The sequence below is a fragment of the Vigna unguiculata genome, chromosome 6 (genome assembly GCF_004118075.2).
Source record: "Vigna unguiculata cultivar IT97K-499-35 chromosome 6, ASM411807v1, whole genome shotgun sequence".
Taxonomy (NCBI): Eukaryota; Viridiplantae; Streptophyta; class Magnoliopsida; order Fabales; family Fabaceae; genus Vigna; species Vigna unguiculata.
The window spans coordinates 18135164-18347606 of record NC_040284.1 but is presented as its reverse complement, the minus strand read 5'-3'; the positions used below and the strand labels follow the sequence as shown (position 1 = coordinate 18347606).

The 212443-nt window shown below is 31.6% G+C and overlaps 16 protein-coding genes, 3 long non-coding RNA genes and 3 pseudogenes across 32 annotated transcripts; 11 read left to right on the top strand and 11 right to left on the bottom strand.

Moving 5' to 3' along the window:
- Positions 1-13323: 13323 nt before the first annotated feature.
- On the bottom strand, positions 13324-28119 carry LOC114187542 (annotated as a pseudogene).
- LOC114187543 lies at positions 18185-19017 on the top strand (annotated as a pseudogene).
- A 14593-nt stretch (positions 28120-42712) lies between the features above and the next one.
- LOC114187081 (glycerophosphodiester phosphodiesterase GDPDL3-like) lies at positions 42713-47657 on the bottom strand. The gene is made up of 9 exons (XM_028075208.1): positions 47128-47657; positions 46153-46446; positions 45509-45630; positions 44870-45374; positions 44740-44778; positions 44333-44617; positions 44042-44172; positions 43370-43841; positions 42713-43286 (listed from the first exon to the last, which is right to left on the bottom strand). Exons 1-9 carry the CDS (start codon positions 47237-47239, stop codon positions 43102-43104), a joined length of 2145 nt encoding a protein of 714 aa, XP_027931009.1. The 5' UTR covers positions 47240-47657; the 3' UTR covers positions 42713-43101.
- Positions 47658-58391: 10734 nt separating this feature from the next.
- LOC114187258 (sodium/hydrogen exchanger 4) lies at positions 58392-63400 on the top strand. The gene is made up of 14 exons (XM_028075453.1): positions 58392-58734; positions 59186-59304; positions 59385-59482; positions 59585-59644; positions 59763-59809; positions 59897-60088; positions 60714-60760; positions 60856-60922; positions 61188-61288; positions 61365-61466; positions 61930-62080; positions 62179-62241; positions 62481-62564; positions 62775-63400. Exons 1-14 carry the CDS (start codon positions 58567-58569, stop codon positions 63057-63059), a joined length of 1584 nt encoding a protein of 527 aa, XP_027931254.1. The 5' UTR covers positions 58392-58566; the 3' UTR covers positions 63060-63400.
- Positions 63401-63512: 112 nt separating this feature from the next.
- Positions 63513-64324, bottom strand: LOC114187260 (putative lipid-transfer protein DIR1). Its single transcript, XM_028075454.1, has 2 exons — positions 63897-64324; positions 63513-63803 (listed from the first exon to the last, which is right to left on the bottom strand). The coding sequence occupies exons 1-2, from the start codon at positions 64201-64203 to the stop codon at positions 63796-63798; spliced, it is 315 nt and encodes a 104-aa protein (XP_027931255.1). The 5' UTR covers positions 64204-64324; the 3' UTR covers positions 63513-63795.
- A 626-nt stretch (positions 64325-64950) lies between these two features.
- LOC114187007 (UDP-glycosyltransferase 79B30-like) lies at positions 64951-66371 on the bottom strand. The gene has a single exon (XM_028075107.1). It carries the CDS (start codon positions 66298-66300, stop codon positions 65095-65097), a length of 1206 nt encoding a protein of 401 aa, XP_027930908.1. The 5' UTR covers positions 66301-66371; the 3' UTR covers positions 64951-65094.
- A 5347-nt stretch (positions 66372-71718) lies between these two features.
- On the top strand, positions 71719-77931 carry LOC114188747. Its single transcript, XR_003605439.1, has 3 exons — positions 71719-71901; positions 72060-72129; positions 77846-77931. It is a non-coding gene; the product is annotated as an uncharacterized LOC114188747 (long non-coding RNA).
- On the bottom strand, positions 74552-78509 carry LOC114188745 (annotated as a pseudogene). The gene is made up of 6 exons (XR_003605438.1): positions 77891-78509; positions 76554-76665; positions 76287-76458; positions 76024-76204; positions 75351-75494; positions 74552-74911 (listed from the first exon to the last, which is right to left on the bottom strand). The product of XR_003605438.1 is annotated as an uncharacterized LOC114188745 (transcript).
- Positions 78510-88058: 9549 nt separating this feature from the next.
- Positions 88059-104980, top strand: LOC114187940 (protein ENHANCED DOWNY MILDEW 2-like). Of its 3 annotated transcripts, none has more exons than XM_028076372.1 (19): positions 88059-88249; positions 88966-89421; positions 89503-89599; positions 93023-93082; positions 93209-93354; positions 93515-93611; positions 93718-93816; positions 96598-96851; positions 96943-97035; positions 97123-97653; positions 97835-97982; positions 98060-98161; positions 98413-98505; positions 100063-100104; positions 101634-101744; positions 103024-103095; positions 103206-103324; positions 103477-103540; positions 103662-104980. In XM_028076372.1, exons 2-19 carry the CDS (start codon positions 89006-89008, stop codon positions 104706-104708), a joined length of 3591 nt encoding a protein of 1196 aa, XP_027932173.1. In that variant the 5' UTR covers positions 88059-88249; positions 88966-89005; the 3' UTR covers positions 104709-104980. The 3 variants fall into 3 exon arrangements, with proteins under 3 accessions (XP_027932173.1, XP_027932174.1, XP_027932175.1); XM_028076373.1 differs by having other exon boundaries at positions 88782-89421; XM_028076374.1 differs by lacking the exon at positions 88059-88249 and having other exon boundaries at positions 88966-89086; positions 89175-89421.
- An 8598-nt stretch (positions 104981-113578) lies between these two features.
- LOC114187539 lies at positions 113579-116250 on the top strand. The gene is made up of 6 exons (XM_028075815.1): positions 113579-113841; positions 113913-114224; positions 114783-114829; positions 115197-115259; positions 115621-115753; positions 115967-116250. The coding sequence occupies exons 1-6, from the start codon at positions 113739-113741 to the stop codon at positions 115981-115983; spliced, it is 675 nt and encodes a 224-aa protein (XP_027931616.1). The 5' UTR covers positions 113579-113738; the 3' UTR covers positions 115984-116250.
- Positions 116251-117639: 1389 nt separating this feature from the next.
- Positions 117640-119010, top strand: LOC114187426 (probable long-chain-alcohol O-fatty-acyltransferase 5). Its single transcript, XM_028075679.1, has one exon. It carries the CDS (start codon positions 117791-117793, stop codon positions 118838-118840), a length of 1050 nt encoding a protein of 349 aa, XP_027931480.1. The 5' UTR covers positions 117640-117790; the 3' UTR covers positions 118841-119010.
- Positions 119011-121378: 2368 nt separating this feature from the next.
- On the top strand, positions 121379-121957 carry LOC114188484 (probable long-chain-alcohol O-fatty-acyltransferase 7). Its single transcript, XM_028077056.1, is given in 3 exon segments — positions 121379-121527; positions 121529-121695; positions 121698-121957. Coding segments are annotated over 3 exon segments (576 nt in total).
- A 6903-nt stretch (positions 121958-128860) lies between these two features.
- On the top strand, positions 128861-130079 carry LOC114188946 (probable long-chain-alcohol O-fatty-acyltransferase 5). Its single transcript, XM_028077622.1, has one exon. The coding sequence runs from the start codon at positions 128888-128890 to the stop codon at positions 129929-129931; it is 1044 nt and encodes a 347-aa protein (XP_027933423.1). The 5' UTR covers positions 128861-128887; the 3' UTR covers positions 129932-130079.
- Positions 130080-134204: 4125 nt separating this feature from the next.
- On the top strand, positions 134205-135290 carry LOC114189171 (probable long-chain-alcohol O-fatty-acyltransferase 1). The gene has a single exon (XM_028077875.1). The coding sequence runs from the start codon at positions 134208-134210 to the stop codon at positions 135246-135248; it is 1041 nt and encodes a 346-aa protein (XP_027933676.1). The 5' UTR covers positions 134205-134207; the 3' UTR covers positions 135249-135290.
- Positions 135291-138360: 3070 nt separating this feature from the next.
- LOC114189133 lies at positions 138361-140263 on the bottom strand. Its single transcript, XR_003605572.1, has 4 exons — positions 139796-140263; positions 139529-139593; positions 138987-139040; positions 138361-138740 (listed from the first exon to the last, which is right to left on the bottom strand). It is a non-coding gene; the product is annotated as an uncharacterized LOC114189133 (long non-coding RNA).
- Positions 140264-140384: 121 nt separating this feature from the next.
- Positions 140385-142954, top strand: LOC114187530. Of its 3 annotated transcripts, none has more exons than XM_028075799.1 (3): positions 140385-140618; positions 140700-140869; positions 141740-142954. In XM_028075799.1, the coding sequence occupies exon 3, from the start codon at positions 141864-141866 to the stop codon at positions 142878-142880; it is 1017 nt and encodes a 338-aa protein (XP_027931600.1). In that variant the 5' UTR covers positions 140385-140618; positions 140700-140869; positions 141740-141863; the 3' UTR covers positions 142881-142954. The 3 variants fall into 3 exon arrangements, with proteins under 3 accessions (XP_027931600.1, XP_027931601.1, XP_027931599.1); XM_028075800.1 differs by having other exon boundaries at positions 140387-140618; XM_028075798.1 differs by having other exon boundaries at positions 140387-140618; positions 141712-142954.
- An 8359-nt stretch (positions 142955-151313) lies between these two features.
- On the bottom strand, positions 151314-154044 carry LOC114186866 (V-type proton ATPase subunit e1). 2 transcript variants are annotated; one of them, XM_028074909.1, is made up of 4 exons: positions 153920-154044; positions 153584-153726; positions 152549-152596; positions 151314-151676 (listed from the first exon to the last, which is right to left on the bottom strand). In XM_028074909.1, the coding sequence occupies exons 2-4, from the start codon at positions 153679-153681 to the stop codon at positions 151610-151612; spliced, it is 213 nt and encodes a 70-aa protein (XP_027930710.1). In that variant the 5' UTR covers positions 153682-153726; positions 153920-154044; the 3' UTR covers positions 151314-151609. The 2 variants fall into 2 exon arrangements, with proteins under 2 accessions (XP_027930710.1, XP_027930711.1); XM_028074910.1 differs by having other exon boundaries at positions 153818-153927.
- Positions 154045-154883: 839 nt separating this feature from the next.
- On the bottom strand, positions 154884-157902 carry LOC114187024 (cell division protein FtsZ homolog 1, chloroplastic-like). Its single transcript, XM_028075125.1, has 6 exons — positions 157454-157902; positions 156808-156907; positions 156467-156696; positions 156002-156169; positions 155512-155745; positions 154884-155418 (listed from the first exon to the last, which is right to left on the bottom strand). The coding sequence occupies exons 1-6, from the start codon at positions 157709-157711 to the stop codon at positions 155152-155154; spliced, it is 1257 nt and encodes a 418-aa protein (XP_027930926.1). The 5' UTR covers positions 157712-157902; the 3' UTR covers positions 154884-155151.
- A 646-nt stretch (positions 157903-158548) lies between these two features.
- Positions 158549-163796, bottom strand: LOC114186900 (transcription initiation factor TFIID subunit 6-like). The gene is made up of 12 exons (XM_028074971.1): positions 163415-163796; positions 163001-163087; positions 162451-162552; positions 162245-162352; positions 161902-161997; positions 161683-161820; positions 161482-161577; positions 161163-161287; positions 160136-160268; positions 159658-159783; positions 159460-159571; positions 158549-159091 (listed from the first exon to the last, which is right to left on the bottom strand). Exons 1-12 carry the CDS (start codon positions 163538-163540, stop codon positions 158733-158735), a joined length of 1608 nt encoding a protein of 535 aa, XP_027930772.1. The 5' UTR covers positions 163541-163796; the 3' UTR covers positions 158549-158732.
- A 2211-nt stretch (positions 163797-166007) lies between these two features.
- Positions 166008-171429, bottom strand: LOC114188689 (multiple inositol polyphosphate phosphatase 1). 3 transcript variants are annotated; one of them, XM_028077285.1, is made up of 12 exons: positions 171243-171429; positions 170829-170979; positions 170574-170661; positions 170062-170355; positions 169639-169797; positions 168682-168822; positions 168493-168549; positions 167953-168091; positions 167166-167270; positions 166843-167039; positions 166678-166719; positions 166008-166596 (listed from the first exon to the last, which is right to left on the bottom strand). In XM_028077285.1, exons 2-12 carry the CDS (start codon positions 170936-170938, stop codon positions 166444-166446), a joined length of 1485 nt encoding a protein of 494 aa, XP_027933086.1. In that variant the 5' UTR covers positions 170939-170979; positions 171243-171429; the 3' UTR covers positions 166008-166443. The 3 variants fall into 3 exon arrangements, with proteins under 3 accessions (XP_027933086.1, XP_027933088.1, XP_027933087.1); XM_028077287.1 differs by lacking the exon at positions 171243-171429 and adding an exon at positions 171150-171168; XM_028077286.1 differs by lacking the exon at positions 171243-171429 and adding an exon at positions 171048-171072.
- A 3506-nt stretch (positions 171430-174935) lies between these two features.
- LOC114186531 (putative BPI/LBP family protein At1g04970) lies at positions 174936-178004 on the top strand. Its single transcript, XM_028074458.1, has 6 exons — positions 174936-175678; positions 175822-175961; positions 176336-176690; positions 176795-177043; positions 177384-177509; positions 177635-178004. The coding sequence occupies exons 1-6, from the start codon at positions 175271-175273 to the stop codon at positions 177842-177844; spliced, it is 1488 nt and encodes a 495-aa protein (XP_027930259.1). The 5' UTR covers positions 174936-175270; the 3' UTR covers positions 177845-178004.
- A 604-nt stretch (positions 178005-178608) lies between these two features.
- Positions 178609-199191, bottom strand: LOC114189117. Of its 6 annotated transcripts, XR_003605563.1 has the most exons (10): positions 199048-199191; positions 198709-198910; positions 197075-197126; positions 196936-197006; positions 192620-192730; positions 184664-184697; positions 184418-184478; positions 184102-184164; positions 180247-180314; positions 178610-179532 (listed from the first exon to the last, which is right to left on the bottom strand). It is a non-coding gene; the product is annotated as an uncharacterized LOC114189117 (long non-coding RNA). The 6 variants fall into 6 exon arrangements; XR_003605561.1 differs by having other exon boundaries at positions 178609-179532; positions 184418-184697; XR_003605564.1 differs by having other exon boundaries at positions 178609-179532; positions 184418-184697; positions 199080-199191.
- Positions 199192-212443: the final 13252 nt, after the last annotated feature.

Sequence of the window (212443 nt, the reverse complement as noted above, 5' to 3'; positions counted from 1 at the left end):
TTAAAATTACTATCGTGACTTATAAGTTATATTGTAGTCAATGTGTGTCTTGAACTATTTGATAAGTTTTAATTAAGTCATAAAACTATTTTCTTATTGGATTTTAAATTTATATTTATTTATAATTAGATTTTAACACTAGTTTTTATTCGTAGAGTAAATAGAAGATACTTGAACAAAAAGTGAATACAAGTTCAAGTATTTAATTAAAAAAATAATTGAATTGTTATGAGACCTTATAAAAACAAATTACATTAATTATCGCTTGTTAAGATATAAAAACTTTTTTTTCTGTTTTCTACTCTCACATTAATTATTCTTTAAATGATTGAAAAATATTATGCGAATATTATTTGCACATTTTAATTATTTCAAAAAAAAAAACAATTATACCATATTTTCTAACGAGAGATTGTTATTGCCTTAAAAATATGTAAATTAATAAAATCTCATTATTAATTAGCAGAACTTATTCTAAACAACTTTTTTCAACTTTTTATCTCATGCTATTATTCACACATAATATGTTTGGGAAAGTTTATTCATAGATACTTATACAGGAAAAGACTAGATTTTTTTTTTATAAATTCAAAATTAACTTGTGGATATGTTAATTAATTTATAGAAGTTCTTTTATGTAATTTTCGAAATTTTTATTTTTTAATTTGCGTATAAAATATTTTAATTTATGAAAAAATGTATTTTATTTACTTCGTTTTAGGAAATGTTTATGAACTTAGACATATCCTAATTAATAGTGTGGACTAAGAGTGAAGAGCAAGAGAAGACCTGGAATATATAATTGCAAAGTATAAGAATAAATATACATATTTTATTAGTCACATTCACATATAGTCAATTTCTCTTCCTCACCACCCATTCTTCCCTTTCTTTTGATAGTAACCAGAAAATAATTTTCTCAACACTTTGAAAAGTCCTACTACTTTGAAAATGACTTTTATGAATTAATGATTTAAAATACGAATATCCATTTATACATTAATATTTTCTAATAAATGCTTTATACACAAATATCTTGAATCAAACTCCTAATTATATGTTTAAAGATAAGTATATCGTCAATTAGGTGTAAATGTTTTGATAATGATGTAATAAGACACCCTTATATGATAATAAACATAAAATTAATGGTTTAATTATCAAAATTTAGCTCTCGTTAAATTTTAATTATATTACATATATGGTTGCACTTGCATGCTATAGCAAAATAAATATGGAATCTCGCTCTTTTTTTTAGTTGCAAATGATAAATTTAAACTCAAATGTTAGTAAAATTACTGATTGCGATTTTATTACAAAATGTGTGCAAAGAAATATTAATAAATTAATAATTATTTAATGAAATGATCTCATGATGGAAAATAAACAAGAGACTTGATATTTGGTTTACGTACAACACAGGTACTAACACAAATTAGGCTATAAAATTACAATACTCATTGTTATTAAAATATATATATATATTTGTGAGTTGTTGATAGAAATGTATACAAATGAAAATTTTGAAATTTCCATAGAAATAAAATAGTTTCATGTGACAATTTTTTTTTTCTTATTTTGTCTATATTGTTTGTGACTACAGTTTCGTCAACTTTGAGTCTACTATAAAAACAAAAAAGAAAAACATGTAGATTCACATATATGGTGATAATGATATTACTTATTATGATCAAATTGCATAACTTTTGTCTTCTCCTATTTGGTATTCTCAAGAACGAATCAAATAACTTCATGTCTTAGATATTGACAATGCATTGTGAGCCTGTGATTTATTTCCAATAATTAATTATTGTGTTCTGCTTGTATTTGTATAAATATAATAATGAAGTTTAGTTTTAGCCAACATATATGTTTTATTTTTATTTTTTCAAAATATCAATCTACTTTTATTTTTTAAAAATGGGCAAATAACATTTATCTGAAAGAATTCTATTTTTTTAAAACGAATGTCAGGATTATCACCTAATTTTCGTTCAACACAATATTTATTAACAAGTACTAGTATAAACAGAGGCGTTATCGCGTCTGTGTGTATGCATTTTTTAAATATACATAATATTATATTAGTAGGTGATAATATTGTAATGTTATTAAGTTAATATATAAACTAAACTTATATTTATTAGAAATAAAGTGAAATATATCATAACATATGAAAGAATAATCATTGATAAATAAAGAAGAAGAGAAGAAGGAGAGACATCTGATTTTATAAAAAGTTTGTAAAAGTAACGGTCAATTTTTTAAAAATTTAATAAATTATTATATTTAAAGGGTAAGATTGGTATTTTGAAATGTAGACACAAAAAATGAATCTCCTTTATATATTGTTATACAAAAAATGAATCTCTTTTATATATTGTTATAGATTACTTGAAAATAGACAAATATTTCAACATTTGGATAGATAAAATATTATAAAAATTAAAATTATACGTAATTAACACTCATCTTTTCCAAAAACGATAAGCAAATGATGGCCAGGTATATTTGGATAAGGGTTTGAACTCTTCCAAGTTCGTATTTACTTTTGGGTCTGAAAACTCAATTATTGTTTAGTTGTTTCTAAAGTTGATATATAACACAAAAAATAGCCATGATTTTTGAAAATTATAATTCTAATATGTCTGTTTAATAAAAAAAGTATTGCATAGAAATATTTATATAAAACTTTCTGAAAATTACAGAGTAACATACTATTTTTATTAAATATTATATTAAAAAATTTAGTGAGAATAATATAATATTTTTATTAAACAAGAAAAGGTTAATTTGATTAAAAATATAATCAAGAACGTTAATATATAATTTATCATAACTCAATACCATATTTTATTCATAACATCAATAAATATAACTTAACTATTTTTTTAAGATTAATATTAAGTTGAGACGTATAAAGTAATATTTCTCATAATATCTTATTTGTTTAAGATAAACTTTTTCACATATTTGAAATCTTATTAAGTCTCATAACTATGGATGTCAACACAATTTATATCTTTGAGTATAATATCCGTAACGAGTAGGAAATGAATATTATAAATAGACATCCTTGATATATAATGGGTACATATATTTTTTATACCCGCATATTAATGGATTAGGTACGGATATTCGTACATGTAAATATCCATACCTGTTATACTATAATTTAAATTAAAAAAATATAAAAGAAACATGATTAAAATACTAACATATTGATTTTGAATGTGTTATTTTGTATTAATTGCTTTTAAAATACAATCTATTTTTCTTTGTAAATTGTCATTTAATTATTATTTAAATGAGTTATTTTGAGTTTGTTTGAAATTTTTGAATGTTATGTATTGATTTTATTTGAATGTATGGTTAAAATATGTTATTAAATATTAAACTTTTTTTTTATAAATACTCACGAATATAAAAACGAGAAAACGAATACAGAATAGAGTACGAGAAAACTACTACTTGTATCTCCTCATACTTTACCTGTCCGGTTGACTTTCATACTGATAGCATAATAAACACATGCAACATTAACAAACAAGGAATTATTAAGTAATTTAAGAATGAGTTTGAATATAGTATTAAGTAAAAAGAAAAAAAAAGTTGAATAATATATCATGGAGAGAAGATTGTAAACTGATTTTAACTGAATGTGGTATTAATTTCTTATCTATACCAATGTCATAACATATTGCAATTAACCTCAAATAATCATAAAAATGAACAATAATATAATCAATATCCAACAAATTTAACCAACTTAAATTCTTCAAACGACTTAATTTTCTTTCTTCTATTATAATTGTTGAAAAAATCCAAAATTTATCGAGCAAAGTTATTGAGAAATTGTTCGGTTACTCTCAAATTGAGATGATTTTTTAGTGAAATATCGTCTATTTGGTGAAATCATGGAATATGTAAGCATTATTATTTTTTGAATGGAATTAATTTAGAAATTACTTTCACAAAATTCTCAGTCATTAAGCAAATTATGTATAACCATAGCATTTTAAAACATCAATCAACATACCTATAATCCAAGATAACTAATTTTAATTTTCATTGTTTTTCGAGAATTTTGGTTTGATACTATTTTATTTTCAATATCTAAATGATCCGCATCAATTCGACGTGAATTCCTTTATAGTTGACCAGAAAACTTTTATATTTTTCAATCTGACTTAAAGCGCTTAAAAGAGTATATGCATCTAGGGATGGCAACGGGGCGGGTACGGGTATCATGATCCCATCCTCATCTCCATAATAAAAATTCATCCCCATCCCCATCCCCAAACCCAACGGGTATACAACTTTTGACTCATCCCCATCTCCACCGGGTAACGGGTATTTTCTTATACCCATACCCATACCCATTTTTTTATTGTTCCATATATCAATTAAATATTTTTTATAAAAAAAATTTAAAAATCATACCAACGGAATCATGATACTATCAAAATATTCAATATTAAAATAACATACTCTTTTTTATTTTCATGATGTCAAATATTAAGAAAAATATTATAATAGTATAAATCTCAAATTAAAGTATCAAATAACAACTAAATAAAATTCAAATAATTATATAAAAGCTAAAAAATTACACATTACTAAAATTTTATAATAACCAAAATATTTATTAATTTTACAAATGATCAGTGGTTTCATTTGCATTCGATCCACCTACACATAGAAAAAAATGAAAAATTAGATATGATATAATAATTGAAATTGAAAATTTTAATTACTAGAATATAATGTACCTTCTTCATCAGATTCATTTTCACTCATGAGAACATCTTTTCCTTTTAATTTTTTAACACCTACAAACACCAAATGTAGAATATTAGATGAGAATTCACAAAAAATACTAACAAAAAATATTAATAAATTTGAGTAACTTACCTAGATGGTTTGAGTTCCATATCCAACTTCTTGTACACATCAAAGCCTCTATAGTAAATAATTAAACATTATCATGAAACAAAAAATAAATAATAAATAAAATTATCATAAAGGAGTAAAGATAATTAAATGTGTGACCCAAATTTGAGAATATCCATTTGAACATAACATAACGGAAAAAAAAATGTATAATTAAGATTATGATAAAAGGAAAAGTACCTTGAAGATCTGCTTAAACCTTAAAGAACAAGCCAAACAATTAAAAGAGAGTAAAAAAGTGTATAACCAAAGTAACAAAAAGAAGAGCTACAAAATAAGAGTCAAACATTTTCATGAAAATAAATAAATAAATAAAGATAATCAAATGTGTAACCTAAAAATTATTTCATAGAATGAAATTGAGGAACACCTATTTGAACATAACCATGTACAGAGAGTAAAAATTATGTAATAAGAAGAAGAAAAATTACCTTCAAAATTAAATCTTGAAAAACAAACCAAACAATTGAGAGAGTAAACAAAGTGTATAACAAAAAACAAAGAGAATGAGAAATATGTTATATATATATATATATATATATATATATAATATTATATTATATATTATATTACTATGTATATATATATTATATGTGTGGATATCTTATGTTTATATATATATAATTATTTATATATATTATATTATATTATATATTATATTATTATTACTATGTATATATATTATATGTGTGGATATCTTATGTTTATATATATATATATATATATATATATATATATATATATATATATATTTTTTTTTTTTTTATAGATATATATTTATTTTAAGTATATATTATATTATATTATATAATAATATAAATATAATAATATATATTATATTATTATGTATATATATTATATGTATATGCGTAGATATTTTATGCTTTTATATATATATATATATATATATATATATATATATATATATATATTTCTTTTAAATTTTTATAAATTTGTCATGTTATAAATTTGTTTATAAAAGATCTCACTAGTTAAATGATTAATTTGTTTTATACGTATATATTATATATATTATATTATATTATAATGTATATATATTATATGTATATTATATTATATTATATTATATTATATTATATTATATTATATTACATGTATATGTGTAAATATATATATATATATATATATATATATATATATATATATATATATATATATATATATATAAAAGTATATTTTATTTATATGTATATATACTATATTATATTATATTATATTATATTATATTTTATGTGTAAATATATTATTTATTTATATATATTTTTTAGATTATTTAATAAACTATAAATAGTTTAGTAATTTAAGCGGGGACGGGTATTTGTGTAACACCCCCGGATCCTCTTGGGCTTACCAGGCATCCCACCTGCCACCCTCAAACCGGTTGTGTTAGGTCTGCAGCCCAATACACCCCAACCCATCACCCTTCTCCGTCCATTCATACTGGGTGGGTTGTTGTCAGTGGGAATCGAACCCCCAACCTGACCTTTAACACCTCTGGCCACAACTGGTAGCATTTTCTGGCCACAACTGGTAGCATTTGCTGGTGAGCCAGAGGTGTTAAAGGTCAGGTTGGGGGTTCGATTCCCACTGACAACAACCCACCCAGTATGAATGGACGGAGAAGGGTGATGGGTTGGGGTGTATTGGGCTGCAGACCTAACACAACCGGTTTGAGGGTGGCAGGTGGGATGCCTGGTAAACCCAAGAGGATCCGGGGGTGTTACAATTTGGGCGGGTATATATATATCCCCATCCCCATCCCCATCCCCAGTTGAAAATTTCGGGTATTACCTATACCCATACCCATACCCAGTCAAAGCGGGGATTCTCCGTCAAAACGGGGACGGGTTCGGGTGATACCCACGGGCACGGGTTTATTTGCCATCTCTATATGCATCCACTGGTAAGATAAAATTAACAAATGACTAGCTCAGATCATGAACCAAAGTTACAAATATCTTCAAATTGTTGAATTCATTCTCATTTTGAATTTTAATCAATATTCGAGCATGTTTCTCCAACGTTCATATTTTGGTATTCTTTCTTTGTCTTTATAGGTGAAGTAGTGAATGAATCAAAAGATAAAAGAAGAATGGTAGATGAAGAAGGGGATAGAAATGATGTTACAATTAATTCACGAATTAACTCTCTTATGTGACTCATTTGAAATATTATGATGAACCCAAATATGATTTAATAAAATATAAGGATTTATTGATTATTATGGAAAGTTATAATAAAATTAAATATAGATAAAATAAAGCTCAACCCAACTTGATGGACTTTGGTTTATGAAAGAGGATTAAAGTTATATCTCTAGTCATAAAGTTCTTTCATAGTAAACCATCAAGAAAGAGAGTGTGAGAAGATAAAGAAAGACAAAAAGTTAAATTGGAAAAAATGATGTAGAAGAACAGATATTGAAGAACGCATTTTCATTAGATCTCTCATGGATTAAAATTACTATCTCATTATGATTTATGTACATGAATGTGTGAAAATTATAAATATTAAAATCCTTTTTGTGGTTAGTTGATATATATATATATATATATATATATATATATATATATATATATAAAATGAAATAACTGACTTAAAACTAAAAATATTGGGTTAAATTACTGTTATGGTCATTTTATTTGTCAAATAATGTCACTTTGGTCAAGTTTTTTTATGTGTTTTCATTCCTCTTACGATCTTCGAGTTTAACAACATTGGTGTAAACCCATTTGATAATTTGAATCTCATTAAACCACATTCTTTTTAAAAAAAAAATTTAAACACATTAACTGTTGTAATACTACCAGTTACTGCAAAAGTTTTGAACGTTGCCTCCAGCATTTATTTTTTCGCTGCTGCAATTTTGTTTGTGGTGCAAAGATTCTTCAGTTTTAATTCCATAATTATTGCAATGATTATGATTAATATTACCCATGTACGTTGCAAATCTGCTTTTGAACGTTAGGTGAGCAATATGGAATTTCAGCCCATTCCATTCACTCCTTCACACCTATAAATAGGTGGCTTTTGTGCTCTCCAAAACACACTATCTCTCAATCTTCTCCTTCATTCTTCAAGCTCTCTTCCTCTATCATATTTTTCTTCTACTATCTGGGTTAAATACTCTCTCAAGAGTACTTTCTTGCTAGTTCTGAGATCCTCGGAAGATCCGAGAAGTTCCTATTGTATCCTGAGGGGCTTGCGCACACACCGCGGATAAGTCCTTAAGGGCAGTGAATTTACACGCCTCAGGAAATATTGTTTTGTTTGTGATTTGTCAGTTTTAAACAACAATCTTAAGGACTTATGGCTGACAACAACAACAACTCTACTACTTTGGAGAATCAAAATAGTTCCGGAACTCCGACCGTCTTTGCGAAACCATTTCTGGATGTATCAAAAATTGAGATATTCTCTGGGCAGAACTTTCGACGTTGGCAAGAACGTGTGTCTACTCTTCTAGACATGTATGGAGTAGCTATGGCTCTTTCAACTTCAAAACCTGACGAATCCAGTGCCAAACAAGTTGAAGATTGGACTTATGCAAACAAGGTATGCCGACACACCTTACTTAGCGTCTTGTCTAATGATTTGTTCGATGTGTATTGCTCATATAAGGAAGCGAAAGAAATTTGGGATTCATTGATTCTCAAATATACTGCTGAGGACGTCGTCCGACAAAGGTTCGTTATAGGGAATTACTACTGTTGGGAAATGATCGAAGATAAAGACATAAAGATTCAAATCAACGAATATCACAAGTTACTTGAAGATATCAAAGCAGAGAACATACTCCTGCCTGATGAGTTTGTTTCAGAACTTTTGATCGAGAAATTACCGTCATCTTGGACTGACTATAAACAATAGCTGAAACATAGACACAAGCAAATGACGCTTCAAGAGCTCATTACACACATCATAATAGAAGACACCAACAGGAAGGAGAGTGCAACTGCAAGGGCCAAAGCTTTATCCACAAAGGAAAATGTGGTAGAAGACAAACTTGCTTTAAAAAGGTACGAGAACAAACCTGATCACAAAAGGAAAAATAACTTTCGAAATACCCGTCCTAATGGATCTAACTCCGTCTTTAAGAAAAAGGGTAATTACTTCGTATGTGGGAAGCCAGACCATCATGCACCTCTGTGCAGGCGCAAAGCAAGAAACGACAGTCCTCCTAGGGCAAATATAGCCCAAGGGGAAGATGATACTATAGTTGCGGTCGTTTCTCAAGTAAATCTGATTACCAATGTGAGCAAGTGGGTGGTAGACTCTGGTGCTACCAGGCACATTTGTGCAAACATGAGTGCTTTTACCTCCTACACTAGTGTAGGGGATGGAGAAGAACATGTTTATCTTGGTGATTCCAGGACAACTCCAGTCATTGGAAAAGGAAAGGTTCTTCTAAAACTCACATCTGGGAAGACTCTGGCCTTGAGTGATGTGCTACATGTGCCCTCTATCAGAGTTAATCTAATCTCTGTAGCACTACTGGGAAAAGTGGGGGTTAAAGTGTCATTTGAATCTGACAAGATTGTAATGACAAAAAATAATGCTTTTGTGGGGAAGGGATATTGTGATCAATGTCTCTTTGTACTTAATATTTCAGAAATTATAAATGAATCATGTTCTTCTGCTTATATCGTTGACTCATATGATATGTGGCATGCTAGATTAGGACATGTGAATTCCTCGTATGTTATGAAATTGCAACGACTAGGATTAATTAATATGCATGATAAACAAAGTGGTAAATGTGATGTATGTGTAGAATCCAAAATAACTAAGAAAACATGTTATCCCGTAGAACGTCAAACAGAATTGTTAGGATTAATTCATACTGATCTAGCTGATTTAAAACAAACCATGTCTAGAGGTGGTAAAAATTATTTTGTAACCTTTATAGATGATTATTCTAGATACACCAAAGTGTACTTAACCAAACGTAAGGATGAAGCCTTTGATGTGTTTTTAACTTATAAAGCAGAAGTAGAAAATCAATTGAATAAGAAAATTAAGAGGATTAGATCTGATAGAGGTGGTGAATATGTTTTATTTAATGACTTTTGCGTAAAAGAAGGTATTATCCATGAAGTAACCCCACCATATTCACCTGAGTCTAATGGAGTAGCTGAGAGGAAAAATAGAACTCTTAAGGAAATGATGAATGTCATGCTTATTAGTTCTAGTGCACCTGATAACCTTTGAGGAGAAGCCCTTCTTATTGCATGTTTTTTACAAAATAGGATACCTCATAAGAAAACGGGTAAAACTCCCTATGAGTTATGGAGAGGGTATCAACCTAATCTTAAATATCTGAGAGTGTGGGGGTGCCTAGCTAAAGTAATGTTACATGATCCCAAGAAAAGAAAAATAGGCTCTAAAACCTCTAATTGTATGTTTTTGGGTTATGCTGAACATAGTGTTGCCTATAGGTTTCTTGTTCTTAAAAGTGATGTGATTGAACATAATACTATTGTGGAGACAAAAAATGTTGAGTTTTTTGAACATATATTTCCTTTAAAGATTAGTGATACATCTGAACAACCTATAAATACTTATAGTGATGCCATGAGTGAGGGTTTAAGAAGAAGTAAAAGGCAAAGGAAAGAAACTTCTTTTGGAGATGACTTTTATACTTATCTAGTTGAAAATAATCCAACAAGTTTTTTAGAGACTACTAGTGCTTTTGATGCAAAACAATGGGATAAGGCTATTAAGACTGAAATTGAATCAATTGAGAAAAATAATACTTGGACCTTAGTAGATTTGCCTAAAGGAGCAAAACCCATTGGTTGTAAGTGGATCTTTAAGAAAAAGTATCATCCTGATGGATCCATAGATAAATATAAGGCAAGGTTGGTAGCGAAAAGTTTTACTCAGAAACCCAACATAGATTACTTTGATACCTTTGCCCCTGTGACTAGGATTTCCTCTATTCGAGTTTTGTTAGCTCTAGTAGCTACCCATAAGCTAGTGATACATCAAATGGATGTTAAGACTGCTTTTGTGAATGGTGAATTAGATGAGGAAATTTATATGACTCAACTTGAAGGGTGTGTTGTCCCTGGTCAAGAAAATAAGGTGTGCAAACTTTTAAAATCTTTGTATGGGTTAAAACAAGCACCAAAACAATGACATGAAAAACTAGATAATGTGTTACTTTGTGATGGCTTTTCACCTAATGATGCTGATAAATGTGTGTACTCTAAATATGAAAATGATGAATGTGTCATTATATGTTTGTATGTGGATGACATGTTAATTTTTGGTACATGCATTGATATAGTCTCTATAACTAAATTGTTTCTAGGATCTAAGTTTGAAATGAAAGATATGGGTGAAGCAAATGTGATTTTAGGTGTTAGAATCATAAGGAAGGGAGATAATATATTACTATCCCAGGAACAATACATTGAGAAACTTCTTAGGAAGTTTGGATATTATGACTCTAAATTTGTGAGTACTCCTTATGATGTTAACTCTAAATTAATGAAAAATAAAGGAGAATCTATTTCTCAACCTCAGTATGCCCAGATAATTGGGAGCTTACTACACTTAATGAGCTTTTCAAGACCTGATATTGTTTATGCAGTAGGTAGACTGAGTAGATACACTCAATGTCCTAATCAAGATCATTGGGATGCACTTGGAAGGCCTATGAGATACTTAAGAGGTTCAATGGATTATGCCATTGAATATAGTGGATTTTCTGCTGTACTAGAAGGGTACAGTGATGCTAACTGGATCTCTGATTCAGATGAGACAAAATCCACTAGTGGTTATGTATTCACACTTGGGGGTGGTGCGATTACATGGAGATCAGCCAGGCAAACAATTATTGCAAGATCAACAATAGAATCTGAGTTTGTTGCTCTCGAAATGGCTGGTAGTGAGGCTGAGTGGTTGAAAAACTTCTTAGCAAACATTCCTTTAGGAATGAAACCAACCCCATTTGTATCTATACATTGTGATTGCCAATCGGCAATAGCTATAGCTAAAAACAAAAACTATAATGGAAAGAATAGACATATACAATTGAGACATAATCTGGTTAAGCAGCTGCTAAAGAGTGGAACTATTTCCATTGATTATGTGAAGTCAGAACGGAATCTAGCAGATCCCCTGACAAAACCCTTGGGAAGAAATATGATTTTAGAAACATCGAGGAAAATGAGACTTAAGCCACTTGCAAACAAACAAGTGATGGTAACCCAACCTTTGTGATTGGAGATCCCATGAATAAGGTTCATATGGGTAAAAACAAGTCATTTGTTAGTTCTAATAGCACTAAATTGATTCATTCCTATGGTGTACGTGAAAGTGCTAGAGACTGCATTATTGAGAGGTTAAACTTTGTAAATTAAAATTTGTTGTGGTTTTAGTTTAAACAAAGTTTTAATGATTTTCATATCCTTTATGGGTGGTGTATGATTTGCAGCATACACGTGATGAAATCACCTATATGAGTGTCAAGTGGGGCCGCTTGTATGAGATCTTGGCATGATCTCTAGAGCACTCAAGAACACAAGGCATGCGCATGGCCTAGTAAGCGCAACACAACGTTAACAGCAAGGATTGTGGGGGTGTATTGTGATTGATAAACCACTAACACATATCAAGTGTCTTTGGTTCATATAGCTTGCTATACCAACTACTGTGTGTTAAGTTTATCTGTCTAAGATTGGTTCATATAGCTTGCTATACCAGCTTCGACGCATTACATCTTATATGAGACCCAATTTTTTTTCCTTCTTACTTTTCCTTATCTTTTGCAATATGTGAGGGATTGTTCTAATACTACCAGTTATTGCAAAAGTTTTGAACGTTGCCTCCAGCATTTATTTTTCCGCTGCTGTAGTTTTGTTTGTGGTGCAAAGATTCTTCAGTTTTGATTCCATAATTATTGCAATGATTATGATTAATATTACCCATGTACGTTGCAAATCTGCTTTTGAACGTTAGGTGAGCAATATGGAATTTCAGCCCATTCCATTCACTCCTTCACACCTATAAATAAGTGGCTTTGGTGCTCTCCAGAACACACCATCTCTCAATCTTCTCTATCATTCTTCAAGCTCTCTTCCTCTCTCATTTTTCTTCTACTATCTGGGTTAAATACTCTCTCAAGAGTACTTTCTTGCTAGTTCTGAGATCCTCGGAAGATCCGAGAAGTTTCTGTTGTATCCTGGGGGGCTTGCGCACACACCACGGATAAGTCCTTAAGAACAGTGAATTTACACACCTTAGGAAGTATCATTTTGTTCGTGATTTGTCAGTTTTAAACAACACTAACATGGTTCCCTTGATTATGTTCTGGGATCTTCATTTGGTTAAGAATAAATGTACCTTTTTAATTATAGAAGACATATGAATCAATTCTGGAAGACACGAGAATCATGTCTTGAAGAAATCTCCAATGTGAAATAGAGAGCTATAGCCAGAAAAACTAAGCCTGCACCACTCAAATTAGAAGAGAGGCTAGAAGCGGTGTGAGAGAGGACATGGTGAAGCAGACAACAAACTTAGGCTGTGCATTATGTGGTGGTTGTGCTCCTGGTGCTCCACCAATAGAGCTAGACGGGGCTATTTCAGAAGAGGGAGCCAGAGGGGGTTCTGTAACATTAGCATCAATCAGGGAAGGGAGTGGAATAGCTGGTGGTAACGAAGATTTGTCTATGAATTGAAAAAGGCCACCTATTTCAACTGGTTTCATGTAATTAGGAGTGCTGTCACCCAAATTTAAGCATCTGTTCCCTGCAGTAGGATGATGGAAATAATATAATTAGTAATCAGAACTGAGACTACATTGTAGATCTGAATTTAATAGTAGGGATAAACAAAATTAGTGAGGCCTATTTGAGTTGATCAGAGATTGGACTACAGAGATAATTCTTGGTTTTAGTTTTAATTTTGTCATGACTAAATCCATATCACAAATATAAAGGACATTTAGTACATTAAATATGGAAGAGTACTGGAAGTAAAAGGTGCTTCAAAGCCTAAAGTGATTTAACAGAATATCAAAACCAAATAGTGCTAAAATTGCACCTTTAGTGAATTACAAGATCCAAACATAAAAAGAATGAACTTACTTCTGTATCTATCGGCTGTTTTAAGGAAGCCTGTGATGACACCATCAATTCCAGCATCCTGAACAAATGTGTTGATGAGGACAGTTGGATCTGACAAGAAATCCCATGCCTGAGATATGAACTCATTGTGAAATATTTGTACGTAAACTGAGAGATTAGAAGATTTTAACTTTGGCACGGTCTTTGTAGAGGCAGTCAGGAACAATTCATTTGTCAGGTACACAGAGACCTTTCTGATAACCACAGAATGAGCAAATGTTTTGATATCCGAAAGAGCTGAATCATCGATATCACCAACTATCTCATCAATCATGTACACAAGTTCATACTTTGTTTTCTCCTTGAATTTCAGTAGTACAGAACTATTAGTGGACTGAATCATAACGTTTGGAGCCCCTGGTTCACTAAAATCTGTTTTTCTCAAAATATCAATGACTGCATCAATCACGCTTAAGTTTTGTTCCCTTGCAAGATATGGTGCATGCTGACAATAGTAGAAAACACCACAATTCAAATCAAATAATAAGAAAATAAATTTGAAGAAATTCGTTCTCTTATCATTTAACATACTAAGTAAGAACACGCTACTATTATCATTCCTCCAAACTATAATTCCTCACCTGAACACCACAGCCTTATTGTGACCATGCTAAATCACAAGGCCATAACCCCACAAACTTTAATAATTTATTAACTTTAAAGCCCAGATGTGGTTACGGAACTCACAATTAAACCCATTGATTTTATCATTGTTTTTTAAATCACGATAACCATGAAGGAGATAAGGACAATCAAAAATTGGAAAATGATATATTAACATCTATTTATTGACAACTTCTCTTACAACCTGACGTGGAACATGTTTAATCTTTTTCAATTTTTAAGTTGGTTCTTTTTGGAAGGAAGCGGGAAGAGATGAAAAAAAACAACAAAAGGTGTGATTGGAAGAGAAAAAACATAAAGTACGAGTGCAAACTGATGAATCGAAGAGCATCTTGTTTGTCTTCTCCAACCGTGCTAATCTTGTCTTAATCGTTGTTCTTCGTCTTCAAATCCTATTTTTTCTAAAAACCACTCTTCTTCTTCGTCCCAACAGTGTGAGTTTTCTAAAAACCTTATTTTTCTAAAAATCTCTCTTCTTCTTCATCCCACCGATGTGGGTTTTCTAAAAACCTTATTTTTCTAAAAATCTCTCTTCTTCTTCATCCCACCGGTGTGAGTTTTCTAAAAATCATATTTTTTTAAAAACCTCTCTTCTTCTTCGTCCCAACGGTGTGGGTTTTCTAAAAATCATATTTTTCTAAAAACTCCTCCTCTTTGTCCTAGTGGTGAGGGCTTTCTCATTGGACATGAATTTTTCTTTCTTCAATAACTTCAATAGTGACACTTTCATGCCTTGAGTCAATGTGATAAAGTTACATCTTCATACTCTTATTCCTTCAAGTGAGTCCAAATTTGTGTTTTGGAAAAGAAAAATAAAGGTGTCTATATTTCTTCTTCACTACCACCACTGTGCAATATTTTTGCTTACCCATGACTACATAAGTGTTAAACGGTGATATACATTTTGAACATGTGTGAAAGAATGTACAAAACATATTTCAATCTTCACACTCTTCATTACCGGTAGGGAGTATATGTTAGTGAGTCAAGGATTTCGTAATTTAATCAACAACATATGAATTCATTCCCTTACTATGTGCCAATAGTGAATTAATAAATGCTAACCCAAGTGTAATGCTTTGCAAATGAATTTTTCTTTCTTAAATAGTGACACTTTCATGCCTTGAGTTCATATGATAAAATTAAATCTTCATACTCATATTCTTTCAAGTGAGCAGTGAGTCTAGTTTGCCCCTCTTTGTTGTTTGGAAAAGGAAAATAAAGGTGTCTATATTTCTTCTTCACTACCACTGCGCAATATTTTTGCTTACCCATTACTACATAAGTGCTAATAACCTATGGTATACGTTATGAACATGTGTGAAAAGATGTACAAACCCTATTTCAAGCAAAAATACTACGTAGTGGTAGTGAAGAAGAAATATAGGCACCTCTATTTTCTTTTTCCAAAACACAAAGAGGGGCAAAATTGGACTCACTTGAAGGAATAAGAGTGTGAAGATTTAACTTTATCACATTAACTCAAGACATGAAAGTGTCACTATTGAAGTTATTGAAGAAAGAAAAAGAAAAATTTATGTGCAAAGCATTGCACCTGGTTGACATTTATTAAGTCACAGGTTGGCACATAGTAAGAAGATGAATTCATATGTTGTTAATTAAATTACGAAAATTTCATTCCTTGACTCACCAACATATACTCCCACTAGTAATGAAGAGGGTGAAGATTGAAATAGGTTTTGTACATCCTTTCACACATTTTCAAAACGTATACCACAGGTTAACAATTATGTAGCCCTGGGCAAGCAAAAATATTGCGCAGTGGTAGTGAAGAAGAAATATAAGACACATTTATTTTCCTCCTTTTCCAAACAACAAAGAGGGACAAACTAGACTCACTACTCACTTAAAAGAATATGAGTAAGAAGATTTAATTTTATCATATGAACTCAAGGCATGAAAGTGCCACTATTGAAGTTATTGAGGAAAGAAAAATTCATATGAAAAGCATTGCAACTGGATTAGCATTTATTAAGTTATGGGTTTGCACATAGTAAGAGGATGAATTCATATGTTGTTAATTAAATTACGAAAATTTCATTCCTTGACTCACCAACATATACTCCCCACTAGTAATGAAGAAAGTGAAGATTGAAATAGGTTTTGTACATCCTTTCACACATGTTCAAAACATATACAATAGGTTAGCACTTATGTAGCCATGGGTAAGCAAAAATACTGCGCAGTGGTAATGAAGAAGAAATATAGACACCTTTATTTTTTTTTTCCAAAGGACAAAGAAGGACAAATTTGGACTCACGTGAAGGAATAAGAGTATGAATATTTAACTTTATCACATTAACTTAAGGCATGAAAGTGTCACTACTGAAGTTATCGAAGAAAGAAAAATTCATGTCCAATGAGAAAACCCTCCCCGTTGGGATGGAGAAGAAGAAATGAGGTTTTAGAAAAGTATGATTTTTAGAAAATCCACACGGTTGGGATGAAGAAGAAGAAGAGGGGTTTTTTGAAAAGTATGATTTTTAGAAAATCCACACCGGTGGGAAGAGGAAGAAGAGAGGTTTTAAAAAAAATAAGGTTATTAGAAAACCCACACCATTGGAATGATGAAGAAGAAGGGTTTTTAGAAAAATAAGGTTTAAAGATGAATAACAACGATTAATACAAAGACTAGCGCGGTTGAAGAAGACGAACAAGATGCTCTCTGATTCATCAGTTTGCACTCACACTTTCTGTTTTTTCTCTTCCAATTGCATCTTTTATTTGTTCTCTTCCCGCTTCCTCCCAGAGAGAACCAACTTCATCCCAAAGAGAACCAACTTAAATATTGAAAAAGATTAAGAAAATGAAAAGTGACATTGCCACGTTAGATTATGAAAGGAGTTGTCAATAAATAAATAAATATTAATATATTATTTTCCTAAAATATTATACTTTGGATCCAACTCCATCCTAGCAACTCCCATATATAATTATCACAGAATATAGCTAGTAATATATTTATCTATATGAAGTATATTCGAATAACGAAAAGGTAAGATATATTAAATTGAAAGTGTGAAATATTATTCAAGTGTTAAATAATTAAATATATTTATTATTATTTAATTTTATATTTTTGAAGTAAATATCTGATTAGAAAAGTAATTAAATGAAAATTTATCTTTTATAATATATATATATATATATATATAAAGATATTCTTTTTTATATTTTTTTTTTCAATTTTATCTTTACTTATTATTTTAAAAATTAATTACTTTATAAATAATGTATCTTTAATTATTATTTTAAAAAAGATTTCTTGTTTTTAATAAATATTTTATAAATTAATTATATATTTTATATTGATTTTTAATTAAATTTTTGTGAAAATTCAAAATGAAAAAACACAGCAAGACAGTGTTTTCGTTAGTATATATATAAATAATATTTTATGTTTTAAAATATCAATATTTTTCTTTCAATGTTTATTAATATTTTTATTTAGTTGTTTAGTTAACACTGGTCACCGAATCATCAACCAGTTCTCATCTTCGAGCTCCGATGGGGAGCCTGTGGCGCGCGGCGATTGGCATGTCGGAAAATTCCACCAATTACGATGGCGTCGAGTTTTGGTCCAACCCCGACCGAACTGGATGACTAACCAAGCAGGGAGAGTACATCAAGACCTGGCGCCGCCGTTGGTTCAAGGACTCTGCGTCACGCGCGCCTCTCGACCACGCGGTGTCATTCCCGTCGTCACGTGCCTCACCGTCAAAGGTGCCGAAGACATCTGAACAAGCCCAGCGCATTTGAGCTTTCCACGCGCTCCGACACCCTGTACTTCATCGCCGATTCCGAGAAGGAGAAGGAGGACTGGATCAACTCCACCGGTCGCTCCATTGTCCAGCACTCGAGATCCGTCACTGATTCCGAGATCGTCGCTTTCCCAGAAATTGGAGAAGGAAAACACGCAAACACTTCTTGAAATTGGTTAAGGAAAACACGCAAACACTTCGTACGTGACAGCAGATTGATTTTTGATCATGGTAAGCATTGCAAAACATAATAGAGACAGCATTTGAATTAATAAAATTATCAAGACAAATACAACTCAAAAACTCGAATTTTTGCCCTTTCATGACAATACTAAATAGACTTTTAAAAATCAAGTGCTTTATTAGTTTAGTATTGATATTGTTTTATCTCAAGGAATATTGTTCCTCCAATAATCATGATTACTACATGGCCATAACAACAAAACAATTCATAGTTTAATTTGATCTCTGACCGGGCAAAAAATCAAATTTTCACGATCTAATCTATTTTTTTTTTCATCTAATTCATTTAATATCTATTTTATTAAAAATTCAATCTATTTAAAATCTATTTTATTGAATTTGAATTTCAATTAAATTTACATTTTATATATATATTTTATGGATTGGATACACATTTTCTAAATCTAGATTTTCAAAATGGATAATCCAAAATATCTAATTTAAATTCTCAATTTATATTTTTAGTTAGGTTAGACTAAAGGTCGAGAGAGACTAGCTCAAATTTAGTCTATTTGATTGAGTTGGCATGACCCTATGCAAAATTTGGTTGAATTTAGTCAAGTCGATCCCAATCGAAATTTGGCTCAGCCAGTCCTGGACAAAATTTGGAATATCGATCGAGTTGACCTCGACCCAAAGTTGACTACATTGGGCTGACTCGACCCAGACAAAATCTAACCGTATTTGGCCAAGACGACCGCGACCAAAATTTGGTCGTATTCAGCCTAGTTGGCTTCGGTCAAAATTCGATTGAATTCATTTGAGTCGGCCTCGATTGAGATTTGGCCGATTTGGGTCTAACCCAAATTTAGCCGTATTTGGTCGAGTAAATCCCCAACAAAATTTGACTATATTCAATTGAGTCGGCCGTGATTAAAAATTGGCCATATTCAGCCAAGTCGGTTCAGACCAACGAATTTAGTGAAGTCAACCCTGACTGAAATTTGACTGATCAGGCCTTGACCCAAATGTGGCCTTATTTGGCCATCTCGGCTCTGGCCAAAATTTGGTCGTATTAGGCAAAATCTTCCCTGACCGAAATTCGGCTGAATTCAGTCAAGTCGATCTTGACTGAAATTTTGCCGAGTTGGTCCTGGCCCAAATTTGGTCATGTCATCTCCGACCGAAATTCGTTCAAATTTGGCCGAGTCAATCTCAACAAAAATTCGGCTAAGTCGACCCCAGCCAAATTCGACCAAGTTGAGCTTGACCAAAATTCGATCGGCCCCGACCGAAAGTCAGTCGAGTCCGTCCCATGCTGAAATTTGACCTTGTTGGTCCTGACAAAAAATCTGTCAAATTCTATAGTGTCGACCCTATGGACAAAAGTTTTAGAAAATATAATTTAAATTTATTTTATGAAAAATAGATTTTGTATTTTAAACTTGATCTAAATATTTGGATCTGGATTTAAACTTGATCCAAATATTTGAATTTGGATTTAAAAAAAAAATTCAATCTACTTTTTCTGAAAAAAATGGATTTGGATCAAAAATCCAATCCATAATCACCCTCTTCCCAACTATTGCTTGATTCTCACTTTAATGTTATCTTGTTCTTTACAAGGATGATAAATGCCTTTCAAATGATTTTTTATGGTTTACCATATGGCTTACACAGTTAACTGTGCCTTACTACATTTCATCACTGATATTACATGTCCACATTATTTACAACCAATGGAACGAATTAAGACTGAATTACTGAAATAATGGCCTGAACAGAACGCACCTCAATGATGATCACAACACCTAATGGGGAAGTACGACCTTGTGTGAAATTCAAGAACTCTGATAATGTTATCAATGATCCTTTGTCGTTAAATTTTGGGTTTCTATACAAATTGTAGCGGCTAAACTGGTTCAGCATCGAGGCTGCAGGAAAAAGGAAGAAAACAAAAATACAGCCGTCAAATATTTGTGTTTACATTTACGTATATTGATAGGTAAAATATATTCATACAAAAGGAAATGCAACTGAGGGCCAAAAAACTCATGAGATTAGTCTCTCAAGCAGTAACAAATAATTGGGATTCGTCAGATCAGGGATAGGTCCATATCCAGCCTTAAATCATACATTTTACATATGAAAACACGAAAACAATTATGATAAGTAAAATTGATTATCCTGTGAAGAGATAGGTCAAAATCCATTTTGTCCCAATTATTCCTAACACATGATTTGCTTCCATTGTGTATTTATATCTCATTAGACATGAACTTTCACTTAATTAAGGTATATGGCATTCACTGTTTGATAAGTCTCTTGTATAAATAACCTGAATGAAGAGTATATGAATATTTGACTTACGCGTCAAGCTTGATATGTCATTCCAAGACAAGTCGAATGCAAATATTCCATCACTAGATTGGATCTCTGGAATAGATTTGCTAAGGTTGCTGAATCTTGACTGAGCAACATTTGTGTTCGGGATAAGATCAATAGATCTAAAGCAAAATGGTATTCCATCCTTTGACATCTGAACAGGACAGTCAAGAACATCTGCACCATCTGAAAAAGCCTTTTCATACGCTAAATCTGTACAAGGAGGATAATCTCCACTGGCTCCATATTTTGAGATGACTAAAGTGTTTACTGAGACATGAACAAAATGAACGTATCTGGTTAGCAATGACGCAATTTACACCAGCATAGAAGTGCATATGTACCAAGCAGGCATAGACTAAACTAAAGAATAAGATCAGTAATAATCATACAAACATTACAAAACATTGATTTTAGGTATTTTTTCTTCCTGCAGCCCCATTGTTACTAAATGTACCTCCAACAAAACTACTCTCCTTCACTCATAACCCCACACGCCACAGCAAATCACTTTTCCAAAGTACAAAATGGTAATTTCAAAACTTATTGGGTCTGCAGTTATAAGTTATGGGTGTGTAGGAAGAAAAAGCCTGACTCTAACGCACCTTTTTTTGGATCATTGAGGCCCAAGTGAGCAAAGCAGTCTGCATAATAAGAACATAAATCAATTAAAGGGGGAAACTTCATACTCATGTATACACGCATTATGAAGTTAGTCAGATTAGAATTTTTTTAGCTACCCAGAATCCCCTTGCTACTAAAATCAAGTACAGAAGTACACACATAGTTATAGAAGATGCGGAAGCATAGTAAATCGATACAGAAAATTTTAGCTTGGAAAAGTAATATAAAGGGAAAATGTCTATATTTGGGTTAATGCAATTAGGAAAATGAACACCATGTTTTTTACATGGTCGCCTAAAGTATATAGTTGAAATTTGCCTAAAGAAGATGCCTAAGATAAACTGGACCTGGCTTAAAAGTTGGAATCATAAAAAGAGAGTTGGTAAGGTTATGTGCATTCATTTCCAATATATGCAATGGCCAATATAAGTTCATCAAAATGTTGTGCTCAGAAGCCTCTATAGTGCATAGTTGCATTAACTCAGTCTCAATGAACAAATACAATCTCTCCGTAGAAGAAAAATGGTAATAGTAGGCAAGATGCAATTAGTTTGTACAAAAAAGGCCATCCTAAAATAAATGGAGAAACGTAACTTACCTATAGCTGTAGATGACGTTAGGGGGAAGTCAGACAACAAACCATCAACAGAGAAGTTTCCATTCTCAATGAAACCCAGGTGCTCGGCAATAGGGTCATAGCTGTAATCATAGCTGATTGGCATATCATTCACGAAAGTTGAAGCAAAGACTTCCAGCCCCACTGTGTGCGCATCGGAGACCAAAGATGTATGAGGTTGTAGATAATGACTCTTTGGATCCACAGGCCATATGTAGTCTTTGGGAACAAGAATTCCTGAAGCAAATGTCTTGATAGATGTTAGATGTTTTAACAGTGAAGCATAAGTCTGGTTGGTTGACGGATCTACTTCTCCTTTTTCCATAAACCTGAAGACCAGTTTTGTTGTTTTTGGGTTGATGTCTGTTCTTATGCTTCTGAGGAAACCAGCTTCAGGTGATGAGATGTAACTGACATTTACTGTTGTGGAAACAGAACGTACGAAGTTTTTCATACTCAATTTGTGTTGTGTGTAGAATGCATCATGCTGCAAAAAATCCGAAAAAAGAAACGTCTAGTTTTGTGAAAAACTAGAATATACGTAAAAGAAAATCATTATACCTGTATATTCAACCACACTCCTGCGGGGATGCTCTTTCAACCACATTATTCACAGTAAGAATTTCGAATTCATTGTTATTAAGCCTGTCTGTTCGTCTGTAATTTCCCTGAACCACTGTCCGGTAACCAAAATAATTCAACAATTATTTTAGAGCCCTCTCATTTAATGGATGGGTAAATGACAGATATTACCAATCATTAATATAAAATCTACATATGCTGCAAAATCAATGACCTAGAAGTTGTTTTGGAAAACAGGATTGAAGATTTCAATTCTTTTGTAAAGATTGAGAAAGAGATTTTTGCATAAATCTATCAAAAGATTACCTGTTTTTCTATTATCATCATAATCCATATCCTCCGGTACTTTTTGTAATTAGCAAATATGTACATAAACTCAAGGCTTCAAAAATGATAATTTATATTGCAAGATATAGTAAAACAATCTACAATTATGGGAAACGCATTTTCATGATTGTATAAGTTGCAACTAAATTATCAAAATAAGAACGTAATAATTATTGAAGTCTGTGATCATATGCATGCAGGGCATGCCCCGTCTATTCCATAGGTAAAATCTTCCAGGGTTGAGAGGGCTCTAAAAAATTTAAAAACTGCAAACAATTATGTATTTGGTTATTACATTCATCTCTTTATATAGAAATTCTTTTGAGAAATTTATTTATCTTTTTTTAGAAGATTTCTTTAATAATTTGTTTACTTTTGTACATTCTTCTGAAGATTCAAATCAAATAGATATAAAGACAAATCAAAATATATAATGAAATTACAAACCTCAGTTTATACTCTGAAATTAAGTTAAGCACAACTTAACACTTACTAAGATGGTGTTATAGTGTATCATAGTAAAATTTCTTCAACCATAACACGTGCCTTATGAGTAAGGTTGGTTAAAAAAATCAAGTATTGCAACTGTAGAATGATTAGGAAATAATTATAGATGAACTATATGATATCCTTATAATCTATACTTTTAAGTGTTTAAATATTTATTTTAGTGGTAAATAAGTACCACATCCCATGAACCAATTCACCATGAGTTTAGTGAGCTTCTAAGCCAACCGGCTTCTCATATAATTGGGGTGGGCTAATTCTATTTAATCTAACTCATTTTAACAGTTTGTATTATTAACAAATTTATATAATCAACTAAATTAATCAATTTTTTAATCTATGCAAATTAGTTAAAAGAATCTTATATATGCATGTAGAGATGAAGGCATGATATTGTGTAGCAATTAAATACATCATTAACATGAGTAGAACTTACGGAAGACATTGTTGGAACGTAGCTCCTCTAAGGTGTAGTCCATAGAAAAATAGCCACTGGTTGTTACACCATTAACTGGGTAAGTGCTACTTTTATATTTAGCATTTTGAGCAATATTAGTGGCATTTTCAAGCTTGAGGTCCGGGATGCAGATCCCCTGCGCATCTTTCGTTAATTGCACGTCACACCATAGAATGACATTTTTTAAACTAGCTGCTACAGCAAAAATATACGCACTGTCACTGGAATCAGGAAATATCCCTGAAAAACCACCACGAGCTATGACCAACGGTGGATTTCCTGCACTATACAACTCCTCCAAGTCAGCTTCAATACACAAAGTACACACCACAATTTTTCCGTAAAAATCCATTCAAAGTACATGTCTCAAACACTATTAACAGTGCCTTTCTAATTTATATAACAAAACTTTAATTAAGATACATTTGTAGAATTTTTCATAGAAGTTTATATTTAATAATTCATAAAGTATATTATTTGATGAACAAGAGCACAAGGAAAATATTAAAGAAAAGAATTATATCATAAGAGAAGATTACATATTAATACTAGTAGACGTTTTCTAGCATACAGTCTTCTCTGTTCCTCATATTACGGTTTCAGGCTAATACAACACATAAAGTTGTTTAACATAATAAAAGTGTAGATAAAAAAAATATTGTTTGGTGGGGGCAAAATTATAGTTTATATTTTTAAAAGTAAATATTATAAATTCTTATAGAACACATAATATCAAAGAAGTGAAATATTTAAGGATGTATTAATTGCTATTGTTTTCCCAGGACATCTTTATATTTTAAAGATGTTGTATGATATTTTTCATTGTTAGTTCTAAAAAGAATATCCTCTCGTTAAATAATTTTTTCAACTATTCTACATTCCTCTCATATATGTTTATTATATCTTTTTTGCAAAAAATAAGTGTCTCGACATTATTTTGTATATATTACTTTTAAATTACATACATAATATCAAAGCTGACTTTATAAGTAAATATATTGGATATATAATGTATTTTTTAATTGTTTTATGTAGAAGAACCAATAACTTCACTTAACTTTAGAAATTTATATCATAGCGAACATTTATTAGGAGGGAAATTACAACCAATCTGGTAAAAAAAATATAGAATATCAAGTCACTCATGAAAGTTATTTGTTTTATTTAAAAAATATATGTTTCACATAGATTAAAAATCAGGTTTATTTAGAATATATATATATATATATATATATATATATATATATATATTTAAATTTCATTTTACAAATCAATTTTATTAGATTGAGTTAGATTTAAATTTAATTTTAAAAATTATTGTCATATGTTAAAAACATATATCCACCTAAAGATAAACAAACTATATAAAAAGAGTTTTCTCCTATAACATGATTCGAAGTGCGCTTTGTGATTGGAGGCAGACAAAATATATGATTCATATGGGGATAAAATACGGAAAACATGTTATTTGGCTGAACAGAGTGACTTGTTTCCCAAGAAAAGTGGTCCTTCATTTTTTACAACATATTCAAGACATGAATTATTATATAATTAAGAAAGAAAAAATGGTATGTAGTATGGTGTACAATCCTATGGTGTACAATCCTGTGGTGTGTATTGAAGAAAAGAAACTGAAAGGTGTTTAAGAATTAAGACATGTGAGAGATAAATTTTTGTTCTTGGTCCTAGATGATATTGATGGCCAAATTATTCCAATACCCTTTTAGACTCTATTTGTCAGGAGTATAAAAGCACCTTTAGTAGTAAATTTCAAACAAAAATTTTAAGCCTGATATTAAGATTCTGAGTGAAAGAGAGGGAAAATGTCCACCACCACCATAGAAAATGAGTTATTCTCCAGTAAGAATTCTTAAGATTCTAAAATAATAAAAAACCACTTTTTAAAATTCTTTCCTGCTTTGAAAAAAATCCCTACTACGAAAAAATTCGTGGTAAAAACTTAAATTATTTAAGAGCTTAATGTACCATTAAAACAAAATTTGAATGAGATCTTGAAAGATCTTATATCCTAAAATGACATAATTGCACTAAAGAGTTCTAAGGTTCTAAGAAGGGATAAATTAATATACTAGTGGAAGTCGTAAGGATTTAGTGATTGAGAGATGACGAGAGTAGTGTTTGTTTTCTCTGCTCCGAGTGACAATAAGTAAGTATTTAGGTAACTCAATTAGGAAATAAGGAGGGAAGAGGATGGAGAAGTGCATGAATGTGTTCTGATAGAGAAGGAAAAGGAAAAATAAAAAGGATATTAAAAATGGTTCAAAGGGTAGAGGGGATGGTTTAAGTCTGGTTAATCAAGCATGGGTATGTGTGAGAAGAAAGAGATGGATCCATATACAGATTTTGGAGTTTCTTCCTGTAATCCATCATTTTCTGATTTTATTTTCTGAAATACACTAAATTAATTTTGTAAATATATTTTTTTCTGAAGACATTCACTCACCCCAAGAGATTCAACCACACAAAATTAAAGTTATTAGTAATTTAAAAATATTTAGTCATTACTTTAAGGTTTAATAGTTTTTTTTCTAATATTTATTTTGATATCTTACTTTTTTTTCAATTTAATTTCCATTTTATTTGAAAAGTATTAATGTTATGTATTCTCTAATATTTATCTTGATTCTGGTTTAGAGTGTAGTACCTGATAATATAAATATTGTAAATATTTAAAATGACTCTTGTATTTTTTATAACTTGTTTTTTAGTAACACTTCCTTTCAACTGTGTCAACATAAATATAAGAATCACTACTTCTTTTATACAAAATAAAAGTGTAATTTATTTTATTTCTACAGAAAATAGCTTTTTAAAAATCTTAATTATAAAAAATATATTGATGATTTAGTGTGTATGATGAAAGAAAAAAGCACTTTTTTTAGTTAGCCCATACCACTAAAAATCTGAGTTTCCAGCTTGCACGGAGGATAATTTTAGCTTGGTAAGGATAAAACTTCTCTATATAAAAACTCAGCTGACCTCAACAAGTTGATTCTCCCACTCCAAAATCCTCACTTCTTTACCCACTCTAATTCTAAAATCATCAAATTAACATATCAATATAATTTTCGAGGCACAAGAACACGGTACAATACAGTGTATCAATCCTCAGCCTCGTTTATTTCCTTTTTTACCAACAAACTTCAATTAAAATTCATATATAATAAAGGCACGGATCATTTAACTGATAACAACGAATTAACACGAACTCGACGGAGAAGAGCAAAGGAACGTGAAATAAAGCTAAGGTAACCGTGAATTGATCTCAGATCACTCTTCTTTTCCTAATAGGTGAGATAAATATATACAGCTGAAACATAGTTAATTACATAAATTTAGAAGAAGATTAGGGAAAATTCCTAAAATCTAGTTATCTACCTATAGTAATTAGATCCAAAATTAAGTTAATTACGATATTTGAGAGTAATTATAATTGTAACGTATGTTTGACTCTAACAGTAATATTCGAACAACTCCTCTGTTTTTATTTATTTTTTGCTTATTTTCTCAGCAACATTATGCAGAAAAAAAAAAAAGAGTGAAACGAGAGACGAACCAGAGAGAGTGTTCCAAGTGGTTGCGTTGGATCCTTGTGCAGAGACCTGAGGCAGCAGCAAATGAAGAACAAGAAAATGTAGGAGAGAGAACGAACGGAGAAGAATGCGTGGTTTCCACATTCCTGCGAAGTTTCAGTTTCCAGTGAAGCTCCGGCAATACTTGGCGGAGAAGAAAACGAGAATTTTGGCCACTCACTAACTATGTATAGGTTGCAACGCAACGAGTGTGATATATGATAGTGGACTAAACTGTCGTTTAAGTTACACCGTATGTCGTTTTAGCTAACGGGTAAGTCGTATTTGTCCCAATAGAAGGAAAAGTGAGAAGGACGAAACGACATCGTCAAAGTAATGTAATGCGCGTTTAAAAGTAAAACTTGACATTACATGGAGCAGAAATAGTCACTGTTCCATTTAAATGTTAACATATAGAAGAAAAGTTTTAAAAACATAAAATAGATTTTAATTTTTATAATTATTTTTTCGTATTCTAACAAAAAGGGTCTCATATTTTATGTTAGAAAATTTCTATATGTTATAATTAAAATATAGTTTATTCATAGCAAAGTTTTCTTAAGAATTGTTTTGCTTTATTAATTTTCAGAAGTTAACTTAATATTATCATAAATCTTCAAGAGTTAAAATTACTATCGTTACTTATAAGTTATATTGTAGTCAAGTCAATGTTTGTCTTGAACTATTTGATAAGGTTTAATTAAGTCGCAAAACTATTTTTTTATTGGATTTTAAAATTTGAATTTATTTTAATTATATCTTTAACACTAATTTTTATTAGTAGAGTAAATAAATAGAAGATACTTGAACAAAAAGTAAACATAAGTTCAAGAATTTAATTGAAAAAATAATTGAATTGTTTAGGGACCTTATAAAAACAAATTACATTAGTAAATTTAAACTCAAATGCTAGTAAAATTACTGATTGCGATTTTATTACAATCAGTAAAAAATTAATAATCGATATTATTTAATGAAATTATCTCGTGATGGAAATTAATCTAGATACTTGTTATTTTGGTTTAGGTACTAACACAAATTACGCTATAAAATTCTAACACTCATTGTTATTAAAAAAATATATATATTAGTGAGTTGTTGATAGAAATGTATACAAATGAAATTTTTGAATTTTCCATAAAAATAAAATAGTTTCGTGTGACAATTTTTTTTTTATTTGTTTGAGACTGCAGTTTCGTCAATTTTGAGTCTACTATAAAAACAAAAAAGAGAAACATGTAGATTCATATATGTTAGAATATGTTGTTTTCATTCAATTCCTAATACCGCACGTTACTTAAGCACTAATTATTAATTATTTACTGTTTAAGTTTTGAAGACTCTTCATATGGCCTATTTACTGGTTCAGTTTTGAAGACTCTTCATATAGCCTATTTACTGCTTCAGTTTTGAAGACTCTTCATATGGCCTATTTACTAGTGCAGTTTTTGAAGACTCTTCATATAACCTATTAATTGGTTCTGTTTTGAAGCCTATAAATAACATCTCCATGACTTGAAAAATTATAGAAAAACATTTACAAAGACACACTTTGTAAAATACACCTGAGTGTATTTTGGTGAGGATTATTGTTCTCATTCAAGAGTTTTGTACTCTTCTTTTCATAATGGAACTTTGTTCATTATCGTCCCGTGGTTTTTCCTCTTACATTCAAAAGAGGTTTTCCACGTAAATCCTTGTGTGTTATTTCTCTTGCTCTTTTATTTGCTTCTCTTTAATTTCCAATTGTCACGATCCTGCGCCTCCGCATGCTATGATACCATAACAAGTGGTATAAGAGCTCTTAGTTGGAAATTCCAAAATGTCTACAAAATTTGACATTGAGATGTTTGATGGCAAGATTAGTTTTTCTATTTGGCGAGTCCAAATGAGGGTCGTTCTAACCTAGAGTGGATTAAAGAAGGCTTTAGATGGAATACAAAATAAGCCAACTTCCATGACTGATGAGCAGTGGGAGGAGTTGGATGAAAAGGCGTTATCATCAATCCAACTCTCTTTATCAAAGGAGGTTCTTCGTGAAGTAGCAAATGAAACAACCACTGCTGCATTATGGCTAAAGTTAGAGTCTTTATACATGACCAAGAGCCTTGCAAACAAGCTTCGTCTCAAAGAACGCTTATATACCATTAGAATGGTTGAAGGTACTCCTATTCAATCTCATCTTAATGAGTTTAATTCTATCCTCTTGGATCTGGAAAATATTGATATTAAAATTGATGATGAAGATAAAGTTGTTTTGTTGGTTGTCTCTCTACCTTCTACCTATAAACACTTCAAAGAAATTATGTTGTATGGAAATAATGATACCTTATCCTTTGAAGATGTTAAATCTAATTTATTGTCCAAAGAAAAATTTGATCTTGAAGTTCATTCTGTGGACAAGGGTGAGGGTTTAAGTGTCAGAGGTAGAACTCAAGAAAGAAGGAGTACAAGTGACAAAAAGTTTAGATTCAAGTCTAGGGGACGCAAATCCAACAAATTTTGTCGCTATTGTAAGAAACATGGTCACGAGATTTTTGATTGTTTTATCTTGAAGAAAAAACAAGAAAAACAAGAAAAAGGAAAAGTCACGCAATCCCCTGAAGCTGCCAATATTGAAGATGACTATGACGGTGACATTACTTTATCTGTTGTCTCTTCTAATAAGAAGAGTAAAACATAATGGATCCTTGATTCTGGATGTACTTTTCATATGTGTCCCTATAAGGACTTATTCACTACTTTTCAATCTGTTGATTGTGGTGTTGTCTTGATGGGTAATGATGCCCAATGCAAGATTGCAGGAATAGGTACAATTCAGATCAAGACTGATGATGGTGTCATTAGGACTTTGTCTGATGTTCGCTATATACCCGATTTAAAGTGAAATTTAATTTCACTTGGCATTCTTGAATCTCTGAGGTGCAAGTACTCAGCTGAAGGTGGAGTTCTAAAGGTATCAAAAGGTTCTTTTGTTCTCTTGAAAGCTAACCGAATTGGAAGCTTATATGTCCTGCAAGGGACTGTTGTGACAGGTTCAGTAGCTGTATCATCTTCTATTGCTGAAAATGATGCCACTAAATTATGGCACATGCGCCTAGGCCATATGAGTGAAAAAGGCATGCATCTTCTAAGCAAGCAAGGATATCTTGGTAAGCATGTCATTGGTAAGTTGGAGTTTTGCAAACATTGTGCTTTTGGGAAACAAAAAAAGGTTAGTTTCTCTACAGCAACTCACAGTACAAAATGTATTCTTGATTATATTCACTCTGATCTTTTGGAGCCTTCTAAAGTTCCTTCCTATGGAGGACGTCGTTATATGATGACTATCATTGATGACTTTTCTTGTAAGGTTTGGGTCTATTTTTTACGACATAAAAATGAGACTTTCCCCACATTCAAGAAGTGGAAAACTCTGGTTGAAACCCAGACAGTGAAGAAAGTAAAGAAGCTCAGAACAAATAATGGATTAGAGTTTTGTAGTGGTGACTTTAATGAGTTCTGCACAAATCATGGTATTGCTAGACACAAAACCATTCCAAGGAATCCCCAACAAAATGGTGTTGCAAAACGAATGAACAAGACTCTACTAGAGAGAGCTCGTTGTATGCTCTCAAATGCTGGGATATGGGATCGACATGATCTTTGGACCGAGGCAGTTTCTACTGCATGCTACTTGGTCAACCGTTCTCCACATTCAACACTTGACTTCAAAGTTCCAGAAGAGATTTGGTCAGGTAATCCTGTTGATTATTCTAATTTAAGAATTTTCGAATGTCCTGCATATGCACATATTAATAATGGCAAATTAGCTCCAAGAGCTACTGAGTGCATATTTCTAGGTTATGCATTTGAATCAAAGGGGTATCGTTTATGGTGCTTTGAGTCAAAGTCTCAAAAGCTAATTCTTAGCAGAGATGTAATTTTTAATGAGGATGCATTATTATCTTCTGGAAAACAGTCTTTTGTGCCTTCTTCTACCAATACAGGTACTATACAGGGAACTAATGAGAAGATGGAGTTTGAATACAAATCTGAAGTTCCTGGTATTGATGTCCCATCTTCCTCTACAAATGATTCCAATATTGATAATCACCATGATGATGGTGAATGTGATGATAGAACCACTTCTCATATTCAACAACAAGGAGATGATTATTATATTGCTCGAGACAGAGCTAGAAGACAAATCAGAAAGCCAGCCAGATACACTAATGATTATTTAACTGCCTATGCATTATCAATTTGCACAAGAGGTAAATGATGGTGTTAAGCCTGTCAGCTACAATGAAGTTGTTTCTTGTGTTGAGTCTTCTCAGTGGCTAGGTGCTGTGAATGAAGAAATTCAGAGTCTTTATAAAAACAATACTTGGACTCTGACAGAACTACCTAAAGACAAACGGCCATTAAAGTGTAAATGGATTTATAAGAAGAAAGATGGCATTCCCGGGGTTGAAAATGCAAGATGCAAAGCACGACTAGTCGTTAAAGGCTTTAATCAAAAGGAAGGTATTGACTTTAATGAGATATTCTCACCTATTGTTCGTCATACCTCCATTCGTGTTTTGCTTGCTTTTGTTGCTCTGTTTGATTTGGAGTTAGAGCAGTTAGATGTAAAGACAACTTTTTTACATGGAGAGCTGGAAGAAGAAATTTACATGGAACAACTAGAGGGATTTATTGTTCCTGGAAAGGAGCATTTTGTTTGTCATTTGAAGATATCCTTATATGGCCTCAAGCAAGCACCTAGGCAATGGTACAAGAGGTTTGATTCTTTCATGATTGGGCAAGGTTACTACAGGAGTCAATTTGATGACTGTATTTATTTTCAAACATTCCAAGATGGATCTTTCATATACTTGTTACTATATGTTGATGATATGTTAATTGCATCACGTGACAAGTTTTCTATTAGGAAATTAAAAACTCAACTAAGCAATGAGTTTGAAATGAAAGAATTAGGTGCAACAAAGAAAATTCTTGGTATAGAGATTCGTAGGGACTGTCAAGCTGGTAAATTGTTTTTATCTCAACAAAGGTATATTGAGAAAGTACTTGATAGGTTTAATATGAATGATTGTAAACCTGTTTCTACTCCACTTGCTGCACATTTCAAGTTATCCTCAGATCTTTGCCCAGATACAAAGGAAGATATGGAGTACATGTCACATGTTCCTTATGCTAATGCTATTGGCAGTCTTATGTATGCCATGATATGCACCAGGCCAGACCTTGCATATGCTGTTAGCATGGTAAGCCGGTATATGCATAATCCTGACAAGAAACACTAGAGTGCTGTAAAATGGATTTTTCGGTATCTAAAAGGTACTTCTCATGTTGGCTTGATATTTGACAAAAAATTGGCTACAACTGATAATGTCGTAGGATATGTTGACTCAGATTATGTTGGTGATCTTGATAGAAGAAGATCTCTCTCCGGTTACATCTTTACCCTTTGTAATAGTGCTATCAGTTGGAAAGCAACACTTCAATCTATTGTTGCATTATCTACAACCGAAGCAGAGTATATTTCAGCCACAGAGGGAGTGAAGGAGGCTATTTGGCTCCGAGGTTTGGTAAATGAACTTGGTCTAACACAGAAATTTCTTACTGTGTTTTGTGATAGCCAAAGTGTTATTCATTTAACCAAGAATAATTGTTATCACGACAAGACCAAACACATCAATATAAAACATTACTTTATTAGAGATGTTGTTGTTGTTGGAGAAATTATGGTTGAAAAGATTCACACTTCTGAGAATCTAGCAAACATGCTTACCAAGCCGCTTCAAGTTACCAAGTTTGAACATTGTTTGGACTTGGTTGGTCTATACAACATTTGAATGCCCTTTGGGGCTTTATCGGACGATGAACACATGTAGAATTCGAACCAAGGTGGAGATTGTTAGAATATGTGGTTTTCATTCAATTCCTAATGCCACATGTTACTTAAGCACTAATTATTAATTATTTACTACTTAAGTTTTGAAGACTCTTCATATGACCTATTTACTGGTTCAGTTTTGAAGACTCTTTATATGGCCTATTTACTGCTTCAGTTTTGAAGACTCTTCATATGGCCTATTTACTAGTGTAGTTTCTGAAGACTCTTCATATGGCCTATTAACTGGTTCAGTTTTGAAGCCTATAAATAACATCTCCATGACTTGAAAAATTATAAAAAAACATTTATAGAGACACACTTTGTAATATACACCTGAGTGTATTTTGGTGAGGATTCTAGTTCCCATTCAAGAGCTTTGTACTCTTCTTTTCATAATGGAACTTTGTTCATTATCGTCCCGTGATTTTTCCTCTTACATTCAAAAGAGATTTTTCACGTAAATCCTTGTGTGTTATTTATCTTGCTCTTTTATTTGCTTCTCTTTAATTTTCAATTGTCACAATCCTGCACTTCCGCATGCTACGATACCATAACAACATATATGGTGATAATGATTGTGTTTTGTTTGTATTTGTATAATTATTGTGTTTAGTTTTAGTTTTAGCCGATGTATATATTGTATTTTTTATTTTTTTCAAAATATCAAATCATTACTTTTTAAAAAAAAATTATTTAAAAATGAGCAAATAACATTTACGTGAAAGAATTATATATTTTTTAAAACGAATGTCAAGATTATCGCCTGTTTTTTCATTCAACACAATATCTATTAACAAGTATTACTTCAGAGAATAGACAAATATTTAAACAATTCGATAGATAAAAAATTTATAAAAGTTAAAATTATATTTAATAAAAACTCTAATTTGTTTTTTTTTCCAAAAAGATAAGCAAGTGATGTCCAGGTATATTTGGATAAGGGTTTGAACTCTTCCAAGTTCCCATATACTTCTGCGTCTGAAAAGTCAATTATTGTTTAGTCGTTTCTAAAGTTGAAATATAATAAAAAAGTTACCATGATTTTTAAAAATTTCAAGTTTTGAAAGTTATAATTCTAATATGTTTGTTTAATAAAAAATAATGTATAGAAATATTTATATAATTTTCTGAAAATACATAGTAACATACTATTTCTATAAACAATTAAAGAAGAATAATATAATACTTTTATTACACTAGAAAACGTTAATTTGATTAAAATGTAGTGAACAACATTAATATATAATTTATCATAACTCAAATCCATATTTTATTAGAACTGACTATTTCTTAGAGAATAATATTAAGTTGAGACTTATAAATTAACATTTACCATAATATCTTATTTGTCACATAAATATTTGGAATCTCGAAATCTCATAACATAATACACAAAAATAACATTAACAACCATGGGACACCACTCCAACAGTTAAGAAAGTTAAGAAATTTAAATATAAATTTAAGTATATATTAAATAAAAGTAAAAAAAATTAAATAATATAATGAGGAGAAAATCGTAAAATTATTTCTTTTTAAATTTCAAATTAAAAATAATATTAATTTTTTTATTTATCATTGTAGTCATTATTTACCAATATCATAACATGTTTCAATTAACCTCAAATAATAAAAATGAACAATACCATAATCAATATTCAACAAATCTAACTAAATTCAATTCTTCAAAGGACGTAATTTTCTTTCTTCTCTCATAATAAATCTGTTGAAAAAGCCAAAATTTATCCAGCAAATTAAATTGAAAAATTGTTAAGTTACTATCAAATTGAGATTTTTTAGCGAAATATAATATATTTGATGAAATCGTGGAATTCGTTTACACATTGCTATTTATTGGGTGGAATCAATTCAATAAGCAAAGTATGTACAATCATAGTAGTTTGAAACATCAATCAACATACCTATAATCCAAGATAAAAAAAAATTTAACTCTTTCATGGTTTCTTGAAGGATTTTAGTTCAATACTATTTTTACTTTCCATGTCAATTAATGAATTACATCAACTCGACGTGGATTCGTTTATAATGGACTAACAAATTTATATTTTTTTTCAATCTTACTTGAAACGTTTAAACGTGTTTATGCTTTAATTGTTAAAATAAAATTAACAAATGACTCGCTTTGAACCAAAGTTACAAATATTTTCAAATTATTGAATTCTCTATCAATATGGTATTTTTTTTTTTTTTTGCCTATATGGTTGAAGTAGTGAATGAATCAAAAGATAAAAAAAGAATTGTAGATGAAAAAGGGAATGGAAATGAAAGTTCTGCAAAATATAAATTGCAATCAAGTAAATTATTAAGGATAGGACAAGAATTTGTAAACTAAATTAACCAAAAGTGGTGATTCAAATGACTACAACCAATAAGAGTTTTCATCTTTATAAAAGAGAGCTATCAAATATATAAAAATATTCAACCCATACAAAAACAGAAAATAGAAACAACATAAAAATAGAAAATTATCATAATAATAAACGACATAAGATATTAACCATATATCTTTGAAGATATTAACCATTTCTCATAATATTAACCATGTTGTGCTCACATCATCTCTTCATTCTCAAGTTATACTAAAAATCCTAACCGGATTAAAGTAATACAAAACCCATTGTTAAACAATTTCAAAACAAACAAATAGAAAACATCATCCCTAAATTGTGTCAAAACAATTTTTTATAGTCAAAATCAATTAATTTCATTGATCAAATTAATTTCACTTATGTAAGAGTTGATTTTTTAGTAAGTATGTGAAAATTATAACCTCCTTTTTATACGTCACTATTAAAACACACCAAAAGAATATTACTAACAAAGCTAAAAACAACTTAAAAGTATACTTTTTCTAAAAAATATAATTTAAAATTATTGTAAGTTCAATAATTTTATTGAAACTGAAACATACGAAAATAATTATGAGAAAATTTAATCATGTTCATCGAAGGGATCAAGTGAATTTTTTCTCATTTTGCAAGAATAGAAATCATCTATGGTACTTAGGAGAGACTCTTAAAGGTTGTTTGGGGTGTGGGAAAATTTTCCCTTCTCTTTTTGGATTGGAGAGGATAATAGGCTACAAAATTTAAGGTAGAGATACGAATGAGAGGCGCAATTGGAGTATGGAGTAGTTGCCAAGAACCTTGGGAGAGAGATTGCTTCTTCCCTATTCCTTCATTTTGTAAACCCTAAGTTCTCCACCATGGAGAGTTAAACCTACTGTTGAGATTAGATGTAATAAACTTACTTCTTGTATATTTTGTGATGTTAATACATATGCTTTTTCATTTTTATGTTAGTATTTGATTTTTATGTTTAATGCTTGTTATGGCTTCTTGATTATTGGTTTTTAAGGTATTGAAAAATGTCTTTTAAACCTTTAATTGAAATTAAATATCTAATGGAAATTTTATCTAGGGATAGAACACGATTCATTAGTAATCTTAAGATTCTTGAACTTTGATGAGTTATCATAGGCTCAAAGTCAAAAGGGAAATGATTTGAGTATATTTGTGAGTTGATTTTGACATGAAATTGGAATTGAATAAGCATGAATGAAGTTGGTGAAACCTAATCTTAACAATTGTAAATACTATATGTTAATTTTTTGTTGCACACCAGTTGTTTGATAAAAAAACTCAAAAAAAGTTTCTTTGTATTTTGTGGCTTTGGTGTCTAAATAAGTTATGAATGTAAGGGTTGTCATGTGTTGCACAAGTTCCTTGGAAGAGAATGATATTTATAACTTACTACATCGTGATTAGTGCACTTGTCGTTTCGTGCTAACAAGAGTCATTGAATTAATTAAGTATGGGTATGAGTATGGGTAATACCCAAGTTTTTAAATTGTGTATTGCAATAGGAATGAGTATGTACATATATGCATCATCCCCATCCTCATATCATCTCAATACCCATCCCCATGTCCTTAGTTTTGTAACCCTTCTTTTTGTTTCTTTAGCTACACACTTTTTTCTTACTCTTTCGAGTGTTTGGTTTGTTGTATATTCACAAAGTTTTATAAGATCTCTAAAGTATTTTTCCTCTTACCACAATCTTAATTACACATTTTGTGTCCTCTAAATGTAGTTAGGTTCAAATGGGTGTTGACAATTTCATTGAATCAAATAATTTATTGGTCACACATTTAATGATCTCTACTCAATTTTAATATTTTTATTTATTATTTATTTTTCTACAAGATAATGTTTGACTCTAAATTTTAAGTGTCACCTTTTGCATGACAGGGGAGTCACGACTCCCAAAAAAAATTCATTTAATTTTTCATATATATTTAAATTTTATATTTATATATTATTATTCATTTTATATTAATTGTTTAATTTTTTTCTTAAAACCTCATGCATAATTTCTCCTCTCTCTTCTTTTCTTTCATTTCTCTATTCCATACTTTCATCTCTCTTTCACATCTCCTTTTTTATCTCAATTTTTACCTTCAATCTTACTTCATTTTTCAAAATAAATTTCACCACAATAAAATTGATGAGTTAAAGAACATTTTGGACCGATTAATTTATTATTTTGAATAGGTTTATTTTCTACCTTTTTTTTGAAACAATATGTTTTTCTCTTTCATGTGATAGATTTGTTTACTGTGTATCACTAAGAGGTGATAAATTTATATTTTTCTACATAGGTGAAGTGGTAAATTTATATTAGAAAAATTATGATAAAGAGTAAAATGATTGATTTTTTTTTCAAGAGAAAGACTTATGATGCATGTACATCAATTAAATTTGAAAATTTTCATGGGAATCCAAGAATTAAAGACTATGAAAAATAACTATCTAAAGTTCTCAAAGTTAGATATAATGAATTTGAAAAAATCTAATTTGATACCTCTAAATTTTTTTTCCAAGTTTCGTCACTTTTTATTAACATAAAAATCTTGTCATCTTCTTTATTATCTTTTATCCATAGTTTTTTTATTATTATTTGAAAAACCTTTGTTTTGCTTAAAAATTTTTCATATTTTACCACCGCAATCGTAAAATAGGTTTCATTTACTGTAATATAATCATTTATTGTCACAAATTTTTTTATCAATGAAACTACTCTTTGCAAAATTAATAGATGTTATGGTTATTATGAAATTTTAGTTGTGTAATTTTTTAATATTTATATAATTATTTGAATTTCTCTTGTTATTTGATATTTTAATATGAGATTTATAAACTAATATTTTTCTTTATATTTGTCGTTCTTAAGAAAATAGACTATGTTCTTTTAATATTGAATATTTCGATAATATCATGATTCCTTTGCTTGTTTTTTTTTATTTTTTTTAATATAAATGATTTAATTGATATTTAAAAAAAATGGTTATGGGTATATATGGGTATGCGGGTATAACCATTACCCGATGCTGATGTGAATGAGACAAAAATTATATATCTGTTGGGGTTCGGTGATGGGGTGAGGATGATTTTTTATTGCAGAGACGTGGATGAGATAATGAAACTCAGACTCATCCTACTGATTTTCATTCCTAGTGGCAAAATAGCTTATCTTCTTCTCGCAAAGATGTCACACTTTAGCTACAATACAATTATTATTAGGATAATGATATTTTGACAACTAAATTTTGACAATTTTCTCTTATAACCTGAGGTGATATCTTTTAAGTAATTTTGAAATATAGAGAAATAAGAAAATAGAAAAATAGGAAACCACATACAAGATACCACCTCAAAAATATATGAGAAAGTTGTCAAATTTAGTTATTAAAAAACCAGTTTCCTTATTTTCTTATTATTATTAAAGTTCAATCATTTTCTCGAATACATAATCATTCAAGTTCAATCAAAATTTAGGAGAAATAATTTATTTGAAATAATTATCTTATCTTCTCATTTAGCTCGATAAGAGATTGATCTCGATTTAAGTACACCATGGAGGAATTTTTGTACAAAGAGTTTCCGTGAAAATAATCTCTTTGTAAGAAGAGTTCTTGTGAAAATTGAATATGAGATTCGACTTACGAATCAACCCATCCAAACAGAATGGAGAATGTTGAACTTTTCAATCCAAAAGTCTATTTTGATATGATTTGTCTAACTTACCAAATTGACGAATCAAAAACATGATAGGACAAACTATCCAACTTATCCTATCTTTAACATTAAAAGTTAAAACAAAAAATAATTTACAAAATTAATTTTTTATATTATATTTTTAAAAGTGTATATACATAATAGCATTATAACTTAAATTATTAACACTTATAATTTAAATTTAAATTATTAATTATACATATATAATAATATATAATAAAATAATTTAATATGTAAATATAATAATTATTTGAATTTATCTAATTAAAATGTCAATAATTAATCAAAAATTTAAAAGATATTTATATAATTAAATAAGTTTTTTAATATATATATATATATAATATAAATTTTAAAAGTTTAAAAAGAAAATTACAAACTAACAGTTATAAATTTTGACTCGTTTAACTAATCCGGTCCATTCTGTTATTTTTCAGACGAGCGGCCGGACCGGGTTGTCAGTAAGATTTATTTTTTGCATAAGAAATATCTCTCACTCATGAATGGGTTTGATACCCAAAAAGAAAACGGTCCCGGATGGTGAAAGGGAGAGTGTACGGTTCTTCTACGGCGGGGGCATGGTGAATGGGACGGGTGATAGTGTCGTCTGTGGCTGGGATTATTTGTGTGCTCTTCTACTGTTCCATTTTTAAATTCAAATTATTTTTCTGCTTTTCTGTTACCTAAAACCTCTTCATCAATCTCATTGTTTAGAATGTTGAATTCTTCAAATTTATACATGCCAAACAAAAACAAACCCATTAAAAAGATAATTATATGTTTTAACAAACTTTAATAAGATAATTTAGAGTCAGAAAATAAAATTAAAATGAATTAAAATTAGAGTAAGTTAAATTGAGGGGAAAAAATTATAGAGGAAGGGTAAATATGTTTGTGGTGTGTTTGTTTTTTCTATTTTTCATTTCCCGAAACAAGTTACAATCTTAAATTTTCTCTCACAAATTAATTATTGGCATTTAACTTGACTTTTAAGGTCAATGAGGAATGACGAAAGCACAAAGATTAGATTCAAAGTTCTCTCAACGGAGTGTCATTGTAGTGAGGCGGATGAGTGTTTGGACTATAGCACGATGAAGCGTTAATAATATTACAAATCATTTTACTTTTTCATTTTATAATTACATAAGATGATTAAAATCATGGAAGGATAAGTAGTAAACGCATTTTTTTTTATCACTTATGCATGTTATTTCTGTTTAATAAACGAGTTTAATGTGTGTTATACATGTTTTACTAAATATGGATGAAAAAGTTTAAGAGAACAAGATATATTATATGTTTATCTCTTATTTTTTTTAAATATTTTATCTTTTTAAAATTCTAGTTTTTTTTTTGCCTAGCTTTTTTAAATGCATTTTCTTGTATTGTCTTGTTTGGAGAATATAACTAAGGAGATAAAGGAGTTTAGAATAATTTGACCTACACATAAATTAATGGTATAAAGAATCTAGACTTTCTCATGAATAGGGGTTAAATTGGCAAGATTTGAACTAAATCGTGCACAAAATGTTCAAATGAGATCTATAACTTCATGTATGTGAGATTCACTTCATTTGTTATTCAGTTCAAAAGTATGTGGATAATTTTAGTATATAATAAACTCTTTGAAAGTGTGTAACCTAGGCAACGATTGACTATATGCCTTTTATAATACTCACTTATTCACAAACAATTTGTTGTTAGGTTTGTTAAAGATGTAATTATATAGATGTGCATTGATTTTTGAAATATTTGGTTATTTGCGATGTTTAATGTATATTTTTTTGTAGACTTGGGAGATTTTAATCAAGTGGACAAGAATTGGTTTATTTTTGTGTTTATGTTGAAGTAGAAAATTGTTGTCTTGAAAAGAATTAGTGTATCATAGTGGTGCCGTTATCCTAAAAGGTTGTTAATCCTAAAATCGTTAACTTAGAATAACCACTACGCCTAAAGGAACATCACGCGGACCACAACCGGGTACATAGCGGCATATTGGGTCACAAAGTGTCACACCGCCAATCACACCTTATAAGAATCAACTAACTTACATAATGATAAGGTTGGTCAACTATTCGGTTCCCTTAATTATAGAAACGATATGAACACCAACCAACCAAAGTCGTGGAGAACCAATATGGAAGTGGTAATGTCTAGAATGCTGTCTACTTTAACTTAGGAAAAAAACTAGTTGAGACATTGTAAGAGAATAATGGGCCTGCAGCCTGGGCCTAACTAAGTCCAAACAGGCCCAATGAAGTTGGGCCAAAGTAAAACGTAGTCAAAGTCTAGCCCATGGTTTAAACTAAGGTAAAACGAGATTAATCTCCTATAAATAAGACTGGATCCAGCAATTAAAGGTACGTATTTCATTAGTGAGATTTGACTTTGAAAGTTTTTGCTGACTTGATTGTTGAAGTTCTTTTTGCAAGTAAACTCCCATTTTCCATCAAATACCCGAAGCAAAGGCATAGCTAACAAGACCGTAGAGTATCCATCCAAGAAGCTCAAAAATTATGATAAGATAAAGTTCAAGTCCCGTAATAATCTAATATTGTTTCTGCAAGAATGATTAGTTTTACTTCAATTGTATTAAATTCTTGAGTTGTTATATTTTTTCATAATATCTCAGAAAGTGATGGATTTTTCGATCAAATGAGTCTTAATCAATATGTTGTTAGTTCAAGTGGTGACATTTAATATTGTAGAAGAAAGTTATCCCTCGAGTGTCTCATTTATTATTCAAGTATCATTTATTACTCAAGTATGGTTATCAAAGCTCAAGCTTCCAATTGGTTTTCAATATCACTGTATGTTTTAATATTTATATTTTGAACTATAATTATTTTGTTTTATTAGATTAATACTTGAAAAGATGTGACAGTTAAAAAAACTCTTGAATATGTGTTAATGGTTGAAACAACTAACAAGAAGAACACTTGACAAAAGAAAGACACTATATGGATCATGACAGTAGCAGCTACCATGATAACTCTAATGTTGAATTCAATAAAAAAGTACTTCTCATACAAAGAAGTCCATTCATTCCCTTTCCAACTATGGAATTTACAAGATAATGGCTTGAATATGCCACCCTTGTTTTTATTGTTCACTTTTTGTCATGCTTTAATGGTGGCTGGAGCTACTACACCCACTTTTAGAGCAGCCTATGCAGGAATTTGAATTCTTTGTTGGATTTTTCTGTTATGTTCCTATGTTGTATCTTTAAAATACACCGATGACCACTGATTTTGAAATATTAATATAGTGTATTTTTAATACTTAGTAGAGGATAACACCAAAAAATCCAGTAGAAAATCTAAACTTCCTATGCAGTTGGAACTCTTCCAGAAACACTAGGCAAAGGTGCCTCTGTCACATTACTAACAATCAAGATTGGGGATGGAGGGGGAAGTGGTGGAAGGAACAACTCAGAAATTTGTTGATAAAGTTTGCCAGGTTCAATAGGGCTCATGTAAGGTACTTTTTTGCCATGCTTTAAACACAAGTTCCCTGCAAAGAAAGGACCAAGTAATGTCAGTTTTCCAAATCCTTGTTCAAGAAGCAAAAATGTTAATAGAAAAGCTTGAACTTACTCCTGTATCTGTCAGCTGTCTTGGGGAAGTCAGTAATAATGCCATTGACCTTGGTTCCAATGACAAATGAATTTATCTCAATAGATGCATCAGAGTAATAATCCCATGCTTGAGATACAAATTCATTGCTGAAAGTTTCTACATAAACTCGGAGCTTAAATGACTTGAGCTTTTCCACAATGTTTGTAGAGTTAACTAAAAAGGCCTCAGTTTCAGGAAAAACAGATTCCTTTCGTATTACCACAGAATCAGCAAATGTTTTTATGTCCTTAATAGCCGTTTCAGCAGCATCGCCAATGTTCTCATCAACCTTGTAAACCCTTTCAAATTTTGATTTATCTAATTTTTTAAGCACAGAGCTATGAGTTGACTGAATCATAACTTTGTGCGATCTTGGTTTTGTTTTCTTTAGAGCATCAAGGACTGCATTGACCACACTTAAATTCTGCTTCTCTGCCAGATATGCAGCATTCTGATAACAAAATGAACGAAAATGGCATTGATAAAGCATAAAAGGAGTAAATCAAAGTGGACCATTCTTTATAATAGTAAAATACTATGATGCACAGATAATATATGCCGTATCGGACATGACACTAATACATTATTTAAATTGAAGTATCGGTATCTCATTGGTCAGATATAATTCACTGTAGAAATGGAAGAACTAACCTCTATGCCGATCAAGATGCGAGAGCCTTCAGTCAAGGACAAAAACTCAGACAAGGTTATCAGCTTTCCTTGATTTTCCAATTTTGGATTCCGGATCAGTCTGTATTTCGCATAAGGTTTCAATATTGAGGCTGCAATAAAAAACAAATAACAGAAAACATGAGGGATTTAGGAATTTTTTTGGAACTTTCCAAGAAATTTGACTGAATAGATTACTCAAATTGCAAACCAAAACTTGTTTGGCATTAAAGAGCATGCCATAGAAACATTCAAAAACATCATTCAACTTACGAATCAATGTTTTTATCTCGTCCCATGTCAAACTGAATGTATATATGCCACTGTTGCCTTTGATCTCCTGAATAGTTGTAGCACGAGTTTTGAAGTTTGTATTAGCAACTGTTGTGCTCTCTGAAAGATCTACAGAGCTTAAGCAAAAGGGTGTTCCATCCTTGGACATTTGAACAGGACAGTCAAGTACATCTGCCCCATCTGATTTAGCTTTCTTATATGCAATGTCAGTACAAGCAGGAGTATCTCCACTTGCTCCATATTTTGTGATAACCAAAGTGTCCACTTTATCATGAAACATATGAAAGAAGAAACAAATCAATAAGGACAACTTAGACAAATCAACACCCTCAATACAAGCCATAACTTGTTAACTACAAAATGATGATACAGCTGATAAGTTATACCTTGTTTAGTGGGATTTTCCCCTAGGCCAGAAAAGCAATCTGCAGTAAGAGATGAGATTTTAGAATCTGAAAGGGGTGCTGATTACAATTATAAATGTTTAGAATTCTATGCAAGGGAAACAAAACTTACTTATGGCTGCAGATGGAGTAACTGGGAAGTCAGACAACACACCATCAACAGAGAAACCACCAACATTAAAGAATGATAGACACTCAGCCACAGGATCATAACTGAAATTGTAGCTAAATGGAACATCATTGATAAGGTCTGATACAAACACTTGCAACTTTTTCTTGTGAGCATCTGAGACAAGAGAGGTATGTGGTTGTAGATAAAGGTTTGAGTCCACAGGCCATATATAGCCCTTGGGAACAAGAATTCCTGAAGCAAATGTCTTGATTTGAGCAAGATTTCTCAGGAGTTCACCATAAGACTGATTGGTTTTAGGTTCAATCTTAGACTGCTCTAGAACCCTGAAGATCAAGCTGGTTGTTCCATGACAAAAGATTGATTTAACCCTTCTTAAGAAACCCACATCAGGTGATGAAATGTAACTGACAGTTACATTTTTAGCAAACAGGGATCGTAGAAAGGTTTCTACACTCAAATTCTGTTGCTTGAAGAACGCATCATGCTGCATTGTATTTTAAAATGAAAAAACATGATTAGCCAACAACATAATAAATTGTATACGTTTAGGATCTGCTTTAAAACAAAGAATGTATTCAGTTAAAGGACAAGAAACAAATACTCTTTTTTTCCAGTTACCTCAATATTTAACCACAGGCCTGTAGATGGCGATTTTATCAAGTTAGCTACTTCTTCAACATGGAGAATGGGAAGCTTGTTGCCATCGAACTTAGGAGTCCGAGAGTAAACTCCCTGCACAACTGTTCCAATAACAAGATGATTATCAGTGTTACAAGCATGTTATAACAGTGGACACAAGTTTCCCAGTTCTGACATGTGATGATCAAAGGCAAGCACCCAGAACAAATTCCATGAATTTAGCCTCTGAAATTGGAATTACCAATCAATTTGGTTCTATAATTTAACATCAATTTGGTTCCTAACAATTATAAATCAGTCAATCAGTCCTTGAATTATACAATATTGGTCGATTTGCTTCCTAATGTTAATATCAAATTGACAAATAATGGCACAAATTGAAAACTAGATCACTTTTTTGTAATGTCAAAAACAAAATGAATTGATAGTTAACCCGTGTTGCCAACCAATTCAGGGACTAGATTGATGCTTTCCACTGTGTTTCATGCTTGAGTAATCAATGCCACCATGCCACCACTTACCCCACCTTATCTTTGGAAAATATCTTACTTGAGAAAAAAGATATAGACATCATCCAAACAAGAAAACAAAATTGCTAAAGTCTTGAGATAGATCAAACTCACGAGAAACATTTGCTAGTTCTTTGAAGTTGTAGTCTGCAGTAAACCATCCCCGGGTTGAAACCCCATTAACAAAGTAATCCTTTGCCTTGTCTGGATAAACAACTGAAATGTCAGTGGCATTGTCCAGCTTTAGCTCTGGGAAACAAATCCCAGTGCCATCCTTTGTTAATTGCACATCACACCATAGAATCACATCTGGGTTACTAGTGTTAAGTGCCAAATTATAGGCAAGTGAACTTGAATCTGGAAATATCCCTGAAAACCCGCCACGTGCTATGACCACTGGTGGAGATCCTGCATAGCAAATGAATTGCTTTAAAGTTTGTCAAGAAAGTAAGACAAAATTTGGGGTGCTTTTGTGTATACAAGTTCATGCAGAAGGTTGAATTTCTAGCATTTATTCATGAAGAACAAATAGATGAAAACCCATTGAGTAGTTAACACCATCATCTTCTAGATCATTATCTGTAGTTCATTGCATGTCTTGTCTCTCTGCTATAACTAATTTAATGTCTCCTTACTGACTCACTTTGTAAATGTTAAACTTTTATAAATGAATTACATTCATTGTTATAATTAATGATTCAAGCGTTATAATTCCTATTTATTGTCAGCCAATCAGAAATCACATGTCAGGTAAGATTTTTAAGGTAGTTATCTTAAACCCAACTTATTATATTTGACAATTGTGATTGAATGACAGTGCGAGTGCATACACTATTTACTCTCAAATTAAGAAAAACTGATGACTATTCATTGCTATGATAATTGCAGTAACAAGACTCAAAAAGGTTGTCTTAAAAGGGTTGAAATAATCAGTTCATTAAAACAAGAGTAAGAAAGTCTGAACCTTTAGAAAGAGTATCAAATACCCAATTTCCTTCCAAGCATGAGACTCAACAAGCCCACAAAACTAACAAATAAGAAGATAAGTAGGGACCATAGGAGTAAAGGGAAGAAGAAATAGAAACACACCGCGCAATGTTTTCCAGCCACTTGGTGGTCCTGCTGAAGAAACCAGTGCTACCAATGAGTGCTGCAGAATGAGTATAGCAAGTACACTACAGAGAGCCATGAAGTGCCGCATGAGTTTCAAATCTTACCCAGAAAATTCTTATCTGGGATATGTAACTTTGAGGGAGGTACAGATTATGAGAACTATGCAAGTTCTGAGAAAGATAGCCAAAAAGGTGCGAACTTTAACTGTTCAACTAGAAGAACTAGGCTATGATGAACTAGAATTGTTCAACTATAGAGGAATATTCATAGGCATAAGACAACACCCTTCACTCAACCTTGGCTTCTTCAATGATAAAATCTACTCAGAAGTCAGGGTCAACCATACAGCTATTTTCCAAGCTTATATGTGTGTCTGTATGTGATGACTTTTTCTTTGTTATAAGTGGTCACGCGGTTTTTGAAACTTTCATGCAAATGGCACAAAAGTTATGCAGAACTTGTAAGTAACCTTTCATCTGCAATGGTTGAAATAAATAATAGCAAAATCATGAGAATGTGTATTAACAGAGAGACAATAAGTAGAAAAATACTCAAACAAAGGTGTGAGACACAGAAAAAGATGGAAAAGAAAAAGGTTCAGATAACTCGTTTTGTAGCACTGTCATGTCTATGGCTGCTGCTAGCTAACATTGCTGTGTTTATGTCTGCATTTAATGACACTGCTTCATGTCTTCATCTGTAACAAATGAAACAGATCCTAGAAATTTCATCCAAATGTTTATTTTGTTTTTAATATGTTTTTCTTCATAAAGTTTCATATGCCAGAAATTTCTTTCAATTTTATATTTTTTAGGAGCAAATATCATACTTAAAAATTGAATGAAATGCATTTTAATTAGTTCCCTAATTTTTGGTAAAAAGTCGTGTTATATATTGAAAATAAATTAGTTTCGTCATTTTCTGTTTATATAGTTAGTTTTATTATCTTCAACTCCAAATCTGGTAATAATTATTTACAGGTTACAAATTTGATGAAATTAAACCAAATTGACTAAGTGATTTTTTTTTCTATTATTAATTATGTCATACAATTTAATTTTTTTTTGTGTTATTGTAGTAGAGTCAAATCTCTACCACGTTGATGTGAGTATTATATGCATCATATGTTTTAATGTATACGCTGAATGTTGCACTCTAAATTTTTTAATTAATTGGTTGTCAAATAAAATGCTTTGAGACATTCCATAGAACGTGATAGGCATAAACAATCATTTTTATTAGGTTTTTAATTAGGATGTATTCCTGAAGCAAGTATTTTCTTATGATTTAAGGTATTCGACCATAATTTAAAAATTCATACATCAGAAAAAAGTGCAGAACAATAATTAGAACAAACACGTAGCGTTGTTCTGAAAGGAAATGCTACCACGTTGCTTCACTTGGTCAATCCAATAAGAAACTGTGTGTGAGCAAATCGAAAAAGTCAAGAGTATTTATGATATTTTTGGGGGGTTAAATATGTTTTTTATTTTTATTTTTTGGAAATTAGAATTAATTTATCTTTGAAACTTTGTGTAATTTAGTTATCCAACTTTAGAAATGTTTGGATTTAGTTTTTTTAGTTAAATTTTGTTAAGTTTATTTGACACTCTAAACATGTTTTTCTATTGACCTTGGAGCCAAAGTGTGTCATAAACAACTAAAATATTATCATAAGATGTGTTTGAAACGTCAAGTAAACTTAACAAAATTTGATTAAAATGATTAAATCTAAACATTTATAAAGTTGGGGAACTAAATTAGGCCAAAGTTTTGAAGAATGACTAATTCTAATTTTCACTCAAAATGAAAGGACCAAAATATATTTAATCCTATTTTTTTAATAAGGGTTAAATATGCTTTTAATATATGAAGTTTCATGCAAAATTAAATTTGTTTCTCTTTCAAATATTGATATATTTTGATCTTCAAACTTTAAAAAATAATGAATATAGTTTTTTTTAATCCATTTATGCTAACATTTTCTTGGCGCGTTTTCTGGCTATTGAAATGGGAATGTATTAAGCAGTATAAATAACTTTAATGTTATCATAAAATGCGTTTGACATATAAAAAAATTATGTAATTAAGTTTAAATTACTACATTCATCAATTTTTAAAGTTTTGAGATCCACATATGTCAAAATTTTGGACATGAACAAATTCTAATTTTAGATCAAAATTCTGCCACTAAAAATATATTTAACCTTAGTTTTAAACATGAATGTCACAAGTAACGGAAGTAATAAAATGTAGTCACAACATTAATATTATGCAAGAATTTAGTTTTTGATTAAGTGAATATTAAGAAACTTATAGGTAGAGATAGGTACTTTGGTTGTCAAGTTTATTGTCGGATCCATTTATATCGATGGATCTTTACTTTAAGTTTTATTGGAGAGATGTTATATTAATGAAACAAATCTAATACACATAAGATATTAATATTATTTTCAACTTAAAAGTTGAAGGTAATGGAGTTTTGGAATTTCTATCTTATAAGATATTCAATTTTTTCATCTTTATCTAATGTAAAACTTATACTTACACGTGAATTCTTTATATTTTTTCCATCAGATGTGAGTCTATTCTATGTTGATATACTTTACAAAAATATTCTCAATCATGAGTACGTTACCTTCTTATATTACCACAATAGGACATGTTTGACTAAAATTCTTATCAAAAAGACTTTTTATGGTTCTGATGCCACTAATGGAGATATAATAACAATAAGGCACGAGTCCCACATAAGATATTACACTATTTTTAACTAAAAAATCTTAAGATAATAAATTTATGAATCTTTTTCCTAATTATCTTACCCTCATCACATTGTCCGGTGTGAAAGGAAGAAAATATGTGTATTCAAATAAAATAAAATTGTTATTAGTATCTTGAATATATAATACCTTTATAATAATATTATGTATTAAAACAATTACTTTTAATTTGAATATATTATTTTGATTTCAAAATTATTGATAAGGCTATACCGAATAACAATGTCTCGATAAAAAAATAAGATTCAGACATGTATGATGAAAAGCAATTTAATTTGATTTCTGGGTATAATTGACATTAACTTAAGTATTAATTATAATTAGTAACATAACATGACTAAAGAAGTGTATAATTAGTAAGGTATATTTTGTAATATATTAAAACAAATAATATTAATGTAATATATATATATATATATATATATATAATAAATTAATTAATGCAATAAGAAAAATATTTGTGAAGTTAAGAAATTATATCACTGATAAGCATTTATTTCAAAACATGTTTGTACAAAATAAAGGACATCATATTAAGTTGAATGGACCTCAAATAATATAATTCAATGTATCTTTCAAATATATTAATAGTTTTGGTATGAGAAACGAGAAAAGAAAAGCTTGAAGATAGTCAAAATTAAAAAGGTTTTTAAAGTCACAGAATTACTTAAAAACAATTATATACATACTTTTTCAACTAGTATAATACATTTATTATTTTTAACTTTAACTTTAATTGCAAGAACTCTACGAAAATTTATTTATCCATCCTATATGTCAAATTAATTACAATGCACACACACACAAATTAATTACAATGAAGATATTTTCACACACACACACTACCACCTAAAAAATCAGTTATATTTTTCAATATTAAGACTATTATTTTATATAAAATAGTTTTATATTAATTTCTTTTACAGGAGAAATTATTGATGAATATGTACAAAAACAGTGAGAGGACATCATACTATCGTTAACGTAGGACACTTTTTTTAAGGAGATTCACTCACAAATATTTATAATGAGTTATGAACAATTTATACAAAAAACGAAAACATCAATTTTAACATAAAACCTTTTAAAATAATGTGTTTGTGTGTTTTTTCTATCATATTTTTTTCTTCAACCATTTTATTTTTACCTTTGCTTAAAATCACATTTTAATATATTATATACTCCTTAATATATTTTAAATTTTTTAGTTAATTTAAAAAGGTAATTTATTTATTTGAAATATTTAAAAAAAATTATATTAAAATAATTTGTTTGGATAAAATAATTAAAAAGAAATTCAAATTTAATAAATTTTGGGAGGTATTTCAAATAAATAAAATACAAGAAATTCAAATACATTCAAAACTATAAAAAATTTGAAATTTCACTCTTTTTCACTCCACTCATGAAAGTAGAGTCGAGTCGGCCCATATCAAAGATAGAGTCGAGACGAGATGGTTCGGGTCAAAGGTTAAGCCTAGTCGAGCCAAACAAAAGGTAGAGCTGAGACGATCTAAGCCAAAGGTCGAACGTAGTAGGCTCGAGTCGAAGGTCGAGCCCAGTCGGCCTGGGTCAAAAGTTGAGCCCAGTCAGCCCAGATCGAAGTTGAGTCAAGTTGCCCTAAGACAAAGTTTAGTTGAGTCGTCTTGGGACGAAGGTCAAGTTGAGTCGATCCGATTGAAGGTCGAGCAAGGACGAAGGTCAAGTCGAGTCGGCCAAGGTCGATGGTCTAGTTAAGTCAACCAGTGCCGAAAGTCAAGTCAAGTTGGCCAAGGCCGATGGTTGAGTCGATTTTAGTCGATCTAGGCCAAAGGTCAAGCCGACTCTAGTGGGGCCAAAGGTGAGCCAAGTCGGCCTAGATCAAAGTTTGAGTCGAGTCGACCCAGATCAAAGGTCGAGTGGAGTCTACCCAGCTCGAAGGCGAGCAGAGTCAACCTGGGCCAAAGCTCGAGTTGAGTCAGCCCGGGCCGAAGTCAAACTTAGTCGGTCAGGTCGAAGGTCGAGTCGAGTCAACCAAGATCGAAGGTCAAACTAAGTGGGTCTGACCGAAGATCTAACTGAGTCGACCTAGACTAAAGGTCAAACCAAATTAGCTCGTGTCGAAGGTCGAACATAATCAACTCATGTTAAATCTTCAGGAGTCGACTGACCGAATGTCGAGATGAGTCATCTCGGATCAAAAGTCGAGCTACCTCAATTCAGACTTAAGGATATAATTGAGTTTTCCTTCAAATAAAAATTAAATTGCTTTATCCAAACAAGAAAATTGAAATTTAAGATATTTCAATTACTCAAGTCAAACAAACTATTTAAGAAATGAAAAAAAAAATCAATTATGAGTAATTCAAATATTATGTATTTCAATTTTTTAAAATTGTTGAAATCTCTCGTCCAAACAAAAAATAAAGGGATTGTTAGATGGAAATTGCTTCCTCACCTCGTTAAATTTCTTCTCCCATCCTATCAAAACTTCCGAAAAATTCTTTCCATAAAAGGAGTGATGTTAGACTTTTGAAAAAAAAAGTTGTGGAATTATTTATTGTATTCTAAAAAATAAATTTCGAAAAATATAAAGTTGCAAGAAGAAAATGATGGGGTGCAGAAAATAATTGCCTTGCTAGGGTACTAAGAAATTCAACAATAATATTACAAATATTGCGTTCTGCACCTCCATAAGTGCTTAACTGAATTCTCACAATATTAGGGAAAAATTCCAACAACCTTCACCACTACCATATCATACGACACCACTACTATTACCTTTGCTGCCACCACTCCGATACTGCTGCAAAGAAAGAAGAGAGGAAAAACACAGCAGAGAAAGAAAAAGAGAAAAATGTAGAGAAAACAAAACTCGTTTTCATTTTTTTTTCGGAACATATTGTGTTTAAGTTCTTTCTGAAACACATTTCATCCAGTTTAAAATGCTCATTTCGAAATATATCATATGTGTTCCAAAAAAATTATTTAAAAAAATTGATTTCAGAAAGTTTATTTTAAAATGTATTTCATACATTTTTGTTTCAGAATTCTAATTTGAAAAAAGTTTTATTCCAAAAATTCTGTTCCTAAAATTTTGTTCCAAAAAATTTGTTTCACACGATTTTCGGAATATATAATTGCAAGTTACTTCGAGGGAAAATAAAATGGTCACTTTGAGAACTTAAGAGGGCGCGTCAAGAAATTATGATTCATGTTATTTTGAAATAGTTTAATTAGTTGGTTGATCTTTTGTAGTGTATCAATATGATATCCACTTCTAAAAAAAAATATTAAATGTATCTCAACTTAAAAAAAAAAAAACTTCAATTAGATTCCTTTCGAAGATTACTAACCTTGATGTCATGTGTTAATATGTAGAATTGTTTTTTACCTTTAATATTTTAATTTTTTTTGTAAAAAAAAGTTATCACATATCAAGTATATAGTGTGACACGTGGCAAGGCAATACCATGTGTCAATGTCACAAGATGTAGTTGTGTTGATTTCAATTTAATTCTCATATATGTCTTTTTGATTCAATTTAGGTTCTACTTATATGTCTCTAATTCAATTTTGTCCCAATTTTTTTTAACAACTAAAATATTTTTTAATCTATTCCTTAAAAGATTAAAATTAATTAAGTATAAATATTTTTACAAAATTAAGTACTGATATTTTATATTGTTTCTCTCCGATCTCAAACTAAATTTATTATTTGTATAAATGTTATACTAATATATTTTATTAAAAATGATTTTTTAACATACAACATTATTTTATATTATTAACTCGTGTTTTGTTATTTTTTTTTTTTTGAAATAGAACAATATTGTCTCTTACTAACTTTCAACCAAACTTTTATTTGCATGAATGTTATAATAATATTTTTTTTATTAAAAATGACTTAATAAAATGATTTTTATCATTAAATTTTAATATAAATATAAATATCAATACTTAATCTTTGTAAAATATTTATACTTAATTCGTTTTAATCTTATAAACAATAGATTAAAAAATATTTTAATTATTGAAAAAAATTGGGTCAAAATTGAATAAGAGACATATAAGTAGGGACTAAATTGAATCAATGATACATATATGAGGACTAAATTGAGATCAAAATAATGACATTTGACAATGACACTACACGTGAGATTGCCCTACCACATGACACTGGCAATGCCATCTGTCAAATCAGGGACCTAACACTGACACGTGGCATATCGTTAACGGCATTAATAATTGTCGTATGAAAGGAACCTAATTGAAACACCTTTTCAAAGTTAGGATACAATTGACACTTTTTGGAATTAGTCTATTTCGAAATTTTGAACCAATTTAGTCCTTCATATTTCGGAATACGTGAATTTAGTCCTTTTAATCAAATTTTGTTATGTTTATTTGATGTTTCATACGCATTTCAGGACTGTATTTGAGTTGTTTATACTGTTTGACATATTTTTATTTCAATGTTAAGTCAAATACTATTATGAAGCATGCTTAAAATGTCAAATAAACTTAACAAAATTTGATTAAAATGACTAAATTCACGTATTTCGAAAGATAGAAGACTAAATTGGTTCAAAGTTTCGAGACTAATTCCAAAATTCACTCAAAGTTAAGGGACCAAAAACATATATTTAACCCTTATTCTAAAATGTTACAAATAGAATCACCACCATTAAGTTTGATCCTATATACCCCGATTAACTCTTATAACGTTTGTATCTCGTGGTCTTTTTATAAGATTTGGGATTTGATTTATGAAAAATTATACTATAACTCTCATTTTTGTGTTTTCATCCTTTATTTTTTTATGTGACTTACTGTGGATTATTGATTATTTCAAACAAAAAGATAATTGTATATTAATTAATGATCCACCCTAAGTCATGTCAAAGAACAAAGGATGAAAGTAAAAAAATAGAAATCATAATATCATTATCCTTTATTTACATCTCCCAATAAGAGTTCTTAGAGTAATTTAAACTGAACTTTCTTTTATTCTTCAGAGTGATACATGCAACACTTTATTTATATATATATATATATATATATATATATATATATATATATATTAAAACATCGTTCAGTGCTTCTTCGAACTTTCATCTTGTGACAACCTAATAATTTTAAAAGAAAATTTTATTAATTAGGTTGCCACATCATCGTTATTAAGCGCACAGTACAAACATAGTGAGTATAAATATGTTATTTACAATATGTAGGTTTAAAAACTTTTAACACATTATTTCAACATAAGGACTATCTACTAACAAAATATACATCTGTCTTAAGTTATCCTATGCTCTCATGAAAACATGGTCACAGGAGATATGGATATCACAACCACATCTGACAAATCACAATTGATCTTATGAGTTGAAAATAACTACCAAAAGTCAATTATTCATACTAATATGACTATTCTTCATTTTTTCACGATTCAATCAATAATCAATCAATTTCACTCATACCCTAATATCGAGAACTCTTGACTCATATATGTTTATTGTTAGGATCGAGCACTTATCACTAGGCCAAAAATTATAGTCAATAATCAGGGCGCAACTCTTTTTACTTAAGATTGTGATAGTCCAAGTACGACTTGATTGTGACCCAGCTCACTTGGCCTCTACTACGGGACAATTGATACCACCTACAACAGTCTCTCACTCAACAATTGTCCTACTAGAAATCCCACTTTTGGATTGTGACTTAGCCCATCTGGCCTCCGCCATGGGACAATTGTGCAACCCGCAACAATCTTCCCCTTAACAATTGCCCACCGGGAATCAAAGTCATGACCTTGGCTTTGATACCAATTGTGTTAGGAATCCAAGTGTGAGTCTAAGTCCTACATTGACCAGAATTGAGAAAGTAGAGCACCATATAAGAATCAAGGCCCATAAACCCATTGCCTTAAGGTTTTGGGTTGAGAATGGTGTCAATGCCTTATATGGTTGGGTTCAGGTCTCATTGGTGTGTTGTATCTCCCAGTGAAATCCCCTCTTTAATCCTCACAGATTGTTATGATTGAGCACTTACCACTGAGCCAAAAACTATAACCAATAGTCAGGGCACAACAGTTGTCCTACTAGGAATCTCACTCTTAGATTGTGACTTAACTCACTTATAAAACTCCATATATAGATGACAAAAGTCAAATTCAAACATATAAATTCAACATGTAACCAGATTAAAAATTGACTAAGAATAGATACTAGTGAAAAAAAAAAAAAAACTCATTTTATAGCTCAATATTATATGAGAAGTTTTCCTGTATCGGTTAATATAACAACTACAGAAAATGGTAGAATGACAAAAGTGTGATAATTTAATTGTTTTTCTATGCCGGTAAGAGGCATAAGGGGTATAGAAATAAGCACCGACAAACTTGAAAATATTTACAAACTTAGAGAGATAATAAAGAAGATTTATAGAAACAAATGTATAAATTTTTATAAAATAAAACACGTTAATAAAATTTTAATTATAACTTCACTTCAAATAATAGAATATTCTAGTATTAAAAACTCTTTTTACTATTAACTATTTTTTTTATGTTACCAGACATATTTTAAATTTTATCCAAAAAAGTTTTATCGATATGTTTTTTTTTTATTTAGTCTAAACAAAGTTCTTTCGGCACTTTCTGAAACAATTTCTTTATCAAAAGAATTGGCTACATATAATCAGCAAAAATATATAAAATTTTAGGATAAAATAATATTATATATATATATATATATATATATCACCTGAAAAGTAGACAATAATTTATTTAAATTATTTTTATCTATTTTTTTTAAAGTAGAAATTGCAAAGAAAGAAAATATAAAAATAAAAGGTTACTTATGGCCTCGGGTCAAACCAAAACTGAGGCCAAAAGGTGAGCGAAGTTGCACATATGGCCTCGGGTCAAACTAAAACCAAAGCCAAAAGGTGAACGAATTTTTTAAAAAAGTAAAAATAAGTTGCACATATGGCTTCGGTTAGGCCTGAACCGAAGCAGAAAGTTGGTGCTCTATGGTCTCGGGTACGTGGAATCGAGCGGAAGAAGGTTCTATGGCTTCGATTCACAACCGAGGCCAAAAGGATCCTCCTTTGGCCTCGCTCCAATATGCTTCGGTCTGGGAACCGGTGCAGAATATAAAAAATAACCGCTGTCAAAACCTCTTCCTGCATTGGTGATACTTTATATTTCTATTTTATTCTTAATTATATTTGAAAATTATAAAAATCTATAATAACATATAATAAAAAAATTGGTATATACATTTTATATTTTTGTTTTATTTTAATTATATTTTGAAATTTAAAAATTATTAAAAATAATATTTAAAACAGAGACATCACTAATTAAAAATAATATATTTTTTCTTTTAAAAACGAATACACCCACTAAATTAAAAAAAGAAGATATTATACATTATTATACTTATAAATTCAAATTTATGTTAGAAATAAATATTCATATCATAAAAAATAACTTATAACTTTTACTAAAAGTTAACTTTTCATAAATATATCAACTATTCATTAAATTATATTTATAGATTTATATAATAAATCCAAAATAATAATATATAATTTATCATATAATATAAATTTTATTATTATTTTTACTAGTGGAAATGTACATATTATTTTCACGAGATAAAATAATTTAAAAAATTAGATATCATAATAAATATAAATAAAAAAAATATTAAATATGTAAGAATACTTATTCATTATAAAATAAGTTATATGAATAAAAAAATAATGAATTATGTGCATAAAATGTGGTTATAGATGTGATTACAATCTGTTATAAGGATAATTTTATTGTATACTGCACACACTACACTATATAGAAGGAGAGTTGAAATTAAAATATATATAATAACTGTTCATAAAAATAATTTTGGTATCATAAATGTCTGTTAAACTAATTTTTAAAATAAAATTAACAATTACAAAATTAAATTTAAATATTTTAATATTAGTGTATCATTAAACTTAAATGAAAATAAAAATATATTGATAATAGTAACATTTTTCTATCATGCACAATATATAAATAAAAAATTAAGACAGAGTATATATGAAATGAAGATATTTAAAAACAAATATTAATATTCAAAGTTATACATAATGTCTAATAAATATTTAAATACAACAAAAAAATAAAAAATATAACAAAATTATAAATTTAAACATGTGTTACTTGTTGCTATACTTTTAAAGATGCGACAAATCTTTATTTTTTCAAGTGGTGTGTTGTAAAGTAATTTGAGTACAAAACATACAATGTGATGTGACTAACTACACAGTGTTAGGTTAACTTTGCATGGTGTCAGTCCTCCCATCTTAGACTGATTTCGAGAGTGACACGTTATTTCTTTCATGCAATGTTCTTTGCTATCATCGCTACACGTTCTTGTTTGTGTCGTTTCTGTTTATGATCCTTCATATTCAACAAAGTTTATCAAAGCTAGAACAACACACAACAACAACAATTGAGTTTATATATTTAGTTATTCTGTGTTTTCCATCAAAGTTAGCTTTATATTCATTATTATGTATATGAACTAGTGAAATGAGTTGTGCGAGAGTACCATTATTATAGAAATTTACTAATTAGAAAGAACAATACGGAGGTATGGTACCACTGAGTCTGATCTCTGAGTGTGCCTTGAATTTGGCTAGTGAACATGCTCAAGTGGTGCCTATTTCACTTTTTGTGGCTGTTCTATGCCTTTGTTTGGTCATTGGTCACTTGCTTGAAGAAAATCGATGGATTAATGAATCCATAGTTGCTATCATAATAGTAAGCTGCATTCTCTGATCCCCTTTTGAAGTCTAATTATAATGTTTTTAGGGTTTTCTTTCTCTCCATTATCAGCTATGCGTGATCATTTCTCTCCATTATGTATCATCATTTGTTGACAGACCAATAGTGGTTGAAAAGATAACTTATGAAGACTCTGATACTATATGAAGATGCTGCATTATTTGATTGCTAATGAAAATGTCTTTCTTGAATAACATGTATCCTTGTACTTTGTTTCTATGTGATTTTTGGTTTTTCAGAAATAGTTCTAACAGGAAACAGTTATTTTTCTCTTATTGTTTGTCCTTCCTTAGAAACATATATTTTTTTGTTCAAGTAACTAATCAAACTAATACTTTTATGGATGATTTTGTAGGATTATTAAAAAAAAGTTAATGTTAAATACACTTTTATTGAGCCTTTGTGCATCTATCTTTCTCCTTGGTAGGGAATCATTGCTGGAATTATACTGTTGTTGATCACCAAAGGAAAGAGTTCTCACATCCTCACATTTAATGAAGAACTATTCTTCATATATCTCCTTCCTCCCATAATATTCAATGCAGGGTAAGAGTTTGTCTTATATCAGAGTTAAAGCAGCTCTTGTGGTTCAAAACTTTTCTTTGTAAAGTTAACCCTCCTGACAGATTTCAGGTGAAGAAGAAACAATTCTTCCATAACTTTTTAACCATCATGATGTTTGGTGTCATCGGTGTTTTCATTTCAACCTTTGTTATTACTATCGGTAATGACGAAATCTCATAGCTTTTCCTTGCCTTGTAGTTTGCCACAGTGAGAAGTTTTCAAGAATGATTTACCTTTTAATCTTTGTATTTGGTTCATTTAGGCAGCTGGTGGATATTCCCTAAGTTGAACTTGCTTGGCCTGTCAGGGAAAGATTATCTTGGTGAGGCCATTGCATCATTTCAATACTGCACAAACACAGACTATGTTTTAAATGAACCATGTACTTAGATATATCAGATTTGGATGAAACATAATAAGCTTATCTTTATTTGATTCAGCTATAGGAACAATTTTCTCAGCAACGGACACAGTTTGTACCCTGCAGGTTGGTTAGATTGGCAATGGTTGTGTTTCATCTAACTCTTTTTGTATGCTCTTAATTGTGAAACACTGAATTTGGTATCTGTTGTAGGTTCTGCATCAAGATGAGACTCCTTTACTATACAGCCTAGTCTTTGGGGAAGGAGTGGTAAATGATGCCACATCAGTTGTTCTCTTCAATGCAGTGCAAAAGCTTGATGTTTCAAAATTTAGCAGCAAGACATTCCGGTTTATTGGAGATTTCTTGTATCTATTCGGGTTAAGCACTGGTCTTGGAGTTCTAGTGAGTTTCATTAATGAAAAATTGGATGCAAATTTTGCCTGATAATTCTCTTCATGGGTGATCAGATGACTTTATGAATTTCTTCTTAGTTTCTTTAGTTAGTTGCTTGTGTTTCTTTCCCATGCATCTTATGTTACCTACACAGTTGCATGAAAGAGCATTCATGAGTGAAGTATACAAAGCTTTTGTCTAGCTTATCTTTCAGTTTGTCTCAGCGAATTAACATTTGATTCAAAACGTTGTTTTCATTCTTAACTTAGACTTTTATGGAAGAAATTTGCAAGCTGTTTCCATGCTTGACTTGCACATAACATAACACGCTTGTAAATGTATTGTGTTAAGTAACACAATTCATGACTTTATAAAGAGCATTGGGATTGTAAAATTTGGTTGTCAGCATGGAATTGTGAAGGAACGGAATCTGTATAAAACTGAAAAGTGCTTTTCAATGTCTGTAGTGTCCTATCATGATTAGTTGAAAGGTATGATCAAGTAAGAGCCAAATTGCATGTTTATTTTGAACAAATTTTTAGTCTTTGTAATTAGTATAAACAACAAAGGAACAGAGGGGCCCTCTTATTCTTCATCTCATGTACTTTCTCTAAGTAAATTCATATTTATGCAGGCTGGCCTCCTCACATCATATATCTTGAAAGCCTTATGCTTTGGAAGGTATGAATCATTCTCTAAAATTTCTCAAAACATAGGCTTTTTCAAGTGAAATTTTGAGTACGCGTTAACAAGTTTGTCTCTGCATACGCATGCAGACATTCAAGTGTTCGTGAAATTGCATTGATGATATTAATGTCATACCTATCCTACATGTTGGCAGAGGTATTGGAAGGAAGCTCATAGAATTTTTCTGCTTTTTGATTTCTCATTGATGATATTAATGGCATGTAAGTAGCTAAGATAATGGAGATTTGGGCTTTATAAGGAGCAAATGTAGTGTAAAACTTAGATAAGATAAACTTTAGCCAAAACCTTCAATCTGTGTTTAAAGACAATCTATTTTTGTTTACAAGATGAACTAAACCAGAAATATAGAAATAACTTCCTTTTTTGTTTTGGCTATCCATCTTAATGCAAATTCTTGCAGCTATGTGATCTAAGTGGAATCATCACTGTTTTCTTTTGTGGAATACTCATGTCACATTATGCATGGTATAATGTGACTGAAACTTCAAGAATCACAACCAGGTAGGGATAAATTAATCCATCAAAAATTTCAGTAATTTCCAGATTAAATGGTTTCCTGATTTGTTTCCCTCTTCAGGCATGTGTTTGCAACAATGTCATTTATTGCAGAAACCTTCATATTCCTATATGTGGGCATGGATGCCCTTGACATTGAGAAGTGGAAGATGACTAAATTAAGGTTCTAATCCTGTCTACAACTCTAAACAACTATATTTATCGAGAGTTTACTACTGATTAATGCAGAATTTATGGTCTAATTCATTTTCTTGTGCTGCATGGTATCACTACCTGCATAGATAAGTCAATGTGACTTCAGCCACTGTTTCAACAATGTCCAAGTATTTATCAGTTGATTATGATCAAGAGAACATTATTTTTAATTGTAAAGTATGATCTGCTTCTATTTGTGAAACATTCGGTAGTAATTGGATTTATGAATGAAACCACATGTTAGCTACCTTATTTTCTGCAGCTTGAAGTCGTTTTCATTATGACACACAAGATCTTAAGCCTTTGTTTTGCAACATCTGTGTTTCTGGAATTTTCTTAAGAATAATGAGATATATTGCAACATATCACATTAGTATGATAAGCCTTATTCCTCTCTAATAAAGATTCTCTTGTCCACTAACTTACTGCAGTTACGGAAGTTTGCTGGGGATATACAGTTCCTTAATCCTATTGATATTGCTTGGGCGTGCTGCATTTGTTTTCCCTCTCTCTGCTATTGCCAATTATACGAACACACGTGCTAGTTCTGACCAAGCATCACACATCACTTTTAGACAGCAGGTTACTAAACATTTTTTGTACGATAATCTCAAACTTAAGTTAATTGAGCAACTATCTATGATTATTTATTGGCTTCTTATGTTTGATAAACCATCCAGATAATCGTTTGGTGGGCAGGGCTAATGAGGGGAGCTGTCTCCATTGCTCTGGCTTTCAAACAGGTATATATGCATGAAATTCAAAGTTCTACACAAATTTCATCAAATAAATGAGTGTTAATCCCAAGAATTTCAGTTTCTGATTCATCTTTTGTTGGATGATCCTGTCAGCATTGCAACCGGGCATTATTTACCATTGTATTGTGTATGCAGATTTCTCTCACAGTTATAAAACAAACCAATCAAACTAATACGTTAAGAAGTTGATGCCATTTGATTTTTTCTCTTTATTATTTATGCAGTTCACATATTCTGGAGTTACTTCTGATCCACTTAAAGCAACAATGATTACCAACACCATTATTGTTGTGCTTTTCAGCACACTGGTGAGTTGAGGCATTCCCTCAGTCCTGAAAGTAACATATAACAGCTTAGAATAATTCAGTTGGATCTAAAAAGATTAATTTTCAACTGTTTTCATAGTGAAGCCAATTCTTGCATCTGCTGTCATCCACCTTTTGATCACACGTTGTTTGTTCATTCTTATGAATTGGTCCAGCTTTTAAGTAATTGATACAGCTCCAATGTCATTGCAGGTGTTTGGTTTTCTCACAAAACCATTAATGAGATATCTGCTACCCCATGCACCTACAAGGAAAAACATCATCAATGAAGAATCAGGTCCACCAAGTGAGGACTTGAATCTACCTTTGCTATCCCTTGAGGAGTCTGCAGCCACCAACATTAGCCGCGCAAAGGAAAGTTTGTCCATGTTAATAGAAAGTCCTGTGTTCACCATACATCACTATTGGAGGAGATTCGATGATGCCTACATGAGACCTTTTTTTGGGGGACCTCATCATAACCAATCACAGTGCTAGCAGTACTGCAAATCATGTATATATCAGTGATGCACTTGAATGTTGGAGCACAAATGAGGATTCGTTTAAATCCAATTTTGAAGATGAGAAGCTGCAATGAGGATTCATTGCCAGTGTTCTTTTTATGCTCAAATGAGGAATATGGTAAGTAATAAGGAAGGAACTGTCATTGGATTATCACACAGGAGTGTGAACTTACTTGAATCTTCAAAGAAGTGTATATTTTCCTTTGGACATGAATGTTGCAGCTTTTTAGCAGCTGCAGACGTTTGATTTAATGAATCCTGTTGTTTAAAATAGTTTTTTTTAGTTAAGTTCATGAGCAAGTGGTTCTGGCATTATCTCTTGTTTTGGATTGTTGCCTCTTTGTGACCACATGCTAGTCATTTAAATCATTCAAATACTTCTGTTCTGATCCATTTATTTCTGTGCATTAAATTCAGAAAAAAAAAAAAAAAAACAGACATTTTATTAGACTACAGATTGAAGTGACATGATACATGGCTTGGTATTTTGAGTGGTAGCGCATCAAACTCCATTATAGACTTGATAGGAAACTGATACATAACACACCTTGCAAACATGAGAACAAAAGGCAGAGATTGAAAATAAACTACTCATTTATTTGATGGGATCAAACTGCCAATTTAAAAGCTTCTCCAACATCAATACAGCACATGAAAGCAAACTAGAGACTAAAGGTTGCTCAAAATGGCTGTGATTCTCAAGAAATTCTTCAAACCACTGCAAAAATGAAGAAGATTTAATCAAGAAACACTATTTAGTCAAAGTTGTGCTTATGCTAACAAAAGTTCTACTCTGGCATAAGATTATTACCTTTACATTCCGGTGGTGTTTTCAGACCACATTTACTGGGCAAGGCCAAAGCATTGGTGGGGTTGAATCCAAATGCTGGTAGGACAGACTTGTATCTGCAAAGGCAGGGCAAATTGGAATGCTTAACAACATCACAGCATTTTTGACTTGGTTTTGGAGGGTATTGCCCAGTAACTGCTGCATAGCATGCACTTAGTTTAGTTGACTCTGTGTCACATAAAACAATTGCTTTGGCACCACCTAACATGACAATGAGCAAGGTTGCTAGTAGCCACTGCACCAGAACATTGCCACTAGTATGTGCCATATTCTCCTTGACCTGGTTTACCAAGCAACTAGGTCTAATCTACACTTGTGGTTTTGCCTTAAATGTTAATTTATATACACTGAAGTTTGGAGTGTTGTTGGATTAATATTTTGTATTGGTTTCACATACTTTTAGGTGTGTCATGTGAATCCACTCTGTGGATGTTCACGAGATTGGTTTACCTTTTAGAATTAAAGATTTGGCCTTAAACACAACCAAACATAAACTGGTTCATTACTTGCTATTATGAAAAAGAAAGGACAAAAGAACATTGCAATATGGTTTGAATCTGGTCATGCATGAACTTGTACTGAACCTTATTTGGTTGTTTTCTATATTTAATAAGATATATTAGTTAAAGAAGTAAAAAAGTTTTTGACATAATACAAGACACTATATTATATTCATGTGTTAGTTCTCACATGTTATTTTTTAAAAGAGATTAATTGGTATGCATCGAAAGTAAACAAACTGTGGGAAAAAAAAAAGTATTTTGAATTATAAATTAAAAAAAAAAAAAGTGTCTCCAACTGTGTTTGGATTCTAAAAGAAAAATCATTCAGAAAGTTAAATTAAAAATGGAAGTTGGTTTCTCACATATTTATGTCTTTATTGGATCTATTATGGAGTGGTAGGAAATGTAATGGTATTAAATACTGGAAAGCAATATTTTACTGTTCATTAATCTTAACACATTTTCATAAAAAAAAAAAGTACTTATGATTTATACATTGCATGTAATATAAAAATATAAAAATAAAATATGCCTATATACTCTAATTTCATAAAAACATCAAATAATTGTACTGATCAATGGCACAACATAAAGGGTCTTATCTGTTTTATAACTTAGATAAGCCAAACATAGATTAACATCACTTTTGCATAATTTCAGAGTTTTGAACACACTTTCTTTGGTAAACAAACCATCTTAGTGGTCAACTTCTCCACTTCCACTCCAACCTTCAAGGTGTTTCCTATCACCTTTGCACTGAACACCATTTCACCATGATTTGGCAACAATACTAACTGACACTTGTTCACCAGTGCATCAGACAGAGACACAGAATGTCCGCAAAGGGTAACAAAGCACCCCACAGAAGGGTGCTCCAAAATGAACCTGTGAGGAAAATATGCACCACTCACAACCCCTCTTCCTTGAACTCTCTCTTTAAACCCTTTTGGAAGTGCTGATTCCACACACTCAAAACCCTTAGGGTGTTTAAGAGCTGCAACAAAAGGCATACCTGATAGCTCAAGCCCCAACACCACTTCCTGAAACTGACATGGTTCCAATGTGCACTCACTACCAAAGGAACAATAAACCACACTGCCAGCTTCAAAACTTCCAAGCCATTTAGCCCAATTTTCATCAACAAGGCAAGTTGCTTCTTTCGGTACAGTAACATGCCCTTCAAGCAACACATGCCTCCTATGATAATAATCAACATAAGCTCCTTCAATCACTGTACTACCTTTGAGTCCTGTTGCATAAGACTGAGTTAGAATACTGTTAGTACAACGTTCAGTGTGAACAATGGCTTTACCATGATCAAGTTTTCCTGATCCAGCAAGGAGTTTTGGTTCATGCAACAGTTGATGATGTTCATCAATGTTGCAGCAGTGCCCTTTAGATAAAGGGTGTGAATATGATGATTCAAAAGTCAATGAGGAAGAGCTTATAACGTGATAAACTAAAGACTTGATTTTTAAGCATTGAGTTAAGCGTGGTTTTGGCACCCAATATGCATGATCAAAGAACACAACGTTTGGCTTTAACTCAAGCAGGTGGACTTCAATGTCCTTCTCACATAGGAGCATTGGAGTCATAAAAAATGAGACAGTGCAAGAAGGAACTTCAGCAACATGGGGAAGGCCATGATGATGATGATTCTGAGGGACACAGATTGGGATAAAGGAGATGAGATTAGGGTGGTGATTGAAGTGTTGGAAGGATGCATGTGTGTGCTTTGGGATGAAGAAAGAGATTTTGTGTCCTCTTTCTGCAAGGCTATTGGAGAGTTGCAGAAATGGTGTGATGTGTTCCTTTGCAAACCATGGGAGGATTGCTATGTGTAGAGAAGGTGAACAAGCCATTGTGGCCAAAAGTAGAATTCAACAAGACACAGTGAAATCTAAGAGGAAAGTAACATGTGAGAAACAACTTGTTTGAAACCCTATTTATAGAAAAAGAAAAAAGATCATGGAAAGCATGGTCGTGAGTGACACTTATCTTGTTTCTTTCAGCAGAGACAAAAGAAATAGAGTTAAAATAAATAAAAAATTAGAAAAAAATTTCACCTAATTTATGCTTCACGTGTAATGTTATTTATAATTTGGGTGAAAAAAATTAATTCAACAATTTCTTCTATTCTTTTTTTTATCCCATCAATTAACCTTATTTCTACTCCAAATTATCAGTCAGAGAATCGAGTTCTTATGTAAACACATTTCAATATCTTATTAGTCATATTTTTCACTGTAGTTTTCAACCCCACCACTTGATCATTCTAACATGGATGATAAGGTTAAGAATCTAATAATAGAAGAGAGATGAAAAGAAAAAAGTATGATGAGATTTGGTGAAAAGTGGTTGAAAAGTAATGGTATTTCTACGCTGTCTATCACTCTATATGTATTTATTGTTTATAGCCTAAGAGAAGAGTTTTACAGCTACCCACGTAAATGCGTGTGGACCTCACAAACAATCAAACGTCACAAAAATTCATTAATTTAAAAAGTTGATATTGTGTAGTATTATCTATAATTGCTTTTGTTTTTTATTTTTCATTATTGTCATTTTTCTTGTATTATTTTTAAAAATTCCGTTCTAATGTATATTTTTAATATTTTTATTTGATTTTTGTTATTAACATAAATAAATAAGAGATAATTGATTAACATGTTAAAAAAATATTAAAAGTAAAATGTCAGAGCCTATTAATAATTTTATTTTTTTATAGTGTAAGTAATATATGCTTAATGTAGTAATATATTAATTTATGATACATAGGAGATTAAATAGCCAATAACTAATCACCTATATAATTAAATCAACCAATTGCAAATACAATTATTCTCTGCTTGTTAAATAGTTATTATTTGTAACTGTGAATTTCTAACCTATATTCTGGGAATTCTTAAATGTCACTTCGTGACTTCAACTAAGTTCGTAGAGAAACATTAATAGAAATAAAGAATAAAGGTGTGAAAGCACGTATAATAAATGAATGAGAGTAACGTTTGTTTAGTTTATAGGTACTGTTCTTTAGCAGACAAATTCAATTCGTTTATTATTTTAAATTAAAGGTGTATCTATTTTATCTTCTTGTATATGGATGCTTAAGTAATAAATATGTATTTTGGTATATCTAATAGCCTCGAAAAATTTTAATTAATTTATAAGAACTGGTGTTTAGTAAAAAAATTAAATTCGTTTATTATTTTAAATCAAATGTTATCTATTTTATTTTACTGTATATGGATGTTTTTGTGATAATGAAAGTAACATATTGCTTAAGAGTTAAGATGACAATTTAAATATATTTATTTCCTTTAATCTTTCGAGACAACTCTTGAAAACAGTATTATGAAAGAGTTTTAAATTTCAAAGTAAAATATACGTAAGATGGAGTGATAAATTATAAAATAGTACAAAAATACTAAAAAGTGTATTAGGAACTTAAGTAGTCATTTTGTATGAAAGAGTGTGTGATATTATTATATTATTTATAATTAAATTAACTACATTCAAGAAGTTAAGAGTATCTCATTTTGTTATTCATATTTGAAAAAATAAAATAATGTGAATAATTTTATATTGAAAAGCATTATAAAATATTTAAAGAAAAAAATGGAGTTAGAGTGAAAAGCAAGTAAATGAACTTAAGAGAAGATATATAAAAAAAATTAAAAAAGAATTAATAAATTAAGGAAGTTAAATGTAAAAATATAAGAACTTTATATTGTTGGTAGTACGATAGATCTACTAATTTTATTAAATTAGATTTTGAATGACTTTAATACTATTTTCAAAAATTAAATTTTAAATTTAACTTAATTTTTAAAATACAACTTAGTAAAATAATATTTTCATCAATATATATTATAAGTTAATAATATGAGATCTCTCGAAAACTCCTTAGAAAATGTGAAAGAATGTTCTTGAAAATGTATAATTACGAGTTGCAATTTCCTTTTAACTTTTACCTCACCTCCATGTTTGTAGAATTAAGCTAAGTAATTTATACTTTCATTCATTTGTTTTTTCTTTAATTCCTCTTTAGTTGTTTTTCCTTTTAAATCTTTTCATTTCCTCGCTAATAAAGACCTATTCCTCATACTTGAGTTAAATAAAATTAATGAATTTGATGAGAATTTGAGTATCTTAGATGATCCTAGCTTATATCCTTATATTGAAAAGTTACTTCAAGTAATGAATTGTTTTTATACTTGTCTTTAGGATACTAAATATAATGTGTTCTTATTCAAACATTTTCATTGTGTACTTTTTAATTAAACATTTTTTTTTTTGTATTTCTACATCTTTCATTAAAATTTATGCTGGTTCTTGTATAAAAATCTTGATTTAAAATTCTTATTCAATTGATAGATTATTCCTAAGTTCAAGACTTTATTGAATTCACCTCATATACATCATGACAACTATGAATCGACTAAAGAATGGTGACATTCAAAGAATTCGGTATAGGGTTGTTTTACTTCTTGTTACTATTAAAATATAGACATAAAGTAAACATGTTCACAAATTTGAAAGGAAAAGTCAAATGACAGCAATTCAGATATAAAAAATAAATAAAAATCCAAAATTTTGGTTCCACCTAGCATCCATCATAAACAATGCTCACTTTTCTTTTCGTTTTTGTCTTATATACTTTTATAACCTTAATTAATAAAGATTGTGTTTTAAATATATATTGTTAGGAATTTCACATTGGTTAGAAATGAGAGAGTAGAACTATTTATCATCGTTAATAAAGATCATCGACCTATAGACCAAACAAGTGGTATCAGAGTTAATGGTTAAAATCGGCTTAGAAAAGTGAACGTCTCTGTATCGAAAGTCTTCCTGACAAGGGTTCGAGGTAAGTGTGTCCCGTTAAAGATGAACGGCGGTACGAGAAGGGATACTCGTGGTTGGGAATGCTTCCGATGAAGGGGGAGCATACCAATGTGGTTGAAGGGACTCGCCCTTAAGGAGAAGATTGTTAGGAATCCAAGTGTGAGTCTAAGTCCCACATTGGCTATAAATGAGAGAGTATAACACTATATAAGGATGAAGACTCATAAATTCATTGTCTTAAGGTTTTTAGTTGAAAGTGATGTCAATGTCTTATTGTCTTATGTTGATGGCACTGGCGGAACATAGACATGACAGAAGGGAGCCGTAGCTCCCCCATTGATTTTTTTTTTACTTTATTTTTTACATATTTAAAAAATAATATTTATATATTTTTACTATATTTATATTAATTTCAATGATTTTTATTTTATTTTATTTTTTATATATTTTGAAAAAATATATTTATATATTATTACTTTATTTATATTAATTTAGTTTGAAAAAGTTTTTTTTTTAATTTAACAATTATGTTTTTTCTCTCTATTATATTTTTTTATACTTTTTCATTTGGCTTCTATCTTTTTTATGTCTCCATCTCTTTTTCTTCTCTTATTTCCATCTCAATTTTTACCATCAATTCTTTATTATTTTCAAAATCAAATTGTACTACGACAAGATTGAGGAGTTAAGGAATATTTTGGGCCGAACAATTTTTTCTTTTGAATAAGTTCATTTTTATCCTTTTTTTTTCGAAACAATATATTTTATTCTTATATGAGACTTTTCTACGCTCTAGGCATATCTCAATCTCTTAAACCTCATAAAATCATGCTCTAATTGTTTATCAACCTCTTATTTATGTAGCTAAAGTTATTTTAGGCTTTGAAGTTGTGTAAGGGAGAGCAAGATTAGTACTCTACTATAAGGTAAGGGAAGCTAATCAGTTATTAGTTTTCTTAAAATATTAAGTCTTGCTTTTAAGATTTAATGGGGTATTCATAATTTTATCTTTTTATAAATAGGTGAGAGGTGACAAATTTATATTAGAAAAATTATGGCAAAGAGTAAAAGAATTTGATTCTTTTTTTTCAAGAGGAAGACTTGTGATGAAGATGAAAAAAAATGCATCTACGTCATCTAAAATTGAGAAACTTTATGAGAATCCAAAAATTGAAGAAAACGAAAAACAACTCTCTAAGGTTCCTAAAGTTACATATAAAGAATTTGAAAATGCTTTAGAACGTGATCCGGGAAAACGTCTTCAAATTTGGTAATACATATAAGGTAACTCTTTCTTAATATATTATTGTTGATGATAAACTTTATGTTACTCTTTCATATATATATTTATTGTCATATTGTTTGGATTCTATTGTCATGAGTGTTTGTTTTGAATAAAAAAATATCTAAAAAACTGAAATTTTTTAATTAAAAAAAATAATTTATATATAACAAATATAATTTGGCCCCCCTAAAATTTGTGTTCAAGTTCCGCCACTAGTTGATGGATTCAGATCTCATTGGTGTATATTTCAGGATTGTCAAAATTTTGGTTAAATTACTCTTTTACTGATTTAAGAAATTTAACAAAAAAAAGACAAAATTGCATTATCTTTTCAAAAATCGATATCAAATTAAGACTATTTGATACTTTTGAATGAAAATAGGAACGAAAAGAATAATTTTAAATGTTTTATATAAATTAGTAAAATATTGTATTTACTATTTTTGATAATAAAAAATAATTAAATTATAATAATAATTATTATTATTATATTATAAAATTAAATAAAAATAATTTTTATTTTACTATAATTAATTTTCATTTATAATGGTTAAGTTTAAAAAAATAATCAAATAAAAAAAATGGTTAAATTAAACAAATAATCACATAATATTAATAAATTAACTATTTTTATTTAAAAGGTAAAATTAAAAATTAAATGTAGAAAAAAAAAGACTTTTCCTCGTATATATATATATATATATATATATATATATATATATATATATATATATATATATATATATATATATATATATATATATATATAATTATTAGAATATCAAATATATTAAAAATATAAAATTTTGAAATATGTACTTAAAATTATATATTAAATTATATAAATATAAAAAAAAATTGGGAGGACCATGGCGTCCTCTGTCAATACTGAGATTCGCCACCGTGTGTGTGTCTCTCTCTATGTGTGTGTTTGTGTGTGTGTGTCTCTGTGTATGTTTTTAAAAGAACTCAAACATTTTTACTGTTAATTAAAATAAAAGTCCAAAAATTTTCTAAAGGGATCATTTCTATATATATATATATATATATATATATATATATATATATATATATATATATATATATATATATATATCAAACTTCTTACAAATAAAATATAAATTTGTTTTTTTTAAAAGAACTCAAACATTGTCACTGTTAATTAAAATAAAAGTCCAGAAGTTTTCTCCTGAAAAGGGATCATTTCTCCCTATCTTTATCTTCTTTCTTCTCTTGCTCACTCAAATTACATCATCTTCATGATCAGAGGTCAGGGTTGTGATCGTCGCGAAGTCCTCTTTGAATCTGACCGAATAAAATTCTCTTTCGGGTAAGTCGAATTTTCTGCCTTAAAAGATACCCACTTTGTTTTGGGTCCTGCATGTGATTCTTCTTGGGTTGCATGTGTTTTTGGTGTCTTTGATTTCTCTCCTTGCTAATCAATGGTTTGTTTGATTCGGTCTGATAGTTTCTTTTCACTGTCTTTAGGTTGAGGTAGAGTTTTTGCGAGCTCAAAGACGTTTCAGGGTTCGTAGAGTTTTCGAGCGATCCTTTGAAGGTAAGGGAAGCTAATAACTTTTTGTATCAGTGTGATGTTCCGATTTAATTATAATATTGCATGTTAATTCTGGCTGTAATTGGGAGTTTTTGTCTAACAAATTGGGACTTTTGTTAATTGAGGGTTTTATTATGTATGTTGGTGAGAAAAGTTGAGTTTTAAAAATGTTAATCGAATAGAATTAGTGAATGTGTCCAAATATGTTATGGTTGCTTCTTATATATAAGATGTATTGAGATCGATGATTTATTAGTGTTATGATGAGAGTAGATTAGTTTGACAAGAGAAAGTTGATAAATGTGAGGTTAAAATTGTAGTCTTGAAGTAATGTGATTTTGGAATTGAACTTGGAATTGGATTATGATACAATAACAATGAAGGTAAAATATGAAATCAGATTGGAATTCAGAGTTGAAACCATCTTGAATTTGAAAAAATGATATTACTTGGTTAAGGATGTGTTTCACTCGTTTATGAATTTGTAAATGTGATAGCTCACATGGTTTCGGATTCAAATTGGAATGAGAGATCTTAGTTTTATACTTTTGGTTCCACCTAGCATCTATCATAAACATTACTCACTTCTCTTTTTTGTCTTTAGTAATTTTATAACCTTAGTTAACAAAGATTGTGTTTTAGATTTATATATATATATATATATATATATATATATATATATATATATATATATATATATATATATATATATATATTATCATTTGTATTCTTGTAAAGATAACTAATTTTACTGTTCTAATAAGTTACTTATAACATTATTAATGTAATGAAAAATTAATTTTTTTTATAAAATTAATAAAATACAACCAGTTTACGTATATTTTTTTTATAACTTTGATATAAATGTAATATTTTACTTTAATATTTATTGCAATAATTATTTGTAATTACACTTTTTTATTATAATTTAAAAATAGACAAATTTGCACTGTAAGTGCATATGCTTTCACTAATGAAACAATACAAATAAACAGAATAAACAGATGTTAGAATGTATATATCAAAACATCATAACATTAAAATAATAAGATTATTTGTTCTTATAACTTATTTATAATATGTTGCATAAGTTTTTAAGATATAATAAAAATTTATCAGCAATATCCAAAAGTATACAATTACCAAACTAAGTTCGTAAAATTGAATAAACCAAAATAAAATATGAAAAATAAGAGAAGAGGAGTAAAAGTCTTTTTTAGAAGAGGAAAAACAACTATTTATATAAAGTGAAGACTTAACCTACAAGATCACTAAGAGAAAAAATGGAGAAAGTGAATGTACACGTAAACCTTCATGATATAACATGAACTTCTCCATAATATAAAATTAAAAAACTAGTAAGTAAACTAATAAGAACAAAGAACAAAGAACTCGGGATATAACAGGAAAAATAGGAGAAAAAATGAGAGTGAAGGTGTGTTTTGAAGGAGATGCGAAACACTTATCTGCAGTGAGTGAAAACACTTAACCTACAAGGTCACAAGTTCTCATGTTGACTGAGGTTACCAAAGGAATGATGGAGAAAGTGGAGACACTCACAAAACCTCAAGATATAGTATGAAATTTTCGGTAATGTCAAAAAAACAAAGAAATTGCAAGTTCGTAAAATCATAGAATCTATCTAGGATACAGTAGGAAAGATAGGAGCACAAAGGAAAGTGAATGGAGATGTATTTTGCAGGAGATGAAAGACACTTATCTATAAGGAGTAGAGACTTTACCTACAAGACTATAAACTCTCATGATTGTCAATGTTACAGAAGGAAAGGAGGAGAAAGTGAAGGCACCCACCCCGCTTAGGATATGAAAAAATTGTTCTAACATAAGGATACAAACTATTACAATTTACATCACCTAACAAAACTAGATCTATCAGGCTAGAATTTATGTGAACCCTAAATTGACCATGAGAGACCCAAGACTCTTCTGTCTAGTTATTTCTATTTCGATAATTATTTAAATATTAAATCGAAAATGTATCAGCGGTATAAATAATTTCAATACTAACATAAAATATTTTAGACATGTAAAAAAAACATAATTAAATTAAAAAAACATAATTAAATTAAAAGAACTATATTTATTTATTTTCAAAATTTATGGACCAAAATATATCAAAATTTTGAATAGAGACAAATTTCAATTTTCAAAGTTAAAGAACTAAAAATATACTTAATCCTTCGAAAAATATCTGTTTGATCTTAAAATCAAACTCGATCAATTTAGGGCCCTTCCCGATAATTAGAAATCTATACTTAGATGAGGTAAGCGTAAAGATGCAATGTTACTTTACTTTTTAAAGCACTTGGCTATCCTTATTTTAAGCTCTCTCCTTTGAGATATCCTTTGAGATATGATATCATAAGCACAAACGTTACCTAAGTTTTCTCCAAAAACATAGGTATGTACATCATCATCTGGCCAGCTGCATTTCATTAGCTACACATAAATGACATGAGTAGTGTTTGAAGGAAGATACCTTGTACATAATTTTCTTTCCTATTGTCAGAGAATTTTACAGGTGTCAGAATACCCACCCACTGGTCATTCTATCCTAAATGCCAAGTTAGACAAACAACAACTGCAACACCTACAAACACATCACTCCCAAACTAATACTTGTCTCTATTACATTTTCATTCTGCTAATAACTTATCAACATCAACTAACAACACAAATCTGATCAGTCAAATTACAGAACCATATCAACATCAGGTCAAGATCAGCTCCAACTATACTGGAATTAACACCCTGCAATCTGTCACTGCAGCCAAAAGCAGATTTTTATTAAGTTCTATGCATAAATATCATTTGGAAAAGCAAAAAGTTACCATCAAACTGAAAACAAAACTTTCAAACCCTGTCTACTAGGATAAATCATTGTTTTGTGAAATTTGCATTGCATGCACAAGTACTAAAAAAATGATATCAACTTATACTATGCTAAATACAAGTATGAACCAGTTCGATACCATGAGACGGTATCCTAGAATAAAAACCAATCATAAAAGATATGGAGATTCAACAACTCGCAAAGTAGATAGCATGTTGAGACATCATAGAATAAAAGTGACTAAGCAGTCAAATATCACAGAAGCTTCACATAAAGGAGGTCTAGTCAAAATTCAAAGAGGTTAGGAAAAAAAAGAAGTGATATGACGGTTTTGGAAAACAAAACTGCTGTGCGAATCAGTTCTACTAACCATAGAATGCTGTCAGCATCATGAACTCCTAAAAATATGATGACGGCCCAGAACTTCAGGTATTCCCAATGCTGAAATGCTTTCACAGCCAAAAATCTCCTGAAGCTTCGCATCACACAGTATTGCCATAGGATTCATAGGATCCTAGGAATATCAGATCATAATTTGTTATTCGCGTCACATAGTCAACAAGTTATGTCCCAACAAAGTTAATAACACATAATTTGTTATTCAGAATATCAGATCATTTAACTGTTTTTTTCAAAGTAATTGTGTGAAAAGCAAACTATTTTTATATCCTTCCTAAAATAACCATATTTACCTTCAATTGCCCATTACAAACTGGAGGACCTACTTGTTTTTGCTCAATCTTAATAAAAGCACAGAAACTTACTAATGCACCCAACATTTGAGCACTAGAAACAAATTATACAAATACAAAGACTGAAATTTCAAGGTTCGATACTAGATTCAATCATGCTTAGTAAAACAGAAAATACTCACAATGTATGATGTCTCAAAATACTAGTAATTGTTTCAAAATTCAGTGGTAGTTAGCAAAAAACCTATCAATTATCTTATCAGCAATTATCAGCATCATCATCATATTAAACTTTAACGCATCAATGTCAATGCACGAAGTTGGTCCATATTTTATCTCTCCATTGTTTACCTCTAGCCGGTTGACTTTTATGTACTCCCAGATACGTCTCAGAACCTCAGACTGTAGCATCTCCCTTTCAGTAATCCCAAAAAGTTACCCAGTGCATCAGATATTATTACAGAGGGAGTAGGTTCAGCAGTTCTTTTTCCTGAGTCCACATCTACCTTCTGCTTCTTTGGAACAGGCTTTTCTGAAAGTCCACAAACATGAAGAATTTAAACAACACATTAAACCACAATTCAAAAAAACAACCATCGCCAAGATACACCTACTGGTTGGTTCAAGGGGGATAATGTGTTTAGCTAGCAACTTGTTCATCTTGAACATATCAGTACAATCGGTCTCAAACACCACACGCAGCTCTTCATTGCAAATTATTTTCCTTTTGTTGCTGGGATCTTGAAGATTGTTTTTCCTTATGTAAGCCCACAGTTGCTTCACAATCTAAACCACATGCATTTTACATTTTTGAAATAGTGCTGGAGCATATCATAATGCATAAAGCAAAAACAAATTTCAAAAAATATATTGCTATTAACCTCGGTCCTCGACAGTGCTGGCTGGCCAACAATGACCTGAAGTTCAGGCGATACACCACAAAGTTTGGTGAGACCTCCAGGGCCACCTCTTCTCTTCACCTTTGTTTGAGTACTACAAGACACAAGAAACTAATTATGATTACCAAACAAATCACAACAAAAAAGTAAATGTCATATATAATATTCAGTTTGAAAGTACAAAACAGAAAGGTTTGAATTCAAGCACATGCAAACTCATTGCCCCTTACTATCCATACAGCGATCTTGAGTAACAACTATGTTGCTGACACAGCATCTCTAGCTAAAGCTTAATCCTCTGCCAAAGGCAAGTATGGTTTCCCTGTTTTCAATTTTATTTTTTACAAACAGATAGAAATGTCACTTTATTTTCACTTTTTCAAGCCAAAAACAGTCAAAAACAACAACAATACTATTTTTACTAACAAGTGAACCTTCCACTAAGTATAAGTGAAAGTAAAACAAACATACAAAAATATTTTCACAAGTCAAATTCTCTGTTTTCAACAATTAAACAACTAGTATTTGTTCCTCTGTTTAAATATATAAATTATATTTTAGACTTACAATCAACAACTTAAATTAAAAATTAAAATTATTTAACTATTACGATATATTTAAAAATACTGAAATTTAAGTAGTAGATAGGCAAAAGGAAATAGATCAAAAGAGAAAGCTAGTTATAAAGATTAAACATGCCATATAAATGAAAAAATAGATGTGGATGGTTGAGAGAATCTGTTTCACTAATCAAGGAAAGAGTATGAAAACAATCTTGTAGAGAACCGATACATTATACAAAAAAATATGTAAAGTGCTTGTTTAGGTTAAAGTTAGGAGACCTCAAAGCCTTTTTCTTCCAAAAATAACAAATCTTTCCTTCTCAATTCATTCATTGGAACATCGATAAAACTAATCGGTATACATATTTTACATATATATTTATAAAAAATATTAGAAAAATACAATGACGGCTAAAATTAAGTCATGCATGAAATACAAATTAACTAAGATGAAAGGTCCTTTACAAATTAGTTTAAGTATAAATAATTTTTTGTCATTTTCTTTTTTTCCTTCTATTTTTTGCAAGTATAAAAAAATGAAAAAAAAAAAGAATATCACTCCCGAGTTGTCATCTAAACTATAATACGCTAATGGTGTATTATATATTACAAGCAAAAACCCGCTGTTCACAGTTCAAGTGGCGCTAATTGTTCCAATTCCTTTTCCCCTAACCCTAATTTCCCTTTACTTATGAGCTCTCACTCTTCCAGACATTTTCAAACAAAGCAAACAATTTCTTCTCAGTGAAACCTAACCTTTCCTTCGGAGCATCGCTAGCAGGAGCAGGAGCAGGGGCAGGAGCAGGAGCAGGAGCTTCAACGCGCGAAATATCAGCAGGAGTGGCGACGACAGCGTTAGAAGAAGGGAATTTGGTAGCCTGGAAGCCGGAACTGACAGGAACAGAGTGGAAATTAGGGTTTGGTGGAGGGGCGAAACGGTCTTTCTGCTGCTGTATCTGCAACTGCGCATTTTGCGGCGGAGGTTGTGGTGGTTGTGGTTGGGATCCGAAAAGGAGGTTGATCTGCGCAGTGATGAAATCGAGCTTGTGAGAGAGGTCGTGACCGAGCTTGGCCTGCAGCTCCTCCACCACCTGGTTCAGCGTCGTGAAGCTCCGCTGGCTAGGGTTCAATTCGCGCAGCAACGACGACACCGCTTCCGATATTTGTTCCTCTGTCACCATTTTTTTTTTCTCTCTCTTTTAAACTGAAATTAACGGACTCTTTTCTCCCTCTTTCTCTCTCTGGTGATGAGATTTTTGTTTTCTCTCTCTACTCCATAGTGTAGTAGTTCAGTCTCTCTCTTTCTCTCTCTATCTTTCTCTCTCTCACTCTTCGGTTTTGAAGAGTGGAACGGAAAAAGACAGAAATTTGAAGGGGTTCGATTGCAAGATGCCACGTGTTCTTCTCTAAAATTGAAGTTAAATAAATATTAATATTTTCTTTTTCCTTTTGTCAGAACAGAAGTTATATCCCTCATTTGATGTTGAGGAAGATATTTTTGTTAAAATAGTACATAGATTCCTTTTGAGATTTTTAAATCATGTAGTAGTTTTTTATGTTCATTGATGATGATCTCAACAGAATTTGTGTAGATTATTGATTTCATGGGACTTGCTTTCTTTTTTAGTTTGTCGTTTGTAAATGTATAACCTTCAATTTGATGTAATTCATTTTTAGTTTTTCAAAAAAAATAGAAATTAATATCCAAATTACTGTTTTAAAAATAAAAATTATTCTTCCAATAGAAGAAACTACATCATGTTGAAATCAATGCTAGTTTTTAGGAAAGACTAAACTCATACTTCTTGCACAAATGCAGTTAATCTGTGGGTAGTTAAATTTAAATGTGTTATGGTGTAAAGTTTTATATATATTAATAATTATAAAATTTTAAAATATTTGTGTGATAAGTTGAATTAAATATGTGACACACAAGATGGATGTAACATAAAAGATGCATGATTTTTTTTTTAAATTATAAGTTTTAGATTTAATATCATTTTGAAAAGATGAATATAACATTTGTGTTTGATTTAACGATAAAAGAGTTATAATATATGAGCGCGAAAATAAAAAAACGAAAAAAAAAAGAGAGTGAGAAATGGATGCTTCTCAATTTTAAAGAGAAAGGTAAAAGCTACGTAATATGTCATGTGTCCCGGTTACCCTCGATTGTTTTCCATACAACTTACGATTTTTGTAGTGTTACGTTTTTTTTAAATCGATTCTAACTAGCTCATCGAAAATCTATTTTACTCTTTCATGATTATTCTCCTTTTTTATAATTTCTCAAGAATCGATTCTTCTCTTTTATCATTCTTCGAACATTGATTCTTCAAAAATCTTTTATGGGTGTTTTGGCCGTCGAAGGCCTTGAAAATACTAAATGTGTTCTTTTCAAAATCATGTTATCCCTTCTAACTTTGTTTCTTCCTCTCTAGATTTTCCTTTATTGAAAATTGTTTGAGCATTTTGTCATTTAGGTTAGATTGATTGTTTGGCTGAAGAAAATGGGATTAATAATAATATAATGGTATTCTAAATCTTAACAATAAAATAACTAATAATATTAATAGTAAATAATAATATACACCTATATATAAAGTATACATCTCTTTGGTGTACATCTTTATTTTTTCTATTTTACCTTTAATAATATAATTATTAAATGATTGGTTAACGACAATATTTATTATTTTCTATAAAACTCTTGTCCGTTACAATTTTATTATTCTTTTTATCTTTTCATTAGCACAGTGTTATCGCATCTGTGTTCACATTTTTTAATTTTAAAAAAATTTAAGTTAAGATCAACAATATATATAATTAAATTTTAAAATAATTGTTAAATATAAAATTAAAAAATAAGATATATATAAAAAAAATTAAAATAATGATTTTAGACAGAAATTTTTTTAAAATAATGCTTAAAAGTAAATTATCTATAAAATAATTAATTTTTAAAATAATTAATCGTAAAATTGGTATTATAAAATGTATAAAATTTTCCTATAAATTGTTATAGATTCATGAACTTTTATTTCTTTGTCTTATTTATTGGCTACAACTCACTTATACACACTTCTTCCTCCTTTCGTTGCCAACAAGCATACCATAAACGTCACTATCTATATATGGTTTGATGTATATACCCAATTTCAAAGAAGGAAAAGAGAAAAATGTTAAGGGATGTACTTGAAAGAAGACAACGTACCAATACTTGAAGTTGGAAGAATGAAGACAGAAGACAAGATGTGCAACTTATAAAAAATTAGGACAAAATGTTTTTTACTAATATATATATATATATATATATATATATATATATATATATATATATATATAAGGGTATTTTTGTGAATTAAAGTTTAGCGGATACGGGTATCCATGGATACGGATACTATGATACCCGTACCCGCCTTGTTAACATGTGGGTATCAAAAATACCCGTACCCACGGGTAGCGGGTATCCATTTTTAATATCCATTTCTTATCCATTGCGGGTTTATCCGCGAATACCCACGGGTACGGATATTTTCGACATCCCTAGTCTAAGGGCTGGCCCATGAGGAGCCAAAGACCCTAAATCAGCCTAACACTCTCACTCCCATCTCACTTTCAGAAAACATTTGTCCTCAAACCCCTTCGTTCTCAACGGAAGCTCTGTTAGGATTTGATCCTTAGCCTTCGTCAAGGTTGCTCAAGCTCTTTCGACCCCACGTAAGTTGCTCCTTAGCTCATACTAAATCTCTCCTGGTCTTATTTTAGTGTTTACTCTGAGGCTCATCTCAATGCCCTTGTTCTGTTCCATTCTGCTATTTTTTTCTAGCTTCTAAGTTTGTTCCTTGAGTTGTGGTGCTCCGCTGTTGGTGTCGAGGCCTTGCACTAGCTCATTCCAGGTAAGGGAAGCTAGAACCTAATCTTGTATTCATCCTTTTAATTGTTTGGCTGTTGTACTACAATTCTGTGGTTGATATGATGTCCTGGATGCGTGAAATGCATTAGTGTGTTATTCTTGGCTTGGTATGAATGGTTGTTGCAGGAAAACAGTGGTGAGACCTAATAATCTCGCCCAGGCGAGATGAGCAGAGGATCGCCCAGACTTTTTACGCAAGGGGTCGCTCAAGCAACCAGCTCAGTTTTGAGCGAGCGAGTGTCTCGCTCAGGCGATGGGAGTCTCGCCTAAGCGAGAATGCGCAGAGGCCGTTGTGGTGTGTGTGTCGAGCTCTCGCCTAGGCGGAGGGAGCTCGCCTGAGCGAGAGTCCTTCTCGCTTGAGCGAGATCCTCCAGCCTGAGCGACGAGCTGGGCGAGAATGCATCCTAAATTGGGTTCCCTCTGTGCTTGAATGTTTAGCTGGTACTTTTATGAGTTATTGTATGATGGCTTAATGGGAATGTTTATGCATGATTGGGAGAGGGTTTTATTTGTGAATCATGAGTTTGACATAATCTTTATATGAATTATACTCGAGAGGTTGAATATATGTATATATGTGGTCACGAGTTTGACATGAGCAACAATGGACATGATGGTTGGTAATCCAGTGGCATGGCTTTGGTATGAGGAGAAACTCTTTACTCATGGTTGGAAATGACAAGTTGGTATTGATTCAACGTATGATAAATAAGGATTGGTTACGAATGAGGGGATGAGGTTCCTATGTATGATATATGTATCTGTTACTTGGCTATTTGTGTATGTTTGTCGTGTGGTCAGTACGTAATTCCTTGAAGTCTCTAGGTGGGACTTCAGGGTCGTGCTTCAGTGATCGGGACGTAATTCCATGTGTTAGTGGGTGTCCATGGTGGTGCCCCATCTATATAACTTGGTAAGGATCGCATCCTAACACTCTAAGGAGTCAGTTAGTCTCACTTAGAGCGGACTGGCTCCTGTGGTGAGAGTAGCAGGAGGCCTGAAACTCATTAAGGGTTAACCTTGTGTGTGAGGGAAACTGATTCATTGTAACACTTGTAACACATAGCTCGGGGGTGAGCAAAGGTATCCACCATAAGTGCAAGCATCCGCTGAATCCGACTAGGTTATATGTATCCGGATGAGTGGAGTCTTAGCGTATTATTTTGGAAGGTCATAACATGATTGGGTGATGTATGTATAATTGACCGATAAAGCATATCTGATTGCATGATAAAACCACATTTGGCTCTAGCTTACCCTTTTGTTTTTGTTGTGTGTCCTGCTGTGTGGTACTTTCTTTTGCGATGATCATCAACTTATTGATATGAGCAGATGCGAGGAACACCCGTGGTCAACAGGGAGGTGATGGTTCCACTACTTAGCCTTTGGGTTGACTTCTGCCTTTGGGCTCTTCATTTAGGGCTAAGGCCCATGTATTGTTTTCTCCGAGAATTTGTTTAAGTCATTTTCACTCTCTTACTTTACTTTGTACATGGCATCATGGTGTATCTCTTTTATTCGTCCTCTAAGCAATTGGGATATCTGTAGAAGTGACGTTATACTCTTTTATTCTCGCTTCTTATATTATATTGTGTAACATATCCTTTATTTAACTTTATTAAATAAATGGGGTGTTACAAATTTAATGATACATATTGTATGTTATACTTTGTTCATAATTAAATTATAATATTATCCTCTATTAATATAATATTATAAATATTTAAAAATTGTGTATACACAAATGCAACCCACATGTGTTTATGTTGGTAATAATAATATGTTAAAGTTGAAGTTGAAGGAAAAAAAAAACGTGGTGATGTGTTGTTGAAAATCTTGGTCTTTCAAAATTTGTTCAAAAAATATATTGTAAGTCCCATTTAATTTGATGTATGTCGCTTGTTATTCATGACAATAACAACCATTTCATTTTTTGATTTTTTGTAATAAATGATTCATTCGAAGTAAGTTGTGGTTTTATTTGACTGTTGAATTGTGACGTGAACCAAAGACATGAAAGCTCTATGATGGAAAAGATATATGCTAACTAAAAATTCACAAATTTATTCAAAAATAACAAACAACAATCAACAACACATATTAAAATCAGCCAAACTCACTAACATATTAACCAAAACACACACACACTACATTTGTAACCCAACTCACACTCAGTCACAATACCGAAACATAAACCACACATACAAACACCCACGAAATAGTTGCCCACAAATTGAATGATAAAGTCTCCGTACAACCCACCTATGTAAAAACCAACAACAAACACGCGAATGTCCTATGATATCTCAACGAAGACGAACAACATAATGAAAGAAAGGACCAAACACATGGCCACACTCATAAAACCACCGATTGTCGTGGAGAAGACAAACTAAATGTTCTATTTTTCTTTTCGTTCAAATCGATTTTCTATGTCAAAGAACAAGCGTTGAGGTTCTCCACGGAAACGAAATAATTTGGCTCTAATCCTACTCGTGTGACCTTTGAAAAAAAAAGAGAATGAAAAATAAAAATTCGGTGACACATTAGCATGTCAAAAGTGAGTAAAAAAAATGTGAAACTATCGTTTCCGTTTCTCAATATACTAATTTCACCACTATACACGATGCAACACAACACCATATAATGTTTGTGTTAACTCCATCGATAGTGTTTGTGTTTTTTGATTTAGAATATTATTGCGGTAAAGTACGTGAAAGACATGCACACATATAGTAGACATGTGTATAAGATTCTATTTTATTTTTCTATTTATGTTTTTAGATTTTTTATTTTATTTTATGTATAAATTATAAATTAGTCCAGTTTTACTCTTAAATTAAGAGTTTTTAAATTATTTTTTTTAATTTAACCATTTTTTGAATTTAATATTTGTTAAATGAAAAAGTGTCTTGCAAAATAGATAAATAAATATTTATAATAAAATTACAAAAATTGTTAATATTCAATTTTATAATCATAATAATAAAATTAATAATAAATTTATTATTTTTATTACGTAATAAAAAATATAAAGTAAGTTATAACATTATTATAATCTTTGAAAATATATCACAAATGACTCAAGTACCATAATTATTATTATTTTTTATTTTTTAAAATAAAACGCACAATACTTCTTAAAACCAACAAAATTAGTTAAAGTTCAAAGGTTTAATATGCCTTTGGTCCCATTTTGAAGTCAAAATCTCAAAATGGTATCCAAATTTTTAAAAGTCTCAAATTAATCCTTTTTTTGTTAAAACGGTCTCAAGTTTGTTCTTTCTGTTAAGTCAAAGTTGACATCGTTAGAGGGAGTGTCACGTGTCAATTCGTCAAATTTTTGATTTTTTTTTATTATTGTTTTTTTTTTGAATTTTTTAAAAAATCAAAAAAATTGCCACGTGTCAAGCTGTCATCGTGCCACGTGGTAGTGGCAGAGTGATGTGGTAATGACAGTGACACATGTCAGTATTATACTAGGTGTCATTTCCTTAGTCTCAATTTGGTCCCTTTATTTTAATTTTTGTTTCAATTTAGTCCCAATTTTTGTAAAAATTAGCAATTTTGTCCCTCTTCAAATTTAAATCAAATTTAATTTCTATACAAATGTACACAAATATTTTCATCAAAATTGATATTTCAAATAAATATTTTTAACCAAATTAAGTTCATTTAATTAATATTTTACATTGAACTTTATTTAAAATTGTTTTAAAGTTGTTAATATAAAATAATGCTAATAGAAAAAAAATCATAAATTAACTAGTTCATGTAACAATAAAAAACATATAAATTTAAAATTTAAAACAATTCGAAGTAAAGTTGAATGTGAAACACAATTTTAGATAAACTTAGCTATGTTAAAAATATATAATAAAAATATCAATTTGAATAAAAATATCAAATTTAATAAAAAAATTTGTATAAAATTTATATAAAATTAATTTTTGTTTTAATTTGGATAGGGACGAAATTGAATTATTTTTATAAAAATAAGGAATAAATTGAGACAAAAATTAGAATACAGGGACCAAATTGAGACTAAGGAAATGACACCTGGCATAATACTGACACGTGTCATTGTCAGTGCCACAAGTCTGTCACTGTCACGGGCACAACGACAGCTTGACACGTGGAAACATTTTTATTTTAAAAAGAAATCAAAAATAATAAAATAAAATAAAAAAATCGAGGAATTGACATGTGACACCCCATTTAACGTGGTCTAGCCAGACTTAACAAAAAGGACAAACTTGAGACGTTTTAACAAAAAAGGGACCAATTTGAGACTTTTAAAAATTTAGGTACCATTTTGAGATTTTAATTCCAAAATGGGGACCAAAGACATAATTAAACCAAGTTCAAATTCTTCTTCGTATTATTTTTAAAAGATTAAATATTTTTTTCTCTTAATTATTATAGTTAAAATTAAAATTAATCTCTTTTTGAAACTTTATACTAATTAGTCGCTGATACATTTGACACGATAATTCCCCATTTTCTACGTAAAACTGCAGGAATTTTTTTGTTGAAAAAACTTCATGAAAGGTAAACGAGAGAAAGAGATAGTTATTCTAAGATAAATCCAAATATAGCTGCAGACCTGCACAAACATGTGGCAAGGGGGAAGTAAATACGCATATACACAAACTTCAAGCCTTCAACCACTTTCACTATCTTCTCCATAATACGTTCCAACTAATTTATTTTCAAATTTGTGCCTGAACTCCAAAGTTATTTTCTGCACATTTTGTCTTACAAAGATGTGAGGTATGTTTGCTAGTGAGGAACTTGGTATTCATGTATTATTTCCTTTCCTAATTTTCTCTAGTCTTATAAGGTACAACAGAAGGACATAAGTCTTTAACAAACCCAAGCATTCAAAAAGAGCTTGAATGTTGAATCCAAAACAAAATTGACCAACAATTATTAACTTAAGAAGTTCGTATAAATGAAGACACTACACCATTTAACAGACAGCTAGAGAAGGAAAGGGGAAAGGCTTCAAATTAATTTTCAAAGAAAGCTCAATTTTCATTTAAAATGCAAAGAATAAAAAAAGTATGTTTTGATAGAGCTACCTGAATTTGTTGGATTGATTACACGAGAACAAGGGTACTTGCATTCATCACCTTACAATTTTGGCAAGGAAGTTAGTAATTCATAATTCTCATGTATTACATAATTCCATCATTCACCATGAATAACAAAATAAGCAGCTAAAAATATTATGGATTTCCATAAATTACAATATTATGGAAAATCCTATTAATGATTTGAACAAAGACATTTTACTTGCAAGCAAAAGTCTGAACTTATGAGAGGCTCCACAAGAACTTGAGCATCTCATCCTCGTTTCACAACATTCCGCTTCTCGTGGAGTTTGTTATGAAAACAATGAATCATAAGTAATAGAAATACACAAACAAGAAAAAAAAAACAAGAAAATAAGCTACATTAATAAAGATTCACTAAGCTTTTAGGAGAGAACTATAAAAAGTGGAAAACGTTCCCGCAAAGATCCTCAAAATCTTACATTTGCGAAGCTTCTCGAACCTAGCAAGCAATCTAGCTAGGCTGGAGAGGAAGAACGAGGCAGTGACTAGTGAGTTAGGGTTGTGCTCTATTGAGAGCATCTCTGCAAGTAGTTTCGGGGAGGAGATTGATTGTCAATTGACTCTCGCCAATAGCGCACTTCCAGATGCAATGCAAGCACTTTCAGATGCAATGTAAGCGACCTGCAAGGAGGTGACGCTTGAGATTTGCGAGTCGTCGTGTGTATCGGAGATGAAGTGTGATAGAAAATTTTGAAGGTGAGGAAGGAAAGAAGAAGATTAAATCGTGGTTGGGGTGTATAAGGGTTAGGCGAAGCAAAAGTGTGGTTGAGAAATTGGAACTGCGATTTCTGATGCTACGACCTAAGGAAGAAGAAGAAATGAGATCGATAGAGATGGTATTGCAAAAGGGAAATGAAATTTTACTTCATTACAATTTTCAAACATTTAGGAATTTCTAAAATTATACTCTTTAACTTACTGGGGTTTCTATAAAACCTCTGAAATTTACTTGGGGTTTCTATAAAACCTCAGAAACTTCCTAGGAGTTTAAAAAATCTCTGTTACATGCATCTATTATTGAAGGTTATTGTAACCTCCGTAAATGAACCCTCATTAAAATTAATAATTTTTGTATTGTAATATAATATTTCATCTTTATAAATGTGTGAATTTAATCATTTTAATCAAATTTTGTGAAGTTTATTTAACATCTCAAACGCGTATCATAATAACATTAGAGTTGTTGATATTGTTTAATACATTTTGATCAACTTATTCAATCAATTTTAGAGAAAATATAAAAAATTTATTTTCTCTGCATTTAATTTTCTATCTTGAAAAACATTTTAAAAAACATCCAAATAATCTACATGATTTTGATAGTTTTATATTCATTAAAATCAATTATTGGTGGTTTTTAGGTAAAACCAAAAATATATTTAACTTCTTTTAAAATAGAAAAAACACATACTTAATGCGTTTATTTACTTTTATAATAAAAGATAAAATTATAATTATAATTATAAAATTAAAGTTAAATAAATTTCACATTGTAAATAATATTTATTTTCTTTATATACTTTTTTACTATAATAGTTATTTTAGATTAAACCGTCAATTTTTAAAAAATAATTAAATTTAAAAAGTAAAATGATAAATTAATTATTTTAATTAAAAAATATTAAAAAGTAAAATTGAAAATAAAATGTATATACTATTATGTAATAGTATAATAATATAGAATAATATAGATAAATGATGTATAAAATTTTATTATTTTTCATATGTATTAAATTTGACGTAATGCACACTTTTAAATCATCCTACAACAGTATGCAGTATTGTTTTTTTGTTTTATTATTCAATCTTGAATAAAAAATTCAAACTATAAGATATCTGATGCTATTAAACTTACACAGTAATCTATGATCCATAATAAATTTGTAATAAAGCTTAAAAAAAAAAATACTGCTCACTCTCTGGCTTCCGTATATGTTTCTTTGTTTCAGAATCTTGGGTTTAAGCATGAATCAACCGTTTTTCTTTCTCTTTTCTTTTCTTCTCTTCTCTTCCCACGCAATCGTACTGAAAACCTGAAGCCCTAAGCCCTCGTAACGCTGCGTTTCGTCATCGAGAAAGGTACGCATGAAGTTTCTTTCCTTCGTTCTTGAATTTATTCGTGTTTTAAATCCCTCGCAAACTGGCACCATGGCATTGATATATGTTCGCTGTTATCTCTTATGTATCCCTTAGTTTCTCATGTTTTTCCTTCGATGCTCTATGGGAATCGTTAAATTTGATTCATTTCTCACTGTCTCTCTTTATTATTACATGTGGATTGTGCAATTGAATTTTCTTGACTTCATATTCAGCGTTTTCAGTTACTCGTTAGTTTATTATGTTGCTAAGTGGTATTAGTGTTCTATATTGCCGCTTTTTTACATTCTTTGATATTGCTCACAAATGCGACGGATTAAAGCACAATTGCGGTTGTGGACATTCCACAGTGTGTTATAATTGTTTAAGCTACAGATGTGGCCATGTTTTTTTTTTTCTTTTTTTTTTGCGTTATTTGATTTTGTTGAAAGAATGCGATTGATGCTGCCATAATTGCTGTTGTAGACACTCCAAAAAGTGTTGTCAAGGTTTTGAACCATAATTGCTTCTGCAGTCACAGTTTTGCTGTGCATGTGCTATTTTGATGTTGTTGACCAAAGTGTGACCATTGCAACCACAATTGAGGCTGCAGACGCTCCAAAAAACTTTGTTGTTTCTGACTGTTTTTTAAAATCTTGGTGTTACTCATTGTTGTATTTTTTTATACGTAATTTTTGTTTTGTGTTTTTGGTGCTTAGGTGTTGAGTAGTCAGGGTTTGAGGGTGAAAAAGAAAGGACATGGCATCTTCAGACGACGAGGGAGAGTCTCAGCCACTATCTGTGTCAAATTACTATTTTGAAGATGACAAAGATGTGCCGGTGTGTTTTTCCGTGTTACCAATTGTGTGGAGTGAGTCAGAGAGTCCAGTTGGCAAGAAAATACAGGTGTTTTTGCGTGGTTTTGCAGATAATGGGCTGCAGAAGATTTTCATGCAAGTTGTTGCGTGGAGGTTTGATCTTTCCTATGTGAGGCCTGAGATATCGGTGTTGTCAAAGGATAGGAGATGGATTAAACTTGAGAAGCCTAGGAAGAGCTATGAGGAAACCATAAGATCTATTTTGATCACCATTCACTTCATGGGTTATGTGAAGAGGAATCCTGACTCATCTGCCAAGTCTGCGTGGGATAGCTTGAGTAAGAATAAGGAGTTTAGGTAATTTTCAGAGTTCTGGAGTTCTTTCTATCCTAACTGTTGTGAAAACGCATATTGTTACATGTTAAAAATTGTATGCAGATCTTATGAGGTTATGCCTTCGCAAAATGATATATTAAATCATATGACTTTAATGGGTGAAGCTGCCAAAAGAGATGCTGACTTAGCAAAGTCCAAGGTTTGTAATCAAGTCTTTAACAAATATGTTGTGGTGGTGAACTTGGAAATTAGCATTTGATCTATTTTTCACTTCTGAAACATCCTTTAGGGGCTATTGATTCAAAATATGGTTTGAAAATATACTGGTAGTTTTTTTTTTTTTTTCATAATGTGAAATTTATATTTTACATTAAACTTGGGTCTGCTAGCTGATGCAAGACCAGGAGGTTGTCTTATTGTATCTGTTGCTATTTTTTTTTTCCTTTTTTTGTTTAAGAAAACAGGTTGTCTTATTATACTAAATTGTACGCTTTCACATGTTCCAGAAAAGATCTAGGATTAAGAGGTAAAGTGGGATTGCATTTTTAAAGTAGATTTTAAATGTTGTGGTTGTGGCATCTGTCAAGGGCGAGGCTGTTAATTGATGGAGTTCAGAAATTTAAATAAGCTTCTTAATCTCTCTGATTTTCAACTTTACCCTGTTTATGGAAAGAATGAATGAATAAAAAGTTAGTAGATTGCAATGTTCTCTCCCTGCTTCCCTTCAAATGCAAATCCTGTGCTTCTCTTTCCAGATATCTCAGCACCATAATTAAAATTTTAGGTTGCACTTTCACCCTCCCTCTGCTTGAAAAAACACTCCTCTAATGAATTATTATTTTATTTGCGGGTATTTCCCTTCTTCCATTCATGTTAGCAGTTATTTCCCTGTTTCTCTCTCGCATGTGTAATTTTAGGATGAATAACCAGTTAGAAAAACCATAGGAGGGAATGCTGTCTTAGTGAGGAACTTCTTTTTCAAAGATAATAGTCACTTTCTTTTTTATGACTAAACAAAAGATATATGATAGAAGCAGGTAGTATATGAAAGGAAATGAATGATTTTTTTAGGAGAGCAACTCCTTTACAGTAGCAGTATGACTCTAGCTTAGAAAAGGAAACCAGGAAAAATAGAAAGTAGGAATGCAAAAAATCCGATTACAACCAGAGCACAGCTGCAAGACACAACTTCTGTGCCCAAAACAAATGCCTAACAAATACCTCACCCTATTTCTGTTCTCTCTTTTGCTATTCTCTCCTACCCTATTAGGAACACGTCTTCCACTATCTTTCTCATCATGACGGAATATTCTACTCCAATGTCTTCTTGTCATGTGGACATTCTGTTATGCATTCACACCTTTTGATATGAATCGCATCATGGCCCAAATGGAGAATGACTAATGCACCACTTTGCTGCAGTTTTTTTTTTTTTTTTTTTTTTTTTTTAAGTTAATAGTTTGTTTAAATAATGACCCAGTTCTTTGTAAAATTGGCGGACCAAATTATGTTTTGGTTTAATCAATTAATGAGCTCTAGTTTAGTTTTATTTCAAGTTGTAATAATGACCCAATTGCAACTTAGTCATCAGCCTTTGGGAGACCAAGAGGATGCATAGTTGAATGCTTTTGGGTTGCCATAATTTCAGTTACAATCAGCCATTAAGTAGTGATCATTAATAGCTTAAGTAGGATGTAATTGCAATTTATGAGTCTTTTGTAAGTCCAGTAGTTAAACATTCTATATAAGCTAAACCATTTTATCAATGAAGAGAAGTTATGTTTTATTCAAAAATATTTGAGTTCTTCTCTTCTATCTTAGTGAGAGTTATTCTCCTAAGTTCTTAAGTGATTCAAGAACCCTTGGCTGTATCAAAGGATTTTTCCATCCTTTGTGTGTTGTCTCTTTTGGAAAGAGTGATTCTTTCCTTCCACCTTTCATATTCATCTCTTATTCTTTCTTCTTCACCCAATTTTCAGAAAGAAAACTCAATTCTGCCTAGATTTATCTCGTGGTCATAACTCTTAAGCCTAAACTAAATTATGAAAGTTCATATTCTAAGCTTTAGTTTAGGCTTAAGAGATATGACCACGAGATAAATCTGGACAGAATTGACTTTTCTTTCTGAAAATTTGGTGAAGAAGAAAGAATAAGAGGTGAATATGAAAGGTGGAAGGAAAGAATCACTCTTTCCAAAGGAGACAACACACAAAGGATGGAAAAGTCCTTTGATACAACCAAGGGTTCATGAATCACTCAAGAACTTAGGAGAATAACTCTCACTAAGATAGAAGAGAAGAACTCTAATATATCTGAATAAAACACAACTTCTCTTCATTGATAAAATGGTTTAGCTTATATAGAAGAGTTAACCACTGGACTTACAAAAGACCCATAAATTGCAATTACATCCTACTTAAGCTATTAATGATCCCACTATTTAATGACTGATTATAACTGAAATTGTGGCAACCCAAAAGCATTCAACTATGCATCCTCTTAGTCTTCCAAAGGCTGGTAACTAAGTTGCAATTGGGCCATTATTACAACTTGAAATAAAACTAAACTAGAGCCCATTAATTGATAAACCAAAACATATTTGGTCAGCCATTTTACAAAGAGTTGGGCCATTATTTAAACAAACTATTAACTTTAAAAAAAACTGCAACAAAGTGGTGCATTAATCCTTCTCCATTTGGGTCATGATGCGATTCAAATCACCTTCTGTTTGTACTTCTCTATGCTTAGTCAATTTGTTCTCTCAGCACATCTTCCTTCTTTTTAAATCTCTTCTTATAAATTTGGCTTAAATTTCCAATATACTCTGATTTGGATTACATCTTTGTTGAATCTGAATTTGAGATATCATTTATGCTTATTGTTTCAATTGCTATAGTTTTTTTATTTAGAATTATGACTGTAGGAAGGACTATAAATTAGACAGTACTTTTTTCTCTACAAGTGTACTCTAAAATATTTTATTAATTTGCTTTGGTTTATCTCTATGATGATTTTAGAAAATTGTGTTATCCACTATTAATCATATTAGATCCGATACTCTTACCTATACATATAGCTTACACTGGATTGACTCATGGTTTCGTTTAAATTGAATTAGAGATACTTGATTTTTCTTGTTATTTGATGTAATTGAAGGTTTTTGTAAGATTTGTAGGTCAAGAACATGGAGGTTATGTAGTGGTTTTCATGCAATATTCTGATGTATGGTCTGAATACTGATTTATCATACTGTGTACTATAGTGCAGTGGTAGTTTCTTCAGCTCTGATTATTTTATAAATCTTTCCTTGTTTTCGTGCTGTTTTAGAATTTAGTATTCTTTTTCATATGCTTAATATGCGATCCTTCGTAAACTGTATTTAATTATTGATGATGCATCTACTGTGTGCTCTTAAAATTAGGTTTTCCTTTAGTATGCTAGATCAGCTCTCTTCTTGGTTTTGTTATTATAAGGATAAAGATAAGGATTTAGTTATTCTTTGACTTGCCGTTTTTGATTAATCCTTAAATATATTATTTTCTAAAAATAATATTCATTTCTTCTCCTGTTTTCTTATCAACATTTTAGTCTCACTTCAGTGACAATTATTTGATTTATACAGCTTTTCCTCATGGTTCGGGAAGATAAAGATAAGCTGAAGATTAAGAAACTTTCTGATGAGGTCTGTTAGATATTTAGTTTTCCTTCTTTGAAGCTAATTTTTATTTTTTATTTCTGAAATATTGTCTTCTGCTACCTGCTTTTGTTTATGCCATTTTTGCTATATTAACAATATTATTGATTTCAGGAAGTTAAAGATTTAGCCCGGCCTGGATTTATAACTGATGATACTGACAATGATTTGATTGATGAAATTGGTGAAGATTCAGATGGAGAGGATGGGTTGTTTGATTCTGTTTGTGCGATTTGTGACAATGGTGGCGAACTTTTGTGGTATGTTTTTTCTTTCTATGCGTGTTATTTTAATCTAGTGATTTCTTTTTTCTTTGTTGAGTATTTAGGTTATTTTACATAATTTCTACATATTATTGTATATGTTTTACTTGCTCAATATTTTTTTTTTAATTTTGAAGTTATTAAATGATAAATGCAGTTGTGATGGAAAGTGCATGAGGTCATTTCATGCTAATGAGGAGGATGGTGAAGAATCTGCTTGTGCCTCTCTTGGTTTTAGCCAGAAGCAAGTTGATGTATGTAAATTTTATATTCTCCTTATATTTATTCAACTTTTCTATTTTCATTTAACTTTTTAATTGTGTGCTGGTTGAAATTTGATTGCTTGTGAATATATTGCAGGATATCCAGAACTTCTACTGTAAGAATTGTGAATATAATCAACATCAGTGCTTTGCATGTGGTACTCTAGGCTGCTCTGATAAATTTTCTGGTGCTGAGGTATCACTACGTGAAACACAATTGGCTCATATTGTTTATTATTTCATTGTCATATATATTTTCTTTTCATGATTATTCGAAGTACCATACAATCCTTGGTACACACACATACTTTTTGTCAGTTCTGTTTCTAGGAGAAATAGCTTTTGGCATATTTGTTCCCACTTATAATGTAAGATTTTGATGATGGGGTTTGTGGTATCTTTTGGAAACTGAATATCATGAGGATACCTAAGTGCATTTTCATGCTATGAAGCACAGACTATGGAACCAGACATGTGGTACACATGAATACACACATAACGGTCATATACAGCGAGAGTGACATTTCAATGTTAGAATGAGAAGAGTAAATCTAGGGCAGACAATTAATAATGGATGGTTAAGTTTTAATGTTATATAACTACTTAAAAAAGTCATGTGACTTTTTAAAAAAAGATCATATGACCTGTTTGTTTAATTTTGAATATTCTTGATAACATCTAATGACCTAGAATATTTCTTCCCCTCATTGTCACATGAAAAGATTACCCTCTCACTAGATACATTTCCTAATATATGTATGATTTGAGAGAGAGAGAGGGAAACTCAAATAACATGAAGTAAGAACAATCTAACGAAAGGTCTAAATGATAATCAATGTTTGTATTTTCTTGTATATTCACGTTTTTGTTATGATTAGGTTTGGATTTGAGTTGAGTTGAACCAAGGTTGAGTTGATACAATACAATTTGATTACGCTTGAAGCTTGACTTAAGTTTGATATCAGTCATATAAATATAGTTGTCATATAAAAAGTATAATTAATTTGAAATCAGTCATATAAATATAGTAGTATACATGTATTATTTAATACATCTTTTGTGCTGGTTAATGAACCATTTGAGTTGAACTATACATTATTCAGTTTGCCTTGTTTATTTAACGAGCTCAATTTTTTACTCAACTTCAGCCTATTGGTTCATGAATCAAGTTCAGCAAGTCAATTGTTGGGTTGAGTTTGGAATTTGAGAGTAGGTTCAGTTCAATTTCCTTCCTATTTATGATGATGAGCCTCAAATGAATATTAAGAGGCATCATAAAATGAACAAAATCGGCCTCTTCACAAAATCTCAACATAAGAAGATAAAGTTATATCTATTCACCTTCTCAAACCAACTTGTTAGGCTTTTTTTTTTAATATGATGAGCCTAAAAAAAGCAAGAGGCATGATTTTAACTATTTTGTTATACTCAAACTGACTTTTCAAAAAATAAAAAAAATGATAATTCTTTTAAAAGAAGCTAGTACGTGTTCATTAACATGGAGGTGTTGGCTATAGTTGGCGTAGATAATAATATGGTTGGTGATCCTTTTTTGATGGATCAAGGATAGATTGTAATACCATTTTAGAATTTGGGTTGGGACGTGGATAATGATTTTAACTTATTTAGATTGAGTCTGAAAGATGATTCTGAAGATGAAATGTACCTCCCCTGCTGCTAGATAAGCCAGTGGCATAATTGGAGACACTCAATAAGACTCAAGAATGTATGTGTGGAGCAGCTACGGTAACCAAAGTCGTAGTCCAAATTCTAAGATAGTATTAGAGTTTATCTTAATGTCCATTGAAAAGTGTCACCTGACATATTTTCCATGCACCAAACCCGTTAGTGGAGGATGTAAGGGTGCATTCGGAAAAACCTGTGTCCTACATTGAAATAGAGTCTCAAAAGAGTAAAGAAATGGGGGGAAACCCTCAACCTCATAAGCCGATTCTATAGGATAGAATTAGACTAATTATAAGATTTACAAATTATTTAAAAGAAACATGGTTATGTTATTTACTTATGTACTGCATTGTTTATGTTCTGTACATACTGTATATCTGGGTGAGCTGGGTGTCAATTGTGTGCTTGGGATTCTCTAAAAGATTGCTGCTGATTTCTTTCACTTATGCCATACAATTATCTGATCAGCCAGCACTTACCATAGATGAAGTCAACTTTTTCAATGTTGACAATTTCTGTGCAGTTTAATTTATATGCTATGAACATATGTTTTTTTCTCATGGATTGGATTTGATTCTGCTTCAAAGCTCACAATGCACATGTACACAATTAAATCTTTGCACTCCAGTCATGCGTTACTGCGACTTGTTGTCATTGGTGGTGTTGGTTTTATTTTAGCTTGAGGGCTTCTTCATGTTTAGCAATATTTTTTGACTTAAGAAAAAGATTGGAAGACAGACCCCAATGTGGGTGCAGTGCAGGTCATGTTTTTATATATTTATGTATGTTTAATAAATAGATATTTATATATATAATAAGTAGGATACCTGTCAAAGCTGTATAGGATGGTTCCAAAGGCATAAATATCCTTTTGAATGCTAATCATATTCTTAATAAACTACTTTTACCAGTTATCACTCCCCAAAGTTGTATTAGAAATCTTAAGGCTTAATTGTTTTTTCATTCTGCATTCTTGGCCTCTATTTCCTTCAGAAATAAATCATTGCCTCCCAACCCAGTTTCCAATGCCCCGAGGTACATGCATAAATGTTTACAGGTATAAAGAAACGGATGCATAATCAATAACCAAATAAAAGCATTTTGAATGATAATTGACCCTAGTCTTATTAAGAGCTATTGTGAGTGTCTCAATTATGTATTCTCTAGTTCTAGCATGTCCTGTACCACTATGATGCACCACTAATAACAAGCAATTTTTTAAATAGGAGGGTTTTCCTAGATCTTCTATGTTCTGCATGGGACTAAAAGTTATTTGGATTTTCTCCTTTAGGTCTTCAAATGTGCGTCTGCAACCTGTGGTTTCTTTTACCATCCACAATGTGTTGCAAAGTTACTTCACCGGGTAGTTGAGGAGGCTCCAGATCCGAAGGAACTTGAGAGAAATATTGCTGAAGGAGGAGCTTTTACTTGTCCTACTCACTACTGTTGTGTCTGTAAAGGAATGGAAGACAAAAATGAACATGATTTTCACTTTGCTGTTTGTAGGCGTTGCCCCAAGTCCTACCATCGTAAATGCTTGCCAAGGTTATTTCATTCGTTTTTGCCTGTGTTGCTAGTACTTATTTAATGATTATAACGTATGGAGGGCTGATTCTTAAGTTGTTGCTTACATCAGGAAGATCGCATTTGATGACATAGAGGATGAAGATATTGTAACAAGGGCTTGGGAAGACCTTCTACCCAACAATCGCATTCTTATATATTGTTTGTAAGTGTTACAGTGTACTGGGGCTATTGTTCTCCAGTTGTTACTTGTAACCGTCTAGTAATATCTTTTTCTGTTCTTCTGAAACAGAAAACATGAGATTGATGGTGAATTTGGGACGCCTGTAAGGGATCATATAAAGTTTCCCAATGTAAAGGCTTCTGTTCGAGAAGTTATTACTGAGGACAATGAAAAGCCTGCAAACAAAGAGAGGGTTATATTGGATAAGAACAGCATTGTCTCTGAAAGTTTAATTGGCAAAAAGGCTGCTTTGAAATTTTCTAATAAACTGTCTGGTAAAATGTCTTCTGGAAAAGTGCTTGACAAGAAGTCTGAAAAGATTTCTGGATCAAATATCTTAAGGAAGAAAACAAATGAGGCATCAAAAAGGGGTTTGAATGAAAGTAAGAGGCCATTAGTCCCAAAGGAAACCAGAAAGTCTGAGGGTGCAGAAAATAAGTCCTCATTGGGTGCAAAATTATTTGCCTTTTGGCAAAATGGTTCTGAGCAAATTAATTCTGGTAATAAGGTTAATAATGTGGCTAATAATTCCCAGCATGTTAAGCCTACTAAAAAGTTGAGTAGTGCATTACCCTCATTAGATGAAGATGCAGAGAGGAGGTGAATATTTTTGATCCAACTTCTGAACTCTGGTTATTTTCCTTCATTTGCCTTTACATTGTCCCCTTTTTTTATTGTGTTTTCCATTATAGTAATTCTATTGGATTATTGTTTCAAACTCGGAAGCTATTTTTGTGGTTAATTATGATTACATTTGTTGATATGATTTCTTCTGATGTAGATTGGTGGCTATGTTTAAAGAAGCTACTTCATCAGTTACTTTGGAGGATGTTGTAAAAGAGCACAATTTTGTTAGTACTCATACCCACTCATTGAAAAATGTTGTGGAGAAAACCATTACGTTGGGGAAATTGGAAGGCTCAGTTGAGGTATATATCTTACCATATGTAGTTGTGTTTGTTTCACAGTTAGTTTGGAGCTTATTTATTCTGTCTTTCGTATTCAGGCTGTTCGAACAGCTCTAAGGATGCTAGAGGGTGGGCACAATGTTCGGGATGCTGCAGCTGTTTGTGGTCCTGATGTTCTTAACCAAATATTTAAGTGGAAGGTACTCTGTTATTTTTTTTCAAACAAAATTCTAGGGATTATTCATTCCTCTCTAGTATGTCTTATCATATGATATTCTTTCATTGTTTTTTTAGTCTTAACATGTGCTAGCTATGTCTTGTTCCTTATCTTATGTAATAAATTGTTTCCTGAAATTTTTCTTTTCATTTATAATACACAATAGTGTGATTTTAAGGTAGCATAAATGATTCCGTTTAGTTGTTACTGCTATATTAACTGATTATTCTGTAGGATAAGCTGAAAGTATATCTTGCACCTGTTCTATATGGTAATCGCTACACATCGTTTGGCCGCCATTTTACACAAATTGAAAAGCTGGAAGGGGTATTCTTACTATACTTATTCTATTATTATTATTGTTTTATTTATTCTGTTAGATTCCTTTACCTCTTTAACTATATATCTCTGTATATCTGTGTGTGTGTGTTTAGGATGATTACATGTCAACAAGGGGTGTGTGTGTGTGTGACGTGATAGTAGATCTACGAATATTGTACTAGGATGATTACATGTCAACACCAATTTCAATAAGGGGTGGGGTCAGGGTGGGATGGGCCATTTATATATATATATATATATATATATATATATATATATATATATATATATATATATAATCATTTCAATACCACCTTAAATCTATGGTTAAAGAATGATTTCATTTAAAAATCTACATGGTCCACTTAAAAGCCTGTGTTTGGGACTGGAAGCAAAGGTGAACTGTTCACGTCAGTTTCCCATAAAGTATTAGACGAGGTTGGTAAGGACCACGTTAGTGTCATGAGTTTAGTAGTGGCATTGCACAAGCATGCTATTTTTCTACTGCATTTCAAGTCAATTGCAAATATAACTGTTTGGTTCTGAAATTGTAGTGGAATCATGGAGTTGAATCCCAGAATTGTTTGATTGGAGCAGCTATAGCATAATTAAATAAGTTTTTGATATCTCCAAAATATTTTTAGTGATTTTGATATCCGACATTTAATAAATATGTTGATTCGGTCATGATAGTTATTCTGTTACTTTTGAATTAACTATATTGATTGACATACCAATCTTGAATGTCACATGTTAGCGTAATTGTACATATCTTACTAAAATTATCACATGTTAAATACCAAATTTCAGAGTTAGTACCGATTGAAGAGTAGTAAAGTTACAAGGAGAACCAAATTAGCATATTTATTAAGTGTTGAGTATAAAAATCACTGAAAATATTTTGAAGCTACCAAACCAAAAACTTATTTAGGTTTTTATGTCCAAGTATAATTTTAGTTTTTTAGTTTTTTAGTAGGAACTTATGGTTCATGTAATTTTTTACAATTTAGAATTTTTGACTTCACTCCTGATCCTATCTAAAATCTTGATTTTTACAACATCGGGTAACAATACCAGTTTTAGGCTTGTTACTGTGCACTTGAAGCAAAAGCTAAAGCTCAATTTAGAACCCAAGAATGATTTGACCGCTAGGGATGAGCTTTTGTTTTCAACTATAACTGTTCAGATGGCTTTACAGTGACTGAAAGTGTTTGCGAAAATACATTATGTGACATCAATAGATTGAGGTGAGGATATTATCATATTACTAAGGATTTTTGGAGGTTTAAAATATTTATGAAAGGACACGTTCAAAACCCCATTACTATCACTTAAACTTCATTGTAACAGCACAAGAAGTAGTAAAACTTTCGAAATGGATCACTAGTTGAGTAGTATTACACTTGTTGACGTTGTAACCATCCTTGAGTTTGGTCACTGAAAATTTGGATGGTCATTTGGAGAGTGATTATGCTTATCACATTTGTTTATTGTAATGAATTTCTTTTTTGGCATAATAACATTCGTCAATCATTGCTTAAATTATAATTTTTACATTTGCAGATTGTTGATAAACTGCATTGGTATGTTCAGAATGGTGATACAGTAAGTGCTGATTGATATACAAGTACCTAATTTATTTTCTGCTTTTACACAGGTTTTTGTTATGCTAATACTCTTGAAACTTGCCTTTTAACCATTGCAAAATGGCATCATGTGATCCATGTAGTTGACCTCACTTAGTGGGATAATGTTTTGTTTTTATTGTTGTTTGCACAATATTTTGCCATTAGTTGTACGATTTTATAGTCATTAGAGTGAAGATAGTCATCCAAAGGCTTGTGCAGGTGTGAAATTTAATATAATGTTTTCTCAAAGCATAGAACTGATCTGACATAGTAGTTAATCATGCCGGAGCATGGTACACACCTCCAAGGGTGATCAAGCTGGAACAGTACTTTTTCTGGTCAAAATTGTGGAACATGGTTTGCGGAGCTTGCAAATTGTGCTTCGCTGAGATTAATAGCTCTGTGCGTTGTTCCAATCTCTTGGTTGCACTTGCTGGTAGTGGGTCAGAGAATAGAGATGACCCATTTCTTACAAACAACCCTCGCTCAAAACAATACGATACCTTTTTTTTTAGTCTAGTATTTTAGTTTCAAGATACGACAAATTATGTTTCGAATTGGACCATAATTATTAAAGTTGCTGTTTGGATCATCAGTTTTTAACTATTGGACCCTTATTAAGATTTTCTGGTCTCTTTTGATCAAAATTTGGAAAAAAAAATTTCAAAATACTACTTTAGATGCACTTTCAAAAATTTTATTTTTCTCGTCAAATTTAACTAGAGATATTTTCTAATCAAGATATTTTAGAAACTGAAATAATTTTTTTTTATTAAGATATTTTAAAATTTGAAACTTAATTTAATAACAGAAGAGTATTGCTCTGTTATTTTAGAAACTGAAATAAAAAAGTTTTTTATCAAGTATTGCTCTGTATCAAATAAAAATATTTAGTTAATCTGATTTATTTATTTATTTTTTATTTCAATTAATGTTCAATATGTTTGTATCAACAAATCTATAATGAACCTAGTAAAATGTGATATAGTTTTAATTAATATATGATTAGCTTTTTAGCATTTTATTTATTGTAAATTTTAATATTATTCAGCAATGTCATTAAATTACCATCCCGCTGTGTGTTTGTCCTAGTGTAGCATTTTTAATATCCTTTTGGCACTTATTGTTTAATTATTTTATTTCTTTTTGCTAAATAATTGGAAGGAAGTGAAAGATGCAGGTTTTTACAATTCTATGTTTGCATGACTTAAATTTAGTATACATCTGGAAATACCATTTCCTCATTTCCATGCTAATTTCTTGCTAATTTGGAATTTTTTGGAAGATACTTAAGTGCTTGTTTTCACATTTTATTTTTGTTTTAGACAGTTACAATAGTTATAGGTCCACCTGAATGTTTTTTGTCATTCTGTATAGCAAAAGATTACATTTTCCTTGTGGAATTGTGATATACTTTATTGTCTGGTGGTGGTGGATGGTATTATTGTTAAACATCTACTAACGTTAATAATGTTTACCTGACTGAGGATAGTTACATTGTATCAGATTGTGGACTTCTGTTGTGGTGCTAATGACTTCAGCATTCTTATGAAGAAAAAGCTTGAAGAGACTGGAAAGAGATGCTCATACAAAAACTTTGATCTACTTCCGACGAAGGTGATTATACTTCTACAAGTTGTTATAACTTATTACTCAAAACGCTTTAATTTAATTTTTTCTCATGCCAGCGCAATATTGATTTTAAACTAACAGATTTATTTATATTTTAAGTATTGAGAGGCTGAGAGAAAAATATCAGTGAACATTGAGAAGGAATTTGAGGACAATGTTTGTCTATAGACATGATTTACTATAGGATATTTTGGAGTTGTTTCATCTATGTACGCTATCCCACCTAGCCTGAAAATGTTAACTGTTGATGCTATTAAGTGTGAAAGTACTGGTGTTTTTTCTTTTACATGTCGTTGTGAACATCTTTGGCACGTTGGCAGAGGTTTTCAACATTCATCCAGTTGTATTATTTTAGTTTATCAATTGTCTACTTTCTATTTTATGTTACTGACTCTTGGTATTAGAATACTCAAGCTCTGAATAACTCTACTGATTTGGTGAAATAGGATTATAGTTCTTGAGTGTCTGTATTGACTTATGCTTTTGTTTTCATATTATTGTATGCAACTATATATGAATTTGGTTTCTTTTTTAAAATTTTTATTTTTTGGTTTTATTAACATTGGTAATGACCATTTTCTCATCGAGTGACAAGATGGGGAAGGACCTATTATTGCATATAAAACTGGTTAATGAGTCCATTCCTGGGAAGATTTTGATGTACTAAATATGAGCAGAAGCATAACATGTCATAATGTATCTTTTTAGTGTCGTATTTCAGAGTTTTGTGAAATTTCCTTGTTCTTGATTTTTCATGTCTAACCAGATTTTTCCAAATTGTTCTAAACAATAAATTCGTATGATTGAAGTTAAAGTGTGTGGCGTACAATGTAGTTATTAGTAACTTGTAACTTGTTCTTTGGGAATATTTCATTGCTATTGAAATCTCTCTCTCTCTCTCTCTCTCTCTCTACATGTGTGTGTGTGTGTATTATTGCTGTTTAGCTGCTTTTGAAGACTGAATTACAGTTTGTTGAGGTATTATCTCATTCGAAGTTTAAAGGCTTTTTGTGCCTTTCTCTAGCTTTGGAGCCTAATTAATATTTTGTAATAATTGGTAGGCTGTACAAAACATCTCTATAAATTGTTGTGAAGTGAAGAGGGTTAAGGTTTATTGAATGATATGAGCACAATGGTTCTTATACTATTGTTTCAGCTAATTTTGATGAATGAAAAAAAACGATACAGGATTTATTAGAGTACAGTCTATGACTATCATATTATTTTTCCCTACCTGTTTACCAGGATTTTGTTTTGTTTACAGAATGATTTTAATTTTGAGATGCGAGATTGGATGTCTGTACAAACAAAGGAGTTGCCTACAGGGTCAAAGTTGGTAGGAATAAGACTCATTTTTCTAACGGTTGAGACATGTACACGCATAGCATGTCCACATGGCCAATTCACTTATTTCTTCATTCTTTTTATCTTCTGCTTCTGGAACAGATCATGGGCTTAAATCCCCCCTTTGGACTAAAGGCAGCACTGGCTAACAAGTTTATAGACAAAGCTCTCGAGTTCAGACCGAAGCTCATGATTCTCATTGTACCATCAGAGACACAGAGGTAACGAATTTTTTTCTTGTGTTTTTTGTTTTTCTTGAATAGAGAGTTAAACTTTCCCTTCACACTCTTGCCGATGTTGCTTCCTTGGTTGGAGGAGACAGAGTTCATTTTCTTGTCCTGCCTTCTCATGTTTTGTTACTTATTATATGCAGGCTAGATGAGAAACGGCATCCGTATGATCTTGTCTGGGAGGACGAGAGGTTTCTATCGGGCAAGGTAAACAACTATTAATAATGTATTGTGGTAATTTATATTTGAATTTGATTGATACATGCTCGTTCTTGTTCTGACTGCTGACTTTATTCTTTACCCTGTTCTTGTCCTTGTTTGTCTTCAGTCATTTTATCTACCTGGATCAGTTGATACTAACGACAGGCAAATGGATCAGTGGAATGTAAAGCCCCCCCCACTGTACCTTTGGAGTCGTCCTGATTGGACTAGCAAGCACAAGGCCATAGCTCGGGAGCATGATCACCTGATCCGGGAGCGTGAGGTGTCAAAAATGGAAAGCTTTGGTGAAAAAGAATCACCTTCCAGTCATACTAAGGAGGATAATTCTGGTGTCAATATCATGCGAAGTGATGACATCTTGAATTCAATCGCTGCACCTATCAGTGAAGGTCATGTGGGATACTCACCACATGGAAGTGTTGATCGAGGGAGTCAAGAGAGACAGGAATATAGAGTGAGCGATGCTGAGAATACCTCATGGAAGAGGAAACGACCTGAGGAAAATGATGGAAGAGGACTAGGTGTGACCTCACCACTCAATTCAATTGATGTGAGATCCTCAGTTGAACGTTTTCCGCCTAAACATGACGTGCCACCTCCAGATTTTGAGGTTGTTGATAAAGGTTATAGGAATTTGGAGCCCACCTCTTCCTCACATACTAGAGGAGCCTATAGCGGGACCCAAAATTGGCCAGGTGATGCCAATCCCCTTTATGATTCTGGGGTCACAGGCGTAGATGGACGCCATGGCAGCCTTATGAGAGACACGGGATATAGACTCTATGTGAGGGAGAATGAGAGCAACCTTAGGGAACATATTCGGCAATACGGGCTTCAGAATCCTAATAATGTGACTAGTAATTATGTATCATCTGTTCACGATCCTGCTTACGGCCACCATGAGGGATATTATCCAGCCCATGGTTCATTATATGAGTCTCCTTATGTCATGAATGCACCAGCCATGCAGCGATATGCACCTCGTCTGGACGAATTAAACCATGTAAGGATGGATCCTCTGGGGTCTGAGCCTCCTCCTATGGTTGGACGTGGTGTGCCCCAACCTGGATATGGGAGTTGGATGCCAGGTTTTGCAGGTGGTTCTCACCACCTCTATTCACGACAGAATTCAGCAGACCGCTTTAACCAGTAGTAGCTTTCAATTTCCATTGTTTAGTTTCCTCCCTTTAATTTTGCATCAAAATGCTAGATGTCATTCTGCATAAATGCTCTCTGCTAATCTTCAGTCTAGGTTTTATTTTTGGGTGATTTCTGATTCCTTATGGTCAGTGGAATTGAGTAATCATCTGTGTACATACATGACGTTGGAGTGGGTAGATATGAATATGATGTACCACTTACCTCTACTGTATTGTAAATCAGTTTAAAATTTAGATTATCAGCCGCTCACATTTCGTACTGTTCTACATTTTCTTCATAGTTTGAAGAGTAACAACATAAGGCCCTCCTTGCTTTTCCACTAGACATTTTAATACCTCTCCTTTCTTATAGAAGCGCATTTCACACTATTTTCACATTTGAATAGTTTTTAAGCGAATTAATCTTTAGTTAAATATTTCACAGAACAAGTTAAATTGTTTATTTGTAAATTTGAAATATAGTTTATATGCTTGAAGACACATCTATTATGATTATGAATTTTAATTATATAACTTAAAACTTTTTGCAATATCCGTTTCTCAAAATTTTTGGAAGCGAAGTTCCAAGCAGGTTTTTTTATTTTTTTATTATCAATGATGTAATATTGCTTATTTCTTCTTCATAGAGTTTCACATTTGAAATAAACTATCATTACAGCACACTAATACGAATGAAGGAGCGGAAGGGCAGAATAGTACAATACACCATGTCTGTGAGAGTAATAAGTGGAAAATCATCACCCGGGGTTCTACAAGAACACATCCTTGATTTTGTAATGACAAAATGACTGAAGTCTATCCGCACCAGTAGTCGTGCGTCGTCACATGATTTTGGAAGGCGGAAACTTCGAATTCTCATATTTCGTGGCGATGATGCATATGGTTGAATCGTGAGAGCTAAAAGAGATTTCAAACTCAATCTGCTGGAGGATGATGAAAAATTGGATGTTTTGGTGATTGCTTTGGAAGACAAGGCTTTAAGTTGGCATTAACGGTGGACCGAACATAGTCATGAACTTAGGAGGAATTCAAAGGGGTTATTATTAGACCATTTTAATCGGGGTTGATACAAAATCCTTTTGGAACATTATTGAGTCTGCAACAAACCAGTCCCATGATGAAATACCGGGAGAAGTTCGAACGCTAATATACACCGTTGAAGAAAGAAGAGCGCATCATGCTACCAGGCATCTTCCTCACCGACGTGAAGGAAGAGATTCAGGCGGAATTGAAGTTATTTTCGACGGGTCTCTGGAACAGTTGATGGATCAAGCACTATTGCTTGAAGAGAAAAATAGAGCTCTAGGCAAAGCTGGGATAATGAATTCAAAAAGAAAAAAATGGCGAGAGAAGACAACGGGCAAACCTACTCGTGGTTTCACTAAGTGGGAGAGATGAGGCATTAAGGAAGGCACAAGCAACATGATGAGTGAGTGAAACTGATTCGGGGGAGAAGAAACCATCCAATGGAGAGAAACTTTCTCAAGCATAATTAAGAGGAAGAAGTCGCAAATGACTCTGTTTTAAATGAGGAAACACTTGGGATCACGATCATGTATGCAAATTGAAACACTATCAATTTGTACTCATTGAAGGGTCACAAAGGGACAAAGGGACAAATTGGAGAGTAGTGACGAAGAGGGGATAAAGGTTATGTAAGACTTGGGAAAAATAAATAAAGAATAAATATTTAATTATGATAATTGTGGATACACCTCAAGAAATTAAATGGGTCAATCATAACAAGGAACAATGATAACTCAAGTGGTTGAACATGTTGGGTGTTGTTGAGAGGACTTAGTTTCAAATCATGAGTAGGCCATTAGTGAGTTATTTAATTATTATTTTATTTTGTATGTACGTATGAGTATGTGATGTGGCATCATAAATGTATGTGCATGAACTGTCATGAAACATGTAATGACTTATTAGTTGTGCATATGCTTGATAATTGTGTGATATTCTTGGAGAGCATATGCTTGATAATTGGGTGATAAGAGGCCTAGAAACCCTAGAAGTTCTTGAGAAACCAGAAAGGTAGAAGAGTGGCAGTTAAGGTGCAGTAAATGACACTTGAATGATCATTAACTATTGTGTAGTTAATTTTTGTTTTTATTTAATTCTATTTTTTTGGGCTAAAAAATGAGAAAAGAGTCTAGTAAAAGGAAAACAAAAGGACATACTTGTGGCAACATAGAGATGTTTTGGGAGAGCATAACCTTGTGACCAAAGAGTGAGAGGAAGGACAGTGAGGGTTTTTGGTGGGGGAAAAGACAAGGGTGTGATCAATTTTGGATTAAGAAGGAGGTTAGGAGCGCAATTGGAGCAGGAAATCCAGATAAGGGGAGTTGTACCTCATGTTTGTAATGAAGGTCCTTCATTTTGCGCCATTTTTTGAAGTTTCTGCCCAAAAATCGTTTGGTAGCAATGAAGGTTCACTAAGCTACTCAAGTTGATTAAACCTAATTTATGGGTTTTGCCAAGAACCGCCTGGCGGTGATGAAGGCCTGTTAGGCAACACGAATTGGATTGGTTCAATCTCTACGTTTTGTTGGATTCTGTGGAATTTTTGTATTAAACTTGGTTTCTCGAACTCTCTATGATTGTTGTTGAACATATATATTGTTTGGAATGTCTCTATGGTGACTGAATCAATTGTTGCATGAATTAATCGAAGGGTTCATGAGGGATTGGGGATGAGGGGAAGTATGATTTCAGCTTAAGGATTGTGGGATATTCTGTGAAATTGAGTTTAAATTGGTCATATGTGGAGTCTGGAAGCATGATTGACTGCCTAGTATGTGAAATTGGGTGAACAATATGCGTTTTGGGATTTTAGGGTTTGTGTAGGTACAGGAAAAATCTAGGATCTCCCCAGGAGTTGATGCACCATTTGGCGGTACATAATTTGTCGCCAGGCGACAGTCTAGTGCAATTGTGCACTCTTCATTTTGATTGTGTTGGTGCTTAGTGGCTTTTTGTGGGGGTTTATCTGGACTCATATATGTAGTAAGGTTATAAATAGGGTACAGGGTAGGGGGAAGGATATAGTGCATGAAATATACTTGTATGATGATGCTAAATGTGATTGGATATGATAGATTGGAAGAATGGGATGTTGCAGGTACTGTTTGAGGTAAGGTATGATCTAGCAGAAGTTATGCAGTTCATAGTCTCTGTTTTGGAAGTCCTTATGAGCCTGTGGAATATCTTGTCAAAATCAAGTATTAGGATGTTTTAAATTGGGAATACAATTGAATATAACTATAAGTGCTGCATCTGAGATGAATTGGTACTTGTTGAGTTAGGTTAAATTCGTATAGTCATGTATATGGTATCCTGGATAGTGTGCCTAAATTATTTAGGGGTTTCTGAACTGCTTTTTGGTGCAAAACCAGTAGTTGCACGCTATTGGTATAGTGCTTGATGGCATAAGGGAATTCTTCAGGCGATAGGATACTCAAGGAAGTCCCTATAACAAGTGGCGCTCGATAGTGAGTTCAGACCGTCAGACAGTATGCACTGCAATTTTTCCTAACGTGCTTAGGCTGTGTCAGGCGATAGTGCAGTGGCAGGATGCATTTGTGGTGTGTTTTACATGGCTTGTTACGAGGATCTTGGTATGAGATATGCTTGGATGAGTTACGAGCGAGGAGGTTTGTAACGAAGTTGGAAATACGTGATTGATATGGACGAAGAGGTTCGTATTGGATGTACTCTTGTGCGGGGATACGGCCGGAGATGTCCGTATGTTTCATTCTCACACTTGAGGTTGTTATGAGCGGAGAGATTAATAATAGGTGGTGTTCACGTTTGTTGACTACAAGCAGGGATGTCCGTAGAGGTTGGACTACAAGCAGAGAGGTTCGTAGAGTTGGACCACGAGCGGGCATGTTCATGGAAGCATATGAAATCCCTATTACCATGAATGAGTATGTGTTGATCTTATATAAGTTATGAGATTGGGGTTGTCTACGTACCTTCTGGTGTATAGGTCTTGACAAAATGATAAATTGGCTAAGTTAGTTTGGGGGAGGGGTTTATATTGTGATTATTACATGTTTCTTTCTTTTAAGCTCACTCTTTCTGTTTGTGTTTGACGATAATTGTGTGACTTGTCACACGGGAGCAAATGTGATTCCATGTCAGGATGAAAAAGCATAGGGACGAGACGGGGAATTACTATTGGGAATTATTTAAGGAACTAGTTTTGAATAAACTTTGTAATTTTCTTTTAAGTTGTTTTCTTGGATTTCAAGCTTGTAATAAGTTGTTACGAATTATTTTTATTTACCATCGTTAAGGATTTTGAATTTCCCGCGTTATTGGGAACAATTTTATTGTTTAAATTCACTTAAAATTATAATTTCTTTTATTAAGTAATATCCGCTTAGGATGTTACACTCTCATTAGTAAAGTATTGCAACTTTCTCTATATAGTAAAGAATGATTCACTTCCAATACATCTTTCAAAGTGGTTGGCATGCTTAGGGGGGTAGATGTGCTAATATTGGTGGATTGTGGGGCCTCAACTAATTTCATTTCCAAGACATTAGTTAAGCAACTTAACTTAAAAGTGAATGACACAAAGGGCTATGAGGTAGAGGTAGGCACTAGTGCCAAGGTGCAAAATCGAAGAATATGTATGCATTTGACAATAAAAGTCCAAGGGTTCCTATTGTGCAACATTTCTTCATCATGGAGTTAGGTAGCACTGATTTGGTGTTAGGCATGGATTGGTTGGCCAGTTTGTGGAACGTCAAAGCAAACTTCAAAACCTTGTTTTTAACTTGGGGCGATAAAGATGACAAAATGAGCATACAAGGTGATCCTTTCATATGAAAATCTTAGGCATCATGGAAGGAGATAGTGAAGGCTTTTCCAAACTATAGAGACATATGTACTATCATGTCATTCCACTACCATGTCGGAGGTAAAAAATACCTACCCTATTTGTCCTGCTTTGATTGTTGTTATTCAAGACTATGAAGATCTATTTAGAGAACCTACTTGTTTGCTTCCTAAAAGGGATTGTGACCATGCCATTTATCTCCAAGACAACACCAACATTCCAAATATCAGGCCGTGTCGGTACCCTTATTATCAAAAGTTTGAGATTGAAAATTTTGTGCAAGAAATGATGGGGGCTGTAGTCATACAACCCAATACAATAGTGGAAGGGCCCATTTTGAAAGATGTGCGAGGATTGCGGGGTTTTCTAGGCCTAACAAGATACTATTGAAAATTTGTTGCGGGAAGATAGCTTGGCCACTAACTCAACAGTAGAAGAAGGACAAGTTTCAATCGGATGACTCAACTCATACAACTTTTGAATAGCTGAAAACGGTCAGGACACAAGTGCCCGTGCTTGGCGTGCCTGACTTTACAAAGGTTTTTATGATTGAAATTAATGCTTTAGGCCAAGGATTAGGGACAATTTCAATGCAAAATGGATAACTCGTGGCTTACATGAGCCAAACATTATCTAACAAGAACTTTAACAAGTTAGTCTATGAAAAATAATTTATGGTCGTGGTCATGGTTGTACAAAAATGGCACCATTACTTATTGGTGAGACATTTCATAATCCATACTAATCAGAAGAGTTTGTAATTTTTAAGAGATCATATATTGATGTGAGAAGAGCAAAATAAATGGATAAGTTACTTGGGTTTGATTTCAAAATTAAGTACAAACCTGGCAAAGATAATCGAGCTGCTGATGTACTCTCTCGACAAATGCAATATGTTGCCATTCATATAGTCTGATTTCTAGAATGGGAAGATTTAGAGACAGAAATTGAGAAAGATAGGAGGTTGCAACAGATTATCCAAGACTTATTCATGAAGACTCGAGATCATCCGGGGTATAACATCAATCAAGGACGATAATATTATCAAGGGCGGCTGGTCATTCCAAAGGGATCCTTAAAATCACATCAATTATGCAAGAATTTCATGATTATGCTATCAGAGGGCATTCAAGTTTTTTTATAACTTGTAAAAGGATCTCGAGCCTATTATTTTGGGAAGGAATGAGAAAGAACAACCAAGAATACGTGAAGAAATGTGATATGTGTCAAAGAAATAAGTATCAAACCATGAGTCTTGCAGGGTTGCTACAACCTTTCCCTGTTCCAAAACAAATTTGGATTGATATCTCAATGAATTTCATTAGAGGGTTACCCAAAGTTGGGGTAAGGACACTATCTTGGTCGTAGTTGATCGTTTCACTAAAATGCCCATTTCCTCGCTTTGACAAATTCTTACATAACAAACGACATTGTTGAATTGTTCTTCAAAGAGGTGGTAAGGTTGCATGGGTTCTGATCGGGCTCGCTTCTTCATGAGTTCATTTTAGACTGAGTTAGTCAAGCTTGCACGCACCAAATTAAAGTTTAGTTTTGCATATCATCCGCAAATCGATAGACAAACTGAAGTGGTGGATCGTTGTTTGGAAACGTATTTGAGGTGTGTGACAGGGTTAAGACCTAAGTAGTGGCTGAAATGGCTCAGTTGGGGAAAATTTTGGTACAATACTACCTACCATGAATCCACCAAATTTACACCACTCAATTATATAGAAGAGACCATACTCTATTAGTGAGGGGTGATGTACCAGCAACGCCTATGGAAGAGGTGACAGTGATGCTACAAGAGCGCAATGAACTATGGGCGATTTTGAAAGATCAATTGGTGCAAGGTCAAAATAGGATGAGACAATAAGCCAATAAAAACATAAGCGAGGTGGAGTATAAGGTGGGAGATATGGTTTATTTGAAATTACAACCATATAAGTTGAAGAAATTGGCTAAGAGAGTGAACCGAAAGCTCAATCCAAGATACTACGGTCCTTATGAGATCTTGGAAAAAGTAGGAGAGTTAGCTTACAAGTTGAAATTGCCCAAAGATAGCAGAGTTCATCCTATGTTTCATGTGTCTCTACTGAAACCAAGGGTGGCTGAGGAAGGGGTCGTCCAACCACTACCTTCGTATATAAATTAAGATTTAGAACTCTAGGTCCAACCCGAAGAAATCCTTGCAATCAGGAGCGAAAGAGACCAAATTTTGGAAGTGTTAGTAAAATGGCGCAATCTACCAACTTGTGAAAATTCATGGGAATCTGTGAACAAGAAGTGAGAATCTTTTCATGAACTTCACCTTGAGGACAAGGTAAATCTTCAAGGGGCAGGTATTGATACGAATGAAGGAGTGGAAAGGTAGAATAGGACAATATAACAGGTCTATGAGAGGAATAAGTGGAAACCCATCACCTAGCGGCCCACAAGCACACATCCTTAATTCTATAATAACATAATGGGTGAGGTGGCAAGGGGGATTGTGGGGCAAATATTTTCGTTAGAGGAGAGAGAATATAGTGAGGAGGGTTAGGGGGAGGTGGGGTTAGCAATTGGCTAGGGCTTTGTTATGCTTTATGAGATTAGAGAAACTTTGACACACACACACATGAGACACTCATTAGAGAGTTTAATGCAAATTTAATTGGGATGCAAACTTATGAAATATTAGGAGTCACAATAATTATGAAATATTGAGGGTCATATAAAGGAGGCACGAAACATAAAGACTAAGTCTACATATGAATGATTGTTAGTGCATGGAAATTATTGCTTTGTTGGAACAATCAAAATTGTAGTGTATAGTATTGCTTGACAATACAGGTTTGATAAGAAAATCATTTAAAACTTGATCTGAGAATTTTTTTTTTTTCTTTACAAATGCGAATTTATGTAAGATGCAAACTTAAATGAATACGCTCTCAATCAAACTTGATCCAAGATTTTTCTCTTTCAAAATGCGAATTTAAGCAAGATAAAGATTTAAATGAGTATAGACTCAAACGAATGTATACTATACCAATAAGACTAATTAAATAACAAGTAATTATAAATCAAATATTTTTTTAATTGAGCATTTATTAAATTTTTATTAGTTGATATCTAAAATATATTTTACTTTTGTTTAAATGATATGTCGTTTGATTATATCATTAATAAAAATAAAATATCACTTTTAATCCTTTAATCAAAATTATCGCAACACTAGTTATATTGTTTGTTTTCTCTAATTCAAAATGGAAAACTATTGCTTTGTTGGAACAATCAAGATTGTTGTGTATAGTAATGGTCGACAATATAGAGTTAATAAGAAAATCATTTAAAACTTGATCTGCAAATTTGTTCTTTCCAAATACGAATTTAGATATGATATAAATTTAAATGAGTACGCTCTCAATTAAACTTGATCCAAAATTTTTTTTTCTTTTCAAAATATGATAAAAATTTAAATGATTGCAAACTCAAAAAATATATACTATACTAATAAGTCTAATTAAATAACAAGTAATTATAAATCAATATATTTTTAATCGAGTATTTATTAAAATTTTATTAGTTGATATTTAAAATATATTTTACTTTTATTTAACTAATACGTGGCTTGATTTTATCATTAATAAAAATAAAATATCATTCTTAATTATTTAATTAAAATTACCATAATATAACACCAGTCATGTCGTTTGTTTCTTTCTCTAATTCAACTTACAAGAATCCTTTAACAAATTTACTAAGATGAAAAAAAAAAAAAACATAACGTGTTAGATTTATCAGCAATTCCTACAGCTTTTCGAGAAAACCTTTAAATTATTGAAAACACATGCTTCTAATATCTTTTCTCTTAATTATTTATTTAATTATCAATACTTAAATGATAATTGAATGATCTTGATTTTCTATATTATATAAATTATTAAGATAAACTTGAATTTTGATTAGAAAAGTAAAATAATAAATAAATACTGTATCCAAGTTTGGTCTATTTCAAATTAATACTCCCTCCAGAACTAGATATGTGAAAATGTGAGTGTGGCCGACCTTACCGAATCACAGATAGCCTACCGTTCTTGCTCCAAGATCGAGTTTTCTTCCGAGACAAGGCCAGCGGTGTGGGAACGTAAACTCCACTTTACGAGTTTGATTACCATTTTGTTGGAATCAGAAAATGCCGAAGCGTAGAACGAATCGAACCAAGAAAGCTCGCGAATCAAAACCGGACTCTCAGACTCAGACGCAGCCGCCTCAATTCATGGACCTCGAAATTCAAGGTTCACATTTACATTTCGATTTTTGTTTTCATTTTTTGATGTGTTTTGAGTTTCATTGAATTTTGGTGTAGCGATGGAGCGACAAATTGGAGCGATTAGGGCGGTTCGCGAAGTGGAGATCGAACACTTGCTCACGGAAGTGCGATTGTTGCGCTCGTGTTTCAGCAGCGAGGAGCTTTGTAAGCCTGTGTTGCAGGTTTTTGAGGAAACCCTACCTAATCTCTCTGTCGTGAACGACGAACGGAACAAGATGCTAGAAGTGAAATGGAGAGAGAACGAGGGTTGTAACGATGAAATGGATGCGCGTGCTTCTTTGCTCCAAAGGTTGTCCATCGCCTCTTTCCCTCGCTTCGCAGGCTTTGACCATTCTGCCAGTGCAGGAGGTACTTTTCAGGGCAAACACCATTTGAATTCCGGAAATGTCCAACACTTCCACATTAGTTCTGAAATTGAGAAAATTAGAAAAACATAGCTTCTGGAAATGCAGTTTGCGACTTAATAAGTTTAAAAATTCCTGAATATCTTGAGAGTCTTGTTTTACTTTTCCCTTAGTTAGTAGATAATGGATTTGTTTCAACAAATTTATCCGTAGATACTTATAGAAGAGAAAAATGAAATAAATTTTTCATAAGCTTAAATTAGCTTAAACTCAATAATACAGAGAAGCTATACCGGAGGGCTATAAAGAGTGGTTTATTTTTTTATGCTAATATTATATTATGTCTTTGTTGTATCTTATATATTGGGCTAATACTAGAAACCATATTTCTCTTCCTTTCCATGTGTCCTCATCCTTTATTTCATTCTTATGAATTTAAACACACGTTTCATGCCCTTTGGAATCAAAATAGATTTTGTCCTACCATTTATCCCATGCATATACATACTAGCAAAACCTGACATATTTTTATAGTTGACAATAGTTACTTCTTCTGTGGCAGGGAGAATGAGTTTTGTTGGTGCTGATAACCTGCAATTCAAGGATATTGTATGTTTGTTCTCTTTTCACTTTGTTTGGTTATTAGTTGTTGTCATACACCTTTTCTAGTGTGATTTGGATGTTGTTGCACAATGCTGAAAATATTACACATAAGATCAATGTGATATTTTTAATTCAAAAACATAAATCCTGACATATAAATAACTTCTCCTCAATGTTTTCCGTGTTAGCAATAACGTTATTACTCTTTAGTTGTTGTAGAGTATGTGGTAACAAAGAGGGCTTAACTCCAAAATGGGTGCAATTGCGTTGCTCTTGTTCATCCATTCTAACTTATAAAGTAATTCAAAGAATTCTCCAATGTGAATGGATTTTTTAGGTCCTAGTTAGATCTAAATTTCTATTGTTTGTACAGGTTTTGGAGGAGCCATCTGACACTCATAATCTAGCATTGCAGGAAGGTCTTCAGACTCCCGGGGTTTGTATCTTCTTTCTTGCTACTTTATTATGTATTGTATGTTTGTTTTATCATGAACTCTGGTTTGTTTAACTAAGAAATAAGGATATCCTACTTCTCCTGAGTTTTAACAGCTGAAGGCATTGGATCTGGATTAATTTTAGTTGCTTTTTGTATGCATTAACACGGTCAACAACTCAGGAGTGCTAGACGAAGATTGAGCTAATTTGTATTTTATCTCTGTAAATCGAAATTACAACATATATTTGAGACCTGAGTTGTCGGATTTTCATTTCACTGTTATATGATTTTGTGATGTTCAGAAAATCCAACTGTTCCAAATTAGTTCTGAATTTAATTTGGCTCTGTAAGCATTTTGCAGGTGACTAGTCAGAGGTTGTCTGTTGGGATGACACCCAAAACACTTAGACTGCCCAAAGCTGGCGAGATACTTCTCTCTGTTCATGGGTCACCTCTAGGTGTTTTCAAGGAAAATAACATGGAAGCCATACATGGTAAGAGAAATAGCTGAAGAAAAAGTTGAAACTGTTTTTCTTTATCATTTTCGTGTATGTATTGTTTTCCATATTGTATGAAGACCGGTGGTAAAGTGGTAACATACCTTTTCCGGTATATAGTTACTGCCTTGAAATTCCATAGTGCCCAACTTTTTGGTGCATGTCTATTCTTCTAACAAATCCTTACCTGATATCTATTCTGATGTGCAGAGTCAGAGGAGGGTTGAATGCCTTCTAATTATTAATCTACTGTCCTCCAAGAACAAGCTCTAGAAGTCTTTGTTCATTTTTCAGTCAGCATTGCAGACTTCCAGTTTTCCCCATGGCAGCCAATTAGATGCTGGAAGCGTCCCATACAGTTAGTTATCTGACCACTAGTATTTTGTATGTGTATCTTTTCTAAATCTATATATATTTTGCATCAAGACAATGATAAGGATGTAAAAACTTGTGCACAAAAAATTTATAATCAAGCAATATGATTTATTTTGAAAGTGTGTTGTCTGATTTTAGTTTCTTTGCCCATTTAGAATTTATTGATATGACATTGGCTTATTTAAGATTGAAATTTGAGAGACAGAAACATGCTATGCTTAAAAGATCAAAAACATTATAATTATAATCGTTCAAACAGTACTATTTGAATCACGATTTCGATTAAAAATTCTTTCTCGTAGTTTGATCGCCTGAATCGGAGTTGAATCTCACGATTCTAATGCACGTGCATTTAGTAAATGAAATGAAGCGACACGTACACAAAAAATGAAAACGGGGTGATTGGAATGAAACGACACATCTCACAACATTTGCTTTACCTTCTGATTAGTTTGCTTTGCACCAAATCTTTGATGATCTTTAGGAAATAATTATATGATCTATCCGATTTGTAGTCTAGTTGTTTGCACTGAATGTAATCTACAAAACCAAGGTAATATTATAATATAATATTGCTTTTGTTATCCTTTACACGCACTTACTCACTAACACAAACATTTTTAGTTTCTTTTGTCTGACTACCTGACACTCGACTTAATATTTTATTTTAGAATTAAATACGTTCTTCATCATCAAGTTAGTTTTGAGTGAATGAAAATTAGAATTAGTATTTTTTGAAAATTTAATCTAAAACTTTAAAAATATATGAATTTAAATATTTTAATTTAATTTAATTAATTTTATTTAATATTTTAAATGTATTTTATAATAATATTTGAATTACTTATATTATTAACGAATTAAAAACGCAAGGCGAGGTTGTTAATTGATGGAGTTCAGAAATTGATGTCATTTTCAACTTTACTTTGATTTTGGAAAGAATGAATGAATAAAAGCTAAGTAGATTGCACAGTTCTCTCCCAGCTTCCCTTCAACCACAAATAATGTGAAATTAAAATATCTGCTTCAAAAATTACTCCATTCAATTTCATTTATTAAATCAACTACCCATCTTAATTTATTTTAGGTCGCTGTACTCATCAATAATCTAGAAATTAGTTATCAAGGAGTTAAATACAACCGCTTTATCAGTCCAATCAAGAGTACCAAGTTAAGAGCAGCAGTAGACAAGTTTTTTTTTTTTTTATATAATTATATCCATTATTTTTTCTTTATCCCAATGCACAACCCTCTACCTTTTCCACTTAAAAAAAGAGTAAAAAATGAAATAACGACAGCTTAATAAATTCTCCCGACAAAGAATTTGGCTGCAGCAGAGAAGTTGATGTAACTAATAATCAATACACGTAAGAAGAAAAGAAAAAAAAGAGGATAAAAAATCAAATATAAGGTAATAATTAAAAAAAGTGTATGGTAATACGAAAGAAGAGAACAAATTTAAAACAATAAATAAATAGCCTAAGAAAAATCTTTTTGTATGTCACTTCTCATCCAAAGTGAATTAAAAATTGCAATTCCCTTTTTGGTATTGCATCTTTGAGATCCTCAAATCCACGGAACATCATCACTCCTAATTTCCGTGACATTTCAAAAACATTCCACCACCTAGATTGAAGGAAGAAAAAAAAAACAAAAACAATGGATGATGAAATTGTGAGGTTCATGAAGGTGTGGCTCACAACCATCTCATGTCTCTGCTACTGTTATTACATATCTTCTAAAATACCAAAAGGATTGTTCAGACTTCTCTCTCTCCTTCCAATTCTCTACCTCTTCCTCATCCTTCCCTTCAACCTCTCTTCCTTCCACCTTGGTGCCCCCACCACCTTCTTCCTCGTTTGGCTTGGAACTTTCAAACTCATCCTTTTCTCCTTCAACCATGGCCCTCTTGCTCAATCACCCCCAAACATTCTCCATTTCATCACCTTAGCTTCTCTCCCCATTAGCCTCAACCACAAAAACTCCAAACCCAAACCCAAATGCCTTTTTCTCCTAAAACTTCTTCTCTTTCCCTTCATCATAAATGCTTACAACTACACCCAAAATCTCCACCCCCTTTTCATCTTACTCCTTTATTGTTCTCACATGTACCTCGGCATAGAACTTGTCTTAGCCCTCACTGCTATCCCCGTTCGAACCCTTCTAGGGTTTAACCTACAACCCCAATTCGACGAACCTTATCTTTCAACTTCCCTTCAAGACTTCTGGGGTCGTAGGTGGAACCTCATGGTTACCGGTATTCTACGTCCCTCCGTATTCCACCCCGTATACCGTATTTCTACACCTTTTGTGGGTCCCTCTTGTGCCCTGTCCGCTGCTGTGTTGGCTACTTTCCTTGTGTCTGGACTCATGCATGAGTTGATATATTATTATCTCACACGCGCGCCTCCCACGTGGGAAGTTACCTGCTTTTTTGTGCTTCATGGAGTCTGCACGGCGGCGGAGGTGGCGGTGAAAAAGGTCATGCTCCGCCGCGGGTGGCGGTTGCATGGAGCTGTGTCGGCGGTGCTTGTGTTGGCGTTCTTGGCGGCAACCGGGAGGTGGTTGTTTTTTCCGCAATTGTTGAGGAATGGTGTGGATGAAAAGGCCATCGAGGAGTATTCAACTATGGTGAATTTTGTGAAGTTGAAGTTACCGTTACATTTGTTAACTTCTTCATTGTTCCTAAAGAATGCTTCTGGAGAATGAGTTTGTTACCATTCTTGAAATAAAGTTACTGTTGTGAATCAAAGGATTCATGATGATGCTGATGTTTTGAGGTTTATGAGTGAGTAGTTTTATTGTTGTGAAGGGTGTTCAGAACCAAATAATTTATATATTAATATAATAAAAATGATTAAACTTGGTGTCTTTTAAAATTTGATTATTTTTCTCATTTTATTTTTACTGATACGTTGTAAAGTTATTTTTCTTTTCTAATTTTCTTTCTTAAAGTGTTATTGCCATGAATTAATTATTATTTTCGTTCCCTTCGTTTGTATCAAATAATAACAAATATAAGAAGCACGTCCTACTTTTTGCTTCTTCTGCCGCGGACAATTATTCAAGATGGGCCTTTGCTTCCAAATAGTTGGCCCAATAACCAAAGGCCCAATATGTTCACATCTCAAAACGGCTTTTACTTCCTGCATTTCCAGAATTTCTTTACGTACCTCTACAAAATATCAGACTGACTATTTTACCCTCCATCAAAGTGACTTACGGATTACAATTTCTGACAATTTTTGAGAACAATTTTTTTTTTTTGGAATTTTAAGAATAAGATTTCAGGAATAAAATTTTTGAAAACATAAAATGCATTTCTCTTTCATGTGTAAGGACTAGACAGTTTGTCAAGTTTTCGATTCCTTGCTTGAGTCGTCCTTTTAGTCTTCCTATTCATTTGTTGATCGATAGTACTTGTTTAAGTAAGATAAAGTTTGATCGGACAAAAACAATAAATATTGTAATAAATGTTAGAAAAGTCCCAACAAACATACTTTGGACTTATATTTATAGTTTTTTAATGGGCTCATCATTAAGGTTGACCTAATCATAACTTAATTGCTTTTTAAACTTAATTACTAACATGTTAACACTAATCATAACACTAGATAATTCACTTTGATGTCGTTCGGTTCAAGTTGTTGGACGACATTGTACCTAATTTGCGTAAGAGGACACCCAAGTGAAATCCTAGGGCTAGTCTAACAATTGACACCATGAGGAGAACCCGACCGGTGACCGATCATTGTTACATATCTTCGTAAATGGATCTCTGGGTGAAATTTTGTGTGCAGTCCTTGTACTGCCCAATAACTATTCAACAATTGAGTGATTGTTTGATTGTTGGTTGTTGCACAAAATTTGTACATTTTCTTTGAAGTAGTCTCAATCGACGGGTGGTTGATCAATGTAATACGTTGTACATTTAGAATAATCGACAAACAGAAAAAAAAAAAAGTCATGTCATAATCTCTACTAAAAAAATCCTTTTAGGAGTAATTTCAACCCACTGATGATTGATTAACCGACCTACCCATACAGTACATACCAATAAGCTTTTCAGAAGATCTAGAGAAACACATAAATTAATATGGATTATGTCTTTAGTCTATTCTCCTTTATATCCACAGGTCATGGTCTTTCTTCCTGCACCCCAAAAGTTGTAATTTCCAAACTATTCCTTATTAAAAATATAATAAAAATCCCAACACTTTCTCAATTTTCTTTTATATTATTAGGTTTCATTATTGCAGAAAAGATATTTTTGGATTTAGAAATATTTTTTTAGAACACTCAATCTAAAAAATATGAAAAAAGATTAAGTGTTTGAGAAGGTATTTTCAGATCCAAAGATACATTCCAGAACATTTAATTCGGAACACTTAAAATAATTTTGGAAAAAGTGTCTCAAAATGTATTTTCAAATCCATAAATAAATTTTGGAATATTTGTTTTAAATTATTTTTTTTATTCTGAAATGTATTTATGGGTTTGGAATATATTTCCAGATCTAAATATATCTTTCGAAACAGTCATTCTGGAATAAAAAAAATTCAAAACAAATGTTCCGAAAATCATTTCCAAATTTAAAATTTTCTTTTGGTTTAGGTTTTCTGGAATGTATCTCTCACCAAATTACTTTTTGTAAATATATGACTTTGGTTTTCTTCTTATTCTTGTTTTATTCTTCTATGAACCCTTTATTTTATTTTATTTTTAAATTAAGAATGTAAGTTAAATTCATTAAAAAGAATGATTGTTTATATTATTTTTTTTCTTTTCACAATGAATCTGCAAAAAGTGGAAGAAGAGGAGAGGTGCATGAATACATACACAGCGAAGGAAGAAGGAGAAGGAGAATGGTGAGGGAGAGTTTCTCAAACTTAAATGGTAACGGAAGTAAAATGATGAGGGAGAATAGTGTTCTAAGGAGAAGGAGAATGATGAGGGAGAACTTCTTGAATGCTGAAGAACTAATGGGGGAAGTGCGGGCAATGTATTCATGGAAGAAGAAAGAGGAAAAAAAATGTAAGGAGAAAAGGGATATAAGATTTTAGAGTTCGATTTTTCTACTGAGTTTTTTTATGTCATCAGTTAAATATTAAAAATACAATATTTTGATATTTTAAAAATAATTTTAATATATTTTAAAATTTTAAAATTAATAAATATTTGTGTATTTTGGACGTACAACAAAGAAATAACATAGAAAAACCAATAAAAATCCAAATTCAAGATTTTATGGAAGTGGAGGAAGAAGTTATTTTCGCCATTGTTGCAACACCTGTTCAAATCATTTCTGGCTTTCAGATAGAATCACAGTTCGACGAACCCTACCTTTCCACCTCACTTCAAGATTTTTGGGGTCATAAATGGAACCTCATGGTCTCTCGTTCTAAGCCCCTCCGTATACGGCCCTGTACGCCGTATGTCTACTCCTTTCATGGGTCCTTTCTACGCCATGTTGGTGGCCATGTTCGCCACCTTTCTTGTGTCTGGACTCATGCATGAGTTGATTTATTATTACGTTATACGTGTGCCTCCCACATGGGAAATCACGTGCTTTTTGTGCTTCACGGTGTGTGCACGGTGGCGGAGGTGGCAGTAAAGAAGGTGGCTCTCCGTCGTGGGTGGCGGTTGCACCGTGTGATTTCAGGAGTGCTTGTGGTGGCGTTCTTGAGTGTCACTGCGAATTGGTTGTTTTTTCCTCAATTGTTGAGGAATGGCATGGATCAGAAGTCTTCCGAAGAGTATGCTGTTTTGATCAATTTCTTTAAGTCTAGATTACAATTATTAGATGTGTTTAACTCTCCTAAGTGAAAATGGTTAATCATTCTTTACAAGGATTTTATGAGTTTTTTTACCATGGTTATTTTGAATATTCTAAGTTATATTTTATATGGATGTTTACAGATTTAAAAAGAAAACTCTCATTAATATATATGTATTTTTCTACACCAGTTATGAATACAACAATGTAAAAAATCCAACCTCTTTTAAACTACTTATTTATCTTGTTTCCAAAGCCTTTAAATGCAATAAAACTTTTACACCATACAATGATATCATATATTTCTGAGATCAATAAATTTAAAATAAAGTGAGACAAATGAACGATCGTAATTATTATTACAAATATCTAACAGCAAACAATATCTTCCTCTCAAGAATTTCTTTTGTTATCTCTTTGGTCAATGACTCGCCATTGCCAAAAAAGTGTAACATATACAATAAAATAGTTTTCTAATTATTTATGAGAATTTAAAATTATTACTTTATTTCAACAATATGTAATACCCACATAGATTTTGATCCACATATTATACATGACAAAATAATCATGCAAATCTTCTTAATTTCTTATGGCACTTGAAAAGGCACTGGTGCAGGATTGCAATATAACAACAAGATATTTCAATGGTTATATAAAAATCGTAAATAAAAATATGATTTGCCAAGATATTTGTGGAAGTTATTTGCTCAACTTTATATATATATATATATATATATATATATATATATATATATATATATATATATATAATATTAATTAATTATGATTTGAATATTAATTAGTTATGACCAATTTATTATTTGTAACAAATTTTGAGTTTGAGACTTCCAATTAAGATAATATTATCGGTAGCATAGACGAGATTTAACAGGTTTATTTTGTTCAAAATCGGTATTCAAGACAAATTTGGGAAATATATAAAGACAAAATCTCTTGTTAAAAATATGGCATAGACGAGAAAACATGGCAATATTTTGTTCAGAATCGATTGTATCCTTCTTGATAGGTTTACTTCTGGTTGACATTACACTTTGATAAACTCATATTACTCATTCTTTGTTTATGAATATGATTTCTTTAATACGAAAAGAGAAAGAAATATCAAGCTATCCAACAAAATAATGCTAATTCTCATATCCTTTCTCAAGAGGATATGATTTATTGAAAAGAGGATGATGGAAGAGAAGTTAAAGAAATAAATGGAGATATCTTTTGGTGAAGTAGTATTATTAAAAAAAGTTAAATACTTTAAGTTAAATTCAATATAAATTATGTATGATAAAATTAACTATCTAAAACATTATATTAGGGATGGGCATGGATTAAATTTTTAATGATCCAATCCACATCCATTTTAGATCCAAATAATTGGATTAAATTTTTGACCTAAATCCATTCTTTTAGCAAAAGTAGTTTGGATTTTTTTTAAATTCAGATCCAAATATTTGGATCAAGATTTAAATCCAATCCAAATATTTGGATCAAGTTAAAAATTCAGAATCCATTTTTTGTAAAAGAAATTTAAATTGAATTTTTTAAAACTTGTGTCATTAAGGCCAACATGCTTCAGTTCGTATAGGTCATCAGGCACGATCCATCTAAGTCGTCAAGCCGACCCATAGAGGTGTCAATTTGGCCTAGCCCACAGGGTTTGGCCCTGGCCCACGTGGGCTTGGATCAAAAAAGCGCACACTGAAAAGCCCCCATCAAAGAAGCCCATAGGGCCAAAAACCCTACAAAAGCCATGTGGGTCAAGGCCAACCCATGGGCTTTCATCTTCACCATGAAAAATATATTATTTTTTCAAATAGATTCGGATAAGCACGACGACTCGAATAGGTCGGACGACCTGGACGGGCCTTACGAACCGAACGAGCCCAATAACCCATATGGGCACGACGACCCGTATATGCCCGACAACCCAGACGGGCCTAACAACCTGAACGGGCACGACGACCCGAACGTGCTCGACAACCCGAACGGGATCGACAACCCAGACGGGCCCGACGACCCGGACATGCTCGACGATAGGGACGGGTTCGACGACCTACACGTGCTTTACGCCCCTGACAAACCCGACAACACGAAAGGGCTCGACGACCCGAATAAGTCTGGTGACCCAGACGACCCAGACGGGCTTGACGACCTTGACGTGCTTGACGACTCGGACAAGCCCGATGACACGAATGGGCTCGACGACGCGAACGGGCCCGACGACCAAGATGAACCTGGAGACTCGGACAATCCGGATGGGCTTGACGACTCGGACGAGACTGACGACCAGGACGGGCACAACGACCCAGACGAGCCCGATGACCTGAACGAGCGTGACGTTCCTAACGGGCGCAACGACCCGAACGGGCCTGAGAACTCGGACAGAATCGACAACCTAGGTTGTCCGGATCGTCGGGCCTGGTCGTGTCGTCATGCCCATCTAGGTCATAAGGCCCATGTAGGTCGTATGGCCTGTCCGGTTCGTCGGGCCTATCTATGGGGTTGTGTTCGTTCGTGTGGTCGGGCCCATCTAGGTCGTTCTAGTTGTCAGGTCGGTCCGGATTTGTCGGGCCCATCCAAGTCGTCAGGTCTTTCCGGGTCATCAGGCCCGCTGGGCCTGTTTACGTCATCGAACTCGTCTAGCCTGTTCGGTTCTTCGGGCCCGCCTGACCCGTTCTGGTCATTAGGCACGTTTGGCTAGTTCGGGTCTTTGGGCCTGCCTGATTCGTTCGGCTCTTTGGGCTTGCTTGACTTGTTTGACTCTTTGGGCCTGCCTGACCTATTTTGGTCATTGGGCCTGCCTGGCCCGTTCGGGTCTTCGGGTCCGCTTGACCCATTCGGGTCTTCGGGCCCGCCTTACCCATTCAATTCTTCGAGCCTGCTTGACTCGTTCAGGTAATCAGGTTTGCCTGACCCATTCGAGTCTTCAGGCCCGCTTGACCCGTTCGGTTCTTCGAGCCTGCTTGACCCATTCGAGTCATCCCTGGCCCGTTCGGGTCTTCGAGCCCACTTGACCCGTTCATGTCTCCGGCCCACCAGGCTCGTCGGGTCATTAGGCCCGCCTGGCTCGTTCGAGTCATCGAGCTCACTTGAATTTTTTGGACCATTGGGCATGATCGTCTCGTTCGGTTTGTCGGGCCGGCCTAGCCCGTTCATATCTTTAGGCTCGCCCAACCTCTTATGGTCGTCGGACCTGCCCGATCCGTATAGGTCGTCAAGCAAGGCTCGTCCAAGTCTAAATTTAGCCTAGTCCATCTCAACCTGTAGTCTAACCCAACTAAAAATTTAAATTGAAAATTTGAATTGGATTTTTTGGATTATCCATATTTAAAAATCTTGATTTATAAAATGGATATTCAATCCATAAAATATATAAAATGTAGATTAGATTGAAATCCAGATCTATTAAATGGATTTTAAATGGATTGGATTTTTAATAAAATGGATTATAAATGGATTGGATTGGAGCAAAAGTAGATTGGAGCAAAAGTGGATTGGATCAAGAAAATTAGATTTTTTCCCAACCCTACATTATATACATTCATAGCGTTAGTAAAAATAAAAATAATGCATAGTTTACAATACTTTTAATGAATAATAAAAAGTTCATTATGTAGATATTAAACCTTATATCTATACTACAATCCTTTTTTTTAACTTATGAAATTGAAGTTATTTTAAAATAAGATTAATTTCTCAAATTTATATTTTGATTCTACTCATTTACATTTGTTTTCTAGAAAAGTCAAATTTATTTATATTAATAGTTTAATAAATAATTTTGTTTAAATTATGCTTCAAGATTAATTCTTTATATAAATTCATATCCAAAAAGTTTGTTTTTAAATACTTTATCTAAAATTTAAAAAATAAAATATAAAAATTGTCAAAGGTATCTATATATTTATAAAACCTGCAAGTATTTTTTATATATATACCTAGTAATTAAGGACAGTAGATTGAATAAGGATAATACTTTAACTTATTTTTTTTATCCACTTTTAATTTACCACTTCAATCACCATTAAATTATCACATCATATTAGTAATTAAAATAAATTATCTAATGATCGAAGTATTACGTTAAAAATAGATAAAAAGAAATAAGTTAAAATATTATTTTCCGACGAAATAAATACAGTGCGCATGTGGGACTTACCCGCTACCTGTGCCGACCCTTTCCCATCCTATGCACACATGTTGCCACTTAAATCATACAATATATTAATTACCCAAACCTTCTTCTACTACTAAATAAATGCTATGGTGAATATAGATCCATCATCTTTACCTCAACAATTTATTACTCACATAAGAGATTCCTTCTACGCATCCCTAATAAATTTAAATTAATTTTTTCCTTTTCAAAAACATAGAAACCGAAAGGAGCCACGAAATAATACATAATAAATATGCCAAGAACATGAAATCTACAGATTGACACTGACTAAACAAACTTAAAACATAAATTCGGTGTCAAAGAGAGACAAATATTGATAAAAACAACTAGAGATGGCAAATAAATCCGTGTTCGTGGGTATCACCCGAACCCGTCCCCGTTTTGACGGGGAATCCCCGCTTTGACTGGGTATGGGTATGGGTATGGGTAATACCCGAAATTTTCAACTGGGGATGGGGATGGGGATGAGGATATATATATACCCGCCCAAATACCCGTCCCCGCTTAAATTACTAAACTATTTATAATTTATTAAATAATCTAAAAAATATATATAAATAAATAATATATTTACACATAAAATATAATATAATATAATATAATATATATATACATATAAATAAAATATACTTTTATATATATATATATATTTACACATGTAATATAATATAATATAATATAATATAATATACATATAATATATATACATAATAATATAATATAATATATATAATATATACGTATAAAAAAAATTAATCATTTAACTAGTGAGATCTTTTATAAACAAATTTATAACATGACAAATTTATAAAAATTTAAAAGATATATATATATATATATATGCATAAAATATCTACGCATATACATATAATATATATACATAATAATATAATATATATTATTATATTTATATTATTATATAATATAATATAATATATACTTAAAATAAATATATATCTATAAATATATATATATATATATATATATATATATATATATATATATAAACATAAGATATCCACACATATAATATATATACATAATAATAATAATATAATATATAATATAATATAATATATATAAATAATTATATATATATATATATAAACATAAGATATCCACACATATAATATATATATACATAGTAATATAATATATAATATAATATAATATATATATATATATATATATATATATATATATAACATATTTCTCATTCTCTTTGTTTTTTGTTATACACTTTGTTTACTCTCTCAATTGTCTGGTTTGTTTTTCAAGATTTAATTTTGAAGGTAATTTTTCTTCTTCTTATTACATAATTTTTACTCTCTGTACATGGTTATGTTCAAATAGGTGTTCCTCAATTTCATTCTATGAAATAATTTTTAGGTTACACATTTGATTATCTTTATTTATTTATTTATTTTCATGAAAATGTTTGACTCTTATTTTGTAGCTCTTCTTTTTGTTACTTTGGTTATACACTTTTTTACTCTCTTTTAATTGTTTGGCTTGTTCTTTAAGGTTTAAGCAGATCTTCAAGGTACTTTTCCTTTTATCATAATCTTAATTATACATTTTTTTTTCCGTTATGTTATGTTCAAATGGATATTCTCAAATTTGGGTCACACATTTAATTATCTTTACTCCTTTATGATAATTTTATTTATTATTTATTTTTTGTTTCATGATAATGTTTAATTATTTACTATAGAGGCTTTGATGTGTACAAGAAGTTGGATATGGAACTCAAACCATCTAGGTAAGTTACTCAAATTTATTAATATTTTTTGTTAGTATTTTTTGTGAATTCTCATCTAATATTCTACATTTGGTGTTTGTAGGTGTTAAAAAATTAAAAGGAAAAGATGTTCTCATGAGTGAAAATGAATCTGATGAAGAAGGTACATTATATTCTAGTAATTAAAATTTTCAATTTCAATTATTATATCATATCTAATTTTTCATTTTTTTTCTATGTGTAGGTGAATCGAATGCAAATGAAACCACTGATCATTTATAAAATTAATAAATATTTTGGTTATTATAAAATTTTAGTAATGTGTAATTTTTTAGCTTTTATATAATTATTTGAATTTTATTTAGTTGTTATTTGATACTTTAATTTGAGATTTATACTATTATAATATTTTTCTTAATATTTGACATCATGAAAATCAAAAAGAGTATGTTATTTTAATATTGAATATTTTGATAGTATCATGATTCCGTTGGTGTGATTTTTAAATTTTTTTTATAAAAAATATTTAATTGATATATGGAACAATAAAAAAATGGGTATGGGTATGGGTATAAGAAAATACCCGTTACCCGGTGAGGATGGGGATGGGTCAAAAGTTGTATACCCGTTGGGTTTGGGGATGGGAATGGGGATGAATTTTTATTATGAGGATGGGGCATGGAATCATGATACCCGTATCCGCCCCGCCCCGTTGCCATCCCTAAAAACAACCGATCAAAGTATAAAATTTATCCAAGACAAATTAACCCATACAATACAACAATTTGACACAATGATATATTATATTTAAGTTTTTCTTAATCTTCTCAAGCTAACATAAATGTGTCCTTTTTTTTAACACAATCACACAAGAAATCTAAGTCAAACTTTCTTGCTCTGCTATAACAATTATTAATATATGTGGTGTGCGTTAGTGTTGTATATTTTAAAATTTAATTATTTATATTGTATACCAAGTCTTCTTCAATACATAGGTCAAGCAATCTATAATATCACTCGTTATTTTCATTCATTTGAGAGATGAAGATGGAAGGTGAAATTGAAAGGTTCATGAAAGTATGGATTTCAAGCATGATATCTCTAAGTTATTGTTATTACATAGTTTCTAGAATACCAAAAGGGCTATTGAGGTTTCTCTCCCTCCTTCCAATTTTTTATCTCTTCTTCATCCTTCCATTATACCTCTCTTCACCAACCTTAGTTGGAACAACTTCATTCTTCCTTTGGCTTGCCATTTTCAAGCTTCTTCTTTTCTCCTTCAACCAAGGACCTCTTGCCCTAATAAAACCCCAAAACATTCTCCTCTTTTTCTCCATAGCTTCTCTCCCCATCACCCCAAAACAAAACCCTCCAAAGCAAAACCACATCACCAACAAACCCAAATGGCTTTTCCCTCTAAAACTTCTTCTTTTTGCAATGATCATTCGTGTCTATGACTACAAACAAAACCTTCACCCTAATCTCTTTTTGCCCATTTATTGCTCCCACGTTTACCTCTCCCTAGACCTTCTCTTAATCTTCATTGGAGCCACGGTTCGAACCGCTTTCGGCTTTGAGATCGAACCACAGTTCAACGAACCCTACCTTTCCACTTCACTTCAAGACTTCTGGGGTCGCAGATGGAACCTCATGGTTTCTCATCTTCTACGTCCTACTGTGTACAATCCTACACGTACTGTGCTTACGAGTTTTGTGAGCTTCTCTTGTGCCTCTTCAGCTGCAATGTTACTCACTTTTCTTGCATCAGGACTCATGCATGAGTTAATTTACTATTATCTTACACGTGTGACTCCCACGTGGGAAGTGACATGTTTTTTTGTCCTTCATGGTGTGTGCACGGTGGTGGAGGTGGCTGTGAAAAAGGTGGCTGGCCACCGTGAGTGGCGGTTGCATGGTCTGGTGTCAGGGCCCCTTGTGATTTCATTCTTAGCCATCACTGCAAATTGGTTGTTCTTTCCTCAATTGCTGAGAAATGGTGTGGATACAAAGGCTACTGAAGAGTATGCTCTTTTGATTGAGATTTTTAAGTCTAAGTTTTCATTTCAAAGTGTTGTAATTCAATGAACATTATGAGTGTTTATCTTTTCTGAGGTCAACATAATGATTCAGTTTCTTCGTAAGTAATTGTCTTTATTTTTATTTTGAAGACTTGGTGTGATTTTGAAAGACAACGAGTCAGATTAGTAGTAAACATTGTGTATCTTATGTTGTTTATTTGGATTTGTGATTGTATTCATATTCATGTGGTTTAGGTCATTTCATTCATGTTAAAAATAAAAAGAAAAATACCATTTTAGATAGATTTGTTAAATATCACTTTTTCAATACATGCAGAATAATTAACTAAATGAAGAATAAAAATATAACATTTTTTTTAAAAAAGTTTTATAAGACTAAAAATACTAATAAGAAATGAAATATGTATTTAGCCTTAAAATTAAGAGTTATATGATTTTATTGGTTCTCAGATTTGCAAATCAGAGGGTGGTGGTTAAAATATAGTAAATTTGAATAGAACATTTATTGTTATATGTGATTAATTTAATTGAATTAATGAATTTAATAAGTTATCTTTTAATATAAGTTTAAATTGTCATTTTGAATATATATTTTAAAATATTAATTTTTTAAAATATAAATAGCTGAATAATAGTAATAATAAATTATTTTTTTAAAAATATGAATGATTTAAAAATATTATTTTTAATGTGATAATAATAATTATGAAAAAGTAAATAAAAGAAAGCTTAATAAATAAAATTATTTAAAATTAAATAAAATGTTGGACAAAAAAAAAAACTATCACCATTTTCGAACAAGGTAAACTATTATTCGTAAATCTCTTACCTTCTCCTTATTTCATATCATTATTTTATTCAATTTTTGCTATAAATCATCTCTAAACTGTTAATTATACTAACAATCTTACAAATAAACTCCAATATATATATATATATATATATATTTTTTTTTTAAACAACTAAGTCAAATCAATCTTCCTAAATAATAAACTCCCGATATTATGAGTGGGAGATTCATTAGTGACACAATTGATTTATTTATTCTCAATTTTTTATTTATGTCAAATGCAATGTGTTACTTAACAAATGGGAAAAAACCATCATCAACACCAAAAATTATTGGTTACATTTCCAAGTTTCTTATTTTCTTTAATTCTTTCTCAAAGTTTGGTATAAAAGGTTTCTACAGTCACTCATCTCTCATCTATTCTGTTTTTTTTTTTAATTCTATAAAATAATCAGTCATTAGTACTCCATCAATGTTCTGATATAGTTTTGTTTCTTATAAATTACATCGTATTTATAATTTAGGTTTTAGTATCTCAAACATTTCAAAAGCTCAAAAAGTCTTGTATAATGCTTCCAACAATTTCCTAATATTTTATATTTTATGTATTTTTTTTTGTCTAAATTAATGGACTCCAAGGTTGTAGAGATAGATTTTTTTTTCCCTTTCTGATACACGATAAGTTGTTTCATAATGGTGATTTTGACCTCAGGTTATAATAAAAAAAAGGTATAAGTTGTAGGAATTATATGAATATTGGCCACGCCTTTACCTTTGGGTATAGTATAATTAATGTGTGCATTGTTTTATAAACTTTGGTACCATCAATCAATTATTTACATAAAATTATTATCATTCAATATCACATGCTCATTAAAATAAAAGGTATCGAAGACCCCCCACATACTATATGCAACACTAATAATCATTATAGAGAAAGAAAGAGGGGATGATGAGAAGGATTAAGCACCATAGTTGTATTAATTAAAACTTCAAAATATTTGAGTAAGCTTTATAGCTAGCTAAACCAATTACTAGCCATCGATGATGAGACATAATTTTTAATTTTGTTGAAAATTTTGACACAATATTTATTTTTTCTTTTTAACAAACTTTCAAGAAATTAGAGGTCAATAACTAAAACATAAAGGTCAGAGGTCAGGTGATGATTACCTAATATTTAAATAAGTACATCTTAAGATCATGAATTTTTAAATATATAATCTAGATTACTTTAATCCAAATAATTAGATTAGGTTTTGGATCCAAATCTATTTTTTTAATAATAGTTTGATTTTTTTTTTAAATTTAGATCCAAATATTTGGATCAAGATTTAATATAGATCTAAATATTTGGATCAAGTTCAAAATTTAGAATGTGTTTTTTTATAAAAGAAATTAAAATTGATATTTTTAAAACTTGTGTCGTCGAGACAGACATTATTAAATTTGGCAGAATTTTGGCTAGGACTGACTCGGTCGAATTTTGGTTAGGCCGACTTGGACAAATTTTGACGGGATTGACTCGACGAAATTCGGCATGGGTCAACGTGGTCAAATTGGTTGAATTTTGGTAGAAGTCGACTCAGCTGAATTTTAGTCATGGCTAACTAGGCCAAATTTTGCTCGGGGACGACATGACCAAATTCGATCAACTTTTGGTCAGGGTCGACTTGATCAAATTCGGCTGAATTTTGGCCAAGTAAGACTCAGCCAAATTTGGACGAATTTCGGTCAAGGCTAACTCGGTCGAATACGGCCAAATTTCAGCAAGGATCAATGCTACCGCAAACCATCATATTTCGATTGGGACCAAATATGCCAAAAATTTTGTTTCAGGCTGACTTTGTCGAATTTGGACAAGTACGATCAATTTTCGACTACGGCTAGATATGTCCAAATTAGGGTTGTGGTCGATTTAGTCAAATTTTAGTCGGGGTCGACTCGGTCGAATTTTGACTGGGGCTGGCTCGATCTTATTCGACCAAATTTGGGTTCAAGCCAACTCGGCCAATTGCGCCAAAATTTCAGTTGGGGGCGAATTTGGCCAAATTTTGGCAGTAGTCGATTCGGTTAAATTTGACCGAATTTTGGTCAAGGTCGACTTGGCCGAATTTGACTGAATTTCGACTAGGTCGATTTGGCTGAATACGACTAAATTTTGGTCGGAGTCAGCTCGACCAAATTTCGACAATCTTCAGTGGGGTTGACTCAATCAAATTTCTTCTAGTGTCAATTCAACTGAATTGTAGTTTGGATCGATTTGTCTTGACTTTTGGTCTGAATTGGTCATCTCAACTTTTGATATGAGCTAGTTCATTTCAATCTAGAGTCAAACCCAACTATAAATTTAAATTGAATATTTAAAATTTTTCATATTTAAAAATATAGATTTAAAGAATGAATATACAATAAAAAATATATAAAATATAGATATGTTAAAATCTAGATCGAATTAGAACAAAAGTAGGCACAGCCCTGCTTAATTTGCATCGACATATGTTGGAAGATGATGTTAGTAAAATGAATACTTGAATGTGTGGTCAATGAATTCTTCTTATACCGACCTAATTTGGGAACTGCGTAAGGATGGTTTGTCATAGTTGAGTCTTTCGATTAATCTTTTATTATAGTTTATTATATTAAAATACACTACTTTCAATATTAAGTTTGATTTAAATAAATAATGCATGGTGTTACTTTAAGTAAAGTACAAATATGTCATCATCAACTACAAAATGCAGGTTACATAGTGCTTGGTTACCCAACACTTTGTATATATTATTATTGTTTAAAATGTTCACCATTACCGTAACTGATCTAAGCAAGTTTATCTACACTGCAGTTTCATCTTAATTTTTTTTAAATTCGATAAAGTTCAGTGATAACTCCATTAATAGTCGGTTATAATTACTTTTTCTTTACTAGAGACACTTTATTTGTAATTTAGGCTTCAGTATCTCAAACATTTCTAAGCTCAAAGTCTCGTTCATTTGAGCAGTGCTTCCAACCTTCTCCTTTTTCTTTACAATAATGAACTCAAAGGTTATACCATTAAATTGTTTTTGTTTCGGAAATTATAGGAATAAATAGTCATTTCATTGGTAATTTTTATGTCAAGGAAGATTACTAGTTTTTTTTTTTATTCGGTTAGTCTTATCATCTCTATTTAAAAGATAAATTTTCCTCCCCCAAACTAATTGAGACTTTTTTTTGGGGAATCTATAATATCAAATAGACAACAACATCAACTCAGAAGAAAAGGGGAAAAGCATCGTGTATTGGGAGAATAAGATATTGTGTCACATTTAAGAAGTCGTCGATAATTGTGAATGATTGAACCAAATCTTGATATACTAATATTGTATGTCTATTGTTTATAACTTTTATAACATCCATACATTATTTACATAAAATTAATATTATTCCAGCCTCTAAGTCTTCAATATCACATGCTCTACCAACGTAGATCTATAACATTTTCATTGAAAATTTCACATAGATTGAAGAGAAAGTGTGAGAAAGAGAAGATATGGATGATGAAATTGAAAAGTTGATCGAAGTATGGATTTCAGCATTTTCATGTCTATGCTATTGCTATTACATAGCTTCTAAAATACCAAAAGGATTCTTGAGGCTTCTCTCCCTTCTCCCTATTCTTTTCATCTTCTTCATCCTTCCCTTCACCCTCTCTTCACCTAACTTAATTGCATTCACTTCCTTATTCCTTGTTTGGCTTGGAACTTTCAAGCTTCTCCTTTTCTCCTTCAACCAAGGCCCTCTTGCCCTATCACCTTCAAACATTCTCCATTTCATCTTCATAGCTTCCCTCCCCATCAACCCCAAGCAACACCCTTCAACAAATCCAAACACCACCCAAAAGTTCCCCAAATGGCTTTTGGCCCTAAAAGTGCTTACTTTAGGCTTCATTGTACATGTTTCTTCCTACATTGAACACCTGAACCCTCATTTTATAACACTTCTCTATTATTGTTACTTGTATCTTGGTTTAGAGATTGTGTTAGCTTTTATAACTTTCACTGTTCAATCTGTTTTTGGCTTTGAAATAGAACCACTATTCAACAAACCCTATCTTTGCACGTCCCTTCAAGATTTTTGGAGCCATAGATGGAACATTATGATTACTCGTATTCTACGTCCAACCGTATACAATCCCGTACGTCGTATATTTAATGATGTTGTGAACCCTATGTATGCCACGTCAGTTGCCATGTTGGCTACATTCCTTGTTTCTGGGCTTATGCATGAGTTAATGTACTATTACCTCACACGTGTGTCTCCCACGTGGGAAGTGACGTGTTTTTTTGTGCTTCATGGTGTGTGCACGACGGTGGAGGTGGCTGTGAAGAAGGTGGCGCTCCGTCGTGGGCGGCAGTTACACCATGCCGTGTCGAGGCTTCTTGTGATGGTGTTCTTGGTTAGCACATGTTGGTGGTTGTTTCTTCCTCAACTATTAAGGAATGGTGTGAATACGAAGGCCACACAAGAGTATGGAGTTTTGGTGGATTTTGTTGTAAAGTCTCGATTACCTTACATATATGTATGTCTTTAGGGTCAACATAATGTTATAAACTTATAAAGTTTTTTTCCAACTATCCATGTATAATTTATGTGAGAAAGTTTTGTGGGACACTTGTTTGGATTAGATGGTAAGAGAATAAGAATAAGAAAATGAAATAAAAGAAAACAAAAGAAATGAATAGAAAGTAAATTACTTGAATTAGATTAAAAAAATAGTGAAAATGATATGAAACAAAATGATTTTTTTATTTATTTTAATATATTTTGTAATAATTTAATATTATTATAATTAAAAACGTAAATATTAAGAACATAGTTTGAAAACATAATCATTGTTGCCTAAACCATAATCCACCATTGTAAACGCAAATATTATCAAAAGATATAATTGATTATATTAATTTTTCTTCGTACTGATTGAAGTAGGAATAAAACAAATTTATATTGCATGGTACAACATTTTGTGGGAAGACTAAATATTCAGAAAAGAATTGAATGATTTAAGTTGTAATGTTTTTCAGATTCCCCTTTATTTATTTTGAAATCGTTTATTTTGAAATCGTTTTATCTCAGCCTTTCAATTCAGTGTACATGATCTTCTGTTCATGTTTATGAAGCCCGGACACATATTACTAAAGTGTTCAATTTAAAAAACATTTTTTTTTTTTAACATAATTTTGACATGACTCCAATACAATATTAATAATCACAAATTCAATAATTTTCTAAAAAATCTATAAATTTATAAATTTATCATATAAATTTCTATTATCATTATAAAAATAAGCAAAAAGTATTATCTGATCCCCACTTTTTATTTTTTTTATATTAGATAAATAAATTAGATTCATTTATATACTAGTTGACAATATATTAATTAAAAATTTGAAAATAATATATATTTATATTAAAAATTTGAAAATAATATATATTTATATATATATATAGTATATATATACCGTGTCCCGTATCCTGTATTTTTTAATTTATAATTTAACCTTCAGTGTCGTCTCCATGTTCATATCCAAACTTCATAAATACAAGTTTCCCTTCCTTTTTCATATGGTACAATTGCTAATTTCAGTCAATTATTTATTAGTTATCATTTTTTTGAAAATCCGAGAAATTAGTTTCACATTGGTTAAGAAAAATAGCTTTGTGGAATGAAGCTCGATTAGGCCTGGTAACAATATACCCTGCTATTTTACCCCTCATGTTTTATAATAAGTCTCAACAAAACAAATGAAAATCAACGCTAATTAAAAATAAAAAAAAACTACAACATGAATCAATGATGACGTGCTGATTTTGCTCCGAGATAATTCTTTAAATATTCAATAAATTAACATCCCACAATCAGAATTCTTGTGTATTTGATTTTCATGACTCTTATTCAGTTAGTAGATAAGTGTGATGAAAAAGTGCATTAAGTTGTAGGCTAAGCTTTATTTTCAATATTATTGCAATGGAAGAAGCAACTAAGTTTTTCCATTTTTAGTGGGTAATGTCAGAGATAGCTGACGAATAACTTTCTTTAATCTTTTTAATTGATTTTGCACCAATTTGTAATGATGTCTCTGGATTCGTCTTCCACCATTCTTCTAACCGGAGTTGGAACTGAGAGGGAGTTGGAAAAAAATGGAAAAAAAGACCAAGTTGAATCTCATCTCATTAGAGGCTCACGGGTAAATTGAATGTTCAGTTCCTAAAATTTATTAATTTTGTAATCTTATTCAATTTGTCTAAACCATGTTTCTTAGGGTTCGAATAGAAGGTACTCTATTTGATAACTATGTTGAACAACTTGAAATTGCTGAAAATCAGCATATGGCTATTGGTATACAATTTTGCAAAGTCAAGGTCTTTTAAGGTACATGGTTTGTCCATTATTTATTTTCGTCATTCATAATTTCTTTATTTTGGAATTTATCATTACTTTACATTTTATTATTATTAAATTAAATATCTTTTATATGTTTTATATAGATAAGGTCCATCTTCAGAATTGCATGGATTCTACCGAGATAATTTATAACATCAACTCTCAAGAGACCTCAGAACAAATTCTAAGTCAATTGTCTTGAATAATCTAAACACAGCTTTGGAGATGAGTTTCTTGAACTGTCCCCTAGAAACACCATAGAAGGGTTAAAAGATTTGTAGGACGGTATGATATCTACAAAACTGTTTGTGTGTGTAAAAAGCCGTGTATTCCAGAATAATTTTCTGTGAAAAATGTAACAAACACGTCATTAAGGTTAGTTTCATACTAGCCACAACTATCTCTGCCCTGCTTTTTTAAATGCAATGTTATATGCTCTTTTGATTACATTCGACTGCTCTTTCTGATTATGTCTCTATTCAGGTATAAAATAAAAGTTTGAGTCATGGATGAAACAACTTTTCTACTATTGGACAGAGATGCATCACTTCACAGAGATGCATCATCACTATGGTTATTCAAAACTGCATTATATATACTGATGATATAGTTATTCAAAAACTGCATTGTATTTATCATTCAAATTTACAATGTCTATTTTATTCTTTTTTAACTATTTCTAATTGTTATATTCGAAAATAACCTTGTGCATTCTAAAATAATCTTGTGGTAAAAATACTAGTAATAATGATGAAACAGTGTACGACAGAATTTTGTTTTCTTCTGCAGTTGTGATTAGGTGTCATTGTTAAGTAATATGACAGAACCATGTTATAACTATTAACCTGTTTATCACTACAGGTTTAACATGAAATTTACTAGTAAAAATAGGAAACGGTTAGTTTTATATTAGCAGCTTGTAATACACCTTTCTCATATAAGATGATTTCTTGAGTGTGAATCTACTGATCTGAGATTATCGCAACTAAATCAGTGATCTTAAGTTATTATAGTGATGAAGTTGCATTAAATGGTTGAGTTTTGCCGTTAATGCTTGTTCTACCCAATTACAACATGATTACTTTCATCGAAGGATACATGTAGTTTCTACAACTTGCTACTCTTGACGCATCCTATTCACTTTAAAACAGTATAAAAGAATATGTGAACTAAAGATGAGTGTCTCATACTAAAAGTGACAATACGATCAGCAATGTGTTATGAAAGAGAATGTGTTAAGATACTCAATAAACTGGCTCAAATCATTATTAATATATATCAAGAAAATGTTGCTACCAAGTTCTGGGTAAAACCTTTTCTAAAAAAAAAAATAAAGGGCATTGTTTTCTAACTCGCCCTTGTTACAATGTATCTCACCCCTATATCTAAAAGTGTCCATAAAGCTACAATGAAGCCAAAAGAAAGGTGCATATGCTATACACCTTAACCTTATCTTAATGATGCAAAAGAAAAAAAAAGAAAGCAATATACCCTTTATGAGATGTAGGAATCATGCTTGGTTGTGTACAGTTTTCTTGGACTTGGGGTATGCAAGTACTGATCCCTGCTTGGTTAACCCTTCAACGATAAAAGAAAGAACCCCCAGAGTAAGGCAGTTCTGTAGAAGTGATTGGGGTGTACCTGAAGAATCGTGAGGACGAGTCTTAATAACACATACACACACACTGAGACTATTACAGTTGGAAACTTATCTAACATACAAACATGCTTTTCAATGAAAGAGAAAAACTAGAAGAGGCATTTTGTTTTATTGAGATAAATGCAATCAAAATAGGCAGAGATTAATCTGACCTTTTATCCTTAATCAAGTTAATAAACTTTTCAAGTAAAGGTTGACAATTCATCAATTATTGGAAAAAAGGATACCAGGAAAACTTGTAGCAAGACCAGCACAACATCCAGCTAGCCCAGCATTAATGGCTGCAGATGCAAAAGTAATCACATTATCAGTGAACAACATTGTACTGGCAAGGATTTTGAAGTAAGCTCATACTGTATTTGACAGAATTAAAAGTTTGTTTCACCAAAGCACACCTCTTGGGTGAAGGAACGTGTTCTGTTGGTATTTTTTGAAGCACTCTTCCACGTAGCGATTGAATATTATCATATCATAATTCCTTTTATCATGTTCTTCTATGTCATTTTAACAAACACTTTACCTCCAACTATCTAGTCTATCAGTTTTCAACTAACCTCTAACTTAGTCATTTGGAATTTTGCCGAAATAGGATAAATATTTTATATCATCATCCTTTCCTCTAAGTCTTCCCAAGATGCAGACAGCCAAACTATCAACTCCAGATAAAATTGCAAATGTCTATTGAAAAGAAGAAGAAAAAAAATAGGCGTTCATAAAGTAAAAAGCCAGACAGAAAAATTAACAACATTGATGTGTGAGTGTGATATACCTTAGCATTAGACCCTGCTTCAATAAAGGATCCTTTAAAGCCTTTCTTCTTGATCAATCCAGCACCTGAAACAGACCAATTGAAAGCATCCTTGAGCATTAATACAAACATTCACCAACTATTAAACTCTAAGAATTTCAGTCTCATGATCATAACCCTCTGCCATAGAAATTTAGTTCGAAAGTTGATTTCTCTGGCTACTTGGTAGGAAAATATATTATAGATTCACAAGTTTAAATGACGTGAAGTCCAAATTAGAGAGAGGACCGTAGCCGAAAAGGGAGCCAGCGAAAGCACCACAAGCGGAGTTGGCGGCGGAGAGAAGAAGGCAAACGGTGGGAGACCCGTTTCTGAGTTCACATCAATTTCTGAATTAACTGTTGCATTCGATGCCATCACTTTTTGACTATTCATGATGGGATGACCCTGCTCTTCACTTCAATTTTTTCAACACTAACATCACCTCTTTCACCAATTAATGAACTAATCAATGTTGTTATTCGCTTAATCCCAGAAAATTTAAAATATTTAGGAACACATGGATGAAGGTTCTTCTCTCATTATTAACGTAATGTAATTTTCATTGTTATTAACGATAATCAAATTATTTTAATACGAAAACAAAGTTCTGAAACCGATTGATTCAATAAACTTGCAATTTCTGTGCAAGAGTGGCTTTGTCCAGTGTCGTATTTCACAGACAACAAATTTTCTTCTACTTTAGAAATACCGTACTTTTTTTATTATTATTTTACCATTATATAAATTTATGTATGAAACAATTTTTTTCTTTTCGTTATCTTTTACCTTTTCTTTTACTTTAGAAATACAAAAATCTACCTTTTTCTTATTATTATTTGACCCTTTTATGAATTTAAGTATTAAACAATCTTTTCCTCGTGGGAACTATAAATCCCTAACTGATTTTATTTTGTTTTAGGGGACGTGAGAACCGATTCTCGAGAATCGAATCTGGGCGCTGGTGACCTCTGAGAATAGATTCTTCAGCGATGGATTGCAGAGAATCGATTCCCGTGGCCACTGAACTGAATGGAGAACAGATTCTCCTTGTTATGTAATCGATTCTCGGGTACGTTTCAGTGAAGGAGAATAAATACTCGTGCTTTTGTGTTGTGTTGGTGTCACTGTTTTTGTCTGTGTTGTCTTGTAGGTGGTGCATTCCTCTGGAGATCTCGTCGCGGTGGTGGTGCTGAGTTGGTGAGGTGGCTGGTCGTGGTGGTGTGCTGTTGTCGTTGGTGGTCTGCTCCGGTCTGCTCGTGTCGGTGCTTTGGGGATCGTGGTGGTTCACCTTCACTCTGTTTAGGTTTAGATCTTCAAGAGGTAAGTAATAAAGTTTAGCATACTTTGTATATACATGTGTGCTATGAGATTTAATTTATTTATTATGGAAAATAATTTAGGTTTGTGTGTTATAGGTTTAATTTAAGTTTTTGGTTTATTTTAGGGTTTATTGATTATGTTTAAATACAGGAAAGTATTTATAACTTTTAATTTGAAAAGATTTTTACTTTATCATAGTTAAATTTATAGAATTTTAATTAGAAAGAATTTTAATGGCCTTTATTTGGAGTTTGAAAGAATTTGGGGTTTAGCATAAAAATCATATTAAGTATAAAATATTGAGTTTTTAATTTTCTAAAAATTATAAATTAATTAGTTAAATAGAATTATGTGTAATAATATTCACCATTTATCGTTTATGAAAGATGAGCATATCTGATAAAGGTTTTTCACATGGCATAAGAATGAGATATTTCATATATTTGGATGATGGATGTAACTTTTCAGGATAGCACTAAAGGCTTATCAAAACTCAATTTTTATCAATTCTTAGCTCTATTATCCTTGTTTATAAAATGTAAAACTCAATTTTATTCATTCTTTAATTCAAAAATGTTGTTCAATAGTTTATAAACAATAAAGATCCAAATGTTTTTACAATAACATAAATAGAAACTCTCCCAACAAAAGGTCTCTACTACAACTCATAGTTGGGCATGTGTCTTTTCTTCTGTCTAGATGTATAGTATTGTAATATTTTAAGTACATGTACATGTGACACTTATAATGAATTTTATTTCACTTTTTATCATTTCCTATAGTAACTTCATTTAAATTATTGTTAAATTGATTTATATTTTCATTTGTTTAAATTGTGGTAGCAATGACTTCATCTTTATCAACTAAAAGACAGAGAACTGGAAATCAAAGAAGAGAAAAAGCTTTGGCCATTGAACCTGCACTTCCTACCAGAAGGCTACCCTCAATCGAAGAAGTTTTAAACCAAACACGGTTTTTTGGCGAGCATGATCAGATGATTGAGTATGGGAAGGCATTTTACAAGAGGAAAATCCTGACACCAAAGATAATGAATTTTCCTTTCTTTGCACAATCAGGTTTGTACTTTCACCATCATCTTCAATTTCAAGGTTTGGAGGAATTTGTATGTATGGAATGTCCATACTTTGAAGATCTCATAAGGGTATTTTATTCCAACCTGAGAGTGGAAGAAAATGGTTACCTCTACACAGAGGTTAACAAGACAAAGATTAAAATGAAACCTTCTGATTGGTTGACCATAGCTCATCTGAAGTATCAAGGTCAACGACTCTCATTTCCAAACATACCTGAAGACTTACCCTACAACCGTGACATGGCATTTGGTGCCATGATCAGACCAGAGTTTCAGGGTCAAAATATGAGGACTGTAGGAGCTATGAATGTTAATGACAGACTTCTGCATTACGTGTTGGTGCATATCTTGAGTCCTCGTGCTACCAATTTTGCAAAAATAATGCACGAAGACATTTTTATGCTATGGGTTATGAAAAATAACGTTTTGGTTAATTGGCCTCATCACATCATGCAACATATGATAAAATGTAAGGACAATAAAATGCCTCTTCCGTATGGTATTTTGATTACCCAGATCATGGGTTATTATGGCGTCGATTTAACTATCGATTCATCTACCACACTGGGTTGGACTCATTACTTTGGTACAAAATCGTTGAAAAAATTAAATATTGTTAATGTGAATGGTGTGTGGCAACATGGTGGGGTTAATGAGGATGATGAACAAGAACCTGAAGGAGAAGATGTTGAGCATGAAGACTCATCCGTACCTGAACGCCATGTTGAAGACAATAGAGCAGAACCTCCGATCCAGCATGATGCTGAAATGCTTTCACAAATTTGGGGAGGTATTCAACATCTGCAAGAAGGATTAGCTAATTTGAATTCAACTGTCACCAGAGGTTTTGATAGGGTCACTGAAAGAATTAACCGTTTAGAAGAAAGATTTGACACCTTTCAAGACTCTTTCAAATAAATGATGTTATTCTTTTTATTTTATTTCGACTATTGTAATTGAAGTATATTTTTCGATCTTATGTTCGTATACATTCGGTTAAATCAATTTCGTATATTTTTTTCTTAACATTTTTACAATTATTACAATCTATAGCAATTGATTTTATGAAAATCCATAATTAACATTCTATTTAACATTAATTATATCGATTAAAACATTTCATTCAATTAATCATGCATATTTTTATTTAATTGTTGTTTTAACAAAGCACTCTATATTTTAATTAACTAAATTATCAATTTTCTTATTAATAATTTAATTTAAATTATTTTTATCAATTTAAATATACCTTTAACAAATTATTCACTAAAATGAACTTCAAAAATAATCACTATTTTTTTATTTAATCAAATTACTCATAATTTATTTTGACGTGATTTGTAGTGATCATGTTTTTGTTTAAAATTAATGTCATCAATTACAAATTTCTCATTTTACGTAATAACTCACATTTCAATTTAACAAAATTATACTAATTAGTTTAATTTTATACCCAGTAAAATTTGTAATCTTCTAATTTAATTTATTAAAATATTCTTTTATCTACCAAAAGATATCAAACCATTCACAATTTTTTTCTTTAGTTTTTTCACTTTCAATTTTCTTTTCTTAAAACAAACAACAAGAGTTACTACTTGTAAAACCCTAGAAAATAACGTTTTAAAAGTGACAGTGGTTTAAAAATAGTGAGACTCGATTATTTTAATATTAAAAGGTTTTAGTATAAATAGAATTGTTACAAACGAGTTTCATTATTTTAAAACACATCATCTCTCTAGAAACCACTTTTCTAGAGTTATCTGACTTCTCTCTAGAGGTTCTGTCTCTTTGGTCGTCTGATTGAAGAACCAAGACCGTAGGATTGATCCTCTCGGCGAGCTCTTCAAATTGGACCGATCAGTTTCTTCGTTCGCGTAAGTTGAGTTCCCACTCTCTTTTTTAGTATTTTCTGTTTTCTGTTGCATGCAAGTCATCTTCCTGCTTGCATGCGACGTTTTAATCATCAGTATGAGTCTCTGCTGATCAGTGATCATAATGGTATGTCTTGATCGTTCTTGTGATATTTCTATGTGTAGATAGAGCATCCTGTGGAGTTAGAGGTGTTGACGTTTTTAAGACGTTGACGTTTATAAAGTTGTCTAAACAAGATAACAGGTAAGGGAAACTAACTGTTTTTCTTGAATTTCGTATAGAAATCATTCTGATGACTTTGAATTGCATGATTGAGTGTTGTATGAGTGCTTGAATTGTGTAATTGAATGTATGATTGGATTGTGCTAGATTTATGGACTGTTGCATGTGAGAACAGATTGGGAATCTGGTATTTTCGCCTAAGCGAGCAGCTCTCGCCTGAGCGAAAACATCAAAAACTCATCCCCTGTCTCTGCGCGAGATCTCGCTTAGGCGAGTCAATCTCGCTTAAGCGAGAGTCACTCTCGTCTAAGCGAGACAACTTAGCCTGAGCTAGAATTCGCCCAGAGTTTGGGTTGTTCTCTGTTTCGAGCCTCGCTCAAGCGAGAATGACTCGCCTCAGCGAGAGAGCCCTTTTGCATGGGTGAGACCTTCCAGCTTAGGCGAGAACCCCTGCAGCTGAGTGTTATTCCCTTGTTTCTAATGGATGAAGCTATGTTTAAATGTTAAAATATGAACTTAGTTATGATATGTGTAGTGAAATTGCATGAAGTTGGAATATGAGAAGATGTGGTTAAATTAGGATTTTAAGGGAATTCTAAGAGGAATGTTTTAGTGTATGTAAGGACATAAGGACTCAGTTTTGGTTGGTATCCTGACGCTCCAATAACCAATAAGCCTCATGTAGAGCATAATGGATTATGTCGGGAGGAGTAGCAGGAGGTCCTAGTCTGTGGACCTGATTCAGTCACAGACGCGAAGGGGACTTACCTTGGGAGTGGTTGGGTGATAACCCCTTGTGTCCAAACTCTGCAGAGTTTGGGAACCGTCACAAGTGCATGCCACCAAGAGATCCGATGTCGCTTACATAATTCGGATATTGAGTCTAGAGTAATATATTTGTACTATGTTTGTGGTGGCCTATGTGATTCTAGTAAAAATGAGAAAGACTGCATGGTTTGTTTATAATTGAATTGCATGATTTTTGTTATCAAATTAGCTTACCCTTGCTTTCTGTGTGTCTGTCTCGTGTTGTATTTTTTTTTTTTGCGATGATCACGTATTCGGTGGGAGCAGATGTGGTTACAGTGTCAAAGGCACTTCTGGAGGATGAAGAGCCATCATTTTAGTGTTAAGAAGGAGGTTTCCAGTGGGAGCTTTAGCAGTGGTCAATTTAAGTATATAGTTTATTAGTTTAGTTTAAGTGTATAAATGATATATTTTTATAGTCATATCTTTTGTAAGACTGTATTAATATATTGTGTACACTGGATCATCTGTTTTGGAACTATGATGAAACTCCCTATTTTTATTTTAAGCTGTTGAAATTGGGATGTTACATTTATGGTATCAGAGCAGTTCGTCCTTAGGATGACCTGAGGGTTGTGGGTTTGTCATGTCTTGTTTGTGTTAGAGTTCGAGTTTAGTAGAGTTTGTCTTTGAAACCGAAAGTATTAAGAACAGAAAACGTCTTGATAAAGTAATGAGAGTGCACACTCATGACTAGATCAAAGATTGTTTTACTTTCTTAATTCTAATGGTTTTAGGAAAGAAGAGTGATAGACAAAAAGTTTTGGCTATCAATAGTATATAGGTTTGTTGCACCTTTGTGGTTTGCGTTTATTGTTTATAGTGATAAAGGAATGCAGATTCAAGGTCAACTTGACCTGCTTACCTTTGTGAGGGTTGGATGTAGTTTTTTAGATAACTTTCTGCCTCAAGGATATAGGTTTGTTGTATGAAGTAGATCGATGAGCGAGAAAAGTTATGCTTTGGGTTAGTATATTGGATAAAGATGTAAAAATTCAGCATTAATGTTTAGACTAAGCAAGCTTCAAGGGTAGGCTCACGAGATCGAATATTAATAGTTTCTCAAAAGGAGTTGGGTTCAGAGGCTAGAAATATGGAAGATATCAATGTATGCCAACGCAACAACGTTTGAGAGAATAAACTTTGTTCTACATTCTAGCAATGTTGATGTTCAAAGATAAGCAAATACAAGCAATGTTAGAAGTTGTGTCATTGGATATAGTCATATCGCCATATCTAATGCTTTCTTGGATTGGTGAAAAAGAAGTAATTGGCAGATCCTAGGTTGTAGGAAACGGTAAGATTATTTGGCATCGAACAAGCTAAGAAAGATAAAGATCTTGAAGTGTAAAAAGACGAAAAATCTCTAGTGGGAGCTTAAGACAGAGCAGAGTTTGCGGATCAGTTAGATAAGGTGATGTTTCCTAAGTAGAAAAATAATATGTGCATGAGAATGAAGTGGAATAAAGGTTTCATATTAGGTTCAATAATCAGAAGGAGATGTTGGGATCTTTTTAGTAGATAACAGGATGTTTCAAGGAAAAGTAGTTCATGAGTATAAACTTTGACATTGGGATGAGGTAGAGAAATTCAAGTGTGGGAAGAAGAAGCGAACCGTTAAGTTCGATCTTGTGGGAAAGATAAAAGCTAGAGAAGGCAGAGTACCGTAAATAATGAAAGGAGAAGAAAAATCTTAAGTAGTTGAAATTGTGTCTACGATAGTTGGTGTTGGAGTTGTTAATGCAAATTATCAAATTCAAAAGGTGGTGTTTGGGATATGAGTTTTGGTTTCGCTCGTGATCATAAAACCTTGGTATCGTCAATATGGTAAATGAGTTATGGTTAACTGCAAGGAGGAGTTGGAGTTTGATTTGGAGTTTGAGTTGATAGTTTTTCTTCTTTGGTGGACAAGTGAAGATTTCTTGGATGTGTGGTATGTTTCGGGGTGATCAAAGGATTCAAATTCAAAGTCAACTTGAATTACTTCCTTTACAAGGTTTGGTCGAGAGCATAAATCTCAAGGGTGACTTGGTTGTTTTCCAAGCTCATTCAGGTGGAATGTGGTATCATAGGAAGTGATGTTCCTTGTTTCAAGAAGGTGAGTAAATGGTTGTGCATCAAGTATGGAACAAGTTGAAAAGTGAAGACAGAGTGTTACCGGTATGAGTGTTTATCTAGTAAAGGCCTGCGAAGAACATATGCAAGGGATCTTAGTGGTGAAACAGTTTTAGTTATGTTATGAAGCAGATGTTGGAACAATCACCGACAAGCGGTGGGGTTCATTGTGACATTGATATCTAAACGTAACCAGTGTCAATAGTTTTGCATTGGATGATTTTGCTAAAAGTGTGGATTCAAGACAACAGGTGGAGAAGTCCTTAGAAAAGCAATGGTTTAATCGTAGTGTGTCATCATGAGTAATCCAGTCTAACAAAGTTTGGAAAGAGAAGTAATTATATGTTAAGATCTACGACTGTAAGTGGTTAAGATGAGTGGGAAAAATTTTAAGGGAAAGGAAGTTCTAAGAGTGAGTTTAAGTAAGGTTTTTCAAGAAAGTTGTTATCAAGGTTTCGCAACAAGTTTCTCAAGTGTGAAGAGAGTCGTCAAGACGTTGAGGAAGAACATGATCGACGCTTCAATGATGATTATTCTTTGCAGTCTATTGTGGCTAAACACATCAGGTGTGAAAATGGTTGTTGATCAGAGTGACGCAGCGGAATAATGGTGGGGTATACTTATCAATAGTGGGAATACAGGAGACGGGGAAATATCTTACTCATGACCTGGTGGTTGATGTGGTAGTGAGTTCTCTAAAACAGTAGAGGTGTTAGTGTTATGAAGATTTGTTAAAGATGTCTAGTGATCATCAACAACTAGAAGTATGAAGTTGCATAGAGGGGGATGGATAGGAAATGGGAGAGATGAATCGAGCTATGGTTTTGAGTTGTGTTATCACCTTAGAAGCGGAAAAGTACTAGTATGTGTCTTAAGCAGAAAGAGAATTGCAGTGGTTGGTTCAATAATGAAGAGTAAAAATTGGTGGAGAGATGGTTGCAGATTAGTGGTTTAATAAATGCTGAGGAAGTGTCAAAATTTGGTGTCGTTGTTGCCGCAAGTGAAGGGTCTAGTCTGGAAGTGGGATAACATTGTTATAAACTTTGCTGCTCTGGTCAAAGTCAGTATGAGAAGCATGATGTCATACAGATGGTGGTGGATAGGGTGGTCAAGAATGTTATAAAGTTGTGTGTGATCAAGTCAGATGAGTGGTACCTCAAAGAAGAAACTAGATAATGGGAATTGATAACAATCACGTTTTAGGTTGAGATCGGTTGCAAATCTTTAAATTTTGGTAAACACCTACCAGAAGTAGTGGAGAACATATGGAAGGTGAGTCGGCATATCAGACATAAGTGGGTTGGTTAGGTGTAAAGGACCATTCAATTTTTAAGGTGCAAGGTGGAGGGTTGCTTTGAGAGTAGTGACTAATCCAATCTACACTGTTAAACATATATCGCTTAGCATAGAGGCAAATTTTTCAGTAAGTTTAGGTGTTGCAATCGTTAAGTTAGTCATGTCTAGGTGGTTGTTGTAGAGAACATGAGGAGAGCATGGTTTTCTTTCTATCTGACGAGTGAATTTTCGGGGACGAAATTTTTTCTTGTTGGGGAGAATGTAAAACCCTAGAAAATGGCGTTTTAAAAGTGATAGTGGTTTAAAAATAGTGAGACTCGATTATTTTAATATTAAAAGGTTTTAGTATAAATAGAATTGTTATAAACGAGTTTCATTATTTTAAAACACACCATCTCTCTAGAAACCACTTTTCTAGAGTTCTCTGACTTCTCTCTAGAGGTTCTGTCTCTTTGGTCGTCTGATTGAAGAACTGAGACCGTAGGATTGATCCTCTCGGCGAGCTCTTCAAATTTGACCGATCAGTTTCTTCGTTCGCGTAAGTTGAGTTCCCACTCTCTTTTTTAGTCTTTTCTGTTTTCAGTTGCATGCAAGTCATCTTCCGCTTGCATGCGACGTTTTAATCATCAGTATGAGTCTCTGCTGATCAGTGATCATAACGGTATGTCCTGATCGTTCTTGTGATGTTTCTATGTGTAAATAGAGCATCCTGTGGAGTTAGAGGTGTTGACGTTTTTAAGGCATTGACGTTTATAAAGATGTCTAAACAAGATAACATGTAAGGGAAGCTAACTGTTTTTCTTAAATTTTGTATAGAAATCATTCTGATGACTTTGAATTGCATGATTGAGTGTTGTATGAGTGCTTGAACTGTTTAATTGAATGTATGATTGGATTGTGATAGATTTATGGACTGTTGCATGTGAGAACAGATTGGGAATTTGGTATTTTTGCCTAAGCGAGCAGCTCTCGCCTGAGCGAAAACACCAGAAACTCATACCTTGTCTCTGCGCGAGATCCCGCCTAGGCGAGCCAGTCTCGCTTGAGCGAGAGTCACTCTCGTCTAAGTGAAACAACTTAGCTTGAGCGAGAATTCGTCCAGAGTTTGGGTTGTTCTCTGTTTCGAGCCTCGCTCAGGCGAGAATGACTCGCCTAAGCAAGAGAGCCCTTTTGCATGGGCGAGACCTTCCAGCTTGGGTGAGAACCCTGTAGCTAAGTGTTATTCCCTTGTTTCTAATGGATGAAGCTATTTTTAAATGTTAAAATGTGAACTTATTTATGATATGCATGAATTGTTATGACTAGTAATATGTGTGGTGAAATTGCATGAAGTTGGAATATGAGAAGATGTGGTTGAATTAGGATTTCAAGGGAAATTTTAAGAGGAATGTTTTAGTGTATGTAAGGACATAAGGACTCAGTTTTGGTTGGTATCCTGACGCTCCAATAACCATTAAGGCTCATGTAGAGCATGATGGATTATGTCGGGAGGAGTAGTAGGAGGTCCTAGTCTGTGGACCCGATTCAGTCACAGACGCGAAGGAGACTTATCTTGGGAGTGGTTGGGTGATAACCCCTTGTGTCCAAACTCTGCAGAGTTTGGGAACCGTCACAGGTGCACACCACCAAGAGATCTGATGTCGCTTACATAATCTGAATATTGAGTCTAGAGTAATATATTTGTTCTATGTTTGTGGTGGCTTATGTGATTTTGGTAAAAATGAGAAAGACTGCATGGTTTGTTATATAATTGAATTGCATGATTTTCCTTATCAGATTAGCTTACCCTTGCTTTCTGTGTGTCTGTCTCGTGTTGTGTGTTTTTCTTTTGCGATGATCACCTATTCAGTGGGAGCAGATGTGGTTGCAGTGTCAAAGACACTTCTGGAGGATGAAGAGCCATCGTTTTAGTGTTGAGGAGGAGGTTTCCAGTGGGAGCTTTAGCAGTGGTCAATTTAAGTATATAGTTTATTAGTTTAGTTTAAGTGTATAAATGATATATTTTTATAGTCATATCTTGTAAGATTGTATTAATATATTATGTACACTGGATTATCTATTTTGGAACTATGATGAAACTCCCTATTTTTATTAGTTTTAAGCTGCTGAAATTGGGATGTTACACTACTCCTTTCTTTAAACTCAAATTCATATTTTTTTTTTTGGCTTCCACAAATCCACTTCTAAAATCAAACAGAGCCTACCTCACCCACCTACTACGTTAACGAAGGGATACAATAGTCTTTTATTTTCTAAGAAGATTTTTTAGGTATTTAAAGAAAAGAATGTTATTTTACTTTTTGGGAGACAGTTTACTATTATTATTATGTTAACTTCTAAAAGTTTTTAATGTAATTCTTATTTATAGTTTTTTAAAAATATTTTTGTAGTAATATAACATTTATACTTCAGTTCTTAGTATAAAAAGATTATTTCTAAAATTAGGATTGTAAGTTAAGATTTTTGAAATGTTAGATATAATAACTTATAATTCGAATTAAATGAAAACATGTATAACTTTCTTTGTCCAAATATCTGAATATCTTAAACATAAGACAATCCGGTGGGTATTGCTATACTATTCACATTTTTATCCAAAAGAGTTACAATACGATTTTCTTCTTTTCTTTTTCATCTATTAACAAACCTATACATTTGTCTTTCCTTATAATTTCTAACATTCATCAAGTTAGCTCTTACTTTCTTTCATATAATTTAAATATTATAGTTATCAAATATATATATCCATCGTTTGGTTGAGTTGAAAAGGTTCACCTAAATAAGTCAAATCAATTTAAATTTTCTCAGTCACTTCTCTACAGGTGTACTTAAAAATTAATCAATCAAAAAGGATCAAAACGAAATAAAATGTGTCAGAAACAAATAAGTTGCGCAGCTATTACTTAGGCATCTTGAGCTAAATTATAACAAGCACTAAAACTATAAAATTAGTATCGGTTAACGTTTCAGTCATCTGGTAGGTGACCAGAGTGAATAGTACATGAGAAGTGCCAAAACATGACATAAGAAATTTTTGAATCTTAGACAAAACAAACTTCCCTTTCATCAACTTATTTTTCAGCGAAATACATATTTGATACCATTATCCACGGATATCTAAAATGAATAACAGAATGAGTGATAAATACAACATTCGTAACATGACTAATGTCAGGTAGCACAGAAATGCCATTATCAGACAAGAAATACATACAGTCCAGTTCACTCTGAAAAAAATACTGAACAACTCATGATAACCAAAATCAAATTCTATGCAGCAGCCAATTTGTGATCCATGTTCTCTAACTTACAAGGAGCTACATCTGTTTCGAGACTTATTCGCCCTCACTCAGTATAGGTACAATGAGTGGTTTCATCTGTGCCAGATATACAATCGCCCACCTAAAAGAACAGAGAAAAGACCATGATTGAGCCTATGACAAAGAAGACATGATTTGGTATTTATAAAAGCTATAATTACAACTCAACCAAACACAAACAGAAAATAGCTTACTGAAAGATCAATCGAGATAGGATTCAATATGAGTAAATAGGAAACTTGGGAATGAGCTGTGAACTAAAAGTCATACCCCAAACTCCACAAAAAAAAAAAAAAAAACAAACAAAACAATTGAACATACAGTTACTCATGTTCATCATATTTTATCACAAAATGAGGAACAGAAATACAAATAAATAAGTACATAACTATTTATAGTTTCCTCTTGTAAAATCACACATTTAAGATGTGCATATATAAGAATGGAAATGAGTTGGTATACCGACGAAAAAGAGAAACTTGGCAGCATATTTACAGTTGGAGACATTTTAAGTTACTATTATCACATTTGGGTGGCATGGCAGGCTTCTTTTTCACTAATAAAACTAATGGCCTTTTATATATAATAGAATAAAGGCATTCATGCTTATATATGATCAGGTACAATCACTTATGCTACCATCACAGAATTCGGTTACTCTGCTTCAATTACTACTCTTCATAGGAAGGTTGCTATTTCTTCCACTCCGGTATTTAGACATTAAAGACCAAAATTCACATGCAATACGCCAGTATCATGGTCTAATAATCAATAAATGGCAGCCTGAGTGGAGTCATCTACGTGGGGTAAAAGACATAGGTTTTTTTTTTTTCTATTCTAATCAATGAATTCCTTGACAGGAGAAATGAAGACATCGTACACAAATTCTACACACTCTAGTTCAATGATTAACTTAATATAAATAAAAGAAGCATGCCATCAAACAATACTTACATCATCCAGCAGCAAATTGTCGCAGTAATTACCAAAGTTAGGTGAAATCTGCAACAGAATAAGAGATTAGACACAGGTAGATAAGAACAATTCACACATTACTCAGAACAGCAATGGAAAATAGTGCAACAATGAATATTCATTAGATTTGTAAGCGTGGGAATGCATGTGAGTCTGTATAAATTCTTCAGAGCTAGTTCAAGTCGCCAAATAAATCTGAATATGTAGCATTTATAAAACACAAAAGGTGGCAATAAATAGTTGATAACCATATCAAGTTGTCAAGTACTCAGCATGTTTCTTTTCACGTTCTCACACTTTTCTAAAGCAACTGATCGTGAAAGGGTTAAAAGATTGGATTGATTTTCAATGGCGCTTCTAACAGAAAAACAAACAAACAAGAATAAGAACGATAATAGTTTATAAGGTGTTGAACAAGTATCAAGCACTGTCATTACCAAGACAGCAACCACACTGTCATACTCTTGACTTCTTTACATGGAAAGAAATTCCATAAAATCAATTAACATCCAGGAATACTTTTTATTTTCCAAAATACTGGCCAACTCATCCTTCCCAAGTGAATCAGTAACGCCTCACTATAAATACAACAGCAACAACAACAAAACCGTATGCCAGGTCTGAGTATAAATACCTTTATTTAATTTTGAGGAAGACAACCTTAATCTAAGTTCATTTCCCTAAATCTTAGCAAGTATTTAAAGCAGCAGCAGGATTCACAACAACAGAAAGCGGTAAAACACATTTCTCCAAACAATCCATAAATTAATCAGATCAAAATCCCACTAATTGCACTACAACAACTAAACGAAAACTAACGATGAGATAATCCACTCACACAACGTAACCAAATCACGAAATCCAATTCAGAGACACATCGTACTATATACTCCAATTGAGTGAAGAACCTCTAAATTCCTCGAACGCTAACCACTCTCGAGATTGCTAGGGTACCGCAATCGATATATTGAGAACTTAAAACAGAATGGAGAGAGAAAGGGAAAAGGAGCGTACAGATTGGTAGAAGGTCCTCTGTTGCAGCAGATTCTGGTGCAGAGGCTCGCGATGATTCCGATCACTGCGAAGATCAGCGTCGTCACCAGGAAACCCATGTCGAGTCGTTCCCTTTCCAGATCCCGAGCAGAGAAAACGAATTCCTAGCGCGAATTGAAAAAGAGAATGAAATAAAATGTGAATAATTGATGGATGGATTGATTGATTTTGGAGCGAAGGCGAATTGAACCCTACTATTTGGGGGCGTTTGGAAGCCGAGAAAATGGTGGAAAATGAAAGAAAGTGAAAATAGGAAAAGAGAAAAAACAATTGAATAATGATAGTTTGTTATGTTACCTCTGAACTCTTTGAAGCAGAGATCTCACGGTGCTGTGATTCGATCACCTTCGCATATAGTGTGTGATGCGTCGTCGATTTTCTGCTTCAGAATGAATTGGGCTTCAGCCCACATAGGCCCCAAACTCGGCCTAATATTCGTTTTTGTCTTTACAAAAATACTTATAAGTAATTTATTAACCATTTAATTCCTATGTAATTTTTCAATTTAATCATTGTTAAAGAATTTCATAATAAAATATCGAAAGGGTGTTTGTATTACCTTCCATTCTTTTGGGAATAAGTTTTTCAAAATCCAAAATATTCTCAGAAGGTAATCCAATTTCAAGATATAAAGTTTACAACTACTTAAAAAGTTTAGCCATAGCACAACGAAAAATTGACTGTAAATTTAATCTTTGATGAAAAAGTGTATATATATATATATATATATATATATATATATATATATATATATATATAAACAATGTTTAGGTATTTAAACATTGGGGTATTTATAATATTAACCTTATGTGAATAAAAAAATTCAAATCTTAGAAAAACTAAAATAAAATAAATCTGAATTGTTTGCATTTTAAATTTGGACCAATACAATAACAAAAAGAATAATTAAACATAGAAAAAACGATATAAAACCAACACCATCCTATCACGAAGTCAAAACTCAAATCATCAATGATCTAAGACTAAGTCAAAAGGACAATTAAAAAGAAAAGAAAAGAAAAAACATAAATACAAAAGAGAAAAGAATAAGAAATTTTCTATTCAGATAACATATTTTATTATAAGATACTTCAAATTCTTTTCAGAAATAATTACCATTTAAAAACTTTCCATTCAAAACATACTAAGAATCCTCTTAAAAATTTCACCTTAGCATTGAATCCATATTAGTCACAAAGTTGATATTAATCACTGCATAAAACTCTTGTCGGTTATGGTGTAGACTAAATACCCGAGAATATTAAGGTAAACTTTATATATTCATTCCTTGGACAAAAATGCTGTTTGAGTGAGTTATAAACAAGCTGTTAGTTATAGTTACTAAGAGTCTGACAAACGAATCATGAAAATAGCCAACATTTTGAAGAAAAGAAGTTCGTAAAAGCCAGCTTCACATTTGAAAGACACCATCACCAGAATGACATCTCAACTAATCTTCAAGATAAGCAAAGATATTAACTACAACCAAAAGAAAAAAAAAAAAAAAAAAGTGTGAAAGAACTATGCAACTAAAAGAAGAGCTTTCGTGGGGATGCTCTAGATCCAACTGTTGGATAGTTTGAGGACTTGAGAGGAGAGGAAGCCACCTTGCTTTCTTGGCCCTCAGGCACTCTATCAAGCAACTTTGCTGCCCTTGGATCTGTTAGTAGTGTCTTTTGGAAGGACTGCGAAAACCCAGTTGCAATGATAGTCACATGAATCTCCCCATTGTACCGATCATCAACAACGGCACCGAATATGATATTGGCAGAAGGGTCGGCTAAACTTGTCACCACCTACAACAATTATGAAGTTTTGAGAAAACCAAACAAATTCATATGATCAAAAACTATGTTGAGAGTGAAATGTTCTTTCTTCCAATGAAGTACCTGAGACACTCTGTTTACTTCCTGCAGAGTTATGTCTTTTCCTCCAGTAATATTATACACCACTCCAGTAGCTGACTGAATAGAAGAGCCGATTAAAGGAGCCAAAGTAGCCTGCTCTGCAGCTTCTTCGGCACGGTTTTTACTGGAGGAAACACCCACACCAAGCATTGCTGTTCCAGAGTCTTTCATCACAGCTTTTACATCAGCAAAATCCACATTTACAAGCCCTGGTATCTGTAAAAAAACACAGTAGGAATATCATCCTCGTAAACCGACATCAAAATGTACTTTGCAATATATAATTGTTCAATTATGACAGTGGGGCAAACACTCCAATGAGTTGGGAGAAAGGACATTGAAAATGATTGGAGCCTGTAATGTACCCTCTTACTCTTCTCAATCTACCATCCTAGAATGAACAACTAATGCTTTCCATGATACAGTAACCGCTTCCAGATAGAAAGTCTGATAAAATTGTTAATCAACTCACTGTGATAATGTCTGATATTCCCTGCACTCCTTGCCGTAGAACATCATCTGCCAGACGGAAAGCATCCTGAAGAGGTGTCTGCTCATCAGCCATGTCAAGGAGGCGGTCATTTGGAATTACTATAAGAGTATCCACATTTTTCTGCAGCTTTTCAATGGCTTCCAGTGCCTGAAAGGATATAATCGGAACTTTAACTTCTCCAAGTATTGTCGGAGCAAGAGAATACAATAACATCAATCAATTTTCAAAGTACATTATCACAGTTCAACCATAACTAAGATGGTTATCAGTTATAACACATGACGTATGATCAAATGCAAATGGGTACAGATGGAAGAAAATAAAGAAGTAAATCCCAACTTCTTGAACACACTTAATAGGGCAGTAATAATTTACACTTGAAGGAGAATTGCATTGGTACAGCACTTAATCAAATTCTCAAATAAGGAAATAAATGACACCTGCCTGCAATGATCTTTTGCGTCCTTCAAAACTGAAGGGATATGTAACGACACCTACAGTCAAGTAACCTGCATCTTTTGCTATTCGGGCCACTACTGGTGCGGCACCAGACCCGGTTCCCCCACCCATGCCAGCAGTGACGAACACTAAATCAGATCCTTGAAGAGCACTAGCAATAGCATCTTTAGATTCCTCAGCAGCTTGTTCCCCCAAAAGTGGATTTCCCCCGGTACCTGCATCTCTATCAAGCAACTCGAATCAAAGGAAACATTGAAATATGGAAGCAAACCACATATGCATACAAATCAAATCACCCCATAGCAGCACACATACAAGTGCCTGACCTAATCCCCGAGTCAGAAGCTCTCCAATTTTGATAGGGTTCTCGGCAGCAGAATGCAACAGTGCTTGAGCATCGGTATTTACAGCATAAAATTCTACACCCTGATTAAAAAAACAAAAGAATTGTAGAAGAATACAGCATTAGCAAAAACATAAACAATACTGTAATAAAAAAAATCAACACTATCTTGGCCATGATACCGTCAAGATTTGGTTAAAATTAGTTTGCCTCTACATTTTAAAAGCAGTGACCCTCGTATTCTAAATTTGATAAATTCATCGGACCCGGTACATTCATTTTCACCTCACCAATGCAAGGACCAAAAAAGGGTAGGCTCTAAAACCAGTTTTGCCTAAATCTTGAGAAACCTAAAACACATCTTACACAAAATAAAAAACAAGAAATATATTCCATGGAAAAACAACAAAGTTATCGACAATTTCACATTGTTCAAAAACACTAACAAAAAATAAACAAAGACGCATTATCAGATACAACAAATGGGTTTCTTAACAAACCCACCAAAGATATCACACAGTCTCACATTGTTCATAGTTTCATAAATAAAACAAAAATGACCCCTTAAAAGACAATGAACTTTTTAACCAAAAGAAATAGTAAATACAAAGGGGAAACGAAAAACGCACGTGCAATCCGCAACCAATCATGCGGTTAACGGCATTGTTCCCGCCGCCGCCGACGCCGACAACCTTAATCTTGGCGCTCTCGAGTGTCGAGAAGGAGCAGCACCTCACGGACGCGAAACGGCGTCGCGGGGGTGCGGTGACGCACGTTCTGGTTCTGGGGTTCAGGGAGACGCAGTTTCTGAGAGCGAAAGAGGAAGAGGAAGAAGAGAAGGCATTGTGGCTAATTGAACTTGGGTTCGTGAGGGCAAGCACGGCCATTGTAACACTTGTGGGGGTTGTTGTTTTAGGATTGATGGTGAAGAATTGGGGTTTAGGGTTTTAGAAGAAGATTAAGTTCAGTATTCATCTTTCACGTTCAGTTTTTTGGATTGGAAACGAACGAAGGAAGAAGAAAAGCGTAACAGAAGGTTATGCAGTGGTGGCAATACCAGTGTGTGATGTGTGTGGACTCTCACATTTAACTTTTCTTATTTCTCTTTTTTCAAGAAAATTGCTGCACCCGATAAATGACAAGGAAAAAAAATTAATACTGGTATTTCAGAATACTATAATTATTATAAATATTAGAAAAATTCTTAAAAAAACAAATTTTATAAATGTCATATTCCAACAATTTTTAATTAGTTTATTTTTACGAAATTAGAACGTCACACTTCTTTTTTCTATGTGAAACCTTGAATTGCAGTTGAGACAACGTTGGTAACCTTTTTGTTCTTCACATTGTAACAGATTCTATATATAGTATCTGCTCGAGCTTCAGTTAATGTTACCATTTTTCCTGAGTGATGTTTAAATTGCAATTATTTGGATTTTCTTAACGAAAGCAAATGTATGACTCTTGCGTCGATTTTTTCACAAATGTTCATTACAGTTGTTCGTGATTTTTTCATATGAATTGTTCTTCACAGTTTTATTTTGTAATTTTTCTTTTCAACAGATATCATGACTTTTCAACTATTGACATTCTTTACAAATACCATTCATCACCTCTGTTTTTTCACAACCCAGTCACATAATAATCAATTACTTTTAAAAAATTGGTAATTATCACTGTTAATTGCTGAACAAATAATCTAAAAGACAATCTAAGACGTGTTACTGGTTTTTTCATGAGCTTTTCTTATGCATTTCCCATGACTTCAATATCAAATTTAAATACAGGTTAATTTCTACTCTAGCCTATGGTAATTTATATTCTGCAGCAAGTCATATGAGGCATGCCACCTTATTGCATGCACTTTCACATGCAAAAACAAATACCTACAGTGCAACTCTACTGCTACAAAAACATAAATGCTTCAGGGTTTGGAACAAATGGTAAAACCCTTTCGCCAAACAATTCAACCACTGATGACACCAAATTTCCTGCATCAATGTCATCCTTCCAAGCCTGAGCAAGAGTGGCAGACACCTTCCTCCGTTGATCTACAACCTCCTTCCCCGGTGCCTTGTCGGTTGAAATTTGACGAGTCATCGACATTGCAGGAGCCCCCATCATGGTGGAAAATCCCCCTGTTGAGCCTTGCATGTCAACTGACATGGAGTTCATTGGTATTACACCTCCATGGCCATCTGTTGAAAGTTTCTTCATTGGAGGTTGCTGCTGCATCAGATTGTCGGCACTGGCTTTTCGTTTGCCTTCATTAGTGTAAAGATGGAGTATGATCATCATTATAAGAGCACAAAAGTAAAGACTGTGTTTTGATTATAGGAAACATGGATGCCAAAATGAGGATTCTGATGGAAACAAATTCATTCATCTGGGGAAGAACATTCAGAAAACTCGGGCTTTAAGATTGTAAACATTTAATATACTGGCCTTCTTATGTCTGTGTTTCCTGTTAGGAATAAAAGTTAACTTTGAGAGGGAGAGGGAGATCATACAGCTATCATCACCATAAGGCATGCATACAAACAAATTTACTCATTACTCCATTCAAGAACAAGCATGAATTTCTCTTCAAACACATCAATATAATTGCGGTGGTAGAAAAATAAAGTAATACCTGACATTGGAATAATGGCTTTTCCACTGCCTCTTGAAGTAAGCCGAGTTGGAGGAGAGAACAAATTGCTGAAATTTTTTACCTTTTCATGCACACATTTGCCTACTGCACCCTGAAAGATTTGACTCTAGTGATCAGTTAAAGAGATGTTCAGTGAAAACAAACCAATTTATGCATAATTAAAACATCACAACTCACCAACAAAGCTCCATAAACCTGCCAAGCTTCATGCCTCTTTATTTCATTTTTTTGTTTATCAGGTTGCATTTCTGGCTCAAGAAGATGCAAATATGGCTCGAGATTTGGGAGTATAAGCAAGTGAATCTACTCAAAGTGAAGAAATATAGGCATTAGTTTGCACCAATACAAGCGAAGGTTCTAAATCACAAAGCATAAAAGTCACCGATGAACCCTATACAAAGAGGGCAATAAAAATACATATATTTAAGTAACATAAAAAGAAGTGATAATTCTCCATTATTGTCCACAACAACTAAACAGATGGTAAAAACTATCATGTTTGTATAAGAAAATAATCATATCTGATTTAGAAAGGAAAAGAAGAGCGTCTTCATTCAGTTATTATCCCCAAGAGATCATCAAACAAATACGATGAAACCAATTTAACAACCACATTTAAAATCTACTGGCTTAAAACACCAAGGCCAGAACATACCACTCTTGATCCAAGAGCTTCTATCCCTTTAATTGCACCATAGTGCTGAGGCAGAGCTTTTGTAGGGTCCAAGAAAGAATGAAGAAATGTCTTTGTCACACGTGGCTGCAGATTGTGATAAATATGCCCAAATCTGAAATTTCCAGAGACAAGGAATTTAAAACTCAAAAAAATAAATAAAAGCAAACTCAGTAGCTCTTGTTGGTAAATACAAAATCTTCCTTATTAAACTAAAGTATGTGCCAACCTGAGGAAATTTAGGTATGCATATTAAGAAGCCCTTTGCATCATTTATAGTTTTACAGAACACGTTGGTCAAACCATGCAGTTAAACTGTAAAGTGTCAATGTCAGCTATATATCTATGTGAAACATATGTAACTCTAAACCTAACTTAACCTCACAAAAACTATAAGACAAGATTTTCATCTAGTTACATACTGTTATTTGACTATACCTCTAATTGATGTGGGATCTCCAACAGTATTCTATTTCAACCACATGCAAGTTTAACAGCCTCAATAATTACAATTTGAAGCCTCGTCAAGCATTATTGCTCATCAGCAATTGAAGCCTCGTCAAGAACAACTTGACCTTGTCATGGCTCTTTATAATACCATGGAATGTTTGAAATATACAATAGAAGAAATATGCACCAGTTGCCCATCTAAAAGAATCGCAAAGGGCTGGGAATTATTAAGTTAAAGTTTAAACATGGGCAAACTCTTAATATTATTTCCAATTATCTTTACCTGTTTAATGCTGATTACAATATATACAGACATCAGAATGAATTAATGTCATCCAACCATTTATGGGCAACAAATCAGACACGATTACAAGAAATAAGGAAAAATCTGTCCTAATTACAACTAATGAAGAAATAACTCTAAAAATCTCCTACTCAAATCTGTACGAAAAAATTGGAAAAAATGAAAACAATGCACATGCAGCAAAAGTTAACATCATAATTAAATTATCTCTTCCATGGTATTTAAACTCTTATTCAATCGAGAGAAAGTCCAAACCTTTGGCATATTGAAGCAACAAGATTAGCACTGAAGTTCCTAAGCTCCCAATGATCGTCAGATAGTCTGCTTCCCATCCTTTTTGCAACAAGGCAAGTAATGATAGGCGGCATCAATTGATGTAACTGCAGATTTTAAATATCGGCGATCAAATTCATCAGCTGTCATAGATGACAACAATCATCTGAAATCAACTATTTATACATACATACATACAAATACAAATACATATACATATACATATACATATATATATATATATATATATATATATATATATATCCATACACAAAATCATTTACATTGGTGTCAAACTTACATAAAGTTCTATGTGTATCTGAGAATTTTGCACAAGGCTCCGCACAAGGCGCATCAAGGCAAATAAAACAGCTAAATTATGTAAATTGCGTGCCACCTGATATGACAAGAGAAAAAGGATAAAAGTGAGCGCTCATGCTCTATTTCACACACTGAATTAAGAGCTTAACCAAAAGCATCACTGACATAAACTTGTCAATACCTCATCGGCAACAAAACATGTGAAATACGGAACTAAGGGATGGAGTCCTGAGTCCGTCGCCAAGCTAACCAATGCTCTTCTGAACGGAATGGATCCAGACTTATTCAATGTTAGGTCAGTTATTTTTTCGTAGTAGAGCTGTAAGAAACAAAGATCCTTAAGTCAAGTAAAAGAACATGGAATTGCATAAACAATTGACACATCAAATGAAGTGTATACCTGAAGCTCCCTTGTTATTAAATGTTTAACAGGTAATTTAACATCAACAGAAAGCCCATCTTCCTTATATTCAGATTTTCTTATCTCAGGGGAGCTGCAAGTAACACGGGGCAAACAAATATGTCAATGTCAAGAAAATCAAACTTCTTCATCATGAACCTCATACAGTTTGGTAAAATACAAAATTCAGTGTACCATTAAGGTTATAATCTTCAATATTATAGCAGGTTGGCTAGATAGGCAAAAATTGATCATATTATCATACAGACAATAAGCTTGGTTGGAACTCAGAGCATTATGGAGGTTAATTCAGTTTTATTGTGCTTAAATCTGGAAAAATACCTTCAACTGGAGCGTTTTCAGGAATTGCAGGCTGCACACCTTCAATAGCCAACCAATGACTGGTAATTGATGTATCAAGGGGTGCTTTCGGTAAAGGAGCTTCAATAAGCTGCTCAAATCAAGAAAAATGTGAGAACATCGTATCAGAAAGCAATTCAACAACTTTTATTATCAGAATGGCAATTTTGGTGTACCTAGAAATCTTACATCTTTGATATCCACATCTTTGTCATCGATGTAGAACAAATCCTTTTGTCCAGCAGCTCTTTTGAACCTCGGAGGATCATTAGAGGTGAACCCATATATCGGCTGATACATGACAACAAGCAGAAGCAACAATAAAACAAAAATCAAGTTCAAAGATAAAAACTTCAACAAGCTAGGGGTGGTTTAAACTTTGGTAATAAGCATTTCATAGTGAACCACGAATTATTTGGAGAAGTATTTGCCATTTTAAATATTTCAAAGCAAAATCTTGACTTGAATGAAGCATTCTACTTTGTACAACCACCACTCTCACAAGACTATGCACAAGAGCCGCACCAGTGCCAATTTGCCATCCTCTTAACGACAAATAAGTACCTTTTGATAGATACACTAACAAAACCTTTACATACACTAGTCTGAGGAAAAAAGTCGAAAGGGTAGGAAAAACACATGCTACCTCAATAAACCGTCAACAAATCCATAAAAGTTTCAAAACAGAATAATAAATTCTAAAAGCCAAAGTAAACACATAAAAACAAAAGCAAGTCACCTCCAAATTTCTAAGTGCAAGTGCAGTATCTACATCCTCTGTACTAAGAAAAGTTCTCATCGAATGGCGCATGCATTTTATCGACTCCTGTTCAATTCAAAACAAAACAACAACCCATGCTTCAATTAGCCACATTCGAAGTAGTAGTAATGGTAACAACAAAAAAAAGGAACAACAATATCAAAATCCAACCAACCGCTACACCCCTTTTAGAAAACTCAAAAACCAAATAAGGGAACTTCATTACTTTCCCTCAGAGATAAAACTTTTCACGTGATTTAGAACGTGGGCTTCACTGTTAGCACCTGATACGAACCGGGTCATCGCAGCGCGACGAAACCCAGAAAGGGGGTTTTAAATTACCCGCGAAAATTTCAAAATTGTGCATGATTTCGCGAACATTGTGAAGGATACCTGCATGATTTCGCGAATGCGATATTCGAGATCGGGGGCGAGAGCGAGGGCAACATCGGGGGACAAATTGGTGATGCCGATGCTCTGTGCGATGACTTCGATTGTCTCCTTTGGCACGAAACTCATCTTGATTTCAATTGAACATCAATTGGTCTTACTTATTCAAGAATGTGACTTAGGTTAAGGGGAATGGTGATGGTGGTAATGCCAAAACCAGAACAATTTGCAGAAACAGAAGAGTAGTTTGAATTAAAATTAAACCTATTTGGTGATGCCTTAAGAAAGAATTGGAAGGTCAAAAGAGATGAACTTGTTAGGTTCTTTTGTGAAAGATCAATGGCTGAGGTAAGAAAAACAATGACTATTGTGATACACTGAGGTTGTTTTCCCCAAATCTTTTGGAATAATGTCTAGATTATCATTGTGTTACTTGAATAATTTCATAACAAAATAAAATAAATATTTTACTTTATTTCCCGAATAATTTTGACTGAAATATATTTTTAATTTATGAAATATATTGTTATTTTACTTTTGTATTTGTAACAAATGACTTTAGTTTTATAAAAGTGTTTGCTTTGGATTAATTTTTATAATAATACTATTCTATTAATTAGAATAATAATAATATTATTATTGTATTATTATTATATTAAAATATATCTTATTAGTATATATTACCATTAGTATAACTAGCGAACACACAGACGCGCGACCGTGTCTGTGTATCTGTATTTTTTAATTTTTATAAAATTAATAATATTTATTTTTAAAATATATATAATAAATTTTAAAATAATTGTTAAATAAAATAACTGTTTTAAAAAAAATTTAAAATAATAATCAAAAAATATTTTAAGTAAAAATAAATTAGTTATAAAATAATAATTAAAGATAAAATTGAAAAATAAAAAATGAACTTTCTTTATATATTTTTTATATATTTTATATATTGTTATAAATAATAATAATATTATTATTATTATTAATATATTGTTATTATATTAATAATAATATATAATAATGATATATATATATATATATTAATATAACAATAATAATAATATTATTATTATTATTAATAGTAGCAGTAATACTAAATTAATAAAAATAGTATATAATATAATAATAGTATAATAATAATAATATGTAATAAAATAATATTATTAATAATAATAAAAAAAAATATTATATAATAATATTATTATTATTATATTAATAATAATAATATTATTATTATATATAATAATAATAATAATTATTATTATTGTAATAATAATAGAAAGATTGTGATGAAGATTATTCATATTTACTGTATGCACCACCTCGTTAGACCATTTCTTTTATTTATAGAAAGTTAAATAATTTGTGGCATGTTATTAGTTATGTAAGATAAACTTGAACGTTTCTAAGAAAATAAAATAAAAATCAATATTTTTAAAATATAAGGACCAAATGATTTATAAGTTTTAACTAAGAAATATTTATAATTTTACGGTAATATTTTAGAAATTAAAAACATTTTTTTTAAAAGGTGTATTACACTTAAAAAAATATAAACCCCAATTTCATTGAATTATATAATTGTTAATATATAAATCTGATTATTTTTACTCATTTCTAATAAATAATCTAATATTTTTATTTATTGTTTACATTTTTTACTATCTTTAATTCTCAATTTCAAGTAATTATCTTTAACTCTCAATTTCAAGTAATTGAATTTCATTCAAAGAAATTTTGTTTTGTAAGAAAAAAAATATATAAACTCTCAACGATTTTGACTCGCTAAATATCTACCAAATTTACTCGTATTTCAAACATATTTTTCCTTTCATCACAATATTAATTATACATTTTTTTCTTGTGTATTTTACTTAAATTGATCTACTACATTTCAGAAAATAAAATAATTACTTGATATTTATTCTATTGTTATTTCGTTATCAATGATATTTTTTACATTGAAAATTTACCCTGTAAACATTGAACCATTCGTACTATAATATTTATGTTTATCTTGCTGTCATTTTTATTTATTTTTTAATTATTTGATTAATATATGTACATGATATACAATGTCATTCAATACAGAATAAGAGAAAAATTCTGTACTCATTGAATATAAAAAAAAATTATAAAATAAATATTTTGTATTTCTAACATTCTTCCGTGTATCATTGTTTAAGTATCATATGATTAAACTGATAACTTTAATTAAAGGTCATCCAGTACAGTAATAGATTGTTTTATAATGTTATTAGCTTCTAAAATAGATATTTTAAAAATCAGATTTTATATTATGTTTTTAACTCAAGCAGTATAAGTTTGTTTCATTGATAATACATAGAATTAAATACCAAAATCAATGTGAGAAATTTTTCTGTGAAAGAAAAGGTAACATTGACATTTCAAGTGTCAAAATATGCTGAAAGTTCACATAGTAAATATAACTAGTCGATGACACGGTAACTCTGACTCAACAACACATTAAACCACTTTCTGCAAAATCAGTCCCCTTTCAAATTGTTGCAAGCAATTCATATCTGTATTGGCTTATTTGACTCGTTAAATCGTATTCGACAGCAGCACAAGAAAAACGAAAATATGAGCATTAGTAGAAGTCAGAGGTCTACTGTTCAAAAAGAACAAAAGTGGAGTTCGTGAGAGGCTAATGCATGAGTTAGTCTGCAAACACATCAAGTTACACTATCTGTGGTATCAGTAGAGTACTAAGAGTAAACCTACAAGGGAGAAAACTAAACTTTCCAACTCCAAATTCTCTGGGTCTTAGAAGCTAAACATGGGAGGGCTCAAGCTACTCAAGCACCAAGCTTAAAAATAGCAAAGGCATTACAGTAACTGATAGTAAAAACAAAAACAAAGGCATTCTCTACTGGCAGCATAACTAAGTAAAACTGATTCTCTGCTAGAAGGAATAGGTGCTCATATTTGAAAGTAGTTAAGAAACGATGATACCACCAAGGGAGCAGAGTGTAAGATTTGAAGCTCCTTTCCTAAGATACAAACTAAAATTCATCTTTAGAGTAGTTATCACCTTTCGCTGATGAGAAAAGCCACTGAAATATCTGAAAAAACTTGCTCCCCGAGGGCTCATGCTCTAGCTTTGGATTACAGACCGTATGGTAGTCATGCTTCTGATGAGGTGCAACTATTTTTTCCTGTGGAGAAAACTCAATTAAGAATAGCAGAATATAAAACAGTATGCCGTATTCAGAATCGTAGTGGGACTATAAAAGTACCTTGAATAATTCAAATGGACAGAGATCAGAGCCATCACAACCCTGTACATGGTGACACATACCGAGTTATTGACAAATAATATCTCAATATGATTTTAGACAATAACTAAACATTGCAAACCCCGGACCTTAACCATTGGTAAAACTAAGATAACAAAAGCTTACTGGCAATGGAATGGGGTGTTCGTTGTGTAACACCTGCACAAAGTGCTTGCTTATAGCTTTATCTGGAGCAGGACAACTATATAAGACCAGTATGTTATTACCAGCAAAAGGGGCTACAGTGCTACCCCGCCATTTTCTTTTCTGTGGAGGCATTGGAGGCTGCTGTAGAGGTTGTTCCTTCTGAATTTTTTTAATATCTGCACTTTGTTAAAAGAGAATATGTATAAGCACGCTAACTGCTAGTTAGTAATGAAAAGTAAAGAAATAACAAAACAAAATTGTAACTATGCACATATTTCAAGCAAAGAGTATAAAAGCCTCACCAGATCCTTCGAGAAATAAACCAAGGAGACATGAGAATGGAACTAAGGTTTCAGCATGCGCAAACCGAAGTCTTGCCTTTTCAAAGCTGCCAGAAGGATGTCTTTCTATAGAAGCAATCAAGAAAGGGGGGATGAGTCAAGTGTTCACATATTCAGGAGACGTGCTTCAAAAGGAGAAACAATAGTTTGTAAAGTAAAAATAATCTCCTTGATATTTTTTATAACCTATAATTTCAACCAACAACTTTGAATGAGCACGTGCACAAACATAAATAATCAGCACGGCGAAAAGAGTTTGACCCAGTTTATTAATACGCAAGACATGTAAATGAACTGAAACAATGAGATGCAAATAACATAGTATTTATTACTGGAAATTACATAATGAAAATTACTATTGCCTATTTTCTTGGAAGGCAGCAAACATTTTAAAGTTGTTCTAGAATGAGAGGCATCTTTTCCCTTTAATTACAACAAACAAATAATGACTTCCTTAGCTAAGTATGTTCAAATAAATTCTTGGCTCAAAAAGATATTTGTTTGATCAAAGTACAATAAAACATAGCTAAAATGGCAATGGTTGTCAGCTAAGGCTGAATATGTGTGTAGACACACGCATTATGACATATAGAGTCTTTGCCCGAGGTATTTGTGGAAAACACAATTTTAAGATATAATTTACCAGAAAAGGTTAATATATGCATAAATATTATGAGTTTCATTAACAGGATATGGCATGAAGACAAAGATATATAGTACACACTTAAAAACTACAAAATTAAACTACCTTCTTTAGCTATGATAGCCTGTTCCATGGATTGAAAAACATCTTCAAGTAACGGAACTCCCATTCTATAGTTTAGTGATTTACCATAACCTTTCAGAATAAACATCTCCAAATCATCTGTCCACTCAAGCAATTCGATCTATGCACACAGAAATTAGCATATCAATAAACATCCAGCATATATTAACATAATAAACTATTTTTCGTTTGCCCACTCAACAATAATCACATAATTGGCCTAGCATGAGTAATAACTTATCTGGAGTTATCTCTTTTTTGAATTCTGCTGCTTTGCAGGCAGTTAAAAACTGTTACTTGAATGGAATTTTCAGTTTTATTATAAATCAATAAGATATTGTAGAAACATCACATCAAAAGACTGAACCGAGCTTTTCATATATCATAAGGTCAAATTTAAATAGTTTCCTGACATTTTTATAATTTTTTATTCTTTATTTAAATATTTATAGACATTCAAAGAGGAGATCGTTAAGATTAGATCATAGATTGCATCGTATAATGACTACAAAACAAAAGCACCTCAGAAGGGTTGAAAAGACCACACGCTTGATTAGTTATATCCAACAAGGATGCTTCCTGTCAAAATAACGACAGATTAAGCAATGAAAAAGAAAGAAAATTATCAATCTCCAAAACCTCAGTTAAATGATTATTTACAAACTCAAACTGGTAAGAACAAAAGTTTCCGGTATTAAAATTTGTAATAACCTGTTTACACAAAAACCAGATAGAAGATGTATCCTGCCTAGTAAAATTAAGTCCATGGCGTCCAATCAGTGCAGATGTAATCTCATCCAAAATGGGTTCCTTAAGTTTACTAACTGCAGGTTCCTGGTTTTTCCTATAAGCCTGCACCATAACCCAAGAAGAATTACACAACACACAAAAAGTAACAAAGTAAGCATAAGCACTGCCTTTAAGAACATTGAAGATCCCAAATTGTCCATTTAACCACAAAGTCATGCTCAGATATTTGGCAAATAGTAATTACACATGCTGCCTGTAAATTACGTCATATAGCCTCTTGAAAACACAACAACAACTTTCACATTCAACCAACAATGAACTAAACATGAGGCAAATTTGGAAATTTAAATTCATTTAAAATATGTTAAGTTCCTTCAGAATGGGATAACGAGGCAAATTTGTTAGCAAACTTTCCATGCAGAAGAAACTTTGGCAATGAAATGAGCAGACACAAGAAACATGGTCATCAGTAATTACAACTTAAAAAGGGTGACATTCAGCTTGAGTGATTTTATATAATGGGTAGCAAGCACGTTTTCAAATAGACATTAAAACATGAAATTGTCTAACTATAAATTCTACAATTACATTAAATTTTGTCACACACTGGTAATTAATGTGTTAGATATATTGCATTTTATTTTAATGAAGAAAACATTAATATTGTTTGATATTGGTAGATATTGTTGATATTGTTTGTAACAATATCTTCTATTTACTATATTTATGTTTGGTTGCCATATATATTTGTATCATTCTTTATTATAAATATATTACCCTTTGTGTATCTTAGACACAAGGGAGATTAATCATATACCTAGTTTTACTATATTCAATATGGTATCAAAGCTATTATTAGCGTCTAGTGAAATTTGTTATTTGTTGAACATATAAAAATCAACCATGACTACAATTTACCTTGTAATTATGACAGCAGTCATGAAATCTCAGGTGTATGTCACTAGCACGGCTTTCACTTGTAACAGCAAAGGCTCGATGACGCCCAGGTCCAAGACTTCCATTGCCCCTGAAAAGCCCCATACCAAATGCCACAGCACTGGCAGATGCTCGGTGAATCTGTTTACATGATAAGAGAGATGTGAGTTAAATAAATTTGTAGCTTCCAAATGTCCAAAGGCAAGTCCATATGTTATATTGCAGTTAATAATACAGTGGAACTGCAACAAATCAGCATCAAATCAGCACTCCCTCATCAACTTGAAGCAAAATACTCTTTTCTGCTTCAGATTAATCACCATGTTACTCATCCAAAAGCTATTAGTGTTGTAAATTGTGGTAACAAAAACTAAACTAAAATATCAAAATCGAAAATAAACTCACCTGAGATGCCTTAATAGGATATACGTCAGGATGGTATTCTTCATCAAACAAATTTGGAAACTTGGCTCTAATCCTGATTCCAAGATCATATAGTTCTTCCTCTCCTCTGCTAGTTAATTCACCACCCCTACGCCTTCCCTGCCAAGGAGATTTCCATCCATTCAGCCAGGAAGGAAACCTCTCCAAAGGCAAATGTCGCTCTTTTGCATCCCTCACGAGATCTTCCAGATGAGCAGACAAATTATCCAACTCCCTTATCCTTTTCTTCGTGGGAGAACGAGTTCCATGCCTTGCCTAAGTAAAGTAGCATCACCATCCTCTTCCATTAAGTTAAGTGCAACCAGTCAACCAGATGGTTCAAAACTATCAAGTTCTAATCAAAACCTAAACATTCTAGAAATATTAACCCTTGATTCAATTCAACACCATTGTACCTTTCTCCCGCAAACAGGATAACAACATAACACATTCATAATCAACCAAAAAACACTTCAAATAGTCGGGAAAGTTACCACAAGATTCAAATGGATCGGAACACATCCCTCCGGGATTTTTGAAGGAACGAAGTTATCATCAGCAATGTCTTTCACGGCACCATATCTGCGAAGACAATTAAGACAAACAACTTAATAAAGTCAACAAACACATGAATACAAAATTTTTATCAAAATTTCTAGGAAATAAAAAAGAAATAATAAAATCCCAGAAAATGAGCGAAAAGAATATTTAATTTGTTGAATCAATTGCAAATGAAAAATGAAAGAGACCTAGAGACAGTGGAGAGGTGCTTGCGAACATCGAAAGCTTCTTCGGCGTTTGAATAGCCTATCAAACAAAGGAATAATAGCAGAGCAAAGGCCATGATAGAATTGTTCATTCTCTCTGCGGTTTCAAATCCGAATTGGAGTCGATCACCAACTGAAATCATACATTTATAAGTTTATGAAATTTGCTGGTAAAAAAAATATAGTTTTTGAATTTCTTACACAACTGGAAAACCCAAAAAAAATAAATGTTAGCGGTGTCTCCGGTGATGTCAATTCACCAATTGGCTGAATAAGCTTATAATGGATTCAATATTTGACTACCCTCGAGAGTCCAAAATAATCATCTGGTTCCATCTTACATCAAAACCAGGCACACAGAGTAGAATAAGGAACGAAAGGGGAATTGAATCTTACCAGTAACTCTAAATTAGGTTTTGGGAAGAAAACGAAAGGAATGGTTTTGATGTGTAAATAGGAATAATGGCGGTGGCACCAGCAACCGGCACCGTTTGTCAGATACGGTCGTCGTTTAAGATGTGGCGGTGTCGTTTAGTGTCAGAATATGGAGTAAGTAATGCTTTGAATTATGAAAATTGCGATTAACGTGTTTTTCAATTCAAAATAACTATGGATATATTTGTTATTTCACAGAGGGAAATACAATAAAATGGAGAAAAAATAATGAATGATATCAAATGTTAAGAATCTAAAAAATTTGTGTCAATTTTTCAAAATATCGATTTTATCTTTTAAAGATAATAATTTATTAAATTTTAAAAAATTGATTGTTATTTTTATAAATTTATTATAAAATCAAATATCTTTGTTTTTTCTCTTCTTCTTTATTTATCAATGATTATTCTTTTATCTGTTTTGATATATTTCACTTTATTTTTAATAAATATAATTTTAATAAATATTAACTTAATAACATTATAATATTATCATCTACTAATATAATATCGCGCATATTTAAAAAATGCATACAAACATATCGCGCCTGTGTTACGCTAGTATAGAATTAAGAATTTTAGAGTTATAGAATTACCCACCATAAAAGCTATAAAATTATAGAATTACATACTATGAAATAAATATTTTTAATATAGAATAAGTTTAGTTAATTCGAGATTTATATGTTTAGTTTTGATGTTTGAACTATTGAATTTATAATTTTAAAATTTTAAACCAAGCTAATTATTTAAACAAATATAGTTGTTTATTTCATTTTGATTGATTAGTTTTATATTAATCCATACTTGAATAAATGAAAATTAAAGGTTAGACTTGAGATCCATGATCATTGCTAGATGCCATAACAAGAAGTAGTGAGAAAAAATATTTTATTTTTATTTTCAGTGTCGAAAAAGATTTGTATATAAAAGTTTAAAGAAATTTAAAAAAAAAATTGAAATTCACCATGCCATACCCAATAACAAAAATTTGATGGTAAACATAATAGGTAATGAAGTAAAATTTAAATCACTAAATTCATTTTAGAAAGTATGTGATGTTGTTTTAACTTTTGAAGGAACGTACTTATATTAAAATATATAAATAAAGTGACTTAATTTTTTTTATTTTGTTAAAAGAAATTCAAAGTTATATATATATATATATATATATATATATATATATATATATATGTGTGTGTGAGATATATCGTTTATTTATGTGGTAATTAAAGATTCATATGATTTAAAAGTTAAAGTATTTTTTACCTTTTCAAAACTCATAAAATCAAAGTTGACGTAACATTTCATTTAAATAGACTAAATCTAGTAAATAAACATCACATAATTATCGTATAAATGAGCATACAACATGAAGTATACATATATTAACTATTACAATTGTCCATAACATATTTGAAAAGAAAGTTTAGGCACACTACGATGTCATAAAAGGACACAAGAGTACTATTGTCTTGCAAAAGAGTGCTCATAGAGTAAAGAATTTAAATATAAACAAAGAGTTCTTCAAAAGGGACTCAACAGTGGGCCACAATCCCGACCTTGGGAACCACCCTACATCGTTGCATCATCACCACCCTGAGAACCTCCAGCGGTTTTCATACCTAGTCACACCAATAGTATTGGTGATCATTGCAAAAAGGAAAAACCAACCAAAACACAAAACATGGATAGAAGGGTAAGCTAGAGTAAAATATTTTAACATGTTATCGAGCAAACAAATGATAAAACATGTCATAATCCAACAAAGTAGTAAGCATCCAAATCATGTGAAGTAAACAATTACAAGACTCTTTGACTCAATATCCAAATCATACTCTTGATATAGAATTTTAAAGGAAGTATGCGCCTGTGCTGGTTTCTAAACTCTGCAGAGTCTAGACGCAAGGGGTTATCACCCAACCACACACAGGGTTAATCCTCTAATGTCTTGGACCCAATATGTCCCAAGACTAGGACCTCCTGCCACTTTCACCACATAAATCATTATGCTTTATGTGAGCATGAACGATTATTAGAGTTCAGAATACATTCCTTTATCTAGACATCTCCTATATCAAGTCTCATGTCAATCCACCACCAACCAAACAAGTCATGTTTTCCATTTCATACTCAACATAACAAGATTTCATTTAATCTCATACTTTATAAATGCATACCATGACATACATATAACACAAAATAGTATTCATCCCAAATGAGTGTCAACATTTAAGTACCTGCAATTCCATACAATCAAGCACAACACAATCATAATTCTTACACCAAAATTTATAAGAAAATTTATTATCACAAAACCAAAATCATTGTAGTAATGCGTGACACATTTCTCAAGCTACAAACATCTAATCGACGATCCAACCGTTCAAACCACAAAATAGCATGTTATGAACCAAATGTCTAAATTTGAGCTCAATCCAACGGTTAATGCGTTGGGAGAGTCAATTTTACTAAAACTGTGCATATCAGATAAAAGACAAAGTCGCCCAGCGACCAAAGCACTCGCCCAGCGACCACTCAACGCTTCCAGAATACAAAAAATAACGTCAAATATCAGTTTCATGAATATTTGAACCCCTAACTCAGAAATACACCAAAAATTAATGTTTCCCCAATCTTGTCTCATTCCACAAAACACTAATCACATAAAATAAAAATCACGTGAATACAAGGTGTAGATCCCCTTACCTTTTTGGGCTGAAGGCTACGAATAAGATTTTTAGCAGAGGAGCAACAATAACCAAGCAGCTTAGGAAGTTGGAGGGAACTCGTAACTTAGCCCGTAAAGAATGCTTGCTCAAAACCCTAGGAGAGCACTTTGGTGAAGAAAAGAGAGGGAGAGAGAGAGCTGATTTCTGGAAATGAGACAGAATGAAAGGGGTTAGGAGCTGGAAAGGAGTATTGGGTCCCTTAATGGGTTAGCCTTGGACCCATGAAAAGGTTAGGTCAAAATCACTTATTGAGCTAAAAAATGGGACTTATACCTAACACCATGTTATTTTTAAATTAATTTTTTAATTTAATTATTTATTGTTGTTTATATTTCTTGAAAGTACTTTTAAAAACTTAAAAATCAAATTATATCATGATAACCATTATTAAGTGGCAATTACATAAATATATCAATAGGTACAAGTATAGTATACAGTACAATTCTCCAAATGTAGATATTAAGTTGTAATTCAAAAGGAAAGAGTAGACTTATACCTCTATTGTCTCTATCTATCCTAAACTATCATTAATAATTCAAGCACATCTTAGAATTAGAATAAGGATTTTTAAAGAACTTCTTAAGATCACGTGAGACTAAAGACATCACATGCATCCAAATCAAAGATTGATTCTAAAATAGGGTAGAAATTGAATTCACTCTATTTGAGAATTTGATATTAAATGTGTTGCCCTTATGCCATAAGCTCTAAGGTATGCTTGAATCGTGAAAGAGATTAAAGATTGGGTCAAAATTTTGAAGAGAAGACAGAGAAATTATAGAAATTCTTGAATTATACCATTGACTAATGACTCTCGAAAGATGAAACATGAAAGAAAAACAAAAATTAGCATTCCAAGTGAATCTGGTTTAGCTGTCTGGAGCCACACGCAAACAAAAGTGCTGCTTAGAATTTGAATCATCCGTTTTCAAGAGTAAGAATATACCAAAAGCTCACATAGGAATCATTGGTCAATAACACGGAAACTCTAACCAAAACAACAACAACGCACGTACCAACCACTTCCTGCTACATGCGTCTCAGACAACCCAAACTCCAAAGTTTCAACACAACAACCTTTTTTGGAAACCCTTTACTAACTAACCCTGCTATTTCATCACATGGGTGTCTCAAATTTTTCATCTTTTACATCATGAACATTGTAAAACCATCACGCTCTTAAGAAATTTTCAATTTTTATGCAGAGTTGATGCTGGTGCTAACTTTATCCCTCTCATAGGGTTCAATTAAATAATCCATGGCACCCTCTATTTTTCTCTCTGTGTTGTGCCTTCTGTCGGTTCTGACATGTGGTTATGTGCAACCCCTTGAAGATGGTTTCATCTCTGGGGTCATATCTGACAAGGGTCTTGAATATGCCAAGGAGTTGCTGATAGAGAAGGGTATTGCTTCCATTGTTATGCTTCAGCTGCCAGAGATTGAAAATTCTGCACAGGTTTCTCTTGTTGGAAATGCTAAAGTGGTTCTTTCTAACATCACAATTACGGATGTTCAGGTCAATTCTTCATCTGTTAAGACGGGAGAGAATGGAATTGTTCTTGTTGTTTCAGGTTCCATTGTTAATTTAAGTATGAGGTGGAGGTACACTGTTAGCTCTTGGTTAATTCCAATTGGAATTTCGGATAAAGGAACTGCTTCAGTGAAGGTACACAACTGAGAATTTCTCTCAGGTTTATACTTTTCACTATCCCCTTTTGTAGTTTTCTATGGCTGCAGTTGCAGAATTTTGTTGAATTGTTGTTTACATGGTTGAATTCAACATTCAGAAGTTTTGTACTATGTTTAAAGGTTACAGGTATGCAAGTGGGGCTTACAATAAATTTAAGGAACCAAGAAGGAACTCTGAAGTTGTCTCTCTTAGATTATGGATGTTATGTGGGAGACTTGTCTATAAAGTTGGACGGAGGTGCATCTTGGCTTTACCAACTGTAAGCAATCTTCTTGATCCATGTTTTTATGAAAAATAGACACTATTCACATATTCTTTTTTTGAGAACAAATTCTTTGCTTATTAGTGTTTTCACATTCCCATGGTGAGCATTTGGTAAACTATTACTATAACAAAGCCATGTTTCAATTCTATTCCCTACTTTGGTCTAATGTGACTTGAAAGAAAGAGAACAGAAAAATCTGCTTCTATTGACTTTACAACAATTTATTCCTTGGAATGCAGAGTCACAGTTTATATGTCATGAGAACTTTTTCTGAAATTAAGCATATCAGTCTTTTGTTTACAACTGAATATGGTCCCATATACTTCAATGAAGATATTATGCCATTGAGTTCTTTATGTTTGCTTCAGGCTAGTTGATGCTTTTGAAGGGAATATAGCATCTGCAGTTGAAGAGGGTATTTCAGAGAAAATAAAAGAAGGGATAATGAAGCTTGACAATTTTTTGGACTCTCTTCCAAAGAATGTCTCACTAGACAAAACTGCTACACTAAATGTTTCTTTTGTTGGCAATCCTGTGTTGAGCAGTTCCTCCATTGCTATAGCAATTAATGGTTTATTCACAGAGAAAAAGGAAGTGTTACTACCTCAAAGTTACCACCAGAAAGAATTGAAGATTTCTTCTGCCTGTGGTGGTTTACCAAAGATGATAAAAGTATCAATACATGAAAACGTGTTCAAATCTGCTTCCCAAGTTTACTTCACTGTAAGTTTCTGAATAGTTGAATTTTAAGCATTTAAGTTGGATGCTTTTGCTTTATCATAGATTGAAAATGTAGTTTCACAGTTTTATGTTGTTTTTGTGCTCAGGCAGGTAAAATGGAATTGATTGTTGATGAACTTCCTGATCAGGCTATTTTGAACACTGCTGAATGGAGATTCATAGTTCCCCAGTTATACAAGCGATATCCAAATGATGACATGCAGCTTAACATCTCTATGTCTTCTCCACCAGTTATACAACTGACATATCAAGATGTTGGTGCAACTATTCTTGTAGATATAACAATTGAGGTTCTGGAAGATTTTGAAGTCATACCTGTTGCATCCATCTCAGTGGTATGCTAAATAATGTCCACGATAAGAACCAAATGTGTTTAATTTGATACCTAAAAATTCCTAAAGTTAGTTCTTGAAGATCTCACATCGAATAAAAATAAAATTAATTTATGGTATGTAAATAAATACAAATCTTATTTTACAAACTGGCTGAATTAGAATTAAAATTCACTTTTTAACTGCAATCTTTCAGGAAACTAAACGTCTCTGCAAAAGCAAGTTACACTGACTAAAGTTTCCAAGTGACTAATCATACTTTTTCTGACTCAGCATGTCCATGATCTCTGTTTTATCACCATTAACCAATTATCATATTTAACAAGTTCTATTTTTCTTACAGGAAATTAGTGCTTCATGTGCTGTAGAAATTGTAGGAAATGACATTGTTGGTAGGCTCATATTACAGGATTTTTCTACATACTTGAAATGGAGCAAAATAGGGAAACTGCACATGCGTCTGATTCAGGTAAACCAGATTAAAAGTAGTCTTACATTTTCTAATTTCTAGTTTCAAATAATTGGTTGCTAAATCTTAATCATTATGAATGATTCTTCAAACTACAAGTTAATCTTTATCTCCAACTTTTGCAGTCACTAATGTCAAGTGTCCTCAAAACTGTTGTCCTTCCATACTTGAACTTCAAATTAAAGAGAGGATTTCCATTACCAATTATTGATGGTTATGGCTTTCAGAATGCTGTTATCTTGTACAATCATCCATGGATTGCAGTGTGCAGTGATGTTTCCTTCTTAGAAGATTACTATTTAGGTCAACAATCATTTTCAGCTTATGTTTCATAGAATTAAAGCTACTGTAGAAAATTTGTCTGCTGTATTTTGTAGCAAGAGGTTGTATAGTGTAAAATATATGTATATATCCACAAAAACAGTCATTTCTTATATTACAGAGCTGAAATATTTTATAATAAATAATGGTTAAATAAAGGAGTAATGAGGTGAATGTGAATTAGGTGTTCTGCTTTTCATGCCTATTTTTACTGAACCGAATTCTCACTTGGAATCCTACTATTGTGACGTTTTTTATAATTATTATTGTATTCATAATTTAAATTTTCTCTTATCCTCATAAAAAAAATTACTAAATCTCATAATCAAAAGTTATAACTCAAAATTGTTACCATTTTTTATAAATATAACATTTTGTAAGTACAATATATTTAAATTGTGAAATAATTTTTAATAGTCACACCGACTTATTTGTTATATGCAAGTTACCTTAAAGCATGATATTTAAATATAATCAATAATCTAGTTTTGTTAAATGTTATTCCGTTCTTTATTTTTAAATCAAAATTTAAACCAAAATCGCTCAATTAAGAAAAAATAAATAAATTCACAACTTTTAAAACTAGTTTAACTCATAATGCTATATACTCTATTTTTTTTCCTTATTTAATGGGAATTTATTTGTTTATTGAAACCAAAAAATATTAAATACACATAAAAAGTGGAAATAAGATCGGTCCATTCTAGTTTTAATACACTAAAAGTGGTTCAAAATGATTATATAAATCACAACCAGTTATAATAGCTGATACACAAGAAACCAAAGCTAAGTCAAGTTTGACATTTCAATCTCTGTCAACTTTAATTGGTGATAACTGATGAATATTTCAAAGTTAAACACTAAAATCCCATCTTTTGTAACAAGCAATGAGTGTTAGGTTGTTGATGACATTACCACCACATCCTTCTTTTCAGCATTCGAAATCCATCATGATCACGTTGAATTTCATATCAGAACTTCAATCGTCCTCAAGTTACAAAATTTAAATATTAATTTCCCGTAGACAACAACATCCACCGCTGCAATGATCAATAGTGATTGAATTTACCCAGAAACTCAAAAAGGTTGAGATAATACCATGACAACAGTGCACAAAACTTCTACCAAGTTACTTGGTTCTTTTGTTGGCCTCCATTTGGAAATCTCAGCAATTCAAAGATTGAATTTACTTTTTCAAATTTGAACTTCATACAAGTTACTTTTCCACTAGACTCTAGATCATATGTCAAATTACTTCTGTTTCAATATAATTAAGAAGAAAATGACAAAGACAAAAACTTACAATTTAGCAATTGAAGATATCTCAATTTAGTAATATTCTATAATTTATTTACACTTAATCATGGCCTGTCTTTCAGAACTTTCACTAATTATTGACGCCTGTCCAGTGATAGAAGATCAAAGAAGTTAGTGACTTGATGACAGTGGAGCCGATGACCCCAGTGAACGGCGATCGTAACTATAACGTTCTTAAGGTAGCGAAATTTCTTGTCGGATTTTATCAGTTTATTTGCGTGCTTTAACTCGGCCATTAATAGCAAATTAATGAAACAGGAAGTATTTTAACCTTCACACAAAGATCAAGCCCGAAAATTAAATTTTGGATCTCTTCATTTTTGTACATTGCTGCTTCATCCCTCTTTTCAATATTCAGAATCTTACCCCTCAGAGGGAGAATGGCCTGCATCAAATATGCTTTGGTAAATAGATGCACTTACATAACTCCAAATAATTCTTTTATACACAATGAAATCCAATCTAACAAAGTGCTCAACATGTCAGTAAACAGAATTCAAGTGATTGGATACAAGAAGTAGAAAAATAAGCATTAGTAGCATGAAAACCACATTCTCAATTTTATATTTCCACTCATCACACCATTACGTTAGTTATAATGTTTCTTACACTCAAAAGGTAACATAAAGCTTTAATGACAATAACAAAAGCCTTATTCTACTATGTGAACATCGCTACATAAATCACCATGAGATCTATTTCCTAACACTGCCCATAGACATAACAAAACCAATGAGTGTGTTCATCTGTCACTGCCTAAGTACTCAATCTTTTAGGCAAGGTTATCAAATTGAGATTTCAGTTGTAAATCGCCAAGCAAATTTTTGAATCATGAATCATAATTTGAATGGAGTAGTAAGATTCAAAAGCAACTGATATTTACTTTTAAATACATCATATAGATAATATATCATATCCACTGTAAACATACTAGACATAGATTAAACAAACTAAGGGAAACTCTTACAAAACAAAATTATTAGCTATATGAGTTTGTGAAACCTTTATTTTAAAAGAATGAAATTGAAATAACTAAATAGCTAAATGGTGTATGTGCAAATACAATTAACTTCTTTTAATGGAAACATGTATATTTTACCTGGAAGTGTCTGTCACGCCCTTGCTTAGCACTTCCTCCAGCTGAATCGCCTTTAAATATAAAGATTTCTACAATATAATGGCAAAGAACGTTCAATTCAAAGCACATTGTCCCCTCATCAAAAAGATTTCCGAAGACATCAGCTAATTTGACATGAATCAGATCCACGTACAAAAAGCTTTAGAAAATCAGAATACAATATTTACTGCAATAATAGCATTATATAGGCATATAATCTTTGATTTAGATGAGAGAATATCCTCTAATTATGTATAATAAGTCTCTTATTTTTCAAGGTTTCTCAACCACAACCGCAATTCTAGTGACTTTTCCGGCAACGTTCTAACAGCTACTCACCTAGTTCAGTTTTAAATATGTTGCCACATCCATTGATGTTTTTTTTACATTCTACATGGTTATCTTCCAAAACTGGAATCAACTTAACTTAAGTTACAGGACTTTCAAAATTGGAAGCACATATATTACATGTGATCAATATAAAAAGCTTCATGAAACATTTCAAGAGGACAACTTTGCATGTGCACGTGTAAATTTTACTAAGAATAAAAATTTCGAACCACACACACTCAATCAATTCAATTCAGGATACCACCTGACCCAAGTCCATTTGGACTTTCTACCAAATATCAAAATTTGAAGTACAATTCGAACTCAATTAAATTTTGATAGAAAAATAAATTTGAGATCCGTAAATTTAATAAAGAGCTCAAAAACCAATTGGACAAAAAAATCATATTTGAACTATGCCAACAAACCATCAAAAGAAACATAAAAAATTCATCAACAGTCCGAACAACAAGAGACAACTCAAAAGTTTCTTATGTGAACAAAGAAAGTCAAAGTGCACTTTGACAATTCTTTTTATTACGGGACAGTTAAAAATATTCCCATATGGAATTTGCACAGTGAACTAAGAAAATCAAAGTGCAATTTGATAATTTCAAGTGGGATAACTCAAAATATACCCTTATGAAACTTGCACAGTGAATCAAAAAAGCAAAGTGTTATTCGACAGTTCAATTTAGGGTGTATACCTAAACCTTTTCAAAATTGGAACCACAATTTCAATTCTAATCTTAAAGAGCGAATGAAACAATATATCTTTAAGATCTCAATCCTTACAAAGATCAATAACAATTTATGTTGGCAATAAATTCAATATAAAGCCAAATTGTAATATGGCAATTTCACACGAAATTAGGCTAAAAAACCATCATTGTTTCTTATGATAACCAAACATTTTCATATTGCAAAAAGATTGAAAGTATTAACTCAAATATACTCATACCTTATCATGACTATGAATACATATTTCCAAAATTGTTCCCTCAATCTCAATGTGGTTGCACACCCAAGTTACACATCCAATATTGCGATATTAAACTCTTAATATCATTTGGACTCAAGAAATAGTCACAACTGAATTATAAGCAACAAATCAAATATAAGCATATGAAATTTGCATTGGGAATAAAAGTAATTTTGTTGGGCTTTCAAAAATTGGAACCACAATATCAAACAATGTAGTAGGACTTTCAAATTGGAGGCATTATACCAACTCAAGTTATTGGACTTTCAAAATTAGGCAAAACTGTTACCCACGATCAATACCAAAAGTTGGATGGAACATTTCAAAGGGGCAACCTGGATACCCACCTAACCGAATTTCATTTGGCTTTTTGACCAATACCAAATATCAAAAGTTGAAGTACAAACTCAACTCAATTGCACTAGAAAGAAAAAAAAAATGAATTTAGTAAACCCAATAAAGGCCTCAAAACCAGAATTTTATCCCTCATTGGATAAAAATATCATATTACCGTATTATAAGGAACAACTTAGATATAGTTATCCAAAATTTTCAATAACAATCAAAAATTGTCAACTACATTAACAATGCACACCTAACTCATATTTACAAAACGAATAAATAAGAAGTAAGATTATAATCTGAAGTCATTCCACTTTGGGCCAACAACGCATCAAAAGATAACTAAAGAATTCATCCGCAATTCGAATAACAAGAGGCAACTCAATTTTCCCATGTGAACAGAGTAAGTCAAAGTGCACTTTGACAATTCTTTTTATGACGGGACAACTAAAAATATTCCCATATGGAATTTGCACAGTGAACTAAGAAAATCAAAGTGCAATTCGATAATTCCAGGTGAGATAACTCAAAATATATCCTTATGAAACTTGCACAGTGAATCAAAAAAGCAAAGTGCTATTCGACAGTTCCATTTAGAATGTATACCTAAACCTTTTCAAAATTGGAGCCACAATTTCAACTCTGATCTTAAAGAGCGAATGAAACAATATATTTTTAAGATCTCAAATCCTTAAAAAGATCAATACCAACTCAAGTTATTGGACTTCCAAAATTAGAGGCACAATTGTTACCCGTCATCAATTCCAAAATTTTTGATGAAACATTTAAAGGTGGGAACTTTGACTTATACCTGTCCAAATTCTACAAAGAATAAAAATTCTGAATCACACTCGGTCAATTCAACTTTAGATACCCATTTAATTCAAGTCCATTTTACTTTTTACCAATACCAAATATCTAAAGTTGAAGTAATAACCCATCTCAACTAATTTAGATAGTAAAAATACATTTTAATTAAGTAAATTCAACAAAGGTCTCCAAAATCAACATTCAATCCCTTTTGGATAAGAATATCATATTGCAACCATATTATAAGGGACTACTTAGATATACTCATTTGAAATTTTAAAAAATAGTCAAAAACGAATAAATATGAACTCAAATTATAATCCAAAATCCTTCCACTTTCGCCCAACAAACCATCAAAATATAGACAAAGAATTTATACGCAGTCCGAACCGTAAGGGACAACTCAAAATTTTCTATTGTCAACAAAGAATGTCGGTGCATTTTGAAAATTCTATTTATAAGGGGATAACACAAAATATTTCCATAATGAATTCGCTCATTGAATAAGATAATCAAAGTGTAATTCGAAAATTCCAAGTGGGTCAACCCAAAATATGCCCTTACGGAACTTATAATTTGAACAAAAATAATCAAAGTGTTATTCGATAATTTCATTTAGGGTGTATGCCCAACTTAAGTTATAGGGCTTTATAAATTAAAGCCACAATATCAACTCATATTTTAAGAGTTAATATAACAATATATCTATAAGCTGTCAAATACATACAAAGATAAAAAACATTCTCTATTACCCATAAATTTAATGTAAAGCTCAACTATAATCCGTCAATTCCATACGAAATGATGCTCACAAACCATCATTGTTCCTTGTGATAGTTAAAAATTTTCATCATGCAAAATGATTCAAAATGTTAACTCAGATATAGTCATCCCTTATCCTGAATATGAATAAATAATTTAAATTGTGCTCCCTTAGTCTCAATGTGGATGCACACCCAAGTTGCTAAGCCAATATTCTAGTTATAATATCTCAATATCATTCAGGCTCAAGAAATAGTCATACACAGAATAATGCATTTATATTGCACCTGTATTATAAGCAACAATTCAAATATAAGCATGTGAAATTTTATAGGGCTTTCAAAATTGGAGGCACAATATCAAATCAAGTTATAGGGCTTTCAAAGTTGGAGGAACAATATCAACTCAGATTTAAAATTGGAGGGACATTATCATGTCAGAATTCTTGTGTGCATAAAACAATATATATGTAGGATGTCAAATCAATACAAGGATTAAAAACATATTTCTAAGCAACAACTCAAATATAAGCATATAAAATTTTCATTCTGATGCAAAATTACTAAAAAAACGTCGTTGAAAAGAATTGTGACAAAATGAGTCAATGTTACCTGGCTTGAAAATGGTACAACAATAAGAAGACTACGCTTAGGGATTGCAAATACGAGGTTGAACTGCAAAGAGGCAATATCGTCAAGAACGCAATAGCAGCCCAATAAACAACTAAAATTTCAACTGGCTAATGGTATATCTATACAATAAAATAAACAGTTAAAAAGTGAATCAATTAGAATGAATAATTATGAATTTCTAACACATGTAATAAGCATTTATCATATCTCAAGAATTAAATTGACACGAACAACATTATATATGAACATCAAACAATTCTAGAGAAACATATATGTGCTTTAAATATTAACCTACATGAAGAACAAAATTATTTGTTCCACTTCCCTTTCCTTTTAAATTCCTTTAACCACACTTCCTGCCAAATTCAACAATACTTTATAAATTGAAAAAAAAAAAAACTCAGAAAAAGAATCAAATTTATAGAATGGACATTCTTTGTCACCTTTATGTTCTATATCTAGGTTCCATTATTTGAAATAAATGACATGATTTTAATAATGAGAGAACCATATCTTTTAATATGTTAATTGCATAGTTTACCTCACTAGAACTGCCTTGACCAAACACTTCCACGCTTTTAGTCCGAGAAGGAATAACCAACAGCAAGGTAAATTTTTCATTCTACAATTTTTCATTCATACCAAAGGTGCAACGAGGCATAGATGGATAAATATACAGAAAAAGGAATAACAGACTTGCATATCAAAGTTTTCTTTCGCAACGGCGAGATGTGATCCTTAAATTCATCTTCAACACAACCACTTTTTTACTCAAGTGATGTGGTTTCACTCTAAAATTCACTAACTAATCTATTAACTATACCATCACACAATTCTAAACATAATATCACACTTACATTCCTAACCAAAATAATAACACATCACAATTATTCTACAAGATATAAACATATTTCTGAATAACATAATTCTAAGTTCAAGAATCCATAACTAATTCATAAAAATCATTCACTAAAATTCATCACTATATTAATCTTAAAAAATTTTTAATCCCAACAAAAATTAACAATCCCCACAAATGGAAATCAAACAAGACAAATTTTCAATCTAATGTAAAATTGGTAAAAAATAATAATTGAAAAGAATTATGACAAAGGAAGTCAAAGTTACCTAACCTGAAGATGGTACAACATTGAGAATAAGATTAAGCTAAAAGAACAACAATTAAAAAGAAGATGGAACTTCAAAGAGGCAACATGGGTTGTAGCATAACAACAAAGAACTAAAATTCTAACAAGCAAATGGTATATATTCATAAAACACATTAACTAATCAAAATTAGGCCACAATACACAACAGATCTTCCAAAGTACAATACTAATTTGAAGAACTCATACCTAATTCTTCAAAAACCATTCAGTGTAAATTCAAAACCCAATTACACAAAAAAAATCCTAATTACAACAATAATTAACACAATTATCATCTTCTATTAAGACTAAATATAAATTAATCTTTCACAAGCACCACTAAGAAAACAAGCACCATCAAATCTACTACAATACAATTGCAAAGACAGATTTGACGGAATTTACATACAACTAACGACTAGGCTATACAACAAACAAAGAAAACATTGGAAGCTTACATTCATTTTCACATGAACAATTTCTCACTCATTCGATGTGTGGTCGATTCACCAACAAATACAATAACTATATAATCATATTACAAGATAATTTTAATCCTACAATCACACTTACAGTCCTAACCAACATACAAACACATCATATGTAACACATCTAACCAAAAAACAACCCTAAATTCGAGAATTCATATTTATATTTCAAAACACCATTCACTATAAAATCAACTGAAAACTAATCTAATAACAGACAATTACATATCCTGCATTCACGGAATTGGCAAATAAAAACAACATTCAAATATATGATCATGTTCAACACGAACACACTTTTCCATAATTGATATGGTTTTGCGATACGATGAACTCAAACGTTAACTGCATCACCGCATTCTTACAAAATTCTAATCATATAATTATACTTAAATTACTAACTAGAATAATAACTTATAACAACTAGGTTAGAACACTTAACAGATCTCCCAAACATACAATTATAATTTGAAGAACTCGTACGTAATTCTTCAAAAATCATTCACTAGAAGTTAAACACTCAACATTCTACAAGATTCTAACCACAAAGAGTATCAACACAACCACAATCTTCTATTAAACTAAAAGTATTCAAATTTCAAACGATAAATTAGCCGAATTTGTCTAATAATACTTCTTCACAAGTAGCACTAACGAAACTGACACTCATCTAATGATTAACATATATAAAAATATCAACCAAAAGTTACATTATTCCTATATTCGCATTCAATACAATCGCTTTGCGCTCAAGCGATACAAATATTCTTCGAGATTCACTAACTAATCATATAACTACATCATTTCAAGAAAATCACAGACATTGCATAAACAACATTGACTTGTTCTAAATTGCTATCCAAATTTTAAAAAAGTAATCAAAGCTATATTATCATCAAATTCACATTCAACAATACCACTTCTTTGCTCAAGCACTATTGTTCCGCTCAAATCAAAGAGAAGTAATCTTCATACCCATGTAAATAAAAACCACATTTTCAATTAAGTGAAATGCTCTCATCCAAAGATTAACTAAAACGCGAACTACATCACCATAATCTTACATAATTTTAAACACACAATCAAACTTAAATTCCTAACTACCAAATTAACTTGTCATGCCACAAGAAATATCAGATCATCCAATGTACAATACTAATTTGAAGAACTCATACCTAATTCTTCAAAAACCATTCACCGTAAATTCAACACTCAATTATTCACACAAAATTCTAATTACAACAATAATTAACACAACTATCATCCTCTATTAGACTAAATATAAACTAATCATTTGCAACCACGACTAAGAAAACATGCACCATCAAATCTAATACAAAGGTTTACATGCACCATCAAATCTAATACAAAGGTTTACGAGAACCCTTTTTACTTTTCTAATTGTTTCTGACATCTTAAACCATCACAGAAAAATATATACTAGTTTAACTACTATAATACAATTGCAAAGGCAGATTTGACGAAATTTACATACAACTAACGCCTAGGCTATACAACAAACAAAAAAAACATTGAAACTTGAATTCATTTTCACATTAACAATTTCTCGCCCAATCGATTTGTGGTCGATTGACCAACCAATACAATAACTATATAATCATATTACAAGACAATTTTAATCCTACGATCACACTTATAGTCCTAACCAACATACAAACACGTCATATGTAACACATATCACCAAAAAACAACCCTAAATTCGAGAATTCATATTTATATTTCAAAACACCATTTACTAGAAAATTAATCTAATTACAGACAATTACATATTCTGCATTGACGGAATTGGCATATAAAAACAACATTCAAATATATGATCATGTTCAACACGAACACACTTTTCCATAATTGATATGGTTTCGCGATAGGATTAACTAAAACGTTAACTGCATCACCGCACTCTTACATAATTCTAATCATATAATTATACTTAAATTACTAACTAGAACAATAACTTATAACAATTAGGCTAGAACACACAACATATCTCCCAAACATACAATTATAATTTGAAGAACTCGTACGTAATTCTTCAAAAATCATTCACTAGAAATTCAACACTCAACATTCTACAAGATTCTAACCACAAAAGCATTAATACAACCATAATCTTCTATTAAACTAAATGTAATCAAATTTCAAACGATGAATTTGATGAATTTGTCTAATAATACTTCTTCGCAAGCAGCACTAACGAAATTGACACTCAACTCATGACTAACATATATAAAAATACCAACCAAAAGTTACGTTATTCCTAATTTCGCATTCAATACAATCGCTTTTCGCTCAAGCGATACAAATTTTCTTCGAGATTCACTAACTAATCATATACCTACATCATTTCAAGAAAATCACAGACATTGCATAAACAACATTGACTTGTTCTAAATTGCTACCAAAATTTAAAAAAAGTAATCAAAGCTATATTATCATCAAATTCACATTCAACAATACCACTTCTTTGTTGAAGCGTTATTGTTCCGCTCAAATCAAAGAGAAGTAATCTTCATACCCATGTAAATAAAAACCACATTTTCAATTAAGTGAAATGCTCTCATCCAAACTCATACCTAATTCTTCAAAAACCATTCACCGTAAATTCAACACTCAATTATTCACACAAAATTTTAATTACAACAATAATTAGCACAACTATCATTCTCTATTAGACTAAATATAAACTAATCATTCGCAACCACGACTAAGAAAACATGCACCATCAAATCTAATACAAAGGTTTACGAGAACCCTTTTTCTTTTTCTAATTGTTTCTGACATCTTAAACCATTACAGAAAAATATATACTAGTTTAACTACTATAATACAATTGCAAAGGCAGATTTGACGAAATTTACATATAACTAACGACTAGGCTATACAAAAAACAAAAAAAACAATGGAAGCTTAAATTCATTTTCACATGAAAGATTTCTCATTCAATCGATGTGTAGTTGATTCACCAACAAATACAATAATTATATAATCATATTACAAAACAATTTCAATCTTACAATCACACTTACAGTCCTAACCAACATAGAAACACATCATATGTAACACATCTAACCAAAAAACAACCCTAAATTCGAGAATTCATATTTATATTTCAAAACACCATTTACTAGAAAATTAATCTAATTACAGACAATTACAAATTCTGCATTGACGGAATTGGCATATAAAAACAACAATCAAATATATGATCATGTTCAACACGAACACACTTTTCCATAATTGATATGGTTTCGCGATAGGATTAACTAAAACGTTAACTGCATCACCGCACTCTTACAAAATTCTAATCATATAATTATACTTAAATTACTAACTAGAATAATAACTTATAACAAGTAGGCTAGAACACACAACATATCTCCCAAACATACAATTATAATTTGAAGAACTCGTACGTAATTCTTCAAAAATCATTCACTAGAAATTCAACACTCAACATTCTACAAGATTCTAACCACAAAAGCATTAATACAACCATAATCTTCTATTAAACTAAATGTAATCAAATTTCAAACGATGAATATGATGAATTTGTCTAATAATACTTCTTCGCAAGCAGCACTAACGAAACTGACACTCAACTCATGACTAACATATATAAAAATACCAACCAAAAGTTACGTTATTCCTAATTTCGCATTCAATACAATCGCTTTTCGCTCAAGCGATACAAATTTTCTTCGAGATTCACTAACTAATCATATACCTACATCATTTCAAGAAAATCACAGACATTGCATAAACAACATTGACTTGTTCTAAATTGCTACCAAAATTTAAAAAAAGTAATCAAAGCTATATTATCATCAAATGCACATTCAACAATACCACTTCTTTGCTCAAGCGTTATTGTTCCGCTCAAATCAAAGAGAAGTAATCTTCATACCCATGTAAATTAAAACCACATTTTCAATTAAGTGAAATGCTCTCATCCAAAGATTAACTAAAACGCGAACTACATCACCATAATCTTACATAATTTTAAACACACAATCAAACTTAAATTCCTAACTACCAAATTAACTTGTCATGCCACAAGAAATATCAGATCATCCAATGTACAATACTAATTTGAAGAACTCATACCTAATTCTTCAAAAACCATTCACCGTAAATTCAACACTCAATTATTCACACAAAATTCTAATTACAACAATAATTAGCACAACTATCATCCTCTATTAGACTAAATATAAACTAATCATTCGCAACCACGACTAAGAAAACATGCACCATCAAATCTAATACAAAGGTTTACGAGAACCCTTTTTCTTTTTCTAATTGTTTCTGACATCTTAAACCATTACAGAAAAATATATACTAGTTTAACTACTATAATACAATTGCAAAGGCAGATTTGACGAAATTTACATATAACTAACGACTAGGCTATACAACAAACAAAAAAAACAATGGAAGCTTAAATTCATTTTCACATGAAAGATTTCTCATTCAATCGATGTGTAGTCGATTCACCAACAAATACAATAATTATATAATCATATTACAAAACAATTTCAATCTTACAATCACACTTACAGTCCTAACCAACATAGAAACACATCATATGTAACACATATCACCAAAAAACAATCCTAAATTCGAGAATTCATATTTATATTTCAAAACACCATTTACTAGAAAATTAATCTAATTACAGACAATTACATATTCTGCATTGACGGAATTGGCATATAAAAACAACATTCAAATATATGATCATGTTCAACACGAACAAACTTTTCCATAATTGATATGGTTTCGCGATAGGATAAACTAAAACGTTAACTGCATCACCGCACTCTTACAAAATTCTAATCATATAATTATACTTAAATTACTAACTAGAACAATAACTTATAACAATTAGGCTAGAACACACAACATATCTCCCAAACATACAATTATAATTTGAAGAACTCGTACGTAATTCTTCAAAAATCATTCACTAGAAATTCAACACTCAACATTCTACAAGATTCTAACCACAAAAGCATTAATACAACCATAATCTTCTATTAAACTAAATGTAATCAAATTTCAAACGATGAATTTGTCTAATAATACTTCTTTGCAAGCAGCACTAACGAAACTGACACTCAACTCATGACTAACATATATAAAAATACCAACCAAAAGTTATGTTATTCCTAATTTCGCATTCAATACAATCACTTTTCGCTCAAGCGATACAAATTTTCTTCGAGATTCACTAACTAATCATATACCTACATCATTTCAAGAAAATCACAGACATTGCATAAACAACATTGACTTGTTCTAAATTGCTATCCAAATTCAAAAAAAGTAATCAAAGCTATATTATCATCAAATTCACATTCAACAATACTACTTCTTTGCTCAAGCACTATTGTTCCGCTCAAATCAAAGAGAAGTAATCTTCATACCCATGTAAATAAAAACCACATTTTCACTTAAGTGACATGTTCTCATCGAAAGATTAACTAAAATGCAAACTACATCACCATAATCTTACATAAATTTAAACACACAATCACACTTAAATTCCTAATTACCAAATTAACTTGTCATGCCACAAGAAATATCAGATCATCCAATGTACAATACTAATTTGAAGAACTCATACCTAATTCTTCAAAAACCATTCACTGTAAATCCAACACTCAATCATTCACACAAAATTCTAATTACAACAATAATTAACACAACTATCATCTTCTATTAGACTAAATAAAAACTAATCATTTGCAACCACGACTAAGAAAACATGCACCATCAAATATACTACAAAGATTTAGGAGAACCTTTTTTTTCTCTAATTGCTTCTCACATGTAAAACCATTACACAAAAATATATACTAGTTTAACTACTATAATACAATTGCAAAGGCAGATTTGACGGAATTTACATACAACTAACGCCTAGGCTATACAACAAACAAAAAAACATTGAAACTTGAATTCATTTTCACATTAACAATTTCTCGCCCAATCGATGTGTGGTCGATTGACCAACCAATACAATAACTACATAATCATATTACGAGACAATTTTAATCCTACAATCACACTTACAGTCCTAACCAACATACAAACACGTCATATGTAAAACATATCACCAAAAAGCAATCCTAAATTCGAGAATTCATATTTATACTTCAAAACACCATTCACTACAAAATTAATCTAATTACAGAAATTACATATTCTGCATTGACGGAATTTGCATTTAAAAACAACATTCAATGATAAGGTCATGTTCAACACGAACACACTTTTCCATAATTGATATGGTTTCGCGAAAAGATTAACTAAAACATTAACTGCATCACCGCACTCTTACAAAATTCTAATCATATAATTATACTTAAATTACTAACTAGAATAATAACTTATAACAACTAGGCTAGAACACATAACAGATCTCCCAAACATACAATTATAATTTGAAGAACTTGTACGTAATTCTTCAAAAATCATTCACTAAAAATTCAACACTTAACATTCTAACCACAAAGACTATTAACACAACCATAAATTAAACTAAATGTAATCAAATTTCAAACGAAAAATTAACCGAATTTGTCTAATAATACTTCTTCGCAAGCAGCACTAACAAAACTGACACTCAACAACCACAATTTTCCATAATTCATATGATTTAATTCTAAAATTAACTAAAACGCTAGCTAGATCAACACACTCGTACAAAATTTTAATCATGTAGCACCCTTTAATTCCTACCTATGGTAATCTAAGAGGACAAATTTTCAATCTAATGTAAAATAACTAAACAGAAATGAGGTTTAAAAGAATTATGATTAAGGGAGTCAATGTTACCTGGCTTGAAGATGGTACAAAATTGAGAATAAGGTTAAGCATAGAGAACAACAATTACAAATAGGTTGGAACTTCAAAGAGGCAACATCGTTAAAAAGGTTGTAGCTTCACCTAACAAGGAAATGGTATATATTCACAAACCAAAACAAAGAATTAGAAAGTCAATTAGTTAGAAAGAATAATTCAAAAATTTTAACACATGTAGTAAACTTCATCATATCTCAGGCATTATATTAATAGAACCAACATAATATAAACATCAAACAGTTATAAAAGAAACATAAATGTGCTTTAAAAATTAACCTGTCAAAAGAACACAATTATTTGTTCCACTTCTCTTTCCTTATTTTATTCTTCTCATCACAATGATTCTTCTTAATAACACAATCTTAAGTTCAACAATTCATAACTAATTCATCAAAAATGATTCACTAAAAGTTCAACATTATAAGGGACAACTTTGATATACTCATCTGAAAATTTTGAACATTGTCAAAACTCTAAGTGTATTATGTCAATTACACTTAAAATGTACACCCAACTCATATTTGCAAAATGATTCAAAGTGTTAACTTGGATACACTCACATCTTATCATGACTATGAATACATATTTCAAATTTTGCTCCCTCCGACTCAATGTGGTTGCACACCCAAGTTACACAACAAATATTCCAATTGTAATCTCAATATCATTCAAACTAAAGAAATAACCAAAAATAGAACAAAGCCTTCATCGCACAAATCAAATATAAGCATCTGAAATTTGCATTGACACATATAACTAAAGAATTCATCAACAATTTGAATAACAAGAGGCAACTCAATTTTCCCATGTAAATAGAGAAAGTCAAAATGCACTTTGACAATTCTTTTTATAACGGGACAACTAAAAATATTCCCATATGGAATTTGCACAGTGAACTAAGAAAATCAAAGTGCGATTCGATAATTTCATATGGGATAACTCAAAATATATCCTTATTAAACTTGCACAGTGAATCAAAGAAGCAATGTGCTATTCGACATTTCCATTTAGGGTGTATACCTAAACCTTTTGAAAATTGGAGCCAAAATTTCAACTTTGATCTTAAAGAGCGAATGAAACAATATATCTTTAAGATGTCAAATCCTTACTAAGACCAATAACAATTTATGTTGCCAATAAATTCAATATAAAGCCAAATTGTAATCTAACAATTTCACACGAAATTAGGCTAAAAATTATCATTGTTTCTTGTGATTACAAAAAATTCTCATATTGCAAAAAGATTGAAAGTATTAACTCAAAAATACTCATACCTTATTCTGACTATGAATACATATTTCAAAAATTGCTCCCTCAATCTCAGTGTGGTTGCACACCCAAGTTACACATCCAATATTGGGATATTAAACTCTTAATATCATTTGGACTCAAGAAATAGTCATAAATACAATAAGGCATTCATCTCACAACTGAATTATGAAACAAATCAAATATAAGCATCTAAAATTTGCATTGGGAATAAAAGTAATTTTGTTAGGCATTCAAAAATTGGAGGCACTATACCAACTAAAGTTATTGGACTTTCAACATTAGGCAAAACTATTACCCACGATCGATACCAAAAGTTTGATGGAACATTTCAAAGGGGCAACCTAGATACCCACCTAATCGAATTACATTTGGTTTTTTGATCAAAAGTTGAAGTACAAGCTCAACTCAATTGCACTAGAAAGAAAAAAATTTGAATTCAGTAAACCCAATATAGGCCTCAAAACCAGTATTTTATCCCTAATTGGATAAAAGTATCACATTACCGTATTATAAGGAACAACTTAGATATAGTTTTCCAAATTTTCAATAACAGTCAAAAATTGTCAACTACATTCACAAAGCACACCTAACTCATATTTACAAAATGAATAAATAAGAAGTAAGATTATAATCTGAAGTCATTCCACTTTGGGCCAACAACACATCAAAAGATAACTAAAGAATTCATCCGCAATTCAAATAACAAGAGGCAACTCAATTTTCCCATGTGAACGGAGTAAGTCAAAGTGCACTTTGACAATTCTTTTTATGACGGAACAACTAAAAATATTCCCATATGGAATTTGCACAGTGAACTAAGAAAATCAAAGTGCAATTCGACAATTCCAAGTGGGATAACTCAAAATATACCCTTATGAAACTTGCACAGTGAATAAAAAAAGCAAAGTGCTATACGCATTTCCATTTAGGGTGTATACCTAAACCTTTTCAAATTAGAGCCACAATTTCAACTTTGATATTAAAGAGCGAATGAAACAATATATTTTTAGGATCTCAAATCCTTAAAAAGATCAATAACAATTTATGCTGGCAATAAATTCAATATAAAGCCAAATTGTAATCTGACAATTTCACACGAAATTAGGCTAAAAAACTATCATTGTTTCTTGTGATAACCAAACATTCTCATATTGCAAAAAGATTGAAAGTATTAACTCAAATATACTCATACCTTATTCTGACTATGAATACATATTTCAAAAATTGTTCCCTCAATCTCAGTGTGGTTGCACACCCAAGTTACACATCCAATATTACGATATTAAACTCTTAATATCATTTTGGAGGCACAATATCAAATAAAGTAGTAGGACTTTTAAAATTGGAGGCACTATACCAACTAAAGTTATTGGACTTTCAACATTAGGCAAAACTGTTACCCACGATCGATACCAAAAGTTTGATAAAACGTTTCAAAGGGGGAACCTAGATACTCACCTAACTGAATTACATTTGGCTTTTTGACCAATACCAAATATCAAAAGTTGAAGTACAAGCTCAACTCAATTGCACTAGAAAGAAAAAAATTTGAATTCAGTAAACCCAATATAGGCCTCAAAACCAGTACTTTATCCCTAATTGGATAAAAGTATCACATTACCGTATTATAAGGAACAACTTAGATATAGTTTTCCAAATTTTCAATAGCAGTCAAAAATTGTCAACTACTTTCACAACGCACACCTAACTCATATTTACAAAATGAATAAATAAGAAGTAAGATTATAATCTGAAGTCATTCCACTTTGGGCCAACAATGCATCAAAAGATAACTAAAGAATTCATCCGCAATTCAAATAACAAGAGGCAACTCAATTTTCCCATGTGAACGGAGTAAGTCAAAGTGCACTTTGACAATTCTTTTTATGACGGAACAACTAAAAATATTCCCATATGGAATTTGCACAGTGAACTAAAAAAATCAAAGTGCAATTCGACAATTCCAGGTGGGATAACTCAAAATATACCCTTATGAAATTTGCACAGTGAATCAAAAAAGCAAAGTGCTATTCGCATTTCCATTTAGGGTGTATACCTAAACCTTTTCAAATTGGAGCCACAATTTCAACTTTGATTTTAAAGAGCAAATGAAACAATATATTTTTAGGATCTCAAGTCCTTACAAAGATCAATAACAATTTATGCTGGCAATAAATTCAATATAAAGCCAAATTGTAATCTAACAATTTCACACGAAATTAGGCTAAAAATCATCATTGTTTCTTGTGATTACCAAAAATTCTCATATTGCAAAAAGATCGAAAGTATTAACTCAAAAATACTCATACCTTATTCTGACTATGAATACATATTTCAAAAATTGCTCCCTCAATCTCAGTGTGGTTGCACACCCAAGTTACACATCCAATATTGAGATATTAAACTTTTAATATCATTTGGACTCAAGAAATAGTCATAAATAGAATAAGGCATTCATCTCACAACTGAATTATGAGCAACAAATCAAATATAAGCCTATGAAATTTGCGTTGGGAATAAAAGTAATTTTGTTGGGCTTTCAAAAATTGGAGGCAACATGATTAATGTGGTAAAGCAAAATTCATTCTCCGCAATCATGATTTCCTCACATGCCCTACAATCACATGCGAGATGCAAATTTGGCAAAGGCAAACACATCCACATCCCTTGAGTAAATAATGTCCACTAATTTTACTTTTTTTACGATCATGAAAAATTGGAAAGTTTAACATATGATAAATTATTATATGAGGTTTTAAAGGGAAAAAAAAGGAAAAGAACCATATAAATAATCACAAACTTAATTAAAAAGGAAAAAAAATCATGAGATATGGAAATATGATAGCCAATCGTAATAGATAGCAAGGAAATGCAGACTAACAACATGAGATATTCAAAGGTATGTTAAAATGAAGATAACAGACTTTAATCACCAAATCAAGAAACTAACAATGCTTTATAGTACTTATTGCACCTACGCAATTTCCAAATTAATTTAAATGAAATATCACACGTACCAAAGCCACGAGTTTCAGAATTGCCATTGTGGTATCCTTTGAACTCTGGATCACTTTCAGTACCCCAATTACTATACAATATGTGATTGTTAGATAACAGACGCTAGGATGAAGAAATAAACAAATTTATATTCCTTACAACGTCAGTTCAATTGTAGCCTTCTAAGAAAACTTGAAGCTTTTAACGTATCCTAAAAGACAAAAAATGCAAGAAAAACATCAAGACCATATCCATAGAAAAAATGGGTATATGAGGTTAGAGAAAGTTTACAATAATTAAGATTTAATACTGCCATCACAGTATATACATATTCCACATCTAGTATTCCAATTATCAAGACTAAATTTTCATTCACAAATAGGTACAAAAATCTATATCATACCTCTGCCAAAAACGTATAGCTGAACATTTGATCCTAAACTATCATCCAACAATTATTGTTAAGATATTGTTAAGATAATCCAGAATCCAAAACGTATTGGCTATTATCCCAAAAAGTATATACTGTGACAACAATATTGTTAAGATAATCCAGAATCCAGTTTCTTAAGCAAACTAAACCAACAAACAAACTATCATCAACATTCATAGCATTCATTGCAGGTTTATTATCAATAGAGTGCAGCGAGGCAGTTAGCTTTCAATGGAAGACCAAAACATTACAGGTTAAACCCCATATTAAAAACAATAGAACAATTCAATGCAAAGCCCCCACTTTTCTCTCCCTCTGAACCTTTTGAAGAATGTAACCCATATCCCGTGTCTTCATAAGCAAAAGCTCTCCCTCGCTAACCTAATGAATAACGAATGAAAAAATAAATTAATAAACAAAATGAGGTTGGAAAGAAGTGATTTAAACGGTGATTGAATGAATAGCCATTGGGAGAAAGGGGAGACTCGCGGTTAAGAACACCCTTTGTGAGCACGATTGGGAATGGTGTTTCAAAATGAGGATATGTTTGGTTTCGAAAAAACCTTGCTGAAACGTGACGCAGCGGCGGTAGGGCACAACGGTGACGGCGACGATGAAAAACTTGGTATCGGAAAACTTGTTGAAGGGCCAAACAGTGGTTTACAATGGCTTGAAAGAGAAGAAGATAGTGGCCCGTTTTCTGCAAAGAGGGCGAGAGAGAAAAAGAAGCACGAGAAGTGAAAAGGGTTTTCCCAAGAAGTGAAAAGGGTTTTCTTGACATTTTTACAGAAAATTATTAAGTTATGAACAAGAAAGAAAGATTGCAATGGTTGTCTTGACATTTCTACTTCAATTTACATAATTAAAAAGAGAAGGTTTAACTTAAAGCTTGGGACGTTAAGAAGTTCGCTTCAATAGAAAAGAATGAGAACAAATCGATGAGGAGTAGGTTCAGAAAATGCGAGAGCTCTTTCTATATTAATTTTTTCTTCCTATAACCGTAGGAGTTAGGTTTCGGTGGCAAAAAAAGAAAAATCAATACAATAAGAGAAAGTGAAATGTTGTGACATTCCGCGCATATCCCCGTTTTAACTTCTCTAAAATTGGAATTGAGTCAAATCACAGACAAGATTGAATCAAAATCACAGCAATTATTTTAAATCTGAAACTGTTTCCACGAATATTCTCTCGAGAAAATTTCAGCTATTTTTGTCAGTCTTTATAAGTAACTTCTACAAACACAAACCACACTCAAACCCAATCCATCACCGAATCTGGCAATTGATTATTAACTGATCCACAAATTTCTAGAAAACACAAATCAACGGTGGTTTTAGCAATAAAGAAACGAATTACTGACCCGTTCGATGACAAAGCCAAAGTGCGTCTAGTTGGCGGTGACCATCGGCAACCAATCTACACCAGCAGCGGGAGCGAACATTCCGGTGACGGCGACTCGCCGTGCCTCTCCTAACTAGTCAATGATTTCATCGAGGACAATGACGACTCGGATAATAACTCAGCAATGAACGAGTTTGACTCATAGCGATTCGACTCGGTCTCTGCGACATTAGAGGAGCAATGAAGGAATGTGAGTCAAAGACAGAGAGATGCAGAAATAGGAAGTGAAAGATGAAACAAAGAAAAACAAGAAAGGGGTTTTCCAACCCTAGATCATAATCTTTTTTATTAAACTTACGTTGAAGTACTGAATATCACTAAAGACAATACCTCGTCGAACAATCCGGTCTAGAATGAGAATGGGTAAGGAGTTTGCAAACACGAAACGAGAGGGAAAATGAAAAAATGTGAGGAGCGCGAAAATAGTAATTATTTAATTATTTATTGCAATCCCGTAAAAGGTTGAATGACCTGTGGATTAAAATCCTAACAAGATTTGTAGTGACTTTTTAAGTCAACAAAGTACCAAATACCTATTAAAATTACAAATCTGTATATACTATAACTTCAAAATTTACCTCTATCTTGTGCTATTTATTATACTAAAAATCTAGTAATCCAAAATATATATATATATATATATACTTAGAACGATGAATGATGTAAACACATTCTGTCAAAATAAAAATAGTATTAAAATTTCTAAATACTAAACTAAAATTGGAAATTCAAATTCAAACTTTAAATTAGAATTAAAACTAATCTTAACTAAAACTATATAAACAAATAATTAAACTAAAAATTAGTTTGAGGACCCATTATTAACATGAATATAATTCATAACAATACTACATTACCCACTAATTCAAAACAATATAATATAAACATGAAAACAAATAAAATTATACTTGAGAATTTTATTTCTTTTATAATAAAAAATTAGCACCTTGTTTTTCCGCCCGAATTTGCTAACTCAATGTATTTGCAATATTTATTTCCAATAAACATGTCTACGATGAAAAAACAAATCGTCATAATGCATGATTTGATATGTAGATAATGTTTTCTGCTCCTATTTTCTACTTAAAATGAATTAATTCTATACATTAAGATTTTAAGAAGCATTCTAAGATCTTGTTTAGAATTGTAAATGGGTCGAAAAAGGAAAGTAATAGAATATTAAAAGTTAGAATCATGTTTAAAAAAATAAAGATATGCATAGAATAATATTAAAGCAAAGTATATATTAAAAAGTAATATATATATATATATATATATATATATATATATATTATAGGACAGTGTATTATAAATGGACTTTGTCTATTCTTTTAAATATTATTTCTACTTTTTAGAATTAAAAAAAAGTTAAAATATTTCCTTCGTCCATGTTTTTGTTGAAAAATCTCAAATAGATCCTAAGATTTTTTTTAGTCTCAATTAGGTCCATATTTTTTAAAATGTGTAACAATTAGGCCCATTATGTTAGTATAGAGTTAACGGTGTTAAGGATATGCCACGTGTGAGCTTCTCATTTTTTTGAATTTTTAAATTTTTTTTAAATTTTTTTTAATTTCTTTTTAATTTTTTTTTTAAATTTTTTTTTTAATTTTTTTTAAATTATTCATGCCACGTGTCACATTAATATTGTGCCACGTGTCAAGTCAGTAAGGTGACACGTGTCAAGTCATTGTTTGAATCTCAATTTGGTCCATATATTTGTTATTTTAATTATATTTCAGTCCATTTTTTTTTAATTTTCAATTTCATCATTTCCAAATTGAGATCAAATTTAACTTTTATATAAATTTTATAATGATATTTTTATTAAACATTTTAATAATATTAAGTTTATTTTATATTTTGTTTTAAAATTTTAAAATATTTATTTTAACTTGTTACAAAATTGTTTTAAATAATTTATATACAAATGTTAGAGTTGGTTTAAAATTAACAATTTTATAAATTTAAATATAAAATTTTAAAATAATTTTGTAAAAAGTTAAAATAAATATATTTAACAAATTTTAAAAAATGGACTGAAATGTAATAAAAATAACAAATATATGGACCAAATTGAGATTCAGACAATGATTTGACACGTGTCACTTTACTGACTTGACACGTGGCACAATACTGACGTGACACGTGGCATGAATAATTTTCAAAAAAAAATTAAAAAAAAAAATTTAAAAATTAAAAAAATTTTAAAAAAATTCAAAAAAATGTGGAGCTGACACGTGGCACATTTTTAACACCGTTAACTCTATACTAACGGAATGGGCCTAATTGTTACACATTTTCAAAAATATGGACCTAATTGAGACTAAAAAAAATCTTAAGACCTATTTGAGATTTTTCAACAAAAATATGGACCAAATGAGTATTTTAACCAAAAAAAAAATTTGTTTTAGAAATATTACATTAGCCCCTCCTATATATTAAATCTGAATTATTTTAAAATATATTATATGATATAAATCTTTAAAAACGACTGATGTATGAAAATTTGAAAATAAAAAAGTTAGCAAAACGTGTAATTTCATCAAATATAATATTGATACCAATTTTAGTGATATTTTATTTTAAACACTAGAAGAAAATTCTTGATTAATAATCAATTTTAATGACAAAAAATAACTAGTCACGATAGTAACCTAACCAATAAATTATAAAGTGAAAATTATTAGTAACTAAAATAGTTTAAAAAAATTATAATTTGTCTCTAAATTAGTAACAAAAATAGTTTTTATCATGAATTGATCTTTAATTCGTCATTAACATTAGCTACCAAAGTTCTGACTACCAAAAAATTTAATTTCTAAATTAGTCTTTAATTATGAAATTAACTTTTAAATTGGTTTCTAAACATATGTTTGGGTCATAAAATTGATAATTTTATGTAGCGAAAGTGCAAAAAATAAGATTAACTTGTCTATTTAGGTGGAGTGATTTGATATATAAATTGTAAGTATACGAGTTTATATAACTTATCTATTTAGGTGGAATGATTTTATTGTTACTTATGCATTGTCACCTTGTTTAATTATCCCCATGTGTTATTTTATAATTAAACAGTTAGTTATAATTGAACGGTTAGTTGTGTGACAATTTTATCACCACTTTCAAAACCGCAATGTCTCATTTTTTTACAACTCAACATCAATGAATTTCTAACCTCGTCCGCAATGATTGTACTGATAAAAAAACACGCACATGACAATACAATTTTTTTCAACATCCAAAACCTCAAAAACACTTCGCATTCCCCATTTTACGATGCAAAAGACCTTGTGAACCAGAAAGGATTGAACCAGAAAACTTGTTTCACAAATGAAACGAAAGCACTTGAAACTTGATCTCTTTAACTCAACACGGTTCCCAAGATGATAGGAAGAGCTTTGAGAGCGGTATCTTCTATGATAAGGTGTTCTAGAAAGAAACAATTCACAAATAGTTCAAGGTAGAGTTCCATGAAGGCGGTTGGAGTCTAACCAATAGGGGTGAGTAATGGTCGGATTGGCTGAATTCGGGTCCAATAAGATCAATTCGACCCAATCCAAATTTATTATTTAGAATTCATATCCGACCATTTTATTTTTTGGGTTTCACGGGTTCGGATTAATCCGGATCGGTCAAATGCGGATGGGTAACGGTTTACCCGAAAGAAGGATAAAATATGTGACCAACAGAGAGAAAGGTGATTTTCGGCCATGGTTTCTTCAACTTCACCACCGTCCTGGCTTCTCTCCATAACTATATCACCATGTCACCGCAACACCACCTATTTTAGGAATCTAAGTCTAAGTCCCACATTGACCAAAATTGAGAAAGTAGAGCACTATATAAGGATCAAAATCCATAAACCCATTGCCTTAAGATTTTAGATTGAGAGTAGTGTCAGTATCTTATGTGGTTAGACTCAGATTTCATTGGTGTTGTTCTCTCTACTGAAACTCCCTCATTTATAAACCTAACAACCTACAACACAAATCGAAACAGAACAGAGCAGAGCAAAGTAGATCGGAGCAGAACAGAGGAGATCAGAGCAATACGAAGCAAATTAGAGACCTCGACGGCACGTAGGGCTGCTGCAGTAGGTGTGACTCTCTGCGTGATGCTCAATGGGATCTTTGTGAAACAAAAAGTGACGATGTAGGATGGAGATTAGGGTTCCGTGCGTTGCGGTGGAAAAGGTAAATAATGGTGGAGATGGTTCCGTGCGTTCTGGTGTAAGGATTGTGAAGAACAAGTGTGCTAATTTTTTAGTACAATTTTAAGTGTTAGACAGCAGTAAATTAGGGTTTATAAAAAATTGCTTTTGTAGTTAATATTTGGGTCGGGTATCCACAAATATTTAATTAGATATCCGAACCCGACCGTTTATATCCATATTTATCCGTATAATGTTATCCAGTTCAACCGAATCAATTTTTAATAAACCGAATCCGTAATTAGTTTCTCGGATTTCATGGGTTCGGTCGGTTTAACTATTTCTGCTCACCCCTACTAACCAAATACACTATAAGTTTTTGCATCATTCTTATTAAGTCAAGTATTCTTCCACTAAATTTATTGTAGAAGATGTTAATGAGTTGAAGTTGAGATTTGAATGAAAAATTTACTGAAATGTCACCAGAGAATGTGTTGTTAAGGAACTCTAGGAGATGGAGGGAGACAAACAAATGGTCGAAATTCTTTGGATGAAAAAATTGTCGAAAAAATTAAGGAATTTATTGATGATTAATTGAAAAAAGAAAATTTATAGCAGCTAAAATTTAAAATATATTAAGTGATCATTATAAAATTATAAAAATAATATATGATGTAAGATGGAATGACAAAATAATAATCATATCATTTTCTTAACATAAATATTAAATACTAATGAGTCAATAAAAAGTTAAAATTTTAAATACTCAATAAATTAAAAAAAATTATTGAAAAAATATATTTAAATTTATTATAAACTTATAATTTAATTGAGCATGAAATAAATAAATAAATAAATATATATATATATATATATATATATATATATATATATATATATATATATTAACATATGCAACAACTTAAAATTAATAATAATAAGGTTAAAATACTTCCTTCGTTCATGTTTTTGTTGAAAAATCTCAAATAGGTCCTAAGATTTTTTTTAGTCTCAATTAGGTCCATATTTTTGAAAATGTGTAACAATTAGGCCCATTCTGTTAGTATAGAGTTAACGGTATTAAGGATATGTCACGTGTCAGCTTCTCATTTTTTTGAATTTTTTATTTTTTTTTTAATTTTTTAATTTTTTTTTAATTTTTTTTTAATTTTTTTTAAATTATTCATGCCACGTGTCACATTAATATTATGCCACGTGTCAAGTCAGTAAGGTGACACATGTCAAGTCATTGTTTGAATCTCAATTTGGTCCATATATTTGTTATTTTAATTATATTTCAGTCCATTTTTTTTTAATTTTCAATTTCATCATTTCCAAATTGAGATCAAATTTAACTTTCATATAAATTTTATAATGATATTTTTATTAAACATTTTAATAATATTAAGTTTATTTTATATTTTGTTTTAAAATTTTAAAATATAGATAAATGTTTGAATTTATATTTAAAATTTTATATTTGAATTTATAAAGTTTTTATTTTTAAATCAACTCTAACATTTGCCTATAAATTATTGATATATAAATATTTGAAAAAAATATTTAAATAAAGTTCAATGCAAAGTTTACATTTAAATAAAATTAATTTTGTTAAAAATATCAATTATAATAAAAATACCATTGTAAAATTTATATAAAAATTAAATTTGATATAGGGATGAAATTGATACAATTTTAAAAAATTTGGGACCAAATTGAGACAAAATAACAAATACAGAGACTACATTGAGACTTTTCACATCCAACAGTGACATGTGACACTGCCACTGCCACATCACATTGTCTCTGCCACGTGGCACAATGTCAGATTGACACGTTTAAATTTTATTTTATTTTATAAAAAAATTATTAAAAAATTAAAAAAAATCAAGAAAAGCACGTGCTGACACGTGGCACATAATTAACACCTGTACAACTAACGGAAAGAAACTAATTGCAATGAATTTTCAAAAATAGGGACTCAATTGAGTCAAATGAAGATGGGAGGACCTACTTGAGATTTCGTTACAAAAATGGGGACCCCCGGAATGATTTAACATAACCCTTATGTCTAGACTCTCTGCAAAGTTTGGAAACAGCACAGACACATACTTCCGTTAGAATTCTATATCAAGAGTATAATCCGGATATTTGAGTCAGAAGTTCTTGCATTTGTTTGCTATCACATGGTTTGAGTGCTTACTACTTGTATGTTTATAACTAGATTTAACATTTACTTGCTCAATAATATGATTAAAAATCTTTTTCTCTAACTTACTCTTTTTGTTTGATGTTTGTTTGTCTTTTCCTTTTTGCGATGATCGTGTGAACAGATGTAGGAATGAATTCTTGGATATCGTGTTCAGATGGTGGTGATGTTGTTTTCTAGTTTAGGGATATTAGTTATGGCTCTCTTTTTAGCAACTTTTGAGACACTGATGCCTAGGTAGTTTCTTGTTCTGTAAACGATCTTTTTGCCATTTGTTTCTCTCCATTCCGAGGCATTTCGTGCCTCTGGGTATTCCTTTAAGTATATTTTCTGTTGGTGCTCTATGTTAAATGATTAATCTGTGACATTTTATTTATTAAATTTATTCTACTTGATTGGGATGTTAAACTAACCTAACTTTCGTTTCACTCGTTCGCTGGCCGGAGTGCTTGTTCAACACTCCTGCTATTGCTCAACACTCTCCTATGGTTGGTTACCCCTTCACTTCTTAAATGCTGTTAGGGTTCATTTTGCTACAATTCTGTTGCTGATTTTCATTGCACTGCTTCTTTAACCATGGTATCAAACACATGCATGGGAATGAAAATTTACGTTACTAATGTGGTTATTTCAATTTGAAACTCGAGTATATGAATTTATGTTTTTTTATGCAATCTGTGATCATATTCTTTTGAAATGTGCCCTCTAACCGGACTAGTTTGTTTGTAAAATACTGTGGCATGATAATCAAAAGTATGTTTTATTTTTGTGTGTATGCAAAGCCTAGTTTGAGATGCAGAACATTTATCAAAATTGAAAATCTTAGTGCTTTTAGAATTGTGATGTTCCTATGCGTTGAATCTGGGGTTTAATATTTTTGAAGACTCCTTTCTTTTAATTAAAGTAGCCCACTTGAATAACTCAATTTTTTGGGACAGCAAAGAAGTAGTAGAGAACAATGATTTCCACAATTTCATGGGTACCAAAAGGAGTATTAAAATCAGTGCCCTTAGTAGTTGATCCTCTCGAAGAATGAATAGAATCCGTGAAATGTATTGAATTGATTGAATCGAGGAAGAATTACAATATCATATTCAAAATTGACGTGCCTCCGATCTGTTTAGAGTCGACTTATTTATAGAAATATAGAAACACAATGCCATATTAATATGCAGTTACCTTTCTAGTCTTTGTATCAGGGACAAGTGATCTATATATTATCAAAGCAACGACATGGATCCATATCTCAAAAATGTTAGTTCCAACACTTGTATTCTTTTGTTGCCCTTCTTTTCCCTTTTGATTCTATGACATTGTTTGTCAGGGTTATGATTCTGAAGAACTTGAAGACATGACCATTTGTCCAACCGATTCTCTCATTGTTTGTGCACTTACCAAGGCTCTAAAAAAGGAAAAAGATACATACATGCGATCTATATTAAACAATTATGAACCAAGATGTAACAATTGCTGTATTTAATTTTTTCCCATTATCAACTGTTGTAAATATTTGAATCAATTACTTCTCATATCTTTCATTTATCTCATGTCCATCTATGCTCTTACAGGTTCAAGCTCTGTTGCTTGGAATCACCATGCTCCACGGGTCCTTCTTACTGGTTCCTTTGATCGTACTGTTGTTGTGATAATGCTCATTGGGTACTCTGCTTTTCTATATTCTACCCTGGCATTGATTACTTATACAGTACTTTGTGTTTGTATATTCATATGAAAATGAATATATTTAAACTTTGAAAGTTAAACTTAAATTTCACTGTTTTAACAAACGGTAAAATGAATTACAATCATTCTTTAAGCTTTTAACTATGTGCGACTTTGTTTTAAGTTTGTTAGTTTATTATTCTGCCAAATTAGTATTTCATTTTTTATTGCAATTTAATTGCCATGTTAGGTGAGTCTTGAAGATGGTACTGTTAACTTGTTTGATGTTCGGACTGCGAAGTCAGATTCCACATCTGAGCACAGTGCTGCTTTCACCATTCATGCACATGACGAAGCTGTTACATCAGTATCCTACAATCAATCAGTTCCTAATGTATGTATATTCAACATTTTGATTAAATATCTATACGCTGTGAACTTTAGTTTAACTCTGCCTTCATAATGCAGCTTCTGGCTACTGCATCAGAGGACAAAATGGTATATCCTTTTGTGCTCAATTCTAATACATGTCTTGTACTCCTATATTAGTACAGTAAGGAGCTTAATTTATGCAATGATATGAAATTGCAAGTATAGAAAGCTACTAAATTAAGGGATATAAAACGGGTAAAGCAAAGGTTCACTGGGGTTGGATAGGCGGACCTATGTTATGACAGGGGAGCCACGGCTCCCCAGCTTTTTCTTTAAATTTTTTTTTATATATATTTTGAAAAAATATTTTTATGTTATTATATTATTTATATTTAAAAAAAAATTTAAAATTTTAAAATTAAGTTTTGCCTTTTTGTTGTATTTTTTTTTTTTACTTTTTTATTTCATGTCTCTCTTTTTTGTACATCTATCTCTTACTCTCCTTGTCTTTCTATCTCAATTTTCATCATCAATCTCTTATTATTTTCAAAAGTAAATTGCACCACGAAAAGATTGAAGAGTTAAGAAACATTTTGACTAGATAATTTTTTTTCTTGAGTAAGTTTATTTTTTACCCCTTTTTTTAAAAACAATATTTTTTTACTCTTGTATGTGACTTTTTTATGCTCTAGGCATATCTCTATTTGTTAGAGATTATAAAATCAAGCTCTAATTGTTTATCAAACTCTTTTTATTTAAATAGAGTTATTTTAGACTTCAAAATTTGGTAAGGGAGGAACAATATTAAGAATATATTTTAAGGTAAATGAAGTTAATTATTTAGAAGTTGTTAATTTTCTTAAAATATTGAGTTTTGGTTTTGAGATTTAATATGCGATATTCATAATTTTATCTTTTCCTACATAAGACAAAGGCTAGATTTTTAGCAAGCACTATGATAATCTGTATTGAATGGAATATTGTACCAAGTTTTAGTTTTGATTAAATTATTGAAGATTTTAAGGTATTGAAAGAGCGTAGAGGAGCAATCTAACAAAAGAAAACTTTTGCTTTTTTTTAATATATTATTGTTGATTGTTGATGATAAACTTTATGTTACACTTATATATATATATATATATGTATGTATATCTATATATATATATATATATATATATATATATATATATATTATTGTCATATGTTTCGGATTATATTATCATGTGTGCTTATTTTGAATAGAGAAAATAATATCAGAAAATGAAAACTTTTTTTAATTATAAAAAATAATTTATATATATAAAAAAAATTTGGCCCCCCTAAAATTTTTGTCAAAGTTCCGCCACTTTCATGAACTCTTCATGGAAAAATGTACACAACATATCTTCACATACTCAAGTATTCACATCATAAGTACACAATTCCTAATTCCTTAGAGACAAGTTCTAAACATTTATGTAAAATGATAATCCCTTAGGTATTTTAGCACAATATTTGCATAAAGAAAATGTGTTTAGAATGACCAAAAGATTAAAGTCTATGTGAAGAACCAAACCTCTTGGTTGCTCTATTCATGTCTAGGTTTCAAAACATTCTTCAATGATTAAATACCACAAAATAAAATAGATACTCAATCATGCACATGAAGATTAAAGATGGAACACAAGAGAATGAAAGAGATTATATTGCATATGAAAAATCTATATAGAGTTTAGATACATTACATTTGAACCCAATGAATGGTGTAGTTAGCAACTCCTACACATTTGGGGCTAAAAAAGGGAACAAGGAAAGGAATGAAGTATTAAGCCTTAGATGCATCTGTACATTATTTCTCTTGTCTTTGGTTCATTGCTTCACCAAAAACTACTTCGTTTCATCCAACTCTTGACTTTTTAACTACTACCAAAAAGAAGCTTCTTGATGAGAGAGCATATGCTTAAGTGTTAGGACCAATTGCTTCTAGTTGTTAGGCAATCGTTGGCCGAGTGACTAATCTTCTTGTTGGGCGAGTATATTAGTGGTTGGGTGAGTAGGTCATGGAAAACAATTCTTCATTCTTTTTTAATCTTCCACTTTTCTATAAAATAATCCAACAAAAAAGGGAATTATATCTATCTTAAAAGAAAAGATTAAAATTCTAAATCTTTTCATAACAATAACACAAAATGCATGACATAAAGACAAATAAAATATTATAGCAAGCATGAAAATGAGTATTATGACACTTATTAGTGAGTAGATACGTGAGTAACGTTCATGAGTAACGTTCGAAAGGAGTGTTGATAGGCAATTAAGGGAATCCTAAAATATCTTAAGTGTTGATAGAAATATCTTTGAAGGTGATTCATAATGTATCTCGAAAGAGTTCTCAAACTCTGAATGTGTTATGGACTTGGATGATAGAAAGTCCATAACGAGCTACACTTTTACAATTGGTCATTCATTAGTTAGTATATTACATTAGATGAGGCAACTAAAGAGGATATATGCTTGAAGGGCCTGATAGGTGATACGGGACATGCTCATGGAGAGATGACCCTTTTCTGCAATAGTTTGAGTGTAATTTGTTTGACCCAAGATTATGTGCAACATGGTAGAACAAAGATTTCAATGTTAGATATCAGTCTATTTGTATTGAGGAGAGGATTGAAGTGAAGAAAATGTACAACAAGGAAAATCCAATCGATGTCTTCACGAACCACTTTCTAAAACCCAACTCATGCCTTGTTTGAACCAATTATAATGTTGATTGTCATAGTAATTCCAAAAGAAAGAGGTTGTTGTTCAAGGTGAAGTTTATAGATATTTATGTACTAAACTCTTTTTAGGGTACACAATTTGATGGTTGTAAACGCCATCTACTAGTAAAAACATTCCATGACTCAAATTTATATAGTTCGGGAAACTAGTCACCTTTTTCGTACATTTATTTTAGTTTTTGTTGTAATCTTAAGACTTAAATAGTAATTTAATCTTATATTTAGGTCTATGATTCATTTTTTCCCTTTTATATATATAAAATTCAATTGAATTTTTATATTTTTTAAATAGAGACAATGTGGTCCCTTTATTAAATTAGCGTTAGCAACGTCAAGTGAGCACAAGTCAGTCTAAACCCTCTTCCCTCTCTCCAATCCTTTCTTCTTTGGTGACACAATCTCACTACCCACTCTGCTAATACATTAAGTTAGACACAAACGTATTAGTCACTCAGAGCCTATGGAAATAAGAGTTGATGGACCATTTGATTTAATTTTATCCCTAGTTGTGGTCAAATTTTAGTTATAATCCACGTCTTTAATTTACTCATATTTCTTTCACAAAAATGTATGTATTTTTTGTGAGCACTAAAGTGAACTTAGAGTCATTATTGCTAATGAATATGTATTTACCTTTTCCTCAGTTGTAAAGTAGCGTAGACGTTGGGTCCATAACTGTGGTCTTATATTTTGTTTGTAGTAACTAGTTTTTTTTTACTCAAATTTAATTGGTTTTATAAATCCTAACACTTTATTTTTTAATTTTCATTATTTGCATTTAATTAAAAACTTAATGTGTTTAACTCACTAATTAACCACCTCATTGTAAAGAAACACGGACGCATAGGATTAGTATTTCGACACGTAGCAAGGAAAAATCAACTATAGTGAAATGTTATCAATTTAAACGGCGTTATCCAATTAGGACCTAATTGAATCAAATTGACCAAAATTAGGACCTATTTGAACATTCCGCGAAAATTGAGACCTATTTAAAAAAAGTTGACGAAAATTGGGACCAAGTATTTTAACCTTATTATTATTATTATTATTATTATTATTATTATTATTATTATTATTTAAGCTGAAACATAGTCAAGAAAAAGTCTCGTAATATTTACGTTTCCATTTAAAAATAGACATAACTTTCATTGCAAATTAACTCACATAAGTTATATAGTTATTTTTCCTTATTTATAGAATATTAATTACTATAAGTTTTTATATAAAGCAAAAGTATTTATTAGTGGATAGTTAGTAATTAATTAATTCTTTTTGAGACAATATTAAGGTGAGCGTGGGTGTTACTTTTCGTAATAAAATATTTTCATTTTTCATATATACAATCAACTAATTGAAACCATAATTAACATATTTAGAAACTCAATCATATCAAATGTGTTTAACTTTATGCCATCGATCTCTTACAATTAAAGAAAAAAGATATATACAATCAACTAATTGAATCCTAATTAACATAATTATGAAATTCAATTACTTCAATTGAGTTTTACTTTACTCCATGCATGTATTACATAACAAGATTATTATGTTATGAAGACGATTAATCACTTTATCTACATAATATTTGAAAGTTTTATTATCTCCCAAGATTAATATATATGCCCAATAATAGGAGGAAATAAAAAAGCTTTAAATTCTACAACAGAACCCAGAGAAATTAAATCTTAATTAAGATTTGAGTAGTATTGACGCCATATAATATTAAAGAAAATCCAATTTGTTATTTCTTTGAAAAAAAAAAACTCAAATAGAATGGGGAAATAAGAGAACTTTCGAAAGAATGAACACTTACACCCAGTGATTCCTTTATATAGCATAACTCAATAATATCTACTACGTTAAAATAAAGTTCTCTATCATAAGATTTTTAATTTTAATTAATTAATCATTAAGCTTCTTTTATATAGGGGAAAAAAGGCTATGCGTAACATATAGTTGTGTATTATGTAAAAATCCATGTAAAACACTTACTGTGATTTGTACTTATTTTTGCGGATTATATAATTAATACAACGTGCTCAGATTTATATTATAGGCGATTCAATGCCATATGATACAAACAAAGTACAACATATATAGTTTTTGATTTTCGAAAAGATGTGGTATATTTCCCCCAACAAAAAATATATATATATATATATATATATAATTACTTTTTAATGTGTGAAATGTGAATCAATGTATCTAGTTAATTAAACAACTCTAATTATAGCTCTAGGTACACATATTTTTATATTAACTAAATCTAGTCAATATATATATATATATATATATATATATATATATATATATATATATATATATAAACATATAAACATGTATGAGTAAAAAGTCTTGATGTTTTTTATAATATTATATTTAAAGCTCGTTCAACGAGTTTATATATTGCGTGTTAGATGATAACTTTAATTCTAATGAGAGTTTTCCTTCTCTATATAAACATAAGCTGTACCAATTTGATCAAAATGACTCATTAGAGCCTAAAGACACCCTTACACAAATTTAACCAAAA

Bases quoted from the DNA above. Each gene is read 5' to 3' on its own strand.
- LOC114188689 (XM_028077285.1), bottom strand. From the start codon at position 170,938: ATGAACAATTCTATCATGGCCTTTGCTCTGCTATTATTCCTTTGTTTG. The intron at 167,271-167,952 runs GTAGTTTAATTT...TTGCTTCTATAG, and splicing joins GGCTATCATAGCTAAAGAAG to AAAGACATCCTTCTGGCAGC. The intron at 166,597-166,677 runs GTACTTTTATAG...TTTTCTCCACAG, and splicing joins GTCCATTTGAATTATTCAAG to GAAAAAATAGTTGCACCTCA.
- LOC114188946 (XM_028077622.1), top strand. From the start codon at position 128,888: ATGAAGATGGAAGGTGAAATTGAAAGGTTCATGAAAGTATGGATTTCA.
- LOC114187007 (XM_028075107.1), bottom strand. From the start codon at position 66,300: ATGGCTTGTTCACCTTCTCTACACATAGCAATCCTCCCATGGTTTGCA.
- LOC114186531 (XM_028074458.1), top strand. From the start codon at position 175,271: ATGGCACCCTCTATTTTTCTCTCTGTGTTGTGCCTTCTGTCGGTTCTG. The intron at 175,679-175,821 runs GTACACAACTGA...CTATGTTTAAAG, and splicing joins AAGGAACTGCTTCAGTGAAG to GTTACAGGTATGCAAGTGGG. The intron at 177,044-177,383 runs GTATGCTAAATA...TTTTTCTTACAG, and splicing joins CTGTTGCATCCATCTCAGTG to GAAATTAGTGCTTCATGTGC.
- LOC114187530 (XM_028075798.1), top strand. From the start codon at position 141,714: ATGACTTCATCTTTATCAACTAAAAGACAGAGAACTGGAAATCAAAGA.
- LOC114187258 (XM_028075453.1), top strand. From the start codon at position 58,567: ATGGTACCACTGAGTCTGATCTCTGAGTGTGCCTTGAATTTGGCTAGT. The intron at 60,089-60,713 runs GTGAGTTTCATT...ATATTTATGCAG, and splicing joins GCACTGGTCTTGGAGTTCTA to GCTGGCCTCCTCACATCATA. The intron at 62,565-62,774 runs GTGAGTTGAGGC...ATGTCATTGCAG, and splicing joins TTGTGCTTTTCAGCACACTG to GTGTTTGGTTTTCTCACAAA.
- LOC114186900 (XM_028074971.1), bottom strand. From the start codon at position 163,540: ATGAGTTTCGTGCCAAAGGAGACAATCGAAGTCATCGCACAGAGCATC. The intron at 163,088-163,414 runs GTATCCTTCACA...TGAATTGAACAG, and splicing joins GCATTCGCGAAATCATGCAG to GAGTCGATAAAATGCATGCG. The intron at 159,092-159,459 runs GTATTACTTTAT...ACACTAATGAAG, and splicing joins AGCCATTATTCCAATGTCAG to GCAAACGAAAAGCCAGTGCC.
- LOC114187426 (XM_028075679.1), top strand. From the start codon at position 117,791: ATGGATGATGAAATTGTGAGGTTCATGAAGGTGTGGCTCACAACCATC.
- LOC114187260 (XM_028075454.1), bottom strand. From the start codon at position 64,203: ATGGCACATACTAGTGGCAATGTTCTGGTGCAGTGGCTACTAGCAACC.
- LOC114187081 (XM_028075208.1), bottom strand. From the start codon at position 47,239: ATGCGGCACTTCATGGCTCTCTGTAGTGTACTTGCTATACTCATTCTG. The intron at 45,375-45,508 runs GTAACTGGAAAA...AATACAATGCAG, and splicing joins GCCTGTGGTTAAATATTGAG to CATGATGCGTTCTTCAAGCA. The intron at 44,779-44,869 runs GTAAGTTTTGTT...CTCTTACTGCAG, and splicing joins TACTCCATCTGCAGCCATAA to ATTGCTTTTCTGGCCTAGGG.
- LOC114186866 (XM_028074909.1), bottom strand. From the start codon at position 153,681: ATGGGTTTCCTGGTGACGACGCTGATCTTCGCAGTGATCGGAATCATC. The intron at 152,597-153,583 runs GTACGCTCCTTT...ATTCTGTTGCAG, and splicing joins AGAGGACCTTCTACCAATCT to ATTTCACCTAACTTTGGTAA. The intron at 151,677-152,548 runs GTAAGTATTGTT...CTGTTCTTTTAG, and splicing joins ACAATTTGCTGCTGGATGAT to GTGGGCGATTGTATATCTGG.
- LOC114189171 (XM_028077875.1), top strand. From the start codon at position 134,208: ATGGATGATGAAATTGAAAAGTTGATCGAAGTATGGATTTCAGCATTT.
- LOC114187024 (XM_028075125.1), bottom strand. From the start codon at position 157,711: ATGGCCGTGCTTGCCCTCACGAACCCAAGTTCAATTAGCCACAATGCC. The intron at 155,746-156,001 runs GTGAGTTGATTA...GTTTTTTTACAG, and splicing joins GAATATCAGACATTATCACA to ATACCAGGGCTTGTAAATGT. The intron at 155,419-155,511 runs GTACTTCATTGG...TAATTGTTGTAG, and splicing joins AAGTAAACAGAGTGTCTCAG to GTGGTGACAAGTTTAGCCGA.
- LOC114187539 (XM_028075815.1), top strand. From the start codon at position 113,739: ATGCCGAAGCGTAGAACGAATCGAACCAAGAAAGCTCGCGAATCAAAA. The intron at 114,225-114,782 runs GTACTTTTCAGG...CTTCTGTGGCAG, and splicing joins CCATTCTGCCAGTGCAGGAG to GGAGAATGAGTTTTGTTGGT. The intron at 114,830-115,196 runs GTATGTTTGTTC...TTGTTTGTACAG, and splicing joins ACCTGCAATTCAAGGATATT to GTTTTGGAGGAGCCATCTGA.
- LOC114187940 (XM_028076372.1), top strand. From the start codon at position 89,006: ATGGCATCTTCAGACGACGAGGGAGAGTCTCAGCCACTATCTGTGTCA. The intron at 97,983-98,059 runs GTATATATCTTA...TTTCGTATTCAG, and splicing joins AATTGGAAGGCTCAGTTGAG to GCTGTTCGAACAGCTCTAAG. The intron at 103,541-103,661 runs GTAAACAACTAT...GTTTGTCTTCAG, and splicing joins AGAGGTTTCTATCGGGCAAG to TCATTTTATCTACCTGGATC.